Source organism: Eurosta solidaginis, chromosome 1, assembly GCF_040869045.1.
Source record: "Eurosta solidaginis isolate ZX-2024a chromosome 1, ASM4086904v1, whole genome shotgun sequence".
Lineage (NCBI taxonomy): Eukaryota > Metazoa > Arthropoda > Insecta > Diptera > Tephritidae > Eurosta > Eurosta solidaginis.
The window spans coordinates 282,927,852-283,216,209 of NC_090319.1; the positions used below are offsets into that span (position 1 = coordinate 282,927,852).

The 288,358-nt window shown below is 35.8% G+C and overlaps 4 protein-coding genes across 5 annotated transcripts; all 4 read right to left on the reverse strand.

Annotated features, from left to right (window-relative positions):
- Positions 1–7,413: 7,413 nt before the first annotated feature.
- LOC137237405 (transmembrane protein 181) lies at positions 7,414–23,654 on the reverse strand. Of its 2 annotated transcripts, none has more exons than XM_067760995.1 (9): positions 21,914–23,654; positions 21,034–21,377; positions 20,718–20,974; positions 11,588–11,668; positions 11,413–11,512; positions 11,062–11,339; positions 8,918–9,020; positions 8,582–8,806; positions 7,414–8,511 (listed from the first exon to the last, which is right to left on the reverse strand). In XM_067760995.1, the coding sequence occupies exons 1-9, from the start codon at positions 21,916–21,918 to the stop codon at positions 8,378–8,380; spliced, it is 1,527 nt and encodes a 508-aa protein (XP_067617096.1). In that variant the 5' UTR covers positions 21,919–23,654; the 3' UTR covers positions 7,414–8,377. The 2 variants fall into 2 exon arrangements, with proteins under 2 accessions (XP_067617096.1, XP_067617095.1); XM_067760994.1 differs by having other exon boundaries at positions 21,034–21,576.
- A 64-nt stretch (positions 23,655–23,718) lies between these two features.
- Positions 23,719–27,609, reverse strand: LOC137237403 (pre-mRNA-processing factor 17). The gene is made up of 3 exons (XM_067760993.1): positions 26,813–27,609; positions 25,221–25,699; positions 23,719–24,375 (listed from the first exon to the last, which is right to left on the reverse strand). The coding sequence occupies exons 1-3, from the start codon at positions 27,531–27,533 to the stop codon at positions 23,842–23,844; spliced, it is 1,734 nt and encodes a 577-aa protein (XP_067617094.1). The 5' UTR covers positions 27,534–27,609; the 3' UTR covers positions 23,719–23,841.
- Positions 27,610–35,698: 8,089 nt separating this feature from the next.
- Positions 35,699–42,357, reverse strand: LOC137237407 (uncharacterized). The gene has a single exon (XM_067760998.1). It carries the CDS (start codon positions 42,355–42,357, stop codon positions 41,776–41,778), a length of 582 nt encoding a protein of 193 aa, XP_067617099.1. The 3' UTR covers positions 35,699–41,775.
- On the reverse strand, positions 42,331–170,783 carry zfh1 (Zn finger homeodomain 1). The gene is made up of 5 exons (XM_067760996.1): positions 169,532–170,783; positions 102,340–102,500; positions 100,081–101,160; positions 43,177–45,922; positions 42,331–42,659 (listed from the first exon to the last, which is right to left on the reverse strand). The coding sequence occupies exons 1-5, from the start codon at positions 169,626–169,628 to the stop codon at positions 42,466–42,468; spliced, it is 4,278 nt and encodes a 1,425-aa protein (XP_067617097.1). The 5' UTR covers positions 169,629–170,783; the 3' UTR covers positions 42,331–42,465.
- Between the last annotated feature and the right edge of the window lie 117,575 nt (positions 170,784–288,358).

Sequence of the window (288,358 nt, forward strand, 5' to 3'; positions counted from 1 at the left end):
CTGCTAAGCAGGTTTGTCGCAATTTCGAAGGTGAGTAAATCTATTAGAACATCAACTGCATGCCAAGCACTGTCCGAAATTGCGATATTTTGAGCGGCCGTTTTGTTGAAAATTGAACGATCAGCAATTACTGTATCAATGGAAGATCTAAGCTCTTTCACTCTTTCCAACATAAAAAGAACTGAATTCCATCTAGTTGAACAATTTTGGATTAGTTTTTTAACTGTCTTTTCAGTTCGTATTAAATGTTTCTCGAGAGCATATGTAAGTTTACTCGAATGATTGAAACTCATCACCAATTTTGAAACCTTTTGGATGACTACACAACATTCCGGTAGTTTAATTTCTAAATTAACACAATTGAAGTGTATGTGCACTGCATGGATGACTTGTTATGTCACGGCTCAAACCCCGAACAGCATTTGCGTCCATACCATTCTCTTGAAGATGGAAAACCCGATAGTAGCTCCACAGACTTGATGTCGATCATTTGTTTTGTGTCGTTTTTCACAAAATATACAAATGGCACTGTTCTTATTTTCACTTGTTTGTAAAACTGTAGCTTTTTAATTTCTGACGTTAATTTAATAATCTACAAACATATTTTGTAAATAATTTTTCGATGTTTGCTTCGTTCAATTCTGATATACAGATATTCAACTTTGATATTCCAGTATCCGGATATACGGATATCCGGATTTTCCGTTTACGTTTCCGGATGCAGTGCTTTATCGGTAACCGTATCGGTAACCTTATAACAGCTGATTCGACCAACCTTATGAGAATCAATGCAATCGATTATTGGTGCCGCTAAGGTCGTAACCGTATCGTAGCCAACCAATTGGTTTTTGGTTTACCGTCGTAACGATAAACAGCTGATTACGTTAGGGATACGACTACAACGATACGACATACAGCACCAATGACTCCCGCTTAAGTTATTAGCAATGATATACAATTTTAATTTGGGATAAAAAAGACAGGAGTCGGCAATTCTATACTTTCTCTCACATTTGCTAATAACGCCTTGAAATGGCGAGGTGTCATAAGACGCGTTTTCGACCCAGAGTATTGAGCAGACGCCGAGCTAGCTTCGGACGAGTATTAAGCTACTCGAATAGTTCAGCATTCGGGTATCTTGTGCTCTACTTTTGACAACTTTTTAACATTTCTGTTATAAACTTTGTTTTGAATGAAAGTGAGGGTTTCCTCAGTGACAGTTAGCGCTGTTAACCGACAGTTTAATTTACAGATATCGTACGGTCATTGGTCCAATCAATTACCGGATCGCGTTAAACAGACATTGGCGAAATGGATTGTGATTAGTTTCTAGAGTATATGATCATCATTTCTTGTTGTATTTTAACAGAGTGAATTGGATTTTGGAATAATAGGCAGGACTTTAAAATTTTTTGATTAGTCTAAAAAATTCGGCAGAATTTAGAAATCCTCAAAATCTATTCCACATCCCATTTTCTAATACCTGTATGACAGGAATCCAAGATAGAAAAACTAACGAAACTCTATCTGAACTTCAAATACACAAACAATGTCTACCATGAGAAAGCTTGTTTTTGTTTTAAATTTTATTTTCACATTAACATTTTTAACAATGAAAACAATGCAAATAACAGGGGAAAATTATTTCAGTCTCTGATAATTGATAATTCACTTTTTTCACAAGAAAGTTGATCTTAGTTGTGTTTTTATTCACAAAATTTTGATAATAAAAACAAAATTTTCATTTGTCAGAAAAAATAAAGAAAAAACGGCCGAATGTCAAAAAAAAAAAAAAAAAAAAAAACTATCGAAATACAAACTGGCTCGCTTGTTTTTATTAAACTAGATTGTATTTTTCTTGTATTTCGTTAGTTTTTTATACTCAGTTGAGCAGAGCTCACAGAGTATATTAACTTTGATTCGATAACGGTTGGTTGTACAGGTATAAAGGAATCGAGATAGATATAGACTTCCATATATCAAAATCATCAGGATCGAAAAAAAATTTGATTGAGCCATGTCCGTCCGTCCGTCCGTCTGTCCGTTAACACGATAACTTGAGTAAATCTTGAGGTATCTTGATGAAATTTGGTATGTAGGTTCCTGAGCACTCATCTCAGATCGCTATTTAAAATGAACAATATCGGACTATAACCACGCCCACTTTTTTGATATCGAAAATTTCTAAAAACCGAAAAAGTGCGATAATTCATTACCAAAGACGGATAAAGCGATGAAACTTGGTAGGTGAGTTGAGCTGATGACGCAGAATAGAAAATTGGTAAAATTTTGGACAATGGGCGTGGCACCGCCCACTTTTAAAAGAAGGTAATTTAAAATTTTGCAAGCTGTAATTTGGCAGTCGTTGAAGATATCATGATGAAATTTGCAGGAACGTTACTCCTATTACTATATGTATGCTTAATAAAAATTAGCAAAATCGGAGAACGACCACGCCCACTTTAAAAAAACTTTTTTTAAAGTAAAATTTTAACAAAAAATTTAATATCTTTACAGTATATAAGTAAATTATGTCAACATTCAACTCCAGTAATGATATGGTGCAATAAAATGCAAAAATAAAAGAAAATTTCAAAATGGGCGTGGCTCCGCCCTTTTCATTTAATTTGTCTAGGATACTTTTAATGCCATAAGTCGAACAAAAATTTACCAATCCTTCTGAAATTTGGTAGAGGCTTAGATTCTGGGACAATAACTTATTTCTGTGAAAAAGGGGTGAAATCGGTTGAAGCCAAGCCCAGTTTTTATACACAGTCGACCGTCTGTCCTTCCGCTCGGCCGTTAACACGATAACTTCAGCAAAAATCTCTATCTTTACTAAACTCAGTTCACGTACTTATCTGAACTCACTTTGTATTATTATAAAAAATGGCCGAAATCCGAATATAACCACGCCCACTTTTTTGATATCGAAAATTACCAAAAACGAAAAAAATGCCATAATTCTATACCAAATACGAAAATAGGGATGAAACATGGTATTTGGATTGGTTTATTGACGCAAAATATGACTTTAGAAAAAAACTTTGTAAAATGGGTGTGACACCTACCATATTAAGTAGACAGAAATGAAAAAGTTCTGCAGGGCGAAATAAAAAACCCTTGAAATCTTGGTAGGTATCCATATTGTACAAACGCATTCTAGAGTCACCCCTGGTCCACGTTTATGTTGATATCCCGAAAAGGCGTCCACGAATAGAACTAAGGACCATTCCCTTTTAAAATACTTATTAACACCTTTCGTTTGATACCCATATTGTGCAAAAGCATTCTAGAGTCACCCTGGTCCACCTTTATGGCGATATCTCGAAAAGGCGTCCACCTATAGAACTAAGGCCCACACCTTTTTAAAATACTCATTAACACCTTTCATATGATACCCATATCGTACAAACAAATTCTAGAGTCGCCCCTAGTCCACCTTTATGGCGATATTTCGAAAAGGCGCCCACCCATAGAACTAAGGCCCACTCCCTTTTAAAATACTCATTAACACCTTTCGTTTGATACCCATATTGTACAAACGCATTCTAGAGTCACTCCTGGTCCACGTTTATAACGATATTCCGAAAAGGCGTCCACCTATAGAACTAAGGTCCACTCCCTTTTAAAATACTCATTAACTCTTTTCATTTGATACCCATATCGTACAAACAAATTCTAGAGTCACCCCTAGTCCACCTTTATGGCAATATCTCGAAAAGGCGTCCACCTATAGAACTACGGTCACGCCCTTTTACAATACTCATTAGCACCTTTCATTTGATACCCATATCGTACAAACAAATTCTAGAGTCACCCCTGGTCCACCTTTATGACGATATCTCGAAAAGGCGTCCACCTATAGAACTAAGACCCACTCCCTTTTAAAATACTCATTAACACCTTTCATTTGATACCCATATCGTACAAACAAATTCTAAAGTCACCCCTGGTCCACCTTTATGGCGATATCTCGAAAAGGCGTCCACCTATAGAATTAAGACCCACTCCCTTTCAAAATACTCATTAACACCTTTCATTTGATACCCATATCGTACAAACAAATTCTAGAGTCACCCCTGGTCCACCTTTATTGCGATATCTCGAAAAGGCGCCCACCCATAGAACTAAGGCCCACTTCCTTTTAAAATACTCATTAACACCTTTCGTTTGATAGCTATTGTACAAACGCATTCTAGAGTCACCCCTGGTCCACGTTTATAACGATATTCCGAAAAGGCGTCCACCTATAGAACTAAGGCCCACTCCCTTTTAAAATACTCATTAACACTTTTCATTTGATACCCATATCGTACAAACAAATTCTAGAGTCACCCCTGGTCCACCTTTATGGCGATATCTCGAAAAGGCGTCCACCCATAGAACTACGGCCACGCCCTTTTAAAATAATCATTAACACCTTTCATTTGATACCCATATCGTACAAACAAATTCTAGAGTCACCCCTGTTCCACCTTTATGACGATATCTCGAAAAGGCGTCCACCTATAGAACTAAGACCCACTCCCTTTTAAAATACTCATTAACACCTTTCATTTGATACCCATATCGTACAAACAAATTCTAGGGTCACCCCTGGTCCACCTTTATGGCGATATCTCGAAAAGGCGCCCACCTATAGAACTAAAGGGCGAATTAATGGTGACTTATAACCATAAAGCCATAACCAGATAAATCAGCTGATCGAACCTACCTTATGGAAAGGAATGTAATCGATTAATGGTGCTTAACGCTAACGCCATAGCCAATCAATTGGTTTTTGGTTTCTCGCCATATCCATAACCTAAAAATATTTGAGTTGGTGAATTTAATAACTTTTTTTAGATTTTCTTCATTGTTTTGGATACGTTATGACTAAGATACTTATTTTTTGTGGAATATCTTTGTAATTTTTTGCGCTTTCATCATTTTTATGAAATTTTCACGAGTTTGAGGTTAAGGCACCATTAATCGATCACATTGAGATGGTTATGGATATGGGTATGGTTACGACTATGGCGTTAGGGTTAAGGAAGTTTAATTTGACTTTAAGACCCACTCCCTTTTAAAATACTCATTGGCAACTTTCATTTGATACCCATATCGTACAAACAAAATTCTAGAGTCAGCCCTGGTCCACCTTTAAGGCGATATCTCCAAAAGGCGTCCAGGCCCACTCCGTTTTAAAATACTCATTAACACCTTTCGTTTGATACCCATATTGTATAAACGCATTCTAGATTCACCCCTAGTCCACGTTTATGGCGATATCTCGAAAAGGTGTCCATCCATAGAACCAAGGCCCAATCCCTTTTAAAATACTCATTAACACCTTTCATTTGATACCCATATTGTACAAACAAATTCTAGAGTCACCCCTGGTCCACCTTTATGGCGATATCTCGAAAAGGCGTCCACCTATAGAACTTAGGCCCACACTCTTTTAAAATACTCATTAACACCTTTCATTTGATACCCATATCGTACAAATAAATTCTAAAGTCACCCCTGGTCCACCTTTATGGCTATATCTCGAAAAGGCGTCCTCCTATAGAACTTAGGCCCACTCCCTTTTAAAATACTCATTAACACTTTCATTTGATATCCATATCGTACAAACAAATTCTACCCACTCAGCATTTAGGTGATTCAATTTTGAATTTCCCTACATATCAATACAATTTTATTATTCTTTCTGACTAAATAATGAGTTATCATACAATTGAACAAAAGAAATAATCAAATATGAATACTTTTGATGATGAAAAACTAAAAAGCATTTTTCGATCACTTTTTGGAATCGTTTTTGAAGTCCTTTAATGACTAAATTTTAATATTTCATAAAAACCAACCAAAAGAATAATGAAATATGTTTACCTTTGATGATCAAAAACTGAATATAGTTTTTCAATCACATTTTGGAATTATATTTGAATCAAATGTGTTTACTTTAGGTGATCAAAAATTTATAATCATTTTTCATTCAACTTTCTGAATCTTTTATGAATATATTTGTTGACTGAATAATGAATTTTATACTTGTTGAAATTTTACTTTTCTTTAAAAATATGAATAAAAAGCGTTTCGAAATAGGAATCATAAATGATTATTCAAGAATAATCACATTCATGGTACATTTTTCTCCCGACGATACGTTAATTTTCGAATGATGGGGTATGATATTTAAATATTTTTTGATCAAAATTTTCAAAAAATGCTGGCTGGGTAGTCAGCCCTGGTCCACCGTTATGGTGATATCCCTAATCGGCGTCCATCTATAGAACTATGGTCCACTCCCTTTTAAAATACTCTTTAATACCTTCCATTTGATACACATGTCATACAAACACATTCCAGGGTTACCCTAGATTTATTTTACTACGAGGTGATTTTCCCTTATTTTGTCCCCATAGCTCTCAACTGAGTATGTAATGTTCGGTTACACCCGAACTTAGCCTTCCTTACTTGTTTAAATATAGTTTACACACTTACACCAGTACTGAAACCGTATTGGGAGGGAGGTGACAAAAAATATAAGAGAAAATACAAGAAAAATACAGAGAAAATAAAGTAGTGTCATATAGGTATACGCCGATGAGCGGCAAGTTAAGCTAGTCATTCTATGCTGAGTGGGAGCAACAAGTGATATCAAATTTTCCTCCATCTGCTCTTCTCAGTGAAGGTGCCCTCTTCTCTCTGATACCAAATTCGAGCGCTGACTTCCATACAATTTTTCCGATTGCTGACTTCATGATAACTATTTTCCGAAATATCCGAAGAACACCCCATTATCGACAGATATGATACGATTTTATTATAAAATAGATTATACATTATAAATACAACTCAATTTTTCTTCAGGTTCTACTTCTCAACTGCTGATTCAGCCCAAAGGATCTTTTGTTGGAAAGAATATATAGCTGACATTAGCCGTTTATGTAAACGTTTATGCGTGTAAAAAAAACGCTTATCCTCGCTTAGGAGACCCATCTAGCGGTAGTGGTTAAATAACTAGCTACAGCACAAGGTGTACCGAAAAGCCGAAACACCAACCCTCTGATGGCCTAGTGTATAACATATAGCTGAATCAGTTGCGATGAATTGGGGACACACACAATTTTAAGAGGTGACACATATAATTAGTGTAGAGGTGAAACAGACACATATTTCAGTTACATCTGAGTATAATGCGTATTGAAATTTAGTAGTACTAATTTCATGCGCCGCAATTTCAGAGGTGTATTTAAAGGTTGACGCTTAGCAGTCCATATAAAGTTTAAGCGTAAACGTCTATAGATGTAAAAAAACACAAATATTGTCGTTGTCCTCCGGCACGAATGCGCCGTTTCTTTATCTGATGGCTTCCCTCGTTTACGCTATACTTTGTTGACCATTTAAAAAAAGTTAATATAATTTTTATTATTAAATGGATTTTATTACACATATATGTTTTTTTATAATTGATTCCTATCATATTAGTCATTGTGTTCAGTGATATATTTTACAACTTTTTGGTTAACAATTTATTAATTAAATTGTGATACATCTACTGTTAGAACCAAAAATACTTGTATAATATGATTCATAGCTTTCACAAAACAAAAGCGTTAAAATTAAGTAGATACTAATTTAGTGAGCGTTTTTGCCAGTTACTGTTTAAAGTCAAGTCAAATTCTACAACATTCACATAATTTAAAATAAAATTAAGAAAAAAGTAATAAAAAAAGTTCGTTATAAAATAAATTATATACAGAATAAACCCGACAATATAAAAAACAATGACTGATTAAAGGCCAAATTAAACTTCCTTAACCCTAACGCCATAGTCGTAACCATACCCATATCCATATCCAATGTGATCGATGAATGGTACCTTAACCTAAAAATCGTGAAAATTTCATAAAAATAAAGAAAACGCAAAAAATTACAAACATATTCCACAAAAAATAAGTCTCTTAGTCATAACGTATCCAAAACAATGAATAAATTCTACAAAAAGTTCATAAATTCACCAACTCAAATATTTTTAGGTTATGGATATGGCGAGAAACCAAAAACCAATTGGTTGGCTATGGTATAGTTATGGCGTTAGCGTTATGGTATGGCACCATTAATCGATTACATTGATTTCCATAGGGTAGGTTCGATCAGCTGTTTTATCTGGTTATGGTTTTATGGTTAAAAGTCACCATTAATTGGCCCTTAACACAAAACATGACGTTTTCTGTATTCACTTCGTTTCTAAATAATTAATTTGTGCCAAGTAAAATTAGCGTATGAAATATTGCAAAAAATAAAAGTTAAAATTTTTACATCGAAAGCAAAAATAGAATTAAACATAAAACTTTCACATTCCAATCGATCTCCAAGCTTTTTAATCGCTGTCATAATCATTTTTGCTGCCCACAGTAAGCGGTCTCCGCGACTCATCCTCTGAGCCATATACAACCTCTTCATCAGAATCATTAATCATGGAAAATGCTGGATTATCTTTGGTAACAGAGATTTCTTAAATGAAGTGTATAAATGATATTAGTATTAACGGGGTAGGACTGTAATGAGTGTAAACTAAATTTACCTTGCGAAAAACGTCCATTTGGCGAGTACACATACGCCATGGTATACAAATAAAAGTTTAGCAGGCCATAGAAGCACATAAATTGCGCCGAACTATGATAGGTGGTATTTAGGGTAGCTACAAAATTATCCTCCAATATGCCAAAACCAAATCGGCACGTTGTTACGATTATGGTTATCGATATGACAAATAGCATTAAAAGCGTCAAGAATTTTAGTCGCATATCTGAAAAGTAGATTGTAATAAAAAGAAAAGTACCATTATAATAAATGAGCAAGTAAAGTTGTTTTACATCACAGAAATATGTTAATTAAATACAACTATTTAAGTACGTACCAAAGTAAGGCATCGATCTAAGTTCTGTGTAGGCGCGTAAAACTAATAAGGCCAAATATAATATATACATACAACCAGCAATGTAAAAGAACAGCTTGAAGCCCTAAAAAGGAAACGGTTTAATGGGATAATCTTGACTGCTGAGTGGAATATCACGCTATCTCAAAATATTTTTAAAAAATACCCTATCTTATGCGGCAGTTACCCACCGACGTGTGCCGTACGTACGGACATTTGTCGTACGAAGCACGTTTGACCGAACTCTCAAGCCCGTTGGAATCAATGTGTGCGTCTGTGTACATGTACATAACATATTTGTGTGTGTATTGTTTACAGAGAAGCACTGTTGCCATTGACCATTTTGCATGTATGCTTCTGGAAACATCAACTTTTTCCAATTTAATTTTTGATATTGTAAAAAGCCGGAATACATATTAAATAAGTATAAATAGATTACATATTTATAATCAGCACTTTTACATAATTATTTCGAATTATTTTCACAATTTTTCAAACTTTAGTTATGTGTTTTTTCATAAAATTGCAAACGGTCAAAAATTAGCGCGCAAAAGTTTACTAGGCAACTCTGTCTAGTGAGAGAGCGATCAGCTGACACGTTCTTACGAAAAAAATCAAAATTGTTTTGATTTCTACGTTCCGGGCTACGTATGTACGGGCGTTGCACGTCGGTGAGTTTTCGTTTACATTGCACACTTATAAGATAGGTCGTGTCAGCTGACACGTTTTTGGTACGTACGTTCGTGAGTAACTGCCGCATTATGCTTGAAACACAATGCCGAGCGACGACGATATACACCCCAGCGGGTTAGGGGATCAGAATATACCCGTGGTAGGTATGCCTGTCGTAAGAGGCGACTAAGATACCAGATTCAAGGGGCTGTGTAGCGCAACCTTTCAGGTTGCCAGCGCAATATATAGCTTCTCCAAACCCAATTGTCAACCTCACCTATCCGCGGCGAATCCTGTTTCACTAACAGACGAGGCTCTGACGACCCCAAGCTCCTCATGGAACTTGGAGGTAGGGAGGGAGGGAATGGCCTGAAGGTTTAATGTGGCCACATAAATCGTTCCCGAGATGGTCGGGCTAGCACCTTAATGGTGCTATGGTACCGGAGCGTACCGGATTTGTATCCGGCAAAGGACCATTACATCGATAACACTCCCCAAAGCCTTCGGGGAGCAACCTTATCGCTACAACAACAACAACAACGACGATATACGCCACGTCGGTCGATGACATTTTTCAAATTACGCCCAGACATTTCGTCTACTTAAAACACAATGCCGGGCGAAATTGACGCTGTTTATTCAGAGTGGCCATTATTATTTAGAAATAAAGATGAAAACAATTAAAACTTTTCTAATTCTCTTGACTGCTAAAACACGCCCAAAATGTTAAGAAATTAACAAAACAAAACAAAAATGTTAAGAAAATAAATTAAAAATTATATGTAAAGAAAAAAAATTTGTTTTTGGATATTATGTTTTCTTTTTTATACTTAAAAAATTGAACAGCAGCAACCCCTGGGATGTTTGTCGTCATCGCCCGGCGGCGACTATAGAAATAAATCTATCGTCGCAAAATGACGTCGCGTAAATTTCGCTCTTGGCGTTCATTGTGTTCACCTTCATGTAATTATGGGGAATAATTTTGACAAGACGATGTTCGTCGCATTTATTTCGCGGCGTCAGGGCATTGTGTTTCAAGCTTTAGAACGTTTTTCGTAAACGCCCTATATCACGTCAAAATGTATTAAATTTATACTCAGCATGGCGCAACGATTCGAGGTGGCAGCATGGAACAGCTGATTAAACCTTTTTTTTATTTGATTTGATACATCAACTTCCGGTGCCGTACGATTTTGACATTTGTCCATCGAATTTACAAAAACAAAGTACATGGAATTTGTATTTATGTTTGTAGGTATGTCACCATGCTGCCACCTTGTATCATTCCGCTATGATACTCAGATAGGTAATTTTTGAATCAAATTCTAAGAATCTCTGAAATATGGAATTTTTCAAAATTTTTCTGATAGGACGTTTTTGAAACGGTAGCCGACATAGGGTGATATTCCACTCAGCAGTTGATCTGTGAACGCTCTCCCTTCAACAATACTAACATTATAATTACGAGTATCCACAAAATGACTATAGGTGGGATCTCTTAACTCATTGCATTTCTCCCAAGTGGCCAGTACAATGGCACACAACCATATGGGCAAGATAACAATGATCTTTGGCAGGTAGAATCGTATGAAACGTCTCTCGTTTTGACGTAAGCCATGATATATACAAAGCCAGAACATTAGCAATGAGCATAAGAATGTCGCTTGCAACAGAGCATCTAACATACCCGGTAACCAAGAGTTCATAAGGAATATTAGTGGAAAGAAAGGATCTGTAGAGAAAATATATCATAACAATTGGAATGTTATTTATGCAGTTAGAGGAAATTTCTTGGTAAAACTTACTATCATATAACAGGAGTAACGGTAAAAGTATTGACATCCATTTTTGTTCGATAGACCAGTCGTAGATGGGATATCTGCGCAGCGTGTGAGCATACCAACACTATGGATGGCAAAATTAATAAAAAATAAATTTAACAATATAAAGTTGAGTAAATCAATCAAATTAAGTACTTACAATTACGATAAAGGTAAACAGCAAAAATATAAATCTGAACCATATTTCGATCTGAGTAAATTCGGGGCTATAGGTTTTGAACTGCAAAGAGGTGAAAGAAATATAGATTGTATGTAATCCTAAGTAAAATAAAAATGAACGTTTGCTGCGTTTTGTAGCACAGTTACAGAGTTCTCGACTCAAAACTACTGGCATTAAGAGTATATACTTTGTAAAGATTCTTAGTGATGTAGGGTTTAAGTGTTTAGCTTTCGGGCCGTTATAATCTATGTTGTTTAGAAGACCATGCCCAAGATTCAGTAAGTGTGCGTTTTTAAATGTACCTATTTTATTGATATAAATTATTCAAAGAAAAGTGTACGTTTCAAAACCGACCCTTAATGAATCTAGGGTCAGACGGTTCCACTTTAAACTTTTGCCACTTGATACCAACATTTTATTAACGAAATCTGTAGGGAGAAAGTAAACTAACTACAGTTTCGTCAAAGAATTTCACCAAAGATCCTGGGTTCAAGTCCCGGGTAAAGCAACAACAAAAATTTAGAAACAAGTTTTTCTACACTCCTGTTGTTGTTGTTGTTGTAGCAGTGCTTCGCCCTACCTAATAGCTGCGACCGGTCACAAATTGTCATCAATATCCTCTAACGGGAGTCCAAGGAAATTTGCTGTTTCAACAGGGTTGGACCATAATGAAAGGGGTGTTAGAGGCGTTGGTTCCACAATACAATTAAAGAGATGGTTGGTGTCATGTGGGGACACATTGCAAGTGGGGCATACATTTTGTATGTCGGGGTTGATTATGGATATGTAAGAGTTTAACCTGTTACAGTATACAGAACGAAGTTGGGCCAGAGTGACTCACGTTTCCCTGGGGAGTATGCGTTCCTCTTCCGCAAGTTTTGAGTACTGTTCTTTGAGTACTCACCGGGCAATTCCTGGCATAAAAGTCCGACGCCTGTTTGTGGAGTTCACCAAGGACCTGCTTGTGTTTTTTTGCTTCATACGGCTGAGTTCTCAGTTACGGAGATGACTCCTTAAGTCCCTAGGCGGTGTTGGCTCATCAATCAGATGTCTGTTAGGATGCCCAGGTATTCAACAGGAACTGTTTGGTTAGCATCTCATTTCTCTCCCTGATGGGGAGTATTCTCGCCTCATTATGTAGATGGTGTTCTGGGGACATAAGAAGACAGCCCGTGGCGGTTCTGAGAGTAGTATTTTGGCAGGCCTGTAGCTTCTTCCAGTGGGTAATTTTTAGGCTTGGCGACCAAATGGCGGACGCGAAGCATGCAATCAGCTGGCCAATTGCTTTGTATGTGGTAATGAGCGTTTCTTTGTCTTTTCCCAAGTGCTGCCAGCAAGGGATTTGAGGATTTTATTACGGCTCTGGATTTTCGGAACAATTGCGGCTGCGTGCTCATCAAAATGTAGATCCTGATCAAACGTCACACCTAAGATTTTGGGGTGTAGGACAGTCGGCAGCGTAGTGCCATCGACGTGGATGTTCCAAATGGTCGACATTTGGGATGTCCATGTTGTAAATAAGGTCACGGAGGATTTAGTCGGTGATAGTGCCAGGTTTTCGCGAGGCGAGGAAACTGGAGAGATCAGGGAGGTAGCCGTTTATTCTGTTGCAAAGCTCATCGATCTTTTGGCCTGGACCTGTGGCCATTATTGTGCAGTCTTCGGCGTAGGAAATGATAGTAACTCTTTCTAGTGGCGAAGGTAGCTAGATATGTAGAAATTAAACAAAAGTGGGGATAGGACACCACCCTGTGACACCCCTGTTTAATTCTTCTTGGTTTTGATGTTTCATTTCTAAATTGCATCCATGCCTGCCGACCACCCAGATAATTAGCGGTCCACCCTTTAAGACATGGGTAAGGGTAGACCCTTCCGGGTGTTGTAGTAACGTGCCATGGTTGACCGTATCAAAAGATTTTGATAGGTCTAGCGCAACGAGTATGGCGGGGGTTTTGAATTAAACCGCAATTTATCTGGGTGATGATGGCATTTAGCGCGGTGGTGGTGCTATGGAGTTTTCTGAAGCCATGCTGATGACGGGCTAGCTGCAAATTTGCTTTGAAGTAGGGGAGCGGCCTCCGCCGGGAAGTGGGGCCGAATTTCGGGAATTCTACCGGCGGGAATGAAACGAGCCGAGGCGGATTCAATTAAATGGGGTCACACTACAGGCCTGCCAAAATACTGCTCTCAGAATCGCCACGGGCTGTCTTCTTATGTCCCCAAAACACCATCTACATAATGAGGCAAGAATACTCCCCATCAGGGAGAGAAATGAGATGCTGACCAAACAGTTCCTGTTGAATACCCAGAAACCTGGGCATCCCAACAGACATCTGATTGATGAACCAGCACCGCCTAGGGGCTTAAGGAGTCATCTCCGTAAGCATTTTGAGGAAATACGGCACCTGAGAACCCAGCCGTATGAAGCGAAAAAACACAAGCAGGTCCTTGGTGAACTCCATAAACAGGCGTCGGACCTTTATGCCGGGAATTGCCCGGTGAATCCAGTACTTAAAGAAAAGTATCCAAAACTCGCGAAAGAGGAACGCATACTCCCCAGGGAAACGCGTGTCATTCTTGCTCAACTTCGTTCTGGATACTGTAACAGGTTAAACTCTTACCTATCCAGAATCAACCCCGACATACAAAATGTATGCCCCGCTTGCAATGTGTCCCCACATGACACCAACCATCTCTTTAATTGTAATGTGGAACCAACGCCTCTAACACCCCTTTCCTTATGGTCCACCCCTGTTGAAACGGCAAGTTTCCTTGGACTCCCGTTAGAGGATATTGACGACAATTTTTGATCGGTCGCGGCTATTAGGTGGGGCGAGCATTGCTACAACAACAACAACAACAGGCGGATTCAATGACCTTGCGGAAAGCACGCTCCCCTTGGCGGGCATCAATCGGGATATGGAGGGCAGCAAAGCGGTTGTCTGTAAAGGATTTGTATTCGTTCCACTTTCCTTTTTTAAAGTTAATGAAAGTGCGTTTTTCTGTGACGATGAAGTCGGCGGAATGCTCGAGCGAAATAAGGATAGGCAGGTGGTTGGATGCCAATGTTACCATCGGCTGCCAGTTGGCGCAGTTTACGAGTTCTGTTCTCACGACTGAAATATCCGGCGAACTGTGACAGCTTCCTACCGTACGTGTGGGGCGTCTCCGTTTATTGCGCCGAACATCGTTTCTTCTATTTGATCCGCCAACATCTCACCCCTACTGTCCACTCGCAAGTTTGAATGCCATAGATCGTGATGGGCATTGAAATCGCCTAAGATAATGCGATTGTCGCAGGTGGCAGGAGGGATGTAGATGTTGATGATTTCTAGGTTTGCATCGTCTGACCGGACAGATAAGCCGTGACGTTCTAAGACACTGTCCCTGCGGTCGATGCCGGGATCAAATATATGATATTACACAGAGTGGTGTATGATAAACGCGAGGCCGCCTCCATTTCCGCTCTCGCGATCTTTTCTGTGGACATTATACCTAGAACAGGTCTGCAATGCAGATCTTGCTGTGAGTTTAGTCTCTTGAATCGCAGCAATGCGGATGTTGTGCCGCTTCATGAAATCGACTATCTCCGTGATCTTCCCAGTTAATCCATTACAGTTTAACTGCAGAATTCTGAAGTGCATAGGAGGAGACGTCGTCACTCTGGGAGTAAGTGACGGGTGAGTACGCCTGGGTTGTGGAAAGCCAGGACGCGACTGCTGTTGTGGCCCTGGGACTGGACCTCCTTGGGTAAGCATTGGGGTACCCGGTGTATTTGGGTATGCGGCCTGGCAACATGGCGCAATAAAACTCGGCGGGGGGTTTCCGTCGCGAAGACCAGAACAGTGGCACCGTCCATGGCAGGAGCTGCATTGGGCGGCTGTCGCAAACATATATATTCTGTGCTGGCAGACGGTGCAAAGGGAGGTAGGGACTAAGAGTCTGTTTCCCTGACCTACACAATTGCTGCCGGAAAAGAGGGGGGAGAAGACGGGGGCAGGGGCTGATTTTCGGCATAGTATATTTCTCCATGAAAAGCTTCTCAGTGAAAACGCACCTTACTTGCAGAAGCCGTTTGGCATTGTTGTTTGAGGGATGACACATGGCTGTTACATGCTTGAAATTCATTGTCTAACTCTCTTGCACTAAATGTAGGAATCCAAAGGCTTTTTATCGGCGATGCTACAAAGCCGCCTTTTTTGCCTGTAATCAATTGCAGTTCTCACTTTGTCAGATGTAGGAGTCTCCTTGCTAGATTATCAAGATAAAGAGTACCATCATGATTAACCAACAGTCGTTATATTAAAACATGTCCTATCTTTATATAAACATGGCCTGTCAATAAGTAATTGGACAACTGTCGCTGAATAAAAACCCGACATGACATTCGAGACACCCCAACCTGACCTTCGTATCCGCTTCCCAAGGCAGTCGGTTCTATGTACCGGAGCGACTCGGGATTTTTCCCGACCAAGGACTGTCATTTCAGTGTGACCCCATCTAATTTGTTTCGTCCCTCCCACAAATTGTCATCCTCCCTGCAGCTCCTTGCAGCAGGACTGCTCCATATTCTCTTGCTCCGGGAAGGCATCGAATCCAAGAAATGGTTTTGCTGCATCTGCCGGAAAAGAATCTTTTTAGGACGGTCATACTCTGTTCAGTGTGTCTCGTGCAAGGGATGGTTGCATCGGACAGGTTGTTCTGGGCTTGATCCCAAAACCCGACGTCCACGTAACTTTTATAAATCTTTTGTGGCTCCTTGCTGTTCACGCCCAAGGGCGTCCCGTAGTCTACGTCTAAGCGCCCCCCACTACCTTCCAGCAGCCCCGCTGCTCTGCAAGCCACAACAAGTGCCCGCTGCTGCTCGCGCCCCACGGCGCCAAGAACTCAAACAGCTGCAACCACTCATAACTACAATCTTCGTTGTAGAGTCGGAAGCAATGCTGAGCCGCAGCCCCTGCCCCCGTCTTCTCCCCCCCCCTCTTTTCCGGCAGCAATCGTGTAGGTCAGGGAAACAGACTCTTAGTCCCTACCTCCGTTTGCACCGTTTGCCAGCACAGAATATATATGTTTGCGACATCCGCCCAATGCAGCTCCTGCCTTGGGTGGTCCCACTTCCCTAGATGTTCTGGTCTCCGCGACGGCAACCCCCCGACGGGTTTCATCGCGCCATGTTGCCAGGCCGCAAACCCAAATCATCCGGGTACCCCAATGCTTGCCTAAGGACGCCCAGTCCAAGGGCCACAACAGCAATTGCGTCCTAGCCTTCCCCTACCCAAGCGTAGTCGCCCGTCACTTACCCCCAGAGTGGCGACGTCTCCCCTCATGCACTTCAGAATTCTGCAGTTAAACTGTAATGGACTAACTGGGAAGATTACGGAGATAGTCGATTTCATGAAGCGGCACAACATCCGCATTGCTGCAATTCAAGAGACTAAACTCACAGCAAGATCTGCATTGCAGACCTGCTCTGGGTATAACGTCCACAGGAAAGACCGCGAGAGCGGAAATGGAGGCGGTCTTGCGTTTATCATACACCACTCTGTGCAATATTGTATATTTGATCCTGGCATCGACCGCAGGGACAATGTCTTAGAACGTCAAGGACTATCTGTCCGGTCAGGTGATGCAAACCTAGAAATCATCAACATCTACATCCCTCCTGCCACCTGTTGCCCCAGAGAATACCGCCCTAATATCAGGGCCTTACTCACTGGCAACAATCGCATCATCTTAGGCGATTTCAATGCCCATCATGATCTATGGCATTCAAACTTGCGGGCGGACAGTAGGGGTGAGATGCTGGCGGATCAAATAGAAGAAACGACGTTCTGCACAATAAACGGAGACGCCCCCACACGTATGGTAGGAAGCTGTCACAGCTCGCCAGATATTTCAATCGTGAGTGCAGAACTCGTAAACTGCGTCAACTGGCAGCCGATGGTAACATTGGCATCCGACCACCTGCCCATACTTATTTCGCTTGAGCGTAACGCCGACTTCATCGTCACTGAAAAACGCACTTTCATAAACTTCAAAAAAGGAAAGTGGGAAGAATACAAATCCTTTACAGACAGCCGCCTGGCTGCCCTCCCTAATCCGACTGATGCCCGCCAAGGGGAGCGTGCCTTCCGTAAGGTCATTAAATCCGCCTCGGCACATTTCATTCCCGCCGGGAGAATTCCCGAAATCCGGCCCCACTTCCCGGCGGAGGCCGCAAACTTAGCGAGAGAACGTGACCTTATAAGACAGCTTGACCCAGGTGACCCCCAAATAAGGGATATAAACCAACGCATCAGATTGCTTGTAGATGAACACAAGCGGGCGAAATGGGAGGAGCACCTAAGAGGTTGTAACCTCTCTACCGGTGTGGGTAAACTTTGGTCCACCGTAAAGTCCCTATCGAATCCGACTAAGCACAATGACAAAGTTTCTATCGCCTTTGGCGACAAAGTGCCGTCGGACGCGAAAAAATGCGCGAGCGCTTTCTGCCGACAATATATAATGCATCCTACGGTCGACAAAGATAGACGGAGAGCCAATAGACGCGCACATAAATACAAATTCAGCGCGTCACCAATCACCATCACCGCTAAAGAGGTTGAGGACGCCATTGGTCGTGCTAAACCATCCAAAGCAGTGGGCCCAGACGGCATAGCCACTCCGATGCTTAAAAACCTAGGGAAAGAGGGGTTCAAATATTTAGCACATGTCTTCAATCTGTCTCCTTTCCTCCTTCCACCTTTGTCATACCTGAGAAATGGAAAATGGCCAAGGTGGTCCCGCTACTAAAGCCTGGGAAACCAGCTAACATAGGTGAGTCGTATCGTCCGATATCTCTCCTATCGCCAGTGGCAAAGACGCTTGAAGCCATTCTGCTCCCTTATTTCCAAGCAAATTTGCAGCTAGCCCCTCATCAGCATGGCTTCAGAAAACTCCATAGCACTACCACCGCGCTGAATGCCATTAGCACCCAGATAAATTGCGGTTTAAATCAATACCCCCACCATAGAACAGTACTCGTAGCGCTAGACCTATCAAAAGCTTTTGATACGGTCAACCATGGCTCGTTACTGCAGGACCTGGAAGGGTCTACCCTTCCCCCATGTCTTAAAAGGTGGACCGCAAATTATCTGGGTGGTCGGCAGGCATCGGTGCAATTTAGAAACGAAACATCAAAACCAAGGAGAATTGAACAGGGGGTGCCACAGGGTGGTGTCCTATCCCCACTTTTGTTTAATTTCTACATATCTAAGCTACCTTCACCACCGGAAGGAGTCACAATCGTTTCCCACGCCGATGACTGCACAATAATGGCCACAGGCCCAGGCCCAAAGATCGATTCGCTATGCAATAAAATAAACGGCTACCTCCCTGATCTCTCCAGTTTTTTCGCCTCGCGAAACCTGGAATTATCACCGACTAAATCTTCCGCGATCTTATTCACAACATGGACGCCCCAAATGTTGACCATTTTGAACATCCACGTCGATGGCACTACGCTACCGACTGTCCGACACCCCAAAATCTTGGGTGTGACGTTTGATCAGGATCTACATTTTGGTGAGCACGCAGCCGCAATTGTTCCGAGAATTCAGAGCCGTAATAAAATCCTCAAATCGCTAGCTGGCAGTACTTGGGGAAAAGATAAAGAAACGCTCATGACTACATACAAAGCAATTAACCAGCCGATTACGTGCTACGCGTCACCCATATGGTCGCCAAGCCTAAAAACCACCCACTGGAAGAAACTAAAGGCCTGCCAAAATACTGCTCTCAGAATTGCCACGGGCTGTCTTCTTATGTCCCCAGAACACCATCTGCACAATGAGGCGAGAATACTCCCCATCAGGGAGAGAAATGAGATGCTGACTAAACAGTTCCTGTTGAATACCCAGAAACCTGGGCATCCCAACAGACATCTGATTGATGAACCAGCACCGCCTAGGGGCTTAAGAAGTCATCTCCGTAAGCATTTTGAGGAAATACGGCACCTGAGAACCCAGCCGTATGAAGTGAAAAAACACAAGCAGGTCCTTGGTGAACTCCATAAACAGGCGTCGGACCTCTATGCCGGGAATTGCCCGGTGAATCCAGTACTGAACGAAAATTATCCAAAAATTGCGGAGGAGGAACGCATACTCCCCAGGGAAACGCGTGTCACTCTTGCTCAACTTCGTTCTGGATACTGTAACAGGTTAAACTCTTACCTATCCAGAATCAACCCCGACATACAAAATGTATGCCCCGCTTGCAATGTGTCCCCACATGACACCAACCATCTCTTCAATTGTAATGTGGAACCAACGCCTCTAACACCCCTTTCCTTATGGTCCACCCCTGTTGAAACGGCAAGTTTCCTTGGACTCCCGTTAGAGGATATTGATGACAATTTGTGATCGGTCGCGGATATTAGGTGGGGCGAGCATTGCTACAACAACAACAACAACAACAACCTTCGTATCTGGTACGGTATGATCCGATTCAAAACTACTGCGTTTGGGCTAGAGCCTTCTTTCTTCCTCTCTCGACGAATAAAAATCGCTACCAAAAAGTCTAACAACATATCTGCTCTTATGCATGGCTTGGTATCGTGGACGGTGTGGAGGGATAATCGGATTTCTATTCGAGTATGGATAACAGTATGTATCGAAAAAGGTTCACTGAAGAACTGTATTAGATTTACATGGACATGAGCATAATGCAACGATTACATTGGAGGAAGGCCCCCGTCGAGAAAGTATTCCTACCGAGAGTCGTATCTGAAAAAAGAGGAGGCGTCCCCTGAATTGGGAGCGCGCAAAAATACTTGATCTTTGCTGATGATTTTCATTGGCGTCTGTTATGGACTTTAAAAAAAATGTATATATACTTATCGCGAGTTATCTCGATGTGGTAGGCGAAGCACGCTACCACCACACCATGGCGGCCGCCAACTTTTTACTCAACGACCAAATCTGCCTCGGTAATAATAATTATGCCTTTCAATATTATAAGTCTTCAGTATGTCTCATAATTTGTATAACACCCGGTAAACAAAAAATCCTTAAAACTTTGTTTCTAGGAAAATAAATGTCAAGTACTTCAATGAAGATTCCCAAAAACTTACATAAAATGTTATACTCCTTATATTGTATTTCTGATGAAATGACTCCAATCCATAAAAACGTACTGTGATAATGTAATGAGCATAATCAAGAAATCCCAAATGAAGGATCGTAAATTCCTCGCAATCATTTCGTACGCAGGACAAATGGCGCGTACGATTGCGAACCGAATCTGCGCGCAATATACTCAGAGGCTTGTGTTGCTCGGTAATGCCATCTATGGCGACGCTAACTTGAAAACTCTTGTCATACTTTTCGTCTGCAGGAAGATAAGAAAAACCGTAACACTACTTATCTTTAACCATCTTTCAAACTCACCGTCGTTGTTGTCTGTCACCAATTTGGCAATAAGCCACAGCTGTTGTGAGTATGTGGTCATCAATGGTGATTTCATTGCGAAGGGCCCAGTGGCTAATACAGTCTTACTATGAGCCAACGATGTATTCGCTAATATACTTTTGGCTGTTATTTGTGATGTGCTAGTAATGGGTGGTCCGGTAAGACCAATGACGATAGCCAAACCAAAACACATGAGGAATCCCAAAAAGACCATAACAAATTCACGCTTTTGCATTGAGTAAAGGCGCATATGCACCGAACGTTCGCACCGATCATGATGATAAGCCGGCGCAATATATCTGTTGAACTCACTGAATAGATCGCTAAATTGTGAGAGAGAATTCTTGAGACGTAAAAGTAAACCACCAGACGGTAAGTGGTACGAATAACCCAGACCCGAAGTGTCTGTTGGTGGTTTGGACATTTTGAAGCGGCACTTGTACAATTATGTCCAATGTTTAGTAGACAAACGGCGGTGAAGCTATGCTGGTTGGTTAGCTATTTCTAACTATTATTCGATATCTAGGGCGGTAGCAATATTAATGAAGATTTTGGAGGTGTTCTTTGCGTAGTGAGTTTGACCTTAAGGTAAGTGGGGTTGATCTTTTGTGCTGGCTGAGATGATGTTGTGTTTGGTGCTGTCGGTGGTACTAATTATGATGGATGCAATTGCCTTGATTTTTTTTTTTCAGTAGAGGGGTGGGTGATGTATTGAGTGTAGTTTCCTATTTACTGTTATCTAATTTATGGAATGAAATGCTTTTAATGGAGGATTTAAGGAATTGACTAAAATTAATTGATCTATTTTGGAATCTGATAAATGAGTTCGTAGAATTTCCAGTCTCAAAACGATTTTTACTTCATTTTTCATTTTCACTTCCAAATTGTTTTTGAATTGGCCGTGAACTCCAAAGATGAGACAAGCTAACTACATCTTTCACTGTTTTCTTTTTATTTTCAACGATTAGGATAAACTGAATTTATAGTCAAGCTATCCAAGTTATTTAAATCTTTTTCGACTAGTTATGATTATTTTGAAATAAATTTTTTAAAAAACAATTTTCCAGCGGTTTTTGTTAAGCAAACTTTTTCTCGACGGATAGAATCGATTATTTTCACTTTGTGCACTATACACATATGGTGCTAATATCCAGTATGTGGTCATTAGGTGTGACTGTCATCATTTGACGTCTGATAGTTTGTGGTGGACGCATTGCGCAAGTCCCACTGTTATCAGTAAATTCGGATGGCAACCCGCACATGGTTACGCCGGATAGCTTGGTATCTATTGTTTGTAAACAAAGTGCGAAGTACTTATGTAAACAAACAGATAGTAGCCGCAGGATTCAATGGATTGATAAGCTCAATATAAAGCTTTGTAGTTTCACCACATCGCAACCCAACTTTTAAACTCACTTTCCCGAGGGGAATCCTGTTACAAAAATGAATGTATCATATACGTATTTAGCAGACGTGGATCTGGAGACTCCAAGTTCTTGTTCTTGTTGTATCGATAAAGAGATCCCCCCAAGGTTTTGGGTAGTGTTATAGATGTTGATGATCCTTTGTCGGATACAGAACGGAACATACCGGGTTCCGGTAGCAAGCAGAATTAAGGTACTAGCTCAACCATCTCGGAAGCGATTTAATATAACCACTTTAAACCTTCTAGGCTATACCTGTTCTGTAATAACTGACGCTAATTGGGAGCACCAAGGCAGTTCAATCCTTCCTCCACTCAACTCTGTGGAAGTCTACCCCTTCATCTACTTCTAAATATCATTAACTACAGGAATACTTTGAGCAATTCTTTCATTTTCATTCATATCCTAGCCAGCGGATCCATTGATACTTTATTCGTTGCACTGTGCACATCTTTTTGAAGCTCATTAGTAAATTTGCTTGGATATACGCCGCAAAATGTTTCTCTCGAATTCTCCGAGTGCCATCCCATCTTCTCTCGATACCGCCCAAGATTGCGAGCGGTACATCAGGACGGGCATGATGAGAGAATGCGGCAATTCATTCTTCGATGACAGTAAGTCTCCCTTCTTGCCCTCACCCATGTCGAGACCCACCTTTTTCGCTATCTTGGACAGAGCAGGCAAATCTTACTCTATGTAGGTCAGGCCAAATGGTATCGTTATCAACAGGCTACGCTGGTTTAGATCTGCCGCTAGAGCTATCTATTTTGGGATAATGTGTCCGAGGTGGATTAAAACTCCTCCTTCTTTGGGGTTTTTGTCCCATAATTCAGCCTTCATGCTGTAACGTCTCGCAATGGTAATCTGCTTCGATATACGCCGCTAACATCGCGGGAAGGATCATAATCTGGAACACATTTTTTTCTTGAATGTTCCAGACCCAATTATGTCAATACCATCAGCAGACGCTGGTTTAGTCTTTTTGTGTGTAATAATTTGGTCGATTTTAGTATTTAGCAGCATCTGTTATGTCTCTTAAATATTTGAGGCCATGCGTTACTTGTGCCGTGTAACGCCTGAGATGCGTATTTTCTCTACCGATTACAGAAATTCAGTTTCAGTGACAGGTCGAACTTTGCCTTCCTACTGACTAGTTTCATATGCTCATCCACATGTTGGCTGCTGTGATGAACTGCTCACTGACTTCTACCTTAACAATCGCAATTTATAATTAATGAAATTTTCTCATAACTTATATTGTTTATTGCTATTCTTATAAAATATAATTTATTACAACTAATGCCGATGTAACAACTGTAAAATACAGTATTCTTTATATTTATGCCTTATAAAAAGTGAACATCTAATCCCAATACTTGATTAGACCATCCCAACCAGCTGTCACAACCTTGCTCGCCTCGTGTGGATGCCACAATGTACTTATGCAGACACCTTCATGCGCTTGCCATTTTTTATACAATTTTGCTGTCTTCCAATCCCATATATAACATTTGCCATCACCATCCCCACTAACTAAATAACTCATATCAGGTGAAAAGTCCAACTGGCACGCATAACCTGAAACCATATGTCCTGTGAATACTTTCTTGCGATTCATTTTGAAACGATTCAATGCAGAGAATATAACAATTTTATTATCCAATGACTGACATGCCAACCATTTGTTATTTGGCGAAAGTGTTACAGCTGGCATAGAATGCATTGTAGGATCGGCAATATATTTCATATCCACAGGTATGTCCCATTCCCAAATGCGCATCGATTTATCATCTGAGGTAGTAACGAAACGACGATTCTCATCAACGAATGTTATTGTATTAACAGCACCCAAATGACGATCATACTCCTGGACAATATCACCGCTGCGTGTGTCCCACTGCGAGGAGGAAAGGAAAATAATTTTATGATTAGTTTACCACACCTTATCTAGCATAACTCGGCTTATATTCAATACCGTCTATCAGCAAAAATCAGTTGTTCAGTAGAGCAAAAAACCCGTTTTGACAGCTACATATATTGAAAATTTAGATATTATTCATATTGTTAGAAGAATCCTAATGGATGATAAACGATTCCATTGTGTATTCAAACCAGTGTTTTATTCAAAACTCAGCTTAGCTTAGTTTACAATTTAGAAAGAGGTTTTTACTATTCGAATGGAAATTATTTTTATAAAAAACATTGTTGATAGGAGGTGACTGCAGAGGAAAGAAAATATAATTTTTTTGGATATAGCGTTTACGTCGAACTACGTTTTGAGTTCCATATCGAAGGCCATGATGTAGGTACTCAATGCAGGTATTATCAAAATTGTTTATCCTGGACGGACGCACAGACGAGCCTGGCGAAATCAAAATATTTTTCGACACTGATAGTATTGGTATACGGAAGTTTATGTCTATCTCGACCCAATTATATCATGATTCCCGAGTAAAGCTATAATTTTCTTTGCTTAAATATAGCTGTATGTATGCTTTTGAAAACAATTTTTTTTTTTGCTGATAGCGAAATTTTCGAAATGAGAATTAATACCATTTGAGCTAAGCTTTAAAGCTGGCATTAATGTAATATACGAAAAGTGAGTGAAATATGGTTTTACCACCTAAAACTCTTTTTCGTTAAAATTGCTGTTGTTTTTGTAGCAGTGCGTTAAAATTGCTGATTTAGGGTATTGAATATAAGTCGACGCTTAATTTATTACATATAGCAAATACAACTTACACAAATAATTTTCTTGTCGGATGTGCCTGCCACAAACAGATGTTGCTTGTTATTGTCTGGATGAAATTTAACACAGAATGGCATTTTTCTAGCTGTAAAACGTGAAACCACTTCACCCGTCTCCGAGTCCCACAGCTTTATGTAACGATCATAGGAAGCGGATAAAAATTTGGTGCCTCTATTATTCCATGCAACATCTTTGATGGCCTGCCTATGTCCAGAGAATGTGCGTATACAACGTCGTTCACCAAATACTTCCCACATTTTGATGCGACTATCCATTGAGCCAGAGAGCAAAATATGTGCTGTTTGTGGAAACCAACGCATGGACGTAATACCTTTGGTGTGTCCTGTCCAGGTGTGTATATGCGCTTTTGGTAAGAAGCATTTATTGGGTGCAGAAGTTGAACGCAAATTGATATCCAAATCATGTGGCGCATGTAGATAGGAACGTCCTTGATAATCGTAAGCATCTTTGACTGTTGATAAATGAGAATAATGTCATATTATTTTTGAATAAAAGGTATAATAAATGTGAGAGGAGTTCCTAAGCACATACAACTTTCACTCGTAGTAATTAAGGTTGGCCCCGCTTTGGAGACCTTTTATGTTAGTCTCATTTGGCGACAGTGTTGCAAAGCTTACACTTGGATACCCACTTCGAATAAAACAAAGTCAAATAAGCAGACAGTTCTTCAAACGAGAAAATAACGATAATCCCGTTCTCCTACCCATAAACGGCATTATGTTTCGCGCCTGTGCAATTCCCATGTTCTTGCGTACTTTTCTTGTACTTCGGGCTATTCCATTGTAAGCCACTGAAATTGACACAGAGCGGTTCCGTTGTTGTTGCCGTAAACTTCTCCAAAGGTTTTATGGCAACAATTTCTTTCACCTGGCCTAACTTTCGTTCAGCCTTACTTTTTGTTGCTAACAGGGACCCATATCGTAAAGGAAAGTAAAGTGTCACATCCGTAGATTCAGCCTTCGATTCCGCGGATAGGCATACCTGCCATAAGAAGAGACTAAAAACCACAGGCTAGAAAATTCGAGCCAAAAAATTTGTCTCCAATGCAGTTGGACTAATACCAGAAGGTGCTAGTCACTCATTAGAGCGTTCCGGGTTCATAGCCGGCAAAGGATTGTCCACATCCGCAACACTCCCCTAAACCTTCGGGGAATTTAGAAATGAAACGATTAAGTGGGAGGTGATGACAGCTATTGAGCTGTCTCCACTTATCTAAATCATAGTATTTCCTTACACGCCATAATGAGGCAGAAAGCAGCACAAAGATCTTTGGTTATCGCTGACAATATACACTTATAGTCTGCGCATAAATAGAGCTGCTGTTGTAACCGCTAGAAAATATTGATAAAAGTCAGTAAATGGACGTGCAGTGAGCACGGCTACCACACCAGTAACAATACCCGAAAAAATATCCGATTAAAGACTGTTAATGCGAGAGCCCCGTTTTAACACGACACCATACATTTCTAAACTATCTCAGTTCTTCATAAATATCAACATACAACTTGTTGTGCCAGTTAAACAGGGTTAGATACATGTACGACACCAAAATAACACAACATACTATGCAACACCGACTTCTCCTCTAATGGTTTATCCTCAATAATTCGACTACGTCTATGTCGCTTAGCGAGAATCTCTTCCAATTCAGCTTTTTCTTGTTCATTGGGTCGCGCTACCGTTTGTTCATCTTCATATCTACCCCATGGTCCGACGAAACCTTCTATATCGTCTGGCTTATCATTTTTATCTTGTTTACGCTTTCTTTTCGTTTTAGCAGATTCAAATACTGTTTTGCCATCATCATCATATGCTGATTGTAAATCACCAACAAACGATTGACCATCTGTGGCGCCATCAACTGAGGGATCTAAAGCGTATCCATATGTATGAAATGTACGCCGCTGGTTTTCAAATTCAAATGCATTAATATGTGCCTTTTCCACATAGCCGGAGAGGGTGTTGCGTGGTGCTCGCATTTGTTCGGTTAAATTAGGATTTTCCGGTCCTTTGACGGGTGCATAAAGCTCTTCAAATTTGGGATTGTAAGTAACTTCTTTGACGGAGGGATCAATAGTGCGTGCCACAGCACTTGCTCCTCGAGGCACAACTTCAGGGGCTGCACAAATTGCAAGCGATTTGGCAATTGATAATATTGGATCAACAGGCTTGAGATGGACGATTTCATCATCTTTCTGTGATTTTGCGTTTATGTCTTTGTTTGCACTCCTATCTGCTTCTGTCTCACTATCCGATGAAGACCCATAGTTTTGCAAACACAACATTTTTGCGAATTATGTTTTCCGAAGATGTGTTAAACAAAAAAATTTACATTTATAAACAAAAATGACAATCAAACGTTCGAGCAGGGTTGCATTGCTAACTTTGCCAAAGAAATGATATGGTATTGGAACATAGCCTGGCCGTGTGTAATCCTTGATAAAAAAGTAAACAATTTATCTAAAAAATCGTAAAAGTCAATTTATTTTAGATCACAGCTAAATCTTTCCTAAAAATAAAAGGAGAGGTTCCAAATAACAGATTTTTTACCGTAGTACTGTGAGTCCGAAAACGGAAACTAAAGTTTTATTTCTTTCGAGAGATATATATTTGCAAAAGAGTTTGAAATTTTGGTAGAGCTTTTTGCAGAAGGTATTTTGCGCCGATATAATTTTGACCTCTAAACCGATGTTTCACTTAATCAAGGTGGATTTATAAAAGGCTATCAATGCAAAAATAAAATAAAATAAATACATGCAAGGCGCGATAACCTCCGAAGAGATCTAAGGCCGAGCTTCTCTTCCAATTTGGCCGGAGAGGACCTACATGTTTTATGCCGGCTCCGAAAGGCATCTGCAAGGCAGATGAGTTTTCACTGAGAGCTTTTCATGGCAGAAATACACCCGGAGCACTTGCCAAACACTGCCGAGTGGCGACCCTGCTTAGAAAAGTTTTATTCTAATTGAAAAACCGTATTTCTAAAATTTTGATGTTGCTTTGCCCGGGTACGAACCCAGGGCATGCGGTGTGGTAGGCGGAGCACGAGAATACTATGAATCCCACACCACTTTCGGAGCAATCCACGCTCATTTTTAGGTTTGTTGGAAATATATTTTTACAAAAATAAAATGTTAAATTTCTGCTTATTGATTCATGGTCCTGTGTCCAAAGCGCATGTTTTGACATCTTTACTGAAAAAGGACGTGCTTTAGCAGTTGTGCCCTGAAGTAAGGAACTATCCCGACAGAAATTCCTTCAAGGGAGGAAATTCATTTTCATTCGCATAACATGGCCTAAACAGAGTAATACAACATATCTTTCAGTCTTATTTTTCCAGTTTGCACCAAGAAATCAGTTTGCAATATTAAAACTGTAGACGTTTACAAATTCCCAAATAGCCTTTCAATCCCTCAATACAGATAAACTGCGGAGTTTTTCCTTTCCACCTTTCCTTGCTAGGGGCTACGAAAACAAGATCAATAGATTGAAAAATACTTCTGTACCTAAAATTGAGCTAGAGGCAAAGGACAAAGCTTCATGGAGCATTTAACAGTAGAGAGTTTTACATTCACAAGAAGCAAAAAATCCGGTGTATGCCTTTCAAGAACCAATGGGTCCATACCCTTAGGCCAATTATTGATCATATTTAAGGGAGAAGTTTCCCACATGAGTATAGGGTATAGCGCGGTATCCAAATTACAGAAAAACGCTAAAAAAAATTTTCAAATTTCCCCTTGTATGCCAAACTTGACGCTATTTATCGGAAAATATTGTAGCGAGTTTTAGCATCATTAAGCTGTTAGTAAATAAAGGCATAACAGCAATTAAGCAATCTGCCTCTCTTGTGTACATAAACAAATCAATCATCATACACACATACATACAAGGCAACGAAGAGATACTCACAAACACACGCAATCATCACCCTTACTCACACATACACCCGCATATGGCTATAAGATAAACATAAACTGCAAATATACATGTATATACCAATTAGGAGATAGAACTATTCTAGAAGGCGAAAGGTCTAGACCTTAGTAGATATATGCAGACGAGGCAACAGAGAGTATAAAAGCAGCGCAAGCTGAGGCATGATCAATCAGTTTGATTTAAACACGCTTTTAGTTGCGAGGTATAATTGTACTACAACCAAAGTTGTCTAATAAGGACCATTTTGCGATACAGAATATTGGAGTGATTTATTCAACAGTTTAGCGATTCGAACGTTAGCAGAAGGTTTCAAATAAGCGGAATTTTCCTAAATTCGTCACAATGTGTTATTTTCATTTTCCATACAAATATTCGTTCGAAATGCTTTCCTAATGCACCAATCGGAACGAGGAAAGATTTCTTGGACATTTCTTTAAGGGTACAAGAAATGCTCAAGGCTTAAATTTATAGTTGCAGTACGCATTTCGGCCCTCACTAGGGTATGCACCTTGTCGTTGGTGTGAGGGCTTGGCCGATCTCCATAGCGCCCTGCTATGAGGCGGAGCTGTTTAGGACTGGCATCTACGCCGTTTCGCCTCATAGGAGGGCGGCAGGATGTCGGTGACCAAGAACTGCCAACCCCCTAATCCAGGGTGTTATGCGGACCGGACCTGTTGGACGATTTGCAGCCAGAGGATAAATTCGGCTGTATTCGAACGGAGCCTTCCCGATACCGGGCCACCTCGTGAAGTATTGATGGCCTTACCACAGTAAGGGGCGCTGCTGTAGCTGACGGTTTTTTCCCCGTATATAATACTGGACCGCTGAGCCCGCCTTATCGGGCAGGTGGTCGTACGACCAAGATGAACGACTCATTACCAAATTGTAATAAGGAGGATGATAAGAGGAGGACTGAGTCGCAAGCCAAGGACGACAAATACGCATTAAGTGATGTGTCGGACTCGGAGAGCGAGAGTAGTGCTGATTCAATGAACTCCGTGTTGGAAAAGCACACAAATGAAAACGGAGTAAAAGAGTGGAGAAGGATACGGAGCAGAGGAAGTAAAAGAGCCCTCTCGCAGTACCGTGCAGCACTAAGAATTGTCCAACGCCTGGGAGTAGGGTTCGACCCAACAGAAGTGGAGATCGAGCGCATGGAATGGGCCCATGAGGCTGTAGAAGTAGGTCGAAGGCAGTTCAAAAGGTTTTCTGCTAGAAACCCTCGGTTCTGCAACCGGTACGAGGAGGTAGAAGCGTCGAATGGCAGAATGAAGAGGCAACGTTCGGCGGAAGGCGACAAGCCTGCTTTCAAGAGGAAGAAAGGACCTAGTCCCAGAGCCGCGAGGCAGGGCAGTCACATAGACAAGACAAGTAGGCCCAAAGCTGTAAGACAGATGGGCCCCAATAGCGAGGTAGCAACTACATCGAAAGCTGCAAGTCAGAGGGAAGATCTAACTACGGAAGTAGGAGATAAGCCAAAGGCAGATAACGCTAAGACTCCGGCTTTCTCGGAGGTGTTAAAGGGAGTTAAAGCTAAGACTCCGGCTTTCTCGGAGGTGCCAAAGGGAGTTAACACTAAGACTCCGGCTTTTCCCGAGAAGATGATTGATGTGGCAAAGCTGTCACTGACTGTGGCACTGGTTGATGGTAGCAGTCCTTTCGGACAGATGACTACTGAAAGGTGGGGATCTGTAGAAATGGAACTTATTGGCTTAATGCTTAAGATGATGCGTGAACAACCGAGTAAGCTCTTCCAATCTTTGATTCGGGGGGATGGTATAATGGTGTGAAGACGATAGCGGGCGACAACATCGCTAGCTTGCGGTGGCTGGAGGAAGTGGTTCCAAATCTCCAAAGGCAAGGCACGAACGCGCGGTTTGAGGTGGTGGATAAAGCGCAAATCCCCACGGTACCAAAAGTTAAGGTACGGATAACATGCGTGATGAAGTCAGAGGATACACTGCGACTTCTGCAGAATTAGAATCCGAACATACCTATACAGGATTGGAACGTACTTACTGTATCTCGGCCTACGGAGGAAGGTCGGTTCTACATCTTCCAAATAAACAAGCAGGCGGAGGATATATTGTACACGGAGCTTGGAAAAATGTCCTTTGATACAGGCAAAATTTATATGCGACTCAGGAAAAGAAGTCCCGAGGATAAAAATCCTAATACGCTGGAACTGGGCGAGGTCGAAAAGGACCTCAAAAACCTAAGGGAAAAACGAAAGGTGGAGGTAGCCGACGTTACCACGAAGGTGTTAGAAGAGGACCAACAGCCAGATGGTGCACAGAGGAACACCCGGCACAACAGTTATAAGAGGCTGAAGGGGGCTTCGAACACTCTAAACCAAAAGGGCAAGGGGAGGACGACGACGTCACGACGAAGGTGCTGGAGGGGGACAAACAGCCCAATGGTGCTGCGAGTCCTATAGACAAACTTCCAACACAGTAAACTGGCGTCGAGCGAACTCCTCCTAACCCTTGAGGAGGGTTCGTTTGGCGTGGCGCTGATCCAGGAGCCGTGGCTCTCATCGGGAGGAAAGGTTTCTGGACTTAGCGTGCGCGGATTTGGCGTTTACTATGCGCAAACGGAAGGACGGGTGCGAGCTGTAGTAATGGTAAGGAAACAGCTGCATTCATATATGCTGCCTAATTACATTACTGAGGACCTCGTAGTGGTGGCCGTTGATCAAAGGAATAAGCAGGCACTTATCCTGGCATCCTGCTACATAGCCTATGCTGCGGAGGTTCCACCGATGGAGTGTAAGAGGCTAGTACAGGACGAAAGGCGCAAAGGGCGGTTGGTCATAGGCGCGGATGCAAATGCGCGCCACAATGCGTGGGGAGGAGCAGATACGAACGAGAGAGGCGAATCTCTATTTTGTTACATCCTGCACACCAATTTGTAGATAGCCAACAGGGGAAATGTCCCTACATACATTGGTCCAACCTCCAGCAATGTTTTGGATATTACACTGAGTTCCGAACGTGATATATCAAGGTATGATTGGATGTTTCTTGAGAGACCATCCTTCTCCCACCATGCGTATATCAGCTTTGGAATCCCCCTAAAGAGGGTAGAGAAGGGAGGAACCTTTAGAAACCCTAAAACAACAAACTGGACTAAATTGCAGAAAAAGGTAGAAAGGAAACTCGGACAACCCAAAGAGGTTGCCAATGTGGAAGAACTGGAGGAGTCTAATGAATTCCTAACAAGGACGCTTATGACTGCGTATAACAAAGCTTGCCCTCTAAGAAGATTCAGAGGAAAAGCAAAGCCGCCATGGTGGAGCAATGAGCTGAGTCTTCTAAGAAGACAGGTAAAAGAAATGTTTAAGCTAGCAAAGACCGCGGAAAGCGAAGCGTGTCGGGACGAGTACAGGGATCTACTGAGGACCTACAAGCGTGAAATAGCAAGGGGAAATATAGTCGAGGGACTAATAAAGAAAGAGAACGGGAATGGTCCCGTAATAGTGAGGAATCCCTTGAGGTGTTTCTCGATACACATTTCCCATCGGGAGATGGTTTAGAAGAGCCAGCAGACATCACTCACACTTCGATAACGGAGCTCGTAGTGCCGGACTTGGTGACCGATACTAAGATCGAGTGGGCAGTGAAGACGTTTTCTAAGTTTAAATCGCTGGGCCTAGATGGCATATTCCCGGCCATGCTACAAGTTCCAAGTAGGGCGGTCGTGGAATGGCTTAAAATAATATTCGATGGGTGCATAAGACTGAATCATGTACCGCACTCTTGGAGAACTGCTCGTGTAGCTTTCCTACCAAAGGCGGGGAAGATTGGTCACGTGTATCCCAAAGATTATAGACCCATTAGCTTAACATCATTTCTGCTCAAAACCTTTGAGATGCTGATAGATGTGTACATAAAGTCCAACGTGGATGAAAAGCTGCTCTCCACAACACAACATGCGTACACCAAAGGCAAGTCGGTAATATAAGAAATATGGAATATAAGAAATATGCTCTAGGAGTCTTCTTAGACATTGCCGGGGCTTTCAATAATGTTTCTAAATGGGCGATTATGGATGGTCTTAATTACATTAAAGTACATCCAGCCTTAACGAAATGGATCGGCTGCATGTTAAATTGCAGGAAGATTACATCACAATGGGGATTGTACGAGGTCACGAAATCAGTGGACAGGGGAACGCCGCAGGGAGGGGTGCTTTCACCTCTGCTGTGGATGCTGGTCATCAACCAACTGCTCAGGCGATTTGACGAGGGACCAGTAAAACTTACGGCTTATGCGGATGACGTTGCAATTGTCATAAGTGGAAGATGCTTTCCAACGATTAGCTCTTTGATGGACCGGGATATTCATACCTGGGCATCAAATGTCGGGTTGAAAGTCAACGCGGATAAGACGGATATGGTCTTGTTTACAAAGAGGTACAAGGTCCCAAATTTGATCAGGCCTAAGTTGGGAGGGGTGACCCTACATGAAAAACCTTGCACAAAGTATCTAAGAATCATCCTAGACAGTAAGCTATCATGGAAGCTCAACGTGAAGGAGAGGGTGAAGAAGGCTTCAACGGCACTTTATGCATGTAAAAGAATGCTGGGGTGTACGTGGGGCTTATCGCGCAGCTTAAGCGCCGACCATACGGCCATAGTAGTATGGCGTCATAAATCACAAGATGAACAGACTACCTAATTCCCTATCTGCGCTTCGAGGGCGATCTTAAGGCCACAATAGAGGTGGACGGCTGGCGCAAGGGTGTTCAAATGGCGGACGAGGCCATACATGTGTACACAGATGGTTCCAAAGTAGTGGAAGGAGTAGGGTCTGCGGTATACAAATACAAATACAGGCTGCCGGATTACTGTAGCGTTTTCGAAGCGGAAATAGTAGCCGTAACCAAAGCAGTAGAAACCCTGGAAGAAAATAGCCCAAGCTGCAATCGTGTTCACTTTTATATTGACAGTCAAGCAGCAATTAAGGCAATAATCTCTCATACCACAGCATCTAAAAGTGTATTATTGTGTAAGCAGTCCCTGGAGAGAATCGGGACAGGGAGAAGCATACATCTATATTGGGTCCCAGGGCATATGGGAATAGATAGCAATGAAAAAGCGGATGAACTAGCTAAAAAGGGCGCATCCCTTGAAGCTTGCTCCGTAGACGTCCCAATTAGACTGGGCGAAATTAAGCGAAGGCGAGAGGTGCACATGATCGACCAAGCAGGAAAGGCGTGGGTTCAAGCGCGGGGCTGTAAAGTGTCAAATATTATGTGCAGGTCTTACAAACTTAGACTATCAAAGTTGCTTCTATCATTAAAAAGAGAGGACTGTAGACTCAAGACGGGTATTCTGACTGGACACTGTCTTCCGGCGTCACATGCCAAATTAGGCTTGGTCTGCACTTGCCAGGTTAAGACTCTAGCTATTAGGAGTGATACAGCTGACAGATCTAGAAGCAGCAAGTGGCTTAAATCCTAGGAAGCTTCTAGTATTTGCCAAGAGGACGGATTTATTTTATAACATAGGTTCTGGTTTTTGATAGGGGTTTTCAGTGTGGTCGTTAAAACAAACTTCTGGTAACACTACGGACTTATTCAGTCTATGTGAGGTACTTATGGACCGGCCAGTTCAACCCAACCTAACCTACGCATGTCGGAAGAAATTTTGTTAATAACCTAGCTTAAGTCACACACTAAAAGATGAGCTAAACTCATTATAACCTACCCAATGTTTTCAAACTAATGTTTCTTAAAATATTTCATTTCATAAATTTTTTCCGAACTATTTGGATGAGTTATTTTATAACTGTTAGATCTCTTTGGGTCTTTTACCTTGACTGAAAGCCTAATATTTCACAATACTTACTTTGAAGGTAATATTGTCCAGCCTCGGGTTGCTACAAGGATACACTGGAGAAACAGGGTTATGTTGCAGCTGCACTTCGTCTTGTTTTGTTAACATAGCTTGGGCGTTCTACAAATTTCATTGAGACCATCTAAAAGAAGTCTAGTAGGTACGTGCAAGTACAAGGGTGGACCAAAAAGATAAAATTGTCAAAAGATTTGAGTTATTGTGATAATAAGGAATGTTATACAACAGTACCCCGATGGAAGTTGAAAATGGGATTGAATTTTAATAGGCCTTTGTCGAGCGGAAACTGACAGATAATATATGGGTGTCACTGATGGTCCGCCTGTATGAGTTTGATCCAATGGCAGCGGGTGCGTCTCATTTGTGTCGTTGTCTGTTGACCCAGATTTTATTGTTTAATAATTAGAAGTTAGAGAACGAAAATCGAAACTGATGATGACACAACGCCGAAACCGGTTTGTATCGAGACCAAATTTGACAAGGGATGACGGAAAATCGTTCCAATATACATCATTTATCCACCCTGTCGGAAAATCAACAAAACAAAATAAGCAAGTATTTTTAACTCCACGAAAAAAATAAATTTTGTAAATAAAATGCAATTTATATAAATTTTCAATAAATTTTTGTTTTATTTATATATATATATCATTCATTTCGTATTCTTTAAATGTTGTAAATTGTATAATTGTTATAATTATAATAATAATAATAGCTTTGTAAATTTATTAAGACAAAAATTGTGTATGCGTGTAATGTTGTATGTAGTATTATGTATGTTTTTTTGTTTGTATGCACTTTTCAGCATTTCTTTTAACTATGTTGATTAAAATAAATTTTTAGTAAGAATGCGTTGTATAATATATATGTATATAACTAAACCATATATATATTTTTTTCTTACCTCTTGTTTTACTTTCGTACATACATACATATTTATATTAATTTATTTATTTAAGTATGTTTAACGTTTTTTTTTATGTATTTGATAAAAATAACTAGAGCTTACAATGAATTTTCTTGAAACATTTAAATAATCAAGTAATATGTGTACACAAGTGGACATAAAAACCGTACTTAAAAATAATGAAAAGTTGAAGTAAATCTAATTTAAAACTAATAATACATACAAGCAATGTACATATGTACATACATATAAAAATACAAAAGTTTAGAATTATGGAAGTTTAAAAACTTGAAAAATTAATGATAAACAGTTCATTTGCAAAGTAAAAAAACGGAACATAAAAATATAACATTATAAGTTAAATTAATTATTTTCATGCTTGTGTCTATTTTTTAATATATATTTAAAAAACTTTATGGCACTGTTGCTGTAAATTAAGTTTAATGACTTATTTTGGTTTTTTGTTGTGGACTTAAATTTTTATATTTTTGTTTGTTGTTGGTCTTTAATTAAATATAAACTTCTTGCTGCTATATATAACTAACGATTTATAAGGCATTAAAACAAACTACTTCAGCAGTTTTGTACGCTGCGAAAAATTTGTGCTTAAAAATAAGTTTTTATTTATTTAATTTAACATTTAACTCTATGCTATTTTAATTTAACTGCTTTAATTTACAGACTAAAATACAATTTGAAATAATTTAGCGTAATTATGTATTGCATTTAATTATTTAATTATATTTCACTCTTTTGCTGAGTTTATGGCCGCTTAGAATTCACTGTTTGAGAACAAAAATTATATTTACAAAAAATAAAGAAACAAATTGCTGTTTAATGCATTAAAAATTAATAGTAGTAATAAAGTAAGTAAACCTAACCTTAAAAGTTAACTAAATTAGGCGTACGTTTACAACGGCAACCCATTACAGCATGCCTATTTTGTTGCTTACGGTACGCATTGTCTTTGGATTTTCTAGCTTTGTAGTGGTTGAATGTATATAAGGGCTGTAGGAATACAATTTCCAATCCTTTAAACCGAAACGAAAATTAAAATAACAAAATAAAAGTATATACAAATCACAAAATAATTAAAATATAAAAATTTCATATTAACTTTAAAAAGTATTAGTGTTATTGGACTTAAATTTTTATTATATATACTTAAGAGACGCGACCAACTTTTATATAACTTGTAATATTTTGTGAAGTGAATTGCTCAGGAGTAAAACGAAATATGTTCGTTGTTTAGGAAACCTTTTTTACGTTTGTGAATCTTTTCGATTGCAATAATTAATATTCTTTTGCAGTTTTTGTGATTTAATTTTTAATTCTTTACTCTAAATGAGATTTTTATGTTCAGTAGGTAGTCCGTTATATACAAAAATTGTTTTTTTGCTGCTACTCCTACTAAATTTAAGTTTAGCTCCAGAAGTAAGTATGCAATTAAAAGGTCTAACTAGATATCTTCAAATTAACCCCGCTGCTTAAAATTTGTGGCATTTTTCCTACAAATTTAGTCTGGACGTTATTTCTTTCAACTTCATAACGTTCTTTTTTAATCGACATTGCGAGATCTACAAAAAAGTCGGTTAAATGAAAAAAGCATGTATTCTTTCAAACGCTGTTAAATATTAAATATAAAAAAATAAAAATAAATGTAAGGCGCGATAACCTCCGAAGAGATCTAAGGCCGAGCCTCTCTTCCAATTTGCGCCGTGCTCCTCTTGATGCAAGGCAGATGAGTTTTCACTGAGAGCTTTTCATGCCGAGGGGGGCGACCCCGCTTAGAAAAAGTTTCTTCTAATTGAAAAACCTTATTTCTAAAATTTTGATGTTGCTTTGCTCGGGGTGTGAATCCAGGGTATGCGGTGTAGTAGGCGGAGCACGCTAACGGTGGCCGCCAAATATTAAATACTAAAGAAAATATCAAAGAAAAATTGGTGTTCTTTCTACTAGTTGAAATAGTAGTGACCAAGGACCTTCAACATTCACTTTTATCCCTCTTACTTTCCCGCAAGGCACGAACTTGAGAGACATCAACGAATCGGTGGCGAAATTAGCTCATTTGCAACAGAATGAATAATAATATAAAAAATGATCATTCGCGTTCCGTTCAGCCTATTGTCAAACCATCATACTTTGAGATATTTGGTGGTGTGGTGAATGTGTTCTTGCAGGGTCCCCCCTGAATAAGAAATGAAACATCTGAGCATTTCTTGCCAAAACCAGTGCTCTCCTGCGTACTTTTTGCTAAACACTGTTTACAAAATAGTATCAAGAAGCATATAGTTATCCGAGAGGTGGATACCGCAAAAGAAAACTTAAAAATGGGGATATTTGAAAGCATTTATTTATATAAGCTTTTAATATTAAATGAACACTAAGTTGAATTTAATGCAAGTTTTCCGATGTCTTTGATATGCTCATTAAGTAGGTTAATCAATTGTTCTTTTTAGTGAAGCATACAAAAAATTATAATGAATTAAGATTTAAAAAAAAATTTACGTGAAATCTAATTTCGACACAAATTATTCCTAAAATTTATTATTTTTAGACTGCATACTTATTTTCAAGTAAGAGCTTAAAATAGGAAAAGCTGCTAAAAACACAATTTGTATGTTAATGGGCACCTTTAAGCTCAATTTTTGAGTTTTATCGATCTGTTTTGGATTCGTTGTAATGGCATTTCCTGCAGATTTTGTTTTTTATATTTTATACATATATTCGATGAATTTTGAAGCATAACTTTTGGCTGAGAACAAAAGCGGTCGATTTTTTTTGGAAAAATTGTATTTTTTCAATTAAGCGGCAATGTTATCTGCTTTTGTTTTGGGAAAGAAATGAATAATTTTATGATCAAATATTTATTAAAATTTTTGTTTTGGTTGCTATTTTTGTTTAAATTTTTCAAACGTAATGAAATTTTCGTAAGATTCTTATTGTCCATGAATTAGTATTAGTTACAAATATCTTAGGTAGCCAAAATGCATTTTTCTAGTGCTTTTGGGTTTTTAATATTTTTGGGTTTTATAAGAACTTGTGTAAGGAATTAGATTTCTAAGTTTTGGCAAGAAATCGTGGCAGAACCCTAGTTTTTTTTTGGAAAAATGTTGCTTTCAAAAATTTAGTTTTTTAGTTAAACATATTTATGTATATTTTACACTGCATTTAATTTTTTCTTATTTTTTTCGCACTTTATTTTCACTTACACAACTCAATGCCGCTTGCTACAATTTTAACCTAATTTTTCTATTTTTGCCTAGTTTACTTAAATTGTACGTATTACATTTTAAGTTTCAAATAAGTTGCTTAATAAGGCCAAATCAATTTTTGTTCTTACATACTTTTTTTAATTTTAGGTTTTTCTGAAATATTTTTTTTTTAACTTTAAAATATTTATTAATTTTGCTTATATATTTTTTTGGATTTTTTTGTGTTTCTTCGCTTGTTTTTTATACTCACATGCATATCAATTTATGCAAATTTCTTACTACTAAAACTAGTTTTAAAAATGAAGTTTTTGATGTTTCTTGTGAGACTATACGCCTGCGAAAGGGGGCGTGGCGTGTGCTTTTAAATGCAAGCCTCAGCGTGTTTATTTTATTCATTCTGGACTCTGTTCAGGTTTCTATAAAACATTCTTTAATTTATGTTTTTAGTTTAAATTTTTGTTTTATTTAACTCTGTTTCCCAAATTTTTGTTTTAACTCTGCTTTTTAGTTAGTGGAATGTCATTGTAATTTCATCTTGTTTGCTTTTTGTTCGAAATTTTGTTTAACTTATCCTGAAAGTTTGGTTCCAAAGCTGGTAAATATTTAGTAAAAAATGTTCACGAAAGTGAAAATATGATTAAAAGAAATATGAGCTGTTAAATTCAAATGTATTTTTTCTTTTTTGTGTATGTTTTGTTTTATTTTGTGTAATATATATTTTTTTAAGTCTGAAGGCAGGGTTTTTTTTTTTGCCTTTTATCAAATTTTTGTAATACAGTTTATGATGAAAATACAGTTTTTAAATACTTGGTTTTATTGGTTTGAAATAGGTTTTAACAATAATTGCATTTAAACAAATTTTAAATATTTTTTTTTAATAGAAAAAGTTATAAAATTGTATTTCTTTGTTTAAAAAGCTTCACTTCGACTTCTTTTCTTCGTAAATTTTTTCAATTCATTCATAAAATTTTTTTCAAGTGCAATTTTAAAACCAATTTTTTATTACTTTAATTGGAGTATCTAAACCTGAGACATGCATTAATTACAAAAAAATACCTATTTTCTCCAAAGTTATAAAATTTAGGTTTTACATTTTTAACTAAAATTTTACAATAATTTTTAAATGAGTATTTGCATGGTACTGGCAATCGAAATCGCATACGGGTATACGAACACATAAATATTTTAGCGAATTCTAAAAACTACTACTACATTCAGCTTGTAAAAAGTCTTAAAAACTAAATAAAAATATTCATAAGCACATATAAATAAATAAGTAAAAACGAAAATTTTCAACGAAATAATGAAAAATTAAATTTAATTCAATCATTATTGAACATAATAAAAATTAATATAAAAAAATAAAGTAGATTAAAGAGAGTATTCTTTGTAACAAGTTTTTGTGCCTGCACAAAGAAATCCAATTTTTTTTTATTAATTTATGAAAACTGCAACCAGATGAGTTCTTGAAAAAAAAAATTATAAATTTTTGAAAAAAAAAAATGATATTTTCACACGGTCTTAACATCTTCGAAAATGCAAAGAGCTACTTACTACATGTTTTGTATGCGCTTTCTCTCTGAGCTTATTCAGCTACATAAATATAACGAATAGTATAAATTTGCTTAAGTACGAGCTTAAGTGCGGAATTACATTTACGTCTTATGGATTTCACAATGACTGTTTCTTTATTATTTATATTAAATATACATAAGTTTGTTTTAATCTATATATTTACTTTGTATCATGTATATGATAACACTTTAGGTAGATTTGCGTTTTTCGAATGAGCGCTGAATAGGTTAAGTTGCTATTCAGCTGAGAATAAGGAATATGCAAATCGTATATGCACAAACTCAAATCACATTCAGCTCTATAACGATCAACGTGTATTCAGCCAAGCTTTGAAATCGAATAAACTAAGTTTCATTATGAATTTAGCTAAAGTTCGACAGTGAACATACCAATTTTCAGTTACATTTTAAGGCTGACTAAGAGATATATCATATAAAATTGTATTCAGCTGCACACATAGATCAACTTATGTGCTTACATGAGTTCATCGATATTTGAATACAAATTCAGCTAAATCTTAACACCACATATTAGTCGTATTTGTGTCAAATAAACTTCGATTCAGCTGAATTATTCTATCAAATGAAGTCAATCAAGTTCCAATACCGATAGAGCTTTAATTCAATCCAAAAGGAAGCGCAAGATGCGCGCTGACTATGCTAGTAGTACTGAATATTAATACAATCTAAGCATAATCATAAAACCTATGTATGCAGGGTTAAAGTAATCAACTTTAAATGCATTAAGATGCAATCAGCAAGGAAACTACCGCGAAACAATTGAGCTAAAATTTGACATCAATTCAGCTTCTTTGTTGAACTTAAATTTGGCTAAAAATCTAATTTAAGTCAGCAACTTAGTAAGCGAGCATCAATTCAGCTAAACCTTATCCTGAATTCAGCTACTTAGTGAGCTTCGATTTAGCTTAACATTAAAAGAAATTCAACTAAACTATACCACTACTTTGTGGACATTGACTCAGCTAAGCTGTAAACGAACTTTCATTGCGCACCAATATCAATTCAGCTATACTATGACCATCAATTCAGCAGACCTATCTTATTATTGAAAAAATCGAAATATGGTTGGCGGTGTGTAGGCAGCGTTTGCGCGCCAGCGAAACGTGATGACAGCACTTCATGATCGGCAATATGATTTGTCGTCGACGCGTGTTGCTCCTGCTGCTGGCGATGATATAGCGTTGCATTACCCACTACATTCAGCTGTGGCATGTTGACGTGTGCGCCGTGAAGAAGTGGCGGTGGTGGTAATGCAGCCGATGCATGTGTGTGAGGAAGTGGTTGTTGCATTTGCTGATTCAGCGGCGGCGGCAGCATACCACCACTTAAAGGGGGCCACACCATATGATGTGTCGGCGCTCCAGCGGCACTCGGTGGTGGCGGTGGAGGCAGCAAATGTTGCGCTTGCAAACGTTGTTGCAATTCACTTTGGTGCCGTTGTCGTTGCTGGTGATGGCGGTGCTGTGTCTGCTGGTGTTGTTGCTGATGACGTTGCTGGAACGCTGCCGCTGCAATTGCTGCTGCTGCGGCTGTTTCTTGTTGGTATAACGCGCTATTTGCATGGTTGCCAAATTTTTTACGAAATTCAGCGATGTTTAGCATATTTCTCGAGCCGCGTCTCGACGCTGTCGATTTGTTGCCATTTGTTGTTTTTGTCGCTGAAGACGCTTTTGTAGAGGCGGATGTTGTTTGCGCTGAATTGTCGTTTACCTATTCCCTGTAGGGTTTGCAATACGAATAACGGTGATTCATGTGCTGACTATAAGAACCAGAGTGTGAGAAACGCTTTAGGCATTTGGTGCATTGGAATGGCTTTTCGCCAGTATGCAATCGCTTATGTTCGGTCAAATGATGTTTGTGCTTGAAAGCCCTCGGACATTCCATACATTGGTAGGGGCGTTGACCTGTAAAAAGAGATATGAGAACAAAAAGTTCGAGGTTAATACATGTGCTACAGATGCATTGCAAGGCTAAAACTCTACAACAGTAGTCAAATTTACTAACTTTGAACATACGAGATTTGTTGAAATATTAACTAACGATTTTTCGCTTGCTATACCGATTGTGTTATTCAAAGCTATAGTTTTAACATCGCTGGAGGAAAAGTGGTTAAAAAAGTGCCAAGTAACAGAATTTAAATATTCTACTACTATTTAATGATCATAGGTTAACGTATATAGATAAAAAAATAGTCACTTAATAACGAAATCGTTTTAGCTATCGATAACCTAATTTAGCGAGGTTGAATATCGGAAAAAAAGTTAATGAATTGCACTGCAGAAGTCTTCATTATTCAGCACTATTGCGACCTTTACGATTTAAATTTTCCTAAAAGCTCGATAAGCCTCAAAGGTATGCTGTGGAGCTCCAACCTAACGGTATATAAAATTTGAGCATGCGCTATGCAAGGTTTATGCTCACCAGAATGCTCGTACTTGTGTCTCGCCAACGAACTTTGCTTCGCAAACGCCTTATCGCATTGATCACAAATAAAAGGCAAATCCGGATCACCAGCATGTCCATGCGTCTCTGCTTTGTGACGTTTGGGTTTCGGTAATAATCCATTGGAAATGTAGTCATCCTCGTGAGAGATGCGAGACTCATCGTCGCGCCAAGAACGTTTTTCCGAGCCGCCGGGACTAAGACTCGTTCCACGGTAATCAGGAAATTTAATACTGTTGATGAGTGGATTGCACGCATATTCACCCGGTGTCATACGGAACATAGCCTCCATGGGCATTAGGCTACGCTGTGCGCCATTGGGTAGCATATATGGTGGTAGATGACCAGTCAACGAAGCAGAGAAACCGTTATTACTATGATTATTTACATTACGTGGTGTAAGCGGTTGTGGTTGTTGCTGTTGCTGCTGTGTTATTAGTGGCGCTTCACTAGGTGATGGTGTTCTATGTTGGAAATGTTGATTTGTGTGTGGAGCACTGAAATAGAATGCACCATGCGGTTTGAGTGTCTGAGGCACAGATGCGGCGGATGAAGGTGAGGGCGATGAGGGTGGTGACATTGAAGCGGACATTTTGCGGCTCAAATTAATTGCCTCATTCAAATCACCAACGTTCACATTCTGCATGGGCGCTATGCCATAGAGAGGTGAATGTTGTTGTACACCGTTGCGCATAGACGACAACAACCAATCACGTTTCAATGACAAATCCAACGGTTGCTCTTCACCTGGACGCCTGCCATTCGATGTTGCTGCTGTATGCTCCACCCCAGTAACTGCAGCGTCAGCTCCCTCCTTTGTTGTGGGCGCCAGTGGAAATGGCAATTTACCATTTGCTTGCATAAAACTTTGTAATTTACGTTCACGTGAACGATTATTTTGAAACCAAACTTGTACGACGCGTGCATCGAGTTGTAGTCGTGTTGCCATCATACGAAATTCTTCGCGACTTGGACGCGCATTAATGGCGTAGTGTTGCTTTAGTTGTGTTTGTTGCTCTTCAGTGATGGCAGTACGTACACGCACTTTACGTTCGCTGCCCTCGCTATTGCAGTCATTGCGTGAGCAAGAATCACGTTCGTCTTGATAGTCTTCCAAATCACTTGAATGCTGTAGAGAGGGTAATGAGGTTGTGGACAATTCGGCGATGGACTCATTCAAACTGTGTGTTAAATTTGACTGCTGTTCATTATCTACACGTTGACACGGTTCTTCTTCTTCTTCTTGTTGCTGTTGCTTCTCTTCAAGCTTCTGCGTATGTTCGTAGTGTTGTTGTAACTCTTGTTTTATATAACCGCATAGCACCTTTTCGTGTTGTACGAGTTCAGTTTGATGATTGAATTGTTTGTTACAGCGACTACAACGTAGCTCAAGCGCGTTAGATATGTTCAAGTTGGAGTTGTATGCTTCTACTACTTCTGTGTGGTGATTGTGCGTAGATGCTTCTTCGTCCTCTGGGTGAATTTCCTCGTTTTGGACGTTATTTTCCATCTCCTGCTTCATTGTTGTTGGTATCACTGCCTCTGGTTGTGGCACGTTCGCCAATGGTTGTGATTCTGCTTCTGCGCTTGCTGGTGTTGTGGGACGGCTTAGTTCTAGTTTGATGTTTGGCATTGTTTCTTTTTCTACGCTGGTTTCAATTGCATCACTGTGCTCAATTGGTGTGCTTGTTGCACGCTTTGTTGCTTCAACATTCAAACTTTCACGCGCTTCTGCTCCAATTGCTGCTTCTACCTTCGCATCTTCTTCGCAAAGCTTTTCCTCAAAACCTTTGGAATGTTCTGCGGTTATAGATTGGTGACGCTCTGGTGCCGTATTTCTCTCCTCATCTTCCTCCTTAGCATCAACTTCATCTATATCCATTACCAATTTTGGCTCATCTGGCGTTTCTTCTTCGTTCACCTCATCAATGGAGTCTTCAAAATGCGTGCTATGTTCCTGCCCCTCCACTTGTAATTGCTGCTTCTCCCCTTTCGCTTGTTCCTCTTCTTCGCGCAGTTGTTCCTCTGCTCGTTGCTGTTCTTTTTCTCGTTGCTGCTCCTCCAAATGATGTTCCTGCCTTTGCTGCTGCTGCTGCTGTCCAACTGCTGTCAGTTCCAGCAATCGTTGTATATTATACGAAGGCAAGCGAGGATCCAACGCCAAGCTATAGAAGGGATTTGGGAACGTGGCCAATAGAGCTGCATTCATAGCATAATCATCATATTTAGGCAATAAATGCTGATAGAATGGTGGAGTGCTGCCATTTGTCCCCGCATCACCAGCATAATAATTCATGTGCTGAGAGAGCCCAGGCGGTAGCGGTACATTGGCATGGAGAGCGGCTTCGGTGAGACCATTCGTTTTTAAAATACCGCCGTTACTGCGCTTAGCACCGACTACACCCTGGCTGGCGGCATTCTTATCCAACGCTTTGAACATAGCGCGATTTGGATGCAATTTCATACCCATACTAATACATTTCTTTGACGTCATATGCGATGAGTATGAGCCGGAATGTGAGAATCTTTTACCGCAATTATCACAACCGAACGGTTTCTCGCCGGAATGAATGCGTACATGCTCTTTGAGATGATGTTTAAATTTGAAAGCCTTATCGCATTGATTGCATTTGAATTTGCGCAGAAGAGCGGATTCATCGTGACTGATCATGTGACGTTGCAAGCGGTAAACATTGGCGAAGGCTTTGTTGCATATTTTGCAGCTCTGAAAAGATAAGAAAAAATAAAAGGACAATTAAAATAGGTAAAAGTGTGACTTGGGCGTGATATGTTTTGAGGGTTTGAAAGGTGAAGAACGGAATGGATATATTCTAAGTACAAAGTTTAAGTAATTTAAACCTGCAAGTTATTGGAGATCTCTGAAAGAAGACTGTTACGAATAACTATCTAGTTTTCAACGGAGAAATCAATCTTTTTAACAAGTGCAAAGTAGGACAATACTGAGAAGGCAATTTAAATGTATTCCCAGGATATACATAAAAAGTTTCTCATCGTTAATTATGATTTCAAACTTTTATTAAACAATTTATTTAAGGCCAAGTACTTGAAACTTACAAAAAAAATATATATATTCCACATTTCAATAAAATTTAACAACAACAATAATAAATAATAATTTCTGTTTAAATCTCTAAAGTAATATCCTACAAGTTTAAATTTTAAGACTTTTGTTAATTCAAAAAAAAAAAAAAAAAAATACATTTGAAATACTTTGAAATAAAAAAAGAATTTAGTTCTAAAGCAAATTGTAAGCTATCATATATTATATCAGATATTTTTCTACAAATTTTTATTTCCGCCGTTCAATGGTGCAAGTTTGTATATTGTTTTTTTTTTTTTTTTCAATTTTAATTACATTTGAATAATTTGTTTCTTATTTATAAGAACTTGAAAATAATAAACAAATCAAAAACTAAAAAAATTGAATTTTTTAAACAAAATATTCCCTTTTATATATTTTTTTAATGTGAAAAGTAAAATAACAAAAAAAATTGTTTAACTCAGTTTAAAAAAAAACTGTAGAAGATATTTCAATTAAAAAAAATTATTGAAAATTTTTAAAAACTTGAACATAATAAATTTTGTTGAATTAAAAACAGAACAAAAATACAGTCACTTTATCTGGAAATTTTTTTAAGTTTCTGAATTTTTTTATTACTATTTTTTATTTAAAACACAAAAGAAGCTAAAATTTAATACAATTTAAATATGTTTTTCTTTTGTTGGACAAAATATTTTCTCTTTTTTTATTTAATAATTTGGGAAAAATTTAAACAACGTGTCATCAGCACGGACAAGGCGACAGCTGTTTCGATATTTTCTCGTAGACTTTTTTTTGATTTAAAAAAGATAAATTCCACAAAAAGTTGTTTTTTAACCTTAATTGACAACTAATTTTAGAAAAAAATATTATTTCAGAAATTAAAAATATGTTATTAAATAAAAACTTGAAAATAAAATAACTTGGCTTTTTTTTTTTATTATGAAATTCTAAATTTTTTGAAATACAATGTGTTTTAATTTAAACTTATTTTATAGCGGTTAGAAAATAAGAAACTTTGTGAAATTAAAAACTGGAGAAAAATTTAAAATAAATATTATCGAAAAGTTGTTTTTGAAAATAAAATGTTATAAAACAATTGAAAAAGCCGCAATAAAGTGTAAAAACCTCACACAAACAATGAAAAAAAAGCAAAGCGTCAAAGATGTCACTTACGGAAGCAGTTTTTTTCCATCAGTTTTAAGTTTTGATTTATGACAAACTGATAAAGCGATAACATGACAGACAGGCGAAAAGGTCTTCATATACTTGTTTGAGGAAAGAACAGTTTTAGGTGGAGTAAACAATTTCTTATTTGTACCAAATAAACGGCACGTGTAGTCTATTTTTTGCTACTTTTTAGAAAAAAGCGTAGACATAGCCTATAAGTAGAATATTTTGATGACGTTTATCTTTTAATAGCAATAAAACTATTTGTGATTTGAAAATATCAATTTACTGATAAGCACCTTCCCATGCCAATTTTAGTTGTTAAGGTTTGCCTATTTGAAATTAAATTGTTTGGATTTAATCAATTGACGATTGTTTTGTTGAGCCAGCATTTAGAATTAACTATTGCTTTTGGAGCATTTCCGTTGAAACTATTAAATATTGTAAGTAAATTTAAGTTTTTCATGTTAGTTATTTAAGTTTTTCCTCCAAGCCAATTTAAGCTTAGTTATTGAACCATGAGGCTTGGTGAGGATTATATTTCAGCTATTTTCTAGAGCACTCAACCCTTTTCAAAAATATATCAAACGATTTACTCATATTATCTTGTTAAATAGTTAAACGATTCAGAAGATTCGAAATCGAAGTTTCCCATATAATTTAAATGAGAACTAGAAAAGTCTGATGCGGTCAATATAAGTTCGAGGGGCTTAACTATTTAGAGGCCTCTTTTTCTACAGAGGCAAAACAACGGCTTTACTATATTTACGTTCTATTACATCACACCAGCCATGCCTTCTTAAATTGACTATGGAACCATAATATCTAACAAAACGCTCATTTAACCTTGTAATATGATATTCAAAATAACTTATGACAAAATACACAACTTAAAATCTTGCAGTAAAAAGATCGATCGGCATTAAAAATGCACCACACATCCGTCGAAACACCACACAACGCACAAGAATATTTTTTTAAATCGAAATAAACTTTATACGTATGTATATTTACTCTTTCAAAGATAAAGGTGTTATTTTGCAAAACCAAAATTCCCATTTCTTAACACTCTTGTGCTTAACCATTAACTTTTTAAATTATTCTTAAAAACTGGTTCTTGTTTTTCTTGTTCTTTTGACAAAAGCAGGTAGATAAGCATACTATGTTAAACAATAACAATTAATTAAACACTTGGGAAAAATTAACCAATGTAAAAACAGACGAAGAGAGAAAAATAGATGGAAAGTAGAGAGTGAAAATTCAATGAAATTATTTAAAAATGCGCAGCGTTGCAAATTTGATTATCATATTAACAATTTTCGCATCGAAGAATAGTGTTTCTATAATTTTATAGTTATTGGGATTTTTTAAGGTTTCAGATCTTTTACATAAATTTTAAATTCTAATTTCCGAAATAAAAAATAAAATTTTCGATGAATAAATTTGATGACATGTACTTGCTAGTTGATTGTCTGAGGTTCTTCCAAAGTAGCCTAAAGATGTTTCGAATAAGGAACAAAAAACGTAATTTTCCAGCAGAGCCTTTCTACTGCGAGTGGCTTTAATTTGCAATTAATGTTACTTTTTTTTTTATCTCAAGCTTTTATGTACAGCTTTAAAAAAAATGTTCGTCTATAATTCAACCAATATCTTCATTCCAATTTGCTCAATTTGGAAAATTTTTAAGAGTAAGATTGTATGTAAATACCTACCAGAAACTAATCATACGTACTTCTGGAAGACGCTCCTATTTCTTAAAACATCCTAAACTAACTTAAGCATTTGCTTACAGTTACAACTACTAGCCAACGAGAAGCCACAGGATTTATAAACATCTAAAGCCAGTGAAGGACTGCTTGAGAAAGCTATGAAGCTTTTCCTTAGATGGCACCAGATTTTAACATTTGTTTAGCTGAGCTTTCGGCATTGCTTTTCAAAAAAAAATTTCCTTAAAATGTTACTCCAAGGGATATGCGTTTTTGAAGCTACAAAATGCAAATCCGGAAAAATATCCAGTGCGGTGCGCAATTGACGGATTCTTGGCATTTTTCAAAAGCAAAATTGACATAACTAAAAAGGTTAAACGTGACAGTCATAAATTAAGAAAGAACGTGAAGATAATCTGCTTTTGTATAAACTAGGCCCAAGACAGTGCAGATATCGAACGCTTAACTATAGTTGAGACACACTAAGGGGCTATTTCAGATCGAAGAATTACCCTTGGTGAAATACCTATCGCCAGTTTTACACCTCCCACTTGTGTTCGTCGATGCGCCTTCTACAGCTTCAAATTTATGTGTTGCTTACGCTTTTTTTTGACGTTTCTTTTTTATCTTACTTATAATAATCAATTATCGTGGGAAAATGTATAGGGGAAATCTAGTTAGGATTAAGTAAGATAATGAAGATAATGTCATTATATAAACTTGGAGTTAGGAGATAATTTCTAATCTACTATTTAAGTGTAGATCATCTAAAATCAGCCTCGAAACTCATTTTTTTTAAACAGCACACTTGTAATACCTCAATACCTCTTTTTTTTTCCTATTTCTTCCCATATCCCCTTGTTGTAATGCAACGCAACTAATGAATAATGAGAGCAAAGTTTAAGGTGTCAAAATATAGAGAAAATATCATTCCCATGACAGTTGTTATGGTTTCCTTTTACGCTGCTAGACGAGTACTGAGCCACTTTACTCCAAAAATTTACACAAATGCCATGTGTGTACCTATTTATGTATATAGGTACCCTCATCCATTATTGGTACACAGCGTAACGACCGCTTATGCAAAGGTAAATGACATGATTTCCTGGAGATCCCACACAGCCTGTCTGCCAAGTGATGAGTTCGCTATGTAGAGTATCCATATACATACATACATATTTATGTATATCTTTATGCACTCCAATTGAGTTACACTAGCAGCTGAATTAGCTGGTGTATGGAATAGAATGGAATGTGAAGGCAGGTGGGGTATAATGAAAAAAGTTAAAAAGTGAGAGTTAAGGGAGACTGCTGGCAATAGCTCTCAAGCTACAGTAGAATGTGGATATGTTTTTGTTTAATCAACTCTTTCAGACTATTTTTTTTTAAATTTTAGTTTTACGCGCTTTTTTTTATTAAAAATAATAACATTAGGTACTTTAAAAAAAAAAAAAATTGTTGGAAGTAAAATACCGTTTATCTGTTATGAGGTTTCTGACATGCTTTTGTAGGGTGGGATAAACTTGAAATTGTTAATTGGTTATATGCATGAAGAGTGAAATGGAGTGGAGAACTCCCGCCACATATTGGTGTTGTTGGATGTTAATGGAGCGGATGTAGCTAATGACTGACTGCAAGGTGCGCTCATCGGTTTTGAAGGGACAGAGATGATGTTGATGATTGCATAAAATAGAACTAAGATAAAAAGCTAATTGAATAAAAAACCAAAAAATACAAGAAGGGGAAGGTAAAAATCATAAGGCACATTCTTCATAAACGTTCATTAAAAAAATTAATACGGCAGCGAACAGAAATATAGCAGGAGCAATTTTTATCAAATTTCGTCAATTAAGTTCTCTTTTTTCTTATTTTCCATATTTAAAAAAATTTCTATGAATTTCGGAACTGAAACCAAACCAATCTCAAAAACCGTTACGAATAAGTTCTAAAAATCGATGAAAATGTAACGAATACAAAGAGAAGAATTTAATTGAAGAAATTTCATAAAAATGGTCGTTCCTTATTTTCTGTTTGCTGCTGTATATGCATGTGGGTCCATATAAGATCCCAAGAAGAAGGGAAAATTTCCCTACAGGCAAATTTTGACAATTGCTCCAAGAGGGAACTTAAACTAGACAAACACCACACTTTACTAGAACGCCTTCTCGTTATGCTGACAGTGTGAATTACTCTATGCATCACGAAGAATAATCTTAGTAACTGCTCTATGTAGACAGGCAATTGCCATCATTCTGTCTGTTCAAGAATTTTACTGAATAATGAGAATTCAAACGAATTTGGGGTCTCTTAACACAAATATTTATCTCGAACATAATACCAAAGTGAACCCAAAAAAGTCTTGAAATGGTCGAAAAATATATCCTGAGGTAGGCTTGAAACGATTTGGAAAATAATGCTGAAATAGTACAGAAATTACTTGGAAATTATTCCGCAAATGATTCCGAATTGATTCTGGAATAGTCCCGAATCAGTTACTAAATAATCATGGAATAATATTTAAAAAAAATCGAAATAGTATTTAATTGTTCCAAAAAATCTATCCTGCAGCAGTCTCAAAATGATCGGGAAAATAATGCCGAAATAGTACAGAAATTACCAAATTATCCCGCAAATAATTCCGGAACGACGATGGAGTAGTCTCGAATTTCTCTTAAATAGTCTGGAAAAGATCGAAAAATTATCACGAATATTTAAGGCGGTGGCACAACGGCATTTTTCATATAGATGCGTTTAACACAAGCTTATGCATTCCAATAACATCGCCACAATCAACCAAGATGTTGCGTTTGTAAATATGAAGGAACTTCAGACTTGGCAATTGAAGTTTATTACGCCTTGCCCATTCACATACAAAATTTCGCGAAGCACTGTTGTAAACATTCTCTCTATACAACAAAAATACTTGCTAACATATTTTGTGTCGTATTCGATTGTAACATTGCAGTTTTTAATTGTGAAAAATGTTAGAAAATTTACCAACCAGTTGGAAAAATAATTTCACTTGCCAAGTGTGCCAACACCCTTAGCCAAAGCAAATGTCAAATTCTTCTTCATATGATTTGCTTGGAACAAAATTGGGGAGTTGGCTACTTTTCAATATCAGATGACGCTAGTGTCGCTCATTCTACCATTCTCCATAAAAATACATGCAATCTACTCATAATGCATAAGCATGTGTTAAACTCATCTATATGAAAAACTACTTATGTGTCGGAGCTGTTAAGGTACTATTCCACGAATATTCAAATGTGATCCTGAAATAGCGCTGGAGCTATCCCTAATGTGATTCTGAAATGATTCCATCTCAGAATAATGAAATAGTCCTGGAATAAACCGGAATGTGGTTCTGAAATCTTCCCAGAATAATACCAAATGGATCCCGAAACAGTACTGAAATCATCCCAATAAGATCCTCAAACGATCGCAACGAAATAGTTCTGATATGATTGAAATTATATCGGAAATAGTTTCCAAAAAGTTTGAAACAGTAACGAAATAGTCCCGAAAATAATCCGGAAATGGCTCCAAAACGATTCTTAAATAGTTTGCAATTATCCAAAAAAAAAAAAAAACATTCCGCAATCAATCCGAACTCAAGCACATTTTTTATATGAATGTACAAATAGATCACTAAAAATTACAAAAGAAAAAAAAAAAATTTAGATCACACAATTACTTTTCCCGCGCACTATAAAACGATCTCAAAAGCAAGTGCAGTCCATAAAATATAGTGGAATGTAATTATTTGCTTGGCGTGTGGCATTTTTAACACACCTTCGAGTGCAAAAACGACAAATTTGTAATAGTAGCTTGTAGTAGATGCTAATTTTTGAAGAATGTGTGCACTTTGATATTCCGTCTCAAACGACAGCAATAACCAAAACAATAACAAAATAAAATTAAGAAAAAAACAATAACAAATAATAAAAACAAAAGTAAACATCAAATATACCAACAAGTGGATGCATATGAAAACACTTTTTAAAATAACAACAAAAAAAAAAAGAAGAAATTTGTGATCGACACAAAGTGCATCAATAAAACGAACAACAAAAACACACAACAACAACAAAGAGTAAATTAGAACAACAGTAAAATTGACACTAAGCAAAGCAGAACGAAACAATAATAAACAAAATTATAAACGATAAATGTGTGGTGCGTGCAAGTGGTGGGGTAGTGGCTGTGAAGCTAATGCAAAGGTGTTGCTTGAGGAGAGGAAGATTTGGTTAAAGCTATGTGTTGAAAGATGTCGAAGAACGCCAATTGATGGGAAAGTGCAAGTGCAAGTAGCGTTGTCGTACCTAAGTTAGAAGTAATGACATGACAATCAAAAAACACACACACACAAATACTACATAGTCAAAGTCACATAACACAGATAATAATGTGGATGATGTTGATCATGAAGTGTTTTTGGCAGGGACGGAAAATAATAATTTTTTTTTTTCGGAGTCGAAAAAGTCTTGGTTAAAAAATTGTTCTAGGTGAAAATGTTTGAGTTCCGAGGTATCCCTATAGCAATATCATGTTGAATCATGCATCATTTTTATTTTTCGAACTTTTTCCATAAAAGTCCACATATAAAAGTAAAATCTGTATTTTTATTTTTTGAGTCCGATAGAACTAGTTAAACTCGGACTTTTAAAAATAAAAGTCCGGAAATAAAAGTTAAATCCTGACTTTTATTTTTTAAGGACAAAATAAAAGTCCCGCTTGATAACAAAGAAACTGCTTATCCGAATTAAATTTTTTTTTATTTCGGATCAGCCGTTTCTTTGTTATTAAGCGGAACTTTTATTTTGGCCTTAAAAAATAAAAGTCCGGATTTAACTTTTATTTCCGGACTTTTATTTTTAAAAGTCCGAGTTTAACTAGTTCTATCGGACTCAAAAAATAAAAAGCCGAAAATAATTTTTATCTTGATCCAAATATATTTAAATTCCAAAATTAATATTTTTGCAAGGAATTATATTATAAAAGGAATAACAGTTTCAGCCCCTGGTTTTTGGCGCAAATAATGCTTTAAAAGTGGGAGGAATATTGGGAGAGGTGCTAATTTTAATGAAATTTTCGCAATAATAAACAGAGTGTAAGTTTTTTGTTACTCATTTTGTCTATGCAGATTTAGTGGTTTTGGGTGTGAGGTGCTAAAGCGAATAAAATTATACACACCCTCATGGAACTCATGTTTAGTTTCCAAAGACGTTTTCTTTTCTGTAAATAATGTCGCCCTGTATGTTCTTCTCAGCTCTTACGTACGTTTGTGCCTGCCTTTCATAAAATATTTCCCACTGAATAAAAAACGGGGCAGATTTACCTACAAATTCAGCCATTTTACAAAGCGCCAGGTGACTTAGTTCAAAGGTTAGAGTTTGAGAGTGCAACATGAGGGTAACATATTTTCCAGCAAAATAAATGCAATGCACTCCAGATTGCGCAGTAAACCGATACAAGTGAAAACGCGAAAAACTTATTGACTTTGCCTTATGGGCCAATGTAATATTTAGGTTTTATGAAGCACTCTCTGGGAGAGTAGTGACACTAATATTTAATAGACTATATAAATCGGTAGATATTGAGTGGGGGAATCCGATAGTATGCATCATTCAAAAATTTCAGATTTTTGACTCCTTTCTAAAGGCAATAAAATTAATAAACACCCATACGAATTTCCGTTGTACAAGGAAATACATAGGCTCTATGTGGAGAATACTAAAAAATCGAGCCGGCTCTGAAATTTGAAAAAAAGGCTAATTTTCGACAACTTGTATCATCGCAATCCTCTCTTGTTTTGGTCACTGCTTTTGCACAGGTAGCGTACCCCACAATGGCAAGCTTTCGTTGTTTTTTGAGATATGAAGTTTTTCGAGTGGGAGCACTTGACGTGAAAGGCCACTAAAGGTTAGAGGCAAATTTGTTTTGCAATCGCAGCATTATGTTTACTCTTAAGAATGTGACTCACCATTATTATCATTCAAAGCCATAAGTAAATTGGCAGCTATTACGCCGTAACTGTCATAAGGCTGCTGGAAACAAATACTTACGCATGTAGGTAGGTATGTAGATCTATGTATGTCCAGCTGCATATGCGCGCCAGTCGGTGACCCCAATTCATTGGAGGTGTAAAAATAAATTGGGTGTATATTGTAAATCTATACACTGTGTCCGGCTTCGTTTAAATGGCTTTAGCTATTTCAATTAAATTCTTACTCACATTATAATTACATGTAATTTACTCTCTTATATGTATATCCATTTCACATATACATAAATATTCTGTAGTCGTTTTTATTTTGCTTGCTCAAACCTCTAGCCTGGCGGTTGCCTTAATTGAAAGTGTGAATCATATTTCAGCTGAATAGCTCATCAGCAACGTGAATGAGGCGACGCACAGTGTAACGCCCCCATATGAGCTACAGACAAAAAGTAGTAAGTGAACTACGAGTTGACAAAACATTAGCTGTGTTGCTTTTTACATGCATATACCTATGCACTTAAACTTTATATGACCTGCTAAGTATGTAACTTTATCTACACTTAAGAAATTGTTGCGCATAATATTAGTAGTGCTAAATTTCAGTATGCATTATGCTCAGTTGCAACCGAAATGTGTCTCTCTATTTTATGTCGATACTATTCTCCACTTCTATGACCGAAAAGTGTGTGTGTCCATGATTCATCGCAACCGATTCAGCTATAGGTTATATACCATGACCAACAGAGGTGTCCGCTATTCCGGAAAAGCCGTTTCGGAGGAGGTTTTTACTCCCCTAAAGATAATCTATGTGATGATAAGCGTTTTTATTAACTCGCAAGTGTAGATGTACATAAATGTAAAAAACACGGCCGTTGTTATTTAACGTGGATAGAATAAATTTTAAATATTATCGTGAAAAATTAACATATGCTGCCCCGCATAAGATAGTGGGTGGAGTTATTAAAATAACTCATTTTTTATGAAGGAGGTGACCATTATCTGGAGAATGAAGAATACACAATTTTATGGTGTTGAGGGATAAAAATCAAGAATTAAAAAATTACATATATTTTACTTTCTTTTTAGCTGGAATATTTGTTGCCGACTGAAACTAACAGTTAACAGTATGTTGAGTTTCCCTACCTAACTTTTTTCGGATATTTTTGCCGCATTCGTTACACTGTGCGCGCCTATGAGTATACGTGAACATATATGTAGTAATGATGAGCTGGAAAATGGGATGGATAATTTTGATAAAAGTATATTTATGTACTTAATTCAAATGTATGTTCAAATATCTATGCACGTTTGTAAGTATATAGTAATTTGTCGCTATATACACACATCTATTTGCCTTTGAAGTAGTTTTAATGTTGCGCCCTGGTTCATTGGTCCATCAAGTGATTGTTTATTTTGGTGATCATGACCAGCATGACGACAATCATGTGGCGTCTGTAGTTTTTTTCTCAGTTAATAGCAAAAGTAATTTTAATAAAAATATTTGCATTTGAAATTGTTTTATACTATTAACCATTATTATTATGAGTTATAATGTTTTTTTTTCGCTTTTTGTTGCTAAATGTTTGACAAATGTTCGCTCGAGAGCGTGATTGTGTACGCCTGCATGAAATGGCTTATATTTAAGAAAAAAAAAAAATTGTATGTAAATATATTTGCACATACCTAGAAATGCTTTTTGTAGTTTTTTAACAGCTCAATTTAATGACTGCTTAACATGTTTTTTTTTTTTTAAGTAGCCAAATGGAGAGTTGGCGGAAGCGTTCATAGTTGCAATTTCATTTTACTAAAAAGCTTTGTTGTAATGTGTAAGTAGATATATATGAATGTACATATGCTTTAAATGTAGGAACTGCTAATTGAAGTGAGAATTAGTCACGCTGTCGTTAAATTTAATATGACAGAAGCTACAAAGACAGCACATGAAAGTACTGGAGTATGTCATAAAAAAATTTTAACACTTTAAACTAAAAAAGTTACAAAAATATTAATTTAAATAAAAAATTTTATAAAAAATAAAAAAAAATGTTAGTAAAATAAAATAACACAAATTTATATGAAATAACATACAAAAACAAAAGGACAAAATAAAATAAATTTAAATAAATGGAAATCAAATTAAAAAGGAATAAAACAATTAAGTAAAATAAAATAGATTGAAAAAAGGAACTGGAGTATGTTATACAAAAAATTTTAACTATTGAATTAACCCCCCAGCGGGTAAGGGGGTCAGAATATACCCGCGGTAGGTATGCCTGTCGTAAGAGGCGACTAAAATACCAGATTCAAGGGGTGTGTAGCGCAACCCTTCAGGTTGCCAGCGCAATATATAGCTTCTCCAAACCCAATTGTCAACCTCACCTATCCGCGGCGAATCCTGTTTCACTAACAGACGAGGCTCTGGCGACCCCAAGCTCCTCATGGAACTTGGGGTGGGGAGGGAGGGGATGGCCTGAAGGTTTAATGTGGCCACATAAATCGTTCCCGAGATGGTCGGGCTAGTACCTTAATGGTGCTGTGGTACCGGAGCGTACCGGATCTGTATCCGGCAAAGGACCATCACATCGGTAACACTCCCCAAAGCCTTCGGGGAGCAACCTTATCGCTACAACAACAACAACAACAACTATTGAATTAAAATAAAATAAAACTAAATAAAACAAACTAGAAATAAACAAAATAAAATAATTTAAAATTTAATAAAATAAATAAAGGTACACCACAATAAAAACAGTATAATAATAAATATAAAAGTATATCAGCAACATCAAAATTTTAGAAACAAATTTTTTCAATTAGAAGAAAATTTTTCTAAAAGGGGGTCGCCCTCGGCACACTCCGAGTGTATTTCTGCCATGAAAAGCTCTCAGTGAAAACTCATCTGTTTTGCAGATGCCGTTCGGAGTCGGCATAAAACAAGTACGTCCCGTCCGGCCAATTTGTAGGAAAAAATTAAAAAAGGAGCACGACGCAAATTGGAAGAGAAGCTCGGCTTAAAATCTCTGCGGAGGTTATCGCGCCTTACATTTATTTATATCAGCTTTACTGCATCAAGCCAATGAAACGAAATAAAAATAACAACAGCAACAATAAAAAACAGAAAAACTTTATTAGGCAGCATATATAAAATGATAGTCATAGCCTAAGACCACGTTTACACCTGCACTAATCTACAATAAACCCGCAATAGATAATCTACGCGTTTGTATACAAATATCCCATCCCTAGGAATTAGATTATTAGCTGTCAAATTTTCACGGTTCTATTTTATTTCGTGCTTCCATTTAGAGATTACACCTTAGAGATGGTACTTTGTCTATGGAAAATACTAATTATAGGAGGGAAAAATTTATATTGTAAATCTAGTCATTTAACTAACGATTAGGAGTTAAGTACGAAAAGTGCACATGATCGACCAAGCAGGAAAGGCGTGGGTTCAAAGACGGGACTGTAAAGTGTTGAAGATTATGTGCAGGTCTTACAACCTTAGTCTAACAAAGTTGCTTCTATCATTAAAAAGAGAGGACTGTAGACTCATGACGGGTATTCTGAGTGGACACTGCCTTCTGGCGTCAAATGCCTTTAAATTAGGCTTGGTCAGTGATAGCAGATGTAGGAAGTGCGGGCTGGAAGAGGAAACAATCGAGCACGTTCTGTGCTCTTGCCCTGCGCTTGTCAGGCTAAGACTCCAGCTATTAGGAGTGATACAGCTGTCAGATCTAGAAGCAGCAAGTGGCTTAAATCCTAGGAAGCTTCTAGTATTTGCCAAGAGGACGGAGTTATTTTATAACATATGTCCTGGTTTTTGATAGGTTTTTCAGTTTGGTCGTTAAAACAAACTTCTGGTAACACTACGAACTTATTCAGTCTATGTGAGGTCCTCACCGGCCAGTTCAACCTAACCTAAGTACGAAAATGAAGATAATCTCGTTATATGTCAATTAGGTTTAACGGTAGGCCTGCTGGATTAGAAATGTGACGACTCGAGTTCGAATCTCAGCTCGTGGAGTGTAAAATTTATAATTTAAAAACACAAAGAAATTTGATGAAACTTTAGCAGGAGGTAAATAGCTATAATGTGAGTCAGAATTTTTAAGTCTTTTCAGTTTTTTCTGTCTTAACAAAGCATAATAATTTAATATGAACAAAAAATTATCGTGAAAGGTATATTAAACTCATAAAAATTTACAAATGTAACAAAATTATAGAAATTAAAATTAAGGAGATAAAATATATTGAAATAAAAGAAAATGGCGGGAAATAAAATACACCATGAAAACTTAAAAAAAAAATTAAAAAATAAGAAATATATAAAAATAAAAACAGACCAAAAATTAATTGAAAAATATTTGAAATGTCTATTTACATAACAAAACCGAAACTAAAACTTAATCAACACTGCATTTATTATCACAAAATATGTAAATAAATATAAATTTTAATGCATCAAAATAAAAATAAAATAAAATTAACCTAAACAAAATTAAATAATATAAAATATAAAAGAAGTCAAAGGATGTGATAAAAATTTTTATATTAATACTTTATCTACGTTTTATTGTCGTTATTGGAAGGTGGCCAAGTGAGAAATTCCTCAATAATTCACTCGGACATACACATGTGTGTTTATTAAAACGAATTCCTTGTATTAATATACAAATAAATATTTAATTTTTATCTTCCATAACTAAACTATCTTAAACAATTTTACCAAATTTATGTGGTTTTACTTGCCGCTGCTCTTTTTCGTTTTATCTTTATGTGTGCATATTTTATATGGCAACGATCTTTGAAAAAAAAAAAAATTATAATATAATAATAGTTGATGCTTTATTTATGTTTACGAAAAATTAAATACTAAAATGCAGTCCCTACCAATTAATATAATCTATAAAACCATTTTTGGTTGATTTTGCGCGCTTTGTTGCGCCAGAGAATTCGGTTGTGGTTTTCAAAAAATAATAATTAACGCAATTTTAATTTAACCGTTCACTGTCGGGGGTTTCATCGGATCTCTACGAACTTTTAGGGGAAGCCGTGATCAGTATTTTCAGGAACCATATGCAAATGAACTTCCAGTTATATTCCTATATACATAGGTGTCACAACAGAGCACTAACTATCTTGACTACTTCAACCTCTACCACACAATCTAATATAGCCCTTACATAACTTATACATGAACCTCAAATTTAATATCGTTGTTTATTTATAATACATAAAATTGTATAAAATGAAATTGTTTATTTTTTAAAATTTGGGGACTTTTACTTAGCGTTTTGTTCACTTGTCTAGCCCTCATTCAGTCAGCTGCGTCAGGCTTCAGTCTGGACACATTAGAATAACAAAATAAATATACAAAGATAAATACAAAAGTACAAAGGTACACATATACATATATCGCGCGTTTTATGTAAACAGATGTAATCGAAAATTTAATTTTTTTGAGAAAACGGAAATAAAGTACTATTTTTTCATAGAGGTCCATTATAAAAACGAGTTTAAAGGGCATTTATGTCCGCTACTTTAGCCTTTTTGAGTATTCTATAAATGTCAGCATAATCTTCTTAGTGCGGTATCTTGATGTGACATAAAATTCAATAAAATCCAAATTTTGATTTAAATCAGTTTACAATAAAACGTGCGATATGCACATATTTATGTATGTCTCAACTTATTCGGAACACACGCCATATTTGTTGTTATTGTCTATTTAGGTGTAGCACTAGATCCTAATACAAACTTCCGTTTCCGATTTGAAAAAATTTGTTAAATGCATGCATTAGAAAAATAAATAAAATCAGGGATTGTAGCAGTTTTATTATTTTAGTAATTTTTTTTTTTACTTATTTATTAGTAAAATATCTTTCGAGCAAAATAAAAAACCTAAGAAAATCGATACAATTGGTTTACTTCTTATGTTGGTATGTATGTATGTATGTATATTCAGTAGACAGGGACGAAAAAAGTGTAGCCAAAGGCCGCCCATAAATTTGAAGCCTACATACATAGTATGCTAAGCTGGTCCCGGAACAAATTTTTTGATTTTTTTTTTGATCATAGCAAATACAACCGAAGTTGTTTTTTGTTGTAACTTAGTTATATGACATCTGATTTTTGTGTTGAGAATTTTTCGAATTCATCAGAATTGCCTCTTGGACCACAAGGTCGTGATTTTATAGTTGTGTCTGCTAAACAACTTGTATTCTTTTCAACGAAACGAAAACGACTGTTGAACTCTATTGTCCTTAGAAGAATTGTAGAGCTGCTCAGGACAAAAATAACGACATATCGATTTTAAATAAGGGATGTCAAATAACTAAGTTACAACAAAAAACCAGTTCGGCTATATTAGTAAGGATCAAGAAATAAAAATAAAATTTTATGAGACCCTCGGGGACTAACTCAGTTTAATATTCAAACAGATTTTTTTCGGCGCCAGACCGGTTTTTTGATAGGTTGAGCCATAAGCAAAAGAAAAGAATTACTAAATTTTTCTAAGTTAACTTCCAGAACATAGTTATGGGATTCAAAATTAAACTTTTCTATATTACATATTTTGGTTCTGAAAAACGCTATACTGCTTTTTAATGTTCTTGTGACCTGTGTTACCATTTTCACATAGCCGTTTGCGCATTGTTTGCTGAAACAAGAAGCATGCTTGGAGCTACAGCGCGTTAAGAAACCAAAAGTAGGTATATGAAAAGGACATCAGAAATAAATTTACACGCTATTAAGACTATAATATTGACATATTAATTTTACAATAAAAAAAAAATGATGAACGTGGACACTTTAGAAAAAGTATATTTTTTCGGCCCAGTCTAATATCTACCATTGTCCTTACACGGGCCTAATATACCTTTATTTACTGCCATAAACACCGCTACAATTAAAACAACTATGACTGTTGATCTATCTCTTTTTCTTACATAGGCTTGAGTTATCTTACTGCACACATCACCTGTTCGTTTCTAACAAATACAACGCTTTGGCACCTACAAGTGTATCTATTTACATATATATATATATTCAACCTGTTTGTTCTTCAAGAACTCACTCGCTACCTGCCTGCCTTTTCTTAACGCACATGCAAAGAGCAGCTCCAAAGTTAAAAAATGTATATGCATATGTATGTAATATGGATGCACAAACAAGCAAATATGAATGCTCTCCGATAAGAAATGTGCACTTGTTTTACCTGTGTCTCTACCTGTTTACTCTTACGCCAATAGTTAGTGTAAGGTGAGTTCATTCTCGGTATAAACATACAAAGCTAGACTTCATTGGTCAATTGCCTGCTGAGATATGTATGTAAGTATGTATAAATTACGCCTATTATTTCTTCGCCATTTTTAAGCAACAAAACAGGGCAGTGTCGAATCAAAATTTAGTAACAATGGTTCCACTGCTGCTATGTAATTATAAATGTACAGTTAAGCGTAATTTAAAAAAATGTATTAAATTAACTCTTATTGTTAACAAAAATGTACGTTCGTATGTATAATTAAATATTTATTATTAAAAAAATGATTGCTGGTACATGTGTGTGTGTATATAGTCACATAGTAAATATGCACTTAGTTGAGTGGGGAGTAGGTAGTTGAATTTATTTTTAACTTAAAAAATAAATTCCAGTATTCATAATCGTAATCATAAAGGTATGTGCATGAGTCAAGCGCAGCTAATGCGACGCATGAACGCTTACAGTGAGTCCAGCACCACTACATACAAGAGCGCGCAGTCAACGACCGGATGTACTCAATTGTGTGAAAGCACCTTGATGAGCGGCTTAGCGAGTATGAATATACAATGTATATATGTATTTACAAGAACTTTGTATTAAAGCTATAAAGTTGAGTAATCAGAAAGAAATGCAGAAAAAATGTAACAAGTGGAAATTTCGATAGGTAGACAACAACTGCATACTTACATATGTAGGTGTACGTAGGGTAACATTTTACGTATCTTCGCTTAGAGTGCGTATTAAACATTTGTAATACCAAGTAAATGCAGTTGTGATGAACTTATACGGTTTATTTTAACGAGATAATTTATTTTGTCACAGAGTTTACCATCAAGATTCTAAGAATTGCGTAAGTACAAATGCCAGCTTTGTATAGCAGAAGCATGAAAAATATTTATGATGGGAATTTTAGTTGCGCAGTTTGCAAACGTACACAAAACAGTTTACCAGAAGTGAGTGTTCTTAAAAAAAAGGTGCACATTTCAACAAGCGTCGGGCCTAAGCATCGAAAAACCACGATTTATATGCACCTAAAGAGTGTTAAAAAGGTTTGATTAGGTTGAACGGCAGCTGGCATTGCATAGGCTAAGCACACTTGTACAGAACTTAGACCAGTTGTAATACTACATAAAAATAACTTTGAATAAGTCCTACGGAGATCCGAATAAAAAGGGACTGAGTAATTTGTGCCTTGCCTTGGCAAAAGTTGGGATGAAGCATAAAGTGTTTGGATGAGTCCAATTCGTCATCTTCCATGAAGCTTGCTACAGCAAAATGGATACATTAGTACGTTAATGATAATACCTGGCAAACTCGTAATCGAAAAACAATTTATTTTTATCCTTCTATAAACAGTCGAAACAGCCATTGACAATGGCTTAAACATGGGCGAAGCCCGTTAGCCTGTTGGGCCTGCGTTTTGTCACTTGCCCACAACCACTTGAGTGGTCGTGGAGGTTGTTGTGTTATAGTGAATTCTTTACCATACGATATTTGAAATATGATCATATCAAGTTTAGGGCGTAGTCAATAATATAAACATCAAAAACGTATATAAAGGGAAGAATTCATAAATTGTAAAATTAAATGTCAGTCAATATTCAAAGCGAATCGACGTGTGACTATACTGAATATCAATATTCTAGCTATACTAATTCATATAATTATTCAAACAGTTTGGAAAATGGTACGAACTATCAAATCAGTGAAAATGCAGAAAACAGAAAAAATGAATCAATTAATACCAGTGAAAAGATTTCAATAAGAGGAAAAAGCAGTGAGAGACGATCCATTAGCCAGCAGTTCAGAAAGCGACGACGAAAAAGTTCAGGAAATTCCGATGGCGCAGGAACTTATGCAACCTGTAGTAGTAACGGAAGCGGAACAACTAGAAATGAATCCATTAGAAAGTTCGGACGAGGAGGAAATGAACAAGAATTGTCAACCGTTGGATCTAAATCCAAGTACGTTCAAAGCTGGCCTGAGGACAATGCTTCTAATCGATCTTCTGCACTTATTATGGGATCCAGTAATTTTAACCAAAATAAGTATAGTGTTAAAAAAAGTGGAGAGATATTTTGTAAAGCAAAAGAATTTAGAGATAAAGAGATTAGTAATTCAGATTCACAATTTAATAGCATGTACAGTGAAAACAATGGAAAAGAGTTCAATAATGTTAAGGAGGTGTTCGTTCAATCTTTTCGAGAATTACCTCCAAAAAGAAGAATTGTACATGACATTTACGAAAAGAGAAATTCCCCAAATTTTAATAGATGTGATTATTCAAACCTACGAGAAAAGCAGCGAGGATCAGTCTTCATTGTGTGCAGTCATGGAGAACACTTCCATGTTATCCACGATTACACCTACCACAACTATTCTTGCAGATGTTCAACCATTGAACGATTCAAATGCAACGAAGAAGTTGGAAGACGATTTTCTCGACGAACTGTTGCCAGTGTCGAGTACTCTATCGAACACTGGGTCGAGTTCTCCGTTAGATGCCAATTACATAGCAATTCAAAAGATATTGAAGAATGTAGCATCAAACATAACAAAAATAGAGGGAACAAAGAAGATGGAAAGGTCGAAAAATTGCTGGTTTGGCTAAAAAAAATACCCAGTAACGCCCATTTCTCAGATATTTAGTACTTCTTTATGGTTGAATTCGCAATGGAAATTTTTTAGCAGAATGAGCCCTTTAAAAAAAAAAATAAATGTAAGGCGCGATAACCTCCGAAGAGATCTAAGGCCGAGCTTCTCTTCCAATTTGCGTCGTGCTCCTCTTGATTTTCCCTACAAATTGGCCGGACGGGACCTACATGTTTTATGCCGACTCCGAACGGCATCTGCAAAGCAGATGAGTTTTCACTGAGAGCTTTTCATGGCAGAAATACACCCGGAGTGCATGCCAAACACTGCCGAGGGGCGACCCCGCTTAGAAAAATTTTCTTCTAATTGAAAAATCTTATTTCTAAAATTTTGATGTTGCTCTGCCCGGGAGTTGAACCCAGGGCATACGGTGTGATAGGCGGAGCACGCTACCATCACACCACGGTGGCCGCCAATGAGCCCTTTAGTGTTAAATATAAAGAAAATTCATGGGGCATTCTATAATGATTTAAGCATAGAAGAGTTATATACTCATTTTACAAATGTAGATCCACAACACTTAATATTTAATACTCCACAATGTAATATTAAAGATTATTATTATAATTTAGATTATTCTTTTCATATTTAAAAAAAAATTTATTAAATATCAATTTAGTAATAATGAAGAAAAAATTCAATCGTTTTATACAAATTTATTTAATGTTCTTGATAATAAAATACCAAAAAAAAAACTGTGTATATATATTATCTCCTCCTAATTCAGGAAAAACCTTTTTTTTGATGCTGTTGTCCATTATTGTATAAATTATGGGCAAATGGGAAATTTTAACAGATATTGCACATTTCCATTAATGGAATGTGTTGATAAAAGAATTATATTCTGGAATGAACCAACAATGGAGCCTTCTGCTTCAGAAACATTAAAATGTATACTAGGAGGAGATACTTGCAATGCAAAAATAAAATATCAAGGTGATGCTGTTGTAATGAGGACACCAGCAATTGTATTATCTAATAATGACATATTTCCTAACAGTGAAGCATTTAGAAGTAGAATATTCCAATATAATTGGAGACCTGCACCTTATCAAAAAAATTATACAAATAAACCATATCCTTTAGCAATATATTTTTTATTTCAAGAATATATATTAAATAAAAAATAAATTATAAATTATTTATTGTGTTTTCTTTTTGCAGAAATAATCTCATATTCATCTAATACATCCGCCATTGAAGAAATATTTTCAGATGGATCAACAATTTGTCCAAATAGTGTTTCACCCGTAGTATAACTGTAGGAATGATTTGGTTTAAAGGTGACTTCTTGAGGCCAAGATATTAATTTTCCTGGTGTAAATGCTGAATGATAATTTTGCTTTATAGTAATTCCGCATTATACTCTCCAATAACAAGACGAATTAAGGAAATTAGTATCATTATTTGTCGGATTTAGTTGAGGAGTTGCAAATAATCCAACATGAACTTGAGGTTGTGTTGTTTAAATATTAGACTGGGTCAGTTTCCGTAAGAAATAAGAATAATGCAACAAAACCGTAATCGAAAAACAATTTATTTTTATCCTTCTAAAAACAGTCGAAACTGTTTTTTACTGTGATTTGATTACTTCGCATCTGATTTTTGAAACTGATATGCCAAAGTTTTGATCTATACTTCCTTGTCTGAGCTATGCAGTCGTTTTCGAAGTTTTGTAAAGCTTAAAGCATATTTTTAGGCGCTACAACTAGGCTGGCTAACAAAACTATACGAAAACGTGCTTCAGTGCTCAAAAGGACACTAGAATAAGGTATATGTAAAGCTTTTTAAGACCACAAAAATATTTGCAACATTAAAAATCGGATCACAAATAACCAACAGCGGCAAACGTGTTTTGATTTGGGTTAATGCCCACTGAAAAGCAACATTGGAATAAAAAACAAAAAGAATATATAAGAAGGGTTTGCCTGATGAACACTGCGGTTGAATTCTTACTAGAAAAACTTCTTAGCGAAAATTCATCTGCTAGCAGATACCGCGCGGAGTCGGCGTAAACCCCCTACCTACCAATCTGTAGAAAAAAACTAAAGAAGCACGACGGAAATTAGAGAGAAGCTTGGCTTAAATCTCCTCTGCGATAGGTATATCTAGCCGTGTATTTATTTACTCGTAATAAAAATAGAGCTTTGGCCGTTTTTAAAAGTTAAAAAATTGTATTCCGGGACCAGTCTCCGAATTTAAGGGTGGTCGTTTGCAAATTGCTTTCGAATGTATATTCAGGTAATGGTTTTACCTCACGAGCCGTAAGAGCCTTCGATAGCCTAACATCAACCGCATTTCAAATAGCGGAAACTTCAGCGCCAAATTGAATTTTTGGCTTATCTGGAGCTCTAGACAGAAAATAGATCTGAACATAAAAAACTAACAGAAAATTTTGTTTTCTACTAATTCAGGTCCAAAGCAACATGTGGTTAATTAGTTAGTCATTTTATAAATAATTCAATTGCTTGTTTATTAATTAATTCCCAAATATTTTTTATACTCAGCGTGCTTTGCACACAGAGTATATTCACTTTGATTGGATAACGGTTGGTTGTACAGGTATAAAGGATTCGAGATAGATATATCAAAATCATTAGTATCGAAAAAAATTTGATTGAGCCATGCCCGTCCGTCCGTCCGTTAGCACGATAACTTGAGTAAATATTAAGATATCTTCACCAAATTTGGTACACTAGCTTATCTGGACCCAGAATATATTGGTATTGAAAATGAGCGAAATCGGATGATAACCACGCCCACTTTTTATATATATAAAATTTTGGAAAACACAAAAAACCTGATAATTTAGTAAATAATACACCTAGAATGTTGAAATTTGACACGTGGACTGATATTAAGACTTTTGATAAAAATGGGCGTGGCACCGCCCACTTGTGATAAAATCAATTTTACAAATATTATTAATCATAAATCAAAAACCGTTAAACCTATCGTAACAAAATTCGGCAGAGAGGTTGTCTTTACTACAACGAATGCTCTGAAGTAAATTTAAGGAAATCGGTTAAGGACCACACCCACTTTTATATAAAAGATTTTTAAAACGGTCGTGGACGAATAAAATAAGCTATATCTTTGCAAAACAGGACTTTATATCAATGTATTTCATTTCCCAAGTGGATTTATAACAATAAATAGGAAAAACTTAAAATTTAAAAAAATGTGCGTGGCACCGCCCCTTTTATGACTAAGCAATTTTCTATGTTTCGGGAGCCATAAGTCGAAGAAAAATTAACATATCGTAATGAAATTGTGTACACATATTTTCCTTATAGCAGAAAATATTTCTAATAAAAATAGACGGGATTGGTTAAAGACCACGGCAACATAGATATAAAACAAGTTTAAAAGGATCATAGACTAGAATAATAAGCTATAACTTAGCAAAAAATAGTTTTGAATCAATGATATTTCACTTATCAAGTTTTATTGTAAGAGGAAATGGGGAGACATTTTTTTTTAAACGGGCGGTGCCACGTGTTATGTAGAAAAGTAATTTATCTGAAATGAAATTTACAATTGAAGCTCACGCTGAGTATATAATGTTCGGTTACACCCGAACTTAGACACCTTTACTTGTTTTCAATTATTATTAACGGCAAGCGTATTCGTTCCACGTGTACTCAGTTCGCCTAGCGTCTCAGGTTACGCGGCATGACCTCTTTATCGGCGCACATAAATCTACACACTTACACAGATACATATTTACATACAAACTTATTATATATTTTCACACAAATAAGCGGAATTAAGATTTCTTGATAACTTCAAGTGCAGAGAAATAGAGAGTGAGCCTTAGTGATCACATTCACTACAACTACAAACATACATACGAAATGGCATTGCTTACCGGATTACGAAATCATTCAATGAGCATCAAATAGGTTTTTACTATGAAACTCAATAATGATCAATCAAGATTACATGCTACATTTTCAAATATGAAATGATTTTAAAAATAAACCAAATACTAAGAGGTATATTATGTAAAACGCAACTAGTCATTTTTTCTCATGTGAACAAAAAAACAGATGACGTTTGAAAAAAGTTTAGAGGAAGCTAAGTTTTAGAAAGAACTACAAAGTAACATACCTTTGAGTAGAACCTCGGCCTAGAATATTTATGGAATTAAATTTCAAATTTTTATTTGTATGTGTTCTGCTAAGCGCGACTTTATCGTTTTGAGCTCATTTATTTTTTTTATTTTTAATTTGTCCATGATATGTGAAGTATTTTCAATGGATGTGATTGGTGTTATTTAATTTAACTCATCCACACACACTTATACATGCATATTAATATAGTAAGTAATATCGCCATTGGCAATAATTTGTCGGTGTTATTTTTCGAGATTATATTTTTTTTATAAATATAAAATTACTAGTTTTTATTAATTGTGTGTGTATGCATACTTTAAGTACAGTTTACGTATGTACATACATATATGCAGTGGCGTAGCAAAGGGGGGGGGCGGAGGCGGCGGGGGTGACACCCACCCGGTCTCTCAACTTTAAAAGCAATGTACAAACAAGAAAAAAATCGCTAGCACAAAAATTTCTTTTTATAGGATTCCCCCACTAGCTCAGCTCTATGTATATTTCGGGGATTTCCGAAAAATAGTCTGACGCTGTCTTGTCCCCGTCCCAAACTCGCGATCTTTGACGTCTCAGTTGCAACATTTCTCATTTCTTTCGTGAAGTGTGTTGTGTTTGGCTGGCGTGAATTGTTAAATTGTCCCTTCAAGATGTAGCTTCATTGTTCGAGATCGTACAAACTAATGCTTTGCTTTTGGCAAATACTGAAGGACTGAAATTAGCTACATCTAAATTTACTGATTTTTATGATGAGGTCTCAGAAACCGAATTAGTTTTGGAGATACCAAGATTGCGAGACATTTAAAACTCGCTAATGTTACGGTTACTGAGTGGGTGTCTCTAGATTTTTTAAAGTTTATTGTAGAATGGGATTTCTCTCTTCCTAATCTTATGATTGCACTGAAATTGTTCATGACGGTTTGCATGTCCGTAGCTTCATGTGAGAGAAGTTTCAGTAAATTAAAATTAATAAAAGACTATTTGCGGGCAACAATGACCCAATCGCGGCTTAGCAATCTTGGTATACTAGCCATCGTACACGAGGCAATACAAAATATAAATTTCGATGAAGTAATTGCTGAGTTTGCAGCTGTCAAAGCTAGAAAGAAGAAATTTTAATTGTATAACAATTCCTTTTCTGTCTTAGTTATGATTTTGTTTTGTTATTTCTTTAATATTATAAATAATAAATGATCCATGACCTTTATCATATCAAATTTATTGCTTTTTACTTTCGATGGGGTGACACCACCAACTTCCGCACCGGGTGCCACCCAAGGTAGCTACGCCACTGCATATATGTATTAGAGTTCAGCTAGGCCTACAATTGAAACCTAAACCGGAACTCCATTTAAACCTAGAACAGAACCCGTAAGTGGCACTAAAACTGTAACTTAAACTGAAACCGAAATTTAACTCGGAATTTGGACGATAAATTGAAGTTCTCGCCAAAATAGAAACCAGCACTGAATTCGAGACCGAAACCAAACGAGAAACAGGAGCGAAAATGAGAAATGGTAAAAAAAATACATGACACGACTGACATCTGAGGAGATTTGGGCCAAGCATCTTTTCCAACTTGCGTCGTGATCCTTTTTAATTTTTCCTAAAATTGGCGGGAAGGCCTCTTACATATTTTATGCCGATTCCGAACGGCAGCTTTTCATCGTAGAAATACGTTCGAAGTGTTTGTCAAATCGCCGCCGATGTGCGACTGCAATTAGAAAAGCTTTTTTTTATAATAGAAAAAACTTATTTCCAAATTTTTGATGGCACCAAAACTTTAAGTGAAATTGAAATAAAAACCTGAAACTAGCCTAGAACTGGAAGAGAAACTGGGAGAATAGCGGAGCAAAAACAAAATCGGAATCTAACTATTGAACAATTGAACCGAAACCAGGAAATTAAACGGAAATCAGAATGGTACCAAAACTGAAACTGAAATTAAAATCGTAGCAGAAAGTGAAATCGAAAGAGAGCCGGCAGTCCGGTTATGCTTAAGAAACCGAAATCAAAGAATAAGAAATAAGAATAAATTTACTAGCCGTTAAACTTTAGATCTAAATTTTTATAACAGCCCAAACCGAGGTAAAAAAAAACGGCAAATTTAAAAATCAGTAAAGTAATGAAACCGAAACGTGGCTGGGGACGGCGCTGAAGTCCTTGTCTAAATTGAAATTAGTGTTTCAACAAAAGAGAGACTTGAACCGCTGTTCCATATAACAAAGCACACCAAAAATAAAAATAGATATCGACCTATACTTATAGAGGGGTTGTAACTTAAAGTTTTGTTAAGAAGGACGTATCTCGGAGATTCTGTTAATAAGGCCGTACCTGAGCTTAGTCGTATCTAAGAAGACCCGTTAAAAAGGTTGAAACAGAAAAGATTTTTTTTGTCAAAAAGCTTCAAATTTAACTTAAATTGGTAAACAGAATATATATTAATGTGCCTTCTATAGTATAGTTTAGCATTTTAAGTCGTTAACGAATTGTGAAAAGGAATTAAACTGAATTTATTTCATATCTCTTTTGTCAAAAAATTTTTTATTTCAATTACAACCTTTTTAATCGGTCTCCTGAGATATGTCCTTCTAAACAAAACTTTTAAGTTACGACATTTTTATTATGATAGGACGATGTCTTGAACTCGTCAACATTAATTAGAGATCTTCAAAGTATATAATAATAAAAAAACCTAACTAAAAGTCGGCCGCTACCATTGCTTGCGAAAATCGAGGGCGTTTTTTTGTTTTCAATAAATTGCTTATTTTATATAAAATCTACCTTTTTGTATCAATTACGTTATTTTTTTTGCTAAAATTTTCGCTAAACTGTTCGACGATTAATTTCATGTAGTATGTATGTATGTAGTTGTGTGTACAAATTAGATTTTCACAATCACTTTCGCTTGCATGTCAACATGGCGTATGAGTGACAAAGCGCAAAGCGCCTAAATAATTGGCTCTAATAATGGAAGCCACTTAAACGTACAACAAATATCTTTGTGTCTGCATAAAAAGCTCGTGTCAATGAACAAGCTTACTTATATACATATGTGCATATGTTTATGAAGTCCACCGAGCTGCTGTCACTTGCTAAAAGGGGCGGCCATATTAGACAGTGATTGTCAGCCATTCAGCCGGTTTCATTCAAATTTAAATTTTCGTAATTCACTTTTTTACCGCTACACATTATGCTTGTATGCCTCGTGTGTTATAATGCGTTTTTTTCGGCGCTTTGGTCTTCTTGTCGCTCAAATTAATTAATATGCTTAATGTGTCGCCATATTAGACGACAAGAGTAGCTAAATTTCAAGGCGGAAGAAACCGCGTGCATACATACATACAAACCCTTCTAATTTTGTATCAATGCAAATTCTATGAAACGCGTTACAATGAAAACAAACAGATTTAAGCCGAACTATTTTTTTCTTGCATAGCTTACAATGTAGCTCCCAATATAAGTTGATGAGACACCTGCCATTTTATATAAAGCAGCATTGAAAAAATATATAAAAAGTAAATGTGCGCTGTGTGTGCAGAGGGAAAAATTAGCTGGTTTATGTTTTCAATAAACATTAATTTTTGTGTGGTCGCTTTCAAGCTAATTTTGCTTTTTTCTAGCTATCTTTTGGAGACAACAATAAATTTTCAATTATAAAAATATGCCAAAAATGTGCTTTAATAAAGAAAAAAATATTGACAAATTTACTTTTAACTAAAAATTTAAATACCAAGAAAAACATCATGCTAATTTCTAGGAAATTATTAAAATACTATGTTTCAAATTTGTTTATGAATAACTTCAAATAACACTTTTTTATGTTGTTGCTTGGCACTTGCACAAAACATGCGAGTAAATAATTTGTAGTGACGTGAAGCAGCGATTAGCACCGTCAAGCGTAAATGCTCATTATTCAGGGTGGTCATCCAAAGGCACTGGCACTAGAATTTACACGCATTTGAAATTGATTGATTGAAATGGAGCGGTGAGAAAAAGTACTTTTTATGCGTATGGCGCTTCGTAGTAAAAAATTTTTTCGTCAGCTATTTTATTTAGGTAAATCATATTTTTACTAGGAATTACGAATTTTTGTTTTTAAATAAATAAAAACATCTCAATAAAAAGGGCTGTTCAAAAGTTTTTATATTGAAGTGGAAATCACAATACATATACAAAATTATAAGTGCGCTGAAACTTTTTTAAATTTAAAAAAATGCTACAATATTTTTGAAAAATTTGTTGTTGTCAATTTGTTAGTGTAAACTTGAATATCATACCGAAGTGCCATGGCTTCATATTGAAGAGCTTTTTCGTTGCCCTTTCATATGAAATTCAAGCCATATGAGAGTGATATAAACATCTTTTTTATATTCAAAGCGTGAATTTGTATCTGTGCCTATTCTTCAGGGCAAAACAAAAACAAAAGTGCTATAAGTGTATATGGGTTGAGCAGCTCTGTCAATAAACCGCAAAAGGAAAATTCTCTATGGTTTGAAAAATAATATATCCCAAATAAGTCAAAGGTTATTCACAATATGAGAAAAGTTTGGGGCCAGACTTCGAAAAATATTCGTCTTTTTACAAGCGTTCTAACCGATCGTCAACCCCAAAAGGTTTACATTTTCTGAAGTGTATCCAAATTTTTCGTTGTTAGATTTTTTTATTCAACATTTTTGTTGTTGACATAACTAAATAAAATAAAACTGTATTGATGTTTTTCGAAATTCGAAATTTTTATTTCTTCAAATTTCGAAAAAATATAAACTTAGTATTTTTTTATTCATTTATGTCAACGAAAAAAATGTTTAATTAAAAAAAAATTCTGAAAAAATTCAAGAGAAGAAGAGCAGCAACTTTTATTTTAGTTTTTATATGCATTGAGTGCAGATAGTTGAAGCCGTATTGATGAGTTTATTTTTTTAGGTTGATTCGCGTAATACCACCGAAAGATACCCATTTTCAATATTCCATTTCGTTTCGGTTATGTTTCAGAAGAGTAAGAGAAAATTAAATGTCTCAATTTGAGTGTTTGGGAGAGTTGCGTATCAAAAAGTGCACTTACGGTTTTGAGATGCATCTCAATTGAGTTTGAACAAAAATGCTTTTAGGAAGGATAAATGCAGAAATTGTTGTTGAGCTCATTAGCTTTATAGCTACTGAGCTTGTTCAACACATTTGTCGACCTAACCTATACCATGTGAATCCGATTGAAATTAATGTTATCGTACACTTGTTAGTTATCGGGGCCTTGACAATCTGATGTTGCTGACATAAGGAGGAGAAGTAGGGTGGTGAGATCAACACGAAGATTCAACGTGGTCATAGAAATTCGTTCTCGAGATAGTCGGGCCTGTACCTTAAGGTGCTAGTACCGGTATATTCAGGAAAAGAACTTGAAAATCACTCACAATCACTTCACAAAAAAAAAACAAAAACAAAAAAAAAAAACAAGTAAGGAAGGCTAAGTTCGGGTGTAACCGAATATTACATACTCAGCTAAGAGCTTTGGAGACAAAATTAGGGAAAGTCACCATGTAGGAAAATGAACCTAGGGTAACCCTGGAATGTGTTTGTATGACATTGGTATCAAATGGAAGGTATTAAAGAGTATTTTAACAGGGAGTGGGCCATAGTTCTATAGGTGGACGCCATTTCGGGATATCGCCATAAAGGTGGACCAGGGGTGAATCTAAAATGTGTTTGTACGATGTGGGTATCAAATTAAAGGTATTAATGACGGTTTTAAAAGGGAGTGACCCTTAGTTGTACATGTGAAGGCGTTTTCGAGATATCGACCAAAATGTGGAACAGGGTGACCCAGAACATTATCTGTTGGGTACCGCTAATTTAGTTATATATGTAATACCACGAACAGTATTCCTGTCAAGATTCCAAGGGCTTTTGATTTCGCCCTGCAGAACTTTTTCATTTTATTCTACTTAATATGGGAGGTGTCACACCCATTTTACAAAGTTTTTTTTTAAGTTATATTTTGCGTCAATAAACCAATCGAATTACAATGTTTTATCCCTTTTTTCATATTTGGTATAGAATTATGGCATTTTTTTCATTTTTCGTAATTTTCGATATCGAAAAAGTGGGCGTGGTTATAGTCGGATTTCGGCCATTTTTTATGCCAGATAAGTACGTGAACTAAGTTTAGTAAAGATATATCGATTTTTGCTCAAGTTATCGTGTTAAGGGCCGAGCGGATGGACAGACGGTCGACTGTGTACAAAAACTGGGCGTGGCTTCAACCGATTTCGCCCTTTTTCACAGAAAACAGTTATCTGGAATCTATGCGCCTACCAAATTTCACAAGGATTGGTAAATTTTTGTTCGACCTATGGCATTAAAAGTATCCTAGACAAATTAAATGAAAAAGGGCGGAGTCACGTCCATTTTGAAATTTTCTTTTATTTTTGTATTTTGTTGCACCATATCATTACTGGAATTGAATGTTGACATAATTTACTTATATACTGTAAAGATATTAATTTTTTTGTTAAAATTTGACTTAAAAAAATATTTTTTAAAAGTGGCCGCGGTCGTTCTGCGATTTTGCTAATTTTTATTAAGCATACATATAGTAATAGGAGTCACGTTCCTGCCAAATTTCATCATGATACCTTCTTTTACAAGTGGGCGGTGCCACGCCCATTGTCCACGATTTTAATAATTTTCTATTCTGCGTCATAAGTGCAACTCACCTACCAAGTTTCATCGCTTTACCCGTCTTTGGTAATGAATTATCGCACTTTTTCGGGTTTTCGAAATTTTCGATATCGGAAAAGTGGGTGTGGTTATAGTTCGATTTCGTTCATTTTAAATAGCGATCTGAGATGAGTGCCCAGGAACCTACATACCAAATTTCATCAAGTAACCTCAAAATTTACTCAAGTTATCGTGTTTACGGACGGACGGACGGACATGCCTAAATAAATTTCTTTTTTCGCCCAGATCATTATGATATATAGAAGTCTATATCTATTTCGATTAGTTTATGCCGTTACGAATTGCCGTTATGCGAACAAAGTTAATATACTCTGTGAGCTCTGCTCAGCTGAGTATAACAATAGAGCCTCAGCTACACTGAAGCATTCGCGATAGTTGATATGAAAAAATCGGAAAAAGACAAAAGATGAAAACTTCAAGAAAAACCAGCAACATGTAAGCAAGAAAAGATGATGGATGTTATCAGTGAAGGCATGAAGACTCTTTTTTTCTAAAGAAGTGATCTCGTGGATTTCTATTCAAATTAGTTAAATTTTTTGGAATTCTATTCAAACTATTATAATAGTAATGGAAACTGCCCATCTATGTATGGTCTTTCAATGGACAGTGCAAAACATTTATCTTGAAGAAATCCATGGGCATTAATATTAATTTATAGTATATTGAATTTAAAATTAAACAACGACGATATTGGGTAGTAGGAAGAGCCAAATTTCAATTATAATTAAGAAGACTTGAAGCGCTTATATAAATGTCAGATGGATTAAGTTGAGGTAATAAATGAAAATTTTAATTATATCATTTACAGCGAAAAATTAATACTATACGTATTTGTTAGTACAGAGACTGCTGATCGTAATACCACCCAATCTCAACTGCTGTTTCGAAAACGCCTTATCTGAGAAAATGTTTTAATAACGCACTATTTCAAAATTCGTTACGAAAGCATCCTAGCTCAGAATTCGGTTGTAAACCTCCTATCTCAGAATTTTTTCATAAACGCCCCAATAATTCAACATTATTTTGTAATTTTTTTCATTTTGTGAAGAGATTTAGGTACGGAAATAAAGATTCTTTTTCTTCGTATTTAAAAATTAATTTTTTCTGTTAAAAAAAAAAACATCGAAAAATATTTATTTTTTATTCGACTAACGATAATTAGTTTATAAGGTTGGACTGCCTTCGTGAAACAGTTTTAAATATATAATAATAATAAAAATTTCAATCAACACGTGGCTCTAAATTTGGAAAATTTTTTTGCCAATTATATATGCACATTTTGATTTTTATACATACAGCAGGGAACAAGAAAATAGCCGTGAAAATTTTAATCTAATTTTTTTAATTAAATCCATTTTTTTATTTTTGATATTTTAAAGGAAACCCCTAATAATATTGCAATTGTGGCTATGAAAATCAATGTCAAATAGTGGAAAGTTCGAGAAAATTTTACGAAAATTTCGAACTTTTTGTTTAGAGTTTTCTGAACTTTTTTGATTTTGCAGTTTTTCGTCTACAATGGACAGGAATCTGAAATTGGCTTTGATTTTTGAATTTTTTTTCCTAAGAATATTAAACATTTTCTTTCTTGAGATGATTGCAAACTTTATTTTTCAAATAAAAGCAAACAAGAAACGGAAAAAAATTGGCAAAAATCAGTCCGGGTTTTGAGGGACTTATATGTACTTTGTTATATTAAAATTGATTGGGCTCCAAAATTTTCGTCACATTTTCTCGATTATTCAGATTGTTTTGAAAACGTTTTTGAGATTGGTTAACATAGTTCCAGTTTCAAAACGATACAAATTTTTTTCTTAAATTATCGAAAAGAAAGTTTAAAATTTTCGTAAACCTTTCTAGGGTATACGAATTTTGACGAAAACGTGTTTGTTATTGGTTGGCATAGTTTCAGTTACGAAATTTTAGAAGCTTTTTCATTAGTTATTAAAAAGAAAAAAAGAAAAAAAAAATTTTGAAATTTTTTGAAAACATTTTTGAGACTGGTTGGCATAGTTTCAGTTGCAAATATTAATACAGTTTCTCTTAAAACATTAAAAATAAAACAGAAGAATTTAATGGACGAGAATTCTATTTTGTTTTTTCTTAACTTACCGAAAATAAACAAGTAAGGAAGGCTAAGTTCGGTTGTAACCGAACATAACATACTCAGTTGAGAGCTATGGAGACAAAATAAGGAAAATCAATCTGGGGTAACCATGGAATGTGGTTGTATAACATGTGTATCAAATGAAAGGTATTAAAGAGTATTTTAAGAGAGAGTAGGCCATAGTTCTATGGATGAACGCCATTTAGGGATATCGCCATAAAGGTAGACCAGGGCTGACTCTAGAAATTGTTTGTACGATATGGGTATCAAATGAAAGGTGTTACTGAGCATTTTAAGAGGGAGTGGGCCTTAGGTCTATCGGTGGACGCCTTTTCGAGATGTCCCCATTAAGGTGGACCAGGGGTGATTCTATAATGTGTTTGTACGATATGGGTATCAAATGAAAGCTGTTAATGAGTATTTTGAAAAGGAGTGATCCTTAGTTCCATAGGTGGACGCCGTTTCGAGATATCGCCATAAAGGTGGACCAGGGGTGTCTGTACGATATGTGCATCAAACGAAAGGTGTTACTGAGCATTTTAAGAGGGAGTGGGCATTAGGTCTATAGGTGGACGCCCTTTCGAGATATCGCCATTAGGGTGGGCCAGGGGTGACTCTAGAATGTTTGTACGATATGGGTATCAAACGAAAGGTGTTACTGAGCATTTTAAGAGGGAGTGGGCATTAGGTCTATAGGTGGACGCCTTTTCGAGATATCGCCATTAGGGTGGGCCAGGGGTGACTCTAGAATGTGTTTGTACGATATGGGTATCAAATGAAAGGTGGTAATGAGTATTTTAAAAGGGAGTAATCCTTAGTTCTATAGGTGGACGCCTTTTCGAGATATCGCCATAAAGCTGGACCAAGGGTGACTCTAGAATGTTTGTACGGTATGGGTATCAAACGAAAGGTGTTACTGAGCATTTTAAGAGGGAGTGGGCATTAGGTCTATAGGTGGACGCCTTTTCGAGATATCGCCATTAGGGTGGGCCAGGGTGACTCTAGAATGTGTTTGTACGATATGGGTATCAAATGAAAGGTGGTAATGAGTATTTTAAAAGGGAGTAATCCTTAGTTCTATAGGTGGACGCCTTTTCGAGATATCGCCATTAGGGTGGGCCAGGTGTGACTCTAGAATGTTTGTACGATATGGGTATCAAACGAAAGGTGTTACTGAGCATTTTAAGAGGGAGTGGGCATTAGGTCTATAGGTGGACGCCTTTTCGAGATATCGCCATTAGGGTGGGACAGGGGTGACTCTAGAATGTTTGTACGATATGGGTATCAAACGAAAGGTGTTACTGAGCATTTTAAGAGGGAGTGGACATTAGGTCTATAGGTGGACGCCTTTTCGAGATATCGCCATTAGGGTGGGCCAGGGGTGACTCTAGAATGTTTGTACGATATGGGTATCAAACGAAAGGAGTTACTGAGCATTTTAAGAGGGAGTGGACATTAGGTCTATAGGTGGACGCCTTTTCGAGATATCGCCATTAGGGTGGGCCAGGGTGACTCTAGAATGTGTTTGTACGATATGGGTATCAAATGAAAGGTGGTAATGAGTATTTTAAAAGGGAGTAATCCTTAGTTCTATAGGTGGACGCCTTTTCGAAATATCGCCATTAGGGTGGGCCAGGTGTGACTCTAGAATGTTTGTACGATATGGGTATCAAACGAAAGCTGTTACTGAGCATTTTAAGAGGGAGTGGGCATTAGGTCTATAGGTGGACGCCTTTTCTAGATATCGCCATTAGGGTGGGCCAGGGGTGACTCTAGAATGTTTGTACGATATGGGTATCAAACGAAAGGTGTTACTGAGCATTTTAAGAGGGAGTGGACACTAGGTCTATAGGTGGACGCCTTTTCGAGATATCGCCATTAGGGTGGGCCAGGGGTGACTCTAGAATGTTTGTACGATATGGGTATCAAACGAAAGGTGTTACTGAGCATTTTAAGAGGGAGGGGGCATTAGGTCTATAGGTGGACGCCTTTTCGAGATATCGCCATTAGGGTGGGACAGGGGGACTCTGGTATGTTTTTGTACGATATGGATATCAAATTAAAGGTATTAATGAGTGTTTTAAAAGCGAGTGGCCCTTAGATGTATATGTGAAGGCGTTCTCGCGATATCGACCAAAATGTGGACCAGGTGATCCAGAAAATCATCTGTCGGGTACTGCTAATTTATTTATATATGCAATACCACTAACAGTATTCCTGCCAAGATTCCAAGGGCTGTTGATTTCGCCTTGTAGAACTTTTTCATTTTCTTCTACTTAATATGGTAGGTATCACACCCATTTTACAAAGGTTTTTCCAAAGTTATATTTTGCGTCAATAAACCAATCCAGTTACCATGTTTCATCCCTTTTTTCGTGTTTGGTATAGAATTATGGCATTTTTTTCATTTTTCGTAATTTTCGATATCGATAAAGTGGGCGTGGTTATGGTCAGATTTCGCCCATTTTTTATACCAAGAAAAAGTGAGCTCAGGTAAGTACGTGGGCTAAGTTTAGTAAAGATATATCGGATTTTGCTCAAGTTATTGTGTTAATGGCCGAGCGGAAGGACAGACGGTGGACTGTGTATAAAAACTGGGCGTGGCTTCCACCGATTTCGCCCATTTTCACAGAGAACAGTTACCGTCATAGAATCTATGCTCCTACCAAATTTGAGAAGGATTGCTAAATTTTTGTTCGACTTATGGCAATAAAAGTATTCTAGACAAACTAAATGAAAATGGGCGGAGCCACACCCATTTTGAAATTTTCTTTTATTTTTGTATTTTGTTGCATCATATCATTACTGGAGTTGAATTTTGACTTAATTTACTTATATACATTAAAGATATTAAATTTTTTGTTAAAATTTGAATTTAAAAAATTTTTTTTTTAAAAAGTGGGCGTGTTCTTCATCCAATTTTGCTAATTTTTATTTAGCGCATATAGAGTAATAGTAGTAACGTTCCTGCCAAATTTCATCATGATATCTTCAACGACTGCCAAATTACAGCTTGCAAAACTTTTAAATTACCTTCTTGTAAAAGTGGGCGGTGCCACGCCCATTGTCCAAAATCTTACTAATTTTCTATTCTGCGTCATAAGTTCAACCCATCTACCAAGTTTCGTCGCTTTATCTGTCTTTTGTAATGAGTTATCGCACTTTTTCGGTTTTTCGAAATTTTCGATATCGAAAAAGTGGGCGTGGTTATAGTCCGATATCGTTCATTTTAAATAGCGATCTGAGATGAGTGCTCAGGAACCTACATACCAAATTTCATCAAGATACCTCAAAATTTACTCAAGTTATCGTGTTAACGGACGGACGGACGGACGGACGGACGGACGGACGGACGGACGGACGGACGGACGGACGGACGGACGGACGGACGGACATGGCTCAATCAAATTTTTTTTCGATCCTGATTATTTTGATATATGGAAGTCTATATCTATCTCGATTCCTTTATATATGTACAACCAACCGTTATCCAATCAAACTTAATATACTCTGTGAGCTCTGCTCAACTGAGTATAAAAACAAGAGGTTCGAAATTTTCGTAAATTTTTTTTTGAATTTCCGAATCTTTTCAAAAATGTTTTTGGTATTTGTTTGCAGTGTTGTACTAAAAAATTTTTTTGGAAATTTTTCTTAAATTATCGAAAATAAAAAAAAAGTTTTTTAATAGACGAAACTTTACAAAAATTGCCACTGCTATTTTTGTGTTTGCTGCTGTATGTACAGCTTATATGCATACAAATCTCCTTTGCCTATTTAGCTGATTTTTCAAAAATATATGTAACGATATCTTAAATAAGATTTATTGTTTTTTAATACTTTTATGTTGTAGTCTTTTAATTTAATGCACACGCTCGACAGGCGAAACATTTATTAAATTAATTTTCCGTTTCGATACTAAATTTATATTTTTTTGCTTATTTTTTCAGTGGTTATTTGTTTGTTTATTTCGATTTTGCTTTAATTTTAATTTAGTTTTTCAATATATTTTTATACTCAGTTGAGCAGAGCTCACAGAGTATATTAACTTTGATTGGATAACGGTTGGTTGTACAGGTATAAAGGAATCGAGATAGATATAGACTTCCATATATCAAAATCATCAGGATCGAAAAAAAAATTTGATTGAGCCATGTCCGTCCGTCATCGAAAATTTCGAAAAACCGAAAAAGTGCAATAATTCATTACCAAAGACAGATAAAGCGATGAAACTTGGTAGGTGCGTTGAACTTATAACGCAGAATAGAAAATTAGTAAAATTTTGGACAATGGGCGTGGCACCGCCCACTTGTAAAAGAAGGTAATTTAAAAGTCTTGCAAGCTGTAATTTGGCAGTCGTTGAAGGTATCATGATGAAATTTGGCAGGAACGTGACTCCTATTACTATATGTATGCTTAATAAAAATTAGCAAAATCGGAGAACGACCGCGCCCACTTTTAAAAAATATTTTTTTAGGTCAAATTTTAACAAAAAATTTAATATATTTACAATATATAAGTAAATTATGTCAACATTCAATTCCAGTAATGATATGGTGCAACAAAATACAAAAATAAAAGAAATTTTCAAAATGGGCGTGGCTCCGCCTGTCTAGGATACTTTTAATGCCATAAGTCGAACAAAAATTTACCGATCTTTGTGAAATTTGGTAGGGGCTTAGATTCTAAGACGATAACTTTTTTCTGTGAAAAAGAGCGAAATCGGTTGAAGCCACGCCCAGTTTTTATACACAGTCGACCGTCTGTCCTTCCGCTCGGCCGTTAACACGATAACTTGAGCAAAAATCGATATATCTTTACTAAACTTAGTTCACGTACTTATCTGAACTCACTTTGTATTGGTATAAAATTGGCCGAAATCCGACTATGACCACGCCCACTTTTCCGATATCAAAAATTACGAAAAATGAAAAGAATGCCATAATTCTATGCCAAATAGGAAAAAAGGAATGAAACATGGTAATTGGATTGGTTTATTGACGAAATATATAACTTTAGAAAAAAACTTTGCAAAATGGGTGTGACCCCTACCATATTAAGTAGAATAAAATGAAAAAGTTCTGCAGGGCGAAATCAAAAGCCCTTGAAATCTTGGCAGGAATACTGTTCGTGGTATTGTTTGATACCCATATTGTACAAACGCATTCTTGAGTCAACCCTGGTCCACCTTTATAACGATATATCGAAAAGGCGTCCACCTATAAAACTAAGGCCCATTCCCTTTTAAAATACTCATTAGCACCTTTCATTTGATACCCATATCTTACGAACAAATTCTAGAGTCACCCCTGGTCCACCTTTATAACGATATCTCGAAAAGGCGTCCACCTATAAAACTAAGGCCCATTCCCTTTTAAAATACTCAGTAACACCTTTCATTTGATACCCATATCGTACAAACAAATTCTAGAGTTAGCCCTGGTCCACCTTTATGGCGATATCCCTAAATTGCGTCCATCTATAGAACTATGGCCCACTCCCTCTTAAAATACTCTTTAATACCTTCCATTTGATAGACATATTATACAAACATATTCCAAGGTTACCCTAGGTTCATTTTCCTTCATGGTGATTTTCCCCTATTTTGTCTCCATAGCTCTCAGCTGAGTATGTAATGTTCGGTTACACCCGAACTTAGCCTTCCTTACTTGTTTTTATTAACTTTGCTTAGCGCTGACAAGCGCACTAAAAAGCGAGTGTGAAAAAGATGCAAACAGATTTTAGAACGCAAATGTTTCATTTTATAAAAGAGGGAAGTTTGTTTATTAGCTTAAACTATTTTGACAAAATTTATTTGATAAATTTCTAGAGAAATATAAATTGTGCACAACATACTCGTTAGCGAGGTGTTACTTCTCACTTTAATATATTCGCGAAGTTTTAACTATATTTTAGTTTTAAACATTAACAAAGAAGTGTACATACATACATCACAGTCTATAGTCTGGGAAATGAACTTATCCACATTGCATGCAGTTGCAACAGCAAATTTTCATTGCATAATTAATGGCGCTTGGGCACCTGTGACTGTTGCCACTTTTAAATTATTACTATTTATTTTTCATTAAGATAATTTATAACTTTGTTAATGACATTTAAACACCTTGTCACCATTTCCTATACAACGATTTTATTAAATATGTACTTATGTAGGTATGTTTATTTATTAAAATTTTCTGTTGTTGCGTGCGAACAGCGCGACAGGAATAACGACAATTAATTTGCAACTATTATTTTCACGAAATTACATATTTGAGCTGTTGTTATTTTTTTATATATTTGTTATTGTTGCTGCTTTGTCTATAGATATGCAACAGTGTCGTATTATGCCTATATCCAAATATGAAAATATGTATGTGTGTATATTTGGATGCGCATATGCGTAAGTAGAAACATATGTAAAAAATATGCGATTATTGAGTGTCACAACAATAACACCAATAATAAATATACATTCATTAAATTGCCACAAAAACGACAATAACAACAACAACCGCATGTATTTTATATAAACATAAATGCACACAATTAAATTATTATGTGTGAAAACAATTAATTATAGTACAACAAATACAATATGTAGATAGGTAGAAGCGTAAGCTTACAACAATCTGCACATAGAGCGCATTTGCTACACTAAACGATTGAACAGTGTAAAGGTTGAAAAGTTGGCTGGAAGTAGAGAAAGGCTGCTGGGCGTCGAGGGGACGCAAGAACGCAATGCGATGAAGTGAAAATTCCACTTTGCACAGATTAATTACGCATTATGCGGTTTTCAAGCAGAAATTTGTTGCAGCGGCGTGTGGTGAACGTTGTAGGTAGAAATTGAAGAAGTAAATATAGGCGTATAAGCTCGATAGCATAGCAGCGAGTGCGACACGGCGTATACGTAATCTCAATTACATGGTGGGTATGGATGTACACTGGTGGCAAAAATTATAGAGCACTGTTGTTATGAGAGTTTATGTTTAAATGTTTATTGCGGGTATAAAAAAACGCTTTTGAAATATAATTTCGTTGAAAAATCTAAATGTGCAATAAAAAAACTTCTTCTATAAATTAATATTACTACTACGAAATGAGAGAAGAAAACAGTAAATTTTTAAAAAACCGCTTACTTAAGATAAATGGATTACGTTTATACATTTAATGGGATTTATTGCAAAAAAAAAATCATTGATTTTTAAGCTTTTCCATAAGAAGTTATGAGTGACTTAAAAAATTACTTTGATTTCATGTATATTAGTCTAGCACGAGTCGCAAAGGAATATGCGACTTCAGCCATTTTTGATCTCTTTATATGGTTTGGAGTCATCCCTTTTGTTTGAGCATGCCCTATGGAGAGACGAATTGTACCTGTTTATTCGCACTGATCCTTTTTATACCTCTGCGGGTACGGTCCCTTTCCTACTCTCCTTTAAACCTTTATCGGTATAGTTCAACCCGAAACTCTTTGTACCTGTTCGAGTACTGTCTGCTACCGATTTTATAACTATTTTCAACTACGAAAAATTTCAGATTTACTATTATCAACTGTACCCAAAAGAGACTTGATGGGGTTCATTATACTTCACTGTAAACAAAAGAGATCAATCGCAAACCATACTATTTAGGGATAAGTCGCATGTCTTTTGCAGAATATTTAGGCAAGGAAGAATTGAAACAAATGACTAAAAATCTTAAAGCAGCTCTAATACTATACTTTCAATGAGCGAGATAGGGACGACCACACTTAATCGCTTTATGCAAATATAAGCCAGCAGTTTTAAGATTTACTCGGATGTGTGGGTTGGAATCTACTAATCCATAAATGTTTCTTTGGCATTTAAGCTGCTGTCATATTACAGTCGGGACTTGGCATTGTCGCGGACTGGTGACAATTTGATATATTTTGTGCCGTCCTTATTTTAACTGTAAAAACAAGGAGTGTTTAGGCAAGTGTTTAGGAGGGCAGTGTTACAGGCGTGGTCATTCCTTTGCAGGATATGAACCCACCGTCACCAGCACTTTTTAGTTATGGTTCGACTGGACCGGGATCTGTTTTTGTTCCGCAAACCGCCCTATGGTAAGTAGAGGTAGGTAACGGTCAGTAGTTTTTTACCTTTTGGCTTATCTTGTGTATATGTTTCATGATATCACTATGTAAAACAATGTTAGAGGCTCAAATATTTCGCCAGAGTTCGTGTTTTTTTCTTCGTTCATAATTACTTATACCATTGCATGTTTTTGTTATATACTACTATACTTTTGTAAATACTCTAGAAGTGCCCATTATATGGATTCCAGGTCATAAAAGAATTGAACATAATGAAAAGACTAATGATTAGGCACGTATAGCCTCAGCAGAATTGAGGTGATAACCAGCACCGAAGAAGGCATGCGATTAGTATGTATTGTTCAAGGCGAAAATCCTAAAAAGTTACTTGAAAAAGGCCTAATTCGGCTGGAAAAGTGCCACTACTGCTACAGAGTCCGCAGCCAATTGACCTGATAAAACAAAACGAAGACAAGAAACATTCTAATCGGAGCTAAGGATGACACCCATACAATTTCTGAAATTTTTTGACTTAATAGAGAACTCTGGCTGGTTGTAGCAAATTTATAACCATTTTAATAACAAAAATGAATTAAAATAGAGAAAAAATCAGTATAAACTTCATCTAACGTTGTGACGTTATTAATTTTTCCACCAGTGTAGTAAGTGATGTAACTATTGAAATCATTCTTGTAATGCTTATTTCACTTTCAAACATGTTTGAGTGTGCGTTGTGATATAATGAGAACTTATTAAGTATTTAAAGCTTTAAATACCAACTATTTTCGTGATAGTGGCTTTATCGCTCGGCGCATTTTACTCTTTGAGGCTATTGTTTTATTTTTATTTTTTACTGTTTCTCTAGCTAAGTACGGTTAACCTAGTTATTCCAGACAAGTGCTATATCACATTAACAAATACACATGTACATATATATGTACTTTTGATAAGTGCAAACAGCTGCCATGATCATCAAATAACGACGCGACAAATAAAAATGTTTATTATCCAATTTTTATATGTGTGTGTAGGTGTACGTTTCCATAGCCGCCCGACTCAGTGCAACCATGTAACCGCTAGCGGTCAGTGTGGTAACATTTAAGCACCTAGTGTATGACGCCGCTTGGTTGACAATCTACATTTAAAAAGCATTTGCGTTAACCACAAGCGCACAACTATACACTTATCTGAACTACAAACACACACACACCTACATACATACGTCTATTTATAGGTCTATGTATTTGTGTAGCTAAAACGCTTTGGTATAGGCCAGCTAGCTACCTATATGGCATCAACAAAAGCTCGAGTGGAAAATAAAATCGATCAAAATGTGGTCTTAATGGGTTAATGGTAAGCGAATTGTGGGCTGCACAGTTTAGTCGTTGGCCATTGTTAAACTCGTAAATCGTTTAGAGTTGAAAAACAATTTGAATTTTGCCAGCTTTTTTTTAACTATTGCTTTGTTTTTCGCTTTTTTGTTGCTAATATTTTTAGTATTTAGTTATAGGAGAGGGAATGCCTCACCTCCGACTCTTTCACCATAACGTTACATTAAGCCCACTTTGATGCATTCCTGTATAGTTTAAATTGACGGTACACTGTATGTTCAGTTATGTATGCAAAGTTTTCCCACAGCGCCCGCCTTTTCTCCTCTCCTTAATTCGCTACTGCTATGAAAAGGTCATACAGCACATAATTGCCGACCAAATGGCTAGCCATAAATTATTGGTCAACATTTTCACTCAAGCGAGGCTCATATCTATAGATTTACATGTTTGCGTCATTGTTGCTGAACAAGTTAAAAACTGTAACAATTAATTCTTTTTCATATGCGCATTTGAGTGTTTAAATTTTTCTACTTTTTTAATGAGCCGTTTTCAAACTTGTTTATTGTCTTTCAACCTTTTGGGACAAATGGCTGCACCTATGACCATATCTCTGATGGAAGTGTAAAATCGCGTAAGTGATCTTGTAGTCAAGTTTTTACGAGGCTGGCTGACATCATACTTTATTTTGTTTAAAATTAGATGCACAGCATTGTTAATATTACATACGCGCTTTTGCACCTCCTCGGACGACAGCTGTTATTTACTCATTGGTTGGAAGTTTTATGCGTTTGTTTGATGAAAGCGAAGGATACTCGTACTTTTTTGCCTGAATGGCATCAAATTGAAAAATTGCATGCACTTTAGGTGAATATATTTGCCACAAATGAAAAATACAGACAGATGGATATTTATTTTAATGTGTGTATGTACCGCCACATTGTTCGAGTGGTACAAATAAAGCACGGCCTGAAAACCCAATAAACATTTGTTCTTCAAAATGATGCAATAGTCGTTTGGTGAATATAATTTCTAAATTCTGTGTTTATTGCTCTCCTTTTGATTTATTAGATATGATTTGATTTTTTTCCAACAATACCTATGCAAAGACTGGAATGGCTCTCCATAGCTCATAACAGCTCATATTGGCTCCCAACAATAAACAAATCGATCTCGATCTAAGAATAGCTTGTTTGAATAGCGTTAAAATACTTTTGGCCGGGAAAATTTTTATTGGCTTCATTAGCTTAATTTTTTAAGCATTTTGCTTTACAACTTTGTAATAGATGAAAATCGTAAGTTGTGTTTATACAATATGAGCATCAAATGAAAGCTGTTGATGAGGGCTCTATGGTAGCTTGAGTTGTGATATTTCTGTCACTTTCCAAGATATAGATCTAAACGTCGCCCAGTAGTTTTCGTGGATTTAAATAAACGGACATCTAAACGGAAGATATTGATGATGGTGTGATGGAGGTACGAATCAATATTTAGAAAAAAGCGCTCATGCCAGATTGTTTTATGTTAGCAATATATTTTGTAAAATTTTTTTTAGACTAAGCATTTAATAATATTTTTGTAGCTTATTTACGATTTGTTTTTTGAGTAATAACAAACATGCGTGCATATGCCTGGCCTCGTTGCTCGTTAATCAACGAATAAACCCCTACCACTTCGCTGATCTTAGTTTCGCCAACACAGCCACAGTTTCAATTTGGGTGACCACTAAAATAGAGGTTACATAAATGAGAGTGACACTTAAACTAAAAGCAGAGGGATACGGCAGAGCAGTGTGGCGTTAAAGGGAGACTGAGAATAATAGAGCAAGAGGAGAGAATGGAGAACAACGAAGTTTGAGATTAAACTTCTAGGTCTGGCGTTATAGGGAGACTGAGAATAATAGAGAAAGAGGAGAGAATGGAGAACAACGAAGTTTGCGGTGTAAACTTCTAGGTGATTATTTAATATGCTGATGACATTGATATCATCGGCCTAAACACCCGCGCTGTTAGTTCTGCTTACTCCAAGCTGGAAAAAGAAGCGGTAAAGATGGGTTTGATGGTGAATGAGGACAAAACGAAGTACCTGCTGTCATCGAGCAAAGAGTCAGCGCATATGCGCCTTGGCAACCACGCTACTGTTGGCAGCCATAATTTCGAAATAGTAAAAGACTTCGTTTATTTGGGAACCAGCATCAACATTAGCAACAACATCAGCACTGAAATCCAGCGAAGAATCAATCTTGCCAATAAATGCTACTTTGGACTAGGTAGGCAATTGAAAAGTAAAGTCCTCTCTCGGCGAACGAAAATCATACTCTACAAGTCACTTATCGTACCCGTCCTGCTATATGGGGCAGAAGCATGGACCATGACAACAGCAGATGAAGCGGCTTTGGGAGTGTTCGAGAGAAAAGTTCTTCGAAAGATTTATGGACCTCTACGCGTTGGCGATGGCGAGTACCGAAGAAGATTTAATGATGAGCTGTACGAGCTATACGCAGACATCAACATAGTCCAGCGAATTAAAACGCAGCGGCTGCGCTGGCTAGGCCATGTTATGCGAATGAAAGATGATGCTCCGGCCAAGAAAGTGTTTCTATCGGAACCCGCCTATGGAAGCAGAGGTAGAGGGCGGCCCCCACTCCGTTGGAAGGACCAGGTGGAAAACGATTTAAACTCCCTTGGTGTGACCAATTGGCGCCGGTTGGCGGAGCGAAGGAGCGACTGGCGCGCCTTGTTGGACGGCCATAACCGTTTAGACGGTTAAGCGCCAATTAAGTAAGTAAGTAAGTAAGTTAAAGTTCGGAAAGGACAATTCCTATTAAGTCTTTACATAAACTACATACTATAATGAATTTTGAGAAATTCCTGATTATTTTGCAGCTCCTGTTAACTTTCGAATTTCTAACCTGTCGTATAAATAACTCAAATATCCAGTACAATAAAACATTCTTTATTTAGACTACTTTGGGAGCAGTACTTCACAATTATAATTATCGCGTACTTCACCAAAGCGTGTTTAAATCGAACTGGCTCCTGATTCCTTAGCTTGCGCTGCTTTTATATTCTCAGTTACCTCGTTCGCCCATTTCTCCTAAGGTCTAGACGTTTCAAGAACATGCCTTCTAGAACAGTTGTATCTCATATTTGGTTATTTAGTTATATATGTACATGTATATCTGTAGTTTATGTAAGGCCATATGCTTTATTGCCGTCTATATGTGTGAAATATTCTCTCAACTGTTAGCTGTTGGTTAAGTGTGTGAAATATTTTCTTCACTTCAAGCTGCTGATTGCGTGTGAAATATTCTTCGTTGACTTCTATGTATGTGTGTATATGGCCTACTGTTTTTGTATAGCATTTATTTACTAACCGCGCAGTGACGCATCGAAATTGCTAAAGCGGTAGTTACTCACGAACGTACGTACAAAAAACGTGTCAGCTGACACGACCTATCTTATGTAAACGAAAACTCACCGACGTGCAGCGCCCGTACGTACGTAGCCCGGAAAGTAGAAATCAAAACGATTTTGATTTTTTCCATAAGAACGTGTCAGCTGATCGCTCTCTCACTAGACAGAGTTGCCTAGTAAACTTTTGTGCGCTAATTTTTGACCGTTTGCAGTTTTATGCAAAAACACCTAATTAAAGTTTGAAAAATTTTGAAAATAATTCGAAATAATTATGTAAAAGTGCAGATTATAAACATATAATCTATTTATATTTATTTAATATTAATTCCAGCCTTTTACAACATCAAAAATTAAAATGGAAAAAGTTGATGTTTCCATAAGCATGCATGCAAACTGGTCAATGGCAACAGTGCTTTGCTGTAAACAATACACACACAAATATGTTATGTACATGTACACAGACGCACACATTGATTCCTACGGGCTTGAGGGTTCGGTCAAACGTGCTTCGTACGACAAATGTCCGTACGTACGGTACATGTCGGTGGGTAACTGCCGCTTAACATTCGCCACAGTACATTTTATATGTCAGAACTACGCTTGTAGGGTAAGCTGGATATATTGGGCTATAAGCGCAAGAGTTATCTATGCCAAGACTATAGGCGCCATTAAGTGATGTATACGAAGAGGTGGCTAACGCCTCTATCAACATAGGCAGATATTTTGCAAAGACAAACGAGTTATTGTGGACTACACCACTTTTAAACTGATAAATCCATAACTAGAGTTTCAAAATCATATATCCGATTATGTTGGTAATGAAGATTCATCTCAAATGTTTAATGGGCATTTTCTCGCATAAAAGTTGTATAAATGTATGTGCATGAGTTTCATTGCAATTGTGTGTTGTTAATGGTTCGCGGTTACGCCGTTTTCATTGTTTTTTTTTTACGCAAAGAGGCAGTAACATTCGTAATATTCATTTATACACCTTTTGAGTTCTTGCATATTGACGAAGAATCTCATGGGCGATTGCTGTCATGTCGACTTTCATATATACACATATATGTATGGATATATATGCAGTCATAGGTACTCTTTTTTACATTTACTGTGAAAAGTAAGTAAAATAAATGCGTTGACCATCAACTCAACTTTAGCTGCAGTAGCACATAAGGCTGTTAGTCAAGAGGTCAAATCTGAATGGCATTCGAGTATTTACTTGATTGCATTTACTCACAATTCATGCCCTTCCTGCTGTTTCTCATCGCTGGTGGTATTTCACTGACTTTTGTTCAACTCTCGCGTGTGTGTGTATGTGTGTGTAAAAAATTAATAGCAATTTATTTTGCATAAAATATATGAAGTTAAATGCGTTGCAAAAAATATTGTATTGAGTGGCAAAAGGACGCATGAGGAGTATTACTCTTTTTGAGGATTTTGAAATTGCTGCAAATTTGTTGGTGTTGAAAAAGAACTTTATTTATTAAAAATTTAACTTTTTAAATGAAATGATGTTGAGAAAAAAGAAATTGCATTTCGAGATGACTTACACCCCCAGCGGGTTAGGAGCTTAGAATATACCCACGCCAGGTATGCCTGTCGTAAGAGGCGATTAAAATACTAAGTTGATTCAACGGATCGTGTAGCGCATCCCTTTCAAGGGCTCGCCAGCGGAATTCATAGCTTCTCCAACCGAATTGTCAACCGCACCTATCTGTGGCGAATCCATTTTCTTTAACAACCGAGGCTCTGGCGACCTCTATCTCCTCATGGAAATATGGAAAATAGATGCAGCTTAGGACTAGTTATTCATTAAAAGTAGTAAACACATGAGAGCTATTTACACTTTGATATGAACTCTCCCCATAATATTACATTTTTCGTAGTTAGCATTTTAATCTGCTATCTCCTGTAGTTCTGCTCCTATTTTAATTTTATCTTTAACTAGAACCACCCTCAATTCACCTCTAAATTCTAAATTCTTTATTTGAAGCATAAAATGTTTATAAGAGTTATGAATAAAGAGTAGTAACCATAAAGAAAACATAAAAGACACTTGCAAAAGGTAGTCATGCCAAAACTTTTTTATGAACACTTTGAAAAAGTTTCATGCATAACAAATTTTGAATTGCCACTTTCGGCATAAGGTTTAAGATGAGCTTTTTGGAAAGTACTTTTTTTGTGATAAACTTTTTTTTGGAACGGGTTTACCTAACGCTCAAGGGCAAATTCTAAATCTATGAAGCGCAGAATGCGGAGTGAGTGCGCAAGCTTCCTTTGGCTGAACTAAAGTTGCATGCAATATTTTTTATATTAATTTTTTCACAAACGCACATATGTACATTATAAAAAGTAAAAAAAGAAGTTGCACAGGATATGCAAGACATGCCGACCTGTACATTCATATTTATGTATGTTTAGATATACATATAAACCCCATTGCACATTTATAGCACCACACAAAACGTGTCTTAAAATATGTCTTAAACATTTATATAATTTCGTGTTAAAATTAATATTTTTTTCATAAAAATTTTTTCACTAAGATCGCCAAAATGTTTTGAATTTGGATTTTTTTGATAGAAATTTTATTAACACCTTAATTTGTTAGATTCCAAATTTTGTTTATAAGAGTAAAAATACAAAAATTAAAAAAAAAAAATTTGCCAAATTTTAGGTTTTAAAATCGTTGTTTGTTTAATAAAAATTCCATTTTAGAGTATAATTTTTAAAAACTAAAAATTTAAAAACAAAAAAAATTGTTTTTAATATAATTTTTTTAAATTAAATTTTTATAACACAAATCTTATTAAAAGCTAAATTAGTCAGAATTGCAAGTATTGAGTACAAAGTTATAAGTTTAGAGGATTTTTAGATTCATTGATGTGTTGATATCTTATTAATTTCAAAATTAATATTTGTATAATAAAAAATTTGATTAAACACCAAAGTAGTAAGAATTCTATTGAGAATTGTGAGCATAATTTGTAAAAATTAAAAAAAAATATTCAAAAAATTAATTTTCTTTGGTTATTTTTCATATTTAAAAATCAGAATTTTTTAGTAGAAATCTTATTAAAAGTGAGAATCCCAAATTTTAAGAATAACTTTTTGAAAAAACAAATTACGAAGAAAAATTTTTTCTGACATGTGTATGTATTTTAAATAAAAATAAAACCAATATAAAGTTCCATAAACAATTCAGTTTTAGTGGATTAAGTGCTTTAGAAACTGTTCTGAATTGTCAGAATATTTTTCGTTTCACCATCCTCATTTAATCCCTAAGAGGAACTCATTTTTTAAAAACTCTAAAATGAATATCGCTCTTTATTGCCATTTTTTATAAAAAAATCTGTAAAATTTTTGTAAAAATTTCTCATAAATATAAAAATCTGAAGATGTTCTTTTAGCTTTTGGAAAAATACGCTCAAAGTTTAGAACGTTGGAATAAAAATAATTAGAATTTTAGAGCTAGAAAAAAGAATAAAAATAAAAACTGATTTTTTTTTTAATTTTTTGAAAACAAAAAAGTTTAGTTGTAATTTTTATTGGAAACATCTCAAAAAAATTTATTTTTTTTTTTTTAATTTCATTTTTTTAATTCTTGAATAAAAATGCTCAAAGCTCTTTTTAATTAAATACAACATATAAAAAACTTAACATTCTTTTTCACTTTTTCGACGCAGAATAAACACGTTCTAATTGCGTTGTTTATTAATAAAATATAAAAAAATAAAAAAAAACGTTTTTAAATTTTGCATAAAAATGCTGAGAAATATAAAAAAAATTAAGTCAATTTTTTTTACCTTCGGAAAAAAATTCTTAAAGCTTAGAACGCAAAATAATATCACCCTAATTGTGTTTATGGAACGGAATTTTTTGAACTTTTGGAAAAAAATGGTTTGATCCAAAATTTTAAGATTTTTTTTTTTTTGGAAAATAATAATCAAAGTTTTTGAAATTCAAAGAATTTTATTTCGCATTTTAAAAAAAAAATATATAAAAGTTTAAAAGATTTTTTCTTTGTTTTTTATAAGCTACTCTGATCTATTAATTTCCATGGTGCAAATAAAACACGATTTTTCTTTTAATTTCTGAAATTTTAGGATTCTTTTTTTTAATTAAAAAAAAAAAAAATGTTGACAAATATAAAAAAATTACAAATCTTTTTACATTTGGAAAAAAATGTTTAAGAGTTTAGAAAGTGGAATAATTAATACAGCCCCTACTTTGAAATTTTGTATAAAAAGATGGAAATTTTTTCTTAAATTTTTGGACAAAAATGCTTAAAGTATAGAATTACATCGCTCTTGTTTGCAAATTCTTTTACAAAGAATATAAAAAATTGGAAGGACTTTCCTTAAATAGTTAAATCGTATCAATATGAGCGGTGCCATAAATATGTGATGTGGTATATGAGCAACATCATATCATATCGTAGGTGTTTATGAATGAGCGTAATAGTCAGCGGTGAATTTAAAGATATTTGTTTTTGAGTTAATAAAAAAATGTACGAAAATGAGTAGACCAAAACCATGGAAAGAAGATCGTTTGGGTATGAGTAGAAAATGTTGCAAATGGTACTTAAGGCGTTATGAGCATTTTTCACGCTTATGCACACAAAATATTAGTTTGCTTTCAGGCGCACTAGCCGGGAACTGACTCCAACACACTCGATTTTTTTTTCATGTGAGGACTACATTTTTTTTGTAGGTGTTAAACGTCAAATTTATACACAAGGGATTTATTGTACATATATATGTTTGTATGTACATATATCACAAAGTATATAGACTAAAACAAATCAGAAAAAATTTGAAATAAAAGTAGTGGCATACAAAAGGCGAATGGAACTAAAAATCAAGTCAAAAGATTTCGTTGCGCTGTGATTAATTTTGCCTTACTCTGCATCAGTGTTTGTATATGAATTTATTAGTTTGCTTTGCATGCTCTTCGAAGAATTTCAGTAAATGTTTTGGCTCAAGGGCAGTCATAAAATATCCATATATAGCACAGAGCAGGTAATAGTGATGAAAGAAAAATTAGAAAAAAATAATTTGCAGGGGTAAAAGAAGATATTAGTTTTTAGTTGAGCTGAGGGTGGGTGTCCTGCAGTGTGTTTGTGTGCGATGCGTGACACATGCTGCACATGTGCAAAATCTGTGAATATATTGATACACACAGTAGGCACATACTAATGTTCGTAAAGTTTTTTTTTATATTTCATATATACATATATACATACATACATATGTATGTACATCGATAGCTTTTAATAAAAAAGAAAAGTTTCACCGGAAAAAGCAAATCATAATTTATGACCATAACAAGCGATAATAATAAGGTCTGACTGCTAAAGTAGACCTTAAAGCACATAGCCGAGTGAAATAAATAAAAAATATTTTCTGGTAAGTACATAGAGGCAAGGGAAATTACTGCACGCCATTGCCACCTTACTTATCTGTAGTGTAACTGATTTGTGAGGTGGAGAAATTACGCGCTATCAACTTCTCTTTCCCTAATTTTTTTTTAATATGGCATGCCAATGGGCGTATCTTGTTCGGTATATTTTTTTTTTCTTTTTTATTACTTTTTTCTTATCAGTTCACAGAAAACAGTCATTTTCTACCTTATCGTAAGACAAATAAATGCATGCATGCGTATATATACCTTATGAATGCCTTCTATTTTGAAGTCTCCTGACTCTTATCTGGCAAACTATTGCTACGCATTACCGTACAGTGTAACAAAACAACTTTGAGTTATGACTGTGACTGACTGTTAGATAAGAATAAGGAGAAGAATATAAAAGAAAAAAAAAAAATGTATACGTATCAAAAGTAACGGGCTCCAATAAAAAGGAAGCTTCAATCTTATACGTACATATGTACATACATATTTATAATTGTGACTACAAACTTGCTAGCAGAGCCTGCAGATGATAGGCTGTACGTATCTACGATTAAAACAAAATATGTATAAATAAAAAGAAAAACTATGCACAACATTCATATCTTCAAATTTAAATAGTACACGTCGAATGGCGGTGAGCCTATCCAGTTACTTCTCTGATAATACTAAAAGTTGTATATGTATATGTCCTACACTTTATTTTTGTAATTTTTTATACAGCATTGCATGCGTAATGTTGTACTTATTATTAGTACTCTTTGTGTGTGTTTTTTTTTGGTTTGTTGTTATGACTGTCCTGTAGGCGGTTATCGTCATTTTATTGTTTGTTTCAATTTTGTTTTAGAAAAATACTAAAGCTCATATCTTTTTGGGTTAATATATGAGGGGTTTTTTGTATGATGGAAACAAGAAAAACAAGTAAGGACGGGTCTCATACCTTTCATGAATGGAGCTGAGCAGTAATCTGATGCAATTTAAAAAATTCATAAATACTGTACAATCAATTGTTAGAAATTATTTGATATATATACGACAGATCTGGAAAATTTTCAGGCAACGATGTTTGCCTTATTTGTAGGCATACTGTGAAATTTCAACCTTCTAGCTGCTGATGAGGAATAAATGATATACATAAACCTTCGGTTTTAACAATCTCCTCAGACAACATGGTATGCCTTGTATGAACAAATTCCGTGAAATTTCAAGCTGCTAGCTAATAAAATGAGGAAGAAATGGCGTTAAACACTCATATACGAAAAATTATTTGTATAGCAGATATATCCTAAAGTAGTCCGATCCGACTGGTTCCGACAAGTGATTGATCTGACACTCAAATATACCCACTCACCGAATTTCATCAAGATATCTCTTGAAGGACTAGTTTGCGTTCATGGCATAACCAATTCAGCCCGCCAGCCTCATCATTTCGGTACACTTATTTTGGGTATATCTATGTCCCTATAAAGACTTACAATTTTCGAGATATAGTATACCATTTAATTTTCATGAAAGGTATGAATATAATTAAATAAAGTAAACTCACAAAATATAATAATAAAGAATAAATAATAATGATTATAATGATAATGAAAATAATAATGATAATGTTAATGATTGTGATAATATATAAAAGATTGGAAGCAAAATATATGTAGGATTAATAATTTGCTTCAGAACTAAAGATACTCTAAATAATATAGAAGAAGAATCACACGAAGTTATAAAATTAGATTGACAGAACTCAATAATACCTACTAGAACGATACTAACGAAAAAAAATAAACACCACCCACATACATATAAGGAAGAAATCACAATTCTGGGAAGAAACGGAGGTAGAGGACTGACTGATATCCAAAACCTACACATCCACCAATTAAATAACCTACGGGCAGCTTAACTTACTCAACTTCAACCAAAAAAGTTGATAAAATCACAAGAACAAAGTGGGAACAGAAACATTTGCACGGAAGCATCAAACATTGCTGAGAACAATGGCATAGATTAGAAGAGGATACCTAAGTCCGGGAAGAGAGGCATTTTAAATACGAATACGGGATGAAATTTCAGAAACAAAAAGCATAATGAAACACAACAATCACAAACGATAAAAAACATATACAAAATTACACATGAAAAATCGTGACTAGTCTAAATAACACTGTTCTGCTAATATCAACCTGAAACAATGCCTTGAAATATATGGAATAGGACATTCCTTGCAACAGATAATTCATCGAGAGTCGGCAACTTGATATGGTCTCATATATCGTATCCCATATGTCTAGTACATATGTAAGTCACATTGAACACTTATCTTCGATCTCAATTTCAGAACCACTCAACTCTTATTCGCTTATTCGCAAGGATGATATAATGAGGTGTTATATCTTCCCCAACTTTGCTAATTTTTCTCTTTTTGTTTATTGGGTTAGAGCTAGTTAATTTAAATTTTTTCTTCGTTTTCTCAACCAACTGTCCCGCATGACTTGCTACTGCGCAATCAAGAAACTCCAATCAATTTCATTCCTTCATACTGACAATATGCGTCTTCATTCTCAAGTGGCAATTTATTTATTTATATTCGTCTTTTTTACAAAGTTGCTTTGAATATCTGAGTTATCGCAAGAGTATGTACGCATACTTTATTTTTTTTGCTCGTTTATGGAAAAAGCTAGGTAGCGAAAGCAATGCGGGAAACAATGGCAGCTCTTTGTATTTTAAGATAAGAGATTTTTATGAATATTCGCAGTAGGGAATGAATTTTGCTGTGGAAGGCTAGTATGATCATATGAGTCTACATACTTTTATTATATTTTTCGTTTTTTTTTATGAACCAGTTATTTTTTATTACCTAAATAACAGCATTTTATTGTATTTTGATATTTTTGACTCTATCCTACTTCTTACAACATTTTTATTATCTATACATTTATTTTATATTTTGTAATTTAATTGTATTTTCTTTTATTTGTTTGTTATTTCATTCCGTTCTGATTTTATTTGTTTTTATGTTTGTTAATTTTTTTTGATTTTTATTTTATTTATCGCATTTTTTAAATTCTATTGAATATATTTCATTTTGTTTTTCTTTTCATTCTAGTTTATTAAATTTTATTTTATTTTGTTTTATTGTTTTTTAAATTTAATTCTTTTTGTTTTATTTTTATGTTTTTTATATTTTGCATTATCTAGTTTTCTTTAAGTTGTTAAATGTTATATTATTTTATTTTATAATTTTTGTTTAATGCTGTTTTATTAAATTTAAATTAAATTAATTTTTTTATTTAAGTTCATATTTTTATAATTTTTTCATGTTATATAATTTAGCTTTTTATTTTATTTAAAATAATTTTTTTGTTCATTTTTTGTTTCATTTTACATTATTTTATACTAAATACTTAAACTAATTCTTTTTATTTTTAATTCTTTTTTTCTTAAAATAATTGTAAATATTTTTTATAAAATTTTATTTAATTTAATTATATTTAGAGTATTGTTTATTTTTTCTATTAATTACAATAAAATTTTTTTCAACTATAATTGCAAACCACTATCACCTTCGAAATCATTTGATCTTTCTTCAACCTTCATACAATACACGGACTTTGTTTCTCTACATGGCCTTCCAAGGCATTGGTTTCGCTGAGCCATCACTTTAGCCAACCTAACATAAACTACACAAGACCTTTAACATTCACGAAGAAATACAATTTAAAGTCTCATTAAACTGTTATGCATCATTGCCGCTATATGAATTCACATTCTTGATTCTTTTTCCCCCATTCTACCACATTTAAGCTTGTGAATATAAGAGATAATAATAAAAAAATATTTTTTTTTTTTTTTGTACTTACTTGGTTGGACGTTTGCGTTTGTGCACTTGGCGAATGCAGCACTTCATGTTTTTCCAATTGTTCGCGTGTCTGGAATGTCGCTGTACATTGCACACAATGATATAGACCCAACTCACCAACTCCAATCGAACCAGGACTTGACGTTGAGCGCGCTCCATCCATATCGTATACACTACCACAACCGCTACCACCACCACCACTTCCACCACCATTCATGCTACTCGCCAGCGCATGCGCTGCTGCATGCGCCGCTGCATGCGTATGATGACCATTTGTGCCTAAAGCTAATAATTGACTGGTGGGTGAATTGTGTGAAGACGATGTAGTAGAATTTAACGAATTCGCAGAACCTCCTTTACCTAGTACACCATTACTTAAACCGTTGTTAGGACCATTTTGTTGTTGTTGTTGTTGTGCTTGCATAGCAGCCATAGCCGCCATAAGTTGAGCAGCAGCAGGCAAATGTGGATGCATACCATGTGGATGATGAGTTAAATGCGGAGGCAATGGTGGTAATTGATGTTGTGTGGCGGCGGCTGCTGCCGCTGCTGCTGCTGCTGCGGCTGCTGCAAATGGTGATGTTGCAGCATTGAGATCATTTGGTGGTGTTGGTGAAACGGTGGGTGTTAAATTTGGTATCATTTCTTTAGATTGATTTTGTATGTTTTTAGAGTTGGGTGAATTTGGATTGCTATTAAGTTGGGTGGGATTTGTAGCTGTTGGTGTAAGAACAGGTGAACGACGTGATGTATAATCAATACTTGTAATACTATTGTTGTTGTTGTTTTTAATATTGCTATCGTTGTTGTTGTTGCTATTATTATTTGGTGAATTTATGAATTTTAAAGTACTGCTACTATTACTATTACTATTGCTGTTACTACTGTTGTCGTCGTTATCTTCATTAGCCTCATCAATATCGACAATATTTTGTTCGTTATTGTATGATTGTTGAGGATGTTGGTGGTGTTGTTGTATTCTATTATGCAGATTATGATGATTATAGCCTAGGCTGGATGGAAAATAGTCGATATTAAGTTTTTCATGCGAATGCTCGTTGGCGATGTGTACTCGAAGAGACTGAAATTGGAAGAGGAGTTTGTTATTTTAGAATTATTTTCTATATCGTTTGCCTTACGGCAGACCACTTTTTCTTGGCTATTTGTTTGAAAACGCCCGTAGTAAGAGTTTTAGTTCAAAACCAACTCTTCTCAGAATTTGCTTTTAGAGCTCCCTATCTCAGAATTTTTCTCAAAAGCACACCATTCCAGCATTGGTTTCCAGAACGGGTTATCTCAGAACTTGTTTCTAAAACGCATCGTATCAGAAGAAAACATATTGTGACGAATATTAGCAACACTAAGGGATACTATCATCTCTAAGCCGATACTAAGCAGTGACTCGTATGCACATCAACAAATCAATCACTATGTCTACCCATATACCTATACGAGCAGCGGAGAGTAACGCACAAACACATGCATATATCTGAGATACTCCCAAAAGTATGCAATAATTTTTGCAAGTATCACTCACATATACACGCGCATGAGCTATGAGAGAAGCTATAAAATCGTGCATCTGTAGTTATAGCTGAGAAATTTATAGCTGATAACTAACTAGTAAATTCTAGAAATAGAAGCACCTAGAAATATTTCAACGAGGAAACCAAACAGTATAAAAAGCAGCAACAGTTGAGGCACGACAATCAGTTTGATTTAAGCAAGCTATCAGTTGCGAAGTATAAGTGTTATTGTGAAGTACTTTAATAAAGGCCATTTTGCATTATTGAATAGTGGAGTTATTTATTCAACAGTTTACTGATTAGAACATTAGTAGAAGGTTGCAAATAAGAGGAATTGTACTAAATTCGTTACAATATTTAATTTATGCTCAGATAGTAGTTTGAAAAAATTTCTGCGACACGGCATTCTTCAATAAAATTCTGAGTTAGAACTTTTTTTTTAAAGAATTCTGAAATAGAAACAATTTGAAAGTGAGTGTTCTGAGAAAGTTTTCTGATATAGGGCGTTTTCCAAACCGCAACCGAAATAAGGACATATTTCAAGCAATACAGTTACAGTTATGGCAAAGACGTTGAAAAACTGTTTATATCACTAATTTCTTTGCTGTTCAACTTAAATGTTAACTTTGCAGCTATATAAGTTTCATAATTGAAGAGCTGCTTAACTTATATCAATCTGATTGATTTGGAATTGGATGTTCCTAAAAAAGCTTTTAATTTATTGTATTACTCACTTGAAATCCTAGCCTCATTGGACATTGTGGACATTTCACCATAAAATCTGTATGCGGTGATATCGCGCCAGTCATAGACGTATGCTCCTCTTCACTGTTACTGTTGTTCTTGGAACTGTTTTGATGATGAGGATGATGTAAACTGGATGCCAATGTGGGAACTGCAAAACAGAAAATAAATAAGAAAATTATATAAAGTTATCAAGGACGACTAAAGAACTGTGATAATGGTAAGGTAAACAATAATTTAAGAGAAATATAATAAAATATATACATATATTGGTTCTTTAAAAACCAGTGAACCAGTATCTGTTAGATGGCATGTAGTATAAAGTTATCTACAAATAAAGTTAGAAGATTGCTTTCAATAAACAAAAAAAAAAAAAAACACCAACGATTTCTACAAAATCTTATAAATTAGCACAATCAAACCCTTGCATTTAATTCGTGTTTTTGTTCTTATAGAACCACGATCTGAAAACATGAAAGACAAGTGAAACAACTGTTGCGTTTATCCAACTATTTATAGATTCATCTTTTTAATTGTTTTGCATTCCTTTCTTCAGACATATTTCTTAAAGTAAAAGACACACAAAAATGCATTCGCGAGTTTGGCAAATCTAAGTGCGCAATTGTACTTTGACTTTTCATAAGGCTCAAGTTTTTTTTATTGCTTAAGCCGTTGCATAAAGATCAATTCCTTCTTAATTTTATGGTTGAAGTTGAAGTGATTCTTTGAACATACATATGTGCTTATATACGTTCTCATACATATCTATATACCTATTGATACACATACATACTATGTACATTCATACAAAGTATGTACCTCTATAATAAACACTCAGTTAAGCACAATTCTTGCGTGAAGTCATAATTATACAGGGAACTAAACTAAAGTCTACTTGAAGTACATACAAGCCCATACATCTCACACACACAATATACTTATACACATATTGTACCTATACATGTATGAACACTTAAGTAATAAAAAATATGATGATCTCATCTGCAGGTCTCTGCACCAGGTTTCAAACTATAATGGTTATAAATGAAAACAAAAACAACTACACACACACAAATAACAACCAGCAAGAATCAGTGAAACAAGAAAAAACACATCCAGATAGACACAGATAAAATACTTAAAGTCAAGAACATTTTTTTATTTGCTGTGGCAACCAATGCATGATGCGAACTCCAGCTTCAACCGGCAAAAATTAAAAAAAAAAAAAAATGGCATAAATCTTTACAGAATAAGTGTAGCTATAAAAGAGAGTAGAGCCGTAAACAATTTTAATAAGAGTAAGGGGGAAAACACACAGCAAGATTGACTTTTTCGCATAGATGGAGTGGCATCTTACTGCACCTGTAGTGGAATTGACTAACTTATAACGATGCGATTTGTCGAGATTTTAATTAACGATTTTTTCTCTTGCCTTATCGATTGTACTATTCACTAAAATAGTTTTAACGACTCGAAATAAATGATATTTAAATTTCGTTTTAATAGTAGAAAGGTGGCAGCACAGCTTAACGAAACTTAAAAAATGCGAAAAGCACAATAGAAATGCCAAAGTTAATAAATTCTGTATACTCCTTTAAAAGTCATTATTGTGCAAGTTTTTACATATTTTAACAAAAGGTAAGTAAATGCGGTATTAATTTCATTTTTCTCTGTTGATATTGCTCCTCTTAATTGACCATCAAGTTGAGAATTAATATCATGAGCCAAGTCTGGGGTTAGTCGGTAGAGCTTCCGAAATTCCGTTGCATTCAAGTGGAATGGGTTATCTACTTCTCTAAGAAGGTGTCTGTCTACTGGCGATTTACTTAGTAATTCTTCATCTTGTAACAAAACGTACGCCAAGTGCTCATTTATTTATAAAGCAGCTTTTCGTGTTTGAAAGTATTTAATTAATTTTATTTTTTAACTAAAATTACCATAAATATTAATTTCGTGATTTTTAACGTAGCCAATTTACTTGCCGTTTATTTAACAACACAGCTGATCGTCGATAAACAAATATTGATACAAAATAGTTACTGAATAACGAAATCGTTATAGTTATCGATTCGCAAATAAAGCGATGGCAAATGTTTTTAAAAAAGTTAGTGAATTCCACTACAGATATCCATCATTTCAGGCAAATTTTACTTATTTCTTTTAATGCTTACAGGCTATGTTGTTGATCAGTTTTTTACTGAGAATACATTCTTAGTGATACGTGTTTTCAAAACCCGACAGAGGTTAGACATTTTAAAAACATCCACACAAGACACAAGCCACACCAAATGAAAACACACTATAAAAATAACATATACTGACGTCGCAATATCCTAATACCTTTGAATATCGACGTGATATCATCATCATCTGATAAGTTTTCTTCAGAAATACAATTATTAGAAACTTGAAAATTCAACAACAAAAGCACTTTTAAAAACAGAAATTTAAGAAATATTATATCGACTGCTGAGTGGAATATCGGCCTATCTCGACAGACGTTTCTAGAATTGCAGGAAACTTCAGAATATTATTCCAAAACGCCCTATACAGAGATTTGTTTCAAAAATGCTCAGTCTTTGCATAAACTCATACATTTTGACGTGAGATAGGGCGTTTACGAAAGAAATGTTGCGATAGTATGTTTTTAAAAGAAAAAAATATTATGAATAGTTGGGGCCGTCGTCATGTCTGGAAAAAATAGTTCGAAGAGACCTAAGTCTGGGGGGTACCTCTATATATCCCATTGAAAATGTAGAAAGAGGTACTTATATGAGTACTTTTTTGATAATTGCATCTAGCTTAAGACATACAGACCCTCATACCCAGAGCGAGCTTATTTTTAATTTTTATAGAGAGAGGAGCAAAGGACTTTTTGCTGTTATATTCACTATTGAGTTCCATCATATTTAAATATTTTTAGTCTATGTAGAAATATTTAAATTTTTTTGGAAAGCAAAGCTGTTTCTTAAAATACCGGTCAGAAATTCTGGGAAAATCCATACATAAACTGTGCCCCATGATATACAACTCTGTTCACCATACAGGCCCAAGTATAGTAGCTATATGTTTTCTTAGTTATAATGGAACTGTTATAAAGGCCTAGCTGGTCATTGCATGAGTTATTTCAATAGGCATTGTAAAGGATACTCTCTAGCATTTCCTGGTTTTATAGAAATTTCTATCGAGCAGCTGAAAATAGCATGACCACTTTGTCCTAGATTATTCTAGACGCTGCCTGGATGAATAATTATATACATATATGCCGTTTCATTAACACCCGTTCGTTTTTAGGCACTATCGTACAGGGCGAAATTAGTGTTGCACTTGAAAATTTGTATATGTAGCTGAATCGAAACGCGAAGGGCCAACAACACTGACAGTCTTCAGTGAGAGATTGTGAAAAAAAAACAAAAAGTTTTCTTTTATTTGCGTCGAAGGTTTACATAACTGAAATGAAGTACTATTTCACACAAACAAATTAAATGTGCTAGTATTCGATAGAAACAACGAATAGTGCTAGTTTCCATCGTGAATAGAGAGTTGTGTTATTCAATGTCTTCACCTTTACCATATATAAAATTAAAAACACTAACTTCCTTATATCAAAACAGTATATCTGCTGGTCCAAATTTCCTTATTCAAGTCTTGAGTATTGTGATAGGATGTCAAATATTTGCAAAACATTTTGTAAAGTTGTTTGATTCGATAGGGAAACGACCCAATCAAGTATATTATATTTTTTTATAAGTAAATATCCCAAGCATTGAACCTTTTAGTCAATGTTGTTTGTGTTTCCTTTAAATTTTGTAAGAAATATGTGAATAAATACTGTAGGGAATTTTATAGGGATAAATTGTAGAGAGTGCAAAGAAAAAAGTCCCCTTCTTGTTTAGTCGGGATTTTCCAAAATATTATATATCATCACTGCAAATGACTCAACTCAATACAATAAGAGGGGAACACATACATTCACATCCATAGGTAAACAAACGGTTAAACACAATAACAACATTCAACATGGGGCACAACAGCGCAAGAGAGCTGGTGAACAAAAAGAAATGATGAATGCGTTTGTGTGCGTAGTCACTTTATGTGTGTGTGTGTGAAGCGCAAGCGAGTGTAAACGAATCAAAAGTAACGAAGTCAAATAATCAACAATGCCGGTTAACTGGTTGAAGTAGCCGTAAATAATACAATAATATAACAATAAAAAAGCGTGAAAGTCAAAATGGTATACAAAATGGAGTTTGAAGCGCTGGAGCCATCGTGCTGTAAAAAAAAGTACAAATGATATTATTGACCGCTGCGTTTAATGTTTTTTGTGCTTACAACAAAATGTATAACGTTCGCAAGTTTGTGTGCAACTGAGGTATAATAATGTCGGTATGCGTCTGTTATTAATTTCAATTAAAGTGAATACTTCACGTAACGAACTACAGTGCGCCCCATCGTCAGTATACGTGTGTATGTATGTAGGTATCATATCATTGCACAGCAAGATTGCTGTTTGAAGCACTTAACGCAATCTCATGCATATGAACACATACATATGTAATGTATATGTATGTAGTGGAATATTCTTTCTTATATGTAAGTGCACAACATTGCTAGACTCTTATCACTTCGATCTCGTTTAGTTATTTCTTTGTAGCTATTAAAAGAAATTAATTTTGTTAAGGTTTTGTTAAAAATGATTTGACGAGTGTGCGCAATGCTTTTTTATGCTTTTGGTACCTACGTACACGACCAAATGCATCCATCTCACTCAATTGCCACTTTCCCCCATGACAAAGTCAATTTGTTGGGTTATTTTTATTGTTGCAGTAATACACAGAGTAGGTATACATAAATTCTTATTTGTGCTTTATTTGACTTGTTGTTGTTATTGTCATTTGATAGTTTACCTTAATTTACCTCAATTAACCGTTGGCAGGCTGGCAAGGCACAAACAGCAGACATACAACACCAACAACATTTGATTGATCAATGTGCGTAGCAGAGGATGAATTGTTACTGAAGGTACATATGCGTGCATATGGGCACTTGGTTTGTTGTTACATTTCCAGCCTGCAGCGGCTGCATGTCAAAGTACTCTGAAACATGCTAGCCAAACCACAACGATATTCAATTGATTTCTTCATATTTTTTTTTTTTTTTTGTAACGCACTGTATTACATATGAGACTACTTTTTATTAAATATAATGGCCGCAACAACAACAATAAAAAAAAGAAGATAAAAAAGCCAACGAAACGTCTACAAAAAATGTGCAGCGAATTGTCGAAATCAACATTAATAAAATTGTTTATAGGTACCTTTTTGCTTAAACTTGTACGTAAATATGTTTCTTCTTCTTGTATATATATGTGCCTATGTAAGTAAATATATATGTATATGTGTATGAATATGTTTCTGTCAATATGATATTAGGTACCTCAATAGTTTTAGCCGCTAAAAATCACATTTTTTTGCTACATATACAAATATTTCTTTCTTGTAATATTGTTATTGTAGTTACTACTGCTGGGTCATTGATTGCATTTGAAGTGTAACGTTTACAATTACAATTGTTATTATTGCTCTAGCAATGCATTGTCGCATTACAAATTGTGTTGTTGCTGTTATTGCCGCAACCATTTAACTTTCTACGTTGAATGAATGAATGCAACTGTTTGTTGTGACAAAGTGTTGCTATGTACGGAATATATGTACATATGTATATGTATATGTATTTAGCGTCATCAAAGTTCATTGTACGACAGGGAAGAAATTATTTTCACTTTCTTTACGAGTATTGGACGTAGATCGTAGTAAGAGATAGCAAACAACTAAATAATAAATTTAAGTTAAATAAAAGAAAATTTAATACATTAAAAAAACTGGAACGAAAAATATTATTAAACTAAAATAGAAAGAAAAAATAATTAATGTATAAAAATTGATGGGAAGCATATAAAAATATAAATTAAAGAACAGACAAATATACAAAAGTAAAATAAAGCAAAGAAGCTATAAATAAAAGAAAATGGAAGGAAATTAATTAAAATATTTCAAAATTATAAAAATATATATGTAAATATAAAAAAACTAAATAAAAAATATAGAAATAGAAAAAATTGAAATATAATGAAAGAGCAAAATAATAAAAAAAAAAAAAATAATAATAAAAACATATAAACATACAATCATAAAGTAGCAACATAAAATAAGAAAATTAAGATAAAATGAAATATTTTTTATAAAATAAAATAAAATATAATAATAAGCATAACAAAATAAAATAAAACAAAATAAAATAAAACAGAATAAAATAAAATAAAATAAAAAAAAAAAAATGAAATGAAATGAAATTGGTGTAAAAAATGAAATGAAAAAATAAAAATAAAAAAAGTAAGATCACGGGTTCGAATAGAGCTCAAGGCCTAACAATAATTATTTTATCTTATTATTGTTATGATACATATTTTCTTAAATGAAAAATTTTTGAAATTAGAATAGAAGAAAGAGCTGGATTCGAACCCCCGGTCTTACAAGTCAGTAGGCCGATATAACAACAATAATTGTTAAGAAAAAGTAAGGTAAATAAAACAATATTAAATAAAATGGAATAAAGTTAAATGAATTAAAAATAAAATTATTCCCCATAATAAGGATTAAAAAGCATATAGAATAAGTATGTACCTCAAAGGTGAATAAGAGAATAGCAACAAAAAGGCAACACTTAGAAACCAATTGCAAAGCGAGCAGCGGGGAATTCATATGGCTGAGTGGAAGTGTATCAAAATGTTAAAATCCATATCTGAAAGTGATAATGCATCTACCTGCCTTTACGCTAGTATAAAGGAAGACTGTTATCAATAAAATAAAAAAAATTTAATTAAGTAAAATACAATAAAATGAAATCAAATCAAAATAGGATAAAGCAAAATTAGTCAACTTTTTTTATTTAATTTATTTCAATTAATTCAAAAAATTTGACTAAATAAAAAATAACATTCAATAGAATAAAATAAAATAAGAAGCAAAAAAAAATAATAATAATAAAATAAGACAAAAACATATAACTTGAAATGAAATAAAATTTAACAAGTAGAATAACGCAAAATTTTATTGAAATGAAACAAACAAAAAATACTCTTAAAAAGGCAACAATTTTTAAATCCTACGTATGTGGATGAGAACTAATTTTATTAAATTTTATTTGCTCCTTAACATATGTATATTTGCCTCAAAGAACCATTTTGCAAATTAAAATTTTTAATATTTGTGACAGATTACTAAAATATATCGACACTTAGACTTAAATATGCTATTAATAACAAAAACTAAAATACATATATGTTTTCCTAAACACCTTTTTTCTATGTATGGTATGACGAATTCTTCAAAAATTTTATAAAAATTGACAGGTATTCACCACAGACATTGACAATTATAGACATGTCATTTGTCGCGAAGATGACCTTGAAAACGTATTAATATACATAGTACCAACACATGCCATGTGCTAATAATTAGCAAATGAAAATATATATTGAAATCAAATTTTTAGCTAGATTTATGCCAAAATCAATACTTAACTCAGAAATAATTAATTGTCAACTATTTTGACAAGCAGCTGTCATTCAAAACTTTCCACACAAATTAAGCGTTGACATTTAAAAATTGCTTGCATTTCAGCAGGTACACATAATGTGTCATAAAAAAATGTCCGAGAATTTGATTTGACTAAAAAAAATTTTTTAATTATGAAAAGTTAAAATTTTAAATTCTTCCTAAGACAGCCCTATTTCGCCTCATTTTGCTGCTAAATCTAAATGATTTGTTGCACAATAAAATAAAATTTAATATGTAGGTTAGGTTAGGTTGAACTGGCCGGCTCATGAGGACCTCACATAGACTGATTGAGTCCGTAGTGTTACCAGAAGTTTGTTTTAACGACCAAACTGAAAAACCCTATCAAAAACCAGGACCTATGTTGTAAAATAACTCCGTGTTCTTGGCAAATACTAGAAGCTTCCTAGGACCTAAGCCACTTGCTGCTTCTAGATCTGACAGTTGTATCACTCCTAATAGCTGGAGTCTTAGCGTGGCAAGTGCAGGGCACCAGCACAGAACGTGCTCGATCGTTTCCTCCTCCAACCCGCACTTCCTACATCTGCTATCACTGACCAAGCCAGAAGGCAGTGCCCAGTCAGAATACCCGTCATGAGTCTACTGTCCTCTCTTTTCAATGATAGAAGCAACTTAATATATACTACATATGTATATGAATTCTGATTTAAATTGGAACGTCCCTCTTACTACGTACTCCATCACAGGTGAGAGCGTGCATTGGCAAAACACCAGAATGTTAATCTCACAAAATTTTAAATTAGACAAATATTCGAAATTTCCAAGCCGTTAAACCCCCTTAGACGTACTAACGACAAAGTCCTCTGTTTTCTTTTGTTTGATGTGGTTGTTTTTACATAGATTTTTGCCAAATTTTTACTATAGTTTGTTGACATTTTATTCTTGATTTTTCCTATTTACCTTAACGTTTAACGTAAATTTTTGTTTTCAGCTTTATTTTAGCATTTTTGCGGTTTATGCTTTAAAAAGAATAATGCCTTCAAATACAAGCGATTTATTTTTTGGTATCATGGTTCATAGTTTCAGTCACATTCCACTTGTTTGCCATATTTTATCAGTTTAGATGAACATTAAAAACGATCGTAAAGGTGCCAGATTTTATGAGCCACGTTGACACCGCCGCTATGCGGCTTGTAGGCATAGCAAAAACAGCACACCGTGCGGCATCAATCGCATGAACGGTGGGCGTTTTTGCAGACGTGAGTGTCCCCGCAACAGCTGTTCCTATGAAATGGTTAATATTTTTGTGACGCTAATTGTGTATATTAGTGCAAAGTGAAAACTTTACCCGGTGGGAGTTAGAAATAACATCCGCTTTCAAATCTCTTGTGGCTGTTTACGATGACAGCGGCAATGCTATTTTGTTAAATTGTGTTCGAAAAAAAAAAAAATAATAAAAAATTGTACTTTAACAATTTATAAATTATTTGAACAAATAAAACAAAAATAATTCTCCTTTAGATAATAATCATTTATTTTTTCGAATTTTAGCTAAGATTTAATTTGAATTTTGCTGTTTGTTGCGTCTTTATTCATAATTGATTAGAAATTAAATAACGCACAAAAAATATTGGTGTGTTAAAACCGCACTTTCCGGTGTTTTTCTATACGAAAATCAAAATAGTGTAAATTTCATCCCCAAGAAGTGCTGAAAAAAAAACTGTTCTATAAATAGAATTCAAATTCAAAAAAAAAAAAAATTGATATTGCTTCGGCCGGAACTTGAACCCAGGACATTCGGTGTAAAAGGCGGATCAAGCGACCTACGATCAACAGCGTTGAATCGAAAATTAGTTTTGATATCAATCCAAAGAATGAAATGCTGTACAATTACACAAAACTTTTCACATTGCATTTTTTGGTGCTAAATTTGAAAGTACATCAAAACTGGTTTTGATATTCCTCTTGCGAATTAAACTGTAAAAAATTTGGAAAACTAGTTTTGGTACTTGCATCTGCGATAAAAAAAAAATAACAGACACATTTTAAGTAAATTTGGTCCGTTATGTCCGTTAATCTAGTGAATTATGTAACGAAAGCTATGAAATCAATTTCAAAAAAGGTTCAACTAATTTTGAAGCTTTTAAAAATCAGATAAAAATTTTCAAAATTTTATTTAGACTTTTAGAAATGTTTTTTTTTTGTATTACCGGCCTTAATGTTGTTGCTTATTAAAAACATTTGTTCGAACTTTAGGGCCTAAAGTCCAGGCCACACAAATATATGAATAAAAAATCAAAAATCCATTTTGATTTTATAAAATATTTGAACTTATTGTTGTGAATATTTTGATTTTAGTTTTGAAGTCATCTTCAGGAACTTTTGATTGTTCCGTTTTTAATAAGACTTTTAGAAATCTTTTTGTGTTTACAGTTTTTCGAAACAAAATCATTGGTGCAAATTTAACTGTAAAAAATTTTCGAAACATTCATAATATCTACTTTTCTCCCATAGCCGGTTTCCCCTTTTTCGAACATTGTTCAGAATAAGAGGAAAGGGAGAAGTGAAAAAACTCACAAGGATTTTTCATTTCGAATACGAGGAATAGGCGAAGGGAAAAAACTCTCAAGGAATTTTTATTTAGAATTGGGCTGTATAAGTGATTAAATTCAAAAATAATTTTTAATGCTATTTTTACTCTCGCAGTTGTACATATAATGCAAGTAAATAAAAAAGAAAATAACAATGCATATGTAAGCAAATTGTGTGACGAAATTTATGAAATGAAATTTAGAAGAAAAAAGTTATATTTGTTTTTAAATTTTTATTTACCTGCATAAGTTCCTCAAAATTAACGTCACTAAAGTTCTTTGGGTCACATTTTTAACAGATGTTAAAGAAAGTGGAAATTCGTCGAAATGATCGTTGAGCAAGGAATTCTACTCAGAAACGAAATATAATTTAGTTGTTTTTAATGAATCAAATTGTAACCGAAGACCAAGTTTGTAAGAAGTCTATAAAGAAAAAGTCGTAAATATATGGGCCTTAAATCTGTAATAAATGTCATCCGCAAAATTTTCGGAGTCCATGACTTTCTTCCCGAAATGGGTCAAATTTAACCCGAAGACCTTATGAAAGATGAACAAATTTTGTCTAATAGAAGGGTGTTCACCGTATGAGTGTATTATCTGGGTTAAGATGCCAGGTATTAACTTTGCCACAGAATTGTGTAACCCTTAATAAGTAAAAACAGGCCATCATTGGTCGAAGCTATTAAGGCGCCGCGCATCGAAAGAATCATCGGTGCAAAAGTACGATTTCAAATCAGACTACCGTAAAAGAAAACTTGGCATCCGGGTTTGTAAGGCTATTGAAATTTTCTCAGATATTATTAAAAAAATTTACGTGCTTGTGGGTATAGTTATATACATTTGCCTCCCAACTATGATACAAGAAATTATATTTGTACTGAAATGATGCATCATTCCAAAGCGCAAAATTTTATGGCGATCCGGCAAAGGTGAAAGCCAACTATAAAGGTGTAATAAAAATATTGTAATCCCATATATGAATAGAGGTATGTATATCTTAACATATGTATGCATGAACCATTTGTGTCACAATTTGCTAATTTGCTCCACATGTAGCCGAGTAAGCTGCGGTCACTAGACCGCATTGAAGCAATGTGCGGCGTTTTTAATTGCATAATCAGGTTAATTATTGCTGGAGCTTACTTACGCCGCCTGCTTTATGGCATTTTCTCGATGTCGTAAACAATTTTCCTTAATAAAATGAATGTCAATACAAATATGCTTTTGTAGATATGCATGAGTAAACATATACATACATTTTTACAAAAATAGGTTCATTTGTATGTGTATCACTTCCGTAATTGACAAGCTTTAACTGCATGATATATCAACAACTGCCATTATTGTTCATTAACTTTAAGCACGTTTGCTAAGCAATGAGTGGATGACTCAAAGTTGAGTTAATAAATAAGTGGTTAAATATATACATATATATATGCAATTGCATGTGTATATATGTGTGTTTGTATGAAGATGTGACGTATACGTTTTTTGTTGTGTGCTTATAACAATAATTTAAGAAAAATTCCTTAATAAATATTTTATTTGATGATTTACCTATTTAGTGAAGTCTAAGTAAACAAGTCCATATGTATTACATAAGTACATACATGCATACAAATTGTATGTGCGATTTTTATCACATTTTTGTAAAAAATTTTTTTTAATTTTTTGTTCATGTTTGCTTCCTTACTATAACTTGAATATGTTTCTTACAGTTTGTAGCACCCAAGTAAGTGTGTCAGCTATTCATTTAGCTCAATCAATTTTGATTAAAACTGGTGATGGGTGAATAAAGAAATTATAGTATAAAATCAATACGAATGGTTCTACTTATGTATGTGTATGTGTGTATGTACATAGGTAAGTAAATTTGTAGTATAAAATGAACACCTAGGCTTAAAAAGCCTCAACAGAACCAGACACTACCAGAAAAACGAAAATCTCATATCAATTCGTTTGACATTTCCTATAAAAGGACTCTATGGCCTCATTCAGTATATATGAGTCGCGTATCAGCCAGTTTAAATTAACCCTCCTATTGTCATGTTGGATATTTATAAATTAATGACAATTTAATGCGGTTTTTTAAAATCATTCTTTGATTAAAAAATGTTCCTCAAATGGTCAAAAATATTCCTTTGTTCTTTGCCCTAAGTATGCACCTTTCGGTTTTTTAAGTATCAAGTTTAAAAAATTTCGTACTTATTCACATTTATATACTGGTATATACATTTCTATACATATACATTTTTCACGCAAATTAATTGGCTTTGATTGATAAGACTTGGAATATTTGGACACTATGTAAACAAATTCAATTGAAATTTATGATTCGTTGAAAACATGATGACATGTTTTACGGTTTGCATGCAATTTGAACTAGCTTGAAGTTATTCTCTCACTCATGTTCTTTCAATTGTTTTGGTTTAGATTATTTGCCTCAAAGGTAACTCATGTAAAGATGAAAGATTTCAGATTTTTCTCAATTAAATTTTAAGGTTTGTCTGTGCGATGAAATAATTTTTTGTTAATAAAAATTCTAAAATTCTTATGTGAAAACGCCCTTATGTAGATGTGTTTTTTGGTAACTGGCTGATTTTTTTGGAAATATTCTACGTTGCAGAGTTTACGATCGATTACTTTGCTATCCAACAACTGTCCGAAACAAACCGTATTTACATATATCCAGATTAAGGCGGTCATTCCGATAGCGCTCCTTAATATTGCCGTCGCAAGAAAATTCGTTCGAGGAGAGCCTTGTGAATTTGATTTTTATCTGTCGCTTAATTTATTATGCTACTTAAATTGAGCCATTATCTTGAGTTCAATATGTACTTGGGAATTTGAAAGCCATTTAACATATTTTAAGCTGGGAAACCATTTGCTAAAAAATGTTCTTCTAATAAGGGAAATATTACATGGATACTGAAAAGCTTTATATTTACAAAGTAGCTGTTCGTGCACATGTTTTTCCTCCTGAATGAGGAATAATTTGCTGTCCCACTCACTGTCATTGGTATGATAATTCTACTTAATATTGAATAATAAAATTCATAAGAAAAAAAGGCAAAACATGTATTAAATAAAACACAAAGTAGTAGTAGTAATTTTCACTGCGGTACAAAGTTCTACAAGTTTGCGTAAGCATCGTATACTCGAATAGTCCTACAACTTGTGGTACCTATGTCTCGAAAAGAGTATATCACCGCTATCAAACAATGTAATTGACAGATTTTTTTTGTAGGAACATAAGGCATAGTAATAACACTAAATTGAGTGTTTGGTGTATTTTAAAAAATAAAATACTCCCTGAAGAAGATGCAAAATAGCGCCGAAATGCGTAGGAGCAAAATTCTGCCTTCAAAAAAAAAAAAAAAACAAACACAGGGTTGAAACTTATTAAAAATACACCATAATAAATAAAAAACAAATTTCTTTATTTAAAAAAAAATTACTTCTCTTGCAATCCCCTAACTCCTCTTTCGAATAACTATGCAGCTATTTTAATCATTTTTTTTAGTATACGCCCGATAGATTTTTTACTGAGACATATTCTTGACAAAAATTTAATCCTTGGGTTTATTTGTGAAGTGCATCTGTTATGAGAAAAAGGAAAAATTCATCGAAATAATATTTTGCTTCAGCATTTTCAGATCGAATGCGAAAACATTCAATTGAATAGAAACTCAAAATTTATGTACCACAGCTGCTTTAATACTGAAATTTAATCTCAGCAAAATAAAATTTGTTATGATTGCATACATATTTTAATAAATATTTATTAATATATCAGCAATAACAACAAACGCAAATACTAATAGCAATTGGCAATTTCAATGGCAATGCAAAAACGCACTTACATCAACATTCAAGTGCATAACATTAAGCCATAAATTAAAGCACTTAATTACCAACATTACTATTGAAAATTAAAGCATTTGCATAAATAATTCAAAAATGATGATGGTGATTTTTGTTATATTTTTCATTCATTGCTTGCATTTAGCACAAATGGATGAAAGTGGCGCACGCCAAACCAACTAAAAGCGCAAACAGCGATAGTTTGTACCAATAGAGGGGCACATCAACGACAATACAACCAAAACAATTTGTGATGGTGTTATTTACGAAATCTACATTTGAAAAGAGTAATTTGTTAAAAACTAATGGAAATGTGGCAACGCTTGAATTATTACAACTGATTGCTAGTGCTAATTGCATGTAATGTATGTATGAGTGTGTTGTTTGTTGCGCAGCAAATTTGATTTATTGGCGCATTATTCATCGAGCTCCACCTTTCTATTTATTTGTTTATTATTTACATATGCGCTTATGCAATAAACAAGAGTGGAAATTGCAATACCTGTGAGAAAATGCGTATTACTCTAGGTAGGTATTTACACGTTGTCCTGAGTATGTGTAAACATCGAAAAACATAAATAATCATTTAACACCACCAGTTGCTTTATATGCCTACTACTGTACTGTGGACGCGCAGCGCTGGTTTTGTGAACTTAAGTCAATAAGCATCCAAAAGCGATTTTTACAACATATATTAATTTTATTTTTTACTTGTAACCACAACTTTTCATAACGCGGATTTTGAATAAATTATCCCGAAAACTTTCTCGGAATAATCCCGAAAAAATACGGAAATTATCTCGCAATAGTACTGAAATGATCCTCAAAACAGTCCGCGAATTACCACAAAAACAATTTCGAAATGATCTTGAAATACTCCCAAATTGATCTCGAAATAGTCTTGAAATCCCGGAATTATCGCGAATACAATCCAAAAATTATACTGGCATTATCCCGAAATTATTTCTGAATAGCTTCGAATTGATTCTAAAAGTCTTAAGATTATCTAAAAAAAAGAACCTTAAATATACCTTTGCCTATGGGATACCATAGCTGCTCTGTAGAAAAAAAGGATCTAAATTTTTGTAATGATCCAAGAAGTACACATATTTTGTTTTAACGAATCAAGTCGCCTGATCCATAGTACTCTCCCAAACGCCACCTATTTACTACGTGTGGAAATGTTGAAAAGCTTGTTTATTTGATTGTAGACGTGTAATGCAGAGTGTGTCGATCAAAAGTGGCAATGCGGAGGATGGAAAAATAAACAAGGTGTCTGCTTCATTTCGCAAACGCGCAAATGAGTATATTTACATATATTAAGACACCTTCAAACGATTCGAATCGAAAGGTGCAGCAAAAGATTCAAATAATAAATGTTCTAGTTGAAAGCGAAAATTAGTGGCGTCCAAAGTTGTCAAATATAAATAGTTCAACAATCAGATGAGAATTGATATTTGGACGAAAATTAGCACTTATGTGGATGTACAACGAAAATTAGAAATTATGTATAAAAATAAAATAAAAACTAGAAGCAGGAAATGTAAAAAAAAAACAACTTATAAAAATATAGATAGGCAATAACAAAATTTGTTGTTTTAAGATGAAAGAGATTTTAGCGACACGAAATCAGGTGAGTGGAGGACAGTGGGTCGATATGCAACTTGAGTACTAAAAAAATTTGATTAATGACACTGTGCAACAGCCGGCTGGGTATTTGACGAAGCCCACTTTTTTGTAGAGATTGAGGCTTAAGTAGACAAAGTACAATCTCCGTTTTTCGAAGTTAGCCTCCAAAAAATAGATATCGGCTTTGGAAAATCTACATTTCGAAATTTTGTTTTTTTTTGTTAACGCGTTCAGCAAATTTAAAAAGTAAAAATGTGATCGTGGTCCACCTTTTTATTTCATTTGAATGGCTAAATTATTTTTTTGAAAAATTTTGTATAACAGCTGTTATACGAGGTGAAAAGTCCGAACTGCGAAAATATGAAAAACCTTATATTTCCGAATTTTCGCAACCCATATAAAAAATCTTAATATTGCTGTGAAGACGGTTAAATGACCTTTATTTTGATATGCATATCTTTAAACTTTATGAAGAAAAACTTGGCAAAACCCCTGTTTAAGCGAAAAAATTCCTTTTTTTACCAAAAATTTAATATTAAATAAATCATAAACTTGCATTAAATGTGCTATTTTCAAATCAAAGCACTGCGTTTTTATACTTATGAGGTCTTAGCAGTACTTATGTCCACTGTGCTTCCCAATAAATTATGGTCATCAAGTGTGCGATGCTTTTAAAGTGAGTAAATGAGGACAGCTGAGATTTAGTTTTCATTCAATAGACAAAAACTGATATTCATTTTATATAATGACGCCCTAAAAAATACGCCTAAGATATAAAATTGTTTTAATAACGTCCGAAAAATCAGTTTAGCGGAAAAATCCTTCAAAATTAATGTGAGGAAGGTGATGTTTTCGAGAAATTCTCTTCCGATAGTGGGCATCGAATTCAACAATGAGAAACACTTCGAGTTAGCTTCGCTTTCATTTTTGACAAGTTTTCAAATTAACTCTGGGGTAAAAATATGGCTTGCCGTTCTGCAAGTGAGCCGTAGAAACATAAAAAAAAATTAAATTTAAGTTTACAACAACGGAGCATTAATGCAGAGCTTTTATGCTCATTATGAGGTTATTTGGGAGTCCAAAAAGAACTTATTTCTCATCTTGCGATGACGATATGGGCCTAAATGTTAGCGCGATATGACAGCTAGCTTTAAATAAACACTTTTCTTTGCAAGTAACTTAATAATTATTTTATTAAAAAATTAACTATTTACATACGGGTCAAAACATCCATCATATAGGAATCATATCTATATGAGTCTTTTATGAAATTTTTTTTTAGTTTTTTGAGTCTCATACTATGTATGTTTGCTCTGAAAATGCATGAGGGGTTAAAAAGCAAATAATTACTACACTTGAATGAGGAAACCATTTCTATGGCTAAAAATCACTCATCATTTTGCTTTAGTTTTAGGCGTTTTTTGGGGGTGCCCACAATTTTACTAACCAACAAATTGTATTTCGAAATATAACAGTTTCGTAACTAAATGCAGATGCTACGTAATAATATAAATAATATTGAAAAATTTACAACAAAAAATTTAAATTGGGAAAATTTCTGGTTTTTTTTTACTGCAATTTTTCGAATCAAAACACTGTATGCCTACACTAGATATTTTGATATAAGATATGCTATTCATTCAGAAGCATGGGGAAATTTTGTCAACATTAGTTGAACTTATGTATAAATATTGCACCATAGGTACATTAGGGTGGTATAAAAACAATATTATAAAAAACATAAGATCTATTCAGATCACCATAAATATCAATTTATCTGTTTTTGTAATAGTGTAAAAAATATAAGCACAAAAGCAGTTAACCTGATAAGTACGCCTTCATGAATAGCCCAATTTTATTTTTATACATGTTAATCCTTTGTGATTTACTAAAACATTTTCTAATCTAACCACAATACTAAGATCTCCTGTGAGAGCCTGCGGTGGGGCAGAAACAGCTTTCAAATCAGCCGCTAAATATTTGTTGCTTTTTTAGTTTTCTATAATAACAAAAATAATATAAAAAACTTGGGTATAAATCAGTTGATCCAACCAACATTATGGAAATAATGTAATTGGTCAATGGTGCCATACCATAGCATTTTTCGCCCTAACCATAATCTATAAATGTTTCTGTTGGTGAATTTATTAGCTTTTTGAGTGCTTTTTTTATACATTTTGGCTAAGTGGCTTACTATACACTCAGCGCAAAAATCGTTCTGAAACGAACAAAACAAGTTCAAAATTAAGAACATTCGTTGAAAAAAGTCTGTTAAGTACGTGTTTTCTTAACTTGTGACCGATGGGTTTGTTTTAAGAACAGTTTTTCGAAACACACCATTCATATTTTATGACCAGTTTGGTATTGATGTGTGAAACTTTTGTGCTCATTTCAAGCACTGCTTGGGCTTGATTTAAGATTTTTCATTCTCACGCTTCGAGAACGATTTGGGGGGTCGATTTAACATTTTTCGGTCTCAATTCAAAAACGGTTCGTGCTTGATCTTTGGTGGGAGGGGAAAGTATTTTTTTCAATAGGTACCCATTTATTTTTTATTAATAATAATTTTTTTGTCATAAATAAAAAATATTTATAACAAAAAACGTTTTATTAAAATTCAAAAGTTTAAGAAAAAATGCATTATATGTATTTTTTCATTTATCTATCTTATGGAGAAATTATCCTTATTGGAACACGTACTCTGCATATATACTTAAAACATTTCATAACAAGTTTGAGAATTAACTGTGCATATGTGAATGACTGAGCGAAAAATAAGAGTAAAAAAAATAGAACATAAAAAATTGTTTAAAAAAAAATTAGAGTTTGACGGTAATCGAACTCGCGCCACACGATCGCAACCGCAACATCATAGACGCTGGGCCACTATAATTGCTTGGTATTTCGTGCCAAATGCTGTATTTAACATTTTAGGGCACACGAATTATACCGTTTCTTTTTTCTTGAACTTAATTTAAGAACATTGTTCTTCATTTAAGAGCATTGTTCTCATTAATAGAACATTTGTTCATATTTTAAGACCAGCCGTTCTCTTTTCAAGAAAATGGTTGTCAGTTCAAGAACAAGGTTGTCGTTTTGAGAACAGGTCTTTCGTTTTTCATGAACAAAAAAGTAAGAACATGAAAAGCTTGAATTGAGTCCGGTGGTGCTGGATTTTAGAACGGCGTTTTTCTCTGAGTGTATGTGGAACTTGTTTATTAGATTTTATTCTTTTGTATGACATTACGACATTTTTTAGGTTAAGGCACCAATAACCGATGCCAATAGATACGTTTAGGTAAAAATATGGTTATGACTATACCATTATGACTATATAAACTTTGTCAGGTCCTTAAGTTTCTGAAAGTCAAGTTGTTTGAACTTAACAAAATTTCACAGTATATTTAATCTCTTCTTTTAGGCTTCTTAAATAATTATGCGTCGGATCTTTTAGTTTTAAAAATAAGATAATAATTTATATAATGTTTTTTACAAAGCAAACTTGGCATCACTCGATTTCCATCCATTTGAAATGATCAGATCAACTTTTTGCTTTGCGGACTCTTCAAGCATCGATGACAATACAATAATTGGATAAGAGAGACAACAGAAGAGGAGGAGGAGTTTTACCATTTTCTACTGTACGAATTGAATACTGCAAATATGTTAAGTACTTATAAAAAATAAAATAATTTGAAAACGTCAGGGGCGTTACCAGGAACCTAAATTTAAATATTGTAGGCTTGTAAAGAACCGTGTATGAGGCGTGAGAAGGTGAAGGGCGCTTTCCGTGTTTTTACGAAAAGATAACTTTTAAAAATTTTAGTATTTTAAGATTTGTTTTGAATAAAACTAATTTTTGTAGGAAATGCTAGTTTTAATAAGAACTCTTTTGCTTAGAAGCGAGATGTGACCCACCTTAATACATAGGACCATATATGTGCAATACAATGCAAAACTTTTATGCCACTTATAAATAAGCATAGTCGTATTTCACGTTCAATACGTCGGCAACAAGAACAACACACTTTCCCTTAGTAGACTTTGTTGCTGTTGGCTGTGCAATTTAGAGCGTATTTTAAGAATACATAAATTGCTTTGCTTAAAATTTTGCTTTGATTTTTTTCATATACGAATTTTATCAAAAGCGCGGTTTTTAAGTATTTTTTTATTTACATTTTTCAATTTAAATTAATGTAGTATTATTTCTTTTATTATAACATACTTAATATGCTATAAACTTTATACTATTAAGAGGGGAGGACTGACAGGAAATTTAAATAAATTTATTTTAATAGATTTTATGATTCTAACAATGGTGAGTAGTGAGGTGTGAGTGTGAGTTTTTTTGTTCGTGACGGCGATGGAGTAAAGCAAAATAATTTGAAATCGTTAGCTGCTTGTTTTTTGTTGGTGTTTAAAAAAAAATATTAAAATTATAAGGCAATATTATTTGCGACTATATCGTATTGAGCAGGTGAGGGAGGACTTAAATTAATTGCGAAGCACTAAGAAAATTTTTGGTTTGATGAAATATTTTTACTCACACAGATGACATTGAAAATAGTTGGCGGAAAGATGTAACAAAAAGTTTGCATATTCAAAACAAAGAAAAAAATTTAAATTTTGTAAAAACATCTAAAGACTCATTAATATTTACTAAGATGTATGTGAAAAACGAACTGACAAAAAAAAAATATTAAAACTATGATTTACACGTGCAATAAAAGATACATAAAAAAAAGAAACAAACAAAAATTCAACGAAGCAAAAAATCTGTTCCGGAACAATCTCATGATGTTGCGGATGAGTATCTGCGAGGCTTTTAGTAAGAAAACTCGGAATTCACGTCATATGGTCCCGACACCCAACCTTTATCTATGTACGTCAAGCTTGAATTGAAAGCTGGTGTGAAAATATATAGAGACAGAGGTATTAACTACAGCAACGTTGCTTTAACAAACTAGAGCTTATAGATTTACCTGATGGCAAAAAAAACTTTTTGACTGATGAGAACTTTGCTTTAAACAGCTCTGGCTAACCCTGGAAACGTTTAGACAAACATGAAAAACTTCCAGTCGTATGATCAAATCCGACAGACATTGTTGTGACTTTCTCTATCTATCCACCCGCCTCTGCTCTGTCTAACCCACTTCCTATCATATTTCTTCTCCCTTCTGTATTTTCTAGTTTACCTAAATCGGCGCGTTAATTCTTTCGCAAATCTTCTCGCTCTTGCTCTTATCCAAGTCCAAGTCCAACTCCTACTATTACTCTTAATCTTATCCTTATTCTTATTCTGCCTGTTAACCTCTTGTTATTACATTGTCTGAACCCATTACACTTATTTTTACTTTTACTCTCACTCTCCACTTTCCTCTTTTTCTCTTTACTTTTCCGACTTCCCTCCAACTTCCTCTACTATTTCTTCCTATTTCTTCTATTTTCTCGGCTCTTCTCTTTCATGTTCTCGTTTCCATTGTGGAATTGTGGAGATATATCGAGTTTGACTCTTTCCGCACATTTTGTGGTACCAAACATTTTTCCTAACTACTGCTTTAAAATTCATGACCGGGTTATGAGGGCCGCCAAATTTTTGTTGTTGTACTACTGAGATCACCTGTCTCGTTTTATTGCGTCATGAATCTGTTATACTTTTTCAAGGTTGCGCACTTTTTTCAATAAAATTTTTTTTATCTCATTAAGTTTGTTTCTCATTTTTCTTAATTATCTTCTTATACATTTCACTTGGCGACATAAATACCCAGGAATTCAGTGTTCAAAACGCATCTTTAAAGCTCTTCTGCTGTTTTTGCCTTATATAGAACTCCTGGAGACTATTAAAATTCACAACAAATCCAAGCCAAAATTTTCACACAAAGTTGTAGCAAAAAAAATAAAAGACTAAAAACTATGTAAAGTACATGGCTCATAAAAACAAGAAAAATACAAAAAAAACTACAAAACATTGCAAATTAATAAGAATAAAAAGTTTAGCACCACAAAAAAATTGGCGGCAACTAGGAGCTGGCAACAGCTAAAGTCTCAGCCTCAGCCTCAGCTGCACTACAAAGGGCACACAAAAAATGTGCATTTTTCATGCAGAACGTCATGGATGCAGATTTCTATATTTAGTACTTAGTAGGTATTATATGTTATATTTATGCAGATGTTAACGCAACTAAACGGCTGTGAACTAGCGTCAGATTGACTGCGTGATGCACCTTTTGAAAGTGGAGCTGGTGATGGCGGTTGTAATGTTTGCTACCTAAAGTATAAATGAGTAAATATGTTGCATATGTAATTCAAGCATACCATGGACATAGTGGATGGCCAGACAAGGAGCAGGATAGATGAATACAACATTGTAACAATATGATATAGTAAAAAAATATTTTTAAATAAAAATAAATAAAAAGATGGTCAAGGAGACTATATATTTGAAATAGTCTACAAGATGTATTTGCGCGCATTTTAAACACTACTCGCGTAGGCAAATAAGTAAAACTGGAATAAAATATTTGTATACCCAACAAAGAAAGTTTTAAGCGATTCTATGAAAAAAAGGTGTACGGAAAACTAGACAGACAGGATTTAATTTCAGATTATATTACAAGCCTCACCCACGATGAAAACATATAGTCGCACCGTTCTTGTGCAATAATTATTTAAAATCGTTTCATATACAATATTTTTCTTTTAGCAATCTTAGCTGATCAATACATGTATATGACCGGTAAAATTTTTGGAAAAGTTAGATTTTTACGGACATGAGCTAAGACTTCTATAAGAAAAATGTTAAAACAGACGATATTAATCAAGTGTTCCGTAACAGATTAGTTTACGGATTAGTCGTGGGTGGACAGGTACATATATTGAGTCTTCATAGGATAATCTAAAGTTGGATCCCAAACTAAACCCACCTCTTGACCATTTCCATTCCGGACCAAAATTTATACGTGATATCGTCAGGTATATATGTAGACAGGTCCGCACCAAAAGGATATGATTTTCGTACAAAAAAAAATCGCTTTGGTGTGGACCTCTACACATAATACTATCGATTTTGGGTATTACACAAAAAAAAATTTGTTTGAGTCGCCATAGAAAAACCTTAACTTTAACCCCTGTGCAACACCCCTTCACCGGGACCAAAATTAATATGTGATAGGTTTAGCTGGTTATAACTTTTTGACGGGGTGAAACTGGAAAAAATTCTTCATTACATTTATGAGAACTGCTCCAAATAACAATTGAAATTATTCTCCAACAATATTTTCCCTACTTCTCAAATTGCGACATTTGACTCTCTCAGACAGATTGTCAACATGAGGAGAACAATATGGAATTTAAATCAATTATTCTCAGAAAGAGAGGCTAAATATCAGAGAGGGCGCACTGCTTGCATGCATAAAAAATTAGCACGTATTGGTGGTATTGCGTTCAATGGCCTATTAAATAAAATTTGCTACTCTTGTACTCCCGCTGCTTGGGTTAGGGACACGATATCGAAAGCAAAGTACCGATACTGTAGTTATGATAAATATTGTTCTTCACGGATTCCGTACCCGATAGCATTAAATGAAAGTATTGGTACTAAATTTATAATACAAATGAGCGGTTAAACAATGCTGTATATAAATTAAGCCTTAAAATAAGCGAATTTCAAAGTCCAATTAAACTTGGGGCAACTTATGTACTGAATAGCAAATCGTCTCAAAGATGATATCTACCAAAAAGTGCCCATAAGTGACTAGAGACTGCTTACTGTTTCAGAAAATTACCATAAAAAGCAGTATATTTGGTAGAATAGTCCTTTCCTTGTACATTTGCACCTTTTATCGGAAATTCAAGACTATACTGAAAAGTATCGAGTATAAGAATTGGGGGCCGAATGGTAACATACGATCCGTGATCGAATGCCGTTTTTTAAATCACAATAGTTATGAAATGGTGTATCGGATTAATGAAATATGTGAAATAGGGACAACGCGTACTCACTAGATCCATAATATACTATTATTTTTTTTAAATAGTTAGATAGCCTAATTTTTTCGCGTGAGAGAAAATAGTTGTTGATCATGATCGTATGTTACGATTCCATAGCTGACTTACAAAAGTATCGATGAGGTATCGTATCGAAATTCATCCCCTAGTTTGGGTTGTATACTACTTGTAAAAGGAACTTGTAAAACAGAATTCATTTCAAGGGAACATCTTGTCCAAATTTGGCTTGTAAGGAAAATACAAAAAAAAAAAATTTTGGATGTTTTGCGTTTCAAATTCCACGGTGAAGTTCCAAAACTCTGACATTTGCAAGCACTTTGAGATGCAAAATGTGAATTTTCTGAGGTCAGTATCTGATAATCTGGCATCCCCAGGTACAAGCCATCTGATGGAATCATATAAACCTTATATATAAAGTGCCAACTTTTTGGTGGGTATGCAACACATTCTATATATGCACGATATTCCCACATATGAAGAAGTTGCACTACACATGTGTTCCGCTTGCTAGGAATTGACTTTACACTCCGCCAATACCTCTATCCCGTCTCACCATGAAAAATCTCTAGCGATTTATTTACAGCAATTGCTTACCTAAGTCACCTTTTCTTTACATTGTAAAGGTGCATTACATTTTAAAGAGCACAGCAGAGTAGATACCACTTGAGTGCCGTCATTCGTAGCAAACTCGTAACAGCAAGAACAAATAAAAGTAGAGACTATAACTCAAGCAGCGCTATTGTATCTAAATTTAGTGTAGATTTACTACATACACCTATGTACTGACTAAATGAGGCAATAAAGAGGCATTCGTTCATAAATGCTACTAATACCGATTTGACTGCGATTTGGCCCATTGTACGCATTTAGGCAGTTGTTGTTGTTGGTATACGCCTTCCAATTGTAAACCAAACACTTGAGTTCCATTTGTATGTATAGGTAAGTAGCCCCTCATACATAGCATGTCCTCTCTCTATTTGGTTTGACCAAATGGTAGGTAGAAATAATTGACGGTACCTACGCATTTGTCTGGGCATATGTTCCTCATGTGTGCTCATCTAAAAATATTCAAGTGATTAAGGTAAGCGTCATTTTTTTCTGAAGTGGTTCGGATTGGTAAATGTAAATCAGATATTGTTTATATGGATATAATCCATGTGCATTAAAAGCACCTAATGGTCAATGTTAAAGATCAGCAGGGGAGAATTAAAAAAAAAATAATATGCTTTTTTCTTTGAGAGGGATTTAGCTTTGTGACGTAGAACGTATAGGCCAATCAATACGTTTTACCGTTAGGATTAAAAGGAGTTTCGAAGGCGTAGGTGACGTCACCTTTTATCAATCATTGGTCGAAACCGATAGGATCAAGCCGCTATAATATACACCCATCATGCAACACAGTACGGGTTACAATTCCATGATACCATGAAAAAAACTCAGACAGTGAACATAAACCCAATCAGTACAAAAAATCATAGAAGAACGAGAAATTTAAAGGTAAAGGTATATAAATAATAAAGAAGAAAATATGTTAGGTTAGAGTGGTGATGAACATTAATAAGAAACCAAGATCGATTCCATTTATGCGATTCCAAGTTTGTGTGGACATTTCGTATGTACGTTGCAGTATCCATTTGCCATTAGCTTTCTCAGTGAAAAGAGATAGGAGGCCGTACTTGCACGTAGCTAGAAGAAGAGTAATGTCCCTTAGCTGATTTAACTCACCTGTTCAGGGACCTTCCTCGCTAAATCGCCGGAAGCATAGTTCCCGGATACATTTCACCGCTGTCATGCAATGAAAGGTAGTATATTGCTACGATTGACGAAGTGTTCCAGCTCTAGAGTGCCTTGATCGATGCTTGATTTAAGATCAAATTGCCGAATGTGGGATTCTTAGATAGGAACCAAGGAACGGTTTTTTAATTCAGCTTAAATGACGCTACAATTGATCGGCAGTCATATACTGAAGGAGAGTGAGGAATACTTGGAGCCATACGTGAAAATACGCTCGAGGACTGAGGGTCTTATTCACTGATGTTGTTCCACTCCTGACTCTCTGAAATTTTAGCTGAAAATTTTTTGTCTAGAGAGATGGACAGTATAGTATAATGAGTTGATGTAAGTTTTCGAGACTGAACATGCACAAATCAAATATTTCTCCAGGCCAGGAGTGCATTCATTCTAAAAGCAGTGGGGTTTGCTTTGCGTTTGTTTTTAGCTATCGGGAGGAGGTTGAGCATAACTTTCAAATGCTTTGTGGGTGCTGGGAGAAGTGTTCTTGATATAAGCATTGCCGTTGAATGTAGAATAAGGGAAAGGGAAATGAATAAGAAAATTAAAAGGGAAAGAGAGGGTAAAAGAATATGGAGGGAGAAAGTGGAATGGAAAGAAAAATAAAAGGAAAGGGAAGGATAAAATAAGTATGGATGAGACGAATAGGGAAGAACAAATAAGAATAGTTATGATGATGAAAATAGTGATGCAGATTATGGTGTTCATAGCAATGAAAAGGAGATGAAAACTAAGCTTAAGATGTTGAAGAAATGCTTGACAAATACGGAGCCTATTAATAAAAAGGTATGGTGGAAGTTACGGCCGCGATTGAGGTAAGATTTATGGTTAAAAGTCAATCACGACTAGGGTTCTAGGTATTGTTATGGTTTCGTTAACGGTTACCGTAATGGGCTTACTACTGTTGTGGGGAGGGTTTGAAGTTATGGTTATGGTTATGGATGCAATTCTATTTACGGTCGTAATTACGATTATGGTTACGAATACGATTACAGTTACTGGTACAATTACAATTACGGCTACGTTTACAGTTACAATCACGGTTACAGTGAAGCTAACGATTACATTCACGATTTAGATTACGATAACGGTTACGATTACAGTTACGGTTACGTTTACAGATACAGTTACGAATGCAGAAGCTGCCAAGATAACAATTACAGCTAAATAAAACACAATATTTAAAGTTGTATTTTAGTTTTACTTCGTCGATATTTCGATTTCAGTCTGAAATCATCTTCAGGAACATATGACTATGTTTGACCGACTGTCGATGATTTCAGACTGAAATCGAAATATCGACGAAGTAAAACTAAAATACAACTTTAAATATTGTGTTTTAATTAACTAAGGCCTATCAGCTCAAAAATTTTTTTTATAATAACAAGGACTTACAAGGCTATCAAAAATCATCAATAATTACAGCTAAAGTTACGGTTACGTTTACAGTTACGATAACGTATACGATTATAGTTAAATTAACGACATATGCGTTTACAATTAAAGCAATTCAAATTAAATTTAGGCTCTAGATTACTTGCATTTGTCGAAAGGCATTTAAAAAAAATATGCATGCAATAAACATTTTCTACACATCCACTCGCGCCACTGAGCAATAATTCGTTTAAAAACTCCAATAACGAAGAAAAAAAATGAGTTTTAAAAACTTTATTTGATACATTGTAATAGTTGTTCAATGGAATTTATTTTGGTATTTTCAGTAACAATTACAGTGCAATCGCATGAAATTTATTGCAATTGAGCCAAAATACAAAGCCAAGCCAAGCGAGCACAAAAAAAAAAAAAATAAATAAATAAATAAATAAAACAAAAAGTAACAGGTTTCAAGTATACAGTTGTGTGCGCCAAAACAACCGGCATAAAGAAAGCTCCACCTCTGAGGTCCTTTTTATGAGTGTGTCAGTACATGTGTGTGTGTGTGTGAGTGCATGTGCGTGGGGGTTTATGTTTGTTGAGGCTACCGAAATTGTTTACATGTTAATTCCCTTTTTGCGCTACGTTTGCACAAAAGCAATGCGCGCAATGAAAATTATGAGCAAAATCAAAAAAAAAAAAAAAAAAAAAAAACAATATACAAATTCTCATACCAAACAAACAAAATAAGTAAAAATTTGTATATTAAATGCGCATAAAAAAAATAATGAAAATACATACCAACATGCACAACCCAAAAGCAATGGACGACGCACTGACAACCGAACAACGCAAGCGCATATATTTTGCCAAAATTTCGTTAAAAAAAATTCAAAAATTCACTTTGCTGGTATATTTTATAGGTAAACACACATGTGCACAACACATGCAAATTGCTTGGAGTTGCTGTTGCAATTTTAAATACCCTTTGGGTACCTTTTTTCGGCACCAGCACAAAGGATTCTTGCCGAAAAATAAATAAAATAAAAAAATAAAAAAAAAAAACAAAAAATTGAGTTAAAACAACTGGTGAGCGTGTACTGTGATATTTTGCCTTTGAGCACAATAAAACAAAAATGAAAATTTCCAAAAAATGCGATCTTTAAATATATTCGAATGCATTTATTTTACTTTCAACAATTGCATATGTAGTATGCGAAAGCTCAAAAGTAAACAAAAATTTTATAAAAAATTAAATTAGTACAAAAAAAATCTGCTGCACGCAAGAAAGGTGCTTACAGCTAGCGACGAGCGCTGGAGCGGGACCTGAATTCCATGCAATTTGCATTGAACAATTGTTTCGAAGACAATTTCAGCCAACTGGGCAAAGTTTGGGATGAGTTCAAATAAATACGAAGGAGTATATAAATATATACATACATATGAGCACATAAGAGCTTGCATTTTATTTAACAACTTCGTCGAAAAATATATCTGCATATATGCAAAAGCCAAATAAAATTAAAATAATTGCAACAAAAGAAATATTGGCAAACAATTTACTTTCAACGAAAAATGCAAAAACAACAACAAATACGCAACAAAAAAAGCAACTGTAATGTGTGGAGTAAACAAAAATAATTTGCACAAAGAACTTGACACAGGCGGCAGAGACTCTGGTATTTTCCTGAAGGTTGAGTAAGAGTGATGGATGATGGTGGGGGAGTGCAGCGGTACCTACATATGGTTGCATTGTTCATATGTAAAACACTGTATGGTATATGCATATGCTAAAATACTTGTGGGTATATGTGTATAAATTTTCAACAGTTGCTTATTGGCACCGAAAGCCACTACTTTAGATACAAACAAATTTTTTAAATAAAATAAATTTGACTGCGCTTACATCGAAAATGTAAATGAATAACATAGATTTTTATGTATGTTCATATACTAAACAGAAAGAAGTAATGACAAGTTTGTCTTTGGCTGGACCAAATGATTTTACCTCGTGACATTAACTGAACTATCAACTCAATAAATTTTTGAGCGGTAAGCGGATCAGAGAAATTATATAACCTATACGTAATAATAAAGTATTTTAATGAGCAGCAAAATTTTCGATTATAAAACTATTCGATTCGGAATATTGGCCAAAATTCGCCGAAATGGCAGTCTTTCCACCAAATCCCAAATAGATATTATTTTGATACACGGTTAACAATGTCAGCCTAAGCTTAGTATAAACCATTCATCGGTGTTAGTAGTTTTTCAAGCTTTGTTGTACTAAACTCTGGACTCACTACTGGGTAAATCCGTTAACAGACAACACAGATAAAAAACTGGAACTAAATGATTATCTTTTAATGCATGAAGAACGTGAAGCAGATATAATTATCCCCTAGGAATCCCATTTGATTAAGTTTTATGGTTTAAATAAATAAAAAAAAAAATTTAAGGCGAGATAACCTCCGAGGAGATCTAAGGCCGAGCTTCTCTTCCAATTTGCGTCGTGCTCCTCTTGATTTTCCCTACAAATTGGCCGGACGGGACCTACTTGTTTAATGCCGACTCCGAACGGCATCTGCAAGGCAGATGAGTTTTCACTGAGAGCTTTTCATGGCAGAAATACACTCGGAGCGCTTGACAAACACTGCCGAGGAGCGTCCTCGCTTAGAAAAATGTTCTTCTAATTGAAATTATTTATAAAATTTTGATGTTGCTTTGCCCGGGGTGCGAACCTAGGGCATACGGTGTGGCAGAAGGAGCACGCGGATATGGTTTATCAACTATAAAATATATATTTACCGCGAAGCAGTCAGTTCCAATCAGCTTCCAATGATAACTTGTTTTATCCGTCACAAAATTTGACTTTAGTTTCCCATTAAAACATAAAGTACAACTAATTTTCAAAACATTTTTATAGTATGAGAAATTGTAAAGTGAGTTCGTTAAATGAGAAAAGCGGGTGATTTCGTAGTCCTAACTGTCACTATTAGAAAATGATAATTTCTCGAGTAGAAAATACACCTTAGTTTTATGAGTGTTCGCCTTTAGGTGATAAAATTTCAAAATTTCTATAATTACTAGTTAAAGAAAAATAACTTGATCTAGTCAAACGGTCCCACTCGTCGCTATGGAATGCGTTTAAAATTTTTTTCGGTTTTAACGTTAAACTTATTCGAGCAATAAGTTTAAAATATCAAAATTATAATAAAACAAAACAAACAAAAAAAAATTTAATAAGAGAAACTATACACTATATTTTATAACAAAACCAATAATTTTAACATTTTTCTGAATTTTAATTTTAATATAACAACTTTCACGACTCCGATCTAGAGCCTTTCGGCTCGAAACCTACGGACGGATCAAACTAGTCTAGACTTTTCTGGTTTTAAATGGGAAGTCATTTTCACCTAAACCGGTATATTAAAAATTTTAAAACCAGTTTTGTTGGGTCATAAATTGAGCCATATCAGAAATTTTAGTGCAACCAACAGAAAAAATGTACAGAAGATAAGGTTTAAAGTACCACGACATAGTTCTAAGCGGCATAATTTCAAGGAAAAAAGTTGCATTGTATTACCATAGAAGAGGTGAAATAATCCTAATATTTTTTCTTGGAAGTTTGCCTTGGGGTGGCACCTTGACAACCTTCCCTTGTTGAAACTTTTCTTGTGTTCGTTACACTAAATTTGCTGAGCCCTAGCAGCAAATTATGCGGCACAAAAAAAAAGTTTCAAGTTAAAGTTTAAACTTTTAACAGTTAAGTATTCCCTTAAAAAGTTATGGTTCTAGCTATCTATAAAAATATCAGAAAAATTTTAAGTTTCTATGGGAGATTGAGAAAATCTTTTCATATTAACAATCGGTTCTATATAGAGGTATAAAATGCAGAACCTGCTTATTGCAGATTGTCATAATGTTAGCTTTCTTTCAAATATAATATTTTTTTTACCATATATCATAGAATGTGGCAAAAATACAAGTCATTGCGATGGTGCCATTTCAAAAACTCAAGAAATAGATACCGAGGAAAATCGTGCAGATTGTGATCTTGCTATCAGCATTGGGAGACTTCACATCGAACGACAACCTTAAAATCTCATACGTGGTTTAAAACCCGATGACAATGCATTGAATAAGTGATAAACACGGGAATCTTGCGACCAAGTTATACTTACTTACTTAATTGGCGCTTAACCGTTTAAATGCGCCGTCCAACAAGGCGCGCCAGTCTCTCCTTCTCTCTGCTAACCGGCGCCAATTGGTACACCAAGGAGCTCAAATCGTTTTCCACGTGGTCCCTCCAACGGAGCGGGGGCCGCCCTCTACCTCTGCTTCCATACGCGGGTTCCGATAGAAACACTTCCTTGGCTGGAGCGCCATCTTTCATTCGCATAACATGGCCTAGCCCGCGCAGCCGCTGCGTTTTAATTCGCTGGACTATGTTGATGTCTGCGTATAGCTCGTACAGCTCATCGTTAAATCTTCTTCGGTACTCGCCATCGTCAACGCGGAGAGGTCCATAAATCTTTCGAAGAACTTTTCTCTCGAACACTCCCAGAGCCGCTTCATCTGCTGTTATCAGGACGGGTACGATAAGTGACTTGTAGAGTATGATTTTCGTTTGCCGAGAGAGGACTTTACTTTTCAATTGGCTACCTAGTCCAAAGTAGCATTTATTGGCAAGAGTGATTCTTCGCTGTATTTCAGATCTGATGTTGTTGCTAGTTTTGATCCTGGTTCCCAAATAAAAGAAGTTTTTTACTATTTCGAAACTATGGCTGCCAACGGTAGCGTGGTTGCCAAGGCGCATATGCGCTGACTCTTTCCTCGATGACAGCAGCTACTTCGTTTTGTCCTCATTCACCATCAAACCAAGTTATAATAAACTCCATAATGCGCCACAACCTTGCAACCTCACACATAATTCAGAGGAGCGTAGGACATTGGGCGGATTTTTCTCTTGTTTAGTGGGGATTTTCCAAAATAATTATGTATCAAAACTAATTTGGGCCGGTGTCGGAGATGATAAGAAGAATACTCTAGTGAGTTTTAAGTTAAGCGAGTTTTTAGCAAAAAAAAAAAAAAAAAACCCAAGGTTGTTCAGATAACAAAAATTGTTTTTCGCAATTTATAGCCTTTGCAGATGTCCTCATTCATATAATTTTAGTTGCTGATAGCATGGTGATAAAATCAGGTCTCCTTTTCAAGCTCATTCATTTGGCCTATGGTCAAGAAATTCCTTCTTGGTGTTGCGATAAATCAAATTCAACAAGTAGGCATATTTTTCATAGCAATTTTTCAATTTAAAATATGTGCTATCTGTTTTGTTATTTCTTTTGTTTTGTTTTTTGTTTGTTTAACTTTTTCATATTTTGTTGACTTGTTAATACATTTGTTAATGAAACTATAGCTAAACTTTTTTTCATAACTTTAAAAAAAACTAATCTGCCATAAGTTTTTGTTTCATGACATTGAGCGTGCATATGTATGTATGTATATTAAAAAAAATAATAATTTAAAAAAACTTAAGTCATCTTAAACTTCTTGAACAGTTGAAAAAAAATTTATGTATAAGCGAATTTTCAGTTTTTCATAAAGGAATGGACTTAGAAATGAGTGTAAGCAAGTTTGTATTCACTAACTATCTTGAGATAACTATCTATATATTTCTGGTACATAAGATTTTATCTTTTTTATGTAATACAACTTAAACTTGTACAGTTTTTCTTCTTTTCTCACTATTTCTTAATATATCCAAGCATCTTCACATTTCTTCTTTTTTTTTTTCAAGTCAAAACCCTATAGCAGGCTTAGCTCAGGCACTCTTGTTTGTTTCATAAGCAACTACAATAATTAATCATTTGTAATGTTTGTCGACAAGTTGACGTTGAGTGTCAGACATACTGATAACGGATGCTATTGTATGAAGAAAATAATTTAGTTTTCGTTCCTTTACATCTTTAAGATGGAATATCTGCTGTGTGGCAGACTTGAGTCTCATAAGATGGCTACCATATTCTCTGTATATTCATGCATACATAGTTTCTAATATTCGAAGAAAATTTTATATAAATGTAAACTAATTTGTATCGCTTCAGCCTACATTTGATAGGTAAGTATATAATTTATTTTAATCTTAAACAAACTAATCTTTATTGTTACTAATTAATTTACTCAGTCGCTGCAATGCGCATCAAACCAACTCCTTCGTTGCTATTGCAATTGTTTAGTTTCAATACACTTTAAGTTTCTACTCCTCCGCCTTAATTTTCGTAAGGTAAACTTTCATTTAGCTAATGTTCAACATAACACAAACAAACAGTTAAGCTATTTGATAAACGTATGCTAACAAGTTTTAACTTTTGGTTGATAGTAAACGGTTTCTTTTGCTTTAGTTGTTTTTTTGTTTTGTTCGTTTCTTGTATAGCGTTTCAGTCGCAGCGTCCAGCGTCTGCCAAGTGGAAACTTTCTTGAAATTTTGCCAAATTTGTATGCCGCCTGCTCTTTTGCTATTTTAGTTGGCCATTTTTTGAATTTGTTTTTTTCATTATTATATTATAGCTTTCGCCGTCTTATGTAGCTAAAACTTTGCTGCCTAGTTTAAAAGATTTGCATTTTCGATTTTACTGATATGCACAATCGATTTGGTATATTAAATAAGCTTATAAGAAATACATATTTATTTGATTATGAATTAAATAAATGGAAAGTAGAATAAAATTTACGACAGATGGCAACTTCAGCACCCCCATTTTCTCATCGACTTTTTCTTTACGTTTGCATGTTTTGTTTGTAATCTTTATCGTACTAAAAACATTGGGACTCTTTGGTTTCACATTGTGATTGATGTGACGGGACGATGTGATGTGCTGATGTAATTGGAAATGCATTTCAAATCGCATTCAAAGCGTTTGAAAATACGTTTCAAATGAAATTATATATTGTGGAAATTTGAACGCTTTACAAGAAATATATCAAATACACCGTTAAAAATTTTGGTTCAAATTTAAAGTTTTTGCATTACCTTCATTGATCATAACCAAATTTGATTTAAAATTAAAAAACTTCGAGGTTTTGTGAAAATGACTCCACGAGCTGGGTTTCAATTTAAAATTTACACTCATAATTAAAAGAAAATATTAAGAAGTCTGATAACCGGGTCAGGGCCGTTTTCTCGTGTGAACTTAAAAATTAATCCGCCGTATAAACACAAATTTTGTTCACAAAAAATGTGTTTTATTAAACCGATAAATCTAAAAGTTTACTTGAGGTAACAGCTATAAGGCTTTATCCAAAACTGGGAGACAATCTGCAAAGAATAACTTTGGCTAACTATTAACTAAAAACACAGATCAAGTTCTGCTGAACGAGCCTAAAAATATTCCACACAGTTTCGATTAAAAATATAGAGTAAATATGTACCAAAAAGAAATAGCAACAAAAAGGCAAACGTATTATACATTAATTAAGAGAGGTGAGAACAATCTTTTTTATAGAAAAAAGGGAATCCGAGCTATCAAATGTGTTTAAGTGAGAGTTATGATCTTGGCATAAACGCCGAAAAGGTTCATTTTGTTCGAAATTCGTTCTACAGTGTTTCAGCAGAAGAGGTTTGAAGTGTCTGGATGTCCGAGAGGGAACGCAAAAGTACACTTCATTCAGAAGGAATGGGCTCGAAATTGATCCATTTAAAAGTTTTGTCATAAATATTACACCAAGCATTTCCCTTCGACTAGCAAGAGTTGGAAGATTGATAAGCTTTAATCGATTAGTATAAGGTGGAAGACTAGTTAAAGAGTCCCATTGAAAATGTCTTAAGGCAAATAGTAAAAATGGTTTTTGTATTGATTCGAGACTGTCTGCATTGACTTGATAACGCGGATTCCAAATTATTGAGCCGTATTCTAATATTGGCCTAACTTATGTTGTAAAAAGTGCATTAGTTATGTAAGGGTCGTTAAATTCTTTTGACCACCGTTTAACAAATGCAAAAACACCTTTGCCTTTATTCACTGTAGCATTAGTATGAAGATTGAAACTAAGTTTGGAATCCATCATGACTTCCAAGTCAATAAAATTATTTACAGTTTCTAGACTACAGTTGTTAATTGTATATGAAGCTGGTGGCGAAACTCTCCGAGAAAAACACATGAATTTACATTTTTTGAGATTGAGCGGCACATAATTTACATTTCACCAGGTAACCAAGTGACTTAAATCCATTTGAAGCAAGGAATGTTCCTCAACCGAAGCACATGATTTGAAAAGTTTTACATCGTCTGCGTACATTAAGATTTTTGAGCATTTAATTGTACTAGATATATCGTTTATGAACAACAAGAACAGAATCGGAACAAGATGGCTGCCCTGAGGAACACCATAAGAAACATTGATGACCCCAGAAAGTGTATTTTTAAAGATTTCTTTTTGCGTACGATAACCAAGATACGAAGAAATCCAACATATAAGACGGGGTTGAAAACCGAGTTGACCGAGCTTATGAACAAGTAATGGGTGTTATACTTTGTCGAAAGCTTTACTGAAATCGGTGTAAATTACATCAGTGTGAAGGTCTTTTCTAAATCCATTAGAAACGTGGGTGGTAAATTCTAGTAAATTGGTGACAGGTGATTTGCCCTTACAGAACCCACAGCTAATAACGTGTTTAAATCAAAACAATAATCATTCCTCAGCTTGCGCTGCTTTTATACTCTCGTCCGGATATTTCTACTAAGGTTGGATGTTTCGCCTTCTAGAACTGCTGTATCTCCTGCTTGGTAATTGAGCTACATATATGCGTGTGTATGTGTAAGTAACAACTTCGGCTGATGACTACATCTGTGTGTGTGAGGTATCTCTTCGTTGCCTTGTACATAAGAGTGGCTGCTCCATTTTTTTGTTGTTGCGTCATTATTAACTAGCCTAGTGATGTTAACATTCGCCACAATATATATATACAATAAGTGCTTATTGATGTTGTTGATTTTTGCGTAAAACATATGTCCACTTAAAAGCCTTCCCGCATTATGGATGCCACAAATTTAAACCACGAAATACCTTTGGCTTTTGGCAAACATTTTTCTACACATGCACACACATATATAAGCCACAAGAAACAACAAAAAAAAACACATTCGTTCAGGCGTCACTAGGTAACCGCTCTTAACCCGAAATAACCCACGATTACCATATGGTAACGCAAAAGGTGTCGCTATATTTCCAATAATTAAATCTAAACTGCACAACAAATTTACAAATGAATAACGCTATTTTATACAAAATATCCGTGAATTTACGCAAAACAAAGCTTTGGTCAGTCTGGGTTCAAATAGTGAAGCTATCGTGCGTCAAATTTAAGTGAGAAAAAGAAAAGTTGAAAATTCCCGTTTTTCAATATGGCACGTCTGTAAGTACGCGATTATAGTAATAATTTTTAAGAACATTTAAATAAAAACTATAAGAGTCGGTAACTAATGAATTAAGTTATTTAATTTAAGTAAATTTTTTGCTGGAATTATTTATTTTCTAGTTCTTTTTTACATTTTATTTAAGGCGTTACCATATGGTATCCGTGGGTCGGCTAGGGTGCAGGTTTTTTTTTCGTATTTCATGGGACTTTCTATGCCAGGGTACAGTTTTCTACGCGTTTCAATGGCTGTTCTGTGCCTTTTTGTAAATTTATCCGATATAATTTTTTAAATACTACGATTTTCAGAGGTTTATCGTTGACACAAATACTTGATTGCATTCGAGATATATCAACCACTCTTTATATCGAGCCTCCTGTAGACGGAAACATATCTGGCGAACATGATGCTGAAGATGATTGTGCTGGAATCCCTGATAGCGTATGACCCGCTCAGCTAAAAGGCGGCTGTGAAGTAGTAATGGCTAGTGGACGGCGTTTCGCTTATCCGCTATTGGCTTTTCTCAATTCATGTAGATATAATGCTATGGGAACAGTTCGTGAAAATAAATTTCAGCAAGCTGTCCACTGGTGCATAAAAAATACTTCAAGTCAATGGAATGAGTTACTCGCAATCAATTGAGATGAAAAGCACTGACATATGTTTGGTGAAATGGAAAGATAACAATGTTGTGTGCATGTTATCTACTAGCTTCGGTGGAAATCCGAATTCAATGGCACATCGTTATTCGAAGGTAAGTGGAGCCAAAATAAATGTACCCTGTCCTTGTGCGATCACGGATTGACGTATTCGGTCAAATCTTGGCGCAACATCGCACCCGCAAACAGGGGACAAAAGTGGTCGTTAAGCATTATTACCTCGCTATTAGATGCCTTATTAAAAATGCTTGGCAGCTTTATCGGAAAGTGCAACCGACAATGTCTCAATTAGATGGCCCGACTCCATCCCACAGATATGCTCTACAACCAGGTCGAGTGGAACATACTCTTCATTTTGATCAGAGCGGATATATTGAAGTACCATCGAATCGTAGCCGTTGTTCCTGTGAAAGATACATAGTTAACGGATGAACAGCATGTATGAAATGCATCGTAGGACTTTGTTTGAAGTGTTTTGCAAGTTACCATACCAAACCATGATTTCAACCACCTATATTTTAGTTCAGAAAATGTCTTTCTATTATATTTTTATTAACTTATTCGTTCCTTATTTACGGTTTATTAAAAATGTCCAAAAACGTCTATTATTTGCGAAATAAAATTTAAAAAACCATATCCAAAATAGTTTTTTCCTTCATCAAAAACCTGTAACCTAGACGACACAGGATTACCATATAGTAACGCTAGTTTTCCGGATTTTTCGGAAAAGCGTAAAAGTGGATCAAAAAAATGGACATCATGTTCGTGTTCAGGAGGTCAAAATCTATAAGACAGCTTGTTTCCAACTAAATACAAGACAAAAAAAGTTATGGGAACTACCGGGTTAAAGAGGCAAAAATAAATAGGAAATAAAGGAAAATTCTGATTTATTAGTGCTGTCTCGCCTCTTAAGACTTTATGTATTTGTGTAGATATATACCTCTGGTGTTTCAATAATTTTACTATGTAAGTTTGCTTGTCGCAATGCTTGTATGTCACCTGCTTTTCTTAGGTATAGTTGGGTAAGTCTGTGTGTGTGTGTGTATGCATTTGTTTTAGCTGCCATAATTTTTCAAATCACGATACTACACATTTTCATAAATTTGTAAACAATTCGTGAGCTACTTCCAGCATGAACAATTAATATTATTGCGTGTTTGTTTAAATAAAAATAAACTGGCAAGCAACACTTTTCAATGTGTTATCAATTAATTTTAACAAAAATATATACATATTAGCCTTATTTGCTGGTGTTGTTGCAAGGTGTTTTGCCAACAACACTCAGCTGTTTAAAGATATCAAAATTAAATCAACTCAAGTTAACTTGACGCATAATAATGAAATATTTATTTTAGTAAATGTAAATATGTATATGAGCACAAAAATTATTAAAATTTATAAAAAAAATTACAGTAAATGGTTGTTAAATGGAACTGAAAAATGTATGTTTTGCTAAGAAAAAACTACTAAAAGATTGCTAGCTTTACTTTATAAATTTATATATGACGCTTAAAATTAAAATCAAATTTAGTTAAGTATATCGATGTCTCACTGTACACGCCTACATTTTACGTGTGTTTTATCTCAAAGCCAATTAGTTATTATGACACCTTTTTAAACATATGTACAAACTTATACAAGTATCAATGTGTATTTGATATAGTGTATAGTTGATATTGACCTATTTTACAAATAAAATATTACACAGGTTTTCTTTTGTTCTTCTCGTGATTGATTATGATGTCAACATCCGTTGAGTGCATTCTTCTTGTGGCCGCAACCGCCGTGTCAAACTAGTACATAAATCTTAAAATTTGTTATATTATTTTAAATACAACGCAAAAAAGGGGTCCTCAGAGAAATTGTATAAACAAGTATGTATGTATGTAAGTCGAATAGCCATGTTTAGTAGAAGTATGAATGATATAAGAAGTATATAATGGTCGTAGTACTGCCTTGCTTTAAATATTAAAATGTCGTATTTAAGTGTGTTATGTACATACATATGTGTGTAGAATGAGAGCATAGAGTTATGCTGCTTGTCTGGTAGGCAATTAATTTTCCGACGCTCTGGTAAAACACATGTACTAATTATGCAGGATTACGTTGGCTTGTCTTCTGTTTAGCTATTTCTGAAGGATTTTCTTATACGCAAAAAAAAAAATTGTTTACGAAATGTAAATGGTTTTTCGACAATGAAATTTTTCGAAAATAGTCATTAAACTTTTTCTTATTCTGGGGAAGTTTTTGCTGTGTAAGGAAAATAAATGAAAAGAAAAATATTGAAAACAAGGGAAACAAAATTGTAAATAACTTAACAATATAACGTAAAATAAAAAAATAACTTAAAAAATAAAATGGAAGAAATAACTAAATTAAGTAATAAAGAAAAAAGTAAAATTGAAAAACTTATAAATATAAAAATTAAAAGAAATTGGCAAAATAAGTAAAATAAGGCAAAATAATAAAACAAAGAAGGAATGCAACAAGGGATGAAAAAAAAATAAAGCGCAAAAAAATAATAAATTATCATATTATTAATAAAAATATAACATAAAGTTTAGTCAGAAAACGAAATAAAACAAATTTGAATTACCAAAACATTAATAAAAAAAAGACAACAAATAAACGATATAACAAACAAAGTAAAATAAAACGAAAAAATAAAATAAATAAAAAAAAAATAAAAAAAAAATAAAATAAAATAAAGTACAACGAAATAAAATGAAATAAAATAAAGTCAAATAAAACAAAATTAAATAATATAAAATAAAGAACACTTAGAAAAAAATAATTAAAGTATACTAATGGTATTAAATAAAATGAAATAGAACACATAAAATAAAATAGAACTAAAAACCAATAAAATGAACAAAATAAAATAAAGTTTAATTGAAAAAGTAAATTAATAAAACTATTTTAAATAAAATAAAATAAAAAAAATCAAATATCATGGAGTACACTTAAAAAATTTTAATTAAATAAAATTATATTAAATTGCATTAAATAAAATAAAACGAAATAAAATAATCAAATATTAAACTAAATTAAAAAAATTAAGTTAAAAATGTGTTATAAAATTTAAGAAGATGAAATAAACTTTAAAAATACTGAATAAAAAGAAATAAAAAAATTTTGAAAGAAATAATTATTTTTTATTAAAAAAAGAAATAAGACAAAAAAAGCAAAGAAATGCTTTAAATAAAATAGGAGTTAATAAGTTAAAAAATAAAAGTAAGCTCTATAAATATCTCTATAGCGCTATAGTGCATACATTTTGTAATTTTTGTAAATTTGAATTATAGAATTAGGCCCATGAGATGAACTGTTTTGCTCAAACAATTCTAAAGGCTATCAATTTTATTCTTTGTAACGTGAGGAAAAACTCATGGAATGACAGTGAAGCAAGGATCCTAACCCTGACACTCCGTTTCCTATCTAAATAAAGTGTACCCTATTATTCTGCAGGTTGTAGCAGGGGCTACCACACTAAGGACCGTGAGGGCGTCTACCGCACATTGTAGCATTTAGGCTAAACTTTTTCTCAACATTCTCCACACTGCAATTTTTTCGGCATATGTTTTTTTTAACATACTCAACATTTTTAAAAACCTTGAGAAATATCTACTTAAGAGGCATGATAATGGGCATGGTAGGGCCTTTTTGCAAAAGGCAGTCGGTGTTGAGTAATATTCCACTAAGCTAGCGGTTTTAATTAAAAATTAAAAAGGATGCTCATTTAAAATAAACAAACCTAAGTTGAAGCACATCTCTGAATCTGAAACCGCTGCTTTACCGAACTTAAACCTGAAACTTCTACATGACCGATTTCGAATCGATTGTATTCCCTTTAAAAAGCTGAACCCTGTTTTATGCATCTGCACATGCGTCTAATTCGCTGTCAATTATTTTACTTCAAACTTGTTTTTTCTCACATTTCTACAACAATGTTCTTTCATTGCAATTTCAAATCTAACAACATATTGTAGTTGTACTTGTTTTTATTTTGAGCACAACAACCAATCGGTACACATCACTCGCCATACACCTTTATGCATACATTTCATAAATTTCCACAAAACGTTAATTGCTTTGGCAGTACGCGCGTCAATGCAGCGTTGAAATTCAATTAACTGTGTGAATTTCCATTCGAGGGTAACGAATCGGAATTGCAGATGCGCCCACTATAACCACCCAACAATATTGCATGTAAAACACCGCATTCACACCTACACACAGATGTAAGCATCATACGGATGTTACTTTAATTATTTATGCATATATAGACGTGTGTGGATGTGTGTTTATATATTCGTTCATATTGTTGCGGCATATTTAGTTCGCACCTTCAATTTGTTGAAATGAGTTTATTGCATTGACAGGTTTATGTTTTGTTTATGTTCAACTTCGACATGGAAAACGGAAAGCTTTGGTACTTTAGAATAACTACAAACATACATACTCAGTATGTAGAGTGGAAAGTTTGTAGGTGCATATGTATGCTCCTTACACTTGCCGTCGGTGTTACGTGTTGCATATGTCAGTCAGTCAGTGAGTCGCACATAAAACAATATAAAAGTCTTACATAAATTGGATATACACCTAAATATATCTAAAGGTAAGTGTGTATGTATGTATGTGCACGACACTTGTTTGTCTTAATTGAAAATCGAATTAAATTTTCAATAATTACAAAACCATCTGAGCGCTGCATGAGAGCAGCACTTACGGTTGCTATTAGGACCATTCCACGGTTGTTGTGACTCAGGTGGAATTTTAGAGATAAATAATGATATGTGAAAAAAAAAGATAGAACCTGTGTTAGATACTAATTAGATCGAAGTTTACTACAACACAAAAAATATTATTGGAATCACATCAGAAAAGTGGATAAACCTATAACGAAATTGTTTGTATGAGTCACGCGTGAGTTTATATGGGATACTATAAAATTAATTTCATAAATTTTGATTTTTTCTTTATAGAAAATTGATGCTGTGGTTATCTAAAGTATGATTTATGTAACTTCTCTGAAATTTGAAAATTTCGGGTACAGGCTTAGATGCCTCCGAGGAACGACTTCCTGAATATTTTCGGCTATTCCAAATTCAGAAAAATAACATAGGATTGCTGACAAAACTAAGCTGCTTGTTAATGTTTTTTTTTTCATATTTTTTATAACAAAAAAAACTTTACAACAAAAAAAAAATTTTATAGCAAACAAGTAAGGAAGGTTAAATTCGGGTGTAACCGAACATTACATACTCAGTTGAGAGCTATGGTGACAACATAAGGGAAAATAACCATGTAGGAAAATGAACCGAGGGTAACCCTAGAATGTGTTTGTATGACATGTGTATCAAATGGAAGGTATTAAAGAGTATTTTAAGAGGGAGTGGGCCATAGTTCTATAGGTGGACGCCATTTAGGGATATCGCCATAAAGGTGGACCAGGGCTGACTCTAAAATTTGTTTGTACGATATGCGTATCAAATGAAAGGGGTTAATGAGTAATTTAAAAGGGAGTGGGCCATAGTTCTATAGGTGGACGCCTTTTCCAGATATCGTCATAAAGGTGGACCAGGGGTGACTCTAGAATGTGTGTTGTACGATATGGATATCAAATGAAAGGTGTTAATGAGGGTTTAAAAAGGGAGTGGACCTTAGTTGTATATGTGGAGGCGTTTTCGAGATATCGACCAAAATGTGGACCAGGGTGACCCAGAACATCATCTGTCGGGTACCGCTAATTTATTTATATATGTAATACAACGAACAGTATTCCTGCCAAGATTCCAAGGGCTTTTGATTTCGCCTTGCAGAACTTTTTCATTTTCTTCTACTTTATATGGTAGTTGTCACACCCATTTTACAAAGTTTTTTTCTAAAGTCATATTTTGCGTCAATAAACCAATCCAATTACCATGTTTCATCCCTTTTTTCGTATTTGGTATAGAATTATGGCATTTTTTTAATTTTTCGTAATTTTCGATATCGAAAAAGTGGGCGTGGTCATAGTCGGATTTCGGCCATTTTTTATACCAATACAAAATGAGATCAGATAAGTACGTGAACTGAGTTTAGTAAAGATATATCGATTTGTGCTCAAGTTATCGTGTTAACGGCCGAGCGGAAGGACATACGGTCAACTGTGTATAAAAACTGGGCGTGGCTTTAACCGATTTCGCCCTTTTTCACAGAAATAAGTAATCGTCCTAGACTCTAAGCCCCTACCAATTTTCACAAGGATTGGTAAATTTTTGTTCGACTTATGGCAATAAAAGTATCCTAGACAAATTAAATGAAAAAGGGCGCAGCACGCCCATTTTGAAATTTTCTGTATTTTGTTGTATTTTGTTGCACCATATCATTACTGGAGTTGAATGTTGACATAATTTACTTATATACTGTAAAGATATTAAATTTTTTGTTAAAATTTGACTTAATAATTTTTTTTTTTTAAAGTGGGCCTGGTTGTCAGTCATTGAAGATATCATGATGAAATTTGGCAGGGACGTTACTCCTATTACTATATGTATGCCTAATAAAAATTAGCAAAATCGGAGAAAGACCACGCCCACTTTTAAAAAAAAATTTTTTTAAAGTAAAATTTTAACAAAAAATTTAATATCTTTACAGTATATAAGTAAATTATGTCAACATTCAACTCCAGTAATGACATGGTACAACCAAATACAAAAATAAAAGAAAATTTCAAAATGGGCGTGGCTCCGCCCTTTTTCATTTAATTTGTCTAGGATACTTTTATTGCCATAAGTCGAACAAAAATTTACCAATCCTTGTGAAAATTGGTAGGGGCTTAGAGTCTAGGACGATTACTTATTTCTGAGAAAAAGGGCGAAATCGGTTAAAGCCACGCCCAGTTTTTATACACAGTTGACCGTATGTCCTTCCGCTCGGCCGTTAACACGATAACTTGAGCACAAATCGATATATCTTTACTAAACTCAGTTCACGTACTTATCTGATCTCATTTTGTATTGGTATAAAAAATGGCCGAAATCCGACTATGACCACGCCCACTTTTTCGATATCGAAAATTACGAAAAATGAAAAAAATGCCATAATTCTATACCAAATACGAAAAAAGGGATGAAACATGGTGAGGTAATTGGATTGGTTTATTGACACGAAATATAACTTTAGAAAAAACTTTATAAAATGGTTGTGACACCTACCATATTAAGTAGAAGAAAAAGAAAAAGTTCCGCAGGGCGAAATAAAAAACGCTTAAAATCTTGGCAGGTATTACATATATAAATAAATTAGCGGTATCCAACAGATGATGTTCTGGGTCACCCTGGTCCACATTTTGGTCGCGATCTGGAAAAAGCCTTCACATATACAACTACCACCACTCCCTTTTAAAACTCTCATTAATACCTTTAATTTGATACCCATATCGTACAAACACATTCTAGAGTCACCCCTGGTCCACCTTTATGGCGGTATTTCGAAACGGCGTCCACCTATAGAACTAAGGCCCAATCCCTTTTAAAATACTCATTAACACCTTTCATTTAATACCCATATCGTACAAACGCATTCTAGAGTCACCCCTGGTCCACCTTTATAGCGATATCTCGAAAAGGCGACAACCTATACAACAACCACCACTCCCTTTTAAAACCCTCATTAATACCTTTAATTTGATACCCATATCGTACAAACACATTCTAAAGTCACCCCTGGTCCACCTTTATGGCGATATTTCGAAACGGCGTCCACCTATAGAACTAAGGCCCACTCCCTTTTAAAATACTCATTAACACCATTCGTTTGATGCCCATATTGTACAAACAAATTCTATGGTATCCCTTGGTCCACCTTTGTGGCGATATCTCGAAACGGCGTCCACCTATGGAACTAAGGATTACTCCCTTTTAAAATACTCATTAATACCTTTAATTTGATACCCATATTGTACAAACAAATTCTAGGGTCACCCCTGGTCAACCTTTATGGTGATATCTCGAAACTGCGTCCACCTATGGAACTAAGGATTACTCCCTTTTAAAATACTTATTAACACCTTTCATTTGATACCCATATCGTACAAACGCATTCTAGAGTCACCCCTGGTCCACCTTTATGGCGATATCTCGAAAAGGCGACCACCTATACAACTACCACCACTCCCTTTTAAACCCCTCATTAATACCTTTAATTTGATACCCATATCGTACAAACAAATTCTAGGGTCACACCTGGTACACCTTTATGGCGATATCTCGAAACGGCGTCTACCTGTGGAACTAAGGATTACTCCCTTTTAAAATAATCATTAACACCTTTCTTTTGATACCCATATTGTACAAACAAATTCTAGGGTCACCTCTGGTCCACCTTTATGGCGATATCTCGAAACGGCGTCCACCTATGGAACTAAGGGTTACTTCGTTTTAAAATACTCATTAGCACCTTTCATTTGATACCCAAATCGTACAAACGCATTCTAGAGTCACCCCTGGTCCACCTTTATGGCGATATCCCGAAAAGGCGACCACCTATACAACTACCACCACTCCCTTTTAAAACCCTCCTTAATACCTTTATTTTGATACCCATATCGTACAAACAAATTCTAGGGTCGCCCCTGGTCCACCTTTATGGCGATATCTCGAAACGGCGTCCACCTATGGAACTAAGGATTACTCCCTTTTAAAATACTCATTAACACCTTTCTTTTGATACCCATATTGTACAAACAAATTCTAGGGTCACCCCTGGTCCACCTTTAAGGCGGTATCTCGAAACGGCGTCCACCTATGGAACTAAGGATATATCCCTTTTAAAATACTCATTAACATCTTTCATTTGATACCCATATCGTACAAACGCATTCTAGAGTCAACCCTGATCCACCTTTATGGCTATATCCCTAAATAGCGTCCACCTATAGAACTATGGCCCACTCCCTCATAAAATACTCTTTAAGACCTTTCATTTGATATCCATATTGTACAAACAAATTCTAGAGTCAACCCTGATCCACCTTTATGGCGATATCCCTAAATGGCGTCCACCTATAGAACTATGGCCCACTCCTTCATAAAATACTCTTTAATGCCTTTCATTTGATACACACGTCATACAAACACATTCCAGGGTTTCCCTCGGTTAATTTTCCTACATTGTTATTTTCCCTTATGTTGTCACCATAGCTCTCAACTGAGTATGTAATGTTCGGTTACACCCGAACTTAACCTTCCTTACTTGTTAAATTTGTATTTGATATAAATTATATAACAAAAAATGGTTTCTCTACTATTTTTCTTACACTTTAAATATATTAATGAAAAAAGCAATTGGGAATATCCGCTGCAATTTTAATTTTTTCATGGAATGCTCGATTAGCATATGCGCGCATATGTGTACATAAGCAAACTTTATAAACAAATATTCTTAAATTGAACCCATACATCTTTTTGAAGAATTATTTTTATTGATTGCTTGTTGTTTTTCGATTTTGATAGCTTACTCACTTCCTCTTTTTCTTTTGTTTTTTTGTATTAATATTTTTTCGATTTATTACTTCGATCGCCGTTATCTCTATCGTCTACATAATTTTTATGTTTAGCATGTGTCTCGTTGGTTTTCTTATTCGCATAATTTTTATATATGCAAGTTTGTATAAAAAAATCAAATTTAAACAAATACTGAAACAAATTTACTGCGAATATATGCTGTTGTTGTTATATTTTGTCTAAAGTTATTTTAATAAAATAAATAAAAAATTGTGTACTTGCGAATACGATAAACTGATTTGGAAAATATCAATCATTTGGCGCCACAAATGTGTTTTGCACGCAAAAAAAAGAAGTAATATTATAAAAATAATAATATTTCTATTATATTGATTGCTGTGAAAATATGAATGGCGTGAAAACATTGAATTATGAAAAGAAAATTCAGTTATACTCTTAGAAATTTTCACGCCGCCGCGAAGGTCAGCGGCGAATTTTTAATTAAGTGTAGATTGTTGTTGATTTTGTTAAATATTAGAAGTTAATTAAAAGAGCTCATATGTTAACAAATTTATAGTGACTTTGGTTATTTAAAATTTTTTAAGTATTACTTTTATAATTAAATTAAATAAAAACTTTTAATACATATACATTATTTTCAATTTATTAATTTTCCAAATAAAAATTTGTTTTATTCCAAAGATTCACTTTAAGAATTGCGCTCCAATTGCTGAACGCCAAGTAGGGTGAAATAGGAATAATACGCTAAATATGCATTTATAGTAGAAGTAATAATATTTCACCAAAATGTTCCTTAAACACGATGACTGGCTGAAATATGCCACAACTCAGAATTCGGCTGATACAACTATCGCAGAAACTCTTAAAGAAACTCAGTATAAATTCAATAAACTATGAAGAATATTTTAGGATAAAACATTCCGTAACTGGGTTCTGAGTTAGGATGCTTTAAAAAAAACAACCCTGAACAGTTCGCTTTCGAACTGGCAGCCGAGAGAGAGAGAGAGAGTGATATTCCCCTCATAGATTCATATATCTACTGATTAGTATAATATAATAATATATAATATAGAATATAACCCAATCTCGGCTGCCGTTGTGGAAGCGAATTATTTCAGTAAACTAAAAATGAAGCCCTTCACTCAGAGTTTTATTAGAAAACGCCCCATCTCTGAATTTGCCTCAAAAGCGAAAGATATGGTCATAAATTCAATTCGTTTTGACGTAAGATGGGGCGTTAATGAAAAAAGATCTGAGAAAGAGCGTTTTTGAATCTATCCTAAATGAAAGTCCTGAGATGGAGCCGTTTTGAAACAATCGATTTAAGGCTTTTGAGCTAGCAGTAGAGATAACGTGATATTCCACTCAGCAGCCGACAGGTAAATAATTAATCCAGATTTTATTTCGAACAAAATATTTGAAACACAAAAATTTCTTTTTTCTATGACGTCTCTCCAACTGCAATTAAATGAATGTTTAAGTAGATTTCCAGCTTTTTAATTCAGAATACTGTTACGGTGCAACATAGCTGAACAAATTTACACGGCTCACGCCTGGAGATATGTAGAGGAGTTATACGAAATGTAAGAACGTTACAGTCTATTTTTGAAAACTTCTTTATTCTAAACTCTCATCGAAAATAGAAAGATGACACAAAAATGTTTATAATATTAAGTAGACAAGGGAGGTCTAACTCTTTACTCAATAAAAAATTTCCGCTGATCTATTTAGGTATCTAAAGTCAGTCTTTAAACGGTTTTTGAATCCGCTGTCATTTAATTTACCTTCAAATTTCAGTTTAATTGGATCATAATAGATAACAATTGTGTTATAATACAATTTCGAGGTGTTTTAGGTCGAGCTTCTCTCTCAATAGGTAAGAACCTTAAATTTTTCCTATAAATTTGTATGCTGACCCCGAAGAGATTATTATTGTTATTTTTTTTTAATAAAAATATCAAAAACTTCGATATATCGGACAACTTTTTAGAAAAGTTGTCCCCTTTTCATGATTATGATTGTGCGAGTTTTATATCCTGATTTTTCTGTAAAAACCTCCAATATGTTAATATAGATTAAATGATTTGCCGACTAATACGGAGAGGGCATTTTCAATGAAAATTTTACTGCCCACGGGCTCAATGTTCCATGCTAAAATTCTCAACTTAACCGGACGTTATTATTTGGTATAGAAGATAGAATTTTCCCAGAAATCTGCCAAAGCTGCGCAGATAGACCCTTTTCAAATGTTGCTAAGCCTTTATCATCAGTACATTATATGCCTTCAGCTCGAATTCGAACCAGGAATCCTTTAACAATAGGTCAATAAAAACAAAAACGGTTGTTCAAATAATTAAAGACAAAAAGGAAAATATCAATAAAACACCTTTATAAAAAAAGGACGGTATTACAACATATTTAATACATATGTATGTAGTATTTGTGACTCTAAATAATGAAACTTCAGCAATATTTGGCTATTAATAATCTAAATATTGTCCACGAATGCGATGATAAGTCAACGACGTTATATGTCACTAACAGTGAATAGATAAAACCGTAATAAATCAATTTTTCTACTGATGCCGGCAATAAACAAAGAAGAACAAAACAACCTGCACTAATCGAAAAGAAAAGTAAAAAGCAAGACTAACTAGCGCTTATCAACAACCTATACGAACATTGGAATAACTACAGAGTCCAAAGGTAAAACAAACAGATTATGACAAGTGAAACGAAAACACACAAACAAAACGCACGTACTAAGTACATGATAGAAACAAAGGTAACCAAGAAGGTAGCAGTCAAAAAAACAAACGAAATACAGATTGTAAAGTCTACAAATAGCAGGATAAGCGTACATTATCAATGAGGAGACTCATAAATCAACAGAAGCATAAATAGAATATAATCTGAAATCAAACAACTAAACAAACCTACATACAATGTAAGCAATTCTTTGTCAAGTCATAGCAAGTGTGGAAGAAGGTATGCCATGTTGGCTGTTGACTTTTTAAGTGCCTTTCATGTAAAATACAAGTTGAAAGCCGCCTCTTGTGCTGCTGTCTGACCGCTGTCTGGTCATAAATTCAGGATTACCCACATCTTAATTCAACAAATTTATTTACCTTTTTCTCTTTGACCGGCAAAAACAGGTAGTCATATATGTACATACATATATCATTGGCTTTACTTGTGCTCAGGTGTGTCACGTGACACAACATAAAATCAGCGGCATGTGTTTTTGTGGCAATTCTGTCTTGTTCGGTGTTCGAATACCTGTTCGCGTGCGCATGTCAAAATCCTCAAACGTACAAATACTATGTCTGTAACCATACATAGCAAGATACGCTTGTTTATCAGAGCGCCATTTAGCTGCACACTTGCATTCTTGTGTATGTATGTGTGTGTTGGCACGAAATGAGGGTTAAAAACTGTTAGCTTGTTACCTGACTTCATTGTCGGTATATCATGACAGAACATGTATATGTGGTAAGAAAGGTGCCAGCCAAACACAGGTGCTCTTTGTCTGCTTATCTCTGTATTTTTGTTTATTTGTTTACATGTTCGTGAGTAGGTAGCTTACTTGTTTCATAATTGGTAGGAGGTGCCAGTCATGTTCAATACAAAAGGTATCATTCCATGCTTCTGTGTACGGGAATATTAACAATCTCTCTACACTTGTTTGTTTTGTTAATGCCACAAATTATATGGTTTAACAGGTTGTTATGGCATTTTAACAATGGCGTGTTGAATAATGATGGCGTTAATGGGTGCTTAAATGCTGTTGAGGTGTAGATAATTATGTATATACTAAATTAAAACATATAATTTCTCTGAGCATTAATTGTGTGTGTGTGCTCCGCCTACCACACCGTATGCCCTGGGTTTACACCCCGGGCAAAGCAACATTAATATTTTAGAAATAAGGTTTTTCAATTAGAAAAAAAATTTTCTAAGCGGGGTCGCCCCTCGGCAGTGTTTGGCAAGAGCTCCGGGTGTATATCTGCCATGAAAAGTTCTCAGTGAAAACTCATCTGCCTTGCAGATGCCGTTCGGAGTCGGTATAAAACATGTAGGTCCCGTCCGGCCAATTTGTAGGGATAATCAAGAGGAGCACGACGCAAATTGGAAGAGAAGCTCGGCCTTAGATCTCTTCGGAGGTTATCGCGCCTTACATTAATTGTTTGTGTGGTTTTTAAATAAAATCAAAAGTTTACACGCAATCTATCGTGTTTTCGTAATGGTTCAGAAAAAGAAGGAATATTACTGAATTTTGTTAACATTTGTAAAGGATGAGCAAAAACTTATTGAAATTAGCCACATCACTGACATAATGCCCACACCTACATATGTACATATATTTCATGAAAGATGCAGTTTATGTGGGAGTATGTGACGAATTCAAAATTCAATTGGTCAATTACTAAGAGTGCCACCCAAAGCAGACACATAAGCAATATAAATACAAACAACAACGAATTAAATTTGGTGAGCGGGTATATTTTGATGTCCAATGAGATATTTGTCGGAACCGACTAGATCAGACCACTATAACATATATGTATCTCCCATACAACCGATTTTTCAGATCAGGAGGTTTTCTTCATTTCAACAGCTAGAAGCTTTAAAGTGTACAAGATAATCTCGTATATAGCCAACATTTTTGTCCGTGCAACCTAATGTGAAGATTGACAATCAATTCTTTATTTGAGATTTATCGAAAATGTTGCTTATATCTGTTAACCATATAATATTTGTTATAATATTACTATTTTTCAGATATTACTAGTTTTTGAAATTTGATCAGATTATTGTACATCTCTATTATTTTTTTTTCTATTACGGGATACAACGGATTTAGAATATTTTTCAGCAGTAAAACTGGTTTTTAAATTTAGCTTAGTATTCTTGTAATACATCGGTAAAAATCGTGTTTGATATTTTTGTACTCAATAACAATATTTTTTGTTCGTTATTTTATAACGATACCACTAGAGATGGATGAGATGGATGAACAAAAACCAGGAAACGCATGAAGTTGGAGAAGAAAATATATCAAAAACTTTCAGAGATCCTGAAAACTATTTTTACTTATTCGGAAAAAAGGTACTTTCTGGTTAAAAGGCTTTCATCCATAAAAAAAGTCTCACCAAAGACTTCCGATTCTTTTGCTAGGGTGCGCTTTTGATGAAAGCTCGTTCTTGTCTTGGAATCTCACCTGCAGGAGAGCTGTGTAACATCACAATATAAAAGCCGAAATAGATTTCTACTAGACCTTATAGGCAAGATGGTTGGGTGAAGTTGAACTGGCTGCTCCGTGAGTACCTAACATAGACTGATTGAGTCCATGGCATTACCAGAAGTTTGCTCAACAAAAGGCAACTCACCCCGCTCTTGTTCTTACAGATAACATATGAATATCCTCGGGGCCAATTTTATGATGCTATGTATATGTTTGTAGGTCCGCGCTTTTAATTAACTTTTTCTCTATATTAGAATTATATGTCTTGAAATTTCAATGCCAATATCTATGCAACTTCCCTGTAAGCTAGAAACCTTAAACTTCAAACATAACTGGCGACCCGCGATAAGCGTCGAAATATTCCTAACACTAGAATATTTGGATACATTTAGTTAATATTCAGGATGCATATTGCCTAAAAGAAAATAAAAAGATACGTAAACAAAAATTTCTTTTTTATAGCAAAAAATACTGTTTGTCAAGTTGAGAAAACGTGTACTCAAGTGTGATTCTCTAATTGAACTCAAATGTAAGATTTCAGTACTGCAGTATTTTAATGAAAAAAAAAAAAATAATAAACATGTATAAATAGTTTTTAGTTTATAACGCTTCAACGAACCGCGGTTGACTTTGGTGTTGCCATCGTTGAGAGCATTTTAGTTTCCAACTTCGCCTCAACTCGAGATCCAATGTAAAAATTTGTCTAGCGTCGGAGAATAGTTTCAGAATAATATTGAGGAACAATTCGAGAACTATAATTTTCAAACAAATTTTTTTAATGTTGGAGAATAATTTGAGAATGATGTTGGATATCAGCGTGGGAGCTACATACATATTTCTTGAAGGCTGGAAATATATTTTTTCGATGTTTGTTGGGAAGTTTAGAAAGCGTGAGGTAGAATAAAAAAAAACTGAGGTAGGGGATCAAAGCAGTACCAAATATATTTCTTGCGATACAGAATATTTTTTAAATATACTTGATTGCCCATAATGAACGTAAAATGCTGAGTTCTAGTGCTAGATTCTGAACATGAACGCCCCGATTCTCAGCGTTACCGGTAAAATAGTACCCAGAACATTATGTAACCGAATATCGTTACCAGTTCTTTTATCCGCGATTCTAGCCAAAGTGGTTATAGTGTTAACTACTTTGTACTCTTTACTTTAATTTTTAAAATAATTTTAATTGAGTTTTCGTGTTAACTTAAAATTTTGAATAACTTCAAAAAAAGAAAATTCTAATTAGTTGGAAAATATCTAAACTCAAAAATAAACAAAAATAAATTTTTTATTGCAAACCAAAATAAAAGAGTTTTTTAAAATATCAACTTGAATGTTGATATATTGGCGATCCTACCAACGATCCTGCGCAAATATTTTATTTCATTAATGACTGTAATGATTACGAAAATTTCCATTCGCTAATTTTTAATTAAAATGCATTTATTATCTAAATCTATATCTGTCCGTGCTTGTATATATAATACCTCGTGCTTGTGATAAATGATTTTTGAACAAAAAATTTCGCAATTTTAAAGTAACTACTCCGTCATATTTACAACGATTTAAATAGTTGTGCGAAACAGACTAAACGAACAGCCATCAGTTTGTTTACTTAAAATCCAATTTGGAAATACATTCGCCATCAACAAAAAATTATGAATTTAGTGATTATAATACGAAGCTATAATTAACTTTAAAAATATTTCGTTTTGAAAGTGCTTAAAACATTTACTATTGTGAAAATAAGTGAAAGTCGATAGACATTCGTAGATGGACTGTGTTGAAACACCCGAAAACGGAAATCAAATTTTAGCAGATTTGATGAACAAAATAGTTTAACCAATTGTTAAAACTTTTAAAGAAACAATAAAAAAATTAAAAAGTTAAATCATAGTACCATAATTGTAAATCGCACATCGATTTAAAAAAAATGAAACTTAAATATACTTCAATTAATAAACAATATTTTGTGCAAATTGCATATAACAGTCGCTGTAAATTCTATATACGAAACAAAAACAAAAAATAAGTGCGGACAATCAAATAAAACATAAAGTACTTATAGCAGAAATTTACTAGTAGACATGCTATACATTTTATGCAACATAAATAAAAATTAAATTTTTCTACGAATCGTTAATTAATAAAGAACTCTAAAAAACAATATACTACGCTTAAAACAATAGTTAAGTTTTCCACTTCACTACAACAAGAGCTATTACAACAATTTTACGCAAAATACACACAAGAACGGATTTAAAGTATAAGACATCACGATGAAAATGATGAGATTCATAAAGAAAACAACAAAGCCATTGCATAAACAGCAACAACAATGAATTTAATTGTTATCACGCCCAAAAAACGCCATTTATTCCCTCAAAATCTCTACAATCATCAATCAAATACTTATTAATTTGAATATTTTTTTACTAATTTAATTTTATGTAAGTATAATTTTTATTCTAATATTAAATTTAAAATTTTTCAATTATAATTTAAATTAAAATTGTAAACCTTTTAACTTTCAAATTTATTTTAAGATTATTTTTATATTTTAACAATTATTTAAATTTACTTATTTTTTATATAAAATTAAATATTTTATTTAAATTGTTAACTCCCTTTCCAAAAAAAATCTTAAATATTTCCTAATTTTCAAATTTTTCATTTTATTTTATTTTTTTTTTTTTTTTTTTAATACGAACTCGTAAATTTACAAATGCAGAAAATCAAAATATCAACCATACAAATAACATCATGACTCACAATACAACTCAAAATTCTAACATTAATACAACACAAAGCAACATCTCTAATACAACACAAAATACTTCAACACAAGATAACTTTACAAATTTTCCTTCTACTAAATCTATTAAATTACCACAATTTTGGCAAGATTGTCCTGATGCCTGGTTTTTGCTTGTTGAAGGACAATTTGAAATTAACAATATCAATGATGATAATTTAAAATTTCAAAATATTCTAATTACTCTTCAACGAGATACTATATCTAAAATTTTAGATGTTATTAACCCTCCTCCTCTTTTTAATAAATATGATACAATCAAAAAAATTCTATGTGAAAGATTTTCTCTTAGCGAAGAAAAACGATTAGAACAATTATTTTCAAAAACTGAACTTGGTGATCGTTCACCATCTGAATTATTCAGATTTATGAAATCACTTATAGGTTCTGACTCCATAGTTAGCCAAGAATTACTCTTTAAATTGTGGATTCGTAAATTACCACAAGAAATACAAATTCATTTGACTTCCAATAATAATCAAAACAGAAATGAAATTATTATATTTTAACAATTATTGACAGATTTTCACGTTGGCCTGAAGCTTATCCACTTAAAGATATTTCAACAAATACTATAGTAAAAACTTTTATTCAAAATTATATACCACGATTTGGTATACCATTGAATATTACAGTAGATCAAGGTTCACAATTCACCTCAAAATTTTTTACGGAATTAACTAAACTTTTAGGTTCTCATAAAATTCATACATCTCCTTACCATCCCCAAGCAAATGGCATGATAGAGAGATTTCATCGAACTTTAAAAGCAGCAATTATAGCATCAAACGACTCGGTTCATTGGTCTGACATTTTACCATTCATTCTACTTGGTTTACGAACTTCTATTAAAGAAGATTTAAAATGTTCATCTGCTGAACTTGTTTATGGCCAAACACTTAGAATACCTGGTGAATTAATTATTTCAAATAGTAATAAAGAACATGATTTTTCTAATGACGCTCTTCATAAAATAAGAGAATATTTTTCACTTGTTCGTTCTAAAGTTTTTCATCATAACAAAGAAAATGTTTTCGTTCCTAAACAATTAGAAAATTGTGAGTATGTTTTTGTTAAAGTTCTTCGTAAATCTAATTTAGAATCACCTTATGAAGGACCTTTTAAAGTTATATCTAAGAAACATAAAACATTTACAATTCAATACAACAATACTATTAAAAATATTTCAATTGATTTACTTAAACCAGCAAACATACTTATTAACACTAATTTAAACACAAATACATTAAACAACAAAAAACAAAAAAAGGTTACATTTAATATTAATTAATAATTTGTTTGTTTCAAATTTTCTTGGTGGGAGTAAATATAGTGTTAACTACTTTGTACTCTTTACTTTAATTTTTAAAATAATTTTAATTGAGTTTTCGTGTTAACTTAAAATTTTGAATAACTTCAAAAAAAGAAAATTCTAATTAGTTGGAAAATATCTAAACTCAAAAATAAACAAAAATAAATTTTTTATTGCAAACCAAAATAAAAGAGTTTTTTAAAATATCAACTTGAATGTTGATATAGTGGTAACGCTGTCATCACCGAAAAAACCACCAGTGTATGTGGAGAAATCTGAAAGGTAGTTTTCTTCGCTTTCACGGTTGCCACTTTGGTCCATTTGGACCAAAAATATTCCCTTCCAACCCCGTTTGGTCCGATTTTCTTCAATTTTGGTCCTTTTTAGGCAGTAGCCACGATTGGTACTTTTCTTTCTTTTCACTCAGGTAAAAATTCGCAATATTGCCCAAAAATTCGCCACACTTTCGTTAGCCCCCATATAATTTTGAATTTACTTCAATGGAACTCTCACCATAAAATATTGCTCAGTCAATAAAATGTACCAGAACAATAACATTTCACCTAGGATATAATTTATGCCAGGCATTAAAAAGAAAAGTGTTGGCAAACACATTGTCGTTAATTGTTGATGAAATAACCGATAATTTCGATCGGCTATACAACACTATGTAAAATATATGAAAATAAAAATTGCTTATCGCCTAGCATAGCTTATAGCGAGCACTCTGCCGTGAGCCTAACACTTTCAAAACTTATACAAAGAAATTCTATGCATTACTTCTCGTTTGGCACGTTGATATTTAAATCTTTCTCACCCAGCACCCCAGCGGGTTAGGGGGTCAGAATATACACGCGGTAGATATGCCTGTCGTAAGATGCCACTAAAATACCAGATTCAAGGGGCTGTGTAGCGCAACCCTTCAGGTTGCCAGCGCAATATACAGTTTCTCCAAACCCAATTGTCAGCCTCACCTATCCGCGGCGAATCCTGTTTCAATAACAGACGAGGCTCTGGCGACCCAAGCTTCTCATGGAACTTGGGGGTGGGGAGGGAGGCATGATGGCCTGAAGGTTTAATGTGGCCATAAAATCGTTCCCGAGGTGGTCGGGCTAGCACCTTAATGGTGCTGTGTTAGAGGAGCGTATCGGATCTGTATCTGGCAAAGGACCATCACATCGATAACACTCCCCAAAGCCTTCGGGGAGCAACCTTATTGCTACAACAACAACAACAACACCAACAGTTCAAGGAATTCCAGGACTATTGTTGTGTTAAGCCTCGCAAGGTAATTGAAAACTAAGTATCTTGGCACAAGAAATATTTTAACTCGAAGAGAGAAGGAAGAGATTTGACTTCGGAAGAAGTGTTTTGTATAAAATTATTCCCGTAGGTGCTAGCAGAACCCGTGGGATCAAAACTCACACTTACTGAATCTAGGCTCTGATATGAAGTTTAAACGTTAAGGGAAGAAGTAAGTATCTATAAAAATAGCATTAACAAAATTGCCTACACACAAAAAAAAAAAAGTATCACTATTAATTTAATACACGATGTGCAAAAATGAAACTATAAACGGTATCATTTTCGTGGTATCAATGCTACGATAAATATTATAAAAGGTATAATTAAAAGTATAAATTTTGTATCTTTTTTTTGTTTCGCCCTTAAAATGTATCAAAATGATAAATGTATAAATTTCCTATTTTCATTATGATAACATTTAATAATAGATTGATTATAAAACGCATTACATTTGTATGTAGTCTATTAACTTGACAAATACAAGTATCAAGCTAATATTTCGAAAATGTCAATAACATAAGATCATTGATGACGAAAAAAAATAAGCAAAAATTGCACATTGATGCCTAGATGGCATCGCCTTGATGATAACTTTTTTTTGAGTGTAATTTCATTTATGATTTACTGAGTTTTCTACATACATAGTTCGGCAACACCACAATGCAAATTTTGAACTGTTTCTTACTAAAACCTAACTGCACTATACATTTTATTTCATTGCAATCAACAACATAATGCTAGAACCAAGAGCTTTGTGACCAAAACTAGGTTCACAACGTTTGGTTGGTGAAAGACATAGACTTATCCTATGTCAAAACATAGTACCATTTTTGGTTGCATGCACATATATTTGTTTGTTCAGCTTGAATTAAAGGAAAGTCTTCACTATGTTTAGTAAAATTTCATATGGAAACATTCTAAAATTTTGTATTTTATACTAATAAAATAAAACAAAAATTTGGTCTTTCTTTCGATGAATTTTGGTCCCAAATGAAAGCATGGTGTGGCAACCGTGTTCGCTTTACAGAAAATGTCTCGCCTGTAGATACGAGGTTAACGAATAAACGGGACGATGTGTATAGGCATATTATGCATGATAAGTTTCTACATAAGTATATTTTAATTTATTCTGTGAAAGTACATAATGTAAATGTATAGCAATAGGCAACACTTTTTTACTATTATCTTTACTTATTTTCGCTTACAATTCTTTATTTTTCAGTTTTGCCTTTGTCTATACAACAGCTGTTGTGTGGTTATTTCGATGTAACCACCTACTTTTGTGGGCAAAAAATTATCCGGCTACTTTCGCTGGTAGAATACCAAAAGGGTGTAAAAGTTGCCACATGATTTCATTACCGTGGTGAAGAATATTGTTACCACACTAGAATCGGGGCGTAAAAGTACCTTTCAGTATTCGATCGGCCAGTGGCGACAGCCCTTATCTCTATACTCATTCACACAACACATCTATGGTCATATATGGAATACATGCATAAAGTATATCTTCATTTAACAACTAGCGACATATCACAAAAACTACTAAACTTAGGAATAGTTCATCGTTTTGGTCTCCAATAAAGTAGATGTTAATTTTGCCTACGTTTTTTGTGTTACCACTTTCGTCACAGCGCAAAAAAATCTCTATTTGGCTGCTCTCAGATGTTTCTTTTTATTTTAAGTGAAACGAGTTGAAAGACCCTGCTCTCTTTGAAAACAATATACAATAAATAATATAATTGTTTAAAAATTTAATGCTGTTTGTTCTTTTTGTTTACAAACAACGGTTTTTTGTTTTCAGTTTAATATATCACCACGCTTGGCTTCGTTGCTACTCGTACATACGTACTCGATCCCAAATTAATGAAGCAGCATTTAAGGTGTTTATTATTATTACTCTTTTGAGCTGAGTGATCGAGCGTTGAGGTAACAATGTATGCCACCTAAAGACGTCTTCTTATATAAGTAAGTATGAAGTACATTTACAATGTATGTATGTACCCTGCAAAAATCGTTGGATCATGTGGTCCACTGGAGTACTTACCATTATACTCCACTGTAATGCAGCAATGGACCAACTCATGTTTCTACACGAACACAGAAGACATTGTAAGCCGATCATTGTTCGTTTTTAACGATTGTAATCACTACACGATGTTTATTGGACTGTGGGTACTCCATGGATTACTCTGATGTAATGCAGAGCTGGAGTATATGGTCCGGTCCTAGGACATCGCAATGTTAATTGGACCATATTTTTTTTATGAATTGTGGTTAATTTTGGAGCACTCGCTTGGTCCATAGCGAGTACTCCATACATGCATGCATGGAGTATTCGCGATTTTTGCAGGGCGCTTGGTCCATAGCGAGTACTCCATACATGCATGCATGAAGTACTCGCGATTTTTGCAGGGTATATATCTAGATTAATATCCTTAATTTTATATGCAGGCGGTGTTGTTGACAAAAGCGTGCTAAGCTCAAACTCTTCTTAATAATTTTTTTCTTACCTCACAGCAAGATATAGTGAATTGTTGTTACGATCTGTAATTTGATGCATGCTTATGTGTATGTTTATTTGTATACATTTTTTTTCTGTTACGGTTTAAGGTGAATTTTTTTGTTTATTATATGAATATGATTTTTGGATATATTGTACTTTAAGCATTATGCTTATTATCCCTTTTTAGAGACTTTGTGTGTATATTCGATGGGCTCAATGCTGGTTTTTGAGACCACACACTGGGTTCTAGTGATCTTGAAAACGACACAGCCATACATACATATGTACATATATACGAGTAGAGCATCATAATAATTAAGCATAAAAAACGTGCTTATAAATTTACAGTGTAGGTGGTTGTTTGTTTTTGAATTGGAGACGCAAACAGTTGGCGTATGAAAATTTTAAATTAATAGGAATTAATGATGACTAATGAGAGAGTACGGTAAAGTACTTTAAATGTTTTTAAATTGGATATATTATATTATATTGATTGTTGATTTCTTTTTAAAAGTTTGTTTTTATTTATTTCTTTAGCATGAAATGAATATTTTTAGAAAAGGTCAGTAGGTTTTTGTTTAAGTAAATATTTAGCAAAATATCAAAAACAACTCTCAACAGCCTGTTCACGATATAAAAATGCATATCCATGAATTTTATTGTAATGAACTCCTTTTAAAAGTGTGACGGATTCGTGTACCTAATGGAAAACAGCAACATAGTCAAGAACTGGTAAAATTTTAATTCTTATATTTGAATTTTTGAAAATACTTATAATTTGAAGACCTAACAGCAAATTTAGTGTAACCAACAAAAAATAATTTACACAAGGTGTTATGTTACTATACAAGAGGTGAGAAAATCCTAACTTTTTTTTTGAAATTTTACCACTTCGATGCATGGGGTAGCATCTTGAAACCACTATCTGTAAAATTTTATTTTTGTTGTTTAATATTAAATTATTGTTAGGGCTCGAATTATAGAGGTATGAAATAATATGCCAAAAATATAATTAGTTTTCCGATTGATGCTTAAAAATATTTTTGGTAAAAGGTATTATTAAAAAAAAATATTGGTATGAACCTCTTACAAATAAAATTGATAACTACTGCGAGGAATTTTCAAAAGAAATAATTATGTAAGTGCAAAAAAAAAAACTAAATGTATAAACTTATTTTTGATGATAAAATATTTTCAATGGATGAAAATAACGAAAGCAGAAAATCGACTGCTAAACGACAAAAATATTAAGTGAACCTGATACATATGTATACTTATATGGGATTTTTAAGAATTATGAATGAATCAAGCGTTCTCGTACCTATAGAAAAATATTTATTTGTTGATGCATTGTACTACTGCAAAATATTTACTAATCGCAGTGATTGGCTGCGCTTTTTTTCATGTCTACAAAATATGTTTACATCAACGGTACAATTGAGTTCAACAATATTTGATGATAAGAAAATAAAAAAAAATAACAAAATCATATACATATGTACATACATACATATTATGTGGTGTGTTTATAAAAAAAATTTACTTCTCGGTACGAATATTATAAAAAATTGCTTTTTCATGGGGTTTCCTTGAAATTTATTAGCAGGTGCCTTCAGATTTGTGACAGAGTTATTAAATTTTGTGTTAAGTTGGAATTTTTAAACATTATTGTTTTTTTTTTATATGTTTGTGGCCATTTTTTGTAATCACGAACAAAGTAAAATTCTTTAACACAATGGTCTGTATATTTCAGTTTGTGTTTGTAATACCACACTTTTACTAAAATCAAGCACAATAACAATTTTTTTGTGTTTTTTTTTAAATGAAAATATCATTAGAACGTGACTTTCATAACCAAACTTAAAATAATGTAATGATCAAGAAAATTGTGCGCACACATTCTGCGAAAAACTTTTCAAAAACCGGCATCAGCGTAATTTTTCAATTAGTTCTTGAACAATTGTCATTATTTTTCTGTTAAAGAAATCAAAAACAGCAATTCACAAAAGAATCCGTAAATGCCATTTCAAAACACAATCATTTTCCTTGAAAAATATGGTGCTCGCACAAGAATATATTGATATAAGAATATCTTGAAAGCTAGAACCAAATTAGAAAATCTAAAGTCAGTTTTGAGTTCGCGGGCCAAAGGCTCGTTTCAGGGTCTAAAATTTGCCGGTCTGTATATTAGAACAAATTAAAAAAAATCTGGACGGTAGACAATAATATTTTCTGGAATAAACTCGGCAGTAGATCTGAGTACATACCTGTTGTTACTTTTTAAAAATTTAAAAAAAGAAGTCAGGATTTGTATAAGTTTTTGTAAGAGATTTTGGTCCTCTGTTGACGAAATTTATTAGTTATATTACGTGTTTGCCTCTTTTTTAAAGAAAATAAATACAAAGAGATAGTTTTAAAAACATAAAAACTTTTACGTTTTTGGATACTCGGGTTTTACACACGGGCAAAAAACTTAAGGCCAGAAAAAAGTACAAGGGCATTAAGTTTGACCTTTTGGCTATCCGGTTTGATCATTTTAATAATCAAGAAAGTTGACAGTAAGTTTTTGCAGAACTTCGAAACGTAAAAAACGTCGATATTTACACTTTTTCAAGCGATACCCTTGATTTTTTTTTTTGAATTTTTTCGGTAAAATTTTGAGACATCGCTGAAACGCTATGGAACTCAAACTGAATGTTGTTTTTGAGACGGAAATTCTAAAAGTATGAGCAAAATTAATGTGCCCCTCCAATACTTAAAACTATCACCAATCAAAGTAGGGATACTTTTTTTTTGTCATTTTCAGTATTGACAGTTTTTTGCTTATAGCTTTTTGAGGCAACTGAGTATTGAAATTTGGATTATGCACGATAATAGCCTGTCAGGGACTAAAAGAACGTGGGGCTTCAAATTCGATGTGCCCTTCTCAGTTTTGAAGGTAGAGGCAGAAAAGTGGAAGCACTTGGTTGCGTACATTTTTTTCAGGAGCATGTTTTTTCGTGGCCACAGCTACAATTTTACTTTTATCACTTCATACCCGTTTGTTAATTTTTTCTCTACACCACAGTAGTATACCATCAATTGCCTCATCTTGCAATATTCACGCAAGGAAAGTTATTGATGTTTGTACATGGGGCTAATAAAACGAAATTTCCGACAAAAATTGGCAATCGTCAAAAAGTGCAGACAATTTTTTTTTGTATTTTTTTAAACCAGTTTTTATTTATAAGTAAATGAAAATAAACACAAATTTGGTACAAAAATTAAAAAAAAAAATTGTCTACACTTTTTAACGATTGCCAATTTTTGGCGAAAATTTCGTATATTTGCCCCATATACAAACATCAATAACTTTCCTTGAGCGAATATTGCAAGATGAGGCAATTGATGGTATACTACTGTGGTGTAGAGAAAAAATTAACAAACGGGTATGAAATATTTGACGGTTACCCGGTTTCATACTTTTGCCGATATCCTAAAACCGGATTTCGGGTATCAACAAAATTTTACCTAAATATAACCCACATAGATATGTACATCCTGATAAAATTTCAACACAATCGGTTAAGAAGTGCTTAAATAAGTACAAAAAATTAAGGTTTTCCGGGTGTATATTTTTATCAATATCTCCAAAACCGGATATCGGGTATTAAAACTTTTTTACCTAAACATACTTCGTTCACATATCTATATGTTTTTAAAGTTTCAAAAGAATCGGTAGAAAGGTGTTAAAATAAATGTGTTGCAAACTTTGCAGTAAAAAATATTTGGCGGTTATTCGGTTTTATATTTTTACCGATATCTACAAAACCGGGCATTGTGTATCAAACAAATTTTACATAGCTAACAGCTGCATATATCTTCAAATTTTGTTAAAATTTCGATATAATCGGTACAGAAATGTTGAAATAAATGTATATTTAACATTGCGACCTCAATTTATATATATTTTGGTCGATCTTTTGACTATATCTTTGTGAGGCATTATGTAAGACGAGTAACGGCGATGCACTATAGCTCCAATTTACCCCTCAATGTTCCTAACAAAAAGATATTTGTATGATACCATGTTTCAAAAAAAATTTTTTCTCCAAAAAAACCAAAGTTTGGCGGATTTCCCCATATATTATCATTAAAAATTTCTATTTGGAAATCTGCTTTTACCACGCCGAAATTTCGCTTCTGGACAGGTGATAAAACATTTGGAAAGTGCAGGCAGATCTAGGCCAAATGACTAAAGAGGATATGGAAAGAATAACAGTTTTTTATAAACCCTAATACTTATAATTTTTAGTTGGAAGTTGCGAACAAAATACTATTTTCTGATGTTTTTGCTGGTTGTTTGCTTTAACAAACATTTTTTTTTACCTTTACGCGATTTGATAAATTTTCAACCCTCGTCAGCGCGTATTTTGGTATTTTTTATAAAAATATACGGAAAAGTTATTTAAAATCAAGTTAGTTCATACGAAACTGTTTACAATATGTTCAGTGAGATTAAGGTCAACGTCACTTTTAGGCGGTATAGACTTCTCCAATCCCTTTTTTCATGTAGATCCAATTTTGAAATGCACGCATCTTTCTGTTGTATGTTTCAGGGTTTCAATAATCGCTATACTAGCTTTTATACTTGGGCGGGTGAGTTTGCAATCTCCCAAACAATCAGCCGTAATTATTGTGTCATAAAAAGTATAGCTACTGGAAATCACGTCCATTCCGACCGCAAAATAGTTAACTCAATTATATACAAAACGTTTACAATATTAACATTTGCCTGAACGGTGGGCATATTCAACTATGAGAAAGAGATGATGAATTGATAACTGATCATTTCAAAGCTATAATTGATAGCCTATCAACAAACTTCTGGCGCTCGGAATCCAGTCCATTCCGACCACATAAGCAATCTCACAATAGTGAAATTACGCGTGCTACATAATTAAGTAAATAAATAAAAGTCTGATCTAGTGTTGTTAGCAATCCCCTTCATTCCGACAACATCCTCAAGAATTAAGATATCTTTTATATGTAAATTATATTTGCGACCACCGCAGTGGGTACTGGGCTCAAGCCCCGGGTAAAGCAACATCGAAATTTTAGAAAAATGTTTTTTCAGTTAGAAAAAAAAATGTTTCTAAGCGGGCTCGCCCCTAGGAAGTGATTTCGTGAACACTCCGAGTGTATTTCTATCAGATGCCGTTCGGAGTCAACATGAAACATGTAGGTCCCGTCCGCCGATTTGTAGGAAAACTTAAAAGGAGCACGACGCAAATTAGAAGAGAAGTTCGTTCAAAAAACTCTTCAGAGGTTATCGCGCCTTAAACCAAACATATTAACAATGCAGATGAAACCAAACGTATTAACAAAATTATATCGAAACAATCCCACCAGTCATGAAGTATATTTTGCAAAAAAGGGTGTTTTGATTTTTCATCAACGAATGTACTGGGTTTGGAACTTGTTTCTTCGATTAAGATGAACTTTTGACCAAAATTCTATAATTTCGATCATGTATTACTTTTTCCTCAAATTTTATTTTTTTCAATTTGTGATGTTCTGATTATGAAGACGAACTCTAATTACTAAAGAGTCATTAACGTTATACGAAAAGTCCTTCAAATTAGTAGAAACAATTCTCAGCTTAGTTATAATATGTTATGATAACAATCAATATCAAGAAGATATTTTTGAAAGAATTCAAAATACAAAATAGTCTGACGAGAGATCGTTCCTGGGCCTCAAAATAGTACTGACGATAACCTTTAAATGTTTTGTTTATTCTTTTGTTTTTACTTTCAAAGGATCTGAAAACTAATAAAAACAGTTATTATCAACAAAAATGTAGTATATCCTATACCTATGAGTGAGTTTATTTGATAGAAATTAAGAGATTGAGGTTTTTAAATCCCACGGTGCTTAGCTCGAGATTCAAAACTTTACTTAAATTCGTTAAGATATTTTGCTTGGGTCACAATCGGCTGTCACTTAGAAGAAACCGAAAACCGTCCTCAACATTCTAATAAGGTTAAAAAATTGATTTTTCTGAAGAAATCGGGCATGCAATTTTATATCATATCGTACACTTAGATAAAAAAGCGATCAACTCAAAAAAACCGCAATGTTCACAAAACGTGAAAAATTTACTTTCTCTTCCACATGCGCCAATGCAATTTCAAATTTTCACAGAGTATTTTCTTGTTGATTATTAGAGGTATTAATTAATCGAGTATACAGTTCGGTAGGTATTGAACTGGGAAGTCTGGAGATATTCATAGCTTCGAATTTACAGATTTTTTGTTAGCTCCTTATTGTTCTAGCTATGCGATATCATCTCGACTCCCGTTGTCTGTTAAATTACAAATGTGCCTGACGAAAGATAGTAGCTGGCTTCAAAGTGAAAACTGACAATATCCAGCAAATGTCTGCAATTTTTTTCAATCAAAGGATCTAAAACTAATAATTGATAAACCTTTATTATCAACTCGTCCTAAGCTCATAAAATCTTACAAAAATATGTATGTACATTCGTATACCTATGGCCGAATTTACTCGATAGAATTAATACAATAAGGTTTTTAAATGCATCATACAGCGCTTTAAAAGCTCTTTACTTTTTCAAAGTTTGTTCTTTCTAAACTGGGAACTAAAGAAGGAAAAGAGGATGGTTAATCTCTCTCGAATTCTACTTAAATTAGTTAAGAAACATGACTCGTACTCGGCTGCCAATTAGAAAAGATAGGAAACCACCCGCAATATTTGAGTAAGGTTAAATGGTTACGACGTGCGTAAAATGAAAAATAAAAATTGGCTGATGAGAGATCGTAAATGTTTGTTGATCCTACAGCGCATAACATTAACTGTGAAATAAACTAATTCTACTTACATTAGTTAACAAATTTTTCTTGAGTCGTAATGGACTGCCATATAGAAGAAGACAGGAAACCGCCCCAGTATACTGAAGAAAGCTCGCATAGAATTTCATATGATATAGGTGTTTTTTAAATGTTGGATCGATGAAATCAATAACAAAATATCACTCATAAAATTTTTTCATATTAAGGCAAATCAGCTGTTGCAACACGCTATCTCAACATTTTTGTCGAACAAGCCATATCTCAGATTTTGAAGGCGGGGTCTGTGAATTAATTTGTCGTTTCAACAAATTCTACGATAAGTCCACTTGGTTTGCTGATATATATTCATTTTCCAACAGATACACAAGATAGCCCAATAATGATGTTGGAGATCAACTCGAGAGGTATAAATTTCAAACAAATTGTCAAAAACTGGATAATAATCAAGGAATGATGTTGGATATCAACTTGAGAACTATATATTTCTCGAAGGCTAGAGAAATATTTTTAATGTTTGTTGGGTGATCTTATAAGTCGTTTTGAGTTTTCCCTAGAACTTGACAATTTTATTATAGAAGACTCAAAGATTCCAAAAACACTGTCAGTTTCTTATTTCATGGATAAACAAATTAACAACCAAAGGTGAAATGGAAAGGAACATTTTTAAGGAGTCAATCTTTATTTTTACTCTAAACTAAAAATACCAACTATCAAAAATGTGAACTTACATTGTACGGCAAAAGCTGGTGATGATGGCATGCTTTGATTTATAATATTATCCTCTTGGCCAAAGCGTGATGACGACGGCACCAAACAAGACAACATTGGATTTAAATTATTTAGCTAATTAACAACGTTAATCTTTATTTTAGCTTATTTTCAATACCAAAGTGTGAAAATCAGCAAATGCAGCTTTAGCGACGGCAATGATTTTCACTTAGTAATTTTTCACTACGGCAATTTCGTAGTATAGCGAAATACATTTTAACACACAAATTTTAGAATATACTCTAGCAGCCAGCCAATAGTGCTAAGCAGATAATATTGAAATTGAGTTTTTTAAGTGTTGGTGTTTACCGTAATTTCGATTTCCGTTGGAAAATGGCGGCGCGTGGCATAATTAAACACAATTTTTTGTGGAAAAGGTTTCACACAGTGTGCTCCAAAAATGCAGTTCACTTTTCTTATTTATATTGCCAATTAGTAGATATCTATCTTTTTATAATTTATATATTTTCGAGTTCACACTTCAAATGTTGTTTTTGTAGTTATTCACAATGTTAAAGCAACCGGTTGTTTTTTTTACGAAATTCGTCAATAATTTCTCATAGTTACTGCACAGTGAACATTTTAGTAAATGTCTCCAAATATGCTTTTATGTTATTTATTTTAAAAATTTTTTATTTTTTTTTAATTTCGCTCAAGTTTGCGTATTTTTGCAATACGCGCTTTCTTATCCTTTTTTTTTCTATGCAAACTTCACATACAAATTTTTATTTTCATTTTCCAATTTGATCTTCCGTATTATTCCACACTTTTTTTTATTAAATCCATTAATGTTTACAGTTTTCATAAATTTCACAAATTTTGATTCAATTATATTTTAGGAACAACGCGTGTGCTTGCCGCGCGACGTTCTAGTCGCTACTACAATTTCTTGTGATGATTTTTGTGTGGCTGTGTCGCAGGCATGCTGCTTTTCCATTTGGCTGCTGGCGTTCGTTGTCCACAATTGGCATGTGATAAGCGTCAATGCCGACGTACGGGTTGGCTGTAGCGTCGGCGTAGATGCTACCACCGTGTACGGTGTATAAACATAAGCATGTGTGTACGCACTACGGAGATACACCGAACAAAAAATTATTACCAAAGTACCAAGTAATGTAATATAAACAAAAAGAGAGAAATATTTAAATGCGCTCTCATATAAAACTACCCATTATTGCTAGAAGAACTATCACCACCACCGAAACCGAACCCATACGCGAAAGCAGTCAAACTGAAATTTACGTTATCATGAAGCATCTGGTTCTGCTGTTCAGTTACCTCCGAATTACTGCTGCTCCTGTTGCTGTTATATATTATACCAGAGAAAAAAAATATATTACAGTGCATTCTCACTTCATAGCGAAAGAAAAAAAATCTCAAAAACCACTCTATTCGCTGTTCTGTTACGCACAGTACCGCTACATCTGTTGAAGACGACGTCGTGTGGCTATCGGATGAGGCTGTTTTTTTTTATATTCTATGTTCCTCTCTGAATTGCTAGATATGTACATTCATATGCACATAGGTACTTCTATGGATATTCTACACTTCCAATCCTTTGTGAAATTGCTTGTGTGTTTTTGTTGCTGCTGCCGCTGACGTGACATATGTACACGAAATATGCATTTGCCACCTCGCTGCGATGTTTATTTTGCCTGTTTACCGTGTTTACGATACTCCTTTTGAGAGGGTGGTGTTGCTGTTCTGCTTAGCGGTGGTTAATGTTAACAGCGTATGTATGTAGTAGTTTTGGTGGCGTTTTAAAAGATGTTCGGGCTAGTGATGGATATGGTTGTGTTGGGGTATATGCTTTTGTTGTTTTATATAGCGGTATATTGTACTGAGTCGCGTGTTGATGCGCTCTCTGCATCTCTGCTTACATCGTGTGAACAACATTAGGAACAAAGCAAATAGCACGTTGGCACAAGTACGGACATGAAACAGTGATGCCAGGTAAACTATGTGAAATTATCCACAAAAATTGAACAAAATTCCTTAATTTGCCACATCTGAAATAAAAAAAATCACATGAAATTCCCACCGGATTTAAAGTGTTTATTTCTTTTGTTGAACTTTGGGGAAGTGCACTGCCTTCTAGTGGCCACATGACACAAAGCTAATCCTGTTAATTTGAGTGTTATCTATGTTGATGGTCCTTTGCCGGATACAGATCCTATACGTTTCGGTAACAAGCACCATTAAGGTACTAGGCCGACCATCTCGGGAACGATTAATTCTGACCACATGAAACCGTCTAGGCCATGCCGCCCTCCTAGATCCATGAGCATATTGGAGTCGCCAGAGCCTCGAGTATTACAGAAACAGGATTCGCCACAGGTAAGTAAGGTTGGCAATTGGGTTGGACAAGCTATGTATTGCGCTGGCAACCCCTTGAATCAATTTGGTATTTGAGTCGCCTGGTATGACAGGCATACCTACCGCGGGTGTATTCTTGGCCGCTAACCCGCTGGGAGTTCCCGATTCCAACCAGCCATTGTACCCTTTCTTCTCCTGACAACTTTTTTGCAGATGACATAAGAATGTCGTGAAATATTTCACATTATATCTTCTGAAGAAAGTCGCAAAATTTTCAAGCTACTTAATAAATGCATGTTGTTGTGAATTATGCAAAATACGAATGAAATGTCAAGCAAACAAATAATGAGAGTTAACAGGGGAGTTAAATTTGTTTAGTGTTATATTTTAAAATACTGTTAAATTTGAACTTTGTACAAAGAACTGTTATGAGCGCTTTACCAAAGAAGGCGAAATTATTTATTTATAATTTCACCTGGTTGTTGTTGTTATTGTAGCAATATGAACACTCCTCGAAGGCATTGGGGAGTGTTATCGATGTTGCTGGTACTTTGCCGGATGCAGATATGGTACGTTCCGGTAACAAGCACCATTAAGGTAATTAGCCCGACCATCTCGGAATCGATTTAGTATGACCACATGAAAACTTAAAGATCCATGAGGAACTTGGGGTCGCCAGAGCCTCGCATGTTAAAGAAACAGAATTCGCCACGGGTAGGTGAGCTTGACAATTGAGTTGGAGAATCTATATATTGCGCTGGCAACCCTTTGAAAGGGTTATGCTTCACAACCCCTTGAATCAATTTGGTACTTTAGGCGCTTCTTACGACAGGCATACCTGCAGAGGGTATATTCTAAGCCCCATGACCCGCTGGGGGACATAATTTCACCTTCTCTGCTTTACTTAAGGTTTGTAATTTGTTATACTCAGCTGTGCATAGAATATGGAAAGTATTTATTTTATTCAGCTTACGGCACATTGTAACGGCATTACCAAATCGAGATATTCATATATAGACCGGTATTAGGGAGCAGAGGAGTCGTATTTTGATTAAAATTCTACTGGACCTAATTAGTTCATCTGTCTATGAGGAGTATGAGGCGTATTAGCAATGCTTACTTATTTATAATAAATGTTTCTGTTCTGCGTCGAAACTGATTGTTGGATGCATTCAAAATGAGCTTTAAACATTGTATAACAAATCTGAAATAAACAAGGCCTGGCAAAATTTAGGATAACAACTTTCGATTTTTGTCACGGGTGGGTCACAGCTAATACTGTTCGATAATCTAGTAATAAGAATATAGGGCCTTTATAAAATTGTATTTAAATCAGCTTCAATAAATAAAGATGAGTCACGTTAGTTATTTTTGGTTTTAATCACTCGAGCGGTAAACCACAAATTGCTTGACAGCTTTTTCAAAACAAGCTACCTATTTCATTTTAATTAAAATTTAAGAATAAAAAAGAGGCATTGAATAATTTGATATTTTAAGGTTGATTGAAAGTTTTTACAACATCCACGCTATCTCCAGTTTTATAAGAAAATTTTTTATACACCCAGGCTGACTTTCTCACGGAACCTTCCTATTCTTAAATTCGATATATAATAGCTCCGACACATAAGCACTTTTTCATATAGATGAGTTTAACCCAAGCTTATGCATTATTAGTAGATTGCAAGCATTTTTATGGAGAACGGTAGAATGAGCGACACTGGCGCCATCTAATATTGAAAAGTAGCCATGTCCCAAATTTTGTTCCAAGCAAATCATAAGAAGAAGAAGGTGTTGGCACACTTTGCAAGTGAAATTATTTTTCCTACTGGTTGGTAAATGTTCTAATATTTTTCGCAATTAAGAACTGCAATATAGCAATCGATTACAACACAAAATATGTTAGCAAGTATTTTTGTTGTATAGGGCGAATGTTTACAACAGCGCAAGGCGTAATAAACTTCAATTGCTAAGTCTGTAGTTCCTTCATATTTACAAACGCAACATCTTGGTTGATTGTGGCAATGTTATTGGCTTGTGTTAAACGCATCTATATGAAAAATGTCATTGTGTCACGGCGCTAAATACAATGTATTACATGCCAACCTAATATAAACGCACGCAAGTCATTTTCTGTCAAAAATGTCTCATGCACATACAACTTGTATGAGAGCAACCCAAATTGAATTTGCTGCGTGAAAACATAACTCGATTTCCAATTGTTGTTCTGCGCGACATTTAGATTTGACGTTTGCACCATGCTTTACATGCTTATTTGGGTTAGGGCAAAAACGCCGGTTGTTAAAAAAAAAAAAAAAATAAATGTAAGGCGCGATAACCTCCGAAGAGATCTAAGGCCGAGCTTCTCTTCCAATTTGCGTCGTGCTCCTCTTGATTTTCCCTACAAATTGGCCGGACGGGACCTACATGTTTTAAGCCGACTCCGAACGGCATCTGCAAGGCAGATGTGTTTTCACTGAGAGCTTTTCATGGCAGAAATACACCCGGAGCGCTTGCCAAGCACTGCCGAGGGGCGACCCCGCTTAGAAAAATTTTCTTCTAATTTAAAAACCTTATTTCTAAAATTTTGATGTTGCTTTGCTCGGGGTGCGAACCCAGGGCATACGGTGTGGTAGGCGGAGCACGCTACCATCACACCACGGTGGCCGCCCGGTTGTTTACGTGCGCTAAAAAAACGCAGTGCGGTTTTATTAGGTTGGCATGTTAAGGTGTTACATGAGCATTAAGGGGAACCGTTATCCGAAAACATTCCGAAAATATGTTACCATACTACAAGGCACTGTTAACGTTGCGTAACATAAAATGTTAGCTTTGGTCTTCGGTTCGTTTGCAAACAAAACACCATGTCACGCTTATGTTATGTATGGCATACGCTTAGCTATCAACTGGTAGAAATAGTTGAACCAAATACATATAAGAAGTATATTTATTACAATAATTACAACGTATAATGTAAATAAATACAAACGTATAATGTATTTGTTTTTCTATGTATGTGTGTATGTACATACATATGTGATAATTGTTAGATATACCGTGACCCAATTCATGATCATATCTACTAATTTGCATATTGTATTTCTGCACATACATAGTATGTATGCAAATATGTATGTAGGTATAGCACGCGCTTAAAAGAATGCATCGGAAAAAACTTTAGTTATGACCATAAATAAAATTAGAGTTAAAAGTACATATGTATGTGTGAAGGTATTTTAGATGATATTTGCATCATATGATATTATCGCCAGGCTTTGGTTAGGCTGAGAAGACGTTCATGACATTGCCCCATACTTCTGATCGGATACGTTTATTATGACTACTGTGAATAGTCGCAATGCTCTCCATCCACGCAGGTTTTGCAAATGGCGCCTATTATTTGCTTTCTTAATTGACGCTTAACCGTTTAAACGGTTATGTCCGTCCAAAAAAGCGCTCTGATAACTGGCGCCAATAGGTCACACCAAGGGAATTTAAGTCGTTTTCCGCCTGGGCCTTCCAACGGAGTGAGGTCGTCCTCTTCCTCTGCTTCCATAAAGGTGCCTATTGGCACTCTGTAATACATTTTCCACTGCTGTCTCCTCGAAGTATCCACACTAAAGACTTATTTAGTTTGAAAACAAAGCTCGTTCTTTTCCTATTCAATCAATGTAACTTGATTATTAACTTGATAATAACTTTGGGACTCCGTCCTCATCACGGTTAGCTCATATGAAGGTAGTTTCATTTTGCATATTTTTTTTCAAAATAGCTTTGTGGAGTTTAAAAGTGTCACCTGTTATAAAAGAAAATATTGATTGTATCCGGGGATAAGCTGACGAGTTACATTTAACAACATCTTTCATAAAATTTCCCTAAGAGATCTCCAATAACTTCTGACCGTCTTTCATCAACCATTTTTTTTCGCCGATATTGAACGGTACTCGACACTAACCATTTCTCATTTCATCATTTTTGATTCGAATGTTTTTTAGGCCACCTTGCGTCAACAAAACTCGCTTAGTTGGCTGTGTTACGACAGGAGTCTTGTCCGTCTTTCTATAGCGTAGGCCACTGCCTCTAAAACACTGAATCTCTCTGGAAGACGTCATTATTGGCTGGTATAATGCTTTAGCTGAGAGGTAAACAGTCGTATGGACAAAAAAATAAAAAATGGGAAAAGAGCAAAACAAGAAATTCTTCACCTCAAAGAAATACAAAAGTATAGACAATGAACAATATCTGTGTTGAGATTTTTTGCCAGAAGGTCAAGAAGAAGAAGTTTAAAATGGTGTTAACCCCATTTGGGTCATAAGTGATGTTACGACTCATTTACCTCTCAGCGACCGATATATGCCGCATCTGAAAGTCAAAATATAATTTGAGATATCAATATAAACATATATCCAAATAGATGACCATTGAACTGGGTGATTGACCCACATGTATTAAAAAGTTGTAAATTACCGCCCTAAATATGGGACTTTTGTTAAAAAAAAAATAAACTATTTTTGCTTAATGGAGCTTTTCAGCCGAGAATTGAGAAGGAAAATTGAATTTTCCTTATGCATGCTACGCGTTTCGATGTTTTACATCTTCTTTTTTAGGGAGTATGAAAATTTTATCAAAACAGCTTTTAAATTCTCGGTCGAAAAGCTCCATTAAGGCAAAAGGTAAGGTAAAATTTTAGCTCAAAAATAAAGCATTACCTAAGTATACAACCTTTTTTATCATTTTTAAAATTTCATATTTCAATATTTTGGTCTAGAGCTCCTCGTTGGTTACACTTAATTTATCTAGCAGTCTTCATGTGTTGACAAAACGCGGAATATCCTCTAAGGAGCTATTTTGGGTGTAATTTGGTAATTTTTTCTTCACTTTTTTCATGGTCTATCTGAGCTTTTGTAAAATAATATGAAATGTCTCTGCCAAGGGCAAAACCTTGTTTTGTTTAAAAAGTTTGAGCTAGTCGAGGATCGAAAATTCAGTTTACCCACAAATCTGCGAAAGGCGTTAACAGGACTACTGGAGCAAACCGATTTGTATTTTAATATCTCAATCGGCTCTGGTCAAGCAGGCAGAAGACAAAAGCATATAAACTTAATATTTTCTAGACTACATACATACATATATGGCACCAAATAAAAAAGAAACAAATAATAAAACGATTAAAATGTGTACAGAAATAGCGAAGGGGCGTTTGCAACGGTTTCTGAGATATCGACCAAAGTTTGTACGAATTAATTTCCTAAAAATAAGTTGAAAAAATTCTCAAAAAAATAAATTTTTTAATTTGAATAACAAACTCATTACTATCGCAAAATATTACTCAGCATTCTCAGAATTGCTTAATCCGGCACTGAATACAGGGCTGTAATCTCATACTTTATCACATACGTGCATAAGGCACCTACTCATTTAACCCGTTAAAAAAATAAATTTCTTCATCTCCACTCTTTTTTAATCAGTTGGACCTTATTTCACAAGTAGCGGTGTTGCTTATCAGCAAATGTGCTGAAGTCCATTTCTTATTGAACTTAGTTGCATGGATGGGCGATGGCGGCAGCAGTACCTACGCCTATGTTTGTACATATATGAAAAACAAGAAATCGAAATAAATGTAAAGGCGGAATATGTAAATAGCTATGTAATGAAACGTATTCAATTGGAATGCAAGAGTGCAAGAAAACAACGAATTCAACTAAAAAATGTACCTACGGGTCAACGTATCAACTGGCTTGAGAACCGCCTATATGTTTGCTTATCGGGTGCTCATACATACATTATAATGCATACTCTGTGTGGGTACATCCCAGCGAAAAGCGCAATTAGTGCAGGATGATCGTAGAATTAGTTTCGGATGTAATCAGTTGAATTTCGAAAATAAAAGCAAAAATTTGATTAAAATCTATCGAACAGGAGCGCTGTCTTCAAAAGCTTCGAATTTCTAAAACTTTTCGATCAGCCTTCGCACAACACCAAATATCCATGAAAATACAAAAGCCAACCTCTTAACAAACCAATACAGCCCATCATTCCATGTTAATAGGTAAATTCGAAAAAATCAAATGATAGTGCACTGAGAAACAATTATTAGACTTCTAATATTGTAACTATTTGTGGTAGGACTAAGTGTTGATAGTTTCAGATCTCCTAGAGAGAATCAATAAACAAACTCTCATCATTCGATCGCAGTAAAAAGAGTACAAAGCTTCATGACTGATTAGATTCTCTCTTTTAATTTAATGGATCTTACTACATACTATAACTCTAGTGTTGTCTTTCTGTGTACTGCCTTGTGTTTCATAGGCTGTCCAAGTCAGAGAAGTCTAGGGTGGGCCATTGATAGCTTATTAGTGTTCTGTTGTATTAGAACGATATTAGCCATATCTTTGCAGGTACTGTTCAGCACTTCACAAGAGCTTCGTTTAATTCTAAAATCTTAAACTTTTAGTTGTTTATACACTCAGAGAAAAACGCCGTTCTAAAATCCAGCACCACCGGACTCAATTTAAGTTTTTCATGTTCTAGATACTTAATTGAGGATCGCACTGCGACCATTGGTCTATTCTTTATGTTCTAACTTTTTGAATCATGAAAAACGAACGACCTGTTCTTTACACAACAAGCTTGTTCTTGAACTGACACCATTTTCTTGAAAAAAAGAATGGATGGTCTTAAAATATGAACAAATGTTGCATTAATGAGAACAATGTTCTTAAATTAAGTTCAAGAAAAAAGAAACGGTACAATTCGTGTGCACTACGATGTTAAATACAACATTTGACACAAGCTATCAAGCAAGAGGAGAATTTAGCAATAACGGAAATATATGAAAAAATGCGGTTTATGCTTTTTTTTCTTAATTTTTTGCATTTTAATGATAGTTTTTTTTTTTGTTATTAATATTTTTTTTAATGAAAAAAAATTATTATTAATAAAAAAAGTAAATAAATGGGTACTTATTAAAAAAAATTACCTTCCCACTCTCACCAATGATCAAGCACAACCCGTTCTTGAATTGAGACCGAAAACTGTTAAATCGACCACAAATCGTTTTCGAAGCGTGAGAACGAAAAATCTTAAATCAAGCCCAAGTAGTGCTTGAAATGAGCACAGCAGTACCAAACTGGTCATAAAATACGAACGGTGTGCTTGGAAACACTGGTATTAAAACAAGCCCATCGGTCTCGAGTTAAGAATAAAATAATAAAAAAATTTTGCTTTTAAGTGAAACGGGTTTATTGAAAACAATACTTACATGAAGTAATAATAATACGAAAAGCTAGAAAATCATTAGGTAGCTTTTAGGTACTAGTCATCGCTTGAAATTTCTAAAAATGTGAAGCGTAGCATAATCTTATTAAGATTTAGTTGGTCTTATATATGACTATCAATAGAAATTTTGACGCGTCCAACGCTTTTATTTAATTGTCTGAAACGCCCTAGATTTATGAGGAGTGTGATGACTAGTACCTACGACCTACCTAATTATTTTCTAACTTTTAGTATTATTATTACTTCATGTAAGTACTGTTTTCAATAAAACCGTTTAACTTAATTTTTTTTTTTAAATTATTCTATTTTCAAGTTTTTAGTCTTTATTTAATTGCCTATTATTTCTCATTCTATTTAATTCATTTAGTGACTCATTATTACAAGGACTCTTTCCTGACAATTTGTTACAATCGAAGTCCTCAATACATAACACGTCTCTACAAAAAAATTGTGTTCTTTGTCCTAAAGTTTATTTCATGATCTTCTGTTTTATTATAAACAAAAAGCGAAAAGAAAATACCTTTTTTTCGGTATAAAGTTTGCTTTCGTAATAGTTATAGTAACAATACTCATGGCGCTAGAGGTGTTTTCTACAAATCTATAATAACCTAAAATATCGTCGCGAAAGTATAAATATGAAGCTGATGCTTTTTCTTATATATGTGGGCAATTAATTAATGTTAGAGATATAAAATATGAATTAAATACATCTGTCATCCTCTGTGAAGCCTACGAAGTATCTTTTGGCTGTCCTGTTTGGAATCAATACTAGACATGGGCCCCACATGTTGCTTGTAGTTATTGTAAAAGATGTTTGGAAGGTAAGCAAATTTTATTTAAATAGTAAATTAAATAAAGTAGACATATTGATTTCTCTTTCTATATTTTAAGTTGGTATCGAGGTGAGAAAAGAGCTTTGAAATTTGCAACACCAAGGATCTGGAGAGTACAAAAGACCTCGTTCAAGACTGCTACTTTTACATTGTGAATCCGAGTAAAAGACGTAGAGGTAAAAATGGAAAACCTATCGAATATCCTGATCTTGAATCTTCTTCTGCTCCAGGCACACACGATCTGAAACGACCAGTACCAAAGCCACTGAAAAAATTATCGCCGAGATGTGGCTCATCTCTTAATTCTTATAAAAGCAATGCCGATAAGGAGTTTTAACCAACACCAGAACAACCAAAATATCATTTCATCACTACTGAAGATTTTAGTGATTTGATTAAAGATTAAATTAAAGCAGATCTGTTAGGCTCTTCTTCGAACAACGTTATCAAGGCCAATATAATGAAAACATGATGGGAGACTATATTTTGGGGTTATTGAGGGATATGAACATAAAAGAAAAAGTAAAATTTTACACTTTTAAATAATTTTCCACTTTTTTGTAAGTTATTTCGATATTAAAACTTAATAAAGATATTTATTTGAATTGTTTAATTTTCAAGTAAAAGTTAAAACAAGTAAAAGTTAAAACAGCGTTCAAGCGGTTTCCTAAATAGGAAAGCAAACTTTTTCATGTCATATATTTTTTTTGTCAAATTACGACCTAAAGAACTGAAATTTGATGCTTTGAAATCAAAGTCAAATTTTGTGTTGACCCGTGTAATCCTTCCAAAGACTTTACTCGACTCTGCCTCCTCCAACTCCAAAATATTTTGATGTCACTTCTTCCAAATATAAGCCAAATCGGACATCATAGGTCGCTTTCTATTCTCTTGTGTATTATGTGTTCCAAATATGAGCCAAATCAGACCACAAATACGATTTTTTTTCAATATATCGATCTTTGCGCCACCTAGCGGCGATTTTTTCATAGGTTGCCTTCTGTTCATGTATGTATTATTTGTTCCAAATATGAACCAAATCGGACCACAAATATGATTTTTTGAAATATTTCGATCCATGCGCCACCTATTACATTTTTTTTCTTATTATTGCATTGTCATCGGGTTCTGAAATATATTCCAAGTTTCAAGCTTGTACCTTATCGGGAAGTCACTTGAATTTCAATTACAAAATTCGTGCGGGCCAGCCTGGTCAAGTCAAGCTAAATAAAACGGTTTAAAAACGTACTTAACAGACTTTTGTCAACGAATGTTCTTAATTTTTAACTTGTTTCGTTCGTTTTAGAACGATGATTTTTTCTCTGAGTGTATGGTTTCTAATCTACAATTTGCTTACATCATAGAACATACGGCAAATGGTGTTCTTTTTAATTGCCTATGGTATGTCAGATCAAAGATTATCATTAAATTAACCAAAGAGGATAAAAATGTGTCGTTAAAAAAAGAAAGAAAATGGTATAGCTACATATCAAATATTCAGCCAAAAACAAAGCCCTCAGCAGGATATACGGGACAAAGTACATACTTCAAAATTTCTCGCATTATGTACAGTCGAGTTGTTTGTTAAAAGAGTAAATTTTTTTGGTAATTTCAACAGAGGAAAAACTGTTGGTCTCAAGTTAACAAAACTCTTTAAAAAATACAGATTCTCAATCAATTTAGCTGAGGTTTCTGTTGAAAGAACTGATTTCATTGGTTATTTCAACAGCAAATAATTGCCAATATTATTCAAATGCATAAGTTATTAAAGCAAAACTTATTGGAGTTGTTTGTAGCAATGCCACATATGTATATTCCCCCATGCCTTTGATGTTATTCCTGACGAAAATCTGTTATTTTAAGAGTATTTTTAAGAAGACGGTAATAATAACTGAATTGTGTCTCACGTATGATGGGAAATCTTTTGTTGATTTGACTGTTAAAATGGCAAGCTCAGAATCAACAATTTGTGCGAAGTTCATTCAACATAAATCGATAAAAATTTGTAAACATTTTGTTTGAATTAGCCCGTAATTCTGTTGATTTTACCAACTTTTCCTTTTAGTATATTTAATTTTTCGTTTCATGTTTATGCAAATCTCAGTATATGTTTTAAATACGAGTCCTAATAATATTTACCTTAGAGAGAAATGTATCCCAAATATATGTTTATGAAAATGAGTAAATGAATACTAACCAGAAAAATAGATATTATGGAAAAGATCAACTTTCTATTCAATACTTAGGACTTCCGAAATCAAGTACAAAGCGTTCTTGAAACAAAAATAAAAATATCCTTATTTGAAAATGAGTTAATATGAGTGGGGTACTGTCATCTCTTAGCCGATACTAAGCAGTGACTTGTATGCACATCAACAAATGAATGTCCATACAAGCAGCGGAGAGAAAACGCACAAACACAATGGTTAGTGCAAGTGCCACTCACATATACACACGCATATGAGAAGCTATACACGTGCATCTGTAGTTATAATTTTATAGCAGTAGGTAGGTAGGTTGAACTGGCCGGTACATGAGGACCTCACATAGACTGATTGAGTCCGTAGTGTTACCAGAAGTTTGTTTTAACGACCAAACTGAAAAATCGTATCAAAAACCAGGACCTATGTTATAAAATAACTCCGTCCTCTTGGCAAAAACTAGAAGCTTCCTAGGATTTAAGCCACTTGCTGCTTTTAGATCTGACAGCTGTATCACTCCTAATAGCTGTAGTCTTAGCCTTCCAAGTGCAGGGCACGAGCACAGAACGTGCTCGATCGTTTCCTCCTCCAACCCGCACTTAGTACATCTGCTATCACAGACCAAGCCTAATTTAAAGGCATGTGGCGCCAGAAGGCAGTGTCCAGTCAGAATACCCTTCATGAGTCTACAGTCCTCTCTTTTTAATGATAGAAGCAACTGTGTTAGTCTAAGGTTGTAAGACCTACACATTATCTTCGACACTTTACAGCCCTGCGCTTGAACCCACGCCTTTCCCGCTTGGTCGATCATGTGCACCTCTCGCATTCGCTTAATTTCGCCCAATCTAATTGGGACATTTACGGAGCAAGCTTCAAGGGATGCGCCCTTTTTAGCTAGTTCGTCCGCTTTTTCATTCCCATCTATTCCCATATGCCCTGGGACCCAATATAGATGTATGCTTCTCCCTGTCCCGATTTTCTCCAGAGACTGCTTACACTCTAACACGCATTTAGATGCTGTGCTATGCGAGATTATTGCCTTAATTGCTGCTTGACTGTCAATATAAAAGTTAACACGGTTGCAGCTTAAGATATTCTCTTCCAGGGTTTCTACTGCTTTGGTTACGGCTAATATTTCCGCTTGGAAAACGCTAAAGTAATCCGGCAGCCTGTAGGATCTGCTTATTTCCGGATCAGCGCAGTATACCGCAGATCCTACTCCTTCCACTACTTTGGAACCATCGGTGTACACATGTATCGCCTCGTCCGCCATTTGCGCACCCTTGCGCCAACCGTCCACCTCTATTGTAGGAAATCATGTACTCTGTTCGTCTTGTGGTTGATGACGCCATACTATTATAGCAGTATCTAAGTAAATTCTGGAAGCGCCTAGAAGCATGCGAACGAGAAATCACAGAGTATAAAAGGCAGCAACAGTAGAGGCACGAGAATCAGTTTGGTTTAAGACGCTATCTGGAGAGCAATAGTAGTGTTATTGAGAAGAACTTTAATAAAGGCCATTTTGCATTATTGAATAGTGGAGTCATTTACTCAACAGTTTAGTGATTCGAACGTTAGTAGAATGTTGCAAATAAGCAGAATTGCAGTAAATTCGTTATAATAATTTATATCGACTGTTGAGTGATATATCTCCCAATTTCAGAATTTGTTTCAAAAACCCGTATCTCAGAATTAGGTTGAAGAGCACATGATATCAGATGCCGTTACAAAAACGCTCTATTTAAACTTAAATTCAATACATTTTGACATAAGGTGACAGACAGACATTATAGATAGTATGAACGGCAAAGTTTCTTATTGCGACATGGCCCAAACGTGCTTCCCGTAACACATTCTTGGAAGATATTTCTTATCCCTGTGCAAACAGTTTTATCTTGATTTGTGAGATATCTTGGCAAAATAACTCATATGTGGTAGTCTTTAGAATTGTAGCACTATAGATATGTACACCCACTATACACTTGAGGGTACATATGACACATACATCTGTATATGATATCCCCAACCCGATATTTATAGTATACGCAGCACCAGTTTGGTACGGATCTAAATGGACCCATCAAAAATATATATTATCAGCAAATCGACTTGCAGCTATAAGATAGCAAGTGCTTATCGGACGGTGCTCGACGACGCGATCCTGGTCCTGACCAGGAAAATCCCAGTGGACTTACTGGCAAGAGTAATGGCCGATCTGTATAACAATAATATCGAGCGACCATCTGAAGACGACAAGAAAAGAACAAGGACACAAACAATAGCTAAGTGGCAAGAACGGTGGGAGGCCTTGAGTAAAGGGCGTTGGACCCTCATGTTAGTCTGGTACGTAGCTCAAAGGAATGAGCGGAAGCTCGGCGAACTGAGTGGACATGGCGGTTTCAGAAAGTATTTATGGAAGCTTAGGATAGAGGAAGATCCTCTTTGCCCAAGGTGTACTACGGAGTTAGAAAACGCAGAGCAATTTATGTTCTACTGCCCCGTTTTCACGAGGAAATACCCACCTTGCATAGAGTTTTCGGGGAGGAACCTACCACGAAAAATTTGGTATCACAAATGTGCAACAAGAAGGAATGCTGGACTGCAGTGAGCAAAAAGACATTTATAGTCATGAGCGGCCTGATTAATGCTGAAAGGTAGTGCAGAGAAATGCGCAGGCGAAGCAGTGGCGATTAAATCGACACTCGTCAACAGTAGGCTCTTAAAAAATGCGAAGTATGGAACGCCACCCTAAAGTAATGCGAAAGTGGTACCGAGGTAGGCTACGGTTCCAAAACTCGGGCTGTTTTTTAGTCTATGGACATACGGTTGCTGCAACGGCAGCAATTATGGTGCATTAGGCATTTTCAGCCCTCCCACAAAAAAAAAATAAACGATGGTTTGGGACTAGTTATTGTCCAACTGTACCCAAAAAAGAGACACATAATAAATTTTCCAACAGGGATTATATGCAGATAACGTGCATATTTCTACACTACCTATACAACACTGTTTAAGTACAAACTCTTCGTAACATCCATAAAATTACGTGGAAATTGAAAGCAACCAAAAAAATTTAAAAATGTTCATAACAAAAGATTTAAGTAAGAAAAATATATCGATAAACAAACAAAATGTGCACCATATCAACAGCTACAAAGCATAACAAGAAACAACAATAACTGGGACCGATTAAGAATATGGTAAAAAATTCGAAGACAAAAGACTGACAGAAACCACAACAATAACAATATGTAATTAAATGTTTACTCGCAACAACAAATATACATACGTAATTTACAAATTTTCTACCGAATTCGTTAAAACAACAACACTCATTTACACTGTTAAGTATTTTAATTTACTCGGGCATATCTCACTGGTTTATCACCAGTGTTGCCAGGTTAGCCTTTTCGAGGCTAGATGTCGCCTTTTTTTTTGCCTTTAGACTCGAAATTTTAGGTTTAGCTTCGTGACTTTTTCTAGCCTTTTTTACTCCGAATGTATTTTTAAAAATTTCTAAAATAAAATAATTTCAATAGTTCCTGTGAACACCTAATACTTAATCATATGAGTTCTCTACAAAAGATTAATTCTTTTTCTGCTGAAAATCCGTTGAAAATTTCAAAGCCAGATGTATTTTCTTACTTTGAAAAAGAGAAGTATAGTTATTCTTCAAGTCAAATAGCATTAATAGAGCTGCAGTGGCGAAAACTTATAACTATACAATGGAAAAATGTACACTCCACCATGGAATTTTGGTCGGAAGTCCGAGAACATAAAAATGCATTAAACGAACCTCCTTTTTTAGAACTTGTCGAATTAATATTTAGTTTTTTAGTATTACCACTCAGTAACGCGGAAGTTGAAAGAATTTTTAGTGGCACGAAAATTCTGAAAACTAAATTAAGGAACAAACTAAAAATTAAAATGCTTAATGCGCTGCTTAATATTAGATGCTCGTTTAAACGCTTATCTAAATGTTGTAATGACTTTGAAATTACCGATGATCTCATATCTATGGTAAATAGCCAAACTTTATACCCAGACTTAAGCTCTTCTGATTCTTCAGACGGGGAATATTTTATATAAATAATTAGTTTTTAATATTTTTTTTATGTATATACAGATATGCAATCATTTACGGTAATTCCATGTGCTAGTCGTCAAGGAAAATGTGCCTGATATGTTTTGAAATAGGAAGTTATGCTTAAGTTATGTTTATAAGTTTTTATTTACAAATGTGTAAACTAAAATATAAAAAAAATTTTATGAATTGACCAAAAAATTTTTGGCCTTTTTTTAGCTTCTTTTTTTTTTACTAAATTTGGCCTTTTCTAACCTTTTTTTTTTGCAAATCTAGATTCTTTTTTTTGCATCACCTGGCAACACTGTTTGTCACACAACGAACGCCTATACGTTTTACCATATGAGTTTGTTTGTGAATGCGAGCATTAATGGGGCTAGGGGTGGAGCTTACGATATATCGTTGCTTTCTCACATTTGCTGTTATTGTGGTATGCGTGAGAAAAAAATTGTTGTTTTGTTGGTTTAGTTATTAAGCGTATAGTGGGAGGGGGAGCCAAAGCACCTATCCATACACATCGTATGAGAGTAGCAATGTATGTAGCATGAATTGTGTGTGCTGTTAAACAATTTAAAAATGGAATCAGTGGGCACTTACCTGAACAAAGGTGACGATTGAAATAGGTACACTGTGAAATTCTAGAGTGATGAAAGGAATTTAAACTATTTATATGTTACCTATTTTATAAATTCGAAAGATTTTGCGATTAAACCACTGAAACGATCTTACTGAAGTTTTTGCTCCTGTTTTAAGCCCGTCTTTCACATAGATATATATAGGAGATATGACAGAAATGTGACTCAGATAGCCCCAAAATTTAGTTTTATTCAATACTACTGTACCCGGCGTACGTTATCCTGCACGAAAACTAGTTCGCCCACATTTGGAATGTGGTGTTACGTTCGCCTATCTTAGACCCATCCATTTCCCCTCGGACTTCCTTTCCCCATCCCACCTACATTTCCTAATAATGAATTCTATACCGATTAATATAAAGAGTAAATACATACATCAATTATCGCTAGTTTGAGCCAAAACGACACGGATTTTTGACAAAATGAAACTTATATTGGCTGTGGGCATGACACCGCCCACTTTTCCAAAACTTAGTATAGTCAGTAAAATACCGAGTGATCGCGGTAACCTACTTTTGTGAAGATCGGTTGAGTACTTTGGACGGCCGTAGAACTCCAAAACACACACATACATACATGCATCCATGTTTATGTAAAGACGAGCCGGACCCCTGCGCATCTTGCGCAACCAATATAAAAAGTCTCTTATCAAATATCAACAGAAATCAGTTGTTCTATAAATCAATTAAAACTTACAGCTCGCGCTGCCAATTGGCGTATGGTAGCAACTGCCGGTAATGCAGTACAAATTGCCATAGTACAAATAGATTTCCTTGTGTGCTCACAATCGTTTATTTTTTAACAAATATTTTAATGAAATAAGCTAAACAGAAGCACTACGACCAAAATTGCCCAAAGGTCGCTAATAGCCCGAATCTCCATCTTTATAACCAAAACTTTATTTATAGATTTGGATTCCAAATACGAGTGAAAAAGTGACCCGTACATAAAAACAGCAACTAGAAATAATATATGTGACCCGGACTATGAAAAGGTGGCTTATGACTCAAAAAAAAAAAAAACAGAAAACTACTAAGAAACTGAAGAAATGCATTGCTTATCTTTAACAGCTGTTTCTCGCAATTTCGTTTTGAAGTCATAAGCCACCTTTTCATAGGCCGAGTCACATATATACATATATGATGAGCTTCAAAAACGTCCTTTAATTTATAAGTGCAGAGAGCAAAGACATGAAGTATGACGATGTGGGTACCCATGTAATTTGTTTATACAATATGGGTATCAAAGAACTCTGCATCGTAGTTCGATATCTGAAAAAAATCCGTTTCCACAATATTCGTATCCAACGAAGCACGAAAGTGCGTTCTACAGTTAACGGTGTATTTCATTTAGATATGTGAATAGGTTTCGGAGATATCGACTAAAATATAAGCCTAGTTAGACCCTAAATCTCGCCTAAAATCGCTCTTAAAAGTCTCGCGAAAACGAACGGTAGTGTTTAGTTTTGCTCCTTGAATTTTATATTGAAAAATTGTTAAACCTCATAAAAAATATTAGATAACATAATCTAATCTAAGAGATAGAAACTCAGGAAACTAATTTGAAAGTTATTTGTGATACTAAATAAAATAAAGTCTAAATTAATCAATTTTTAATATAAATAAGACATACGCATACATTAGCACCTGCATTAGTGGCTACATGCATATGTACATACGTATGCACATATATGTATGCAAGTTACTTAAACCGAAATGGAAAAAGTGCGACAAGTGTAAAAGTTCGATACGTGGAGAAGTGGCCAATATACGATGTGAAGGGGTGTGTGGTAAATATTACCACCTGACGAAATGTTCTGGGTTGGACCAATACAGCATAAAGAAACTGCAAGAATGTGAAATGCTAAGATTTATGTGTACTGACTGTGTACAGTATGTACATAATGTAGATGACATATTCAGGCCTGTTCTGAATTCCGACTCGTTTTGGAAAGTAGAACGAGGCTGATTTCGAGTCGATTCCTTTTTGGTGTTCTCAATTCCGATTGAAACAAATCGATTCGAAGTCGATTTCGAATCGTTTTCATTTCGAGTCGATAATCAAGCGAAACAGCTGTTTTTATTTATTTTGGGTTTAATTAAATTAAAATTGTGCAAAAATTTTGAACAAAATGCCAGCACCAATGGTTTTCGGAAATGCAGAGGCAAGAAGACGTGCAATTGTGCATAAAAATCGCAAAAATCTATCGATCAAAATTGAGAACACATCGGTTTCATTTCGACCAGAATCGCTTTGTTTAGCTTGAAAAATTTTTGATAGGAATTTTCAAATTAAGATTTGTTATACTAAATGAACAAATAGTCCAGCAAAAAGTTGTTATATATTTTCCAAATAAAATGAATAATTTAATAAAACTTATTTGTGGGAACAATAATGTAATTATCTATGCTTAATAGGCTAATTACTTTCGATTCCGACTGCTCAGAGGCAAAACTTTTCAAATCGACCAAGTCTGGTCGGAATCGATATTCAGAACACCAATCCATTTCGATTCCGAATAAATTGGTCGGAATCGAAATCCAGAACAGGCCCGATTAAAAGACATGCAAATGGTAGTGAAGCAAAATGGACAACAACTACAAGAATATAGAAGTGAATTTGACAATGCACTTAGAAAGAACGAAAAAGAAATAAAGCATCTTCTACAAGCGGTGGAAACAGCTTTCAGTGAAAGAATTAGAGCTATGCAAAAAGCGCAAGAATAGTGTGAAAAAAGTGTGAAAGAGGTAAATAAAATACGGGAAATAGCAGAAGGCTTTAAGCGAAGCAGTGAACAGGGTATGTGTCGAATTAAAAACTAACAAAGATGACAATAAGAAAATGATTGAAGCAATAAGCAGCGAAAACAAAAAAATGTGCAATGAACTGAAGCAGAATGTCAATAATGTTGAAGCAAAAATATCGTATGCGAATATAACAAAAAGTAGTAAACAAAAAAGGAAGCGTTGCCAGAGATAAAAAAAATCATCCACTAATAGTGAAATCGAGCAAAAAACAAGATGCGGAAAGGACAAAAAATGACCTTAATTCAAAAGTAGACCCTAAAGAGCTGCAAATAACGAATATAGTAACTAGGCAAAGCGGGGTAGTGATAGTTGAAAGTAAAAATGATCAAGAACGAGATAAAATTAAAAATGCCATCGAGACTAATCTGGGTAATACCTATGAGGTCAAGATCCCTAAGAAAGTGACACCGACAGTTGTTGTATCTGGTATAAATTTTAAATATGATAGTGAAGACCTGGCGCAGAGAATTAAACGACAAAATGAGTGTCTTTCTGAAACGGACATTAAAATTATAAAACAGTATGAAAAGAAAAAGGGTTCGAATGTGTATTACAACGCAGTACTGGAAGTGGACGTAGAAGCTTTCACGAATATACTAGCTGGAGAAAGGATAAATGTAGGCTGACAACGGTGCATAGTGTATGATGCAGTCCAAGTACTTTGTTGTTTTAAATGCAAAGGCTTTGATCATAAGGCCAGTGACTGTAAAGAAAAGGAAGTGTGCACAAAATTTCTGGGTGAACACAAACATACGCAATGCGATAAGGAACCAGTCAGGAAATGTATCAACTGTATGAGGGCAAATATGGAACTGAATCTTGGGCTTGATGATAACCATGATACTATGGATAGAGCATGTCCTGTATATCAGCAAAAATTATCCGCAAGGAAAAAAAAAGTTTGTTTATTAGCAACCAAAGCATAAAAAGTACAAAAATCGAAGTAGTGGGGTGCATAGCTTAGAATGTATATATCCCAATACTTGTAGTATAACAGCAAACAAAACTGAACTGGACAGGCTTGTCGAAATAAGAAAACCAAACATTGTACTATGCGCAGAAACATGCACAACTGATCTTATAATGGATAAAAAAAAAAAAAAATATGGATACCGAATTAAATATTCCGACATACAAATGTATTCGTTGCGATTCCCATAGTAGACATACGGGTGGTGTTTTGATGTATGTTCATGAAAATTTAGAGTTTAGTTTAGTCTGCAATATAGCCATTAACATGAATATATGGTGCATCATTATAAAAATCAAAAAATGTGCGTTAAAATGGCAAATTGGTGTACTTTATCACTCACCGAGTAGCAGTGACGCCGACTCTATTACGTTTTTAGATGAAATCCTGACTGAATCAGACACCTATATCATAATTGAAGATTTTAACATCAATATGAATGTATCGTCAACATACTCGAAACACCTATTAAGTTTATTCGCACAAAGGGCAATGATTCAAAGAATTAATTTCAATACGAGAATAACAGAGCACTCGTCTACCAAAATTGACTTGCTCTTTAGTAATAATGATCAAGTTAGTTCGGAAAATATAGTTGAATATAGAATTTCGGATCATGAAACAAATAATTTCAAAGTGCCAACAACAAAGTTTTGCAAAATGATAAGTTACTCTAATTTTACCTCATGGGAATACTATAGTTCCGAAAACCTTTTAAATAAGCTAAGAACATGCGATTTTAGCTTTGAGCGTAATGCGGGAGTAGAAAATAAAACTACAACCCTGAACAATATTCTTACTGAAGTAATGCAAGCACTGACATATGTGAAGAGAACAAAAATACAACTGAGAAATAAGTGGTATCACCGTGAGCTTACAGCTCTCCATAAAAGAAAACTTGAGCTATATAATATTGCCACAGAAACAGGATACTGGTATGAATACAATGTATTAAAGAAAATATACACAAGTACGATTATGTATAAGAAGAAGATGTATATGGAAGACAGAGTCCACAGCAATAACGGAAACATGAAGCGGATGTGGAAGTGTCTGAAAGACCTCGCAGAGCTTACAGATAACAAAAAACATATCACTAAGATAGTCATACATGGCGAATGCCTCGATAATGAGTATCATATAGCTAGTGCCCTAAACAATTTTTTTGTACAGAGCATAGTCGAAATTAGTGATAGTATCGAAGAAATGCCTACTGCATCCGAACTAAACGTTGATCGCTCGACCGCAATAGAACCATTTCTTTTCACTGACATTGAGTTAGATGATATAATGAATATCGCAAAAGCTTTTAAAAATAAATATGGCGGAGAAAAGCTTTTATCTGAGGGTGTTTTCAAGGATTCCATGATGTACATTGGTAACTTTTACAAAGACATAATAAATGAGTCCCTAAATAATGGCATTGTTCCAAACTGCTGGAAAGTTTCAACAATAGTACCTGTGGAAAAAGTAAAAAAAAAAAGTGAAACCGGAGGAGCTACGGATAATCAATACGTTATCCTCAGATGAGAAAATTATGGAAATGGTGGTGAATAATCAATTGGTGGCATACCTAGAAAAGCACAAAGTTATTATACCAGAACAGTCTGGATTCAGGAAGAGCCATTCTTGTGAAACAGCACTTAACATGGTTATTGCAGAATGGAAAGAAGATATATCAGATAAAAAAGTCGTGGTGTCTGTCTTCTTAGACTTGAAACGGGCCTTTGAAACAGTTGATAGACGGGAATTGTTGAATGTTTTGTTCAAAACTGGTGTCAGAGGAAAGATTTTGGAATGTTTCCGAAGTTATCTCAGTGACAGAAAGCAAAGGACGGTAATTGGAAACGCAGTCTCATCGGTTGTGGATGTAGATATCGGATTGCCACAAGGTTCAGTACTTGCACCGATACTATTTACATTGTACATAAATGATATAAAAAAATGCTTAAAATATTGCAATATACGTCTATTTGTGGATGATGCACTGCTCATCATCAGTGAGAAATATGCCGACTGTGCAATGCAGAAAGCACAAGAAGATCTTGACTCTATACAACTGGTTGTGCCTTAAAAAATTGAAGTTAAATATAGATAAGACTAAGTTCATGGTATTTTGCAAAAACCAGAAAATCATACGTAATAACGATTTAAACAATATAACCCTGAAGATAAAAAACAATTTAATTCAAAGAGCAAATGAAATGATGTACTTAGGAGTTTTAATTGATGAAAACCTGAATTTTGGAGAACATATAAATTATCTTGAAAGAAAAATTGCGCAGAAAATAGGATTCATGTACAGAACATGCAAACATATTAGTCAACGTCATAAAATAATGGTGTATCGTTCAATTATTGAGCCGTACTTTATATACTGTCCTACAATTCTGCTGATAGCGAGTGATATGCAAATTAAAAGACTACAAATACAACAAAACAAGGCAATGCGATTTATATTAAAATGCCCCCCAAGAACATCAAAAACTGTATTGCTGAATCGGTTAAACTGGCTTAGTATAAAACAGTCAATAAGTTACTTCACTTTGAAATATATACATCATGTAAGATTAGAAATGCAACCAAGTTACCTGAGCAATAAAATATTATATAATCACGAGATCCATAGTTATGGAACTAGATACTGCAATAATATAAGACTGCCTAGAGTAAGAACAGAGTTTGCTAAGAAGACTTTAGAATACATAGGGTACCAAAATGTACAATGAACTACCTACTGAGATAAAAGATTGTGAAAATATTAATAAGTTTAAAGTAAAATTATTTTTATATCGTAAAACACTTAATATTTAATGAAACAAATGTTTACTTAACATCAACTAGGTCTTAAAGACCGTAACAAATAAATATAATAATAATAAAAAAATCTGTTTGTGCTTAACAAAACACAATCGGTTTCGGAGACAACCCTGAAAATTGGACCAAGAATCGAGGCCCAAAATATATTACTACAATATAAGTTTCAAACAAACATTTTCTTACCTATCCCAACCAATTTCGGAGTTATCGCTCAAAATTTGTACCCAAATATTTCCAAACCCTGTTTTTACAATATGGGATCACTGTTTTTGAACAGCTGCGCAGGTAATCTATCAGCACCCGCGTATTTGTTGTATTTTAATCTGAATATTGCCGCTCTTGCATCTCTTTGGTAGTTTAACACATGCATGGGCACATCAATTCTATTGTTTTCCGTTGTGGGGACGGGCTTAGAATCCCCACTGGGTGCTTCATCTTCGCTTGTACATAGGAGGGCAGGGAAGTTTTCCTGTCATAGTCTTAAAACCTTCTCGACATCGGATCCCAGATTGGCGTTTTCGTGATTATAGAAATCCGCCCCGAGCTTAAAGTCTTCCATCCTTCAAGGTTTTTTTTTATAAAATTTACGGGTACTATTCCTCTTGGATAGCAGCTCAAGATCTTTGCACTCACGCCTTTTCGCTTCCGCTTTACTTTCTGAAAATATTTTTCGCCTCCCTCTTCAACTTAGTGTAGCGTTCGCACCATCTTGGTGTTGTATTCGGTCTCAATGTGCCATTATAGGCAGACCCCTTTTCTTTTGGTTTCAACGCGGAATTCTTCGTCATACCAGCGGTTTTTCGGATAGTCAGTATACAACTTCATCTTCAGCAGCGGAAAGAAGTGCTCTATAAAAATGGGCCTCCTTTATTACCTCGGGTTGACTTGTGCTTTCAGAGAGCATGGGCGCGAAGCAAGGTGCGTAGTCATTGGATTTGTGTTGCGACTGCAACTTTGCAACGTCTAGGTATCTACCATTCCATGTTTTTCAGCTGCGATGTGGTAGGGATCTGAGCCGATGTACACAAATCTAAAATACTTGAGGTATGCCGTTGGTCTATCGTAATATAGTTGATCAGGTTGATTTTTTTGTGATCTGAGTCCAGTCATTTAACATTATAGATAGTTTTATGTTTATGCGTTGCGCGGGATGCCAGCGAAATCGATCATCCTCAATTCATTGAGTGGAGAAATTCCGCTGTCAACCTCTAGAAAGGGTTGCACTACACAACCCCTTAAATCCATATCGCATATCTTGGATGGTGGTGATGTCAACTTTTTCTTTTATCGTAGGCCACTAAACGTTTGTAGTGGTCCCCTGAAAGTTTTTGTTCGTTTTCATTGGAGTGTGGTCTTACGTGGCAGGTCGAAGGTTTGGCGCAGGGCCCCCTTGTCCTACCACTTTGGTAACTCTCTTTAGAGGAAATAAAGAGGGCATATTGAAGGGGAAAGAAAGACGGAAGAAAGGTAGACGAAGGGAGTGGATGGAATGTCTATCAGAACTGAACCAAGAATTTTTAGTCACTTTAATTTTATTCGGTGAACATCGCTAATCTCCTAATACTTCGACCAATTTGCCACACTTAAGAACTCTCCTGTATTACGAATTTCGTATTGATTTTTATACTCAGTTGAGCAGAGCTCACAGAGTATATTAAGTTTGATTAGATAACGGTTGGTTGTACAGGTATAAAGGAATCGAGATAGATATAGACTTCCATATATCAAAATCATCAGGATCGAAAAAAAATTTGATTGAGCCATGTCCGTCCGTCCGTCCGTCCGTTAACACGATAACTTGAGTAAATTTTGAGGTATCTTGATGAAATTTGGCATGTAGGTTCCTGAGCACTCATCTCAGATCGCTATTTAAAATAAACGATATCGGACTATAACCACGCCCACTTTTTCGATATCGAAAATTTCGAAAAACTGAAAAATTGCAATAATTCATTACCAAAGACAGATAAAGCGATGAAATTTGGTAGGTGAGTTGAACTTATGACGCAGAATAGAAAATTAGTAAAATTTTGGACAATGGGCGTGGCGCCGCCCACTTTTAAAAGAAGGTAATTTCAAAGTTTTGCAAGCTGTAATTTGGCAGTCGTTGAAGATATCATGATGAAATTTGGCAGAAAGGTTGCTCCTATTACTATATGTACGCTTAATAAAAATTAGCAAAAAAAGTAAACTTTTAACAAAAAATTTAATATCTTTACAGTATACAAGTAAATTATGTCAACATTCAACTCCAGTAATGATATGGTACAACAAATTTTATGACGTTAACTGTTTTCTGTGAAAATGGGCGAAATCGGTTGAAGCCACGCCCAGTTTTTATACACAGTCGTCCGTCTGTCCTTCCGCATGGCCGTTAACACGATAACTAGAGCAAAAATCGACATATCTTTACTGAACTTAGTTCACGTACTTATCTGCACGCACTTTATCTTGGTATAAAAAATGAACGAAATCCGACTATGACCACGCCCACTTTTTCGATATCGAAAATTACGAAAAATGCCATATTTCTATACGAAATATGAAAAAAGGGATGAAATATGGTAATTAGATTGGTTAATTGACGCGAAATATAACTTTAGAAAAAACTTTGTAAAATGGTTGTGACACTTACCATATTAAGTAGCAGAAAATGAAAAAGTTCTGCAGGGCGAAATAAAAAACCTTTGAAATCTTGGCAGGTATTACATATATAAATTAATTAGCGGCATCCAACAGATGATGTTCTGGGTCACCCTGGTCCACATTTTGGTCGATATCTGGAAAACGCCTTCACATATACAACTACCACCACTCCCTTTTAAAACTCTCATTAATACCTTTAATTTGATACCAATATCGTACAAACGCATTCTAGAGTCACCCCTGATCCACTTTTGTAACGATATCCCGAAAAGGCGTCCACCTATAGAACTGAGGCCAACGCCCTTTTAAAAAACTCATTAACACCTTTCATTTGATACCCACATCGTACAAACTAATTCTAGAGTCAGCCCTGGTCCACCTTTATAGCGATATCTCGAAAAGGGTCCACCTATAGAACTATGGCCCACTCCCTCTTAAAATATTCTTTAATACCTTCCATTTGATACACATGTCATACAAACACATTCCAGAGTTACCGTAGGTTCTAGAGCTTTACGCCGATCACTTTATCGGCGGCGGCGGCTGCGTGGGCGGCGCGCCGGTATTCTTACTTTAAAAAGCTTGATTTTTCTATTTCAAACAAGTAAGGAAGGCTAAGTTCGGGTGTAACCGAACATTACATACTCAGTTGAGAGCTATGGAGACAAAATAAGGAAAATCACCATGTAGGAAAATGAACCTAGGGTAACCCTGGAATGTGGTTGTATGACATGTGTATCAAATGGAAGGTATTAAAGAGTATTTTAAGAGGAAGTGGACCATAGTTCTATAGATGAACGCCATTTAGGGATATCGCCATAAAGGTGGACCAGGCCTGACTCTAGAATTTGTTTGTACGATATGGGTATCAAATGAAATGTGTTAGTGATAATTTTAAAAAGGAGTGGGCCTAAGTTCTATGGATGGACGCCATTTAGGGATATCGCCATAAAGGTGGACCAGGGCTGACTCTAGAATTTGTTTGTACGATATGGGTATCAAATGAAAGGTGTTACTGAGCATTTTAAGAGGGAGTGGGCCTTAGGTATATCGGTGGACGCCTTTTCGAGAAATCGCCATACAGGTGGACCAGGGGTGACTCTAGAATATGTTTGTACGATATGGGTATCAAATGAAAGCTGTTAATGCGTATTTTGAAAAGGAGTGATCCTTAGTTCCCTAGGTGGACGCCGTTTCGAGATATCGCCATAAAGGTGGGCCAGGGGTGTCTCTAGAATGTGTTTGTACGATATGGGAATCAAATGAAAGGTGTTACTGAGCATTTTAAGAGGGAGTGGGCATTAGGTCTATAGGTGGACGCCTTTTCGAGATATCGCCATTAGGGTGGGCCAGGGGTGACTCTAGAATGTGTTTGTATGATATGGGTATCAAATGAAAGATGGTAATGAGTATTTTAAAAGGGAGTAATCCTTAGTTCTATAGGTGGACGCCTTTTCGAGATATCGCCATAAAGGTGGACCAAGGGTGACTCTAGAATGTTTGTACGATATGGGTATCAAACGAAAGGTGTTACTGAGCATTTTAAGAGGGAGTGGGCATGAGGTCTATAGGTGGACGCCTTTTCGAGATATCGTCATTAGGGTGGGCCAGGGGTGACTCTAGAATGTGTTTGTACGATATGGGTGTCAAACGAAAGGTGTTACTGAGCATTTTAAGAGGGAGTGGGCATTAGGTCTATAGGTGGACGCCTTTTAGAGATATCGCCATTAGTGTGGGCCAGGGGTGACTCTAGAATGTTTGTACGATATAGGTATCAAACGAAAGGTGTTACTGAGCATTTTAAGAGGGAGTGGGCATTAGGTCTATAGGTGGACGCCTTTTCGAGATATCGCCATTAGGGTGGGCCAGGGGTGACTCTAGAATGTGTTTGTACGATATGGGTATCAAATGAAAGGTGGTAATGAGCATTTTAAGAGGGAGTGGGCATTAGGTCTATAGGTGGACGCCTTTTAGAGATATCGCCATTAGTGTGGCCAGGGGTGACTCTAGAATGTTTGTACGATATGGGTATCAAACGAAAGGTGTTACTGAGCATTTTAAGAGGGTGTGGGCATTAGGTCTATAGGTGGACGCCTTTTCGAGATATCGCCCTTAGGGTGGGCCAGGGGTGACTCTAGAATGTTTGTACGATATGGGTATCAAACGAAATGTGTTGCTGATCATTTTAAGGGGGAGTGGGCATTAGGTCTATAGGTGGACGCCTTTTCGAGATATCGTCAATAGGGTGGGCCAAGGGTGACTCTAGAATGTTTGTACGATATGGGTATCAAACGAAAGGTGTTACTGAGCATTTTAAGAGGGAGTGGACATTACGTCTATAGGTGGACGCCTTTTCGAGATATCGCCATTAGGGTGGGCCAGAGGTGACTCTAGAATGTTTGTACGATATGGGTATCAAACGAGAGGTGTTACTGAGCATTTTAGAGGGAGTGGGCATTAGGTCTATAGGTGGACGCCTTTCCGAGATATCGCCATTAGGGTGGGCCAGGGGTGACTCTAGAATGTGTTTGTACGATATGGATATCAAATTAAAGGTATTAATGAGGGTTTTAAAAGCGAGTGGCCCTTAGATGTATATGTGAAGGCGTTCTCGCGATATCGACCAAAATGTGAACCTGGTGATCCAGAAAATCATCTGTCGGGTACTGCTAATTTATTTATATATGCAATACCACTAACTGTATTCCTGCCAAGATTCCAAGGGCTGTTGATTTCGCCTTGTAGAACTTTTTCATTTTCTTCTACTTAATATGGTAGGTGGCACACCCATTTTACCAAGTTTTTTCCAAAGTTATATTTTGCGTCAATAAACCAATCCAGTTACCATGTTTTATCCCTTTTTTCGTATTTGGTATAGAATTATGGCTTTTTTTTCATTTTTCGTAATTTTCGATATCGATAAAGTGGGCGTGGTTATGGTCGGATTTCGGCCATTTTTTATACCAAGATAAAGTGAGTTCAGATAAGTAGGTGGGCTAAGTTTAGTAAAGATATATCGGTTTTTGCTCAAGTTATTGTGTTAACGGCCGAGCGGAAGGACAGACGGTGGACTGTGTATAAAAACTGGGCGTGGCTTTCACCGATTTCGCCCATTTTCACAGAGAACAGTTACCGTCATAGAATCTATGCCCCTACCAAATTTGAGAAGGAGTGGTAAATTTTTGTTCGACTTATGGCATTAAACGTATTCTAGACAAACTAAATGAAAATGGGCGGAGCCACGCCCATTTTGAAATTTTCTTTTATTTTTATATTTTGTTGCATCATATCATTACAGCAATTAAATTTTGACTTAATTTACTTATATACAGTAAAGATATTAAATTTTTTGTTAAAATTTGAATTAAAAAAAATTTTTTTTTAAAAAGTGGGCGTGTTCTTAATCCAATTTTGCTAATTTTTATTTAGCACATATATAATAATAGTGGTAGCGTTCCTGCCAAATTTCATCATGATATCTTCAACGACTGCCAAATTACAGCTTGCAAAACTTTTAAATTACCTTCTTGTAAAAGTGGGCGGTGCCACGCCCATTGTCCAAAATCTTACTAATTTTCTATTCTGCGTCATAATGTCAACCCATCTACGAAGTTTCATCGCTTTAGCCGCCTTTGGCAATGAATTATCGCATTTTTTCGGTTTATCGAAATTTTCGATATCGAAAAAGTGGGCGTGGTTATAGTCCGATATCGTTCATTTTAAATAGCGATCTGAGGTGAGTGCCCAGGAATCTACATACCAAATTTCATCAAGATACCTCAAAATTTACTCAAGTTATCGTGTTAACGGACGGACGGACGGACGGACGGACGGACGGACGGACATGGCTCAATCAAATTTTTTTTCGATCCTGATTATTTTGATATATGGAAGTCTATATCTATCTCGATTCCTTTATATATGTACAACCAACCGTTATCCAATCAAACTTAATATACTCTGTGAGCTCTGCTCAACTGAGTATAAAAATAATACTTAGGAAAGGTTTTATTTTTATGTATTTAAGGAAATTAACGTTTCGGCCTTTTCGGAAAGATCCGCGATTTTTGCCTCAAACACCCCCAGTTCGTTCAATAATTTTCAGGAGTAGCTCTTTGCGGAGGGATTTTCCCTCGTTCACTTACTCCAGGGAGGCTTTGAACCTAACCCCGGTCTTTGGAAGGTACTGCCACGTCTGCTGAAAAGAAATAGAGATACACAATGGTCACACTTTTGTCTGTATATCTCGTGCAAAGCGTAGTTTCACCTGGGGTTAACTCCTAATAATCTTTAAATCATTTGTGGCTCCTTTCCGGTCACGCACAAAGGCGACTTACGGTTGCTATTAATGGTCTATTAATACTCATGACCCTCATGGCACAGAGCGCATCCACTTTTTTCGAGCTACAATTCCCGAACAGTAGCAATCCCAACAACCAGTCACTACCACGCCTCCTGACCCTCACACCATATGCCAGCACAGAAGCTATAGGACTGCGACTTCTAACTCATATGTACGTCGTCGACGTCACTTTCCTAGAAGCTCTGGGTGTAGTTCCGAAGACTTTCTAACTGATGTTTTTGTCGCGCTATGCTGCCGAGCTACACCAGAGAAACACCTTCAAACGTTAGGGAGTGACTATTCGGCCAAGGATGCCGCCCTCTAAGTGGATGTCATTGCGTAACTCATGGGTGAACATCGTATAATCCTCGGCGCATCTACATTATTAAAATTTTACAAGGACCCTTGATACAATTTTTAAAATGTAGACCAAAGTTTGCAGACGTTTGTGTTCACAACATTGATTTCAATAGTCTTCGTTAAATCGAAACAATATTTTAGAAAGGATGACCGCGTAGCTTCGGTTTTCAGACTAGTTCGACTGTCCACTACGTTAGGGTAGTAGCATACACGGTCATTAGTTCGTCTGTCTTTGAAAAGCTTTTGCTTCACCACTTTGGGTGGTCTTGCGAAGGACAAAGCCTCACTTGGTAAATATATGTGCCTACGTATTCACATTTGTAAAAGGAGCCGTAACGCGTAGGCTATATTTAAACTTGGTTGGTAGGTTATAAACAATGTGATTCACTCCAAGGGACTAGTTTTGGATAGGGCCGCCAACCTTAGGAAATGTCAAACCGGGAGACTTGGGTGTTGAAGGAAGAAGTGTGAAAATCAAAATTAACATTTCAGACGCTATTGTATAGTTTTGAAAATAAACAACAGGTGTTTAAATGTAAGCCCGTGTGATTTTTCGAACCCTTCTCCTACGTAAATATATCCTCAATTTAAGTATGAGGTAAGAATCATTTCAAAGGAGTGTTTATGCCAGGGATGCACCTTAACGTTAAGCTAATCGTTTATCAAAAAAATTTCCACCGTTTCGGGTGAAACACTTCGAAATATTATCTATAAAGAAATTATCAAGATAAATTGTATCTCGTTTTTAACCGAAAAGAAAAGCTTTCGTTAACGTTAAAAACGTTAACAAAAACACTTTATGTTTGAATTATGCTGGCAATGCTATAGCCATGGTGAAGCTGTAAGGTGCTAACAGCGAGCGAACATACACACACACAAACTCCATGTAATTTGTTTGTGTAATTCGTTGGTGGTAATGTCAAAAATACTCTGAGAAATGTTCGTACTGTCAAAATTCATGAGAAAAGTTGCAATCAGCTTGGCTAATGCTTTCACCTTTAATGACTCCGCCATCAATCAGCTTTGCCAGCATAGTTTGAAATTAATAATCAACATAAACGATTTGATTTCGTTTTGATATGGCAGAAAAAGAAACAAAATCATTTCGTTAATTTGACGTCCTTAACGTTAATAAACGAAACGAAATAACTTTGTTTCGTTTATTAACGTTAATTATCGTAACGAAATGATATCGGTTCGTTGGTTAAGCATGCCTGGTTTGAACCTACTAAAGGATTTTACATCACTGATTTCGCTTATTCCTTCAGCCAATCGCAGTGCAATTTTTTTTAAATCGGCACCTTTTTTGGGTAATTTGCTTTTTTTAACAACTTTATTATAAAACTTTTCTTTTAGTGTTTTGTTTTAATAACTTGGTGATTTGGGTGATGCAAAGGCCGTGTTAAGCTGACATCGAAGTAGCAATGAAGCGCATCCGTTGATACCACTTTCGACCATATCCGACCAATTTTCGACATGAACAATAAATGGCCTAAACAGTCTTATACTGTTTTCACACAGAAACTTAATGATCTCATTTCACCTGCTAATGAAATCGTAAATTTTTTGCTTTCACACAGAAGTAATTGCTCGATTAGTATGAAGGATGAGACAGACAATCATGGCGGAACGATACAAGGTGGGAGCATAGTGACATACCTACAAACAAAAAAATTCCATGTACTTGTAAATTCGATGGACAAATGTCAAAATCGTACTGCGCCGGTAGTTGATGTATCAAATCAAATAAAAAAGGTTATAATCAGCTGTTCGATGCGGCCACCTTGTATCGTTCCGCCATGCAGACAATGACATTTGCTTTGAAAACTAAGAAACGGAAACGGAAGCGGAACGCTGCCAACAGAGTTGCATTGTGCTTTTGACTTCATTAGGCATTCGATTAGCTACTAATGAAATAATAATAGACTCGAATTTTGTAGGGAAGATTGAGCTCAATAAGCGTCTTAATGTAGAAAACTGCCTTTATTATTAAATAAGCCGTCTGTGTGAAAACAGTATTAAACAAGTAGAAAATATAGTAACGCGCCGGACGCCGCCGCCGCTCCGATATTTTTGACATTCGGCGGCGGCGTGCGAAAAACGACTAAAATCGGCGGCGGCGGCGGCGTTTATCGGTGGCGTATATCTCTACTAGGTTCATTTTCTTACATGGTGATTTTCCCTTATTTTGTCTCCATAGCTCTCAACTGAGTATGTAATGTTCGGTTACACCCGAACTTAGCCTTCCTTACTTGTTATTTGACGAAAACCAATTATTATACTTGCATATGCACATATCTATATGAGTAGAACAGAAATCTTTTTTAATTGAATTATTTATAAAAAGTACTCTACGAAAACCGTTGTAATCCAATTTAAATAAAAAATTTTAGAGATTATTGCACATCGACTTTCACACGACTCTTATCTTTCATTCAATCGTCATCAATAAAGGTTGAATGTTTAGGCATTTCCATGCAATCAAAAATTATTTCGCACACAATGCCTAGACACCATTCTTATGTCATTTCCTCATTAACTTCATTTAATCCTAATATTCAAAACTGATTTATACACACATTTTAATGGACTGCTTTTCTCACACTCCCACCGATTGCAGTTACATTCAATCAATATTTGAAATGAATTTTTGGCATTGTAAAAACATTCCATAAAATCGGTAAACTCGAAAAACCAATGTAGAGCTCTACAAACTACCACCAAAAACCAAAATAACATACACGCTTACATGCTTATACAAGCCCTTACACATACATACATGCAGAGCAGTTGATGATCATTAATTGATCCTCGATCGTGTGCCGTATTTTAAGCTACGGGTAGTCGAAAATCGATACAAGCCCACTTATCAAATAACACATTTTACGTATTCTAAAGACTGCCAAACGTAGATTTGTATGTATTTGTGTGTGTACACATTACAATCATTAATGATTGTAACAAATCTTAAATGTGAAAACCTTTCAACACTTTAACTGTTTAGCAAAAATTTTCAATTTTTGTATATCAATTTATTTCACTTAAGACTTCGTCGATGAGTGTGTCCAATTCACCCTCAATCGACGACGTTTTGGTATGCAACGCTAGCTCCTACGTACTTGATATCTAAACGTCTCGATCGCTCAGCCCATATCTGACTGACTCTCACATGGGTGCCACCACCGGGCGAATAAAAGAAAAAAAAAAAAAAAGTGTCGTAGTTTTTGAAGAACGTGAGAACGTCAATACACCCTTTCCCGCAATTTTTGCCACAACATTCGATTTCAAGTATTTACGGCCACTTCACAATTAGCTACATTCATTTGAACTGCAGCAGCCATACGAGCCCACAAACATGGAATTTACATTGTATAGAAAATTTAGAAAAATTTCCAATTAAGCTGGAATTACCATCTACTTGTGGCTATTTTTAGTTTGAAACAGAAACCCTTTGAATTTTTCTAAACAAAATGTATATTTCACACATAAATCTCAAATGCATTCAAGATTTAAATTCGTAAGTTGCGGTTGTACTAAGCCGTCCCTACATCGTGCGGTGGGAAACAGTTGTTGTTATACAATTTATGATACTTTTATTCAAACTGAGCGCATCTCAAATGCAATTAAAATCAATATGATGTTCAACTCTCGCCCGCTAAGTGTAGGAAAATCCAACGACAAGCTCTTCCCTTTTTGCCCAGCTCAAAAAATATTTTTAACTAAAGCTGCGGAGAGATGGACAAAATTATTTAGTTGTTCATGTTTTGTTTAAACTTTTGATTAGCAGTAAACTTTAGCTGCAATTAGTGGCTGTTCCAAAATGCACTATATATGTACATTGTACAAGGTGTCGCGAAAGGTATCAGTTAATTCTCTAAGGGCCATTTTCAACTTCTACGGTTAACAAAATATTTTAATACTTAGCGCGATTTGGATATGGGAATAGATGGGAATGAAAAAGCGGATAAATTAGCTAAAAAGGGCGCATCCCTTGAAGCTTGCTCCGTAGACGTCCCAATTAGACTGGGCGCGAAGGCGAGAGGTGCACATGATCGACCAAGCAGGGAAGGCGTGGGTTCAAGCGCGAGGCTGTAAAGTGTCGAAGATTATGCGCTGGTCTTACAACCTTGCTTCTATCATTAAAAAGAGAGGACACTGCCTTCTGGCGTTATCGATGGAGCACGTTCTGTGCTCTTGCCCTGCGCTTGCCAGGCTAAGACTCCAGCTATTAGGAGTGATACAGCTGTCAGTTCTAGAAGCAGCAAGTGGCTTAAATCCTAGGAAGCGTCTAGTATTTGCCAAAAGGACGGAGTTATTTTATAACATATGTAGGTCCTGGTTTTTGATAGAGTTTTTCAGTTTGGTGGTTATATAAACTTCTGGTAACACAACGGACTTATTCAGTCTATGTGAGGCCCTCATGGACCGGCCAGTTCAACCTAACTTAACCTAGCGCGATTTGCCTCCGAGGAGATTAAGACCGCACCTCCCTCCAAATATGCGTGGTGCTGCTTGAATTTTTCCTACAAATTGACGTGACAGGATCTACATGATTTATGCCAACTCCGAACGGCAGCTGAAAAGTAGATGAATTTACACTGAAAAGCTTTTCATGGCAGAAATACAATCGTAATGTTGGCCAATCCAAACCCCTGCCGAGTTGCTTTTCAAAGGTGTCTAAAAAGTAATAAAAATCACAGGAAGATGACATCAGTAAAAGATGTACACAGCAAATGCTGTGGTTTCAGACCGCCCTGACGTAATTCTTTCCGTATAGCTGCTGTAAAAGTAATGCTTTAAAGCTGGCTAGAAAAGGGATACAAATTAAGTATTTCAGTATCAAAATATATTTTTTCTAAGTAAAATAGTTTAGGATTTTGAGCAAATGGGCTAGCATCATTGTATTGCAAAATTGTGTAGCATATTTTTTTACAGTACACTAACAAAATGCACGGCTATACATTTGCTACGTCATTGCGAAATCGCAATGTCAAAAACAGTAGTTTAGTTATTCATTATATAATACCAAATCAGCAACTGTAAATAGAAAACAATGTTTCTGAATTATTTGCTTATTCGTATTTTAACTCTTGTCAAATGCACATTGTCTGCATCGAGGGCAGGAGGCAAATAAATAATAAAATAATAAAAACATTTTTTTAAGTTAAACGGTTTTATTTAAAACAATACTTACATTAAGTAATAATAATATAAAAAGCTAGAAAATAATTAAGTAGGTTCAAGGGATTAGTCACTACACTCCTCATTAATCTAGGGCGTTGATCAGAAAAATAAGTAAAAGCGTGGGCCGCGTCAAATTTCTATTGATAGTCAACCGCTTATTCCTTGCGCCATCTGGCGGCGATTTTTTTCATATGTAGCTTTCTATTCATGTGTGAAATATATGTCCCAATTATAAGCATAATCGAAGCACAAATACGATTTTTTAATATCCCGATCCTTGCGCCACCTGGTGGGGATTTCTATTCATGTATGTAATATATGTCCCAATTATAAGCGTAATCGAAGCACAAATACGATTTTTTTTAATATCTCGATCCTTGCGCCACCTGGTGGGGATTTCTATTCATGTATCTAATATATGTTCCAAATATAAGGCTTATCGAAGCACAAATACGATTTTTGTAATATCTCGATCCTTGCGCCACCTTTGGGAGTTTTTCTCTTATTATTGTATTGTCATAGGCTCATGAACTATAATCCAAGTTTTAAGCTTTTTGCTTGTCGGGAAATTACATTAATTTTAATTACAAATTTCGTAAACAACGGCCGGCCGCTACACAGAGTCAAGCTAAATAAAACAGTTTAAAAATTGCTTACGGTCTGTAGCTTATATTTGCTATAGCAACGTTTACAACATCAAATACACAAAATTCTGAACTCCCTTAGTGTGTCGCAATCTACAACTGCAAAAATCTGTCGTATAATGATTCCAGCTTTAAATTTTGAATAGAAACACGAGAGCCTATCTCTACCAAACGGAGATACGCTAAGAGTTAACCCTCACTATAGGACTTACTATACAAACGAGACACGTTTCCACGTCTCCACGTTTCCAAACTCGTTTCTTTCTAACCTCAAAAAAGCTTAAGGCTGGGGAAGTGATAAACTAATTTGAAACCTTAAGCCGTTTACGCAATTAAGTTAATTAAATCATACGAAAGTTTTTGCATTCAAGTGGGACCTTCTGATCGGGCTTAACCAACCAACAACTTAACTCTAGGAAACTATAAAAATCACATCATCACACAATTTGCTAAAAGTCTATAGCTAAAAAAATTATTTGTAAACTAAAATTAAAACTATCTATTGTTACTTGATATCTCGTAGCTATAATTTTGTTTGATAATTGGGGTACACTGAATGAAAAAAGCTGGTAAAGTCAACTGATTTAACTTAAAACTAAATAACTAAAATTAATTCAAGGATGAGATAAATTTTCTCGATAGTAAGACTCAATCCGTAACTTAAACAAAGGCCTGGGCATTGCAAAGTCAAGATTTAGCCTTCTAGAAATTTTATTAAGCTCTTCGAGGCCTCTTGTGAGAGGGGCAAAGTTGAGGTAATTGGTTCTCAGAAGTTCACCGTCGAATATATTATGAGAGCGTAGAGATCTACTAGGAACAAAAAAATTTAACTGCCCCAACAGAGCTGAGCAATTAATAGTACCAGAGATAATATCGTAAATAAACATTAAATGTTGTACTGAACGTCTGACATGCAGTGGCATAACATCTATAAGGTGGAAGGGGATTAACAAAATGAAGGGGTAGGAGGGAAAATCGAATGAATTTACGTTGAACCCTTTGAATTCTAGCAGAGTATGTGCTGTAAATGAGATTCCATATGATAGAGGCGTACTTTAATTTAGATCGCACTAATGAATTAGGGAACGTACCCAAATTACTGAGAGGGGGTTTCTTTAGGTATTACACCTGGTCACAGGGGGGAGGGGAGGGATTGAGACTTTGTCACGTAGTTAATAATCTCTAGAAAATCTTGCATTTTTTTTTGTGGAATTTATTTCGCGTCAAAATTTCCATGAAAAATCATCAGAAAAACGTGCACGGTAATGCAGTGGACGACGCGTCTCACGTGCGACCTCTGCAGGTCCTCTACAGGAGACAAAAAGAGATCTTATGTACCGTAGAGCGAAGCGTGAAGTGGATGGACATCGAGGCTGTCGACGAGAAAAAAACAAACACGTCTGAGGAAACTCCTGATGCTACTGCTCCCATAATCTACGATGTATCCCAGTGGCTTGATGCTGGAAGCGTATTCGTTAAAGTTGAATTAGATGAAAAGAAATGAAAAAGAAAAAGACTTTATAAATTAAGCTGTTGTTAGAATCTGTTTTTAAATACTTTTTTCTCTTCTTAATATTATTAACTTATAATTATATATATGCACGCACGCTTCGCGTAACGCGGCGGGTACCGAATTAATAACAACAAATATAAATGAAATACATTTTTTTTAAGTTAGTAAAAAAATAATTTAAAATCATACTTATGAACTACTACGTGAAAACTAAAGGGGAGGGTGGGGTATTAAAATATACTACCGGCGGTCACCGAGGGGGGAGAGGGGGATAAAAAGTTGTAGAAAATGGGTCACGTAGTTTGGGTACGTTCCCTTATACAATATACTTCTAGTGTATGAGTCCTTAAAATCCTTTGCATAACGCCGTAAAAAAGCTAAATTAGCATAAGCGAGAGTGAACGAAGAGTCGAAAATGACACCAAGATCACGAAATTCTTTGACCGAGGCAAGATATGTATTAGCGATATAGTATGTTGACGTAAGCGCACTTGTAGATCTAGAAAACGTGATATGCCAACATTTGTTACTGTTAAGTCTCAGATGATTATTAAGAGCACACACATTAAGAGCATCCAAATCTCTCTGTAGGAGCAATGCATGAGATCCAGAGGTGATACGCCTAAACAGTTTTAAATCATCAGCATAAAGTTAATAATTTGAATGCTTTAAATATAAGCCGACATCATTAATGAAAATAACAAATAAGATTGGACCGAGAATACTACCGTGTGGCACCCCAGATGTTGCCAAGAACTCATAGGACCTCATATTCTCAGTTTCAACAAATAAATAATAGCGAACTACTACATCTTTTAACCAAAAAAGAAGACAGCCCATCAATACCTTTTTTTAAAGAAGATTGTAGGGACGAGATGCCAATAATAATATCTGATTCCGATACCAATAATGAGCCAAAGTCCAAGGAATTAACTGTATCAGAACCAACCCTAACATCAGAAATATTAGAGTTAACAACAAAATTAGATTTGAAAAAATCAGCAAAAAGGCTCACTGCTTCCACTAAACTGTTTGAACTAATGCCATTAAAATTGACAGGAGTTGGAATATTGGAAGAAACTTTTTTTGTACCGACACATTTTCAAAAGGCCTTGGGATACTGCCTTAACTCTTTTTCGAAACGGGAGATGTATTTATTATATAAAAACTTATCAAGTACATTGAACTGTTTCATGTATAATAAGTATCGATCACTAAAAGAAAAGTCATTAGTTGCTTTGTACAACTTAAAATACTTATTTATAAGATTTTTAAGTTTTTTTAACCTGGTATTGTACCAGAGTAATTTATATATTTTATTTCGAAGAAGGGAGAGACTTCTACTAAATATATCAGATAACTGTAGCAGAAACATTTCAAAGCATTCAGAGGCATTTTTAGCACAGAAAACAGACTTCCAGTCAATTTCAGCAATACTCGAATTGAGTGCATCAAAGATTGCATCTTTGAAATTGTAGGAGGGAGTATTTTGAGTGGTATTGTTGTTAGGTACAAATTCAATGAATTCTAATATTAAAGATAAGGGTACGTGATGCATGTCCGATTTGCGGATAGGAAATTGACACTCAGATAAATGAAGTGAGAAATTAAATTTTCATCGACAAAAATAAGATCCAGTATGTTATTTAGCTGGTTCACAAATGAGTTAATCTGAAAAAAAGTTGATATCGTTTTTTCCAGGCCTTGAGCCCAAGATTGCCGATGTGGTAGGCGTAGCACACTACCATCACAACACGGTGCCTGCCTAGCTATTCTCTATAAACCAACATACTGTAACGAATTTGGGGAAATTCCGCTTATTTGCAACCTTCTACTAAATTGTTGAATAAATAACTCCAATATTCAATAATGCAAAATGATCTTTATTAGACTACTTTGAAAGTACTTCACAATAACACCTAAACTTCGCAACCAATAGCGTGCTAAAATCAAACAGATTACGGAAAACTCAGCTTCTGCTGCTTTTATACTCTCCGCCCAAATGTGAAGACGTTTCTTCTTCTAGAATCCTCTACCTGGTCACTAGCCTTACGCGCGTGTATTTGTAGTGTGTAACCATATGCGTGTGTATATGTGAGTGAAGTAGTAGCTGATGATGACATGCGTTTGTGAGTATCTCTCTGCTGCTTGTATGTATGTGTATACATGATGATTAATTTGTGTATGTACATACAAGTGTTGCAGCTTGCTTTATTGTTGTTGTCGCTTTATTTACATAGTATCAGATTAGTGATGTGAGTATCACTTAGTGTTACTAATATTCGTCACACTGCCCTCCACCTAAGTCTAAACGTCCCGATCAGACAAATCTCTCGATCTAACCACTACTAACCTCTCCAAATGAACTAAGATTTTATTTCATGGTTTCCCAATTGTTTGTATGCAGTAGATGACATCACTGATCCTCTTCATAACTCTGCACGGGCCTTCCCAACTGCACCGAAATTTGGATGGAACACCTTTCCGCCGGTGAGGGTTGTATAGCAGTACCAAATCTCCCTCCAAGAAACCTTCCGAATTATTGTTCTTGTAGTACCTGCGTTTCATCCTACTACTCATTATCCTGGACCGTCCCCTCACATTCTGGGGTTTGGCCAATGAACTACTTCGTAGAGCTTGCGCTTGACAGATTGGCTTCGCATAATCTGTATCGTTCCGACGTTTCACAACAATAGTAAAAGAATGGCTTGAAACCACCTTTGCATTCTTTCTGGGAAATTCTGTGGTTTGTTTTAATGCATCCATTAGGGTTTGTCAATGCCAGAGTTTTTCTCACGAGTACTCTGGGTTTTGATTTGTTTGGCCCATTCATTCCATCAACCTTTGCCCGATTTACTTTCTTTGACTTTTGTGGTCTCTGTTGAATCTCCTCCACCAGCACTCGCTTACTGCTGAACCCTTTCTCCAAACTGAAGTTAAGTGGTATATCTGGTTCCTATAGCGCATAATCCTTCTCTGCATATCGATGCTGATGTCATGGTCAACTAAGAAGTCCACTCCCAATCAACAATCTCTACCACAACGAATTTGTGTAGAATCGTGACCTTTCCAATTAAGACCTCACATACCACTTCTCCTTGGACTTGGTTATACTCGCCATTGACCGTACGCAACCTTGCTCCAGGTAATGGCTTTACTCTCCTGTTGATCAAATCAGATCGGATTAAGGAATGAGGTGCGCCCGTATATACAGTCAGTAAACGCTCCTTGCCATCCACATTTCCTCTGACGGTAAGACTACTCAATTTTCTTCCAATTTGCGGGAAAGATATCATAGGACGTTCAATATCTGGGGCAAGTTCTCGATCTTTACATCTGACTCGCTCTTGCTTATCTCCTCCAGCTTTGCGTTTACGATCAGCCAAGTTGGAATTCCCAGGACCGGTGCTGCAATGACGAGCAATGTGACCTGGGTTACCGCACTTGAAACACTTCATAACTCCGTAATTTTTCTGTTGTGATCCCTTCAGCACCTCCAATATTGTGTTCACCCAGTCTGGCATTTCCACTTCCACACGGCGTGCTTTGAAAACTGGTTTACAAAGAAGCGACGCTGTTTCCTGAATCAGAGCATGTGATACCGTTTCTGCGAATGTAGGTTTTGGGTTTGCGTATGTTGCTCGCTTCGCTTCGACATCCCGTATTCCACTAATAAAGCTCTCGATTTTTACCATTTCGGTGTATTCCACGGTTGCGACCGCATTCGCTAAATGTGCCAGCGTTTCAACAACCGACGCAAACTCTTGCAATGTTTCACCAGCCCTCTGGAAGTGGTTCAGTAACTCCATTTGGTATATCTGTCTCCTATGCTCGGCCCGTATCGTCTCTCTAGAGCGCCCATCAATGCATCATAACAGTAAAGTTCGCCCTCTGGAATGGTTTGTAAGATCTCAGCTGAAGGCCCTTTCATTGCCATGAGCAGTGCAGAAACTCTATCTTCAGCATTCCAATGGTTCACTGTTGACGTCTTCTCAAATTAAATCTTAAATACCTGGAAAGGAACAGAACCGTCAAAGGATGGTGTCTTTACCTTTAGATTACTCGCTGAAACTGCTGGGCGATTTAGTTGTAACTCCTGTATACGACCTCTCAATGTTTCACTCTCGGCATCGATTTTGTCCTCGACTGTTCCATTTTGGTATCTTGTGCTTCCAGCTTTTATGTTACCCTTGCTTCCTGTGCTTCTAACTGCGAAGACATTTGTGCCACCTGCAATGATAAGCGCTCCTCTTGTGCTTCCATCTTAGATGTAATCTGTGTCGACATTTCTGAAATACATGACTTCTGTTCTTCCATCTTGGATGTTATACGGTTCTCCTGCGATTTCCGTTGAGATGACATTTCGGTTGATATTTGTGACGGCATTTGCTTCAGCACTGCTAGTATCGCGTTTGTGTCAACACTTGCCAATGGATTTGGAGTCTCTATCTTCTCCTCCATTTTAATCGCTGGCTCTTCTACATCAGGATAAAAGACATACTCGCCCACATTAATTCCTTCCAACTACAATATCTCTCGTAGCTATGCTTGAAGTTCGATCTTATTGCCAGTTGTATTCAATCCACGGTTCTCCAACTCCTTTTTTAGTTGCTGGATCCTTAATTCACTTAACTTTGTCATGCCCAAGTTGTATTCGAAATCTTCAGAATTTATTCAAAAATTCCTCTTCTGACACCAATTGTAACGAATTTAGGGAAATTCCGCTTATTTGCAACCTTCTACTAACGTTCGTATTGCTAAGCTGTTGAATAAATAACTCCAATATTCAATAATGAAAAATGATCTTTATTAGACTACTTTGAAAGTACTTCACAATAACACTTATACTTCGCAACCAATAGCGTGCTTAAATCAAACTGAATACGGACTACACAGATTCTGCTGCTTTTATACTCTCTGCCCAAATGTCTAGACATTTCTTCTTCTAGAATCCTCTACCTGGTCACCAGCCATGCGCGCGTGTATTTGTAGTGTGTAACCATATGCGTGTATATGTGAGCGAAGTAGTAGCTGATTATGACATGCGTTTGTTTATCTCTCTGCTGCTTGTATGTATGTGTGTACAACATCAGAATAACTGTGGCTGTTGATATGACAAATGTTTATGTGGCATGATAGTCATAAGAACAAAGTAGTGAGTGTAAGTTTCTCTTTGAAATTAAGCGATACATTGGCATAATATTGACAGTTGTTCGCTGTTGAAATACCCAATAAAATCAGTTCTTTTAACAGAAAAATCAGTTAGACTGATTGCAAATATATATTTTTTACAGAACATTGTTAGCTAGAGACCAATCGCTTCTTTTCTGCTGAAATAACTAAACAAATTTGTTTTCTTGACAAAATATCGATCAGTCTCGATGAATGTCTGTTAATTTAAGAAAAACAAACCTGATTTGTATGTATTTAATTAGCGAGCTTTGTTCATATTGCTTTATATCAATTACAAAAACCTCATTTGTTGATTTACATGCTTAATTTTTTTCCTTGTACAAAGGACTCCAGAGAGCCAGAAACTCGGTCTACCAAGGGAGTTTGATTTTTTTTTAACAACTCTATTTTAATGGTAAAAAATTTCAAAATTAATCAAAGGTATGTACATTTTGCTGCACCTTGTATATACCAAAACCAAAGTCCACTTTCAACTAAAAGTAAGTATGGGAAGTCAATCGCTGGTTTGGATGCTTCAAAGTGTAAAGTGAGTATGTATGGATATAGAAGAACATTTATTAAAGTCTTACATATTCCAAGTGTTTAGCGGCGTATTGGGAAACCGCAATTGAGTTTGAAAATTGGTGCAAGAACATAGAATTTCACACTTTATGGCATGCAGATGCTTTTTTTTCTAACATACTGAAGTGTAATATTTTGCAAATTGATTGCAACTAAAGTGAATCTGAGAGAATATATAGAACATGTATATTTCGTCGGTGAAAGTGAAAACCCATATATAGAACTTTTTTTCAACCTTGTATAAAGGATTCTGTCTGTCTGACGGCCACCGTGGTGTGATGGTAGCGTGCTCCGCCTATCACACCGTATGCCCTGGGTTAAACTCCCGGGCAAAGCAACATCAAAATTTTAGAAATAAGATTTTTCAATTAGAAGAAAATTTTTCTAAGCGGGGTAGCCCCTCGGCAGTGTCTGGCAAGCGCTCCGATTGTATTTCTGCCATGAAAAGCTCTCAGTGAAAACTCATCTGCCTTGCAGATGCCGTTCGGAGTCGGCATAAAACATGTAGGTCCCGTCCGGCCAATTTGTAGGGAAAAAAGCAAGAGGAGCACGACGCAAATTGGAAGATAAGCTCGGCCTTAGATCTCTTCGGAGGTTATCGCGCCTTACGTTTATTTATTTTTTTTTTATTTATAAAGGATTCTGGTAACTAATATTCTATGGGTAGTGCCAATGAGAACTCTCTTTCATTAGAACCAGAGAAAAAGCCCTTAAAATTATGCTTCAAATTTTGAATTATAGCAAAATTTCCTCCTGATCGAGGCGAACAAAATTTGCAGGAAGATATACCAATAAATAAACAGCGTTCAAAGAAAAGAGTTGGTCTTTCAATTGATTTATTCAGTTAAAATTTGTTGAAATATACGATCTGTTTCCTGAAGAGCTTTAAAATATGCAGTCATTAAGAAAAGATAAAATGTGCAACAGATATACGCTACAATCAGATAGACTTACTGAAGAGATATTATCCGTGCTCTACCAGCTGGACATTTAGGCAGCTTCTGCAACGGTTATAATATAATACGAAGTACTCATGTTGTTGTTGTTGTATAAACGACAAAGACACTCCCCGAAGGCTTTAGACAGTGTTATCGATGTTGATGGTCCTTTTCCGGATATAGATCCGGTACCTTCATGGGAAACTTGGGGTCAGCAGAGCTTCGCCTGCTAAATATGTGTATGATATATTCATATTTGTAACACGACTCCCCTCGCGTAGGTGTGGTTGATAACTGGGTTGTGAAAACTCTGAAGCGAAAAATCTTTGTAATGCCCTTATCAACACCTTGAATCGCACGGAGTACTCATCTTCGCCGTTTGCGTGCCTTCAACCAGTTGCTGTCGCATGCTGCTTTACCCGGCTCGAAATTTGCCCAGAAGATTTCTTATACACTTGATAGACTTGGAATGTTCACCTTTTTACTACTAATACTTCGACGCTGACTATCTCATGAGGATATAGTTTATTGTGCTGCGCTCCTAAGTACCAACTCAGCAACGATTCCTTTTGACAATGACACTATATAGTTTATATTGCTTGAATGTGGATAAACGCAGGTAAAAGTGACCTACATACACCTACTTTGACCTATTATGTGGCACAGGTCAGGACGGGCAAGGTGACAGCTGTTTCGATAATACCATGTAATCTCTTTAAAGTAAGGGGTTTAGTTTGACGCACTCAAAATAAATCCGAGTAGATTCCAGCTTCTAAATCTCAATCAATATAGCATTAAAACTGATTTCCTATTTTATTTTATAGCCTCATGAAGTAGATTAAAAACACTTAAAACAAAATCCGATGTAAGAAATTATTTTGCTTTGCCGTTGAAAAATAAGTGGTTTCTGAGCAATGTTTATAATTTTCTGAAGCTTACTTACTTAAATACTTGGCGTTTAACCGTTTAAGCGGTTATGGCCTTCTCTCTTCTAACCGGGGCCAATTACTCACACCAAGGGAGTTTAAATCGGTTTCCACATGATCCTTCCAGCGTAGTGGGGCCGCTCTCTTACCCTGCTACCATAGGCGGGTTCCGATAGAAACTCTTTCTTGGCCGGAGCGTCATCTTACATTCGCATAACACGGCCTAGCCAGCGCAGCCGCTGCGTTTTAATTCGCTAGGCTATATTGATGTCTGTGTATAGCTCGTACAGCTCATCGTTAAATCTTTTTTAGGTACTCGCCATCGCCAACGCGTAGAAGAAATTTCGAAGAAATTTTCTATCGAACACACCCAGAGTCGCTTCATCTGTTATTGTCATGGTCCATGTTTCTGCACCATATAGTTCTGAATCACGGATCTAAAATACAATATTTATTAAATGGAATTCAAATACTTTGAATGTATATGCTCTAAGCTGGAAGGAATTGGCTTAGAACACTGAGCATATCTGGTCAAGAACTTAATTTAAACTTCTGCTGAAAAACATATACAGCGCGATTCTAAACGAAAATTCCGAGCGACTTTTTTCCCTTCTCCCATTCCTCGTATTCTAAATAAAAATTCCTTGTGAGTTTTTTCACTTCTCTCTTTCCTCCTATTCTGAACAATGTTCGAAAAAGAGGAAACCGGTTATGGGAGAAAAGTAGATATTATGAATGTGAGGGAGAGGGAGATTTCTCTGCCATTTCATAGGAGTTTTTTCACTAGTTAAATTAAAGGGAATGCATCAAAATAGTTAAAGGAAATTGGTTCTTTTAAGAAAAAACACTTATTTCTACAAATTTGTGCTAAAATATGTATTTAAATTCTACCACAATATTCTCATTGTTAATGCAACAACAACCACAATATTCATTATTTTAAGTCGAAAAGTATATCATAAGCAACGGAAGAGCTCTTCGTATATTTGATGCAGCCATTCAGAAATTGCGCAAGGATTTTTTAAGAAAGCTTAAATAGATTTTGGTATATGGCGAAAGGCGAACTCAACTCGACCTGGCCGCCAGAAAATTGCTTTGCAGAATGAATGCATGCAACTCCGGTGGATTTGTGTTATCCCGCCGTCTTCTTCTTATGTTCCTCTGTTGATGTTGCTGTGGCACCAATTCATTACTTATTCAAAACAAATTTGCAACAATAATTAAAGTTTTCAATTTTTTAAACAAAATAAGAAATGTGCAACGAAATTTAAGTGACAAAACAGCTGACTTCGAAAATTCGAAGTTCCTATTCCCAAATTATTCTTCTCCCTAGGAGAAAAGTTTTGGAGGAATTTTTCCGCGGGAATAAAAAATCCGCGATAACAAAATTCCGCGAGAATATTTAGAATTGGTCTGATAGCCCCTTGTAACGAGTTGGGTTATTAAAAAACTACGAGACACTGCTAATGGGAACCGTGAAATTTCGACCAACATAATGGCCCAGAAGACATGATAAAAATCACTTCATATTTCAGATTTTTCAAAACGGCTGATTTTAATTTTGCATAGATTGTAGGATCCATCCATCCATAAACATCAATTTAAAATTTATAAATATTCTGGCGCAGGCGCTTGCTCACCATAATCCAATAATAAGTTCATCCATCATTTTTGAAAGGTGAAGAAACTTAGAATTGTTGTTCATTTAAAAATTTGGTGGAATGCGAAATCATCTGTTTAACCACCTTTGCACACTCCAATACATATGAGTGTTTGTCTCGTGCCAATTAACTATCACGCGCCCTTGTTTTGCTTTGGCCTTTTACGAATGAACACTCAATAACACGTATTCACTTTTGATAATACTCAAACCTCAAATGCGAAAAGGCCTAATCTGCAATCCTTTTTTGTACTATTCAAAAATTGTAAATTATATTTTTGTTCATATAATTGTAGACCTACATACATAAGTGGATATCCTTGCCAAAAAGTGTGACAATAAAAGGGCATCATCTTCCGCAAATAGTGCCACAAATGTCAATTGATCTGTCAATGCCACCAACATTTGCTTATTCAACATACATACAAACATGTGCGTATACAGGCGCATAGCCTTCATCAAACCCCGATATTATTTATAATGCACAACAACCACACAACTTGGCGGTTTCTCAATCACAATTCCGCATTCTTACAAATATCCTTATGAATATGCAGAATTTTTGTTTCATTCATGAGTTGGCATTAACGTACGACAAAACCTCAATCAGACTAAAGGGAAATGTGAAAAGCAGTGCTTAATCTTACAACATATGTACATATGTAGGTACATTAGGCTGTTGCGCTCTCCATACAAATAAAATCGGAATGGTTGTAACGCGGAATCATAAAACAGCTTTAAGGTTTAAGATTTAAAGATTTTTAAACCTGAGCTGTATCAGTTTAAAAACATCCTTGGACGTTGATTTCAAAGTTATTTTTCCAAAAACTATTTAACAGAATTGAGAAAGATAGTTTTCTTTGTTGAGTGCTCGATGAGTGAGCGTACGTTAGGTTCAGTAAAATATTTCACAGTAGTTCAGAACTACTGAACTTTAGTTCACAACTTTTGAGCCCAGATCGTACTTGATCGCATACCACTGTTTGCAATGGTTTAAATCAAAATTATCAGCATCGAACAAGATTTTGGTTGGACCATGTCCGTACGTTCGTTAACACGATAACTTGAGTAAACATTGAGATATCTTTGCAAAATTTTGTAAACTGGCTTATCCGGACTTATAATAGATTGCTATATAAAATGCGCGAAATTGATAATCACGCCCACTTATTCGATATCGAAAATTTCGAATAATTCGATAATTCATTACCAAAGGCCGATAAATTGCTGCAGCTTGATGCAAGCCACTCAAACGCAAAGCAGAACTTGAGTAAACTTTTGAAGAATGGGCGTGGCAACATCCCCATTTAAAAGGAGAAAATTCAAAAGTTTTGCAAGAGTTGTGAAAGATATCATGTTGATATTTGGCAAGATAGTTTTCCTTGCCATTAAGTGAAAACTGACAAAATAGATTGACGACTACGCCGACTTCAAAAAAAAAAAAAAAAAAAAAAATGTTTATACTCTGATATTAACAAAAGACTCAATATTATTATGGTTTATAGCTAAATTATAATGCTATTTCATCTCGTTGAAGCGAAGAAAGAGACACAAAAATTTTTGAAAATGGATTCCCCTTTTTCTGCAAGTCTCTCTACAAGACTATAATTGCGATGAATCGAACAATTCTAAAAATGTTTGGTTTTGACTTCATTGAAATACCTTTTTACACCTAGACATCCGTCTGCCCTTCCGTCCGTTAACATGATCACTTGAGCAAAACTGGAGACATCTTCACCAAATTATATACACGAGCTTATCTGAACTAAAAATACAATGGTATTGAAAATGGAGTGGTGTTACTTGTCGGATAGATAAACTTAATGGCGTAAAATTTAAATTTAGTAAAGTTTTAGAAAATGGGCATCGTGCCGCCCAAAATTTGGTAGAAGAAATCTAAAAGGTTTGCAAGCCTTTTTCATAAGTTTGCATATTGGCAGATGTATGGGTTCTCAATATTATACATATATCTGAACAACATCGATTGGGCACGGCGCGTAGTGGTAAGTACGAAAACTTAACAAAAAAATTGTAAAGCGTGTAAAGCTATAGGTTTAAAACTTGGCGTAAGGGCCAAGGCGCGGGCGCCGATGGATTGCCTGCGGAGTTATTCAAATATGGCGGTGAAGAGTTGGTAAGGCGCATGGTCGGACGAGAGCATGCCCGACGATTGAAATCTAAGTGTTCTTTGCCCAGTCTACAAGATAGGGGATACTGAATACTGCGCCAACTATCGCGGAATCAGCCTTCTTAATATCGCATATTAAGGTGCTGTCAAGTGTATTGTGTGAAAGATTGAAGCCCACCGTGAATCGGCTGATTGGACCTTATGAGTGCGGCTTCAGACCTAGCAAATCTAACATCGACCAGATTTTCACAATGCGCCAAATCTTGAAAAAAAAGCCGCGAAAAAATAATTGACACACATCACCTCTTCGTTGATTTTAAAGCCTCCTTCGACAGCACGAAAAGGAGTTGCCTATATGCTGCTATGTCCAAATTTGGTTTCCCCATAAAACTTATACGGCTATGCAAAATGACGTTGATCAACATCATCAGCTCAGTCAGAATTGGGAAGGACCTCTCCGAACCGTTCGAAACTAAACGAGTGACCCCCCTATCGTGCGATTTCTTTAATTTGATGCTGGAGAAAATTATACTAGCTGCAGAACTTAACCGCTCTGGAACAATGTTCTGTAAAAGCGTGCAATTACTGACATATGCTGATGGCATTGGTATCATCGGCCTAAACACCCGCGCCTTTAGTTCTGCTTATTTCAAACTAGAAAAAGAAGCGGTAAAGATGGGTTTGATGATGAATAAAGACCAAATGAAGTACCTGTTGTCATCGAGCAAAGAGTCAGCGCATATGCGCCTTGCCAACGACGCTTCTGTTATCAGCCATAATTTCGAAATAGTAAAACAACAACATCAGCTCTGAAATCCAGTGAAGAATCACTCTTGCCAATAAATGCTACTTTGAACTAGGTAGGCAATTAAAAAGTAAAGTCTTCTCCCGGCAAACGAAAATCAATTACTTAATCATACTTTACAAGTCCTGCTATATGGTGCAGAAGCATGGACTATGACAGCATCAGATGAAGCGGCTCTGGGAGTGTTCGAGAGAAAAGTTCTCCGAACGGTTTTGTGTACCCCAACGCGTTGGCGATGGCGAGTACCTAAGAAGATTTAATGATGAGCTGTACGAGTTCTACGCAGACATCAACATAGTCCTGCGAATTAAAACGCAGAGGCTGCGCTGCCTGGGTCATATTAGGCGTATGAAAGATGACGCTCCGGCCAAGAAAGTGCTTCTGTCGGAAGCCGCCGTAGGTAGTAAGTAAGTAAGGGCCAGAACACAGTAACAATGTAAGTTCGATATATGGAGCGATGTATTTAGGAGAATCCTGTAGCCTTTCGGTTTATTTATAAGTAACTTTCCGCTGAGCTATATACTCGAAACTTGGACCATAGTGAAATGAGCATGTTACTGACGAAAAAATTACACTAAGTAGGTGGTGCATATTTGGGAAACTCGTTAAAATCCGATTAAATCTTTCAAATGAATATTAGATGATCATGATCAACGGGCAAAAATTTCTCTGAAGAGTGGGGTATAGCGGTCTCCAAAATTAATTTATCAACAAATATATGACAGTTGTCTGCCATTTTCTTATTTTCATCCAAATTGCACAACTTTTGAAATAAGAAAAAATATACGAAGACCTCGAGCTCGATCCAATGGATTTTAGACAGAGTGAACATACATTTTTTTTTCCACTTTTCCAAAATCCATTTGGTTGTTATGTTTTCTAAAAGCCAATTGGCAAATCTAATATCCAAGCGACGCTTTCGAAATTCCACTTGATAATCCTAAATTGCAATTGACGCTTTTGAAAATCCAACTGACTTTTCTAAAATCCAATTAAACTCTTTCTTGAATACAAAAATCTATCTTGAAATGGAGTAAAATTCATACATACCTCCAGTAAAAAAATGAGACTATCTTGGCGAGGCACCTTAATGTACAAGTACTGTTGTTGTTACCAAGCCATCAATGTCAGTCGGCTCAGCTGCAATATCAACAATAAATTGTCTGCAATAATATTTATATCTACATACCTGAAATATAACAGGATAAGAAGACGCACGTGTGTAAGGATGCAGTGATGTATGTGTATGTGTGTATGTAAATTTAGATATTCCTATAAAAGAATGCGGTGTGGGTAGATATCCTGGCAAATGCTCAAAACATATAAATAAAAATGTGCATTTTATTCGATTTGCCGTTATTACAAACCGTTTACATTTTTGCAACGTATCAAATCCGTTATGTGTGGGATTGTGTGCTTTTGACAAGCATATGAGCGGTTACTTAACAGTGAAAAGGATATTTTTGATTGAAATGATCAATGAGCTTGTAACGAAGGGGCATTGTCCTTTGATATGGTTGCCAGCTGGAATCCAAGAGAACATGTAAACTTGTGTCTATATCAGTTCCATCTTACATATATGTATGTAGACATCAATCAGTGTGTGTCCCTACAACCTACTTTCAGAGTAGGTTCCTCCTATGACTGTGCGTAAAATAGACATTGTTTGTGTACGTGTCATGCCCCAGGCAAAACTTCTATTTGTTTCAATTAATGATATTTACGTCTAGGTACCCAGTATATAAATAAGCTGGTCATTTCGCAATGGTTTTAGATTTTATTTTGGAATAATCTCAAGATGGTTTTAGGGGTTAGTTCGGAATCATTACACGGTCATTAAGAGTCGTTTCAAGTCAATATAAGAATCAATTTTGGATTGGGACTATTTCTGGGTCATTTCGTGTTCCTTTTAGGTTCAATGCGGGGTAGGTAATTCTAGGGGCTATTTCGGGGTCCTTTCGGGGTAATTTCAAGATCACTTAGGGGGTTTGGAGATATTCTGTGATCATTCCGGTGTGGTTTTTGAGCACTATATTGTTACAATTTCTTCGATACATTGAGGGGGGGGGGCTTTGGGGGTACTAAATTGGGATAATTTTTTTGATATTTTGGGATAACTTTGGGGAAAATCGGGTTCATTTCGGGATCTTTTCGGAGTATATTCCCGGGTCATCGCAGAATGGTTATAGGAACTATATCCCTGCGTCTGTACAAACAAACTTTGGCCCACAACTTCTTTTATGCATAAGAAAGGGCGTTGTAACTAGACCCTTTTATATATTTCATAATTTATATATACATAATTATAATTCTTGGAGAGGTAGTGGTAAACTTGAAATTCCTTGGTGCTCAAAATTGACGCGAGTTATCGCGATACAGGGAAAGCTGCCAATGGCCAAATCGCCTGGCGGTTAAGCGCCAATTAGTGATGATGAGTGGTTCATGGAGTGATTATGCAGTAACGGTATATATGTATGTATAAGGGACTTTGAGGACTACATTTTAATGTAAAAGGGTCTTAGGTCAGATAAATATGTAAAAATATTATGTAACCCCTTTAGCAGGGGTTAGAACTCAAAAAATTGTTGTAAACATTTCTGAAAATCTTACATTACGGCAATAATACTCCGATTACCTTTAGTTCAATTTTCCTTCAGCTGCACTTCATGCATAGATTTCAAAAAGTTTGCTCTGACAGAGTAATTGTGATGTTCGAATATTCCCTTCAAAAATCATGGAAGATTTTGTTTTTTTTTTTGTAAATAAAAGGTATAGCTCGAGCCACTTCATAATATGCAATATAATATTAAACACTCATACACTCATATCTACACTTACACATTCATTCGTACGTACATTCCCTTCTTTCACTGCTAAATTTGTTTTGTAATAGGATATTTTGAAGTGAATACGTAAGAGAAGGGAGAAAAATGAAAATAAATATTTATTTAGCGGTGAAAATTGTCGAAACACTTGAAAAATAGCGGAGATAGTGGAAAAAAAAAAATTTGATGAATCGTGATATATACCGATTCATGCAACACATACACAGCTGGGCAAATCAAAGTGACTTATGCTCATACGTACATACAAATGTATGTGTGTATGTTTTGTATGTATATAAAATTTATTAAAGTGTTGCATGTTCTTATGTCCGAGCAGCTGATAAGGTTATTTGAATTGTATGTATGTATTAGTTGTGCATTTTGTAATTCAAGAAGTTTATTAAAAAGGGCAGAAATAAAAATGAAAAATAAATTGATAAAGGGGCACGTAGTATTTTTATATGTACCTATGTATGTGTCAGCTATGCTATGGAGGTAGTGTGCATGCCGAAATTTGCAAGTTTGAATTTTTTTCTGAAGCAGTGTCATGTTTTTTCATTTATAACCAAAATAAAAAAAAAAATTTTATAAAATTGTATGCACTTCCTTTATATAAATGGACAAAAATCAGCGAAAAATGTCTCCTTATATAAAGACATATTCTCGCTAAATTTTGATTTTTAAATTTTGCCATAGAAATTGTAAAAATATTTATGAGAAGTAAAAATATAAAAGTGGAGCGCATATTACTTGGATTGGAAAGTTGGTCGGAGAGAAGATATTACTAGTCAATTAATTGCGCCCCACCTTTATATTTTTACTTCTCATAAATATTTTTGTAATTTCTATGTCAAAATTTAAAAATCAAAATTTTGCAAGAAAAAGTCTTTATATAAGGAGACATTTTTCACTGACTTTTGTCCATTTACATAAAGGAAGTGCTTAAAATTTTTTTATTTTATTTTTATTTTTATTTTCTCCTTTTCTTTCATTTCCTCGGTGTCTTAACCTATCTGTTAAGTTTTACGCTTGTAGCTCAATGAGAACTTACATAAAAATCGATCCCAAAATTCCCTCAGTACCGTTTGATTTTTCTAAATATCTCTGTCCCTGTGCCCCTAGCGAAACTTTTTGTATTGTGTCATCGGCTGTCATCGACCTCTGAATTAATCTCTAAATTTTTAGCCTCTAGCTCATCTAGAAGTTACGTAAAACCCGGTTTTAAATTTCTAAATTATAATATAATTATTCGATCCGTGTGCCACCTAACCTTTTGTTCCTTTGTCACGGTGTCATAACCTGTCTCTGAGGTTTCATGTTTGTAGCTCAATGAGAAGTTACTTTAAAATCGATCTCAAAACACCAAATTTCCAAATTCTTATCTAAATATTTCAATCCGTGCGCGACCTAACGGAATTTTTCTCCTTTTCTTAAATTTTCTCAGCGTCTTATCCTATCTGTTAAGTTTTACGCTTGTAGCTCAATGAGAACGTACATAAAAATCGATCCCAAAATTCCCTCCGTTCCGCTTGATTTTTCTAAATATCTCATCCCGTGCGCCCCCTAGCCAATCTTTTTTTTATCGTGTCATCGACCTCTGAATTAAGTTTGAAATTTCAAGTCTCTAGCTCATTTAGAAGTTACTTAAAAGCTGGTTTGACAATTTTCAAATTCTTATCTAATTATTTCGATCCGTGCGCCAAATAACGGATTTTATTTCCTTTTGTTGCTTTGTCACGGTGTTCTAACCTATGTGTAAGCTTTCACGTTTGTAGCTCAATGAGAAGTTACTTAAAAATCTATTGCAAGATTTGTATGAAAAGCGGACAGACATTCAACCGACCTACGTAAAATATAAGAGAATGCGTTATATGGAAGAACAACACTGCCAAACCATAAAAAAATGTTGTCTTTGCTTTTGCTCAGACCCATGTATGCAACTACATGAATGCATGAATAAACGTGCCGAATATGAATAAGAAGGTCGTTTTGCTCCAACCCCTCCAACGGAAGCAGGAGCCCAAATGGTATGTAAATGGTTTGTTATCGATGAGTCATAGCTTCGTTATCGACTGTTTACAGGCGTGTTATCCTCTTCTTGTCGCGGAGATATCGGTTTGCTGTACATATCGAATTGCTTCCAAACAAAATTTGACAAGGGCTGGCGGACAATCGTTCTAATAAATTTTTTGTATCGATTACAAAGGTTATAAATGAATTACAGATTAGTTATCGACTTCGTTCTTTGTTCGTTATCGATAATCTGTCGATTTTCTATCGGAACGGAATCCATTTGTCACCAAAAAGTTGTCGATTTATTTTCGAAAAAAGTTATCAGTTTCTCATCGACGGGTTTTCAAATTGTTATTGGCGTGTTATCGTCGACTTATCGGTTTGCATTGTGCAAAAACCGATAAAACTGTAAAATAAAATCTATAACATATCTGCAACCCGTCGATAATGTGCCGATAACAAACCGTTAACTCGACGATAATAATTCGCTATCTATAATAGGCCGATAATAAAACAAAAATCGTTTTTGCCGTTAGGAAATCATCTTAAGCTCTTCTCAAAAAGCCCGAAATTATTTGTTTGTGGTAAAGAGCCGTAGAAGTTTGTTGTGTGTTTAACTTATATCCCTGGTGTAGCTCTAGTTAACTTTGAATCATTAGTTTCCTTTGAAAACTTGGTATTTACACCTTTTTTTCATAGCAGGCCGTAAATATCCGGGAGAGGTGTCATCTTCGTTCGACACCGTCCATGATTCCGAGTTATACATCAGGACAAGTATGATGAGCGACTTCTCGAACATGATTTTTATTTGTCTAGAGGCCTCAGCCTAACGTAGCTTTTATTGGTAAGAGTTAATCTCCGTTTGATTTCTAATCTGAAATTTTTTTTGCGTAAAAGCAGGTTCCCAGATAGACAAAGTCCTTCACTGTCTCGATTTTATATCCGTCAATAGTGACGTGGCTGCTAAGGCGCGAATGCTCTGATTCTTTCATGGATGACAGCATTACTTCATTTTGTTCGCATTTTCCGCAGTCCTCACTTTTTTTCCTCTTTGTCTAATTCAGAGGAGGTAGAACTTACGACAAGTTTTTCAAGCCCAATAATACCAATATCATAAGCATACGCCAGCAAGTTTACGTTGTTACAATATTTTGTGTCATCACGGTTTAGTTTAGCTGCTAATATTACCTTCTCCAGTATTAGTTTAAAGGAGTCAAAAAGGGAGAGGGGTTACTTTTCTGAAGCCTCGTTTCGTTTTGAATTTTTCGAAGCGGTCCTTCCTGTTACTACGGGACTTGAGGTGTTGTTCAACGTCATTTGGCAAAGCCTAATCAACTTTGCAGGGAGCTTAAAGTCATACATAGCAGCATACAATAAACGTTTTTTGTGTTGTCCAAGGCTGCTTTGAAGTCGACAAAAATATGGTGGTGTTTTCTCTTATCATGGGTCTTCTGCAGAATCTGGCTTATCGTGAAGATCTGTTCGGTAGTAGATTTGCCAGGTCTGAGGCTTCATAAATAAAACCTAATCTGTGCGTCGACTTTTGGCTTAAGTCATTCTCACTATATGCTAGATAGAACCCTGTATTAAACCAGGACACACTTAGGCAATTTCCAATCTAGATGCATGTGCTCGTTTGACCATATTTTGCGTTGGTGTAGATGTTTGCTCTTTAGAAATTTATATTGCCATCTCACTTTTTCATAGTGACGTGCCGGATCATGTTTTCCGTCATGGACGATGATGGTATCGGGTTCGTTTTCTCCCTCGTTAGCTAGCAATAACCAGAAGAGCTCCCTCCACACGTTGTCCTTTAATTTCAGTAGAAATTACGTTTAAAGAGATATTTTGTTATATAAACAGTTATACATACATACAATGTAGGGCAATCAGTAACTAACCTGTAGGGAAAATCAATAGGTCAAAACTGGCTGCTCGTGCATTCCTAACCACTACAAGTTTGCATGGCAATGTCCTAGGCTGCAGAAATTGTCCCCGCTACTTTAGCTTTCTTCACTTATGAACTAGATACAAATGTCCACATTGAAAATAGTTGTTTATTGGGACTATTTCGATAGTTCGAACTAGTGTAAAAATTTACAATCTAGATCTTGTTCTTTTCTTGGTACAAATTCTACATGTTGCTTCTAATAAGATATTATCCCCTTTTTCGATACTTCCGAACGGATGCAAAGTGTGCGAAAAGAGGCATTCTCAAACCGAGGCTTCTTAAAGCTGGTAGCAGTTTTTTTGTTGATTTTATTTTTTTTTTCGGTGAAACCTTTGATAACATTACGAAATTGCCTGATGATGATTACGTTGGCCGTTTTCGAAATGGACCCATCGCAATATGCCAGTAAATGTTTTTTCTTTCTTTTCAGTTTCTCTTAGAAAAACCATAGTAATTGAATATTCAATTATTATAAGCCGGTGTTAAGCTCATGAATTCTTAATAATAAGTATAAATTGAACGAACCATTAAACAAACAAATATAAAGAGAAAATCTTGTTAAACGAACTAGTACTTATTTGGCACTTTATATCTAGTTCCGAATCATAAATTTGTACAACTATTTATTAACTTCCCTTCAAGTTCTTCAGATCTAGATCTAAAGTACCAAATAAGTATACTCTGAGAAAAAATCGTGCTAAAACGAACGAAACACGTTCAAAATTAAGAACATTCGATGAAACAAGTCTGCTAAGTACGTTTTTTCTTAACTCGTGACCGATGGGCTTGTTTTAAGAACAGTTTTTCCAAGCACACCGTTCGTATTTTATGACCACTTTGGTATTGATGTGTGAACCTTCCGTGCTCATTTCAAGCACTACTTGGGCTTGATTTAAAATTTTGCGTTCTCACGCTTCGAGAACAATTTGTGGTCGATTTAACATTTTTCGGTGTCAGTTCAAGAACGGTTTGTGCTTGACCTTTGGGGGGAGTGGGTAAGGTAATTTTTTCAAGAGGTACCAATTCATTTATTTTTTTTATTAATAAAAATTTTTTTTGTAATTATTAAAAAATATTAATGACAAAACAAATAATTATTAAAATTCCAAAAGATTTGAAAAAAAAGCATAATATGCATTTTTCTTATTTGATAATGCTATCTGAATATATATTTAAAACATTTCATAACAAGTTTGAGAATTACCTGTGCATATGTGAATGGGGCTGAACGAAAAATAAGAGTTAAAAAAATAGAATAAAAAAATTGTTTTAAAAAACTTCAGAGTTTGACGGCGATCGAACTCGCGTCACACGATCACAACCGCAACATCATAGTCGCTGGGCCACTACAACTGCTTGGTAGCTTGTGCCAAATGTTGTATTTAACATTGTAGTGTACACGAATTATACCGTTTCTTTTTTCTTGAGTTTAATCTAAGAACATTGTTCTTAATTTGAGAACATTGTTCTCATTAATAGAACATTTGTTCTTATTTTAAGACCAGCCGTTTTATTTTCAAGAAAATGGTTGTCAGTTCAAGAGCAAGGTTGTTGTTTTGGGAACAGGTCGTTCGTTTTTCAAGAACAAAAAAGTAAGAACATGAAAAGCTTGAATTGAGTCCGGTGGTGCTGGATTTTAGAGTGGCGTTTTTCTCTTAGTGTACTAGCTGGATAGTTTCTAGATTTCCTTACATAGTTCAAAAAATCGAAAGCATATTTAACATATATTGGATAAATAGGCACCTCCACAAAAAAAGCTTCTTGCTTTAAAGAGCTTCGACTATGAATATACTTTCTTTCCATACATTTTAAAGCCTTTTTCGCCGATATTGTCACTGTTTCGAAACTATCGACAAAAAGCTTAAAATGGTTCAAGAAACAACATGTCAAGTTTCGGCCCGGTTCCAGACCAATTTAGTAGTACCAACAAAAGAAATAGGTCTGAAATGTAAATTTTTCGACTAGTTGGGAACTACCGAAATAGTACCAATAAACCAACTGGTTCTAAGGGTTGAATTTGTATCCAGTTCGAAACTATAGAAAATGTAATGCAATGGGGACAATTTCCATCGCCTAGAAAATCGCTGTGTTAAATTCGTCAGTTGAAAGCACGTAAAAGTGATAGAGGGCCAAATAGTAATGGTCCAAATGCACGAGAATCACACCAGTTCTGAACTAGAGATTTTCCTTACAGGGTAGTTAAGCATAATGCACAAATTTTTTTAGTAAACTCATACTTTTCTATTCGCTGTAAAAATTACCCAGAAAACTAGTTTGTAATTCAGCCCAGTTGGTTTTTTTTTTTTTTGAAAAACATAGCTAAATATAACCATTATCTTTTATGTTGACAACTGTTTTTTAAGGCACACGTCTGTTTGTTCGTCCATCCTAGCTTCTACATATATCCATGCATATGAAACAAAATTTATGCTACCGTGTCGATGAACATAGCCAAAACAGCTATTAAAATAGTAAAAAAAAATGCTCTGGTATGAGTAAAATAATAAAACGATTTTCGCTGGCGGCAAAAAAAAAAAAGAATCTGAAATTCTCAAACACTGATGCCACATAAAAAAAAAAAAAGAAAACAAACAGTGGGCGCTATGCTTTCATTGCGTTTTGCCAGAGGTTGCGAAAGGTAAATTTACCTTGCTTCTATATTTTTATTTATTTGCCTCCTGCCCTCGAAGTAGACAGTGTGCATTTGCCAAGAGTTTAAAAAAGAATAAGCAAATAATTCAGACACGAGTTTAAAAATTACAATTGCTACATTAACCCGGAAGGGCAATTTCTAATGCGAAAAGTTTGAATCTATTTACAAGGTCCGAAAAATAAATAAAATTGAAATAGCACGCAATTAATAATCCTTTGACATAAAATAACTGTTGAAAAGATGGTTAAGCAGGAGTTGAAAGGATTGCAACAAGTATAAATGAGTTGCCTCAAACTGACGTGAGCTCTTTAAACAGATGAAATCGTATCTCTACAATTAGCAAAGGTGACTCTCAGTGGATGTCTGCATATCTTCCGTCATCTCTAAAAATATCGAACGACGCATCGTTCGTTACTGATTTTTGAAAAACAAAAACACGTGCAAGTCTTTATATTCCAAGAAAGATGAAACTATTTTTAACACGCTTATATTAGCTTCACTTATATGTTTGTAACTCTCTAGGATGGGCGCGCAATTATTGAAGAAGGCAGTAGTTATATAACTCGCTAGAAAACGAGTTGTGCTTAATAGCGGTGACATGAACCTCTGTGCTACGGCCTGTTGTTTAGTTTTTTATACTCAGTTGAGCAGAGCTCACAGAGTATATTAACTTTGATTGGATAACGGTTGGTTGTACAGGTATAAAGGAATCGAGGTAGATATAGACTTCCATATATCAAAATCATCAGTATCGAAAAAAAAATTGATTGAGCCATTTCCGTCCATCCGTCTGTCCGTTAACACGATAACTTGAGTAAATTTTGAGTTATCTTGATGAAATTTGGTATGTAGATTCCTGGGCACTTATCTCAGATAGCTATTTAAAATGAACGATATCGAACTATAACCACGCCCACTTTTTCGATATCGAAAATTTCGAAAAACCGAAAAAATGCGATAATTCATTGCCAAAGGCGGTTAAAGCGATGAAACTTCGTAGATGGGTTGACGTTATGACGCAAAATAGAAAATTAGTAAGATTTTGGACAATGGGCGTGGCACCGCCCACTTTTACAAGAAGGTAATTTAAAAGTTTTGCAAGCTGTAATTTGGCAGTCGTTGAAGATATCATAATGAAATTTGGCAGGAACGTTACTCCTATTACTATATATGTGATAAATAAAAATTAGCAAAATGGGGTGAAGAACACGCCCACTTTTTAAAACAAAATTTTTTTTAAATTCATATTTTAACAAAAAATTTAATATCTTTACTGTATATAAGTAAATTAAGTCAAAATTCAACTCCAGTAATGATATGATGCAACAAAATACAAAAATAAAAGAAAATTTCAAAATGGGCGTGGCTCCGCCCATTTTCATTTAGTTTGTCTAGAATACTTTCAATGCCATAAGTCGAACAAACATTTACCAATCCTTCGTAAATTTGGTAGGGCCATAGATTCAATGACGGTAACTGTTCTCTGTGAAAATGGGCCAAATCGGTGGAAGCCACGCCCAGTTTTTATACACAGTCCACCGTCTGTCCTTCCGCTCGGCCTTTAACGCAATAACTTGAGCAAAAAACGATATATCTTTACTAAACTCAGTTGACGTACTTATCTGAACTCACTTTATCTTGGTATAAAAAATGGCCGAAATCTGACCATAACCACGCCCACTTTATCGATATCGAAAATTACGAAAAATTAAAAAAATGCCATAAATTCTATACCAAATACGAAAAAAGTGTTGAAACATGGTAACTGGATTAGTTTATTGACGCAAAATATAACTTTGGAAAAAACTTTGTAAAATGGGTGTGACACCTACCATATTAAGTAGAAGAAAATGAAAAAGTTCTACAAGGCGAAATCAACAGCCCTTGGAATCTTGGCAGGAATACTGTTAGTGGTATTGCATATATAATAAATTAGCAGTACCCGACAGATGATTTTCTGGATCACCTGGTCCACATTTTGGTCGATATCGCGAGAACGCCTTCACATATAAATCTAAGGGCCACTCGCTTTTAAAACTCTCATTAATACCTTTAATTTGATATCCATATCGTACAAACACATTCTAGAGTCACCCCTGGCCCACCCTAATGGCGATATCTCGAAAAGGCGTCCACCTATAGACCTAATGCACACTCCCTCTTAAAATGCTCAGTAAGAACTTTCGGTTGATACCCATATCGTACAAACATTCTAGAGTCACCCCTGGCCCACCCTAATGGCGATATCTCGAAAAGGCGTCCACCTATAGACCTAATGTCCACTCCCTCTTAAAATGCTCAGTAACACCTTTCGTTTGATACCCATATCGTACAAACATTCTAGAGTCACCCCTGGCCCACCCTAATGGCGATATCTCGAAAAGGCGTCCACCTATAGAACTAAGGATTACTCCCTTTTAAAATACTCATTGCCACCTTTCATTTGATACCCATATCGTACAAACACATTCTAGAGTCACCCTGGCCCACCCTAATGGCGATATCTCGAAAGGCGTCCACCTATAGACCTAATGCCCACTCCCTCTTAAAATGCTCAGTAACACCTTTCGTTTGATACCCATATCGTACAAACATTCTAGAGTCACCCCTGGCCCACCCTAATGATGATATCTCGAAAAGGCGTCCACCTATAGACCTAATGCCCACTCCCTCTTAAAATGCTCAGTAACACCTTTCGTTTGATACCCATATCGTAAAAATATTCTAGAGTCACCCATTGCCCACCCTAATGGCGATATCTCGAAAAGGCGTCCACCTATAGACCTATAGCCCACTCCCTCTTAAAATGCTCAGTAACACCTTTCATTTGATTCCCGTATCGTACAAACACATTCTAGAGACACCCCTGGTCCACCTTTATGGCGATATCTCGAAACGGCGTCCACCTATGGAACTAAGGATCACTCCTTTTCAAAATACTCATTAACAGCTTTCATTTGATACCCATATCGTACAAACATATTCTAGAGTCACCCCTGGTCCACCTTTATGGCGATTTCTCGAAAAGGCGTTCACCTATAGAACTAAAGCCCATTCCCTTTTAAAATACCCATTAACAGCTTTCATTTGATACCCATATCGTACAAACACATTCTAGAGACACCCCTGGTCCACCTTTATGGCGATATCTCGAAACGGCGTCCACCTATGGAACTAAGGATCACTCTTTTTCAAAATACTCATTAACAGCTTTCATTTGATACCCATATCGTACAAACACATTCTAGAGTCAGCCCTGGTCCACCTTTATAGCGATATCCCTAAATGGCGTCCATCCATAGAACTATGGCCTACTCTCTCTTAAAATACTCTTTAATACCTTCCATTTGATACACATGTCATACAACCACATTCCAGGGTTACCCTAGGTTCATTTTCCTACATGGTGATTTTCCTTATTTTGTCTCCATAGCTCTCAACTGAGTATGTAATGTTCGGTTACACCCGAACTTAGCCTTCCTTACTTGTTTTAAACTATATTTATGTTATTGGTATTTCATTTCAAAACAACCCTGGCGCAAAACATGGCGAAGTAAAATAAATGCAGCAAGGGACGATAGAAAAGAGTATGTATTGGATTAGTCATTTTTTAGGCATTTTTGAATAATTGTAAGTAGGACCTTGAACGATTTTCGAATTTCGAATTTGGGACTTTCATTCATCAAAAATGTTCATCCGCCCACTGTGCGACATCAGGTAAGCAATATGAGTCTCTTGTTCTTGTTATATAAAATTATTAAGAGCATGAGAAAACCATCAACAATTTTTGTTTACAATTATGTACTGAATATCAGTGATCAGCTTTAAAATCTATACCTATTTAAACCGTATGCAACGAATCTTATTAAAGTAAAATAACATTTGCTTTTGATTTATTGTATTAATGGCACGCGGCACTCATTATTAGTTATGTACATATCGTAAAATAAAATTAAAGAAAAAAAAACTTTTTTAAAAATAAGCTTTTATTATTGGTTTATAAAATTAACTAAAAAGTAAAAAATAAATTCACTGTAAAGAAATATAACACTTTATAAGTTAATTGTAACCTTTAACGATAACAATGGTTTACAGCCAAAATGCACCAGGGACGCCATTATGAAATTCCTATGTAAAATCACCCCCTGATTTCGAAAATCAAGGTTATTTTTAATTCTATGGTAACGTTTTTGAGATACTTACGAATAACGGTTTCTTCAAAAAAAAAAAAAAAAAAAAAAAAAAAAAAAAAAAAAAATTGGTCCACTTAATCATATAAATCTGAAGAACGAATTGAGAAATTCCAAAACGGTTTGAAGCTTTTAAAAGGTAAATTTTCTATAAACTGTGCATATAATACTTTTTGATAGGCCCTACAGATTCAAAGATAACGAACAATCATTACGGATCTTTTCCATTTTTTTTGTAAAAATATAAAAAAATTTGTACTTTTCGAGGAAGAATATCGAAAACTTTTTATTTTATTGCACATTTGTTTTTTTTCTCTAAGCTCTGTTTTATTACAAAAAAAAAAAAAATAAGCTTTCGTTCAACAAAATCGATGCACTAATACAAAAGATATAAGCATTCATGTAAATATTCCCAATTAATACTTAAGTACCCTACTGGTACATATGTGTTAGTATTCGTATATCAGTAAGTTAGCACACTGAGTGTGCCGAAGCATAGAGTGAGTATCAATTAAAACGTACAAGGTATGGTTAGACCAGATATCCATTGAGAGAGGTACTCGAGAAGTTAAAAAAACTGTGTCGGACTTAATCATTCATCACCATCACATACCGTATTCCGCCTACCACACTGAAGGGCAAAGAACCATCAAAAATTAATTTTTTTTTTTAAATTTGGAAAACAATTTTTATAAGCAGGGTCACATCTCGGAAATGGTTTGACAAAAACTCCGAGCTAGTATTGACCGTCTCGTAACGAGTCATGTCAGCTACTCCTGAATTACGATAACCTACGTCAGTTAGGAGTCTCAAGGGAGATACATTTTTCATCCCAGCACCCACTTCAGTCTACGTCTCGTCCTTCGTTGGCTTTTTAACTAATCCAGAGAAACTACGGCTCCTTCAACAATCAATAAATCAAATCAGTAATTGTACGCTCTTGTAACAGATGGTACCATTGCGGTTTTGAACCGCTGCTAGAACTTATCTTCTCCAGCATTAGATTAAAGAAATCAAAGCTCGGAATACGCATCGTCTGAATCCTCGTTTCATTTTGAATAGCTCGGAGAGGTTCTTCCCAATATTTCGTCGTAAGCTTTCTTCAGAATTCGGCTTATTATAGAGTTGTAGCTGATAGCACCTTTGCCAAGTTTGAGGCCGCACTGATAAGGGCCAAACACTTCGTTGACTTTAGGCTTCAGACTTTCACATTATACGCCAAACAGAATCCTAAACGTTATATAAAGCTAGCGGCAATTAGAGCGGGATCGCTTCTTTTGTGGGTTTGACGAAGGACACTAAAATCTCAATCTGAAGCTTTGCGAGCTCGCGAACATATGTTGCTCTGTGTCTAACAGTTCGGTGGTTTGTCCGTCGGATAAGGCTATCGGATTCATCGTCTCCTTCGATATCAAGTAAGGAGAAGAAACGTTAATTTCTGCAGGAATTCTCTCGTCATTCTGCTTGATTTGTGGGTATACAAAGGTTTACGCACTTACGATGTTTTATTTATTTTAAATATGCACCTCTTTTCCCTGTTATACTTAGAGTGTGGAATTATAGACATCGTCCTTTTTTGAGAGGCAGTGTAACATACTTCATCACACCAGTTGTCCCTCCTATGGTATCGCCAGCGTAGTGGATGAAAGTGTCCCATAACGGCAGTTACATCGCCAGATCGCATCATGTTCTCAGTAAGCAGGTGTCAGAATATAGGGCCATAATCATCGGCTGTCTATTCGGATGATCGATGGCAAACATTTTTGAGTCCCAAAATGCACTTTCTTCGCAGCCGAAAAATAGCTGTCCCGGTCGATATTTGGACCTAGCTGAAGATATGCCTGTCATCAATCATGACTTGATCGATTTGGTTTTGTATTCTTTGACTAGGAGACAGCCAAGTAGCTTTGTGTATATTTATGCTGGAATCTGGTACTACTGTAACCTAGTACTGCAGATCAGCATGATTCAAGGTCTATTATCCTCAACCAGTTGGTAGATGTTTTATTAGGGAGGATAGAGTTTCAGAAAGGAGGGCCAGTGATCTTCTCGTAGCCCACAATGGTTTGGACTCGGCAACTATGATTTTAATGTCTTTGCGGGGAGAAATCATTATATTTCATAAAAAGGCGTCTTATCCACTTTGGCGGCATAACCAATTGGTACATTGCCACGAATGAATGTTATATTGAAAAAGCTTGCGTTGATGCGGATAAAGGGTGTCGGTGAAGTTTCTTTCCCCCTACAAAACAAAAAAATTGCTTTGATTTGCGTTTCCCTTCAGTTCACCCTGCTTCCTGTATGACGGTGATATCAGCTTTTACTTTTACGAGTACATCGCCTCTCTTGCAAGAATCTGGGCATTGAAACCTCCCTCAAATCATAGTTCGTAAAAGGTTTACCGTGGGCGTCGTAAGGAAAAAGAGATCTCATATGAGGCTTGTTTTGAAGGCCTGCGCATAATCTGCGCGCACGATCTTTGTCGCTTTTTCCGACAGAAAAAAACTACGCAAAACATACGACAAATCTAGGAGGACAAAACACCGTTCTGACAGCAAATTCGCTGATTTCATCAACAAAGCCCTGCAAACAGTGGGTTGGTTTTAGTACAATAGAAATATTGATGATGCTACGTGTATTAATGTATGGTGGTGCAAAGGTAAAAGTCTAAAGGTAGCACAAAACTTTGAGGGTTGTTTTGGTGGCAGTGGGCTGGTTTTTATTTTGGCACGAACATCAAACAGAAATACTATTTTCATACACCTTACCGGTGTTTTCGTTTTAGTAATTTTGATAGTCGTATTCTCTTTCACCTTAACAAACAATAACGGCCAACTCATACTGCAGTAGGTCGTTGTCCTCTGTTCTTAGGCTGCACGGGTACCCACATCTACCAATATATATAATTTCTAAGCATTACAAGCAACTCATTAATGAATTCCAAGGGGTAGTTCTGATTGTTTTTTCTTTGTTTCTTTGTCTGCCACCTTTTCGGCTCGAGAATAATCAGCGTCATCATCATTCACATCAGCAGCAAAAGTAGCAGCAGCGACGGCAGCATCAATAGCAGCGACAGAATAAAAAGGAGCAGCAACAGCAGAAAGAATGGGCAACATTAGTTAAACCGTCAGATAAATCGATTGTAAAGAGTGTCACACAAGCAACGGTAAATCTTTGAAACAACTGTTTCATTAGTCGCAAAGGCCCTTACGCCGTAGAGCTCACCTCAATTTGGTGCTTATCATCACTACTGCTACAACCCACCTATGTACTCATATACTTCAACTGCATTTTACACTAGGCAAACTTTTTTTCTTTGGCTCAGCTTCTGTTAACTTTCAAGGGCTGTTCTCTGTTTCTCTCAGCTTAATTAAAGCATGGGGTTGTTGCGTTGTAGTAAAATCACGTATTGGTTTCACGTCATTGCATTGTATGCGGGATTCCAGAGATTAAACCTGAATTACTTTTCTATTGTGTATGAATTGTGCACAGGTAGCAACAGAATTTTGATGAGTTCCAAAGCGGGTGGGTAGATTGAAATCATAATCCATAACCTTGTGTGGCATGTGACGTGGCGTAAGTGAAACCGAATGCTCAGCGGCTATATTTTGATATTTGTTTCGGTTGCTGCATACATACACATGTAAATATATGTACATATAGGATCAACGAATATTCCGTTTTTTTGTTTTGGCAACCCATTTTATTGCTGTAATTAAGCAAATAAAGGCACTAAAGGCAAGCTTGGTGACTTTCTTGGAACACCTGCAGCCTTTATAGATTTGATGTGTCATGCAGTCGTAGGGCTTCGCTATAGAGGTTAGGTTAGGTTGAACCGGCTGGTCTTAGAGGACCACACATAGACTGAATGAGTTCGTAGTGTTACCAGAAGTCTCTTTTAATGACCAAACTGAAAAACCCTATCAAAAACCAGGATCTATGTTATAAAATAACTCCGTCCTCTTGGCAAATACTAGAGGCTTCCTAGGCCACTTGCTGCTTCTAGGTCTGACAGCTATATCACTCCTAATAGCTGGAGTCTTAGCCTGGCAAGCGCAGGGCACCGGGACAGAACGTGCTCGATCGTTTCCTCCTCCAACCCGCACTTCCTACATCTGCTATCACTAACTAAGCCTAATTTAAAGGCATGTGACGCCAGAAGGCAGTGTCCAGTCACAATACGCGTCATGAGTCTACAGTCCTCTCTTTTTAATGATAGAAGCAACTTTGTTCATCTAAGGCTGTAAGACCTACACATAATCTTCCACACTTTGCCCATATGCCCTGAGACCCAATATAGATGTATCCTTATCCCTGTCCAGATTTTCTCCAGAGACTGCTTACACTCAAAAACGCATTAAGATGTTATGATATGCGAGATTATTTCCTTAATTGCTGCTTGACTGTCAATATAAAAGTTAACACGGTTGTAGCTTAAGCGATTCTGTTCCAGTGTTTCTATTGCTTTGGTTACGGCTAATATTTCCCGTTGGAAAACGCTACAGTAGTCCGGCAGCCTGTAGGATTTGTTTATTTCCAGATCAGCACAGTATTACGCAGACCCTACTCTTTCCACTACTTTGGAACCATCTGGGTACATATGTATCGAATCGTCCGCCATTTGAGCACCCAACCGTCCACCTCTATTGTGACCTTAAGATCTCCCTCGAAGCGCAGATAGGGAATCAGGTCTGTTCATCTTGTAATTGATGACGCTATAATACTATGGCCGTATGGTCGGCGCTCAAGCTGCCCCGAGGCACTGAGCCTGGTTGAATGCGCAGAATGGCATACAGTGCAGCCGACGGGGTTGTTTTCAGCTATAAAAAATCTGGAAAATGCATAAAGAGTAGCGACAAAATCTAGCTGGACAAAAACACCTTTCTGAAAGCAAATGAGCTGATTTTTTCAATATAGTCCTCCAATCAGCGAGTTGTTAATCAATATTGGTGGTGCTAAAGGTATTTGGCTAACCTCACGATGCACCATTGCGCATGTGTCAAAGCAACGTTTGACCATCTTACAAAACTGGCTTACTTTGGTAATGTGAGTGAACACAGCATTACCATGGCGGGGTTGGACGCCTATCTAACACCTCTTCCAATCTATGGGTCACGGCATCCGGCTGCAAGTGTTAATACGTGGTTGCGCAGTCTCTTTCCTACCACAAATTTAACATCATAACTACGTCCTTTGATTTTTTCTTCCTAACCACAATTCGACAGTTCCCTTTTTTGTTCTTTCCAAAGCATTTCCCGTAGACTGGTGACACCAGCCTTTGCAGTCACGAAGACATCTACCAGTGGAAGAGCATCACCTTTTCTTAAAAATATTCTACTGATACATTCCCTCAAATCGTAATTCTTAAATTAGTAAGTAGAGATCTCGTTAGGGGCTTGTCAAAAGTTTTAACTAGAAGTCGCTTTTACGTGGCGGGTTCTAAGCCCAGCGTACAGTTCTAATGAGTATACATTTTTATAACGATCCGTTTGTGTTAAGTCTGACTACTGCGTGCAGCCGCAAATCATGGTAAGCACCCGAGTGTTCCGGATAAATCGGTAGCCACTGCCGATTACTTCAACATTTTTATACTAAGCTGAGGAGAGCTCACAGAATATATTAATTTTGTTCGCATAACGGTACCCCGTAATGGCATAAACTAATGGAGATAGATATAAATCAAAATGATCTGTGCGAAAAAAGAAATTCATTTAGCCATGTCCGTCCGTCCGTCCGTCTGCCCGTGAACACGATAACTTGAGTAAATTTTGAGGTATCTTAATGAAGTTTGGTATGTATGGGCACTCATCTCAGATCGCTATTTAATATGACCGAAATCGGACTATAACCACGCCCACTTTTTCGATATCGAAAATTTGGAAAAACCGAAAAAGTCCGATAATTCATTACCAAAGACGGATAAAGCAATGAAACTTGGTAGGTGGGTTGACCTTATGACGCCTAATAGAAAATTAGTAAAATTTTTTGAACAATGGGCGTGGCACCACCCACTTTTAAAAGAAGGTAATTTAAAAGTTTTGCAAGCTGTAATTTGGCAGTCGTTGAAGATATCATGATGAAATTTGGCAGGAACGTTACTACTATATCTATATGTGTTCTAAATAAAAATTAGCAAAATTGGATGACGAACACGCCCACTTTTAAAAAAAAAAATTTTAAAAGTCAAACTTTAACAAAAATTTAATATTTTTACAGTATATAAGTAAATTATGTCAACATTCAACTCCAACATTTATCTCCAAAGCTCTCAGCTGAGTATGTAATGTTCCGTTACACCCGAACTTAACCTTCCTTACTTGTTTTGGTAGACTTCACCGACTTGTAAGAATAAAAATAATTTCCTAATATTTTTAAGCGTTTTTGTCGATGTTGACAGTTCTTTGTCGGATTTATATTCGGCACGCTTCAAAATAGAACCAGATCTTATTAGCCCGATTATCTTGGCAGAAAGTTTGATAAAACAACGTCGAGCTCTATTAAATGGAAAACTTCAAATATAAAAAAGTTTCTAATGTAGATTCATTAAATATAATCAAATAATGCTTATATTGCATATTCTAATAGCATGGTCTGTGCTCGCATAAGGTGACTACCCCTCATCATAGCAGAGGTGTATGTATGCTAATCCCAATGTCAATTTAACACCCTCCGCTATAATCTTACATGTGGCATAGAAGTCTGCCAGTAAGTCATATGCATTGCTCACATCAAGTCGATGCTGAAACATTCATCAGCTGTGAATAATGCAACCATGACTTTGGTGACGCCGCGATGTGGCTGTGAGGTCCTTTTTGATTTACAGCAGCGCATCGTTGCTGCTTTCATATACAATCCGCTGGCTCGTGTACGTTTCCGGTTAGACATACATACGTAAATATATATTTCATACATTCGTGAGAGTTCAGTACGTATGTACCTTCATGGCTCGTGCAATGCACACGGCTTTTATTCACCAGAAATTTACCTTTAATATTTTTTGTAGCTTTGCATCCCTAAAAATGGAAAATTATACATATCTACATAATAGGTAGTGTTGTGCCATTGCGAGTATTAACGGATCCAATTAGGTCAGTCTGGTTTTAAGCGAAGATGATTGCCGCGCAAACAAATATTGAACTTATTAGTAGTTAGGGTGGTGCATAGCAGCCAATACTTCCTGTTGAGTCTGGGCTCAGCTGTTCTAAGAAATTTCTTCTTCATAGATTTTGTTTCTCTGCCGGAGCTACAACCCTTTGCTATGAGTTTTCGGACAATTTAATGCTAAAACTTGATGGTGTTTGGTTCTTTCACAAACTTTCCGTGTTTTTTTGAAACATTTCAGTGCCCTACAGGGAATGTCGGCTACAGTCGTGCAAAGCGACAGCTTCGCATTTCATATTTAATGTTTACCTCCAAACTGGTGCTAATCGGATCGAGAGCGGTAGAGTTGGTAGCCAAACTTGTGTCAACAGCGGTTAAGTCTGAGCTGTATCCATTCAAATTTCAGAGCCGCCTGTCACTCAACTAACTAAGAACGCGTGGAAAAGGTCGGCAAGGAGAACAGTTGCCATATCGTAGGATGTCATAATGTTAAAAACTGTCAGTTGAAAGCACTGCGAGGTACGATCCACTGCAGGGTGATTTCTCGTATACTCAGAGACTTTTGGAATGCAATTGTGATTGGTTTTATACTTTTTTAATACGCTTACACAAGTTTTACTTATGCCTTTGTGTTTTTGTAACACTTTTATACCAAATAATAAATAAAACAGGTAAGGAAGGGTAAGTTCGGGTGTAACCGAACGTTAAACACTCAGCTGAGAGCTTTGGAGACAAAATAAGGGAAAATCACCATTTAGGAAAATGAACCGAGGGAAAACCTGGAATGTGTTTGTATGACATGGGTATCAAATGAAAGGTGGTAATGAGTATTTTAGAAGGGAGTGGGCCTTAGCTCTGTAGGTGGACCCTTTTTCGAGATATCGCAATAAGGGTGGATCAGGGGTGACTCTAGAAGTGTTTGTACGATATGGGTATCAAACGAAAGGTGTTGATGAGTATTTTAGAAGGGAGTGGGCCTTAGCTCTGTAGATGGACGCCTTTTCGAGATACCGCCATAAAGGTGGACCATGCTGACCCAGAACATCATCTGTCGGGTATCGCTAATTTATTTATATATGTAATACCACGAACAGTATTCCTGCCATGATTCCGAGGGCTTTTTATTTCGCCCTGCAGAACCTTTCATTTTCTTCTACTTAATATGGTAGGTGTGGGTGTGAATTTTACAAAGTTTTTTCTAAAGTTATATTTTGCGTCAAAAAACCAATCCCATCACCATGTTTCATCCCTTTTTTCGTACTTGGTATAGAATTATGGAATTTTTTTTCATTTTCGAAATTTTCGATACCGAAAAAGTGGGCGTGGTCAAAGTCGGATTTCGGCCATTTTTTATACCAATACAAAGTGAGTTCAGATAAGAACGTGAACTGAGTTTAGTAAAGATATATCGATTTTTGCTCAGGTTATCGTGTTGACGGCCCAGCGGAAGGACAGACGGTCGACTGTGTATAAAAACTGGGCGTGGCTTCAACCGATTTCGCCCATTTTCACAGAAAACAATTATCGTCATAGAAGCTATGCCTTTGCCAAATTTCAGAAGGATTGGTAAATTTTTGTTCGACTTATGGCATTAAAAGTATTCTATACAAATTAAATGAAAAAGGGAGGAGCCACTCCCATTTTGAAATTTTCTTTTATTTTTGTATTTTGTGGCACCATATCATTACTGAAGTTGAATGTTGACATAATTTACATAAAATTTGACTTTTAAAATTATTTTTTTTAAAAAGTGGGCGTTTTCGTTATCCGATTTTGCCAATTTTAAGTTAGCACACATACAGTATTAGGAGTAAAGTTCCTGCAAGATTTCATCATGATATCTTCAACGACTGCCAAATTACAGCTTGCTAAACTTTTAAATTATCTTCTTTTAAAAGTGGGCTGTGCCACGCCCCTTGTCTAAAATTTTACTAATTTTCTATTCTGCGTCACAAAGACTACCCACCTATCAAATTTCATCGCTTTATACGTCCTTGGTAATGAATTATCGCAGTGTTTCGGTTTTTCGAAATTTTCGATATCGAAAAAGTGGGCGTGATTATAATCCCATTTCGTTCATTTTATATAGCGATCTGAAATGAGCACCGAGGAACATACATACCAAATTTCATCCAGATACCTCAAAATTTACTCCAGTTATCGTGTTTACAGACGGACGGACGGACGGACATGGCTAAATGAATTTCTTTTTTCGCCCAGATCATTTTGATATATAGAAGTCTATATCTAGCTCGATTAGTTTATGCCGTTACAGGGTACCGTTATGCGAACAAAATTAATATACTCTGTGAGCTTTGCTCAGCTGAGTATAAAAATGTTGCGTATTCGCCCCGGTGCCCGTCTTTTCAGGTGGTATGGGTATGTTTGCGTGTTATTGTTATGGAATTGGAGCTTCGGTATACTCGAACTCATTTTGTAGTTATTTAAAGACTCAGAGCAACCGGCTCTGACTCCTTTTCAACACTAACACACGGATAGCACACGTTATATTCTGCCACCGCATTACACAAACGTCAACTTCGAAAATTTATTGTTAAATCCTGCGTTAAATGCTGCCTGCTTGTCTATTTTTCCTTTGTTCTGCAACTAGTCCTGCTTCTTTGATTACTCATTGCTGCATTTGGTTTTTTTTTTTTTTTTGTATTTGTTTTTTTTTCGGTACTAATCACTAAATCTCAGAACGCATATTTACTGTTGTCCCGTTATAAAGGTGAAGATACTAGATGTTTTCCTGTTGGCTGGGGTGGGTTTTTGGGTGAACTCATCAAAGGCTTTTGTATATTTTCGAAGTAATTTTTATTGTCGCATGCTGTATTTGTATATCTGATTTTATTTCTTATCATTTGTATTTTATCAAATAACGTATGAGTTCTCGATGCGTCAGGTAATTAGGTTTTTTGTTTCCATAACTTAAACATTGTTTCAAATTCATCAAAGCAATCAATTCATGTAATGAAACAACACATAATATAATGTAAGTAGTGACGGTTTTCAACCCCCTTCAACAATGCGTTTAATCGAATTCTTAACAACATGTTTCTATCACTTAGATATCAATCTCATTTGAGTTAAGCTTTTTTTCCTGTCACAAATGAAGCACAATCAAAAATAAAGGTGATTTTCATACTTTAAATGCATTCAGTTGAATAGCGCATGTGATTCCCAATTGGTTTCAGAATTCAACCCTTTAGTCCACTCAATAGAAATAATATGATTCTAAACGAGTTCATCCAAAACCACAACAAGGTGGCTGAAGCTGGATTTTGGCATTCAGCTGATCCTATTAAGTTCGCTGCCACGCGAGATTGCATCCCAAAAATTTTTGCACAGAAGGACAGTAGGTTGTCTTTGTCTGGCTTTGTCAGAATTGTAAGAGTTGCACACTGCTTGGATTCTGTCATATTGGGTAACCCAAAATTTACGGCTCAGCTATACAGCTGAAAGCCTATGATAACTATGGCTAAGATTTAACTTCAGAGAGTTATTAAAAAATGACTATACTCTCGGCTCCCTCCGCTCGAAGAAAGTATAAACTTAAAACTCAGTGAATTAAATACTCAAAATTTTGCATTGCCCTCTTTTCTAAAATTGCTTGGATCTCAATTCAAAAGAAAGCTATCCATACTATTTCTATGAAAATTTTAACACATAAATTTCGAGACTTGTCCCTTTTTCTGTTTCTTAAACGGTTTTATTTAGCTTCACTTGACATGGTAGACGGCCGCCACGAATTTTGTAATTGAAATTTAAGTATCTTCCCGATAAGCTACAAGCTTGAAACTTGGAATATAGTTCAGAACCCGATGACAATGCAATAATAAGAAAAAATCGCCGCTAGGTGGCGCAAGGATCGAGATATTCACAAAAATCGTATTTGTGATTCGATTTGGCTCATATTTGGAACACATAATACATACAGTCAGGTAGAAGTGACATCAAAATATTTTGGAGTTCGAGGAGGGAAAAGCATACATGGCGCAGAGTCGAGTAAAATCTTTGGAAGGATTATGTATTGAGGACTTGGATTGTAACAAGTTGTCAGGAAAAAGTCCTTGTAATAATGAGTCACTAAGTGAATTATTGGAGCCCCCGTGGTGTGATGGTAGCGCGCTCCGCCTACCACACCGTATGCCCTGGGTTCGCACCCCGGGAAAAGCAACATCAAAATTTTAGAAACAAGGTTTTCAATTAAAAGAACATTTTTTCTAAGCGGGGTAGCCCCTCGGAAGTATTTGGCAAGCGCTTCGAGTGTATTTCTGCCATGAAAAGCTCTCAGTGGAAACTCATCTGCCTTGCAGATACCGTTCGAAGTCGGCATAAAACATATAGGTCCCGTCCGGCCAATTTGTAGGGAAACATCAAGAGGAGCACGACGCAAATTGGAAGAGAAGGTTGGCCTTAGATCTCTTCATTTATATTTATTTTTTTTTATTTAATTAAATTAAATAGAATGAGAAATATTAGGCAACTAAATAAAGACTAAAAGCTTGAAAATAAAGTAATAAAAAAATTTTTTTAAGTTCAAGGGTTTTATTGAAAACAATACTTACATGAAGTAATAATAATACTAAAAGCTAGAAAATAATTAGGTAGGTCCTAGTTACTAGACATCACACTCCTCATGAATGTATGGCAGCAGGACGCGAACGATAAGTGACTTGTAGAGCATGATTTTCTGCCAAGAGAGGACTTTACTTTTCAATTGCCTACCTAGTCCAAAGTAGCATTTATTGGCAAGAGTGATTCTTCGGTGGATTTCAGAGCTAATGTTGTTGTTACTGTTAATGCTAGTTCCAAAATAAACGAAGTCTTTTACTATTTCGAAATTATGGCTGCCAACAGTAGCGTGGTTGCCAAGGCGCATATGCGTTGACTCTTTGCTCGATGACAGCAGGTACTTCGTTTTATCCTCACTCACCATCAAACAAATCTTTTTCGCTTCTATTTCCAGTTTGGAGTAAGCAGAGTTAACGGCACGGGTGCTTAGGTCCATGATATCAATGCCATCAGCATATGCCAGCAATTGCACGCTGCAACTATCGACTACTGCCAGCAAAAATCGACAGCTTTTAAAAAATAAAACTATCGATACCTTCGAGAGTGACGTTGGAAGTTTCTCAAAAACTCCATGCTTCAATAAAGATTTCGGAAATCTATACTCATTAGGCTACGTTTACACGTGCCCTAATCTACAATAAATCGTCAATAGATAATCTATCCGTTAACATATGTTCCATCCCTCGGAACTAGATTAGTTTCTGTAACATTTTCACGTTTCTCTGTTATTTTATGTTTCCAATTAGAGATTACACTCTAGAGGTGGAATTTTTGCTATGAAAAACATTGGCATCTCTAAAATTTGTTCATAATTACCGATTATCGGGAGGAAAAATTTATTGGGAAATCTAGTTTTATAAAAAGAGATTAGGGGCAACGTCGGAAAATGAAGAAATCCCGTTATATGTGAGCTGAGTATTAAGGTTTAAAGATCTTTAATAGCTACATAGATACATTCATACCATATTCTCTTATTGATTAAAGTTACCCAATTCTGCAAATGTAACTTCAAACTGCATATTTTTTCTATTCGCTCTTTTCATTTGTCAGCTGATATGACTCTGAATAGAAAATCTCTGTATTTTGATACTTTTATATCAAATGCATATGTCTCTCAGTTAAGGACTGGTAGTGATTGCTGCAACCCCTTTCACTCAGAAACAAAAAAAGGCAAAAAAAGTGAGTAGTATATCGGTAAATTCTAACATTTCCATTTCCATACTAAGACCCCTGGCAAATCTGGCATTGGACAGATGGTTTATTGTGGCTTAGCACAATGTGGCATGTCTCGCGGGTTGAACTTGAAAAAAATCTGCATTGGGTTGGGATACATACAACCGAATAGCTTTGCCACAGTGGCTGACATGACTGGCTGATGTGGCTGTTCTTATGGCACACGTTGCACACGGATTTCAATGGGAAAGTGTTGCATTTATTTTGTTTGTGTTTGTGTGATGGCTTTTGTGCAGTGGTTGATGGTAACTTCGTTGCTCTTTTTCTTTCTAGTAAATAGTCCTTAGATTGGGGGTATGTACAAATGGCATATGGGATATCAAATTGTGTGTATACTCTTCAATTTTGTTCTTATTGTTGTTGGTTTTGACATGCAAATGGATATATGCAGTATTTTTCTTTTAATTTCTTCTAAATTACCTTTTTTTGAATGTTATGTTTTAGGCCTTTTCTATATCGAACACGGGATTGCGTGTATATCTGTGTGTAGTTTGAAAAAGTGTTGGTTGCTAAAACTGCTCAATTCTATTGTATAACATTTCATTACATATAAGCCTCCTATCCGAAGGTAAAAGTTTTTGTTTCGACGCCAGTTTTGTGGAGCTCAGCAACGTTGGAATGTTATTGGTTTAGTTGGACTTTTGTGTGGTTATCGTATAAAGATTTTACGTTTAAAGAGAGATGCATTACAGTTCTAACTTCTTAAAGACTACACCTGGCCATAAACCTTCAACAATCCTCGGATATGATAAATATCATCATAGTTGAAATTATGAATATTCACATTTTTCTGAGGAAGATATTTTAATGCCGTCTTCTTTTCAGTGATTACATAATAATTTTTCCATTGCAATTGTTGGTACTTTGCTTTGTCTAAAAGGGCAGTGACGATTTAAAAAAAATTTTTTTTGTTATAAATAAAATATCAATGAAATAGAATATTATTAACACAAAGTTATTTCTCGCAAAGATCTTGTCTTTTATATTCTTGTGAGATTCCTCTAAAATCTTTTACAAAAGTGGGCGTGGGTCTTAACCTGTGTCACCCATTTTTCACAGTCTTACTTCTTATGATGTGGTTATCAGTGTGCCGAATATTGCGATGACAACTTAAAAGGTTTTCTATTGATGGCCAATAATATTAGAAAAATTAATTTTGTAAGAAGTAGGTGACGCCACGCCCTTTTTTAAAAATTTCCACAGCTCTAAATTAGAGCTCGCTTTTCCAATCGGCTCATTGAATTGGGATATTGTTTCTGCATTATTGAACTATCATGTTTTTGGTGTTTTCCAAAATTTTATACAAATAAAATGTGGGAGTGTTTATAAACCAATTTCACACATTTTAAATAGCGATGGGTGATGACTGACTGGGATTCCACATATCCAATTTCAGTAGAGTATATCAAAATTTACTCATGTTATTGTTTTATAGACGGAGGAAAGGGCATGGTTAATTGACAGAATCATCTCACTAGTAATCGATCATTTTTGAGGCTAAGGTGGCATGGAAACCCGCTAGGTCAATACTGATAGCAAATTCGACAATTCATGTGTGGCATTAGTAGTTCAGATAAATTTTTATTGTTTTTTTTTGTTTTTGTGTGGCTGTGCAAAAATCCCTAAGGGCTCCACGAGTTTTGTCCATTGCTGTTTTAGATCCAAATATGTGTAGTAGGTTTACCTCTCTTTGCCAGCTCTGCTGGCTCTCAAGTTCCTCCTAGAGTAGTCTGATATTGTGTCTTCATACTGAAGCTTGTCAAGGATACCATTTTGCACTTCCTCATAGGCGGATGTATCATTTTACATCACATTGTTCAAAGAATCAGTTCGCATGTTGTTTTTTTTTTTGATTTTTAAGGTTTTTCAACTTGAAAAATTCTTTTTTTTGATACTTTTTTTCCAAAGTGTAGCGAAAAAAACTATCCTGGATTAACTTAAACAAACGAGTCGCATATTTTTTATTTAATATAAATAATAGTTTAAAAAAAAACTAAAAAAACACGCTTTTATAGCTAACCGAACTAAAAAATAGAAAATAATTTTCAATTAAAAAGAGTTTATATAACAGTAGTAGAAGGTCAAACAATCACTTATAGTTAATCACCTCAAAATAAAATTATTCCCAGTAAAAAGCGTGGGGTGCGTTTGACTACATTTCATATCTTTCCTCTCAGATAGTTGCCAATAGAATGATTGTAACATTCAATATCAAGCACCCCACGCTTTTTACTGTGAATTAAATTATTCTGTTAATAAGTTAAATTTTATTATAATTTTATTTTGGGGTGATTAACTATAAATGATTGTTTGACCTCCTACTACTGTTATATAAACTCTTTTTAATTGAAAATTATTTTCTATTTTTTAGTTCGGTTAGCTATAAAAGCGTGTTTTTTTAGTTTTTTTTTAACTATTATTTATTTTAAATTTTTTAGTTCAAGTAATTTTAAAAGTTTTAGTTGAGAGTGATGAAACCTCGAAACGCCAGCGGTCCATGGATGAATCCAACCCCACGGCACCGAAAAGGGCCAAGACGCAGGGAGGCTGGACGCGGTCTTTCGCCAAAATTGCCAAAGGTCGGCAGATCATTGGCATTATAGACGAGAGCAGCGAAGATGGCAGGATCCCGAAACAACAGTGGAAGTGGATCGAGGCCGCACTCGCTACGGTGGCCGTTAAGGTTAAGAAAGAAAACCCTGGTACACCGCCGTCTTACACCGATGCAGGGTGCTTCCAGGGCAATGTCAAGCTAATTGCCTGTGACGACGCCAGGTCGGTAAACCTATATAGGGCCGCCGTCACGCTAATAGGGGTGGTATATCCGAGCGCGCGCCTCAAGGTTGTGGAGGCGCGTGATATCTCCTCACGACCAAGGGCTAGAGCCTGGGTTCCAGTGACGCCGATGGACCCAGCTAACATCCTGGAGCTGCTCCAGGAGTACAACCCGCCACAGGTTTGGAAGTCAACCTGGATAAAACCGAACTTGTCCTCTTCACGAGGAGGTACAAAGTACCCCTAAGGTGATTGTTCTTTATGGTGCCTTGGTCTGGTGGCCTGCACTAGCTAAAATTACCTATCTTAAAATGATTCAAAAGTTGCAACGGAGTTTGGAGCTCTGCATTACCGGGACTCTCGGCTCCACTCCAGATTCCGTTACATACATACATGGATACATAGATACATAGATAGATACAGGCTAAGCTAATAAAAGCGTGTAAAAAAGCTCCAGTATGCTCTTTCGTAGATGTGCCATGCATCCACTTCTATCATTAATAAAGGAATGCGTTTTTCGCATTATGTGCAAGGTTTCAAATCTATGGCCATTTGGGGTGGTCATAAGTTCAATTGACCTTATGTCCGTTAACCTTATGTCACCCCACCATCACATTATTGCATTGTCATCGAGCCTTGATACGTGTGCAAAGTTTCAATCAAACTTATGGCCATTCAAAGTGGTAATAAGGCCAATTGACCTTATGGTTGTTGGCCTTATGTTACCACACCATCACATTAATGAATTGTCATCGACCCTTGATATGTGTGCAAAGTTTCAATCAAACTTATGGACATTCAAAGTGGTAATAAGGCCAATTGACCTTATGGTCGTTGACCTTATGTTACCACACCATCACATTAATGAATTGTCATCGACCCTTGATATGTGTGCAAAGTTTAAATCAAATTTATGGCCATTCAAAGTGGTAATAAGGCCAATTGACCTTATGGCCGTTGACCTTATGTCAACACACCATCATATTAATGCATTGTCATCGAGCCTTGATATGTGTGCAAAGTTTCAATCAAACTTATGGACATTCAAAGTGGTAATAAGGCCAATTGACCTTATGGCCGTTGACCTTATGTCAACACACCATCATATTAATGCATTGTCATCGAGCCTTGATATGTGTGGAAAGTTTCAATCAAACTTATGGCCATTCAAAGTGGTAATAAGGCCAATTGACCTTATGGTCGTTGACCTTATGTTACCACACCATCACATTAATGAATTGTCATCGACCCTTGATATGTGTGCAAAGTTTAAATCAAATTTATGCCCATTCAAAGTGGTAATAAAGCCAATTGACCTTATGGCCGTTGACCTTATGTCAACACACCATCATATTAATGCATTGTCATCGAGCCTTGATATGTGTGCAAAGTTTCAATCAAACTTATGGACATTCAAAGTGGTAATAAGGCCAATTGACCTTATGGCCGTTGACCTTATGTCACCACACCATCACATTAATGCATTGTCATCGGTCCTTGATACGTGTGTAAAGTTTTAAATTAATCAGACTTCTAGAAACCGGTGAAAATCAAGCTCAAAGATTCCGCTACATACAGGCCAAGCTAATAAAAGCGTGTTAACAAATGGGTGCGTGGACTTACATATGTACGCGCGTGAAAAGTTATACTATTTTGGCATCATTAAAAATTACAGTAAATACCAGTCTAGGCAAAGGGCTGCCTATATACAAAATTTTGGGAACATCAAACCGTGGATAGAATTAGAATAGATCGGTCCCTGGTCCATTTTCTGTAAAGAAACTTCACACAAACACTCTCCGGGTTGCTGAGAAGCTTTCCTGCAAATTTGAATGAAATCGACGGAGTGGTTCCGAGTCCATAAGCTGCATACAACATATATGTATACATCCTTCTTTATATATACATATATGTAGATAGATTAAGTCCGGTTAGTGCATAAACATTAGCACACGTGTACTATATGTACATACAAACATACCAAAGAATAGAACCTTGTTTAAGAATTTCTCCAAAGCTTTTTTAAATTATGAACGAAAGGCTAATTTTCAAGAGATATATGCGATCTTAACCATAAATAACATTAACACACATACAAATGTATGTATGTATGTATGTCAAGTTGATATGAAATGAAAATACATATATACATATGTACATCCATATATACCTATAAACGCACCCCCGAAGGAGCAGCTTCACACAGCTTGAAGTTTTTTCCCGGTAATTTTTTTTCCAAGATGGGCTAACAATAAGAAAGGATAGGCTATCCTTGACTAATCCTGGGCCAGTAATCAACTTGCTTTTTTTCTTGATTTGGGGGGTTTCAGCTTAAATTTTTTTTACATTACTTGTGTTTCCAGCGCGGGCTAACGAATCCAAAGGATAGCTTATAAAGGAGTCGCCTATCTTGAGTTAATCTTTGGAAAACGGAGGACTTGGTGCTATTAAAAAAATTTACATTTTGGAGTGCGAGCTTCACAAAGCCTACTTTTTGACAAGTTTTTATTTGAATCAGCTAAGCAAGTACTGGGCTAGCAACACCTTGTGATGGTTGGCCTTAAAAGTAATTGTGCCTAAATGTTTCTGCGTTTGTAATTTCAGCTACACAAAACGTCGTTTAGTTCAGTTTCCGTCCACGATTTCTGGAGTTAGGAGGATTTTGACACAACGAAGATATGTTTCAAACCTAATATACATATCAATAAAAAGAATTGAGCGGAACTTTCCATGCATGTTGTCATGTTGCAAATAATTGCAAGTACACATTGTAGTTTTGTGTATTTATGTACATGTTTGTACGGATTTTATAGGCACTTAAATAAAAGTCATGCAAACGCATACATTACGCGCTTCAGCAATACGTACGCAAGTAAGTAAATATAACTTCTTTTATTCACATATGCACAATTGCAAGTTTACTGGAAGCTCCTGTCACTTACAATTTATTCCCAGCACACCGGAACACGAAACTAAAAACATGTGAGTACACAAAGACGAGTTTTGAATAACTCAATTTAATCAAATTGCAAGCATCTACTACAACAACTTTCTGATGTTTAATCAAAACTGAAAGTTGTACAGTTGTTGTGCGGGCGACCAAAATAAGAGGGGTTGCTTACTAAAACAGTGCAACTACTATCCTGTATCAAACACACACACACACACATACATACATTTGGCTGCGCGCTCAATTGTTTCCCTGATTCAAGGACACGAAAGGTAAGCAAGTGAAGTAAGTAAATAAACCGGCTTTGGCTTAGCACTTTGCACGCGCGAAACCGAAGCGAGGAAAAATCCTGAATAGTAAAGTGCTTACCTCCACACAAACAAATATGTAATAATGAAATAAATCATCAACCATTTGTTGTATTTGTATTGCACCCTTTTCACGTGCAACTTTTAATGTTGTTATGTTTTTTTTCTCAGCCTCACTGGAAAAAGTGATTATGCATAATCGTTGCCACTTGTGCCGCGGCAACAAGCAACAGAGCCATTGATGGAAAGAAAACAAGTAAGGACGGGACTGTCTTCGGCTGTGCCGATGACTTCATGCCTTTCATGAATGGGGCTGAACAATAATCTTATCCCGTTCGTAATTTCCAAATAATGCGCTGTATAAGATAAGAAATATATAGTGAACAGATGTACATACCTAAACAATTTATAAGATAAATATAAAATAAAAAATGGCAAAAAACCCCCTTATCTGAACGATCCGTTGTATGAGATATATATTATATATAGTTCCGATCGAAATGGTTTTTACAGGAAATCTTCTATGATATATTAGAATAAATATCACCAAGTTTAACATTTTTATATTGGAAATTAAAGGAGAAATTGCCAAAAATCTTTATATCTGAACAATCGGTTGTATGGGAGATATATGTTGTAGTGGTCCGATCCTACCGAATCCGACAAATGTCTAATATAATACAAAAATACATCCTTGTGCCAAATTTCATTGAAATATCTCAAAATTTGAGGGACTAGTTTGCGTTCAAACAGACAGACGGACGGACATGGCTATATCAACTCAGTTTGTCACCCTGATCAATTCGGTATACTTAATGGTGAGTCTATCTTCTATATTTCTCAACGTTACAAACATCGGACCAAAGTTAATATACCATTTCATGTTCATGAAAGGTATAGAAATGCATAGAAAGTAGAAAATAATAAGTAAAACTAAGTGCGGTTTGTATGAATCTCGTATACCCAGTAGTGAGTTTTAGAAGACGTGCGCTATTTGAGTGAGGAATCATATCCAGCGATCATATATTATACAAGATAATCAAATTTCTCTATATTCTAAAGTACTAGGCTCCGAGGGAATGAGACAAGTTTGTCGTAGAGAAAGATCTCATGCAATGTACAAATCATAAAGTGCTATCAGCGCGTTATCATCGAGCTATTGACGCGTTATCAACATGCTATAGGCACGTCTCCGAATTGTCATCGGTCTTTTAGCAGCCACACCGAGGGTCCTCGGTTCAACTCCCGTAACTCGTAACGTTCAGCTCAAGTAACATCAAATTTAGAAGTTCGGAAGTTATTTTGCAAACAGCCCGAGTGTATTTCTTACATAAAAAGTTGCTCAGTGAAAGTTCGTTTGCCTTACAGATGCCGTTCGGAGTCGGCATAAAATATGCAGGTCCCGTCCCGCTAATTTGTGGGGAAAATTAGAAGGATCACGACGAAAATTGGAACAGAAGCTCGGCCTAAACCTCCTCAGAGATAAATCGTGCCAAGTATACATATTTTTTGGTGCGCCTTCGGCATCGCATCGCGCCTCTTCAATGGTTTTATATAGAGCGTTATCGGTGACTAGAAATTTGCAGTAAGAAGAGATTATGAAACAGGCATCGCAGGCGATTGTTGTGACATGCGATTATCTTAAGTTGCTACTTCAAAAGTTAGCTTACGCTTTACCCGTAAGCACTTCCCTCCCTTGATGGATCAGAGGGAAAGACACATTAGTCTTGACAGTCACGTTATTGTTTTGTTATATATATAAAATGGAAATTGCGTAGATGTGAGTCCCTTGAGAAAGACATAAACAGGAGTCCAGTCCCACAATGTTTATCCCGCTTAATTTATGTTTCTCCGAAGTTTTCTAGGCTTGATCCTGTCCAATTCTGGGAAGTTCTTAAAAAGGGGCTTTATTCCATGAAAGAGCGCTGACAATAGCAAAATAATTTTTTCTGTTTCTTTTCCAGGACAGATTTAAGCTGCGGCATGAGGCGTTGCATTTAAATGCGGTAAGTGACACCTTAGCAGCAAAAGGACAGAGTTCAGTGAGTACCGCTACTTATCTGAGTAGGTATCCTCTATTCTTCTAAAGAGTGCCTGAAGGCCATATTTCCTTGTACGAAGGTCATAGGGGCATACAAAATCTGAGGGACTGCAACCGATCCCACTTATTATTACCCTCGTTAAGCTTGCACTAAGAGACCGACCCTTGATAAGGGTCACGAATGCGAGTCTCTTTCGTGGCAAGAAGATCTGCCCCACATCAAGCTTGTTGATTGGTCATCTGGTTTCGCTGTGTGTCTGCGCGTTTTACTAACGATAAGTCGAACCGAATCGCCAGGTTCGTGAGCTACTCTTTACGCTGATTAAGTAGACTCGACTGATGACAATTTGTTTTGTGGAACCAACGCCTTTAACACCACTCTCATTATGGCCCACCCCTGTTGAAACAGCAAGTTTCCTTGGACTCCCGTTAGAAGAAATTGATGACAATTCGTGATTGGTCCCACCTGTTGGATGTGGCGAAGCACTGCTACAACAACAACAACAACGTAACATTGAAAACTCTCTCTAAAGGGGTTCCACTTCTTTCCAATTTTCCTACTCCGATAATATCTATCGAATGCTGTTGTAGGACGGATGCATGACAATTTCGTCTTAATACAAGAGTCGTTATTTTATAGACTTAAATCCCGCGGCCACCGTGGTGTGATGGTAGCGTGCTCCGCCTATCACACCGTATGCCCTGGGTTCAACTCCCGGGCAAAGCAACATCAAAATTTTAGAAATAAGATTTTTCAATTAGAAGAAAATTTTTCTAAGCGGGGTCGCCCCTCGGCAGTGTTTGGCAAGCACTCCGGGTGTATTTCTGCCATGAGAAGCTCTCAGTGAAAACTCATCTGCTTTGCAGATGCCGTTCGGAGTCGGCATAAAACATGTGGGTCCCGTCCGGCCAATTTGTAGGGAAAATCAAGAGGAGCACGACGCAAATTGGAAGAGAAGCTCGGCCTTAGATCTCTTCGGAGGTTATCGCGCCTTACATTTATTTTATTTATTTTTAAATCCCGAAGACTAAAAATACCCTGCAATGCCAGTTTCTTGAGAAAGGAAAAGAAAACTGCTAAGAGTGACATTTTACCTGTCACATATAGAGGCTCTGTAGGATATTGTTAATTGGCTGTCTGATCGCACCTTAGGCAGTTGATATAGGCACACCACTACTCTGAAGATTGAGATCCAAATCATAGGGAAAATTCTCTAGCAGATATTGTTTCTTTATCATTATGAGAAGTAAGTGAGAATCAACCGATCCGTCTTTGGGGAGTTCCCGTTGAGGACAGCAGTTTCTGCCTATTCATGGAACTTCCTCACTGCTCCCTGTGTGATCTGAATGCTCTTGCTCACATTTGTTGAGGCCATATACCGCGTAGATGCCCATTTAAGCCTAATTCTTGCTAAGTGAAGTAGCCCCATTAGCTTCCAGCTGAGCGTTTCTCATTATTGCCGCAGGTTTGAACCTATCAAGCTTACCATGAGATCCTCAATACCAAGATCATTTGGAACATCTTTTATTGCTTACAGTCAATAGCAGTCTTTCAAAAGTTATTAGCCAAACGGCGAAGGACAAAAATCCGTAGGTTTTTCATAACCATGTTTTTGTAACGTATGAAAGAAAGCCACCCTGAACCCGTTCTATATCTTCTAGGAAATGCAATCAAGTAAATCACCAACCAATACGAGGTACTTTGCAATGAGTAGATCTTTCGATGAAAGAATTTCGCTCGTTTAGTCCTTCGCACAACCGTCTTTATATAGGTCCAAATTATTGGCGGTTATGACAATATCAGTTGAGATCCCCATTTGATTGTTTATAACAAACTCTACTCAACTTGCACCTTTGCGCTATTGGGTATACTAAAAACAAATAAAGAGCAAAAATAAAAAGTAGCGACTATTCAAGCTAGCCACTGGTGTAAATCTGATGAGCTTAAGTTCCTTTGAATACTTCGGGTTATTGGAAGCAGACAAAAGCCCAAAAAAACATAACAGTTGTTGCACTCGTGACTAAGAATAAACGTCCTCAAAGCACTACAAAAAGCTACTAACAGGAGCACAAAACACACAAAAAATTTAAAAAAGTTATATATCATAGAAGGTTTGTATGTATGTAGTATGCATTTATAAATCCGCTGCAGAGGGGATAAAGAAATTTAAATTAGATTAATTGATTGAAATGCTTTATACAGCGGTGACGTCTTTGCTGTTGAAGGTAATGCTAATGCCAGTAAAACGGTGGTGTTCCCATCTCTCTATTCCACTACGTCATGTTCTGGAAGTCATTGCTGTTTTGTTGCCTGTCGTTTTAGTGGTGATGCGCTGACGTGTTGCATGAAAAGGTGCTGACTAGACACAAACAGTCAACAGCACATCCAAACATACATATGAATATATAAACTTATGAAGTATGGTGATATGCATGTATGCTATGATGACGTTAATGTTAGTGAAGACATTGGTAGCTACTATGTTGTTGTTAATGGTTGATGACTCTTAATGTTGGTTGCTTCTGGATGTAAGTAACTCCACTGCATTTACATAATAGTTTTGACGGGAATTGTGGTTCTGTTGGTATTGATGAACAAATTTCACATTAGTCATATTTTCACTGAATCGTTTTACAATTTTTCTTCGAAAATTTGCTGCGCATCTTCATATGTACGTCCCGTATTTGCATTGAAAATCGATGATTAGTTGCTATGGTGTGAATATTTAGTGGCATTTGTTAGGTGAAATGGAAGAGATTGTTGGGATGCGCTTAAATTAGATATAAATTGATGACCGTCAAGCATCATTATAGTTCCCGTAAAGAGATCCTCGAATTCAGTATGAAACTAAAATTTATTAAGTAGAGCGCAGACTTCTAATGTTTGCGCAAAGAAAAAAATTATGTGAAATTAACATTGAAAAAAGATAAGAAACTTGTATTATTGTTCCCATGAACCTTAAATCATTTTAATTTAAGTTTTGCATTTAAATAATGTTAGATCTGCGGACAGTATTTCCATAATCAAAGCCTACAAAAACCAGTTTTCGCAAATTTTTCACCTTCAAAGGTTTAACAGCGTTATTGATCTTTGCTGCTCACGGTATGGGGTAATCCAGAATGTGGGTGTTAAGTTAAGCTAAGTTTATGTTGTTGTGTTGTTTTTCCGATAGGGTGCTTAGTTGATGTATATTGGAAAGAATTTTCGACATACTTAGTAAAAAAAAGGAAAGGAAAGCAAAGAAAAGAAAAGAAAAAAGATAAGGAAAGGAAAGGGAAGGTAAGGAAAGGAGAGGAAAAGAAAGGGAAGCGAAGGAAAGGAAAGCAAATGAAAGCAAAGAAAAGAAAAGAAAAGAGAAGAGAAGAGAAGAGAAGAGAAGAGAAGAGAAGAGAAGAGAAGAGAAGAGAAGAAAAGAAAAGAAAACAAAACAAAACAAAAGAAAAGAGAAGAAAAGAAAAGTAAAGGAAATAAAAGAAAAGTAAAGAAAAAAGAAAAGGAAAGGAAGGGTAAGGAAAGGAAGGAAAAAAGAAAACAAAAGAAAAAAGAAAAGGAAAGGAAAGGAAAGGAAAGGAAAGAAAAAGAAAAGAAGAGAAAAGAAAGGAAAACCAAAGAAAAAAGGAAAGAAAAGAAAAGAAAAGAAAAGAGAAGAAAAGAAAAGAAAAGAAAAGAAAAGAAAAGAAAAGAAAAGATAAGGAAAGATCAGTTGTTGGTTTGTTATCGACGGAACATGGGCGTGCCATCCATTTGTTATCGACGTATTATAGCTTTTAATAGGTATGTTATCGATGAAGTATAGACAAGACATCGATTCGTTATTGAAGTTCTTAAAATTGTTGTCGATAACAAAGGTTGTTCATGCTTTATCGATGTTTAAGCGCTGAGTTATCTCCGAAGGATTTGGGGAGTGTTATCGATGTTGATGGTCCTTTATCAGATATAGATCCCGTACGTTCCGATCAGGAGCCCATTATTCTCTTCATCCTACCACCCAACCCCTAGCTCCATGAGGAACTTAGGGAAGCCAGAGCCTCGCCTGATAAAAATGAGTATGATCTTATATATTATTTGTAATTGCTGTTTTTATGTACAGGTCCCTTTTTCGCTCTTATTTGGAATCCAAATCTATAAATAAAGTTTTGGTTGTAAAGGTTGGTTGGTTGGCATTATTAGTCGTAGCGCTTTTGTTTAGCTATATTTTATTAAAATAATTTGTTAAAAATAAACGATTGTGAGCACACAAAGAAATCTCTTTGTACTATGGCACTATTGTAATATTTGATTAGAACTAACACTGAATTACCAGCAGTTGCTAAAATTCGCCAGATGGCAGCGAAGTTAATAGATGTTTGCATGTACGTTTATAGATGTTTGATTGATAGAACAGCTGATTTATGTTGATATTTGATATGATATGATTTGTTGCGCAATATGCACACGGGTCCGGCTCGTACACTCATATTTGTAACAGATTTCGCCTCGCCTAGGTGAGGTTGACAAATGGGTTGCGGTAGCTCTGAGTTGCTCTTGAATTCCAAAATTTATTGAGTATTGAAAGTTATCGACTTATTATCGAAGAGTTATCGATTTGTTACGGAGTGCTCCCAGTTATTTATCAGGTTGTTACTGGCTCATTTGTGAAAATTTATCGACTTCTTATCGAATATTATTGAACTTTAATCAACAAGTTATCGATTTGTTTCAATCAAATTATAGATATGCGACGAAAATTTATCGACTTATAAACTATCAAAAAGTTACCGATTATATATGGAAAAGTCTTCGATTTGTTTTCAAAAGGTTATCGATTTGATATCGAAAATTTATCACTTTCTCATAAGAATATTTGTTACCGACGAGTTATCGGTTTGTTATGAAACACGAATATAAAATCGATGCCACATCTCTAACTCGCCGATTATAAACCGATAAGAAACCAACTAGGAGCCGATGACTCGGCGATCAGAAGCCGATAACACGACGATAAAAATGTTTCATTGATAAAAAGCCAATAATACAGCAATAACTTTGTTGATATTGGTTGCTATCTATAAGAAGCCATCGAAGATCTTTTCAAAAAGTAATTTTTTTTTTTGGAAAATTATAAATAACGGATCTAGGATAATGCACGGTCTTATTTGCGGTTTGCGGGTTGTAACGCAGCAACGGTTGCCACATACAAACATGTTTCACACAAGATGTAAGGAAAATGTCATGGTTTCCAACCTGGTCTCTACTCTCTGTAGTTATGCACACTGCTTAACCAGCCAAACTTCGCTATAACTAGGAAAGAAGGAAAAGCCACTAAAACAGCTTGAGGTCATTTAAGAAGCTGTCAAGTTTTACTTCTTCTTCCGATCTTATAGATTTGGCACCATGCAGGGACTAATCTTAGGAGCGTTTTAGGATCAGTTCGTGACTATTTTGAAATAATTACGTTACTGTTTGCGCGAGACAAAAGCTCTGCGTACAATCCAGGACACTTTATTGTAGAGGATATTCAAGGAAAATATAGCGCTTGTCAAGACTAAAGTATTGATATACATAGGTATGCACTTAAAAATCAGACCAAAAAACTAGTATAAGAACAAAAAAATGTAAATTGGGATCAGAAAAAAATTGCTCTTTCATCACCGGGTGGCCTTTTGCAACTTTTTATCAAGTTAATATCTCTGTTCTCTTCAAGTCAGATACTAATTGAAGATGTGCTAGGTACGCTTGCTTATAATAAATTAATTAATTTAGGGGATTTTTCTCATTATTTTTCAAAGAACTCTTTACAAAGGCAAATCTCTTTTATCACGCTTTAAAATAGCTGCTTGATAAAATTTGCCTCCGTACTTGACGATGCCGTCATTCTGACCAAACCTGGATGCGTTATATTAGATTAACAACAAATATTTATACAGAGTATTTGGACTCTAGTATCGTGCGATGCGATTAGACTGTAAAACTTTACCTCGTGAGCCTCTTCTCGGCTTTAAGAACACAAGAGCCACTATACTGTAGTGGCAATATCTAATGTAAATTTTTACTGTTTTAATGAGACACGGTCTGTGATACCGCTAGACTATGCTATGTCCGATAAAATCACCTTCCGCAGAACACTGATAAAATAACGACTGCTCTATTGGAGAGGGGAAATTAAAAATATGCAAAAGTACTAAGTTAATTTAGTGACCTTTAATAATGTGTCTGTGAGTTAAGCTGGCTCGAGGTCAGGTGTAATAAAACACAAGAAGTTCTTGTATAATCGATATATTTCGAGTACCTTCGGTAATCGTCCTCAGGGTAACTATTAACAATAAAAAAACATCGCCATCCTACGGCCTTTGTACATATATTCCACCTCTGCGAGGACAGGCACCTTGTAGTGGTGCAGGGGCTTACGCCGATCGTAAGTGATTGCGAGCCGGCCGGATAGTGGTAGCCTGGCTACTAACATCCGGCTGATTCGTCGCGCATGCGAGCGGTAACCAGGAACTGTCACCTCCTAATCCAGGGTGTTATGCGACACCGTGCCCATTGGACTGGTTTGCAGCCAGGAGGTCTACAACACCGGCTGTATTATAACGGCGCCTCCCTGACACCGGGCCGCCTTGGGGAGTAACTATGGCCTTACCGCGTCAAGGGGCTCTGCCGCGGTGGACGAACCGAGTTCCCCTATATATTAAAATAGATCACTACGCTTGCCAAGTCAAGCATGTGATCGTACGAAAAAGATGATGAATACAAACATAAATAATAAAAACCAACAACAAAAACAAATTGAAGGAAAAGAGATGAGGTCAAATGCTAAAAGCGGCGGTAACAACAAACGCCGAAGAGAAAAACAGGGCGAGAGAACTTACTTCCTGAGTCATCTAAACCTGACGGCGGAAGAACTTGCCCTTTTCGAGGAGCATGCCAGAGACGACGATGACCAAACGTCCGGGAGCGAGACGGTGAAAAAGGTAAAGAAGGACACGGCAACCAGATTCCAGCGCCAGAGTGGGCAGAGCACCACCAAGACGGTCAGCGAGGACAAACAACACCACGGTGGGTCAATCACCACCGTGAAGAATGTCATGGCCAACAAAAGTGAACAGCACAGTGGGCACAGCACCACGAAACCAGAGAGCAGCGCCAAACCACACCACGGTGGGTTAATCACAACCAGTGGGCCAAGCCGAGCAGAGGCTAAGAAGAGCGATAGGATCCCGGAAAAGGGGCACCCATCCACCCAAGAAAAAAGCACACTCAGCTACAGCCACTGCGAAAACCGGCAAAGGAGAACCCGAGGAGATAGGGAAGAGCAGCGGGAGAGTCGCAAACGCTCACCCTCTAGGGATAGGCATCGATACAGCAGCAGAGAATCAGCGGCCAAAAGACATCTGGGTGAAGAATGTGACTGCGAGTACCCAGGGGGACGAAAACGATCCAATCCAAGGGACGAGAAGGTCGAGCGAGACAGAGGAAGGAAGAGGTCCTACACGGGACATGCAAGTCGTTCGCCGAATAAGAACGCAAATGCCAGAGCAAGGTCATCGTCGTTCGCGGATTCTGGCACAGAGCGGCATCATGGTGCAAGCTGGCCCGAACTGGGAGAGCCAGGTGGCTTTGACGACCCTAGAAGAATCGGGCTAAGTGGAGCAGGTAAGAAGTGGTATCTTCGGTACCTAAAGCAAGGAAGGACTCCGGACAGTGCACGCGAGAAGGCACTGCAGCACATGAGGAAAAGTAAGAAAAACCCGCCCGCCCGGAAATCAGAGCGTGGCGAGCGAAAAACGGCGAGGGGCGAGCATGCATCGCATCACCGCGGGTCATATAACCGCGGGCACCAACAAAGCCGTAACAACAAACAGAGCGCTCCCGCTGACAACCTGGGAGGTGGTCAGGCAAGACGGAAGGACGCACCACAGTCCAGGGGACAGAGGGCTTACCCCACACCTTCCACCTCGCGTAGGGCGAATGCGCCGCCGCCAGCACCTGGTGCATCAACTTCACAAGTGAGGCCAAGAATGCAAGGCTACTCGGATGCTTTAAAGGGCATACGAATGGCGGTGCTTCCAAGGCAATATCCGGCGGAGGTCCTGGGCCAGGAAGAGCTGACGCGGCTGCAGGATACCATAATGATTGAGGTATCGAAGGGTTGGGGAAAGCAATCTCTGGCCTTCTGCGGTGTATATTTTAGACCAGGACTACTCCTTGTAGACTGCAAGGATGAGCAAACAGCCGAATGGCTGACTAATATCACACCAACTCTACAGGGTTGGGAGGGCCCTGCCCTTATTACGAGGAAAGGGGATGATATACCACCGACGCATACCGTCACTATGTATCTCCCCAGGAGCAATGATCAGGAATTCGCGCTTAAACTGCTGAAGGCACAGAACACATTCTTAAATGTCGCGTTGTGGCGTATAATCAGCAGCAGTGCCGAGGAGGGAGGCCTACGGGTAAACGTAGCTATCGACGAGGCATCATTTATAAAAATAAAAGAAGCTGGTTTCAAGGTGAACTACCGGTTTAGCTTTGTCCCGGTCAGACCCTGGAAACAAAAGGCCCCAGCTAGTGTGGAGCAAACCCACTCACAATCGCAGATCACTGGGGAGCAAATCCCAGAGGCACCAACAACATCCACCCAGTGCCCAGCCAGCGTCTCCTCAGCCATAGGCGCAACACCCGGGTTAATCACCGGTCAGGAGCCTACGCAAGCTCCCTCAACACAGGAGCTACTGGAAGGGCTTAGAGGACAAAGGAGAGGAAACCCTGCGGCTGTCCGGTGAGGACGAGCTGTTAAGGTTTCAGCTCTGACCGACTCACACATAAAGGTTGCCCAGATCAACCTGCACCATGCTAAAGCTGCTTCGGCAGTAATAGCACGCAGGTTCGCCTCGGAAGATCTGGGCATAGCACTCATCCAAGAACCTTGGGTGTATAAGGGTCAGGTGAGAGGACTAAAAGAGAGAAATAATAGGGTAATTTGGGATCTTTCTCAGGAAAGACCAAGAGCGTGTGTAGTGCTTAACAATTCCATTAATTACTTTTGCATTACAGAGTTTATGAGTCAAGACCTCGTAGCAGTTCAGGCGGTGATGGAAATACAGGGAGAGCCAAGGAACATCGTCTTCGCAGCGGCCTATTTTGCGGGAGATACCCACGAGGTCCCTCCAGAGGGTGTGAAGAAACTGACGGAATATTGCAGACGGGCAAAATTACCGTTAATTATGGGATGCGACGCCAATGCGCACCACGAGGTATGGAACAGCTCAGACACCAATTCAAGGGGTGAGTCCGTTCTTGAATTTATTATTAGTAATGACCTATGTATATACAACGTTGGGAATTCACCAACCTTCATCACTAGGTCTAGAGAGGAAGTCCTGGATATAACCCTGGGTAACGATCTGGCTGATGAGCTGGTCTCGGGATGGGGGGTTTCCTCTGAACCCTCCATGTCGGACCATCTTATTATCCAGTTTGTCATCGGGGCTATACCTCTAGAAGGACCACCAAAGCGAAATCCCAGGAACACAAACTGGGATATGTTTAGAAATACAATACAGGAAAATCTTGCCACTATAGAGAATAGGAACAGAGGAACAAGTTATATGGAATTAGAGATCAGGGTTAACAACTTCAACAGTGTGATTATTGAAGCGTATAACTCTAGCTGTCGTGAATCAAAGGGCCCGGGGAGTAAAACCCCCTGGTGGTCGAGGAAGCCTTCGGAAATGAGGAAAACCGTGCGCAAACTCTTCAACCAAGCGAGACGCACGGGAAACTGGGAGCAGTACACAGCAAATCTAACAATATATAACAAAGAGATTAGGAAAGCTAAAAGAGAGAGCTTCAGGAAATTTTGCGAGGGCATAACAGAAGTTCCAGAGGCAGCAAGGCTTTATAAAGCCCTAGCCAAGGACCAAAGGGAGACGCGATTATCGATGAAACTCCCCGATGGAACCTATACAAGGACAGAGGAGGAAAGAGCACATGCCCTGCTTGCAGCGCACTTCCCGGACGCATCCTCGGAAACCTCGCCGGAGGAGGTTCGAGAGGTAAGACCGACACCCACAGATTGGAACCTCGCCAAATAACTCTTCAGAGACAGCACAGTTAAGTGGGCAGTAAGGTCTTTCCAGAGCTACAAATCTCCGGGAGTGGATGGCATATATCCAGCCTTTCTGCAGCAGGGAGAGGAATTGATCCCACACCTGGCCAGGATTATGAGGGATAGCCTCGCACTGGCATACATCCCAACAGTGTGGAGAAGAGCAAAAATGGTCTTTATACCTAAAGTGGCAAAAAAGGACTACTCTAGCCCAAAGTCCTTTAGGCCTATAAGCCTGACATCCTTTGCTCTGAAAGCAATGGAGAAAATTGTAGACCACGAGATCAGATCAAAGGTTCTCGATAGAATGCCACTACATCGAGATCAGCATGCATATAGGACAGGCAGGTCGACAGAAACTGCATTGTATCAACTGTCCACAGAAATCCAAAGTGCGTTCGAGTGCGGGGAGATAACGCTATGCGCATTTTTGGACATAGAGGGGGCTTTCGACAACACGACACACGAAAGTGTGAATCGGGCACTCGAGAGAAGAGAGATACAACGTCCAATCCGTATGTGGATAAACGCCTTATTGCGTACGAGGACTGCCGAAACCTCAAGTGGGCACGGTACCGTAGAGATCAAAACAACGAAAGGATGTCCGCAAGGGGGCATCCTGTCACCCCTGCTGTGGAGCCTGGTAGTAGATGAACTTCTACAGAGGCTCTCAGAAAACGGAATCCGATGTCAGGGGTACGCGGATGATATTGTTATCATTGTAAGGGGCAAATTTGAGAGCACCCTTTGCGACATAATGCAAAGGGCATTGAGGCTAACGAAAGAATGGGTAGGGCTAAGTATTAACCCTAACAAGACATCCATTGTGCCCTTCACCAGGAAAAGAAAACTGGAAGGGATTAGGCAAATCACAATGGAGGGAGTACAGATGGAGTACACGACTGAGGTGAAATACTTGGGAGTCACGTTTGACTCTAAGCTCTTATGGAGGAAACACGTCGACAATACCATATCAAAGGCTACAAGAGCAATAATGGTGTGCAGACGTATTGCAGGAAGATCCTGGGGATGCAGCCCAAAGATCCTAAGATGGATGTACACTATGATAGTGAGACCTATCATAGTGTACGGAGCAGTTGCGTGGGCATCAAAGACAACCATGGTGACCGTACAAAAATCACTCACGAAGCTTCAACGCTTAGCGTGTGTCTGCACTACGGGAGCTATGCGAACATGCCCGACGGCAGCAATAGAGGTGCTGATTGAGTTAACGCCTCTACATATAATAATTGAGCAGGCAGCCAGGAGAACTTTAGTAAACATAGCTAAAGAGGGATATGGAAGAGGCAAAGTGATACAGTCACGGAGCATGGCGAAGCTGCAGGAGCAGATTCCACTTATCCAACTTCCCAGAGATGATACGAGGAAGATAATTAAGTTTGAGAAGCGATTCAAAATAGAGCTGGGGAACAAATGTACGTGGGACACTTCCAGGATTGAAGCGCTTCACCAGGAACACACCATAATATGGTACACCGATGGCTCGAAGACACCGGAGGGCATAGGAGCGGGGATCGTCGGCCCCCGAACCAAAATATCCCTACCACTCGGAAAATATCCGAGCATCTTCCAAGCCGAAGTTGTTGCCATAAGCCGGTGTGCAGAGATAAACTTACAGCGGGGATATACCAACGATAAAATCGCTATACTCAGCGACAGTCAAGCTGCACTCAAGGCATTATCATCAGTTGAGATTAAATCATCAACAGTCCTTGAGTGCGTAGAGAGGTTGAACAGTCTAGGAGTTAATAACACCATCCGTCTAGCATGGGTACCTGGACACAGGGGAGTGGATGGTAACGAGCGAGCGGACGAGCTTGCCAGGTTGGCAGCAGCCGGAAAGCCAATAGGTCCCGAGCCTATGGTCCCAATAGGGTCACATACAATAAGGGAGGAATTTAGACAAAAGGAGGCGTGCCTCAGAGAACAACACTGGCGTGAAAGTCCAGGACTTCGGCAGGCAAAGGCACTAATAGGAGGGTACAATTCAAAGCGATATAAGGCTATGATTAATCTCCCAAAAATTAGCCTTAGGATTTTAACAGGTATACTCACAGGTCACTGTAGGCTAAAGAGCCATATGCATAAATTGGGTATATCGGCTAGTAGCCTCTGTCGATTCTGTGATGCCGAAGATGAGTCTGCAGAACACATCCTGAAGGAATGTGATGCAGTCGCGAGACGAAGGCTTAGGATCCTAGGATCATCCAAATTAGAAAATAGTCACATACATTCTCTGAAGCCAAGAACCATTCTGGATTTTATCAGAGAACTCGGCTTGGATGAAGTGTTGTAAAGAGAATGAGGGCACAATAGACCAATAGGTCGCAGTGCTTAACCTCATAACATTTATCTATCTATCTACATATATTTCAAACATTTTAAAGAAATTAACATTAAATTCGAGCTACAACGTCAAAAATACCATTGATTTTAAAGAAAAGATAAACAATACATTTATTTGTGACGATGAAAAACTTATTTCTTTCGATGTTGTATCACTGTTCCGTAGCATACCCACACAACTTGCACTTGAAGTAATAAGAGAAAAATTGACAATAATAGAAGAGTATACTAAAATACCTAGAAAAATTTTTATGGAAATAGTAAAGTTCTGCATTGAGGAAAATATATATTTTAAATTTAATGACAAGATATATACTCAACTCCAAGGATTACCAATGGGATCACCGACCTCACCTATCATAGATGTTGTGAGGTTAAGCACTGCGACCTATTGATCTATTGTGCAGTATCATAGCAGACATATTAATGGAAAAGTTGTTGGAAAATAGCATTGAAAAGCTAATACAAAAGCCAAGATCTGTAGCAAAATATGTTGATGACATTTTTGCGATAGTAAAAGAAACCGAGGTACAAAACACACTTGACGTATTAAACTCCTTTGATCGACATATAAAATTGACTACGGAATTCGAAGAAGATGGGAAATTACCCTACCTGGACTCACTTGTAATAAGAGAAGGCAATAAAATTAAATTGAAGTGGTATAAGAAATCAACATCATCAGGACGCATCATCAATTTTAACTTCAAACACCCAAAGACGATGATTATCAATACAGCAACGAGCTGTATAGACGAAACCTACAAATATACAAGAAATTAAATTACTATTAAGAGATAATGATTTTCCAGAGAATATTATAAAAAGTTTAATAAGAAGAACGCGATCAACAAACCGACATCTTATACCAAAAACCCCAAAAATATTTAAATCTGTTATTTACGTACCTGGTTTATCAGAGCGACTTGCCAAATCAGATTGCTATAATAGCGAAGAAACAAAAATTGCCCGTAAACCAATAAACACTCTAAAACATATTTTCAATTAAACAAAATCAAAAATACCGAACACCAAAAACAGCAAATGTTGTATATAAAACATACAAGTTAAATTCCAATTAGAATTAGCAATTGATGCAATTGGTTTATATTCTCTAATTCATTAAACAATTATAAATAGTTCAACTAATTCCAATTAGATAATTGAAATTTTTATTCTTATGGTAAATCTAATTGCAATTAGTTGCCATTAGCAAAAAAAATTGGGTTACCTTTATAATTAGAAATCTAGTTGACTTAGATATTAAATTAGCTCGAACTAATTAATTCTAATTCGAGCTAATTGAATATCTAATTTCATTAGCAGAAGTCAGTTAGATTTCTAATTGTAAAGGTAAACCAATTTGTTTTTGCTAATGGCAACTAATTGCAATTAGATTTACCATTGGAATAAAAATTTCAATTATCTAATGGGAATTAGTTGAACTAATTCTAATTATTTAATGAATTAGAGAATTTCGCAAATGAAAGTTAATTAGCAATCATTACCATTAACTAATCATTACATACATCTATGATATAAAATTCCTTGCAAAGGTAATGATAAAGAATCGTGCAATAAGATTTATGTGGGCACAACCAAAGCAAAACTAAAAACTCGACTGTCACAACACAACTCTGATTATAAACAATGTAATTCTACTAACAACCATAAAACATCTCTCATGGTCCACTGTGCCAGCAGTTATCACAGTCCGAACTTCGACGACGCTTCAGTTATTGAGAAAGAAGAGAAATGGAAGAAGAGGTACACATTAGAAATGTTACATATCGTTAACACACCTTCAAAGATACGAATTAACTACAAAAGAGATATTGATAATACTGCACAGTTATACAAACACTTGGTGACAAAAAATAAACAATATAATACTCCACGTCAGACAGTGTAAAAGTGAAATAAATGTAGTAATTAGTTTTTTAAAGAAAAACAAGTAAGGAAGGCTAAGTTCGGGTGTAACCGAACATTAAATACTCAGTTGAGAGCTATTGAGACAAAATAAGGGAAAATCACCATGTAGGAAAATGAACCTAGGGTAAACCTGGAATGTGTTGTTTGTACGATATGGGTATCAAATGGAAGGTATTAAAGAGTATTTTAAAAGGGAGTGGGCCTTAGTTCTATAGGTGGACGCCTTTTCGAGATATCGCCATAAAGGTGGACCAGGGGTGACTTTAGAATTTGTTTGTATGATATGGGTATCAAATGAAAGGAGTTAATGAGTATTTTAAAAGGGAGTATGCCTTAGTTCTATGGGTGGACGCCTTTTCGAAATATCGATATAAAGGTGGACCAGTGGTGACTCTAGAATTTGTTTGTACGATACGGGTATCAAATGAAAGGTGCTAATGAGTATTTTTAAAGGGAGTGGGCCTTAGTTCTATGGGTGGACGCCTTTTCGAAATATCGATATAAAGGTGGACCAGTGGTGACTCTAGAATTTGTTTGTACGATACGGGTATCAAATGAAAGGTGTTAATGAGTATTTTTAAAGGGAGTGGGCCTTAGTTCTATGGGTGGACGCCTTTTCGAGATATCGCCATAAAGGTGGACCAGGGGTGACTCTAGAATTTGTTTGTATGATATGGGTATCAAATGAAAGGTGTTAATGAGTATTTTAAAAGGGAGTGGGCCTTAGTTCTATGGGTGGACGCCTTTTCGAAATATCGATATAAAGGTGGACCAGTGGTGACTCTAGAATTTGTTTGTACGATATGGGTATCAAATGAAAGGTGTTAATGAGTATTTTAAAAAGGAGTGGGCCTTAGTTTCATAGGTGGACGCCTTTTCGAGATATCGCCATAAAGGTGGACCAGTGGTGACTCTAGAATTTGTTTGTACGATACGGGTATCAAATGAAAGGTGTTAATGAGTATTTTTAAAGGGAGTGGGCCTTAGTTCTATGGGTGGACGCCTTTTCGAAATATCGATATAAAGGTGGACCAGTGGTGACTCTAGAATTTGTTTGTACGATACGGGTATCAAATGAAAGGTGTTAATGAGTATTTTTAAAGGGAGTGGGCCTTAGTTCTATGGGTGGACGCCTTTTCGAGATATCGCCATAAAGGTGGACCAGGGGTGACTCTAGAATTTGTTTGTACGATATGGGTATCAAATGAAAGGTGTTAATGAGTATTTTAAAAAGGAGTGGGCCTTAGTTTCATAGGTGGACGCCTTTTCGAGATATCGCCATAAAGGTGGACCAGGGATGACTCTAGAATGCGTTTATACAATATGGGTATCAAACGAAAGGTGTTAATGATTGTTTTAAAAGGGAGTGGGCCTTAGTTCTATGGGTGGACGCCTTTTCGAAATATAGATATAAAGGTGGACCAGGGGTGACTCTAGAATTTGTTTGTACGATATGGGTATCAAATGAAAGGTGCTAATGGGTATTTTAAAAGGGAGTGGGCCTTAGTTCTATAGGTGGACGCCTTTTCGGGATATCGTTATAAAGGTGGACCTGAGTTGACTCTAGAATGTGTTTGTACATTATGAGTATCAAACGAAAGGTGATAATTAGTATTTTAAAAGGGAGTGGGCCTTAGTTCTATAGGTGGACGCCTTTTCGATATATCGCCATAAAGGTGGACCAGTGGTGACTCTATAATGAGTTTGTACAATATGGGTGTCAAATTAAAGGTATTAATAACAATTTTAAAAGGAAGTGGTGGTAGTTGTATATGTGAAAGCGTTTTCGAGATTTCGACCAAAATGTGGACCAGGGTGACCCAGAACATCATCTGTCGGGTACCGCTAATTTATTTATATATGTAATACCACGAACAGTATTCCTGCCATGATTCCAAGGGCTTTCGATTTCGCCCTGCAGAACTTTTTCATTTTCTTCTACTTAATAATGGTAGGTGTCACACCCATTTTACAAAGTTTTTTCTAAAGTTATATTTTGCGTCAATAAACCAATGAAATTACCATGTTTCATCCCTTTTTTCGTATTTGGGATAGAATTATGGCATTTTTTTCATTTTTCGTAATTTTCGAAATCAAAAAAGTGGGCGTGGTCATAGTCGGATTTCGGCCATTTTTACCAATACAAAGTGTGTTCAGATAATTATGTGAACTGAGTTTAGTAAAGGTATATCGATTTTTGCTCAAGTTATCGTGTTAACGGCCGAGCGGACAGGCGATCTACTGTGTATAAAAACTGGGCGTGGCTTCAACCAATTTCGCCCTTTTTCACAGAAAACAGTTACCGTCCTAGAATCTAAGCGCCTACCAAATTTCACAAGGATTGGTAAATATTTGTTCAACTTATGGCATTAAATGTATCCTAGAAAAATCAAATGAAAAAGGGCGGAGCCATGCCCATTTTGAAATTTTCTTTTGTTTTTGTATTTTGTTGCACCATATCATTGCTGGAGTTGAATGTTGACATAATTTACTTATATACTATACTAGCAGACCCGGCAGACGTTGTTCTGCCCTAAATTTGGCCTATCTGCATACATTTTAATAAGATTTTTCCATCTAACTTTTCCCTACACCTCTACACTTTTTCCTAATCTTTTTATTCACTCCTCCCTCCGTCTTTTTCGCTTCATCTCCATCTTCGTCTCATTCTATCTCTTTCTCAGTCTACTTCTCTATTTTCTCTTCTCTCAAGTTTTGTTCCAGTCCCATTCCTAGTCTCAGTCCCAGTCCCTCTCCGAGTCTCAGTCTCAGTCCCAGTCCGTCTCTATTATACTTCGCGGCAAAAAGCATTGTAAATACTAATATAGGCAAATTTATATACGAAATTTCAGGCAAATCGAATAGGACGTATGCAAGTAAGTATGTGGGTATTATTAATTCATATCTTTGTTTCGGCTTCGCATGCATATTTATCAGTTTTGCCAGGTTGATGCGACTAAATCGAATATCACAATGAACTTCAGAGCTCTCAGCAACAGCTTCCATTTGATATCAATAATACACACATATTCTAGGTGTATCCGGGTCCATGTTTTGGCCTATATCTCGAGACCGAAGTCACCCAGCGGTGTAAAACTTACTCTGTACTAAAACATACATCAACAACTTCAATTTGATACCCATAATGTAAAAACACGTCCTAGTGTTACCCTGATCCACGTTTTGGCCTACATCTCGAGACCCTAGTCACCAATAGGTATGAAAACCACCCTGTACTAAAGCACTCATCAAAAGCTTCAATTTGATACCCAAAATATAAAAACATTGCCTAGGCGGTCACGGGCCGACGTTTGGCCTACATCTCCAGACCCTAGTCACCCAGGGGTTATCCTCTACTAAATCACTCATCAATAGCTTTCATTTGTTATCCATATTGTGTAAACACATTCTAGGGGTACCCGGGTCAACGTTTTGATCTCAAGACCCTCGACACGTAGCAAAAAAAAAAAAGTAGACGTTGGCCGATTCTCAGACCTACCCAATATGCTCACACAATTTCATGAGAATCGATTCAGCCGTTTCGGAGGAGTTCAGCCTCTAAAACCGTGACAGAAGAATTTTATATATTAGATAAAGATATTAAAGATATTAAATTTTTTGTAAAAATTTCACTTTAAAAATTTTTTTTTTAAAGTGGGCGTGATCGTTCTTCGATTTTGCTAATTTTTATAAAGCATATATATAGTAATACAAGTAACGTTCCTGTCAAATTCCATCATGATATCTTCAACGACGGCCAAATTACAGCTTGCAAAACTTCTAAATTACCTTCTTTTAAAAGTGGGCGGTGCCACGCCCATGCCCAAAATTTTACTTATTTTCTATTCTGCGTCATAAATTCAACCTACCTACCAAGTTTCATCGCTTTATTTTTTTGGTAATGAATTATCGCACTTTTTCGATTTTTCGAAATTTTCGATATCGAAAAAGTGGGCGTGGTTATAGTCCGATATCATTCATTTTAATTAGCGATCTGAGATGAGTGCCCAGGAACCTACATACCAAATTTCGTCAAGATACCTAAAAATTTACTCAAGTTATCGTGTTAACGGACGGACGGACGGACGGACATGGCGCAATCAAATTTTTTTTCGATACTGATGAATTTGATATATGGAAGTCTATATCTATCTCGATTCCTTTATACCTGTACAACCAACCGTTATCCAATCAAAGTTAATATACTCTGTGAGCTCTGCTCAACTGAGTATAAAAATACCGAACACCGAAAAAAGCAATGTTGTGTATAAAATTCCTTGCAAAGGTAATGATAAAGAATCGTGCAATAAGATTTATGTGGGCACAACCAAAGCAAAACTAAAAACTCGACTGTCACAACACAACTCTGATTATAAACAATGTAGTTCTACTAACAATCATAAAACATCTCTCATGGTTCACTGTGCCAGCAGTTATCACAGTCCGAAATTCGACGACGCTTCAGTTATTGAGAAAGAAGAGAAATGGAAGAAGAGGTACACATTAGAAATGTTACATATCGTTAACACACCTTCAAAGATACGAATTAACTACAAAAGAGATATTGATAATACTGCACAGTCATACAAACACTTGGTGACAAAAAATAAACAATATAGTACTCCACGTCAGACAGTGTAAAAGTGAAATAAATGTATGTAATTAGTTTTTTAAAGCAAAATTATTGTTATTTGTGATATATTGTTTCATTATAATTTTCATGTTGTTTTTTATTGTTATTAGTTACCCTGAGGACGTTTACCGAAGGTAATCGAAATATATCGGTTATACAAGAACTTCTTGTGTTTTATTACACCTGACCTCGAGCCAGCTTAACTCACAGATATGCAAAAGTACTTAAGAAACATGTACGCCTCAAAAGACAAAGTAAACAATTTATTAGCAGCCTTTTCTCGGAATTTTAGCTCTTTCCCAGGCCTTTCTCGTCAACAAGTGTGTATGCGCATCTGTCAACTTATTTTATTCAATCCATATACCATATCACGCCTGTCAAATGGCAAAATTAAATTTACTCAGTTATGCAAACTTACATACATAAATGCCGCTGATGGAGCTGGCGCCAATAATATTTCTAATATTTTAGCAAAAATGTATAATATTAAACAAGCAATAATAATTTAGTGGGAAAAACGGTATTTATAATGTTAAAAGCCTAATCATTTGAGCTCAACTCAGCTCAGCTCGGTCACGTAAAGCCCACCCGGCACAGAAATCTATATAATATTTGAATCGTCGTTTTATTTTTTAAATTTTTCGCACTTCCATTGGCATTTTGCTCTGAAATTTTTTAATTGTTTTTAATTGTATTTACATATATGTACATGTTTTACTACGTACACATTCACACTTGTCGTTTATTTATATCTCTGGGGGCGGACCGGCATATATATGACGCATATGCTTGATTTTAAACCGCGATATTCAGAGCTCATGGTACATTCATTAGTACATACGTGCAAAAAATTAACATTGCACAGTGGGCTGGAGTCAAATTTTTTTCACAAATGGACTTCAACGTATACAGAAGCAAATCTTGATAAAATTCAATTATTTTGTTTTTTAATTAAAAGACTTTGAATATGGTCAAAATAGTTTAAAAAAAGCAAAATTAATAAAGCCCTAGGGAAATGCTATCAAAAGATCGATTCTTTTATTTTGGTATGGGTTTCAAAATGCTTAACTATCGAAGTATCAAAAAATAATTCAACAAAAATTGTATACCCGAATTTTAAGAAAGTATCAAATAAATCCAACTGATCTTAACAAATTTTTTTTCTTTTTTGCCAGCTTCTTATCTTCATGGTTCTTTAAGTTTTGTCTGGCTTTGCTAATTCTCGTAAAATAACCAGGCTGAAAAAACTGCTGATTTGGCCGATTCGTAGTTACGGAGTCTTATTAAAATGTTTAAAATTGACTTCATGGGCGGAGATGCTCAGAAAATATAGCGGAAATATATAAAAGCCCATTTTAGTCGACTTTGAACCTTTATTATTGCGTTACACCAATGCGCCAACACGCCTATACGCTTTACGCTAATGCGATCTTAGGTTAATACTTGGCAGCGATTACGTAACGACAAATATAAATATGACATATTCCGTTTTCGTCTTTTCGGCTGTATGGATGTGCAGTGTCATCCTCGGATCAACTGCAAAATTTTTGGACTTTTTTGGTTGAGCTGAAAATTAAATTAGGCCTAAAGGTTGGCTTCTGTGCTCCATTCTGGCGTTTTGGCGGAGTTGGAAGATGCAATGCTTTCTGACCTGGAGTTAGGGTGGTTTTTTGCACTCCTAACAGGAATCAGTGAAAATTAAAATCTGGCGTGGTGCACGCGTTTTATATACGTAACGTAACTAACGGGATAGTGAAAAAAAAACATGGCTACAAGTCACATATCGGATTCTTAAATACATATTACTGATTTTGTGCCTGGGGTGGTGCCATTAAAAAAAATATATAAAATAAAATTAAGACAAAGTGGTGTTTTAAGGGCTCTCTTAAGCACATTGCCATTCAGGGCTTGCGAATGCAGTGTCAATTAAAATAAAAAAATAAAAATATATATATTACGCTAATTCATTACTATGAATTTACGCTATGATATTTGAAGCTAATACGTTATAATGCATTTACGGCAACAGATCTTAACGCTAATACGTTCCTGTGCCAATATACTTCTTTTCTGGTATACTGATATGCTTTACGCTTATGCTTATAGGATTTATTTACGCCTGCGCTTTTGCGAAGGTACGCTTACGCCAAAGGCTATTATGCTAATATGCTATTACATGTCGCCTATACCTTCTTATGCTTACGATTACGTCTACGACAATGTCCCCGTTTTTTAGTGCGAGTTAAAATTACAGTTAAACTTTACGAGATTTAACCCTTCCATATTTGATGCTTACAGTCAACTTTTCAGTGCAATTTTAAGATGTGGCCAATATAAAATTGCCACTTTGGACACTTACATTAACTGTTACTTCTGATCTCGGGTAAAACGCTGAATGTGGTCGGTTTTAACTCTAGTTATCTTTAACTTGCACTGAGAGACCGAGCCTATGAGGATCTGAAGAGATTGATACGCTTAATACAAAGCTTTTTAGCTTGACAGCTTCTTCCGTCTATCTGACAACCCCTTCGAGGTTAGTCAAACCATATCATACATTTATGTATATAAAAAGCTTCGCAAATTTAGTTATAGGAGAAATGGGTGGGATGTCCTATGAGGTTCAAAGTGTTCATACAAATCGGTCAACGGATAGCCGGGATAGTTTTTAAGGCATTAGTTCCGAAGCATGCCGAATATATGCAGGCAAATAGCTTGTCGGAAGGGAAAGGAATGAATACGTTACTTATAGGTTTGTTATTGAAGAGGTATAGGTATACGGCTTGATAGAAAAAAGTTATCGATATGTTATCAAAAAGTTATTGATTTGTTACATTTCTTATCAATTTCAATAAGTTATCAAAAAGTTATTAATTTGTTACATATGCTATGAATATTTTATCTGGGTGTTATCGATTTTTTGACGAAAACTTATCGATTTGTTATCAAAAAGTTATCGATTTCTTTTAGGCGTGTTACCAATTTCTTATCAGCGTGTTATCGATTGGTTACGATGACAACTCGGTTTATTATTTAACAGATACTGACAAAAGTTTAATACAAACTCTATAACAAATCTTTATCACGTCGATAAATGCAACGACTAGTCTATAATGAACCGCTAAGAAAACGTTAACTTCCGATGAGAAGCCGACAAAGTTCTTCTCAAAAAGCTCAAACTTATTTGTTCCTGGTAATGTTGCCTCTATTGTTTATTAGACATTCACCTGAATGTTTACACATTGATCTTCACGAGTACTTGGTACATGAGCCTTTAATTTTTAGTTTGTTTAAAATAATATTCAATTTCTGAGCTTTATATTCCCGGATTTGGTGTAGAAATAAGACTCAGATTTAGCCTAAAACTTGTTACCGTGTATTGTTTAGCTCAGCACTGTAAATGTATATATTTAGCTTTCGCGCGCATTCGTATGAAAAAATTTAGCTTAAAACGGTTGTTAAGTGTGTTTATGTAAATGTTCTGTTTAATTGTTTTGGTTGTGTAACTACAGCCGGCTGAGCAACTTTAAAGTCAATGTCCTTTAGTGAGGCGTCACTTTAATTAAGCTCAGTATTTGACATTTTTAATCCCATCGCTCTATAATACTGCACATCTGTAGACGGGTACACTCCGTAATGCTTCATTACAACAGGAATTTTAAAAGCCCAAAGTTCATTAGGAAGATTGTTGATCAAATGCGTTGATGCACTGTTGTAGCTCTTTGATGATGATCATTTCTAAAAATAGAAATTTTTCCGGTAGTAAGTGGTTAGATCTGTTTTCGTTTTTTTTTTTTTTTTTGTAATTTATGTGCATTTGTATATCGTAACAAGTAATTAATGGTGAACTGCGCCAGTTATTGTTTTTGTTGATGGGTTTGTTCTTTTCTTTGGGGATATTGAGTTGAACTTCTGCTACTGCTAGTATAAAACAGTTTTGATACCATTTATGAAACTAAAATAATATTTCTGGTTCTATAACTAAGGAATAATGTTATGTTGAGGTCGTTTGTAATATTTTAATCCTTGCATGAGAATGGTGTGTTAGTTATATGAAGTCAGATGGTGGGCGGTGATATAGAAGAATGTGTGGGAGTAGAAATGGAAAGGTGTATAAAGGGTTAAATGGCATGTGAGAGTAGGATTAAGAGAGGCTAGGGAGTGCGAAAAAGATCGAGAAAGAAGAGATGTGAGATAGCTAATGATATTAAAAGGATGCGGGAGAAGCAAATAGCGTGTGGAAAATGTTTAGATCATAAAAAGATCCGTCAGTTACGAATAAAAGGTGGATAATTTGTCTTGTTGATATCGAACTATTCCAAGTTGTATGTATCTTATTAAATCGATAGGCAGTTGTGTTTAAAGGCTTTTGGCGTATAATCTTTCTACCTCCATTGGCTCCATTGGTGAAAGATATAAAGCTCTTAGGTTAGCCATTCGGCTTAGTCATTTAAACCATCACATTTGTATGTTTGCGCTCATATTCCCAATTAATTTCACACATATTTTTCTAATTATAACTAATAGCCCACCAGACATAGCTGTAATACAATGAAAGAGAACGTATGCAGATGAATGGGTTAACTGCTTAATTTAAAGTTAGTTTTTAACGCTCGTCACCATAATGACTTCCGCGTCAAAGTACTTAGATATAAAAAGAATTACCAAAGTCGAAATGCCAAATGAGCCTTAGCGTTTTCTGCACTCTAAAATTCTAAATGTTGACCTATTTCATCATGGCGCATGGCAGGTTGAACTGGCCGGTCCATGAGGACATCACATATACTGAATAAGTCCGTAGTGTTAGCGCATGGCAAAATTTTTGAATTTGTAGGTAAAGGTAACTTATTTCTTATTTAAAGGGTAAAATTTTATGAAAGGGACACACAAACTGACGAGAGAACTTAGAAGAACTAACAGGGTGACATTATTATCAAAATAAATAAATATAGTTTAAACAAGCATGGAAGTCTAAGTTCGGGTGAAACCGAAAATTACATACCCAGCTGTACACTTGAAATGCTGTTGGGGCTTGTTTTGTGTGCTTAATAGTGCTACAAGGCTGCGCAATAATACATATCCATATGGTTCTATTCTGAACTAATTTACGTCTAAAAGAATCAAAAAGGATACAGAGGATAGATAACACCAATGATTTTGAGCGGGTAATAATGCAATTTTCCTTCAGATATGGAGATTTCCCTACTGTTTATTTTAAAATAAAGATATAACAGAGCGATAAACATAAACATACAAGTGCCAGCAGTGCCACGCCCATTTTGCAAGATTTGAATTTTTTCCCATTTCTTGTTATAATGGAACAAAATACCATTGGTACAAAACTATTTTTCGCTAAGATTTAACTTATTATTTTTGCCTACGACCCTTTTTAAAGCCATTTATATAAAAGTGGGCATGGTATTTAACCGATCTTATAAATTTTTATTAGAAATATTTCCTGCTATAAGGAAAATATATGTTCCCAATTTTGTTACGATATATACATTTTTCTTCGAGTTATGTCTCCCAAAACATTGAAAGAAAAAAGGGACAGTGCCACACCCATTTTCAAAAATTTTTGTGTTTTCGAATTTAATGTTATAATTCAATTAAGAAAGTAAAATTCTATTGATACAAAGCTCTTTTTCGCTAAGAAATATGTAGCTTATTATTTTCTTCTAAAACACTTTTAAAAATCTTTTATATAAAAGTCTTTAACCGATCTTGTCCATTTTTTCCAGAAATATTTCCTGCTATAGGGAAAATTTGTGTACCCAATTCTATTACGATCCGTTAGAAGGTAATTAAGTTTGAGAAGCGCTTCAAAATAGAGCTGGGGAACAAATGTACGTGGGACACCTCCAGGATTGAAGCGCTTCACCAGAAACATACTATAATATGATACACCGATGGTTCGGAGGGCAAAGGAGTGGGGATCTTTGGCCCCCGAACCTAAATATCCCTACCACTCGGAAAACATCCGAGCATTTTCGAAGCCGAAGTTGGCGCCATAAGTCGGTGTGCAGAGATAAATTTACAGCGGGGATATACCAACGAGAAAATCGCTATACTCAGCGACAGTCAAGCTGCACTCAAGGCATTATCTTCAGTTGAGATTAAATCATCAACAGTCCTTGAGTGCGTAGAGAGATTAAACAGTCTAGGAGTTAATAACACCATCCGTCTAACATGGGTACCTGGACACAGAGGAGTAGATGGTAACGAGCGAGAAGACGAGCTTGCCAGGTTGGCAGCGGCCGGAAAGCCAATAGGACCCGAGCTTATGGTCCCAATAGGGTCACATACAATAAGGGAGGAATTTAGACAAAAGGAGGCGTGCCTCAGAGAACATCACTGGCGCGAAAGTCCAGGACTTCGGCAGGCAAAAACACTAATAAGAGGGTACAACACAAAGCGGTATAAGGCTATGATTAACCTCCCAAAAAGTAGCCTTAGGATTTTAACAGGTATACTCACAGGTCACTGTAGGATAAAGAGTCATATGCATAAATTGGGCATATCGGCTAGTAGCCTTTTTCGATTCTGTGATGTCGAAGATGAGTCTACAGAACACATCCTGAAGGAATGCGATGCAGTCGCGATAAAAAGACTTAGGATCCTAGGATCATCCAAATTACAAAATGTCACATACACTCTCTGAAGCCGAGAACCGTTCTTGATTTTCTCAGAGAACACGGCTTGGATGAAGTGTTGTAAAGAGAATGAGGGCACACTAGACCAATAGGTCGCAGTGCTCAACCTCACAACATCTATCTATCTATCTATCTATATGGAAGTCTATATCTTTCTCGATTCCTTTATCCAATCAAAGTTATAATATCCTGTGTACAAGTACAGCTGGGTATAAAAATAAACGATTGTGAGCACACAAGCAAATCTATTTGTACTATGGCACTATTGTGAATATTTGATTACAATTAACACTGCATTATCGGCAGTTGCGAATGTTAGCGAGATGGCAGCGCAAGCGCATGTAAGTTTTCGGCTAGTCTAAACTTATTCTTGGGAGAAGTGAACCTTTTACTATAAAGGGGTTCCTTATTTTAATTTATTTATTCATTGAAAGTTGGTTATCCATTTGTCTATCATTGTTGCATACAGAAACATAATACTCCACATAGTACATAGATTTCTCTTAAATAACTTCTCTACAAGTTTCTAATATCCTGCTTTGAAAAATTTAAGAGAATTCTATACACCGTAACAAGAATTAACTTGGCATGAAATGTGTGGTACACACAAAAGAAGGTAATAAAAGGAGGTAATGAAAAAAAAAAAAAAACACATTTAAATTTGAATATTGCCACTTCAGTTTTGTAAGGATTGTTAAAATTTGTTACGCCTCTAAAATCCATCAACTTTAAGAATTTCACTAGTCTCAGGGGATTCTGCATCTATGCTTGTGCCAGAGCGCATGCTTACAGCTGTAGCTGCTCTTTATCCGATTCATTCATTTCCTTCTAGGCGAGTGTTTGCCAAAGATAAGCCAACAGAAAAAAGGTAGAAAACATTTTAAATGTGTAAACAATTAGTTCTGAATTTACCTAACTTACAAATGAACAAAATTTTAAATATTTGCTATGAATGGCCGATTGGACTCGAAGGAATGATCAATGATCACTCATATGGCAGTCAGATAGTCAATGAGTACAAATATGTATATGTACAATGCTAATGTATCCTTAAACATATATTCCAACACAAGGTTTTGTTTTATGAATCAAAGTGACCACATGTATGGCAAGCGGCGCTTGGTACAATAGAAACAATTCTTGTATAGTAGAACATACAAACGGTATATAGTACATACTTAGGTACATCAGTACAATACATTTACATAAGTATATGTGTAGGTACGTTAGTAGAACATTTCATGTGTGTAAAAGGTTTTATGATGAGGAACTAAAGAAAAGGTTGATGTTTTCTTACTGCACATGCCACGTTCATACACACATACATATGTAGAGTAATGTTAATGACAAACAAAGCAAATCACCCACAGAAACATCAAAATTAATTCACACCTCTGCGCCTGCGTAGTCACGCCGTGGTAGTCCGTCGAATACGCTTTCATTTATGTTTATATTCCTCTTTCGCAGCATTAATCTTGTGTATTTTAACAGGCCTTAGCACATATGTTTGTATGTGTGTATGTGTTTGTTGTCAGCATTTGGTCAACATATGTGCACAAAATGCAAACATTTTTCACATAAGTATACAAATATGTATCTACATACATATATACCAGTCGAATAACAAATACATACCTCCTAATCAGAACTTACCGTGCAAAAAATTTTTGAATCATGTCTCTCATTTGTTTTATATGTATACTAGCAGAGTACCCGACGTTGTTCGGATATAAATAAAAGCAGAACTATATAGACTAATATATTAGACTAATCCCAACCCCCATTTGTATGGGAGATGCCACGCCCCTTTTTCGCTATACCCAATTTTTCCCGAGGGGGTAGGGATTGGTCTCATATAACAACTCACCTAATTTCAGTCGTCTAGCCTTAATACTTTCAGACATATTGACTACGAAAAATTCCAGTTGTATGGGAGGTGCCACGACCCCTTGTCGACAGCTTTTTTATATAGCCTACCACAGATTGACGCACTCAGGGTATGTCATGGCATAAATTCGTTCGATTCCATTCTGCGGTTAAGGCTGCAAGTTCAAACATACAAACAGACATAATTTCACAAATATATAGTAGAGATGTATCTAAGTGCTTCAATATAGATTATATACTGTATAAATCTCTTTCATTGTGAATACTTTTTGATCCGATTTTTGGGAATTTCTGGAAAGCACTCTCACGCAGATATCCACGCAGTAGTCGAAATGTGCTATTTCAGAAGTTTTATCCGGGAAACGAACTCATAGGGCTTTGGTTTTCAAAAGCCCTAGACAACCATGGGTGTATTAAGAAATTTAAGAGCACGACCAATAATTTGCTGGCAAGAATTAGTCGCATGGATATTCCTATACAAAAGAGCTGCTGCAAGGGCGTTCGATGTATCTCTGTCTTTCATTCTACGAAGTCGAAGCCAACACTGTCTTTTATTTTACATCCATAATCACCGGTATACTATTCTAGATAACATTATCTTAAATTTCGCCCACGACGGATACTTAAAAATGAATGAAAAACAAAAGATAAAATCAAATAGTTAATAGTGCAGAAACTAGACATATAATAAGTCCATGTCTGTAGGGTTGTTAACGACAATTTGGAGTCCAAAGTTTCTACGCTTTTTCTATCACCAATCGATGGCAGTGAACGTTTATCCAGCCACAAGGTATAGTTGGTATAGTTCCAAAGCCCAAAAGTAACTCAAACAATTTTCCATCAGTAGTAGTTTTCAAGACTCACTCTCAGATCCAAAAGATTTATCAAAACATTGAAAGAGTGTTTCAGGGTTTCGAGCAGGTCTGTCAACTATTTAGTGCCACTATGAGTGCAGCTTGTCTCTGCTATATTAGATATATTGCTCACTATCGAACTGTGTTCTTCCAAACGTAGGAGTATAAGGGAGACATTTTAAAATAAATGTTACGAACAGAAAAAAGAAATGTATGAACACTGAATGCACCGAAAGAAATAAATAAAATAAATACTTGGCGCGATTTAACTTCGAAGAGATCCAAGCCTAGCATCTCTTCCAATTCGCGTCGTGCTCATTTTTAATTTTGTCAAATCACTGCCAAGGGGCGAACCCACTTAGAAAACGTTATTCTAATTTAAACAACTTTCTCTAAATTTTTTGATGTTTTTTTGCCCGGGAGTTGAACACAAGATATTCGGTGTGGTAGGGGAAGCGCGCTACTATCACACCACAGCGACCGAAAGAACTAACGCTTGCGTAATGAACAAATCGGGTTTGTTGCTATTGAAATAATAGACATTTGGTAAAGTTGACAGCGTTATGGTTAATTTAACCGAGGTTTTTTTTTTAGCAGGAAAAGTAATTTGTTTAGTAATTTCAATAGGGGAGAAACTATTGGTCTCAAGTTGACAATATTTTTTAAAAATCTAACTCATATTTTTGTCAAAAAAACTGATGTTTTTTGTCATTTTAACAGCGAGCAACGGTTATTTTTATGCAAATACATCAGGTAGTCTTAAAGACAATCTTACGCTCATGGAGCTCACTACTTTGTTCTTATGACCATGGTGTTACAGAAACCGTTGTCGTATTAACAGCCCTCCATTGTCATTTTAATGTTGACGGAAGTCTGCTATTTTATAAGTTTTCATTGTTGTTCTTGCGGTGACAGCAACAAATGTTAAGTTCAAAGAGCATTGGCTGACGTATGATGAATTTTTTTTTGTTGACTTGACTACTGAAACGCTAAATTCAGAATAAACGATTTGTTTGAAGTTGATTTAACAGCTGTTTATGATGCACAAAAATTGCCAGACTTTTTTGTTGAATTGACCCATAATTCGGTTGATTTCACCATTTTTTTCTTTTACACAACTTTTACATACAAAATTACCGTCTTCCATAAGAGTCTATAAAAAAATGCTATAAAAATAGTTTCCGTTGAAACTGATAGATTTTTATTCTTCCCTTTATGAGGTGGGTTTGGTCAAAGGCTGAGGTATGCTCAAGTCAATCCAGAGTCGGATGGAGGTCACACTTCCCCCACCTAAATAAATACACAGTAAATTAGTGTTTTGATTTCGAACACACACATACACACGCGGCTCTCGGGCTAAAATATCCACAACCTTGAATCCAGAAGAGAGAGAGAGAGATGTTCACTAAGTAGTATCGCTGATATTATAATCCAAGGACGACGGCTATCCGCAGAGAGAGAGATGGAGTTCTAGCTAGCGGTGGCCGAGATAGTGGAGACGACGGTGGCTCTCGCTAAGGGGTGCCACCGGCGGTAGTAGTGACGGCGGTAGTTAGGATCACGCCCGAAGAGAGAGTACTGGATGACGGTGGCTCTCATCAAATAGCTATGACAACGGGTGGCTAGGCTTCGGGATGGGATGTCCGTGGATCGGGATCGTGATGATGATGGTACCTACGGCGAAGTGTCGATATAAGTATGAGGCTAGTCTTATTAACTACAATATATTGGCTCGGGTATTCGGCTAGGGTAGTAGGGGAGTTTGTCCCGCCTCAGGCGTTGGGAAGTGTTCCCCTCTTACCTGAGCTGTATATCCGTGCATTACCCTTCCTCTGAGTAATAGGGGGGGTGAGCCCCGTCTTACTGACTGGGGGGGGGGGGGGGGGGAAGTACCATCGGCACAACCGGCCAATGGCGGGCGACACGCACTTCACTTACCTACGGCGAAGTGTGCCTGGTGTATTCCGGCCGATCATTTTATTCATAGGTAACTATGAACACGTTGGGAATTATGCTCGCATTGTCGCGCACAGCGCGCCACGAATGAAAATTCCCAAGCATTGTGCGTTCACCATCGCTGGCTTGCTTTGTGCAACTAGGGGTGGGTAGTAAATGGAAAATATGATGTTAGGGGTGGGCGCTAAATGGGAAATATATATTGTGGCGTAGCATTTAATACGTTACACCTTAGAGATCAAATAAAAAGAACCGACGCCACGTCCATTTAAAAATAACGTTTAAAATGTACGTACTTTGCACTACTATATTTTAGTGAGAATGATAACGCAGACCATGATATATTGCAAATTTGATAAAGGTTTGACCTTTCAACAGCTCTTTTAAAGGAGTGGGCGTGGTTTCCAATCTATTTTATTTAGACTTCTATATAAACCCCAGAACTACACTTTTGTCAAATTGCAAAATGCTGTCACTTTTGTAATGTTAGCAACAATAACAAAGTTTCTAAAATTCTGATATCTTCCGTGTGCCACGCCCATTTTTTAAAATATTTCCAAATGTAAGTCCCGTCCCTCCGAAGGAGCACGACACAAATTGAAAGAGAAGCTCGGCATAAATTTACTTCAACCTTTACAGTTCCTTGTATTTTTTATACCCAGATGTACTTGTACACAGGGTATTATAATTTTGATGGGATAACGCTTGGTTGTACAGGTATAAAGGAATCGAGATATATATAGACTTCCATATATCAAAAATATTCAATATCGAAAAAAAATTTGATTGAGCCATGTCCGTCCGTCTGTCCGTCTGCCCGTTAAAACGATAACTTGAGTAAGTATTGAGATATTGTCACCAAATTTGGTACACGAGCTTATCTGGACCCAGAATAGATTGGTATTGAAAATGAGCGAAATCGGATGATAACCACACCCACTTTTTATATATATAACATTTTGGAAAACACAAAAAACCTGATTATTTAGTAAATAATACTCCTAGAATGTTGAAATTTGAAGTGTGGACTAATATTGAGACTCTTGAAAATTTTTTTTTTAAATGGGCGTGGCACCGCCCACTTGTGATAAAATCAATTTTACAAATATTATTAATCATAAAACAAAAATCGTTAAACCTATCGTAACTAAATTCGGCAAAGAGATTGTCTTTATTATAAGGAATGCTTTGCAGAAAAATTAACGAAATCGGTTAAGGACCACGCCCACTTTTAAATAAAATATTTTTAAAAGGGTCGTGGACGAATAAAATGAGCTATATCTTTGCAAAAAAGAGCTTTATATCAATGGTATTTCATTTCCCAAGTGGATTTATAACAATAAATAGGAAAAGTTTCAAATTAAAAAAAATGGGTGTGGCATCGCCCTTTATGATTAAGCAATTTTCTATGTTTCGGGAGCCATAACTCGAAGAAAATTAACGGATCGTAACAAAATTGGGTACATATATTTCCCTTTTAGCAGGAAATATTTCTAGTAGAAATTGATAAGATTGGTTAGGGACCACGCCCACCTTTATATAAATGACTTTAAAAAGGGTCGTAGGCAAAAATAAAAAGTTAAATCTTAGCGAAAAATAATTTTGTACCAATCGTATTTTGTGCCATTATAACAAGAAATGGGGAAATCTTGAAAAAATGGGTGTGGCAATGTCCCTTTATTATACTGCATTTCCCAGCATTTCTGGAGCCATAACTCGACGAAAAATTTGGTGCACATGTATGCCTTTTAACAGGAAATATTTTCAGTAAAAATAGAATAAATCGGTTAGGTCGCCTTCTTTTATTTAAAAGATTTTGTAAAAGTGAGTAGATGCAGGTAATAAGCTATTTCGTTAATAACTCTACCCTTTTTCTTGTAATAACGCTTTTTATTACAATGGCACTTGTGTGTTTATGTTTATTGTTCTGTGGGGAATTCCCCATATCTGAAGGAAAACTGCATTATTACCCGCTCAAGGGCATTGGTGTTAGCCTCTGTATCCTTTTTGCTTTTTTTAAACAAAAACAAGTAAGGAAGGTTAAGTTCGGGTGTAACCGAACATTACATACTCAGTTGAGGGCTATGGTGACAACATAAGGGAAAATAACCATGTAGGAAAATGAACTGAGGGAAACCCTGGAATGTGTTTGTATGACATGTGTATCAAATGAAAGGCATTAAAGAGTATTTTATGAGGGAGTGGGCCATAGTTCTATAGGTGGACGCCATTTAGGGATATAGCCATAAAGGTGGATCAGGGTTGACTCTAGAATGCGTTTGTACGATATGGGTATCAAATGAAAGGTGTTAATGAGTATTTTTAAAAGGGAGTGGGCCTTCGTTTTATAGGTGTTCGCCTTTTCGAGATATCGCCATAAAGGTAAACCAGGGGTGAATCTAGAATTCGTTTGTGCAATATGGGTATCAAACGAAAGGAGTTAATGAGTATTTTAAGAGGGAGTGGGCCTTAGTTCTATAGGTGGACGCATTTTCGAGGTATCGCCATAAAGGTGGACCAGGGGTGACTCTAGACTTTGTTTGTACGATATGGGTATCAAATGAAAGGTGTTAATGAGTATTTTTAAAAGGGAGTGGGCCTTCGTTTTATAGGTGTTCGCCTTTTCGAGATATCGCAATAAAGGTGGAACAGGGGTGACTTTAGAATTTGTTTGTATGATATGGGTATCAAATGAAAGGTGCTAATGATTATTTTAAAAGGGCGTGGGGCTTAGTTCTATAGGTGGACCCCTTTTCGAGATATCTCCATAAAGGTGGACCAGGGGTGTCTCTAGAATTCGTTTGTGCAATATGGGTATCAAACGAAAGGGGTTAATGAGTATTTTAAGAGGGAGTGGGCCTTAGTTCTATAGGTGAACGCCTTTTCGAGATATCGCCATAAAGATGGACCAGGTGTGACTCTAGAATGCGTTTGTACGATATGGGTATCAAACGAAAG

Coding starts and splice junctions, on each gene's coding strand:
- LOC137237407 (XM_067760998.1), bottom strand. CDS start 42,357: ATGCTAAACATCGCTGAATTTCGTAAAAAATTTGGCAACCATGCAAAT.
- LOC137237405 (XM_067760994.1), bottom strand. CDS start 21,478: ATGTCCAAACCACCAACAGACACTTCGGGTCTGGGTTATTCGTACCAC. Junction 8,807..8,917: donor TAGATCGATGCCTTACTTTG/GTACGTACTTAA, acceptor TCTACTTTTCAG/ATATGCGACTAAAATTCTTG. Junction 8,512..8,581: donor AAATGGACGTTTTTCGCAAG/GTAAATTTAGTT, acceptor ACTTCATTTAAG/AAATCTCTGTTACCAAAGAT.
- LOC137237403 (XM_067760993.1), bottom strand. CDS start 27,533: ATGTTGTGTTTGCAAAACTATGGGTCTTCATCGGATAGTGAGACAGAA. Junction 25,700..26,812: donor GGAGAAGTCGGTGTTGCATA/GTATGTTGTGTT, acceptor ATTTATCAACAG/TCAAAGATGCTTACGATTAT. Junction 24,376..25,220: donor CCGACAAGAAAATTATTTGT/GTAAGTTGTATT, acceptor TCCTCCTCGCAG/TGGGACACACGCAGCGGTGA.
- zfh1 (XM_067760996.1), bottom strand. CDS start 169,628: ATGTTGTCTTGTTTGGTGCCGTCGTCATCACGCTTTGGCCAAGAGGAT. Junction 102,501..169,531: donor ACCAGCTTTTGCCGTACAAT/GTAAGTTCACAT, acceptor TCTGTTTTGCAG/TTCCCACATTGGCATCCAGT. Junction 101,161..102,339: donor CAATGAGGCTAGGATTTCAA/GTGAGTAATACA, acceptor TTCCAATTTCAG/TCTCTTCGAGTACACATCGC.